The 243,793-nt window shown below is 45.3% G+C and overlaps 2 protein-coding genes across 4 annotated transcripts; one reads left to right on the plus strand and one right to left on the minus strand.

Annotated features, from left to right (window-relative positions):
* Positions 1-1,022: 1,022 nt before the first annotated feature.
* On the minus strand, positions 1,023-160,205 carry SLC38A3 (solute carrier family 38 member 3). 2 transcript variants are annotated; one of them, XM_083488727.1, is made up of 17 exons: positions 160,015-160,205; positions 159,414-159,500; positions 35,710-35,939; positions 33,975-34,050; positions 33,330-33,445; positions 24,003-24,076; positions 22,657-22,749; positions 22,396-22,477; positions 17,969-18,051; positions 17,418-17,476; positions 15,018-15,176; positions 13,894-13,973; positions 13,310-13,410; positions 12,484-12,608; positions 11,288-11,432; positions 9,850-9,953; positions 1,023-8,821 (listed from the first exon to the last, which is right to left on the minus strand). In XM_083488727.1, exons 3-17 carry the CDS (start codon positions 35,814-35,816, stop codon positions 8,717-8,719), a joined length of 1,509 nt encoding a protein of 502 aa, XP_083344853.1. In that variant the 5' UTR covers positions 35,817-35,939; positions 159,414-159,500; positions 160,015-160,205; the 3' UTR covers positions 1,023-8,716. The 2 variants fall into 2 exon arrangements, with proteins under 2 accessions (XP_083344853.1, XP_083344852.1); XM_083488726.1 differs by lacking the exons at positions 159,414-159,500; positions 160,015-160,205 and adding an exon at positions 74,577-74,776.
* A 455-nt stretch (positions 160,206-160,660) lies between these two features.
* SEMA3B (semaphorin 3B) lies at positions 160,661-236,910 on the plus strand. 2 transcript variants are annotated; one of them, XM_083488704.1, is made up of 19 exons: positions 160,661-160,834; positions 163,141-163,261; positions 196,383-196,526; positions 204,603-204,760; positions 207,023-207,085; positions 215,336-215,455; positions 215,585-215,678; positions 216,580-216,699; positions 218,328-218,473; positions 219,091-219,205; positions 225,993-226,062; positions 226,241-226,385; positions 226,953-227,172; positions 228,017-228,108; positions 228,556-228,597; positions 229,224-229,381; positions 229,979-230,034; positions 230,739-230,878; positions 232,201-236,910. In XM_083488704.1, the coding sequence occupies exons 3-19, from the start codon at positions 196,439-196,441 to the stop codon at positions 232,660-232,662; spliced, it is 2,289 nt and encodes a 762-aa protein (XP_083344830.1). In that variant the 5' UTR covers positions 160,661-160,834; positions 163,141-163,261; positions 196,383-196,438; the 3' UTR covers positions 232,663-236,910. The 2 variants fall into 2 exon arrangements, with proteins under 2 accessions (XP_083344830.1, XP_083344829.1); XM_083488703.1 differs by lacking the exons at positions 160,661-160,834; positions 163,141-163,261 and adding an exon at positions 177,516-178,407.
* The last annotated feature ends 6,883 nt before the right edge of the window (positions 236,911-243,793 follow it).

The following is a 243,793-nucleotide window of genomic DNA, read 5'->3' on the forward strand; positions in this document are numbered from 1 at the left end:
GAGATGCCAGGTTTTCAAAAAGAAGCCAGGGTCTCGTTTTCTGAGCTTGCTGGCTTATCTGCACATCTACTCTGGAGGGAAAATCTGGCAACAACCTCTGGCCCTCCAGATGTTCTTAGACTCCAACTTCCATCAGCCCCACATCCTCTGGAGGGCCACAGGTAGTCCCCCCCCACCTATTAAAGACTGTCACTCATTTTTGATCCTTTACACGTAGTGAGCCAAAGATTGTTTGTTTCTGTATCTCTGGCCTTTGCCAAAATGTGTGAAGACTACAGTTCTCAGCATGCTGATTTAGGGCGGCATCAAACTAAATAATAGTGTGACCAGAATGACTTCGGCTTGTGCAATGGGACTTTCCCCATAGCCTGTCCCTAAAACGGCTCTGAAGGTTTGGGAGAACACACAGAACAGATTTAGCAGGGGAGGCACACAGTGGAAGTCCAGTTGTTCTGCTCATGCATGGATTTACTTGGCTCTACTTTGGACACAACCCTAAGATAACAAGGCCTGGGCACAGACACTTCCCCTAGCTAAACATAGTTCACAGTAACAGTGATACCAGTTGTTTAGACACGTGTGATGTTAAGTACTTTTTGATATTTTTGTTTAGTTCCTCGAATCAACCTAACTTTCAGACTTTTTTATTGAGGTGCAATGCAACTTTGTTTGAATATGAATTAACTGAAGTGCATGCTCTATGGCAGAGAGAGAAAAGCTTGCTAGAAATTTTATTACAGGGATCCAGCAATGAAGTTTTGGCAGCAATCTTAAGTAGAGTTACCAAGAAGCAAGCCTTGTTCGACACTGGGAGCCTTACTTCAGAGAAAAGAAGGTTATGATCAGGGTGTGCATTGTGCTCAGTTTAAGCTTTGGAGTTGCCTACTTTCATTTGGCCAATTTCAGCCTGGCTTGCAAATCTTGGATTTTCAGTCTTAAACACACACACACACACACACACACACACACACAGTGAGGGAGAGGGGGAGAGGGAGAGAAAGAGACGTAGGCACAGTCCTGGGTGAAGTTTCACATTTTCTTTATTGTTATTTTAAAAAGATTTCTTTCTTTTCCAAATATAGATCTAATTTCAGCATATAATTTAAAACTGACCCCTAGTACACATTACAGAAATAGGAACTCCTCCAGACAAGACTCCTCCCTTCTTTCCAGAGATTGACTTGGGACACAACAACAAACAGGACGGAATTTCGGACAGAGCAGGATTCACGCACATATACCCCTCCCCACCCCCACCCTGAATCCCTTGGGGAAAGTGGAAGGGTCCTACACGAAGGGGTTGGAAAACCCAAAGTAATAAAACTTCCTTCTCCAGAATTCCTTCCTATGATACATCCAGCTGAGTTCCCTTACAAAAGTTTGGAGGAGACACGGACACCTGACCTGCCTTGAGCTAGGCAGCATAGCCTGCCTGTAGTTTGGAAACAGGAGGGGCAGACAGTTGTCACCCACTAGGGTGCCCTCATGGAAAAGAACAGGAAAGAGGAGACGCTTGCTCAAAGCTGGTCCTGAAATGATGCACAGTTGCTTTCCATCAACACCATGGCCCCTTGGGCATTTATTTGTTCAACTTCTATGTCCCCACCACCCCACTCAGACCTAATTATCATCTATCAGGCCAGGAACCCCAAACAACCAAGACAGCACCTGGGTGCAGCAAGTGGGTGATATAGCTCTCTAGCCTGCAGCCTACGTTACAGAAAATAAATAAATATGAAAAGGGTTGTTAACCTGCTCTAAGCCTAAGGGGTAAAAGAGGACCAGGAATGTAATATTTTAGGTTGCACCTGGCAAGCCGCATGTTTGCTGTGCCGATTTTACCTTCTCTCCTGCCTTCTGTGTTTCATACTTGGAGCCTGGGTTGTGAGCCACAGGGACCTTTCTCTCACATATCCCTGCTTCTTGGGGCCCAACTACACATTGCTTTAGCTACACAGCTGCGTGTTTAAATGCAAATGTATCTGTGTGTTTCTTAATGCAAATTGCCAGCTTTGGAGACAGGTTCCTAGTCAGGATCCTAGTAATGTGGGTAAGGAAGCCTTCTCACCCACTTACCCCCTCTCCTTGTGGTCCTGATCCATGACAAACCTCCGGTGTTTCAATTCGCATTGAGGGGTGGGGAAAGCTCCCATTGGCTTCAGCAGCTTTTAAAATCTGCAAATTACACGTGCAACCCAGATTAGACTCACGGGGGGGGGGGGTTTAAAGCCTCCTCCCCTCCCTCCATGCTGGGTATTTGTTAAAAAACAAACCAACACCCTTGCATTGAAAGGCATGGCCATGTAGCAGTTTAGCCTTAAGAGGCCAGAGGCCAGAGGCTGTGACCCAAAGGCAGTACAACTTGGCGGTGACTGCTGGCACAAAGAGCTCACAGCCTGCACAAGCCCGTGAGATCTCTTGTGATCACTCTCACTCACTGCAAGCACCTCCAGTGGTTGTATGTTGTGGTCTGTGAGCCATGCGGTTTCTGCAGCGAATGTGTGTTTTGGGTTTGGTTGGGCTCGGTCGCCCATGGTAGCGGTTCGATAAGCACCAGTGCAATGCAACTGAGTTTTGGATCAAGTCCTTGGTTGATATTAACTTCCTGAAATAAGCCGAAAGGTCTCAAATGACCTCCCACGTGCTAGGGCCAGTGAGATCGTTTTTAATAACCCAAGCCAAACTTTTATCGGCAAATGTGTTCTCCTCTCTCCATTTCTCTTCCAGCTGAACACCAGGCTGCAGAAACAGCCCAATTACCCTGAATTTCACAGATGGCAGTAAGTTCTCCCCATAGCTCAGGCAGGTCTTCTTGTATCCAGTCCCTCATTGCTGAGGACATAAAATATATACACTATACAGAGTTACTGAGCGCAACAACAAATACATTAAAAAAGATCTACTCTTATATACAGTATTTATAAAAAGCAAATTGACCAGCCACCATCCCAGTACAAAAATACGTGTCTCTTATTTATGTCCATTGTATTTATTAAACCCTAGAAATAATTACTTGTGGACTTTAAAATTATTTTTGTAACACCAGTGCTGCAAAAATATTCATCTTGGTTTTGCTTCCTAGCCCTGTACTCCCCACTCCCCACCCCATCTGAGTGCTGAACTTCATAAGGTGCATTTTATTAGTGAAGGAAAAGAAGAATCTTTCCTTATGGCTTTTGGCAAGAGGGGATATCGAGCAAAGAAGACAGCAGATATAACAATGGGGAAGGATTGTAAGATTATTGGAGGCTAGCTCATCTTATGCAAATGAATAGAGGGAATGATTATTTTCACTCCTTTTCAGCCCAGATTCCCAAAACCATTTACTTGAAAGCAAGTCTCATTCATTTAAAGGAAATTTACTTCAATAACAATGGTTTAGGACGGCAGATTACATCAATTGGCTCCCCCACTCCCCCCCAAATAACACTGCACCAATGCAGAATGTTATGTTGTGTCTGCTATTTTCTAAATGGGGAAGTGGTTCTAGGCAACTGCCATTAAGTTCAATGGAACTTGCCTAGGGATGGGTTCAATGGAGATTGGACAGAATCCAATGGGTATCAGGGTTGTGCAAAAGCAGTTCATTTCTACCACTAGTACTAGCAGTCACTCATTGGCAGAGGTCTGACTTCCTTAGCTACATTCCTCAGACTATTTAAATGTGTTCCCTCCTGCACAATTCATGTAAAAGAATGTGTACTAGGTACTGGGGGGGGATCAAGAGTAAAACTACAGCAGCCTTTTAAGGTGCAAATTACTGGAAGCAGCAACAATTGCAAACAACGGCAGGGGGCAGAGCAGCTTCATGGTGTTGTGCCTGCTACCGCCCAGCACCCTGAACCGAACGTCAGATGGTGGCAGTAGCTTACAGACTGCTTCAACATGTATCTCATAAACTGGCCAAACGCTACATTTAAAAAATATTGTTATAAACAGCTGTACCACCCTGCAATCCAGTTGTACAAACAGCAGGTATGCTGCATTCACAAAATGGCTGTTTTGCACACCAAATTTCACTGCGCGTGGAAAATGAGAGGCCCTGATGCTTCCCCTTTCCTGCACAGAACCTACACGGGATGCTGCCGTGCATGGTCAGGAGTGCCATGTGAATGGGCAGAGCAAAGCCGCCCATCTGTGAATGCAGAAGTGAGTACCATAGGGATGGTAAGAGCAGGGATCCAGTGTTTTTCATCTCAGGAACTCCAGGATTGTAGGCATCTCCTTTCCTGCCTGAGATTTTATTTCCAGGAATATATGCTGGTTCATCATATCAGCTCACCTGATGACTCTGCTTCTTATCAGACGTACGACGGATAGGAGGGAGAGTCACCTGGCCAGGATGCTGAATAGCTGGAAGGCCAGGCTCCACCTGTACCTATTTAATAGTTATAGCACTTGTGTAATCAAAGTTGTTAGTGAGTATTGAATTCATACCTATTAAGAGAGCACATGCATTCTGAAAATGTACTCATGATGGCTCCTAGAATGCCTTTTCTTGCTCCAATATGGATCAAATGCGAGCCATTTTGTGGGTACACAATAGCTTCTGAAATACTGAAGGTACCAGCATTTGGTGCTGGCTGCATATAACATAATGAAAAGTTTACAGGGCTATTACCTCCAAGTCCAGAAATACGCTTTTGTTATTCATAAGGGAAAGTGCACTTTGAAGTATCCAAATGTTTTTGTTTTGGTGTGCCAGTCACAGGGTCCTATGGAAGATGCTTGTTCATTTCACTTACTCAGCACCTGCCCCCTTTTACGAAGAAAATGCTGTTTCGCTTTCCTGCACAACTCAGTGGATCCACTTTCGTCAGATGAATGCTGAAAGGTCTGGGAAAGGTTCCTCAATATTATGGGAGAAAAGCGGGGAAATTTTTTACAAGTGTCATCAGCTTCCCACTGCATAATAACAATTGGAAAAGGTCAATTGGAAATAAATTATGATATAAATGGAAAGAAAATATATTATTCAGTGCTGGTGGGGACACCAAAGTTCCCCAGAAGCTTCTTGGGCTTCCTCTGTGAAAACTACCGCCCTAGTACAACCAAAGGTTCTTGCTATTAAACAACTAGCCTCATAATCCTGTGCTTCTCAAGAAAGAACCAATTGCATATTTCAGATTTCATTCCCTAGTGGGAGGGCTGCACACCAGATATTAATTAAATGGGAAGAAATGCTCCATTGAATTCTCCTACCCTTGGAAGACTTCAAGCTATAGGAGCATGACAGCAGTTCAGAGATGCTGAATTTTACCATACAGTCTCCCGTGGTTTTCTCATTCTGGAATGAGCTCAGCTCCATGAAGTCCTACATGCTACCCTTTGACTTGTGTCACTCATTCTACACACAACCTCCTCTTCAGGTCTCCATTAACTCCTTGCCCCAAATTACACATGAATCTTATATTTCAGGGGTGGGGAACCAATGTTCCTTGTTGGACTCCATCTCCCATCAGCCCTGGCAGTCAGAATGGCCAACAGTCAGGGATTATGGGAGTTGTACTTCAGCCACTTCTGAAGGGCCCAGTATTCATCACCCCGGTCCAAGTACTCCTTTATTTCCTAAGCTATTGACAGCAGTCAATCCTTCACAGCAAAGAAGTCCACTGTTCCCTGTGTTCCAGGGGGGAGACGTGGTTTTCAATTTTTCAACCTGCCACCGTAGTTTACAGCACATTTCTAATCATGTCCTATTGAATTCAATGGGGCTTACTCCCAGGTAAGTGAGGGTTAAGATTACAGCCCAAGCCTTCAACAGGGGCTTGATATTAAACAATGACCTACTCATACCTCCAAGCTTTGAAAAGCTTTCTGCTAATTTTCACACTCTGAGCTGCTGCCAAAGCCATATAAATGCAGAGGTGGGTTGAAAAGTCTCCCACCCTACATGAAATGCAGACCTACAAGTGTTACTCACTAGAAGACTGGACCAGGGGGTCAGATACAGGGATATGCTTTTCCTTAGATGCAATACTCCCAGTTCCGGAGGTTCGCTTTCCAACTTGGACCTGGAGTTGTTATTTCCAACCTGGTCATCAGCAAAGTCAATAGGACACCCATTGGTGGTAAAGAGCAGTGCAGCTGGTGCAGCTTGAAGATCACTGCTTTGACTCCATCAACCCTACATTTCCCCTTACACATGGGTGGCAGCTGAAGGCCCCTGTCTGTGGCTGAATGACTGAGCCTGTGCTTGGCATACAGAAAGAACCAAGTGCAACCCCCCTGGCCAAGTGCAACCCTTCACATCTATAGTTAAAAGGACCAGGTGACAAGAAAGATTTCTGCTGAAGACCCTGGAGGGCAGTCAAGAGTAAAAGAGGGACAGGGAACATGTGACTTTCCTGATGATGTTGGGCTACAGCTCCCACCAAACTTGACCATTGGCCATGCTGGCTGGGGCTGATGGAGTCCAACAACCCCAGGAGAGCCACTGGCTCGCATCTGGGGAGTAGGCTTCGCTAGGCTAGAAGGACCTGGTGTAAGGCAGCTCCCTATGGGACAAATGACTACCACGTTGGCAACTACTGGACTCTTTTGAGTTTCCCTTCTCAAGTGGCCTTCTCAGGTGGCCTTCTGCTGCTTTTGATATGTTCTCAGCGGCTTTCCCCCCTCCTTTTTCTTCTGAGCTTGCGAGGCCCAGGGTGACTACAGTAAGATGAGGTATGAAAGATTTCAGAGCATTTCAAACAAGTGCATATTTGGGAGGCCACCTCTGATTTAGGAAGAAGCCATGATGAATATTTTCTCCTAGATATATATAAAATATGACAACGACAAGATCAGAGAGTAAAGATGAGGAAGATCCATTTGTTCCTCCTGATCTGCTATTACACAAGGCCTCATATCCTAGTTCAGGGGGAACACTGAATGCCTATCTGATCGTACATAAATTACACTGAAGGAAAAGCAGGGACTCAATGGAGGGCAAATCCTTGCCAATTCGGGAAAGCAGCTATATAAATACAATTCCATTGGAATCTCATGCCTGCTACAAATTGGAGGAAAAGCAACATCAGTATGTACAAAACAAAATGAATGCAAATTCTCCTAGCCTACCAAAATTAGCAGCAATCAAGTCCTAGTGACCAGTTAGGCTGGCGGACCAGCTTGGTGGCAGGGCTACACTTCCCAACATGTTCAAGCAACTGCTGGCAGATAGGAAGAGAGGCCACTGTGATGTGTTAGTGGGGAGGGACCAGTCTCTAGGATGGACAGATCCATTTCCATTGCCTCAGGCGGTGGACCCTTTCAGGACACAGGAACCTCAGAGAGGCCTCAATGCCGTACTGTCTTAAAAGACATTGGGTGGGATTCACTTAGGGAGCCCCATCTGCAGAAGTCCTGTGCAAGGACTTCTACTTGCGCAACTGGGATTCGCCCCCCTGAAACTGACTGGAGGGGAGGTTCGGGAGAAACCCCGAAACGGCACGTGTGGGGAGGAGAGAGGGGATCATTTCACCCCGCAAGCCAAAAGTATTTGAGCAGGTGGAACGTTCACCATCGCACAACATTGAATTCCACCCAATGTGATGACTTCTTGCCTTTACCTAATGGAATGAGGAGACAGAAACAGGGGTTTGATATCGCTGACACAGGCTTGCTTCCCATCCCACCTTGTATGAAGGAGGAAGAGCTCTGTTGCACACAGCTAACCGTTTGCCCAAAATGCCAACCATCTCTGCTTCACCTCCCTAAGCGAAGCTCAGGCATGCGCTAAGGAAAGCCAGCGTAAACCTGCACCCCAACCGACAGTTCAGAAAGGCAGACATCTCCAAATCGCTTCCCATCCGCCAGCCAGTCAGTTCCAAGACCTGTGGCCACCTTAGTGATGGCAATGAGGTCATACTTGTTTGCATGTGTTTTGTGTGGTACAGGTAGCTGCGCAAAGATGGGAGAGAGCAAGGCCTCCGTGACCTCTGCCCTGAGCATCCCCTTGCCCTGAGAGAGGAGCGTTGATCATGAGGCTCATCATAAGGCTCACACCCTAGCAGAGGGAACAGGACCAAGTCTGAGGGAAGAACTCCCACTTCCCCCACCAAGGAACAACAAGGGCTCAGGAAGCAACTTCTGACAGGGACAAAAGCTCTGTGGCTCGTGGGGGCTGAGGCTATTAAGACTTTAAAAACCAAACAGAAACATTCTGCCCCTCTCTCCCTGTCTGAAAGCATTTACTTCCAATTTGTGGCCCCAGTACCGTAATTCTGTAGGGAGGCCTGGCTCCAGTTCCCTTGTCAGTGGTGAACCTCAGGCCAAAGCTCTACTCTCAGGCTCTTTAGCCACAGTCCCCTCCCCCAATTTCCTCCTGTTCCTGCCCTTGACTCTCCAGTTGCCTCAGGCTGGGCTAGACATACTGGACATATAAGGACAGACATCCCACAGCAACCCTCCCACCCCTCTGGATTGGCCTATTTCCCTCATTTGCCTGTTCCTCAGGCGCCGTTGGTCTGGCCCATCCCAGACAGTGAGATTAAAACAAATGCTCAAAAAGTTTAGGAACTGGTTTCCGGCTTGGTCTAGCCAGCAGCAGCCCCCCGGCTCAATGGGGTCGCGTGTAGGAACTGAGTAACGGAACAGCGCCCCCTTGGCTCAGAGCGGAGCTGTGGACTAAATTACGGCACAGTACTAGCAGAGGTAGGGGAGCAGGAAATGTATCAAAGCTGGCCGAGTTTCCCAAGGCGTTGATCCACAGTTGTGAGGGTCCAGGCCTTGTCTAGTGACTGCCTCCGCTCTTCCCGCCACCTGATGCCCAGTCGATGATGATAAAGCTGAGGCTCATGATCATGAAGAGCACGCCAAGGCATGCAAAGAGGGCTGCCTGCGGGGGGGAGAAAAGGAGGGTCACTCACAGAAAAGGAAAGGGGCTTTTTGGCCCGGGTCTTCAGCCCTGCTCCTCTAACCTCCCCATCACCTAGATCAAGGATAGCCAGCTCGTAACTCACATGCCAGATTTGGCTCTCAAAGGAATTTTAAGTGGTTCCTGGCAATCCTGCCCATTTTTGGTTCAGCAAAAGCACAGGCAGACTTTCTGGTCATGAAAGAAAGTGTCTTCTGAAGCCGCATGAGAGAATATATATCCAAGAATTCAATGTTTCGCTTCTTACCTGGGTTTTATCTATGAAGCCGCCAAGCATGCCAAGAGCATGCACTTCCACACTATGAAACCCTGGCTGCTACATAGCGCCAGCTTTACTTAAAGAGTGTGTCTTGTGCAGCCAAATTTGTCCCTAGCTTCCAGGCCGCTGTCTGTAGGACAGAGTGATCCTTGCAGTTGGTTGTCCTTCATCTACAACAAGTTATAACCTTCACAACCTTGTACATCGCTCTGATAATGTTTACGATGACAAAAACTTTGCTTTCCAAAGCTAGAGTTATTGATCTCTTCCCAGGTGAGAAAGCCTTATGGTCATATAAAATAGCCATAATTTTTCTCCTGTTAAGAGGTGAGAGGGAACCTGATGGAGGTATATCTACAAGGATGGCCCAACTGATTTTCTGTGCTCCTGACTTTACAACCTATGGACTCGAGGTTACTGCAGTCAGAATTATGATGGTATCTGATTGTCTCTGAACCCCTGACTTGCATTCTTGATTGATGAAAAGATTATTGGCGTCATGAGCAATTAGAAGCTCCCCAGATGAGAAGCATCCCCACAACTGCCTTCACTGAGAGGACAGTTCAAGAACAGCAGTGCCGGCAGGGCGATGTCCTCATGTGGACAGTCTAAGATAGGAGGGCCCATTGGGCAGGAGGCCCACAGCTCGCACAACCAGCAGCACACCCCACTCCTTTATAGACACCCCCAAAGGTCTCTAGGCCAAGCTGGGTTCCTAAACAGTACGTACCAGGATCTTGGGAGGGGATTTCGTGGGCTCCTTGTCCTTGGGCATGATCCGGATGTAGAATATTGCTGGGAAGATAAATATCAGGCAGGGGGCCGACGTGGCACCTGGAAGAGACCAGAAGAGAAGAAATTCTAGTGACAATCACACACACACACACACACCCCTCCAGAAAGGGAGAACACTAAGCTATCCACCCACACTTCGCCACTTGTTTTTCCTAGGAGAAAGCAAAACAAGCTGTGCTGACGGGCCCCTGGCCTTGCCCCACATCCCTGGCAGAGGCCAGACAAGCTATTGATTTCCTGCCTTAGGAATGGTGTTTTCTTTCTCTCCTCAAACAGTGGTTGGGGAGCTGGGAATGAAAAAAATTAAATCCTTTGAAATCACACTGCAAACAATCAGGTTGCTGGCGGTAGCCTTGATCCTTGGAAAAACGGGGCCTTTGGGCAGCAGAATGGGAGACCGGAGATGTGGAGTTGCATCCATGTTCTCAAGGCAGCAGAGAGGAATTATTCTCCCCCAAGTAGTCTCTATCATCATCCTGACTCAAGAGTTTATTTCATCACTGTGAAGACTGGATTGCTTTTCCAACATCAGAGCTGTATCGGAGGGGTGATTTTTGTGTAAAAACTGCCCTTCTGTGGAGTACTACCCGTAAACGAATACCCACAACAAATACACAGCATACATTTAAAGCCCATGGCTTCCCCCAAAGAATGCTGGGAAAGTATGCAGCTCTGCGAGGGTAAATTACAATTGCCAGGATTCTCTGGGGGAAGCCATGTGAGTGTGCTTTAAATGCTGTGTGCACAGTCCAAGTCAGAGTGCAACTCCGTTTTACAGGGAAGTAAAAATTACGATATTGGAATTGGTTAGGAGAAAGTCACTTGACTGCTTTTTCTACATGAAGGATTTTATATTTCCTCATGAGCACTGAAGCTGAGCCACAGTGGAGACAGGAAGAAGAGCTGAAAGAGCTCTCTGCTTTCCTCCAGTGCATGAATTGGTCTCTTTCAACCAAAGAACCAGCTCATCTATCCTCCTTTCCATGGCCCAAAGTGTATCGTGGGAATACCATGACCCAATAGCAAGTAGGATAATTTAAAGACAGACAAAAGTGGACTCCCATTTGGCTGTACAGTATTAGTCTGCAAGGGCAATCCATGCAGTGCTTGTATCCAGCTTTTTAAACTAATCTCTCTTTGTTAAAGGCTACCAGAACGCAGGAACCACAAGGAAAGAAAGTGATCTGCTCAGCACACAAGACACATATCTTCTCTCCAACAGTTTTCCCTAAAGCTTCCAAAATTTTTATTATTGTATTATTGTAAGTCATATTTGCATAATGCACCCAAGGGGAAGGTGCAGGTAGAGTGTGGCAATGGCAAACAAAGGGATTGAGGTCAGGAAAAAGAGAACCCTTGAAAGTGGGACTCACCAATCAGTCCAAAGATGCCCAGGATGGAAGGAGCAAAAATGACAAGCAAGTTGATAGAGGTCAGCAGTATGACAGCAATTATTGTGTGCCGAATCCAGCTGAATTCCTTGTCTTGAAACAGCATCTGCTGAATTGCCCGGCGTACCTGGAGAGGGAGGGAGGTATGGTCAGACTCCATTCACAATTCTTAACTGCACAAGAACTTAGGCCTGCACTGACACCATATTCCCCATTTGTCCCCTCGCTCCACTGGGTATAAACATGATCTCTTCTGATTTTGGACTCCAATGCCTATTTGTGACCTGCATTTTGGTGGGCTCTGGTTGCTTCTGTCCATATCCCAACCAACCACCAACAGCCTTGACTTAAATGGAAGCTAGCAGTAGTGGCCGATTTGATGGGGTTATGCCACCCTTCCACCATTGGTGTTGCTGCAGCTTACCTAGCTTGTGTTAGGGCAGGGCGGCCGTCAGCGCTGTGTGGATGCACCAGCAGAACCACCAGATTGGCTCCATCAGTGCATCCACACAGCCCTGACCTCACTGCTGCAGTGCCACAACCCCTCCAGGAAAGCTGCAGCAACACTGATGTTTGGTGGTGGTGGTGCTCTATAGTAAAAATACTTTTATCCCAGCATTGTGGTTGCTGTTGGGAACTTGTTCTGCAGATCCCTCCCTTTTGAGTTTAGCTTGTTGTGTTAAGCAGCATCCAGGCAGGCGGAGCTGAAACCTCCCATTTTCAGAACTTTACTTTTGTGGTTAAATTTGGACCAAGTCACAGGGCCCTGCTTCACACAAAGGGCTAAATGTGCAGAATGGTGCCCAGGTTCTCTGGATCCCTAGCAACAAACATGTCACTGTGGTAAGATATAAACTGATACTTGGGTTCCACCCACAGCAATCGTGAGACACCACAGCAATCATTAATGCTCTTTTCCCTCTCCCTTAGTTTTCTACAGATGCTTAGATATTGCTTACTGCCCTTTCTAACTCTGCAATGATCCTATGATTCCTGCTTTCAGCCACAGCCGGCATTGTACATTTCTGGAGTAAACTATTTGTTCTCTGGTTCAGTTACCAATTACAGACAAGGATGGGCAGGCAGTCGAAAAAGGGGACAGTAGACAATTAGACTGGTTTCTAGTGTGTGGTGTAGGAAACCACAGGCACACACGGTTTGATGAAAAGGAGACTCACCGGGAAGAGAACAATGGGTACCGTCAGTGTCACAGCAGTCAGCACAGCCACCCGCACACACAGGATCAGCACATCAAACGGATCTACTCTGCTGTAGGTATGTAGCAGCTCTGATTCTACCTGGCCTGCAGGGGACAACCAAGAACAGCACGTCCATTATTGATCAGGCTGTGTACCTAAGAAAGGTGTCTCTTTGCATCCCAGGTTTGGGGCGCGACAGAACTGTTTCTTGGAAGGAAAGGCTATGTAGGTGTTTCTGCCCTAAATCTATGCATGTGAACAATGGAAGTGAATCCCACAGAATACTGTGTATTAAATTGATGCCACTGCCCTTCCTCCCAAAGGACCCCAGGAGTTCCTACTTGCTTCCAAGCAAACATGCATAGGATTGTGTTGCACAACATTAAAATAACAAGACAAAGTGGGGGGTATTATTGCAATTTGGTTTGTTTGTAATGGAAGGACTCAAAGGAAAATAATAATAATAATAATAATAATAATAATAATAATAATAATTGTTACTATTATTATCTAAAAGTCCTTTAGCAAAACTCATGTGATGGGGCTAAACTAGTTATTATGGCTGACTACTGGGAAATGCTTTGTAAAATGTGGAAAGAGCTCTGGCACTTGTGATTCTGATCAATGATTTGGGCACCAGAAGAATATGCAGGGTCTGTCCTAGTGAAGTGTTAGGCCCCCCGCCCAAGGAAATTCTACACTCTGGTCCCAGGGAGGTGTATGTATATACTCAGTGAGGTCATTTGTCACCACCCCACTGCCTACCTCTCCTCCACCACTTGGGTACCCTGTGGAAAGGACTTACCATAGAAAGTGAGGTAGCCAAAAAGGGCAGCCAGGAAGTACATGATGTACATGACAGCGATGGAGATGTTGGAGATGCACTGCATCTTCTTCTTGGTTGGGCTAAACGACAGGCAGAAACACAGCATGAGAAGAACCGAATTCCTAACTGTTTAAAGGCACAGGCCCTCACTAACTGATGCTTCCTTCCTAATCCCAGCTGCTTCTCTACATACCTTCTTGAAGACAAAGAGGCACCCAGCTAGAATGAAAGGCCCAAGATCTGAGATGGCCCCAGTTCATCCCGCCAAAGCAAACTATACAAGGCCACAGCTTATCTGATGGCATGCCTAGCATCTCCCAAACAGGAACTAGTTCCCTTGAGCACTTGGAGCTGATGTTCAGGCAAACCAAAGAAAGGGGAGCCTGATCAACAGAGTTCTATAAAGGACACACTTGCTTCTTTACTGAATGGAATCAAACAGGCCATTTGCTGGCTTGGAGCTGCGGTCTAATGGAGAATCACTGAGAATTTTCCTTGATGCGCAGTGAATGCATGCAATCTGCACAAAATGTATATGCTGCAACTAGGGATCCAACACTCACTCTTTCAGCTCCGTGTAGATAGGCAGGACCTCAGGGTGACACACAAAAGCGAATGCCATGATGGGGATAGTATAGGCTGTCTGCAAGGAAGAGAGGAGAAGAAGAGGGTGTCAGCTGACCACTGAGCATGCACCCATTTCCAAGACCTTTGCTGTCATAGCTCCGTAGCAACTTCCTGTAAGGGGTACAACTACAGATTGCACTTTTCACATGGGAAAAGGACTGTTCAACCCTTCCCTCCTCAGCCAGGCTCCTGATCTTCCCTACGTTGGGGGGGGGATCTCTCATTGGCAAGATGAACTTTTCTCACATCTTGCTCTTCTGATGCAGGTTCATCAGTTCTCAATCTCCTCTGCAATCCTGCCCTCCATGACCCACTTGTAGTTCTTTGGCCATGTTGCTCCTTGCACTTCAAACCACTTCACTGCTTCTGACCGTCAGGCTGCCTCCTTCCCTCTCCCTCCTTCAAACACCCAGCTCAAAACCTGATTGTTTAGCCAAGTCTTTCCTCTGAACCACCCTGTCTTCCCTTTATCTGCCCTGCAGGTAACCCTAACCCAGGGGTCTGCAACCCGCGGCTCCGGAGCCGCATGTGGCTCTTTTACACCTTTGCCGCGGCTCCGGGGTGGATACTAGCAAGGGGAGGAGGCGCACTGTGCGCCCCGACACTCCCCACTGTGGCGGGCACTGTACTGGCTGTGACGTTGCATGGGGGCGGTGCGTGCGTTAGTCACGCACTGTCCTGACGTCACCTTCCCGCCCGCTGTCAGATCGGACATTAAGGTAAGAAATGATATATGCAGTGTTATATTTGTTTTAAATGTCGCAATGGTTTTGCGGCTCCCAGTTTTTTTTTATTCGGAAACGGGTCCAAGTGGCTCTTTTTGTCTTAAAGGTTGCAGACCCCTGCCCTAACCCATTCTCACTATAGCTCTATCTGTCCCCTCTACTTCCATCGCATGGTCTGCCAGTGGTTCAGGATGCAAGACTGTCTCTGCACAGTGCCCAGCCTCAGTGTTGATCCTATAACCAGAGAACCAGATTCAGCCAGACAGGTTTCCCCAGATTTGATATGATATGTTACTTAGGTTAATGAATATTTATGTATTGTTTGCTGGTCTGACCTGAGAGTTGAGGGTGAACAAGCTCGAAGAGCAGATGCCGTCTTCCACTGCTTGTTCGTCCTGATTGTTGTTCATGCTGACTGGTGTGTAATTGAGGCTGACGGTGGTGTTGACCCGGTCAGGAAGAGGACAGGGAATGTTGAACTTCTTGTATATGACCTGAGATGGGATCAAGAAACCCTGTTAGGAATAATTGCCTGGGCTTATTTTGCCTTAGATCAGTCTCAACAATAGACAATAAATGTGTTTGTATGAGTCAGTGTGGTGTAATGGTTAGAGAGTTGGACTATGACCTGGGAGAGAAAGGTTCGAATCCCCACTCAGCCATGAAGGTGGGTGACCTTGGACCAGTCACCATCTCTTAGCCTAACATACCTCACATGGTTGTTGTGAGGGTGAAATGGGGAGGAGAACCATGGACACCACTGTGAACTCCTTGGAGAAAAAGGCAGCATATAAACACGCGCAGTTTTGTGTTTGGCCTGCAGCTTTTCCACTCTTACCTATTGAATTAGAACAAATGGAAATCCATGGTAAAGCTGATTGGTTTGGTCCCATTCAGCGGTAACCTGCAGGCAGGCAAATGGAGGTGTGGACGAGTCCGTAGAAAGAGTGCCAACCAAACCACTTTAGAGAGGGAGTTCCACTACCAAGGGGCCACATCAGAAAAGGCCATGTGCTGGTGCAACCACTGACAGAAAAAAATGATGGTGTGGAGATGGGAATGGAGAAGGCTCCCATTTAAGGCATTCTAAAAATATTTGGGCCACCACCATGCTAGCTAGCTGTGTAGAACAACCGTTTGTGCCTAATGTTTGGTCGCAACCCATTATAACAGCGAGTGCAAGCAGGACAAAGTAGCCCAAGTGAGAATCACGCTGCAGCTATATTCTGCAAGATATCACAGCTACGCATATTTAGAGAACTGGGGTGTTAGAAAAAGCAAGATTCCTTTAGGGTAGTTGTCCTGATGAGAAGCCAGGGTGAAGGATGTGACTTAATTTGCTATGAATACTTCCTGCGACTGTTTTTTCAAGCACCAGTATTTTGTGTGATTAAATGAATTCTTCAAGTTTAAGATTTGGCTTTTCTTGGGGGGCTGATGGCAGCTTAAAAGGGTGTAAAAGACAACAGGGAAACAAAACCCCACTGACTGTGCCTGCATCTCCTTCCCAGTGAACTGTGGGACTGAGTGAGCAGGGACAGCCCCATTCGCTGAGATCTCGGCTTTCTCCCTTCACCCTGCGCATCGGCACGAGGCTTCTTCTTTGTCCAGAAATAGATCAGTGTTGCTGACAAGGAAGCAAGAATGTGGTGACGCTTCTCTCTCGCTGGCTGTTGCTGAAATGGCTGGGGGCACGTTGCTCACTATCCACTCTGACAGTTCAACAGCACTTGCAAAACTGGAGTCATCACCCAAGCTTTGCAGTAGGAACTGATACAGAATTCTGCTCTTTGGTCAGCCTGCTGGTGTGAATGCAGCGGGGGCATTTCAAGAGCAGGTTCAGTTAAGACTGCTGGATACTAGCAAGAGAACGATGGTTTCACAGCAAGTGCCAGGCTCTGAAGCTCTATTCCCATGGAACCTAAGTGTAAAATCCTGCCAGTGGGAATCTTTTTTTTATTTGTTTTCATCTTGGCTTTTCTCCAAGGAGCTCAGGAAAGCAGACACACTTCCCTTTCCCCCTATCCTGCTTTCACCCTCACAACAACCCTGTGAGGTGGGTTGGGTTGAGAGATGGTGACTGGAAGAAGGCCACCCAGTGAGCTTCATGTCTGAGCAGGGATTTGAATCTTGGTCCTAGTATGATACTTCATTACTACACCAAACTCTCTTCTTCTGAAATGAACATCTCACAAAAAGTATGCTTCTTCTTCTTGTTGTTGTTGTTGTTGTTGTTGTTCCACTTCCCTTCGAAGACTCTTAATTGGATCGCCAAGCAACTAATGCCAGTGAGGGAGCTGACAGTAGCGACCACAAAGGGGTCTATAATTGGCTGCAGATCTGACATGGTGTGTAATAGGTGGAGTGCTGCATTACAATTGGAGGGTCTTGAGTTCAAATTTCCACCCAGCCATGAAGCCCAATGGGTGACCTTCACAATCTCTCAGCCAAATCTGCATCGCAGCATTGTTGTGAGGATAAAAGTGGTATGAGGACGGAGGGGTGGGGGTGGGCTAGATATGTTGCGCCAAACTCCTAGGAGGTAGCAGGGCAATATAAACATGCCATCAGTTAATAACAAGACCACCATGTTATACTTATTTGGAAGTAAGCCCTGTTGAACTCAACGAGGCTTATGTCTAATAAGATGTGCCCAGGGTTGTGCTATCAAGAAATAAAATTACTGAGAGGACTTGAGAGTAATACAAGCAGCTGCTCCCTATTCAACAACTCACCGAAATAAGGAAGAACACCATGCAGCTGAGGGAGAAACCACTGGCATAACCAAGATAACCTGGGAAGAGAGAAAACAAAAAGTTGCAGGGGTCTTGAAATACTTCTGGAATGGATCATTCTCCACTTCCTCAGGTGTTATAGACCCCAACTCTGTTCAGCGACAGTAGTACCCTAGGGTGCAGAAACTACCATGAGAAATGGCGGGTTTATGGGTTCATGAATCACCCTCTGTCACTCTCTCAGGTCTGGAAGGGGAACCTGTGGAGTAACGGGTGATTCTGGGTACTTTCTGGCAGGACTGGACAGAACCAAGGCCTCCTTCCCCACCCACCCCGTCGCATGGGAGCCATTTCCCTGTGGTGTGATCTCAGGCTGCTAAGGAATATGTGCATATACATGAAAATTGTGTGGATCTCTCCCATGTAATCAACATACCCTTTTGCACAACAAACCCACTGAAGCAGCTGTTGGTAACCCTCCATAAACGGCAGGTAAGACAAATTCCCGAGATTATGCTCATCATTCCCATCCGCTGCTCAGGGAGACTTACCCAGTTGTTTCATGAGGGCCAGGGGAAGGATGATACTGACAGAGACCATGATGACTAGATAGTTCCCATTCATGTACCAGTCCCTGGAATGACAAAGGTCAACATTATATCCTCTGCAGGCCTTTGGATGAGAAAACGCTAAATAGTACATATATATAATCAGGTGACGCAAGGCCTGGAGCTTCCACCCAGCCCCTGACTAGGCCCAGGCCTGCTTAGCTTCACCAAGGTGACAGCATTCTGTGTCCTCAGACCCCGCTGAGCTTTCCACACAGCAAGTTTTGTTCACACTGTAAACATAAATTTGTGCGGGGCAATGTCAGGAGAAACTCTGCAGTATCAGTGTTAGATGCAGGAGAGTTTCTTCCGACATCACCTCATAAACTTGAACTTTGGTGCAGTTTTGCAGGTTATAAAACTTGACCCGCAATTCTAAAATAGAATTTCAGCTCTACTTAGAAGTGGATAATGGACAACTAAGCACCAAAATCTCAGATGGGATCGGCCTCGGCCTGGTATACCTGAAGGAGCATCGCCACCCCCACTGAGGTCCAGCTCTGAGGGCCTTCTGGTGGTTCCCTCACTGCGAGAAGCAAGGTTACAGGGAACCAGGCAGAGGGCCTTCTCGGTAGTGGCACCAGCCCTGTGGAATGCCCTCCCATCAGATGTCAAGGAAATAAACAACTACAGAGGTACCTCGGGTTACATACACTTCAGGTTACAGATGCTTCAGGTTACAGACTCCACTAACCCAGAAACAGTACCTCAGGTACTTTGCTTCAGGATGAGAACAGAAATTGTGCTCCGGCGGCGTGGCGGCAGCAGGAGGCCCCATTAGCTAAAGTGGTGCTTCAGGTTAAGAACAGTTTCAGGTTAAGTACGGACCTCCGGAATGAATTAAGTACTTAACCCAAGGTACCACAGTATCTTACTTTTAAAAGACATCTAAAGGCAGCCCTGTTTAGGGAAGTTTTTAATGGCTGATGTTTCATTGTGTTTTGAATATTCTGTTGGAAGCCGCCCAGAGTGGCTGGCTATAAATCATCATCATCATCTTACTCCCCAAACCTGAAAATGGACTCAGAACTGAAAATTCCTTGGATGAGGGACTACCTGAGAACCCCTAATATGTTGGTCTGAGCTCCCTGGCGGAAAGGCGATTTAATATTTTATTTTCTCATTTATTCAAATCTGTATACTGCTTATCAAAAAAAGTACCAAAACAGTAGAAAATATAAAACTATGTTGGCATACTAAGTTCACAATCAATGGGACATGGAATTGGGTGCTCTAAGGGGGGCAATACAGTGTAAATGTAAGCAAAATACTGCAATGTTGTCCTAGCCTTCCAGCCACAGCAGTGTTGTTTGGTCAAGCCAAACCTAACAGAGCCTGCAGGGCAGGCAGCAATGACCCTGTACATTGGACATTGAGGTTCATGTGAAAGCCGGCGTCAAGCTTTGATCTGCCTTGTATCTCAGCACAGCCCAGGCAACACAAACCTCCCTGTCTCATGAATGAATAATGCTGCTCTTTGCAGGGGACAGCTGTGGCTGTGCTGTGCGCATGAGGCTAAGCCATGTAGCTTGCCCCACTGACTTCCACTCATCCTGCTGAATCTGTCCCTTTCCCTGTGAAAGGCAGAGCCCTATAGCTGTTTGCCCTGTCAGAGTGTATAAAGTCAGATGAGCTTAAAGTGAAGCAAGATGCTGGCTTTGCTTTTGGTTCCAAGGCAGGAAGGTTTTGGGTCGTTGATCTTTCCTGCCTCTCCCCACCCACTGCTGACCTTCTCCTCCCCACTACCCCACATACCCCATGGCATTTCAAGATCTCACGAATCTTTCTGTGAGGCGGAGAAGGTTTTCGGAAGGCAACTCGGAATTCTGCCCCGTCTCATGTAAAGCATGCAACCGAAACACACTATTCCAAGGTAATCTGTACAACAATATGCTTACCCAATCTGCATTAAGATTTTTGGAAGGGAGGTTTGTGTTGGTTATTTTATTCTATGTGGGGAGGTTAAGGGGAGAAAGGGCTGGAGTACAGAAATTCACAAAGGCAAAAGGAGAGTGTCTTTAAAGGAAAGGGGGGAGTGAGAGAGAAGCAAGCAAAAGAGAAGTGGTAGTGGTGGTAGGGTGAACTACTAAAAATGGCATGGGGTAAATAAATTCTGCTTCCTGTCAGGCACTATGAGTCTCAAAGCACAGGGCCCCCAGGTCACACAATTATTTGCCCCAATGTATGGTCCAAGGGCAGAACTGCAATGCATTCAGTCTTGTCCAATGTATCCAATATGGGGCAGCAGTGACAGCAGCAAGGGGCTTCTCCTGATAGTAAGTCAGCAGATAAAGCAGGGCCTAGTACAGGGGGTGGGGGAAGCTTTTTCTGCTACAGTCTCCCAAGGGCAACCTCCTGGGGCTGAACGGGCGTGACCAGAGGGGAAACTAGGCAGAGCAAGAGATGACCATTAGATCATCAAGGCACCTGTGTTACTATTCTGACCGACTGGGTTACCCATTCCTAGCCTGCTGCTACAGTAGCCATGGCCAGTTGGGCATAAACCTCCCCAAGAACTAAGTGGAATGCGTATCACACCAAGGGAAGGAAGGATGCTGTTGGCTCAGCACTTGACATGTCTCAGGTGAGCACCAAAGACACCTGGGAGTGAGAGACTCCCTGATGGCTGATGGCAAACCAGCACATTTCTTTATTAAATTTATATCCCTGACCCTTTCTTCCATCAAAGAAATCAAGGTAGTATCCATTGGATTCCCAGGTAATCTCCCATCATTCAGGCACTGACCAGACCCAGCCTTCCTGAGTTTCAACAAAATGGCCCCCGTGCATACCACCAGATCACACCCTAGGACTCTCTAGGGTGTACCAACTCACTGCATTAACCCCTCAGCAACCAGAGAAGGTTGGTGCCTTGCACACAGGCTAAATGTGACGCATGGCAAAAGGGTTTCTGGAGCCCACTCAGCCTGTGAGCAGAATCACGATTCGGGCTGCTGCATCCAGGGCAGGGGCGGAGGAGGAAGTGATGCATCGTGCAAGGATTGGAAGTTCACTCTGGTCTAATCCCATGCCGAGGGTTTATTCAGCGCTGGCGTCAATCAAAAATAGTAGTGGCTTAATGCCGTGAAATCCCTGGGACAGGCTGCTCAGCAGGAGGCAAATCCCTCTGCTATGAGAGCGAGAGATGTTAGCTAGAGCTGAGCCACAAGCAGGGAGGGAGGAGAATGAATAAAGGTAGGGGGAAGATGGCTACGAGAGAGGAAAAGATGCATAACAATATGTAGGAAGTAGCCTTGGTAAGGGGCAGCCTGGGCATTCCTATCAGGCTCTGCACTAGCCTACAGTTTCCCTGAGGGTCCAGCACTGGGCTGATAACCCAAAGGAAACCTGTTTGCCTTGCAGGTTTGCCTCTTGGCCAGCCTCTCCAGCAGGCCTGTCTGTGGCCACAACCACAATGTGTCCCCAAACCAACTTGCCACACAGCAAAGCCTAAGGCAGGCCAGTTGAGCAGCCACCACAGCCTCATTCCTCAGCAGCCTCCACACTGCCACTGCCTGGCTCCCCCCCCCCCCCCGCACAATCTCATGGCCATAGTCCAATCCACAGTTTCCCAAACCTGGGCTTCCAGCTGTTTTTTGACTATATCTCCCATCATCCCTGACCACTGGTCCTGCTAGCTAGGGATGATGGGAGTTGTAGCCCCAAAACAGCTGGAAACCCAAGTTTCAGAAACCCAATTCTATTCTGTTAGGTGATGGGTATACTTGACCCCTCATACCAAGTCAAACGATGGGGGCACCCAGCTCAGTGCTGTCTACACAGACTGGCAGCAGCTTTTCAGGGCTTCAGGCAAGGGACAGTCCTAGCCTTACCTGGAGATGCCATGGACTGGTCCTGGGACCTTTGGCATGTAATGAATGTGTCCTTCCCTTTGAGTTATAGCCCTTCTCCTGCAGCAAGGCTGATAGCAGTATATGCACCACAGAACTGGATTTGGCTACTCAGCTCCTTGCCACATACAGATGCGGTGGAAATGTGAGTGTTTGCTACTTAATGTCATGTGAAGCAGCAAGAGCCATAGGGGAAGCCCACAAAAGAACTAGGAGCAGATCAGCCACCTGGATCAGGGTTTAGTAAAAATGGGGGACAGGGTTTGCCAGTTGTTCCCCACTGACAGTCTGCATCAGTCAAGCTCTTCCATCGGACATTGGGAAGAAGGGCAGAGAGTGAACAAGGCAGATAGAGCAACACCTCTCGTCCTCATCTTTTAGGTGCCACTGACGCCCCATAACTGTTCACCTTCTGCTGAGCACAGCCATGTGATGCTATGGCCCGTGGTGGTTGCAGAAATTGTCTGGGTAGGTAAGTAGGAGAGACAAAGGCAGGAGCCAAAGGGGAAGGACACTTACGTTGTTTTCTCCTCCAGGTTGAGGAAGGTCTGGATGACGAGAGGCACTTCAGACTTCACAATGTACAGGTAGCTGGACATGGCTAGAGAAGGAGACAGAAGTTAACAGGGTGCAAAAGAGTCCCATTCAGATGAAGGGGAGTAAAGATGCTTGAGAAAACCGTTGTGGCCCACTTTGCTGTCAGAAAGCCTTCCTGGGATGGGAACTGGTGTGTGTCTCTGTGCCATCTCCATAGCTGCTTCCTTTTCATGGCTTCCTTACCTCCAATATTCTGAAGTGTGATGGCAACGGCAGCTGCCAATTTCCCTGGAGTTCCAAAAGCCCTGTAGCCCAGCTGTTCATAGGCTCGGATTCCTAGACAACACCAAAAATTAATAGACAAGAGAGAAAGAGAGAGACAAAATGACTCACATCTGCACAAGACACACAACTTTTGGACAAACTGAGACTTCAGGCCAATGTAACAGGGATTACACTGATCACCTAAGAGTCATTTTTAAAAGTCAAGTACTCAAACTGTCTGCATGAACATATTATTATTATTATTATTAGCCCCAAGAAGGTGTGGAATCATTACAGCATTCCTGTTGCTGAATAATATAGTGCATAAAGGGGCCGTGGAAACTATTTGCATTTCCTATCAGAGTTCTGTGACTATCAGTGAAGGCTGCCCCAAGACAGTACCTAGATTTGACAATACAGTGCTGCTAACCAGCGACCTTTGAGTGATGATGTCTGTATGGGACCTAAGATAGCCCAAGAAGCCCAAATGATGGTCAGAGTTGATGATTTATCTGAATTCACCTACCCAACCAGGTAGATGGAAAAATGTCTGTCCAAGAAAAGACAAAGACTAGGAGACATAATGAGAGCTGAGTTTGCTGTGTAAGGAACTGAGGGTGCTGACTGCCTCCCTAGAGATCTGATGTGGGAGAAGAGGGATGGCTGACCATCAGAGCATTTAAACAGTTCCTCTACAACCTGTATACGATCAACCTGTATGCCTTTCATAACATTTTGCTTCCCTATTTGCTTGGTGTTCTTTAAAGCTCGATAAACCCTAATACTTTCCTCCTCCCCAACCCTGCCCATCCATAACGAAAGCACTGGAGTGAAAACTTCTCTATTTTTACATATAAATCAAACAAATGCAAATTACATATCTTAAAAAGCACAGGCAGAAGTCTGAAAAGTCCACGTCTCTGCTTGCATCATCCTTCTGCCTTGAGAGATTTTCATTCCAGTGAAGGTTTCTGGCACTGACAACCTTCCCTCTGAATTCAGGCATCACTTGAGCAGAGAGGCAGTGAAGGCATTTATGGAGAGCACTCTTTGGCAGCTCAATACATCCGCTTTGGACAGAAACACAGGAAGCTGCCTTGCACTGAATCAGGACACTGGTTCATCTAGCCCAGCATGGCCTACACTGGCTGGCAGTGGTTCTCCAGGGTTCCAGGCAGGGATCTCTCTTCCGCTCACAAACCCTGGAAATTCACTGAAGGCCAGAGATGGAATGGTCCACAGCACAAAGGAAAAGGTAACAAGCGTGAGACAGGGCTTAACTTAAGCCCACTTTGTGGGCTTTACAGAAGGTTTGTAGTACTTACCGACAATCCCTGAGGATTTGAGCAGCAAGTGGATAGAGTAGCTGGACAGCAGAGCTACAGCAGTCAAAAGGAATCTAGAAGAAAAAGAGGAAAGCAGTGACACCTAAATTGCATCTCCATCCAGAAAGGCAGACTGGAGTGGAAACTTCAAATCCTTCTATTGCCACATGCTAGACAGCTCCAGAAGCACCTGAGGATTTATCTTCTGAGGGTTTTCTGCAGGAATAACTGAAGCACATCCCAACTACGTTTTAGTAATAGTCCCATAATTCCAAAAGCACTATATCCCATCCACATGGATTAGAGGGTACCTGTGTGTTTGGGAGTGGGCAGGGGAAAGACAGTTTCGTGAAAGGGGATATCGGTGTTGCCATGTTTTGCTTTGTCTTGAAATGGCGAGATGGGGTAGAAGAAGAACGACCACCTCTCCAAATATAAAGGGACCCTGTAACATCTGAAACTTTTACAAATTTATGTGAGATGTTTATATATATATATAGAGAGAGAGAGAGAGAGAGATTCGCAACACAGTGCCAGCATATTGTTGTGATGATTTACTGCATCGCCCTTTTATTGTTTCCTTTCTTATATTAAAATGCCACTTGCTGCTTTGGGGGCCTCTGGGCTGGAAAGCAGTACATCAACAGACAATAGTCCTAAGGACAGGGGACTTGTGCCACTTGCTGTTAATCTCATCCCAAGCAATATGCTGTGGGTGTCCATGACACTCGTGCCATCACAGTCCAAAATATCAACTGCAGCTGCAATGAATCGTATTTTCCATAGGAACAAAACATCTCTTTTTTTCAGTGCCTGGAAAGTGCCCTATCTCTGCAACAGAAGCATAGCCTAGGCTGCATACAACAAAGTAAGAAAGAAACACGCACTGGTTTCACAAAAATATCCCATGGAAAAGCCCCACAACAGGTTGCCATCTAGTTTGTGTTGCTTCCTCCCTTAGCGGATGCTAAGCTCACAGAGTGGGGGGTGGAGAGAGGCAACAGACTGAAGGCGCAGCTCCATAAGAGCATTAACCTGCTGGCAACTATCCTCCATTGGCTCCCCTGAAGATGCACAGAGGCTCTTGTCAATCAGCAGCTGCGGCTGTAATGCCATCCCGTTATGTAACGATTCATTTGTAAAAGGTGAGCAATCCTGTCCAGGGGATCAAGTACTGGGCAGGATGCCAGGAGAATTCAGAGCAAGAACTGTTGCATGTATGCACACATGGGCACGTACACACACACACACACACACACACACACACGAAAAGGGACAGGAGGATCATGCTGGCAAACTCAGCCAGATGGGTGGGGTATAAATAACAAAATTATTATTATTATTCATTATGAAGTGACAGATCTTGCTGCTCAGAACAGGAGCCTAACCCTACCATGGAGTATCAAAAACATCAAATTCTTTCTTGTCAAAGGTACTTAAGAGCAAATCTTAAGGCATGGATAGGATGCTAAAGGAAGAGGGGCTCCTTCGGGCATTTGGGTCCCAAGCCGCGTGGGACTTTTAGCTCCTTGGAGGAAGGGTGGGTCATGAGACTGACAAAATCAATCAATAATCACATCCAGGCACTTTGTTTACAGCACAGATGAGGACAAGTTAAACAATCTCTGCCCTGAGCCCAGCTTCGGCTGGGGAGGGCGGGATATAAATAATAATAATAATTATTATTATTATTATTATTATTATTATTATTATTATTATTATTATCCCCAGTAATATAGACATTAATTTTTCAGTGTTTAAAAATTTCAGCATCCTGCTTCTCAGATTATATAGATGCCCAGATTGGCTGGAGCAACCCAGTTAGATGGGTGGGGTACAAAGAATAAAACTGTTGTTGTTGGACACCGCCCCCCCCCACTTCAATCTCACCCACTTCAATCTCATGGCACATAGAAGTGATGGGGCAGAGAAGGAATGGGTGAAATTCAGCTAAATTGTGGCATGAATGGAACAAGGTGTGCTTATGCAACAGGAGTTTCCTGTGCTCCATAAATCTGCTCTGGAGGACCAAGGGAACCCCCAGAACAAGATTAGGGCATACACAGAGAGTGGGGTGGGGAGAGATGGGAAGTCCCATTCCATGAGCAGACCCTTGTTCTCCCCACTTAGCGCTACACTGAATTGCACCCATTCCCTGAAAAGAGTGATAGAGAAGAAAATGATGCCAATGTCAATATATATAGCCCCAAAGCCAGCATTTCCTCATCTGAAGCAACAACCTTTTTTATTCAAATTCTGAAAGAGGCAGGAGGCATTGTCACTTCAGTTATTGTGATCTCTTTGTAGTATTTTGGGGTGGGGTTAGTTTATTGTACTATAATACTTTTTTTTAGGTAACCTGCCCTGGGATTTTACAGAGAAGGGCAGGTAACAGCAGCAAGAGCAGCAGCAGCAACAACAGCAACAGCAACAGCAACAGCAACAGCAACAACAACAGCACTAATTGTAATAATAGATTGGGCTCATGCCTGACAATTTCCCTCTCTGTTGAAGTAGCTCTTCTTGATGAAAATCTGCAGTGATGCCTGTGGTTGGCTGTGTATTTTTGCCCTCTCAAGGTTTCCAAGTTCATAGTCTGAATCACAGCCACACTGAATAGCTGTCTGTTTTATTTTGGTTAGCTGCGTGTTTTTCTCTCTGCCCACTGTACTTTCTGCATATATATCCATCATGGTTTCAGTCTACAGTCTCTCTCTCTATATATATATATCTCCAAGGTTAGAGAGGCTCCTGGGTGCAAAAATATTGCTAGGTGGTGTTATCCCATAGCAGTAGCTTCTTAAGAGTCCTATATCTTTGATTCTTTCCTTCCTCACCTTAAGCATTAATGGTTCGATATGCTTTAAGAACGTTAGGCTCCCAGGTCTTCCATAATGCTACTTGCACTTGCTGCCCGTGTAAGTTTGTGAACCTGCAACCTTGGCATTATCAGCACCACATTCTAACCAACCGAGCTATCCAGGTTGACTTAACATGGGTCCCAGCTTCCATTTCTTGGCTATGCTGGGCTTTCCGGGCAGTGCCCCTCCCAGTTCTCTGGCAGGGCAGGTGTTCACACTGGAACACCAGCGTGACCAAAATGGAGAAGCAATGCATCGTGTCCCTAGAGATAACTTTTCCCCACCTAAAGCAGAATCAAAGAAAATAATTTCATTTCAAATCCTGCCTTGCTGCCCGAAAGCTGGCTAACGAATAAAGTGAGACAGTACAAACTGCAACAAATGGAATAAAACCCGGGAATAGGCCACAGCCCAGCAAAACCAGTCCATAGCATTCTTATAAACAGAACTAAGCAGCAAGAACTAAGCAGTTTATAAAACTGGGTCCTAACCAGCTTCCAAAAACTCAGTAGTGACAACACTTTGGCACTTCCTCAGCAAGTGAATTCTACAATAAAACACCAAGAAGACGCTTTGTCTTGAAGCCACCTCTCTCACCTGAGAAAGTGAGAATAGGACTCTCTAAGCTTAAGGGCTTAAGAGCACAGGGAGTGGGTGGGTAGTAGATCTACTGTGGGATCTACTGTGGTTCAAGGTTCTGTGGTAGATGCACAAGCATCTCCACATCTACAAAGAACAAAAAACTAGAAAGCACCAAAGACTGGCTCCACAAACTCTCCTTCCATTTGTACAGGAGCAGTGCAATGTGGGTTAGACTGCGTTCCTTTTTAGTTATATATGAATCTTGAGAGTCATGGGATTCTGCATCTGCTGCTCCATTCATCACCAGACCACTGGATTTTGCACTGTGCTGATCTTCCATTCCACCCTCTACTAGGTTTTCTTTTAAGCTCCTCAGTCTGATTTGTGTATTCACAAGGGCAGGACCGAATTGTGCTTGGTGTGATTTAGAGGGAGTACTTTCGCTGAAGTGATCGGCCTTGTGCTTCAGAAGCTGCCTAGGGCTGGCAAACTGAGCTCCCTATCCTGTATGAGCTGTTTGGCCGTAAGGGCAAAGCCTGGGCTTGCGCAGCCTTCCCAAGGCCTGGGGAGCTCAGCTACCCTGTGGAGAGTTTCTGTTTCGTTGCCTGACTACGTACGGCAGGGTTCAGCCAGGGACAGTGCTGAGGCATCCAGTCTGCCTCTCCTCAGCCTGTCAAGCCACAGTTTCTTTAGCCAGGGCACAGGATGTCTCCTTCCAAACAAAAATGAAGATGGCACTGTTTCTGAGGCCTCCTGTGGATAATAGCCACATTCATATTCTCTCTACCTGAGGCATTGTTCTTAATATTGGTATATTGGTTCCTTAAACTTGCTGGAAAGCCCTTATTTCAGCACATTCCTTGAAGTAATCTACCTAGAAACAGACTGATGGTTTAGATTGGAACGTGGGGTGGGGTGGGGAGGGAGGCTGTGACCAAAATGTGGATGCATATACTGACACGGCTGGGAATTAACATGAACAAGACCTTTCCTGTAGCCACCAAGCAGGGACGCAGGTTCATTATGGTAAATGGAGCACCAACCTTATTCTGCCCTCAGCCAGCCACCACCCTGCCTCCTTATACTTAGAACAAGGGGTGGTCCTGGCTCTCTGCTTCCTCCTCCTTAGTCTCAGTGCTGCCTTTATAGAATTCAGCAGGGAGGATGGGGACAACACCAGAATTACTTGGCTCCCCCTGCTGTTGGCCTCCCTGCCTTCCAGTTCCAATGGGCACCAGCCAACACTGCCATTAAATGAAACTGGCGGACATTAGAAGGTCTTTGCAATGACAGGGAAAACATGTTCACAAGGTCACTGCCTTTACATAATGTTAAGATCAGAAGGGCATGTAGGGAGACATTTTTTTTCTGTGAATGTTCCACCGTTGTGGAACTCTTCTCTCCTGGAGAGTCACCAAGTCTCATTCCAAGTCTGAGCATCTTTTGTGAGAGTTTTATAGCCTTCCTGCTTGACCTGGCTGCTTGAGGTTAAGCAACTTTGTTTTCTTTTTAAGGGGGGGGGGGGAAGATTTTTTGTTTGTTTGTTTTAAATAGAAACCAAATATTACAATGTGGGCTAAAATGTATATACTAAAGGGGAAATTATTCGGGGTAGGAGGATGGAGACATGGGAAGGAAATGAAGTTGTGAAGCAAAAATTAAAATTAAAAAATGATGCGTTGGGCAGAATAGTGGTAACTGGGTTAGCTAAGGACATAAATAAGAGCCCTTCTGAATCAGAGGAAGGGTTCATCCCATTTAGCTCCCTGTTTCTAAGATTAACCAGCCAGATGTCTGTGGAAGCAGGGCATGAAAGCAGAAGCCTTTCCTTGTTTATTGTCCCCAGCACCTGGCAATCAGATGTATACTTCCACTGAACATGGGGGTTCATATAGCCAGGAAGCTACATGGCTAAGAGCTGTCGATAGAATGTATCCCCCACAAGTTTCTCTAATTCTTTTTAAATACATCTTTAAAGATATGCAAGTTAGTGGCCATCACCAAACCTTGGAGCACTGATATATAAAACTGCACTGTGTGGAGATGTAATGTTTGCAGCATTATTACGAGGCTTTCTGAACCTGGAAGAGCATCATGCTGAGTAAACCTGGCTGTAGCTTTTGAGGGGAGGGTTTTGAGTTGTGATACTATGTTTGGAGCTCAGACTTCACTTTTGCTTTGTGGTCTTGGGCACTTCAACTGTCTCCATATTGCCCACCATGCAAATGCCTCTGGGAATCTGAGAAGAAGGGATCAAGCCATGTTGCTTGTTCCCAGCAGCTGTTACTCAGAAGTATACTTTTTCTAGACAGGGAAGCTCCATTAGATATCATGTTTGACAGGGTGGGTGGGTGTCCATGGGCAGTGCAGGTAAAACACATTCTGGGTGGGCAGAGGTGCGGAAAGGTGTGGCAAGACTAAACTTGGGCATAGTACCACCACCACAATTTGGGCATAGCAGTACCACCACGGTTGCTATTACCTGGCAGCACAGGAAAGAATCAAACTGAAACAATCTGTGTTATTAATTAGTTGCCACTGTGCAGAGTCTGGCCATCTGGGCCTCACCCATCCCAAGGGTGTGTTTCTGGACAGGGAGAGATAAAGCTAGGCACACCGCAGGCAGCGACAAGGAAAGATATTGGCAGCAGCAACAGAGGTGGGTTATCAAGGAAAGAAAAGTAGAGTGAGCTTCAGACATCTCACTCCTTGCCCTTTATAGCTGAGGCAGCTCTCTAAGACCCTTCAACTTTTGGCACTAATTGGCAGGCAATTTGGTACACAGGACAGGGCTGATGAGCTGCTGCTGCTGCTGAGAAGGCCGGCATGCTGCTGTCAGTGGACTGCTCAGGGATGGGCTGACACGGGGGGGGGGGGGGCAGTCACATCAATGATATGACACAAGGGAATTACTCTTTGATGTCTCTCCTTCTGAGGTGCCATGAGGGGACAAAGGACTCTGTGGCAGAAGGACTCTGAGTGAGAGGCAGGGAAATGTAGATCTTCCAGGGTAGGAGAATGGGAAAGAAAACCTCCTAGGTGAGAGCTAGGAGGATGTGCATTTCCTGTAGAGTGGAAATTAAGAGCTAGTTGTGTACAGACAAAATTACTGTATAGAACTAATGTTTTTTGCTTTAAAAAACTAGGCAAAAATTGGGGGTCATCATATACACGGATAGTGAATGCAGAGGGGGTCGGGTGGGTGAACAATTGTGGCAGCAACCTTCTCCCAAAAAGCTAAACAACTCAAGAAATATTGATTTATTAATCTCAGGTTTAAAAAAATAGGGGTTGTCTTATACATGGGGGCATCTTGTACACGGAAAAATATGGTATATGCATTTGTACAGTTACCCCACTTTCAATATCTTGCTGATGATTTACCTTTCCCTTATTTTTCAGGAGGCTATCGTTAGATAACAGACTGCATTTTACAGGAGTTGTGGAATTTATTGCTGAGATGTTATTGTGTATAATTTGGCATTCCTGCTTAGTATGCATTCATGATTTACAATTGTGTATTATTTGTTACTGTGTATTACTTATGATTAACTGTTTTAATTTTTTGTATTGAATGCACATTATGTATTAATATATGTATATTGTTTATTATATTCTATGTTGTAAACTGCACTGTGGTCTATTGTCAAAGGGCTGCATATAAACTTTTAAAAGGGATGAATGAATGAATGAATGAATGAATGAATGAATGAATAAATAAATAAATAAATAAATACTGTGAGAAAATCACCTCAGTTTCCTTGGATTCCAGGATTCTATTATAGAGTGCCAGGGCCAAAGATATGACTCGCTTGTGCTTGCTGACTGCCAAGGGTGGTGATGCCCGGATAATTGGCATATTGAGATTGATCACTCTCTAGTCCTACTGACTATGAATGGTTCCTCCTCCTCACCCTGCCCCAGATATAGCTTAAGGCCTATAAACCAAACTGACAGTGAGTTTCCTCTCAGCCCCTGCTGAAGGCAGCTTCCTCTGCCTGCTGCTTTGTTTGCATAGTTGTGAGTGGTGGTCATATCCCAGAAAGGGGGAGACAGAGAAAGGGACAAAGGGAAATTGGTAACAAATGAGAGGAAAGTCAACACCTGCAGTGCCCTCAAATGTTTAGTTGACCTAGCAAGAGGCCCCATGGGTGGTCAGGAGTTGGAACATTATATTTTCAAGCTCAAGATAGCAACACTGCGTGTACCAACTTCAAGTGAGCACCAGAGGAAAAGTGCTCAGCTAGGCTGTGCTGTCATGTGCTGCCTTCTGGCAGGAGAAGGGCCTTCCCTTTTCTCTAGGGACCCTGAAAAGAAGGGCTGCCCAGTGCCACAGAGGGCTGAGGGAGCCACCTAAAAGGGCCTTTTATGTATTTCTGCCTGCTGTTCCTTCCACTTCATAGGCACTTCCTTTCTCCCGCTGGAGGGCATGTTAATGTGCCTAAAATGACTGCGGCCAACAAAATCTTTGTTTCACACCAACAGCTTTCTAGCTAATGTGCAAAAGAGAAAAGCCCACTGTTCCCACTACCAGTGGAGTATCACTTTGCTTATATTCCTTCCTCCTGCCCTGACAGGACTGCTTCGCTTGGCTCTCCATTCCGAAGAGGTGCATTCTGGGTAGTTTTCCAGGCCTTAGCCCCTCCTGGTTCTAAAAGCCAGAGGTAGGAGGAAGGAAGGGGCATGGGAACCATTTCAGTAGCCCACGTTGTGGAACTCAACTGCCTCAGCACTTCTCAAATCATCAATAGGCTATAGTCATGTTTGCTCCTAGGCTGGAGGCCCCAACCTGCCCCAACCCACCTGCCACTACCCACATAGTATAAGCCTAACAAGCCTCCTTTGTCTCTTCCGTCCCAAAGCCCAGCTGTTTTCTGATTCAGGAACCACTCTTGCCAATGACCTTAGCTCCAAACAGAGGAGGAACACTCAACTTTTCTATTCAGAGGATGTAAGTCCAGACTGTCCCCGCACCACCTCAATGAGGGGAAACATCCAATTGCACCCCAGTCCTCAGCACAGCAGTTTCTAATATGCTGGGAAGCATGCTACCTCATGCTACCGCATCTCCAGGAAAATGTAAATTAATGTTCTCCAGTTTAACTATAGCAAAGCCATTAAGCTGCACTAGAAACACTGGGCTTTTCTTCTTTTCTTTTTTGCAGTTCCCAAAATATCAAGATTTTCACACTTTTGTAGTATGCAAATCCCTGAAACATCAATTTAGAAAGAAAGTTATGTGATATATCTTTTTTTAAAAAAGTCATGTTTATGTGATAGAATTTTAGTCTCAAAAATGGAGCAGAAAGGGAGAAGCAGAGTGTTAATGAGTCATATGTGAGTGCTGCTTGAAGCAATCCATATGTAGTGCTTCTCACTACATTTATTTTATTACATTTGTATCTTGCCTTTTCTTCCATTATGGATCTCAAAGTGGCGTACACAGGTTTCCCTGGAAGTCTCTCATCCAGGCACTGACCAGACTCAAAACTGCTTAGCTTCAGAAAGGTGGTGGCCTCATGTGCCTTTGGACCATCCCCTGAGACATGGTGGGTAAAGCATACAAAGCCATGGCAAGGAAAGACTCCCTGCTGCTACCACACTCTGCAGAGTCAGCTCAAGCAGAAGAATGGGGAAGAGGAGGCAAAACGACAGGAAAGGGATGGCTGGCAAAATCTTTATCTAAAGGAGGCCTTCCTAGCACTGAAGGGACATCACAGCAGTAAAACTAGTATCAGTTTGATGAAGCAATTTAAATGCTAAATTCAAAATGATCCAAAAGGACAGCATTTAGAGCAGGATAAGAGCAGACTGCCCAAGCTACTAGTGAGATATAAGGGGATGGTATGCATATATTTGTAGCTCTTCTGGAAATGGCACTTACAGAAATAGGAGGATACCAGTGTTGGCCATGGCATATGCCAGACCGAGGATCCCGCTGCCCATGATGGCATTGCTGAGGTTGAAGACGGACATCCCGAAAGAGGTCTTTCCTTCAAACTGTAGGGAAAGTAAAAGAGGCAGAGAGAAAGTCAGAAAGAGTTTGCTGGGAAGGAGTTGGGGATGCTGTCTTATCGCCTCTTCCCCAGCCCTCTTTGGCCTATTCCTCCCCATATGTTCCTTACATTAAGTTTGGGAGGGGAATTGTTGAGAAGGGTGCTCTGGAATCCTGCTCCCCCTAGAATGATGTCTTAGTGCAGTTCCCAGAATTCAGGTCTGCAACAAGTTTTCCTCTCCATCTTTCCTGCAGGCAAGTTCTCTTGCCTTCCATTCTAACCCCCCCCCCCACAAAATGATGAAGACTATGGAGCCATATGGCTTTCCGAGGAGGTTGGATTTAGCCCAAAGGCTGGTGATCCCTATACTGGTAGGTAGCAATTGATGGTGGATGGCTTTCTGGAATGGATTTGCATGGCTGCTATCTAACCCATTTGCAGAATATATACCGGTCTCACATGCCCCACTGCTTTGACACCTTAGCTCCCAACCAAATGAATTTAAGAGACCTGAGCCACTGTACTGTACTTACATCTGTGAAATGAGTCTGTTTCTTTTCAGCACCGTGTGGAAGGAACTCCTCCATCTCTGGCTGGTTGTCATCAAATCTGGATGGTGGGAAAGGACAATGCTTGTTAAAGTGATTACCCTCCTCTTGAAAATTTCCCTACTAAGAGCTTGGGCACATGAGATGGGGACTCATGATTGTGTTGGTCTGCAGAGTGTCCTCTTATATGCCCGTTGTCTGCTTGCTTAGCCAAACTGGGCAGATATTAGAATCTTCAAGAGTCTTCCCTTGCAGTTGGACAATGTATAGCCTCTGCTAATTCATATGTTACAAAGAAAAAGAGCTTGGCATCACTAGCATACTGATCACACTGTGCCCCAAATCTTCTTATACATGCAGGTCCTGCTTACCCAACACAATGTGTTCCCAGGAAATAATTCGTTAGGTGAGCCTTCACATAACGAGCTGATGATTTCAATTACTTCCTCTAGGAACATTTCTAATTCGTGATTTGTCCCATGTCTCTCCCCTTCCCTCTATGGTTTCTTCCTAAAATGACTGCAGCCTACCAAGTAAGGAAATAGGAAAACTCTGGTTGTTCATATATCTGAATCCACAGTGTGTACTAAAGGTTTGGGTACTAATTCCTTGTGTTTGGATAAGTGATTTTTCACCTAGTGAGCGTTTGGAAAGCAGGGCCAACGTGTATGTTGAATAACACCGGAGATAAAGCAGCAGAATCCTACATTCCAACCACCAGGGTGGCAAGACACAATTACTCAACGCTACTCCTTGATACCAACTCTATGAGAAGGTGTGGATCTGTTGTAAAACAGTACCCTCAGCTCACAGAGGTGACACAGAAGCCACCAAGAGAGCAAGCAGGAGCGACAGGGTCCTAAGCCCCCTTGTCCCTCTCCAATTGACTGTACTGCAATATCCCATCTACACTGCGAAAACAGCTGCAAATGTGATTGGATAAATAAAACTCTAGTGAAGAATTATGTGCTGCAAAGTTTCTCTTCCCTACCCTACCCTACCCTACCCCTACTTTTAAAAATTTGTTTAGATCTGGACTGCTAACAGTTCAGCAGAAACTCTTAACAAATAACTGGAGCTTTCTTGACAATTTCACATCCAGTTGTAGCCTTGAAGGAAGATATTCAGTCGGCACAGAACAATGTAAGAAAACGCAATGAAAAAGTATGCATTTATAAACTGATCTGTGGGAAGGCCCAAAGCCTCAGCTGTACTAGGGTCCAAAATCACTGTCTGTCCTTCATGCAACACTTGCAACACTATCATCACCTGCACTCCAGATTATCGTCTAGACCAGGGGTCAGCAAACTTTTTCAGCAGGGCGGCGGTCCACTGTCCCTCAGACCTTGTGGGGGACTGGACTATATGGGGCGGGGGGGGGTGTGAACGAATTCCTATGCCCCACAAATAACCCAGAGACGCATTTTAAATAAAAGAATACATTCTACTCATATAAAAAAACGCTGATTCCCGGACCATCCACGGGCCGGATTTAGAAGGCAATTAGGCTGAATCTGGCCCCCAGGCCTTAGTTTGCCTACCCATGGTCCAGACACTGATTACTGAATGGTGGCCAGGAGTCATTGGCAGTGCTTTGTACTCACTGAAAGAGCTCTAATTTCACGGGAAGGAGAGGGGACTTGTATTGAGGAAGATTGCATTATCTTCAGCCCAGCAATCTCACTCTCAAGTCTAATAGACCAAGGTTGCTATGGCTCACCTGTCATTCCCTACGGAGGGGATGGAGGAGGCATTTAAAGACGAGTGTTTCCCATTCGGCACCAGCTCTACCATCTCCGTCTGGATGGGGATAGCCATGGAGTTCATCTTCGCCTTCTGAAGTGAGCCCCTTCTCTTCTTCCCTGGCAGTGAGCTTTCAGACAAGTAGCGGGTTATACAGCGTGGAGATGGAATCTGCACAGGGCGGTGGTCTCCTTAGCAGTGCTGTGTCTGCAAAGAAACACCCACCAAATCAGATATTTGACCAGATGAAAAAATGCTGTCAAAGATTTGGCAAAGAGGAATTGAACATGTCCAGCACAGGAGAGAAAATTAGGCATTGCTGTATACATTGAAGGATGGCAGGCAGATTGCACAAGTTTCAGTCACAAGATTATTAATAAGAATTACTCCCTAAAAACCAGCCATTGTCCAAATGTTGTCCACTTGGGATCACTCCAGAACGATCCTGCTAGAAATGGCTGACAACCACTTAAATTTCTTTTCTAACCAGCGAATGAATGCATTCCCTACTGTTGATGCTGGTTTGGGTATAGCAAGCGGTTGGTGAGAGAGATAACATGTGAGTGGGGAAATCTTCCTTTATGCTTCCATAGGCCACCTTGTAGGATAGCCCAGCTTTGGAGCATCAGAGCCCTGGCTAGTTTCTCACTCTTCCACTTGCTGGTGTATCTCAGTGAGATCCCACTACTCCTATCTTTGCACACAGTGTACCAACAAATTCAAGATACACCCGAGAATAATCTTCAGCTTTGGGAGATGCTAATCGCAACCATGACATCATTCATTTGGGCTCTTCGCACCAATCACAGAGCTAAGAGAAAGGCTTCAAAAACCTGAGCACCAAACAGCCCAAGAATGTGTGTGACGTTGCTCTCACAATTCTTCACTGCAATACAATCTGCACTGCATGTACCCTGACACTGTAAGAGTGTCAGGACATCCTTCCCACAAGAAACGCCATTCCTTCCCTGGGGCTGCCTTTCACTGCATTTTCCTTGTAGGCCATCTGCTTTCCTGGGCCCAAACACCCTTGTTCAGGGTAGGCGTCAGAGGTTGGCATGATAAGGCACTTGCCAAGGCCCATATTCCACCAGGGGGCCTGCTGCTGATCTCCAGAGATCCCTGGTCCTGTTCCTTGTTCTTGTTCTTCCAAGCGAGTGAAGGCTGTGACTAAAGCAAGGAGAAGCAGCACCACTCTCCATCTGCCTGATGAGGCTCAGGCCGGAGGGAGAGAGCAAGCAGGCGGGTAGTAGAAAGACGGGGGTCCCAGTGATGCCATATTGCCGAAGGACCCCATGGAGCTTGTAGTGTGTACTGCCCTTGTTTGTCTTACTTCCATCCCCTCCCTTTAGGCATTGCTCCCACCCACTCCCAATAACATCCTCTTCCTACTTGCACACTCCTAGCTGCAAGCATCTGCAGTGATAATAAATAATAATATTGGTTTGCTTTTATTTTTGTTTTATTACATACTCTGTATTCTCATTTTGTATTTTTCTGTAGTGAACCACTCTGGGATCTTCGGATGAAGGGCGGCATACAAATTTTAATAAATAATAATAATGGTGGTGATGTCTGCAGTCCTTGCAACCTTTCCAGAGCTTGGTTTGTTCCCAGCCTTACTCTCCCTTGCCGCTTTGACTCCTGCTCCTCCCCTCACTGTGCTTGTCCTCACATGAGACTTACCACCGCCTGTCTAAATGGCCCCTTCGAAAGTTTCCCATTGAGTTAAATGTAGCTCTAAATGTCACGCTTAGAAAATCTCCTGGCAACTTCATTTCCGATCGCAGCCATACATCTGACCGAGCTCAGGAGCAGAAAAGATACTTGGCTCACTCCCCTTAGTGTTTAATTTTTAAAACCAGTGTTGCAAAAGTCATGCTTCCTGACCTGGCCAGCCCACTGAAGCCCCACATACTTGAGGACTGTGTAGTTAAACCAGTGATCAAGGAAAAGCAGACTGTACACGCCTGCAACGTTCTCTTAAGATTGATCAAAGGCCTAGTCCTTGGTGATTCTTCATTGAAAATTAATTGCTAGTCTCTTTCTGCAGCACCCCAGGGTCTTCCATTTTTCTTCCCTCTGTTGCCATATGATTCCTGTGAAATGCTAGCCTAATTCTTTGCTTTTCAAGACATTGTAAGAGTCGGACACGACTAAACGACTAAACAACAGCAATGTGTTGTGTTTTGCATTCATTTTCCACTCTTATTCCAAGGACCTCAGGTTCTTTCTCACCTCTGTCCTTTTGTCACAACAACCCTTTGGGGTACATTTAGGATGAGAAACAGTGAATGGGTCAAAGTCACTCAGTGAGCTTCATGGCTAGCAGGGATTTGAACCCAGCTCTTCTTATGCTTATCTGACATAGTTACTTGCAAAGGTTTTTGAAAGAATTGTGCAAACAAAGCTTTTTTTGTTGTTGGGCAAAACTTATTTCTGCTTTATTGGGCATTTAAGAGTGCAGAGAAACCAGTGGCTTGACTCTGGGAATCTTTGTCTGTTCTCCTGGTGACAAAGATAAAATTTTAAAAATCAGTACCATTTGAGAAAACTTTGCAAGAGGCACAGTAAGAGCTCTGCAAAAAAGAAAAAGAAAGAAAGAAAGCAAAACAAAATAAACAACTCTCTCAAGCTGTTAAATAGTTCTATTTCTTGCTCCACAGTCTCTCTCTGTCTTATACACATACTCGTTTAAGGGTGTCAGTACCAGAAAAAAGCAGAAACAAAGCATGAATGGGCAAGGGAGATAAGTGCTCTTGGATCACCTTCTGATGATCAAAAACATCCCAAACCCTGGTCTTGTTTGCCAATGGAACAGAAAGCAAAATAAATAATTAAATCTGAGCTTATTTTGTTATTCAACACCGCCGGTTACTCATTTCAGATGTCCTAATTGCAACCTCCTTGTAACATATCAAATAGATGCTAACAATAGTTTAAGCAGCAAAACACCAACCCCATCCTTTCCAACAAACCAAGTTTGTGATTCAATCCATTGTACTTAAGAATCCAGTAGGGTGACAAGCTTGAGTTCCCACGCACATCCCTTCCTTTGACTTTTTCCAGGGCACAAAATCAACTGATAGAGAGATGAGAGAACCAGTGGTTGAAAGTGAAAGAGAGCAAATGCAGCAAAACATGACGGAACACCAGAATAGAGTATCAGTATAATGTTCAGGGGATTCCTGCCAAAGATCTAGCCTGCAATCCGAAACACACACTTACCCGGGAGCAAGTCCCACTGAACTCAGCAGGGCTTAATTCTGAGTAGACGTGTCTAGGATTGCACTGCTAATCTACTTTCGTCACTGTAGAGATCAGACTTGGGAAATGTTTGGCTGCCCACAGGTAACAAATAAGCCAACCTCAACTGTGATTGTTTGTGACTGACATAGACTCCTAAAATGTCAACATACCCACCCCAACGAGGCAAACGAAAACAACTTTTGTGCTTTTTGTTCCCCCTAGTTTTAGCAGAAGGGAGAACTGAAATAAGCCCTTTCACATTGCTTTTCAAGAAACAGCCCTTCATTCTCTGTAGGGCACCCCATTTTCTGCTCCCAGTTCCTATGCAACAATACTGCCAGGGTTAGAAAAACCCCAAGGCACACCTGCAGTCCCTTTTTACACGACCCCATTACTCAAAGCATTGAGAGTGAGGGTCAGGTGAGGAAGGGGGGGATTCACACGTCTTTGTGCTGCGGTGTGAGAAGGACAGGAAGCTTCTGCCATGCTCGATCTTGTTGCAACAGTGGTGTCGCATCACCACAAACATATATACATCATACACTCCATAGACTGATAGGTGGTTTTTGCGGGCACTGGTTTCAACAACCCTTAGGTATGCCTCTGCTGGCTGGATATACCGACAGACTTTCCTTTTCCAGGTAGTTGGACAAACTCCTAACTCCCAGCTCCGACATGGGTGACAGTGGATTTTGAGCGCAGGTAGGTCTCATGACCCCCACAAAGGACCCCAGCAGACCTTTCATTCCTCACACATCCCTATTTACACATCAACTCTGTGAGGCATTTTCAGGAACTCACACGTTTTCTAGGCTTCTTTCAGCTGCCGCACACTTTCCAAGCAATCATTCTGATACAGATATGAACCTCAGGCATTTGGTGTGCCTTTGGTGAGTTTGAGTGACAGGAAATTGGGACCGGAATTGCCGGGAGGGGTGGGTTGAAAGAACATGACACTACAGTCACAGAAGCTGTCAGATGTTGTGATCGTGCAGCTGCATCTAGGGAGGAGCATAGTAGGATTGCTTAACCTCACTGCATGCCTGGTACAGACAATAAGCCTAGGCGGATCCTGTGTCCAATGGGCATTCAACAGAAACTTGATGCCATCCTCTTGCAATCTGTGTCAATGCTTAATTCACACTCACTGCTAAGAGTTGTGCGCCTCATGAGGGGCCTGTGCAGATTTCATGTTTGGTGCTGCTATTGTAGTTTCCCCATCAATGCCCATTAGCGCTTTCTCCTTCTTCACCATAACCAAGTTACCTCTTAACCTTCCTTTTAGATGCTAAACAGACTTGAGCTCCTGAAATCCCTCCTTGTGAGGAGAGCAAGCCTCAGCTCTTGGGAGTTCACAGTCACAACTGAACCAAAACTGACAAAAGCACTTGGCCTGATGCCCTGGCAGCATCTCCAACTCCTGTGCCTGAAGCACAAAGGAAGGAGAGAGGGATTCAACATCTAGGAAAGGTGATGGCGGAGGAGACAGGAGGACAAGAAATGTGTTGGCAGAAGCCTGTGGGCTCAACTTATTGCAAAAGGATGCAGAATACTGGCAGCAGCAATTGAAGAAGGAAATGGCAGTGATTAGGAAGGAAATCCTATCTCTACAGGCAATCCAAACACAGGGCACACACACACTTGCCCCAATAATTAGAGGCCCTCCTTAATGATGGAGAAATGGCACGATTAGCTTCTTCATACAAAATTTGAGAAAACCGTAACAGAGGGTCCAATGCATTCTCATGAAGTTTTTTCCCTAGTACTGCAGGTTCAAACAAGGTGCTGCATTTAGTTTTGCCTTCCTGGAATAACCCAGTACTCATATAAAGGATGCCAGTCCCTAACCCTATCCTTTAAAAGCTGAATGAGAAGTTCACCCAGCGTGAGTTCTCCCTCAGCATGAAGACACAGTTGCTGGTTCAGTTGCTCTGAGATTATTTAGCCTGGCTTAGGAAGACAATAATAATAATAATAATAATAATAATAATAATAATAATAATAATAATAATAATTTATTATTTATACCCCGCCCATCTGGCTGGGCTTCCCCAGCCACTCTGGGCGGCTTCCAAAAAAATATTAAAATACTGTGATACATCAAACATTAAAAGCTTCCCTAAACAGGGCTGCCTTCAGATGTCTTCTAAAAGTCTGGTAGTTGTTGTTCTCTTTGACATCTGGTGGGAGGGCGTTCCACAGGGAGGGCACCACTACCGAGAAGGCCCTCTGCCTGGTTCCCTGTAACTTGGCTTCTCGCAGTGAGGGAACCGCCAGAAGGCCCTTGGTGCTGGACCTCAGTGTCCGGGTAGAACGATGGAGGTGGAGACGCTCCTTCAGGTATACTGGACCGAGGCCGTTTAGGGCTTTAAAGGTCAGCACCAAAACTTTGAATTGTGCTTGGAAACGTACTGGGAGCCAATGTAGGTCTTTCAAGACCGGTGTTATATGGTCTCGGCGGCCGTTCCCAGTCACCAGTCTGGCTGCTGCATTCTGGATTAGTTGTAGTTTCCGGGTCACCTTCAAAGGTAGCCCCACGTAGAGCGCATTGCAGTAGTCCAAGCGGGAGATAACCAGAGCATGCACCACTCTGGCGAGGCAGTCCGCGGACAGATAGGATCTCAGCCTATGTACCAGATGGAGCTGGTACACAGCTGCCCTGGACACGGATTTAACCTGTGCCTCCATGGACAGCTGTGAGTCCAAAATGACTCCCAGGCTGCGCACCTGGTCCTTCAGGGGCACGGTTACCCCATTCAGGACCAGGGAATCCTCCACACCTGCCCGCCTCCTGTCCCCCAGAAACAGTACTTCTGTCTTGTCAGGATTCAATCTCAATCTGTTTGCCACCATCCATCCTCCAACCGCCTCCAGACACTCACACAGGACCGTCACCGCCTTCACTGGTTCTGATTTGAAAGAAAGGTAGAGCTGGGTATCATCTGCATACTGATGAACACCCAGCCCAAACCCCCTGATGATCTCTCCCAGCGGCTGCATGTAGAAGAGGCTGTTTTATGCCAAGTCAGGCAAATTGGTCCCTCTAGCTCAGTATTGCCTACAATTGACTGGCAGTGGCTCTCCAGGGTTTCTCCCAGCCCTACCTAAGATGCCAGGGATTGAAACTGGGACCTTCTACAAGCAAAGCAGATGCTCTACCACTGAAGTGATGGGTCTTTGCCATAAGCGGTTACATCTCTTTTTGAGTCACATCTTATGTCTCACAGCACAGAATGCAACAAAACATAATCCACAAGCGACAAGGCAGATGTGGGTCCTACCCCCTCATGTCTTCTATACTGGTGCAAGACTTTAGGGAAGAGTCTTCTGTTTACATATATACACATCACCCTCAAGCACACAAGCAGAGAGCTCTTTGGAATTCTGAGACGCAGAGAATTACAGGACTGGAGAGAGGTCTCAAAACAAGGTCAAAAAAATCTTTTGCTATCAGAACTTAACCGCCACCCCCCAAGATTATACAGGTTATACAGCTTGTCCTTAAAACCTCTTAGTAGAATAAATTCTCCAACATTTGTAGGCCAGATGTACTTCAACTCCTCAGTCCAGTTGCAAGAGATTGGGATCCAAGTGCTTGTGTGGGAAGACAACATTTTCACACTCTTTAGGAATGGTGTATCACTGCAAATTGCTAACAAAAACAGTGACAACAATTGCATTGCCCTAAGAACAGATCCTCCAGTCCTATATGGAGCTTGATATATGGTTCTTACGACTCACAGAGGACAATTAGGCAGAGAAAAGGGAGGGAGTGAAATGAGGGTTTAAGTGGGAAAATAATGCACCCCGCTTCATCAGAAGATGCAAATATCAGCAAATACTTCCCCTGGTTGTTCTTTGGCCACACATTCCTGGGGGAACAAAAGTTCTGCCCACCTGGGCCTGGCAGCGACTGCCTTCCGTGCTAGTCAGGACACTGAAGTCTGAGGGGAGCCGAAGAGACTATAAGAGGCCTGCCAGGCTGTGAAAGCAGCGAGCGCCGGATATGTTGGCAGTCAGCACAAAGTGCCTTCTGTTTGGGCTCATAGCCCTTGCCGGTCGATAGCTGGGAAGCGGCTCCAAGAGACAGAGCATCTTTATAGGCAGTTCATGCCCAAAGTAATGAGGAGGCCTGCACCCCCCCACAGCCCCCTCCAGCCTCTTTTCCTTACCAACTCCCCCCACCCCTGACTTTTTTTCTTCCGCTCCGCCACCCACAGCTCTTGGAAGTTTGCTGTGATGCCTTAAAAACAATCTTGCTATTGGAACAACGTATGGGCCACTTCGTGTGCCAGGATGAGGATAATGACACTGAGGTGAATGTCTGGGACTGATGTGCAAAAGAACTTGGAGCTCAGCTCCCAAACTTTGCCACAGGCTCCGTGACCAGGGATAGGTTGCTTGGAGCCCTTCTGCACCGCAGGCAAGAATTCTCCCTGGCTCCCTTTCTGGGCTTTGTACAGCGTGTAGAAACTACAGCTGGCAAAAGGGGACTCAGGGACTCTAAGGCAGGGATGGAGAGTCTTTTCCACTTCCTCGTGGCCAGAGGGCTGCAAGGCCAGATGAAAGAGTGGGGGGAAACGTAAGCAAGAATGGGTGGGGCCATCACCTTTGACTCTCACCTTTGGAGAGGAGGCTATACTGCAGCCATACAAAAGCAAGAAGTTTCTATACACACACATACACCTACCCTCATATCACTCCTTCTTCTACCCAAGCAAGCAAAAGTTGCCATCACAGTTCAAGGGCATGTTCAAGACAGGCAAAAGAACTCAAAGCAGGTTGTGGAGCAGGACTGGTGAATGTCCTGGGGGCCGCACTTGACTTGTGGGTCCTCAAGTTCCCTGCTGCCACTCTATGGTCTTGCTGCCACTTGCAGTATACCTCCATGTGTTGGGGTCTAACTCTACCTCTCAGCCAAAGAAAAAACTCAGATGAGGGCAATCATCTATAGCAATTTATGAATGAGATGCAGATTAATTCTCAACACTAAATGTGCCGAATTTCATGCATATCTGGATACCTGTGTCACATTTCCTCTTCTATGAAAAAAAATTCTATTCCAATAACAAACTATAAGTACTGTTTAAACTCCTGCAGCAACTGTTTATGAGTTCTAAATGCATATACTCTACAATAAAAGGTACACACCAGCAAATAATTCTTTGTTTTCTCCCAAGGGCTCCATAACTGCTTTGTTTGTTTATGGTGGGGTTTTTTGGGGGGGGGGTGTTGTTTGTTTGTTTACCATGAAGCAGGCGTTTTCAGGTGTTTAGATGAAGAAATTGCTTTTCAGTAGCATCAAAATGTTTCAGAACAGCTTTATCTCTGGCAGGAGAGCAGAAGGCAGAGCAACAGATTTCCTGGTATCTGAAACAATAGAAGCTAGTGACTTCCAGTGGCCACCTTAGGAGCACGGAACTACAGTGAAGTATTCTAAAGCAGTATAGCAGAGCCTAATGCTACACTGAGTGATAAGCACAGGGATGTACTTGGCCATTTCCAATGCCTCCTGCAACCACTTCCAGGATATGGGCTGGCCCAAGACATTTTGCTGCCTGAAGAACAAAGTGCCACCTGCATCCTCCTCCAACGTACAACTGAATCTTACCAACGCTAATGATGGAACAGCATCCTCTGCCACACCTGAGAGTGGTAGGGCAGACGAAGAGGTGTGGTCTATGTGACACACAGAACTTTATCCTCTCAAACCTTCCTACCCCAATGTCCACTGTCTTTCTCTGCTAAATGGTAGGGCTGTGTCTGTCAAAGAAAACAATCCTAATCCAACACCAGGCACTGTGGCAAATTCTTGCCTTCATCCCAGCAAGCCACCATTAGCATTTCTTCCATTGCCAATTAAAAAAACATCCAGCAAACATACAGGAACCTATTGGCAACCTCTCACATCCTGCTACAGTCAACTTTAAAAAAACCCAGTCATTTCCAAAGTAAACATAAAGGAAGCTATTAGCAATCTCTCACATCCTATTACTATTCCCCCAGGTTTCCTGATGCACAAGATGGGCCTGGAAGCAGCATCATTCAAAGATGCGCTCTCTCTAGTCAGCCCACCTTCCATCTTCAGCTATGCAAACCTCTAAATAAAGAGAAAAGGTAATGTTGTCCTTTGAAACCTAGAAAGACAGCTAGAAGAATGTAAGTGAAATTCCAACCATTCTAATCTCAATGTTGCTTCAGTGATTTGCAAGGAACTACAAATGACTACCATGTGACTTCTGTGCTCTGTTAAACAAGTCATCTGAGTCATCTTATTTATCTAGCATTAAGCTTGCATCATATAAATTCATAATCCCAACTTCCGGGCTGCCAGCTATCTGCCATGTGACCGTTCCACTGGAATAGTTCTTCTGTGCCACCAACCTTTTCCTCCTTCAGGGATCAGGATGCCTGAACAAGCAGCTGGACCACTTGCATCAGGGACAGAGCTTTGGGGCAAGAAAGACACCCACATGGCGCTACAGTCTTGTGAAGATGTACCTATAGCTCAGGACTACACTTCATGCATCTGAGAAAGTGGACTGTAGCCACATTGTTATGGCATAATAAATTTGCTTTTAAGGTGCCTTTTGTGTTTTTAAGGTGCTAAAGTATCATCTGTAGTTTAAGCTACCCACAAACTGGAAGAAACAAGACAGTACTAGTTTGTCATTGAGGAATTTTAATGTGAGAAACAACCATTGTAATTCTTTCCTGAATTTACAGTATGCTGGATTCTTGATGGCTCAAAGGATTTTTTTTTTTGAATGACAGTGACTTGTAATTTCGAAAACTGCAAGTGATAGCAAGTCTACCACCCACAGTGATAAGAAGTTCTTGTTTGCTGTGCCGCTAGGAAATTGCATGTAATTTTGAGGTAATTGTTTTTTTCACTTATGTCATCCTATGTGGTCTTTAATTATAAAAGCCCATCTATTGTAATTTGGATTTCCATAAATGGTCAGATGTGATGATCCAGGGAAATGTCAGGAGTAAATGTCACCACAAAAGTAATTGTGCAATGATAAGGCAGGCATGAAACACATTAAAGACACCTCAGACTGGCATGGACTTGCAGAAGAGTACAGAGTCCATGTCCTTTCTTTCTATGGCACACAAATACTCTGATGAAAATTCTCAGCAGGTTGCGCTCCTGAGTTCTCATGTGGCAAGATGGAACTTCAAAACCTTGTTTTTGTTTGCTTATCTCCTCTTAAAAGAGGGGTGGGGCAGAGGTGAGAGAAAGAGAGAGAGAGATTAGATTCCTCCTGAGACACAGAACTGGATCTCACTGCAACATACATTCTGAGGCTTTACTACATAAGATCAAGAGTTCATGCCTCACCTTCTGTCCCATCAGCAGATGAATAATGAAGGGTGAACCATGAGGTTTTTGTTCCACCCTACTGGGAATTCAGTACATGATAAACCAATGGTGCCAAAAGACTTCCCATATCTGATAAGTTAAAACATAAAAAGAGTTCTGCTGAATCAAGCCCATATAGTCCAACATCCTGTTCTCACAGCGGCCAATAGGCTACCTATGGGAAGCCTGCAAGCAGAAACTGTACTCTTCCTCACTTGTTATTCAGGAACGCACTGCCTCTGATAATGGAGAAGGAACATAGCAGGTAAGTCACATTAAGGGTTACATAGAATGCTCATTAAAACCAGTGGGGAGGACGGCCGTTTCCATGGGACAGCAGTGACCACACACACACACACACACACACACACACACACACCCCTCTGTAAAAGATGGCATCATCAAGTATTATTCAAACTACATAATATGTTTCCTCCTAGAAACTGAAAATCCTTCCTCTTGGTCTGTGGCTCAGAAGTCTTACCATTGTGTGATGCGATAAGCATTTCCCCCCTTATGCAGCTCAGGTACTTGAGAAAATCTGTTTCTGAATAGCAAGTGCCATGGCTGTGACTGATTTCCATCGCTCTTTATTTAATTTAATGCACAGAAAAGGTTTCTGCCTCCATCCTGACTCTGTGTGAAATCCACAGATCGAGCAGGCCTCCGCTGACAGCTGGCAGCGTCTGACAGGAACAGCATTTTGTTCCATAGCTGGCATGCTTCCCAGAATGCAATTCAGCTGGGCACCTGATTGGCAATATTAATGTGGAAATGAGGCGGTCGCACAAGATGCTAATGATTTTTAAACACTTATTTGAAAAGTATTTTAATGAGTTGACAGCGGGAAATAGGGAGAGTTAAACAAAATCGATAGAATGGGAAGGCAGACCCTCCCTGAAACTGTTTGCTTTGCTTTGAGATAAGGTCTTGCAGAACAGCAAATAGAAGTAACCTTGTGTACAAAGGGGTATGTGTATGCCTCGTTACAGTATCTGAGAGTTTGCATGGCATGTAAGCATTTATTTTACATGGAAATGTACTGTGCATTTCTCTGCTGTGTGGCTGTACTTTGAGTCTATATTTGCTTGTAAAGGGAGACTTCTGGGGGCATCTGGGCAAGTGGATGTATTATTCTTGGGTGTACACGAGCAATAATGTGCATCGTGTCTGCTAGATAAATGCTGGCCTGAACAGACTGCATGTGCTCAGGAGCACATCACTGTGTGCTGGAGCATATCTGATTTCCAACAGCTCACTACTGGCCTGTGATGTTGGTGCTTGTGTACTGAGGGTGATGCTTGCATGCACACCATTATACATTGCCCCCTGGAAGTGGTGGGCTGCTTTCATCTGCCCAGAACTCACCGCATAATACTAACCATAGTGTTGGAAATCCTCCTGGAGATCCTCCCCAACACATTCAGGACCATGTTAAAAATGACAGACAGCAACCACACTAAACATTTACAAGAAACAGTCAAAATCATGGACTAAAACAGAGAAGAAGATTCTCACCAAACGAAAGTTATCCAGGCAGTTACATAGTTTATGGCAATTAATAAGAGCTTTGCTGAGAATAAAAGGTTTAATATTAAATAACTTTTGTGCATGCACTTACTAAAGCAGCAGGCAGTGGGCACATGGTCTGCTAAACACTGGCCACGCATACTCAGGACCCTATTTAATATTCCAAGCAAGGGAAGAACTCCTGGGGGAAATATTGCTCAATTCATAATACTGCTGATCATTACTAGCTGAACAAAGACATATGTCAAGCCAGGTAATTTTTAATTTTGGAGCCAAATTTATTATTATGGTAGAGTGCTCTATTGTTTTTGGGCTTCGGCCCAAAGACACAACAAATCAAATTCCCTTATGCTGATAGCTGTCACAAGAAGTAGCTTCAAGTGTTGCAAGTCAGGGGCAAATCAAGACATGATGGGAGCAGCCATGTTTGTTGTTCACATGCCTGGCCCCCATTTAAAATGGGGAGTGGATGGGTGTTAGGATCTACTTTTTTTGAAATGGGTGAAATGAACCCCTAGCATGTACACTTTCCATCACTGCAGGCACATTTCTCCCCAGCCACATTCTGATACAAAACTAATTCCGCATGGACAGGGCTGAATTCTTAGAATGTGGGGGAGGTAAGATGGGGAAAGGCTCAGATCGCCTCACCCACCCACATTTTTGGTTATAAAAAGCAGCCTACCTCACACCCCATTTGTAGATGTGAATGTGCCCGACAAATGAATAAACAAGCATAGCCACCCCCGTCACATTTAGTTTGGCCTAAAGGGTACACAAGAATGTTTTTTAGTCCCAGCACAACTGATTTGTTCTGGGGGTCATTTGCTCCAGCAGCACAGGATGTTCCTGGGGAGATTCTGGCCACCATCATTCTCACAGGGCCTGCTGCCACTGATGCCTGGCTTTGGTAAACATAACCCCTCCCTGTCCTCTTAATCTCCCAAGGCAAAGTAAGTTTGGATTCTTTGACTAGGGGAGGAGAGACCAAAGAGCAGGGGGCTGGTACGTTCCGGCCCTCCCGCCCTTTTTACAGAGGTAGTAGGGGATTCTGATGGGAAGTGGGTGGCGCTGTGGGTTAAACCACAGAACCTAGGACTTGCTGATCAGAAGGTCGGCAGTTCAAATCCCTGCGATGGGCTGAGCTCCCGTTGCTCAGTCCCTGCTCCTGCCAACCTAGCAGTTCGAAAGCGCGTCAAAGTGCAAGTAGATAAATAGATACTGCTCCGGCGGGAAGGTAAACGGTGTTGCCGTGCACTGCTCTGGTTCACCAGAAGCGGCTTAGTCATGCTGGCCACATGACCCGGAAGCTGTACGCCGGCTCCCTTGGCCAATAAAGTGAGTTGAGCACCGCAACCCCAGAGTCGGCCATGACTGGACCTAATGGTCAGGGGTCCCTTTACCTTTACTAGGGGATTCTGAGTTGGTGACAACAGCTGGAGTTAAATGGCGTCAGTTCTGCCGTGATTCTAATGGGATGTTAGACATAAATGAGGAAACTGCCATCAGAGACAAGTTATATTAGGATCCAAGAATTTGTTATAGTGCAACTGAAAAGTGAAACTTGGGTTTTCAAAATAAGCTTTGGTCAACTGCTATCAAAATTTTGGGAGTGGGGGCCATAGCTGTCAAGTGTCCCTTATTTGAAGGGACAGTCCCTTATTCCAGCACCATGTCCCGCTGCTGTCCCTTATTGATGGATGTCCCTTAAATTTCAAAGGAAGCTGGCCAGGGAGGAGGGAGGCTCCAACTGTGTTGCTTGGCTGTGTTGCTCACCCAATAAGAAGTCTAAGAACGACTGGGGGTGGAGCTTGCATGCCTTGTGTGTGGCTAGTTAATGCAAGCTGAGGGGTTTTTTGAATGCTGGACACCATTTTGTTGCACGTGCCGCTGCAAACCTTGCAGTGCAAAGCCAGGCCGGGGAGTCATCTTAAGTTGAGGCTGCATAGGCCTTGTGGTGCATGTGATTCAGATTCTAGTCAGTTGAACCTCTGGTTACAAAGTTGGTTGGACAGTGTTCTCGAAGCTACCAGCATGAGTTTGACCAGACTGCAGGAGGACAGGAAGACTGCAGTGCCTGGAACAGGTGAGGTTGCAGGTCCCTTATTTTTGCTGCTGGTCCCTTATTTTCAAGGCTGCTGGTCCCTTATTTTCAAGGCTGCTGGTCCCTTATTTTCAAATCTGTAAGTTGACAGCTATGGTGGGGGCACAGTGAGGGAGAGGGTGAGAAAGCCTTATTGTGCAAGCACAGGGCTTCCGCTGAGGGAATTCATTCCATGAATCCCACCCAAAATGTTTATCTCTCCTAAGGATACCTTGGCTCAGGCCTGGGTACCCTGCAATGCCTTTTAGCCTTCGAAGAGACACATTGAAGCATGAAGGGACAGGCAGGGGCTGAAATCAGGGGAACCACAGAAATAGGCTCATGCAGGCCCTTATGAACCATCCCATGGCTGTCTGGCGCTTACCTATAGTATAAATCAATGAGATGCAGATTTCATCAATGGCATTGAACTATGTAGGGATAATTTTGCAAATGAAAGTCAAGTTCATCTCTTGCCCCTCCCCCCCCCAAAAAAGTAAGGAAGACAACAACAACAACCATTTATTTCTACCCCGCCCATCTGGCTGGGTTTCCCCAGCCACTCTGGGTGGCTTCCAACAAAATATAAAAAATACAATAAACCATCAAACATTAAAACAAGTCTCCAACAAAATAGAGAGATTAGGAGCCTCCAAGAGTATGCTCCAGATAACTGGCTCTCGGACTTTGCATATGAAGGAAGAACCCCTTTACTTTTGACACTAGACAGTGCTCAGTAATTTTTTAAACTAATAATTATGAGTCAACAAGATTCTTGATGACAGATTTGTCTGTCTTGGCTGGAGGCAGTCATAATAGATGTGTTTATTGATTTTATTATAATCTTGTAATCTGTATACTGCCTTGAAATACTTTTACGAAAGTGTGAAATACATACATACATACACACACACACACACATGTCCATACATACCCCCCCTTCCTTCCATTTTCCTTTTACTACTTATATTTTAAGAAAGCTGTCTGCAGCTTGAAATGTTTGGGAATTCCTTTTGTTGTCAATAGAGTTACCTTGCTGTGAGCCACAGTTCCACTGTTAGACCACCTCCAATAACAGCAGATGCTGGGGAAAGTCTCTCTCCGCCTCTTAGAACTACAGTAGTGGTTCTCACCTGGCACTCTCAAAGCACCTTTGCAGAATTTTACTCTGCATGGCTTCTCTCTCTCTCTCTCTCTCTCTCTCTCTCTCTCTCTCTCTCTCTCCAATACAGACCCACATTATTATCCTTATTTAGAAATGGAGTATCTGAATCACTCGGATTAGGAGGCAGGTCCCAGGACACACACGGAGCTGGAGCCACAAATAGAACCCAGGCGTCCTGACTGCCTCTCACCACCACCACCCCCGCACCCCACCACCGCTGATCTGTGGAACACACAGTTTGTTGTGGTGTGTAGCAAGGAGATAATCCCCAGTAGCCTGCTGCTTAAACTCTTATTAACCCAAGTGCTTGGGTCTCTTGCTGTTTGTTCTCACTGCACTGCTGTTGCCAGAGGTCCCTTATTTTAAAGGGTCGTTTGTTATTTCCAGTGGAACATTCCTTTATTCCTGTTTTTCCAAATCCACACAACAGACCCGAGCTCCATAGTTCTTTGAGAGCATTTAATCCGGCAGCCCTAGCCAGCAGAGAGGCCTTTGCTCTGCTCCCCCTTTCACTTGTCCTGTCCTTCCTCAGGAGACGAGAGCAGATGTTGGTGGACAGAGAGAATCTGAATTAGCTATACTGCATGTTCCCAATCAGATAAATCCAACAGGATTTTAACTGTAATTGAGCTGAATGAAACCCTCGCTTTATTCTACTGGGTATGGATAGGAGCTCTCTCTTCTCTTCCTACCCCCCGCCCCCCGTTTCTGTTCCTGTAAATATTTCCATTTCCAGCAAGTTTTAAATCAGGCAGCAACCACAGAGGCAAGGAAGACTCTGGGGCTGTTGCATCTGCATGTGAAGTACAATGAGGTATAAGGGGGAGAAGGGCCACAAAACAGTGAATGTGGCATGGTGGTATGGAGCCAGCAACCCTGTAAAATAAGGCACATTTGGCACATTCAAGGGAGCTTAGGTCCCTGAACCTTCCAGGGCCCTTCAGCTTTCTTACTTTTTCTTTGTTAAATAACAAACAACCCCTGAGGTTTTTTTCCCATTTTTTTCCCTAAATGTCCAATGGTTACCAGTACATGCACAATTAGCAGCTTAAATACAATTCCAAAGAGATGGCGACACACAATTCTTGGTTTCCATTTGGGGGGTGTGTGTGTGTGTGAATTTTGTCTTAAGCATTTAACACTAGAGAAAAAGGTGGTGCTGGTAAGACCCCTTTAGAGCACATGAATGCTCCATCTCTCTCCTCAAAGGGTATGAAAAACAGGGACAGACATGATCAGTACAGATAATATGATAACAATTTTACAGTATGTGCTCAAAGCAGAGTTACGAATTCACCTGCTCAAGCAGAGATGATTTTAGCGTTATTTTCGATTCCACTCAATGGGACTTACATTTGAATAGCCATGTGTAAGACTGCACTGTTAAATCTTGTTGTTCAGGCCAAACTAGACTTTTGCCACATAGTTTGCTGATGCACAGCTTTTCTTTAACCAACAGGGGCCTGGGAGTGGGGGTGAGATGGATTGGGTCAGTTGTGTGCCAGAAGAAGGCTTAAAAACTATAAAGGTTATTATGGCAGAAGCTTTTGTGGGCTAGCATCCAAGTCTCATATGCATTAAGTGTTATCCTAAGTTGTCAACTGCACATTTATTATATATACACACAAATATACACAGGGGGGGTGTGGGTGTGGGTGCACACGTGCTTTGGGGAGGCAGGAATTGTAAGCAGTGAAGTCAGAGGGAAATGGAATGGAAAAAGTGACAATTAACAGTGACTATTTACAAAGCAGTGCTGGTGATAACAAACATCCTGTCATTGGTAAGTGATTTAACACGTTTAGTGTCATTAAAAACTTACTATCAATATTCTAGGCTAACCTCCTGATAAATTGCAATGCAGTAGTTTCCTTTGTCCGAGAAAGGCCTCTCTTAAGTTCAGTAGTGGAGCGCCTCTATCTGGAGTCATCTCACTCCATTACACACAGATGGATATCACACTTTGAATGGAGATAAAGGACTTAACATACAAAAGGTTATGGCAGACATTCACTGATCATCTGGATGGAGCTGAGATTATACACCACAAAAGAAAGAGCTAAAGTGACTAGGATGTTCCTAATGCCTCCAATTGCCTAAATCTGGCTTTGAATGCTAGTAATTATAGGGAAAGAGTTCCTGGAGCTCAGTCTTGGTTTGAAAATAGAAAGCAAAGTGAAGCCCACCTTAAATGCAGGAATCACAGCTAAGTAGGCATTACAGAAGGAAAGACTAGACCACCCTTTGGGTCCCTTCTAACTCTACAATCCTATAATAAGGGGAGCTGCTCCCCTTTGCTATGTGGTGTTGTCTGGTGCTAGAGCAACCGAGAAACACACACACATTACACCCCATGATCCTAAGCAGCATAAGAAATGAAGGAGATTCTGTATTCGCTATACAGTGGTACCTCTGGATGCGAACGGGATCCGTTCCGGAGCTCCGTTCGCATCCAGAAGCAAATGCAACCTGCATCCGTGCATCTGCGCGGGTCGCGATTCACCGCTTCTGCGCATGCGTGTGATGTCATTTTGACCGTTACTTCTGGGTCACCACAGCGTGCAACCCAAAAATACTTATCCTGAAGCTACTTCAACCAGAGGTATGACTGTAGTCTGCAAGTGGGCCAATATTTTGTCAATTTCCTTGAAGACCCTGAATCAGCATTGCAATTCAGCCAAAATGGGCTGGATGATAAGCAAATTTGGAAGCATAACCTCCACAATGGTTCAGAGGCTGTTTTGGAAGCACCACTGTTAAGCAAGCATCGCTCACCTATCCAAATTCTTCCTATACACAGCAACCTCAACTGTAGACTGCCCAAATTATGTCATGTTAATTCGGTCCCACAATTTTCTCTAGCAAAATCCTGACAGCATATGAGGAATAGCTCAGCAGTACTGCAAGCAGTAAATATGAAAATAGAACCATCTTGTAGTTCATTTTAATTTTATTAAGAGAATAAGAGTAGAGTAAAAGATGCAATTAATTCTCAACCAATGTCAGTCCTGCAAATGTCAACCTATCTACTAATCCGGCGGCTGCTGTAGCACCATTGATCTTATCTTGCCATGGCTACAGGAACAAATTTGCAAGGCACATTAGGACTGAGCTGTTAGCCTCCTATATTTTCTAAAAATTATTTTGATCCAGAAAAATCTCAGCATCTCTCTCTCTCTCCCTCTCATGCATAAACAGACAGTCATTAAGGAAAACTGCTACAAGGCTGTACTTTACTAACAAACAGCTGCATAATTACTCAGGAATTCGGAAACCCCACAACCCACTACCAAAATTTAGTAGAACAAAAGACTTTGACCATAAAACCACCCTGGGATTTTTGGATGAAGGGTGGTATAAAAATAATAATAATAATTGCAAAACTTTCACTACTGCCAGGGTCTTGGTTTCTGACCTGATGTCAACAGATCTACGCAGACAGTGCAAACCTCTGTTGTGCTTGTTTCTCCATCTGTAAGCCATGACTAACACTACAGGCCAACCATCCCTGCAATTAGAGTAGAGCAGGGTTATTTAAATCTCTCATTTGTACTAAAATACCAGCGGCTGTGTTCCAGTTGTTTGGTGCCATATTATTTACCAAGTGAAGCAGGTTTCCTTGCATGAATTTGCCATGGCTTCACCATTCTGGATACAAAAGTATAAGAAAGAGGTGGGGTACCTGTGGCTCTGCATCACAGTCCCAGCCAGCATGGCCAAATATCAGGGGAGATGGCAGCTGGAGTCCAACAACATATGAACAGCCACAGGTTCCCCACCCCAGAGATATCGAAGCTGGAGATCACATGTTGACATCATTTAGGGAAGCTAATGGCATACTAAGACCCCCACTTCACACCTGATGTTGCTGTGAAACTCTGGTGAACGGAAGTTGCCTAATCTATTTCCATGGGTGGGCCTTTTCACCTGGAAAAAAAGCAAAACCTTATTTTGGTTGCAGGAAAACCATCGTAAAAATCTATACTGAATTGTCCTTGTGATGGTGAACTGAACCCGTGCCATAGGCAGAACATATCCTATCTGGGGAGAGGGTTAGAAAGAACATACATGAGGGAGACAAACACAGGAAAGGAAGAGAAAAAGGTGAGAAGATGGGGAGAATGAGTATGCATCTGGAACAGGTTTTGGTGGGTGGGAGAAGTGGAGAGCCATAGCTGGGGGAGTTGCTACACTTTGGGGGCCCTCATGCCTGGCACTGCTGGCCATAGCTGGCACCTTTGACCCAGCCAGCAAGGCTTTCCACCTCCATCCTTCCAGGGGAAAGGCAAAGGTAGGAGGTGGTGGAAGAGAACCTCACTGGCAGTGCCGCCACTAGAGTAGCTGAAAAAGAAAAAGAAAGCAAGTCAGGGAGGGAAGAGAGGCACAGCAACTCATGTGATGGGAGAAGTGGAAGAGGGACTGCCACTACAACCATCACTATGTAGAGAGGAGGCAGTAGAAGCGGGGGGGGGGGGCAAGACAACGGGGGGGGCGGCACAGTGATTTGTCCTAGGCTCCACAAATCCCTAGGGAAGACATATGAGGGGGGAAGGGGGGGGGAGAAAGACTGCCCTATGGTCAGCTGATTTGGTAGGTAGATGGCAGGACTTATGCATTGCTGTTGACTAGCCAAAAGATTGTAAGGGACGCGGGTAGCGCTGTGGTCTTGCCGATCAGGTCGGCAGTTCGAATCCCCGCGATGGAGTGAGCTCCCTTTGCTCATTCCCTGCTCCTGCCAACTTAGCAGTTCGAAAGCACATCAAAGTGCAAATAGATAAATAGGTATCACTCCAGCAGGAAGGTAAATGGTGTTTCTGTGCGCTGCTCTGGTTCGCCAGAAGTCATGCTGGCCACATGACCCAGAAGCTGTCTGCGGACAAACGCCGGCTCCCTCGGCCACTAAAGTGAAATGAGCGCCGCAACCCCAGAGTCATCTGCGACTGGACTTAACGGTCAGGGGTCCCTTTACCTTTTTACCTTTCGCCAAAAGATTGCATGCAGGCCTTGCACACTTGTTCTGTAATGGATTGTACGTAGGCATTTATAGCACATTGGAATAATGAATGACAATAACACTGTTGTCCCCTTTCATTTGTTCCTTAGAAATTAGAAAAAGGGGGAATCTTCTGACTGACCGTTCATGGAATACCTGTGAATAACTCTGCCAAAGAGACCTAGGATGCAAGCTACTGAGAAGATCTTTTGCATAAGCACCATTGAACCAAAATGAATGGGAGTTATATAGCTCCCATTCCTTGTAACAGTGATTTTGCAGGAAGAGGACTTTGGCTATACAAACAATTGATAAGTCAAAAAATTGCAAAGAAACTCAAAAGGGGGAGGAATTGTCAGTGTGTATTAAAAAAAACCCCAATCCCACCCTTGCAGTATTTCCAATAAGGGTATTTTGCAAAATGAATTTGGTTGCCTAAAAGAATATGCTGTGGCCTACAAAGCTAGGTTTTCATCCAGCAATGCTCATTCCAGGGTTCCCCAGCAGCTCAAGTTACAAGGAAAGGTCCCAGATAAAAGCCTCCTGGCTCACCCTTCACTCTCCTGGAGTTCTGGCAAAGAAACAGGGACTCAAAGCCCAAGCCTGCAGGCAGGCAGGAAGAGCTGGTGTCTTCCCCTTCGGCTACACAAAAGGAAATAGGAACCTGCTCTTCCCTCTCGCCCAGTGTCTCCTGAATGCTCTACTAAGAAGGAGAGAGCCTGCTGACAGGCAACCTAACAAAACAAACAAACCCCAGTGGCTGTGTGCCTGAGTATAATGAAGAAAGCATCACACTCTTTCATGTGGGATGCTGGAGGCAGGGTGAGTGGAGAGGAAGGGAAAGGCAGCTATAACCTATTTTACCTTTCAGTGACTGATTTGCTGGTGATGAAAAGCAAAGGTGGGCTCTGTACAACAGTGCAATTTAAAACATTTCATTGCTTTGGAAAGTCTAAGTGTCTAGAAATAAAAACAGGAGCTCAGGGAAGCGACGAGAGCCTTAAGTCTCTAGTCACCAAGGGCCCTATTCTTCCAGCTGCATTGTTCCCAGTGCAAAGGCACTGTGCTCTGCATTGGAATATCTTTGAATGTTAGTCTAGTATTTTTTTTTTGCAGCTGCTCTACAAGGAAAGGCAGTCCTGTGTTGCAGGTGGCAAGGGAGCTGGGCTAAGGCAGAGAGAAAAGCTTGCTCCAGGCCACCAAATGATTTCACAGCTAAGGCAAAATTTGGCTCACACTATGGGAAGGGTGTAGCTCAGTGTTAGGACATGTGCTTTTCATGCAGAAGAGCCCCAGTTCAATCCCCAGCATATCCAGGTAGGGCTGGGAACACACTCTGCCCCAAACCCTAGAGAGCTTCTGCCAGACTGACTCATTAAAAGGGAGCCACTAGCAAAAGTCTTGTCCATATCAAACTTAAGACAGGGATCATCTGGCCCAGGACATAAGGCTATATGCAACACTCCCTGGTCACTTGCCACTGAAATGAATACTACTTGAAGTGGGTGGAAGGACACAACTGGCCATCCCTTTCTCATGGAGCAGCAAATCTCATGGAACAAAACCCCTGCCAGCTGTACAGCTCGAAAGGAGAATTAACCAGCAGTAGTCCAGCTTCAGCAACATGTGCTGCCTGTGTGCTTATAATCAGGTACGCCAGTTGCCATCTAGGTGGCACAGAGAATGGAGGCAGTGGCTTGCACCTCTGCCTCAGCCCCTCCACATCAACTGGAATAGGATTTGTGTACTTCAATGTGGACCTCTGGTTGCATGACCGCAAGCATTTATTGATAATGCAGAGAGAGCCCACCCTGCCATTATCTAACTGGATAATTAAAACATTGGTTTTTCTCCCACCTCTTATTAACTGCCATCAATTTCTCTGCCTGGTGTACCTCGAGTATGTCACTAAATTTCCCTATAACTGGATATTAACACCTGCCACATTTGATGCACAACAGACTGGGTTGTGGAGCTAAACAACATCATAAACATGTCCACAAAGACCTTTAAGGAGAAAATACATGCTCCCTGTCTCTAAAGTGCTGTTTCTTAACCATATTAGATAAGACGTCCCTGTTGTCACCAATTCATACTTCAGGCCTGGTTGGTGGATTCATCTGGCTGTATTCCTCCCTTCCAGCCCAGTGGGCAAGGAAGAACCTGCCCTATACAACAAATCTGCCTTCTATCTCCCCAAAGAATTTCATGTGTCTGCTCTTCCCAAGAGGCCAGCTATTGAGCTGCTAAAGCCTCTATTACTGTATTTAACAACTGGCTTGTTAGAGAATTAAGCATGCCTGGATTGGCCTGATAGTGATTAACAGGCAGACACGTCTCCTTGCCCAAGTGTGACTGGGTAAGGTAGAAAATGCAGGAAGAAAGCTCTGCAGTGGCTCAGGGTCTTGGGCAAAGGTTAGAGAAGCCATGTTGACTGTGGGTGGGTGTGGGGGCTAATTGGGGGACACCAGGGGAGGGACGCATAGGAGCTGGTTGGCAAATGGGGCACAGGCTGGTATGGAGGCCATGTGTATCTGGGAGGGAAATTTGGGTGGGTGTGAAAATAGGGGCATAAGGAAATTGGTGAGTGTGCTACAGTGGGCCACAGAGGAGAAGACATGTGAGAGACTGTAATGGGCAAGAAAAGGTATTTTACCCTCCTTAGTAGAGCCCCAGTAAACACTAAGAAAGGCATAGAGAGTGGAATTCACATATGCACAGTGATATCATGGCTTCTGATCAAACATCTCCCATTTGATACAAGCCCTACCTGCTATGGGGCTGAACCAAGGGGGGGGGGGCTCCCACAAACTAAGGTTGGGGAAAACCTCAGAGTCAAAAGGGGGAATGCTCTTAAAAACCCCTCCCCATTAACCCTCCCATGGGATGGACTCCAGGAGGGAGAGGCAGGCAGGCAGATGAAGACCACCTAAGTCCTGGTCTAGATGCACTTTCCCCTCCCCTCCAAGGAACAACCCACCACCAGCTGTCCTGTAGGTAGGATCTTGATGTGTTTTTATGTTAATCTTTGCCTACCTTCCAATGCATTTTCAAAATATGGAATTTAATTGAAAGCTGTCTTAGACGGATTTATACGCTGAAAGGAAGGCTAAGATAAATGAAATACCTTTTAACAATATTTCTGCTGGGGAAGTTTATTCTTGAAGCCACGGATACTACCAGGACAACACAAAACTTGGGCCTCGCCTGAAACCTGCAAGGAAAGTTGCCACATTTTTTCTTTCTTTCAAGGCCGCTGTACAATTGCCACTCCAGCCACTCCAATTCACTTTCTCTCCCAGGCAAGGCCTACAGTAACTGCTGAATGTCTGTCTGTCTGTAACGCAGCTGTGAAAAGCACAGGAACCCTGTCATAAAAGCAGTGGACCCCTAACTACCAGCAAGGTGGACAGGCTGAAACTGAGAACTTACATCTATGTAGCCTCTTTAAATTCCCCCAGGGCAGCAGGAGAAAGACGGCTGCAGCCTTCCCCATCCATTTCTTCCCTGGCCCTGTCATCTGCCTGCTGTGCAGTATTCCTGCAGCCCTGTACATTTCAGCAAGCAGAGAGAAGAACTGGCAAGAGAGTTGAGGTGAAGGTGGGAAGGAAGACAGCAGCCTCTCTTCCTGGGACACTGGGAAATGTAAGCTGCATGTGCATTCTCTGGGTTATAGTCTGGCACAGTGCTTTATAGAGTTTGTGGTTCAGCAGGGATTTGAACCCAGAACATCCCACGTCCAGAGCCAGTGTACCGTATTTGTTTTTAGCCTGGACCTTTATCCTGTGTACAAAGCATCTCAGAAATAACTTTTGCTACAAGGAAATAAAAGTTTTTCTTGTGTCAGCCCCAACTCCAGGTATCTGGCATCAATACACAGATCAACAGGGAACTATTTAGATAATCAGCCCTAGAAACCTCATACCTTCTCAAAAGGGTCATATTTGTGGAATTTGGAATCCATTAGAAAATATAGCTAGAATAGCACAAAAGTTCCATCTGGAGGAAGAGGAGATGCTGCTGTTTCAAGATCTTCTCCTGCACTGGAAGCGGAGTTCCCTTAAGGATACATACAAAACCAGGTCACAGACGATTTCCCTGAATTTCTAAACTTCCCACTACAAAACTTTACTCCTCCCATCAACTTTTTGGTACTGGAACCTAATGGCTCCTTGACTTTGGACTGTTCTTGTAGTTTTATCTAGTACCACGCTGGGCAAGTGGAAGTAGCTATATATTTGAGACTGCCTAATTCTTTTCCATTCCTATGTTGGACCCCTCTGTGCACCTCAATGTCAATTAAATTATTTTTCCCCTCCCAAGGCCCAAAACTCTACTGTGTCTGGTCACTGGGCTATGTATCAAATTTCTTTACGAATGAAAGCTCCTCAGGGCATTTAAAACCAACCAAACCTGGCATCTAGAATGGAGGCATCACTCCTCAGCGCTGCATAACTCCCTTCTCACATGGTGTGTGGCCATGTGGCTGCCTTCCTCAAGTCATCAGGGCACATCCTACCGATTAGTTCTCCACTGCCAAGGCCTCTGCAATTACGCTGTCCCTTTGTCCTTCCTTCCAGCTGTATGCTTGCTGTACCCTGCACTTAGTCTATCACTGTCTTAAGGTCGAATCATGGCTGGTGAGGTAGATGGAAAGAGTAGAGAAACATTTCACTGACGGAAATTTCAGGAGTGATGTTTTCTACCTTAGGGAAAACGGGTGAGATACTGGTGGGGCAGAGATATGTGTGTTTGTATGAGAGATCCTTCTGGACCTAATATCTGTCCATACTAGGGATGTCAGAGAATTGCTGTGAAAGGGAAGCAGAATTTGCTGTAGTTTGCATGTTCACCTGTGGCCAGGAACAGAAATCAGGTAAGCAAATACATCGTTTTTAAGTTTGCAAATGTTACATAATTTGCAAGCGCAATTAATGACTTAAGTTATGTAAATAGAATCATAGAATCGTAGAGTTGGAAGGGACCATAAGGGTCATCCTCTAGTCCAACCCCCTGCAAAACTCCTAAATATTTTGTCCAACATGGGACTCAAACCCATGACCCTAAGATTAAGAGTCTCATGTTGTATGCTTGCTGTATAGCTTACATTAAATAGCAGACAAATAATATAGTATTTTGCAGAAACTGAATGGAAGCAGCGCTGATTGAGACTGATACAGGGTGGAACAGAAATGGCTGTCTTCCAACATCCCTAGTCCACAATGACTTGCTCCTATGCCTCTACAGTGCCTGTCCCAGTGCATTCCCACTATCTCTCACTGCCCTTGAAACGCTCTCCCTGATCAGGCATAGCTCAATCCTTTGATTCCATACTCAGTACTGAATACTAGGGGACTTGTTCCCAAGAGTGTGCAGGATTGCAGCCTTCGTCTGACAACATTTAAGCTGCGCTTGGGACTTTGTCATATATGCCTTTTCTCTTTTCTGTTTATGCCAGACATACACTTGACCCTAAAGGCTGGTTCTCACACCATGATTTCATATACACAGGGACTGGGTTCCTGACAGGCTGGGGGGGGGGGGGAAACAAACATGTATGGCCAGTCTCACAAAACTCTTCACACAGAAGCATGAAATTGTAAAAGTGGCCCTCAATGCAAGGACCCCTACTGGTGGTAGATGGAAAACAGGACTTGCATGGTTGTGTATTGCATCACAGCCACACCTTACAGTTAAAGTACACTAATTAGCATTTTAACAGTCATGGCTTCCCCCAAAGAATGAGGGGAACTGTAGTTTATCCCTCTCAGACCTACAATTCCCAGAATCATCAACAAACGACAGTTCCTAGGAATCTTTGGGGGAAGCCATATGCTTTAAAGGAATGGCACAGATGACTTGTGGGTCTAATTTCTAAAAAGCAAGGTGCAGGGTAGGGTTGGCTCTAGCCTGCCTACAGCTACATTCCTATGCCTTCTCACTATGTAGTAAGCTTCAATGAAAACGGCTATAGTTTTCTTCTAAGAAGTTAGGATTTGGCTGAATATACCACACATTCGGGGCCTGGGTGCCCTTCTCCCTAGCCCTGAGCAAGTGAGGGCTGACTGGGCTTACAAGAGAAAATAACTCTTTGTGCACTCAAGGACACTCTCTTCAGTTGTTGTGCTACAGGACTGGGTCCTAGAACTGAAAAACAGATGGGCTAATCCAGTGTTTCCCAACCGGTGTTCCGCGGCACACTACTGTGCCGTGAGACATCGGCTGGTGTGCCGTGGGAGGGAGGCGGGCGAGAGGCGGCGGCGGCGAGGATCCGGCGGGGGTGGGGGGAGCGGGGGCCGTCGCGCGCAACCGAACTCACTTGGCGCGCTGCCGGCTTGTCCTCCTTCAACCCGGGTCGGGCCAGGCCTGCTCACGTCCCCGGATCCCCTAGCAGCAGCCGCACGCTCTCCAAAAGCGCAACGCTGCGCGCAACCGCTCGGCCAGCTGGTGCTCTGCGACTCCGCCCTTTCCCCTCCCAGCGCCGGAGGGTTCGCGCGACCGCAGCTGTTCCCTTTCGCAGCGCACGGGAAACAATTCCAGGCCGATTGCCTTGTGCCGAAAAGCACCGCCTCTCCTTCCAGCTCAGGCCCGGGCCGCCGGCTCCCCGAATGACGTCACGGGGGCGGGGCTTTAATGGTGGTGTGCCGCGAGATTTTTTTCCGGTAAACAGGTGTGCCGTTGCCCAAAAACGTTTGGGAAACACTGGGCTAATCTAGAATAAGTCATGCAATGTCCCCTAGGTAGGTATTGGCAGTAAGGCACAGACAATCAGGAAGACAGAAGGAAGAGTTACTGCCAGCCGCAGCGATGGCAGACTCAAAATTGCTGTCTAGTGACTTGATAAATAAATTACGAGAGGGAGGCGGTCAGTCCGCAGACCATCAAGGACTCATAGTTCTCAGTAGACACTGGCAAGAAAGAAGATGTTGTATAATCCCTATTATACAAAGGGTGGGTTCTATGCAGACTGAATTAGTGACCTTTGGGAGAAAAGGAAATCAAAGGTTGTGAATTCCAGTCCAGTGCCCTAGGGATACGGTACTTGCTGGCCCATCATTATGGCTTGCTAAGCTCCTGTGGCCTGCCAGCATCCTGAATGTGATTTGGATGGCATGTGCCTTGGTGCAGAAATCTTTGCTTGTCAAGCGTAAAGCTGACGTCAGTAGGCGCCAAGAAAGAAAGAAAGAAACACAGAAATCGGGGTTCTTGGCATGTTTTCAAAGAGTTTCAGTAGAAGCGAGGTGGGAATCAGAAATGAGAGGTTGCAGAAAGAGCCTGCTCTCAAATAAGGAAATTATTAAGACAATATTTTCCTTCTTTCTTGACTTATTCAGTGACCTAACACACAGACTTATGGGCAGCCACCTGATCTCAAAGCAGAGGTCACTTGGCCTGCTGTGGCTATAATGATTTGCCTCCGCATGGAGCCATTGAGAGGTATGAAAGAAGAAAGCATGCATCTCTTCAGATCTCCATTTTAAGACAGGGCTACACATCTCATGCATGAGCACATAAAAGCCAAAGGGGGAAAAAGCAGCTCTAAGAGGGTACATTGCGAAGCAAAAAAGGCAGAGGGAGGGTGTGCGCTCAACAATTTCCCCACCTGTTTCTGTTCCACTCTAAAACTACCTTCTAAACTCCTTTATATCCCCAAGTTTAAAATGTTGGTTTTGGAGAGGCTAAAACACATTTGGAAACCTGTTTGCTGGGTAAGGGGTAGGAAGCACCTTAAATGGGGTGATTTGGAACAGACCTGAATGCATCCAGATTCCACTGCCCTGCTTCTGTGTCTGATTGGCCACTGGGAAACAGGGGGCAGGACTAGATGAGCCACTGGTTTGATCCAGCAGGCATCTTTGCATGAGCTTCAAGGGAGATTTCAGGTAGAGGATGCCCCAATAGCACTGCTAGCGCTTGGTCTTACTGATGACCTGTTAATAGCTCACTGGCTGGGGGGGGGGGCATTTGGGCAGGTGTAGTTTCTCCCATCAGTGAAGTGTTGTACTGGAGAAGCCATGAGGACCTGTCATGCACACAACTATGAGAAGGCCCCTGGTGGTCTTTGAAAGAGGTGTGTTGGCACCCTGAGCCACAGTGGCCATAGAACTCCACAGAGAGGGAACAAAAAGGGACAACAGCAATGATTAACAAAAAGGGGCAGGACAAGAGGGTCTCTAAGAGGAATCAAAAACCATTTCTGTGGAGCCTTGATCAGAAACAAGCCCCATTAAATTCTGAGCTGTGCTCATAAAGACTCAGTGAAAACCAAAGGGCCTCTTATGGCTTTATTAAAACAGTTAATATTCATTTTCTTAAGGCTACAAATGATGAATGCAGCTAACCACAAGGAAGGAAGTAAAATAAAGTTGTATGTGGCACAGACACACAGATGCACCCACAGGGTTTAAGAAAATACTGCTGGTGGAAGGGAGTCATAATTTATTGTTTTTGAATGGAACCTGTCACGTAAACTCCCACATAGTGAGTCCAGCCGTTTTTCACTGTCTCCTCCACACCCACCTTCAATGTCCATTATCCTTCCCTGCCTCCTCTGGTTTTATTCTGAAGACTAGCATTCCAAAATGCTTTCTTTCACCACTCAAATTCTCAATGTTCAGTTGACAGTGAAAACAATACGCAATTAGGCCTTGGCCTGCACTGGCGACTCCCAGTTCCACAGTGGCGTCCGTCTGCTGCTAATGACTCTGTTGTGTGTTGCGTGACTTCCACACTGAAATACTAAGTCAACTGAAGGGCCTGTCTTTTGCTCAGGACCGTTGCTCCAATTCAGTTGTTCATCTCCAGTTATGGGAGCTGAGATGGAAACAGGAACTCATTCCTCATGTCCCAATTTGCCCTTTGGAAAAAGCTCAAGCCATCTACCAACTGGGGTGTGCACAGAAATCAAGGCTTTAGAAGAGGAAGAACACAAAACATTGCTCCCCATAACTAGGGATCTACAATGTGGGGCACCCTAATTCCAAATCTCTTCTGAAATTACTGATGTCCTTAGTTCCCCCATAGTTCTGGGAGTTCCACCCAACCTTCCAGAGCACATTCAGGGGGCACAGAGGCCATGGGAGGGAGGTGAGTCCTATTATGTTGAGTGGACCTTGTTCCATGCATGCAACAACTTAGCTGAATCCTACCCCTAGCGTGGAAGCACCCAAGAAAATAGCTTAATGCCTTCCACATTAAGATGGCTCCAGCATTTATTAACCAGGGAGGGATAAAAGATGGCATGCATGCAAACAGAAGTATCTGCTATGCTTTACTTCACCAGTACAAATAGAGGCAACAATTTGCCAGGTAGTTCTATAAAGTCTGGGAAGCTGGCTGTCTCTAGCCTCGTATCTTGAGTAATGAGGAACCAATGGCTATGAGCCACAGTGGCTATGTTCTGCCTCCACTTCAGGAGGCAGTACATCTCTGAATGCTGGGAATCACAAGTGGGGAGAGAACTGTTGCACTCAGGTCTTGCTTGTGGCCTTCCCATAGGAATCTGGGTGGCCACTGTGAGAACATGGTAGTGGACTAGATGGGCCACTGGCCTGATCCAGCAGGCTCTTCTTAAGAGAAGTTTCCCACACCTACCTATTGCCCCCGCACTTTCTAGGCACAGGTCCACACTTTCCCAGTCTGTCTCTGAGCGTTCCCTTCCCCACCACTTCCCCCAGGAAGATCTGACCTTCACCGTTGAATCAGAGCACATGCCACTTTGGGTTTTCAGAAGTAAAGATCAGATTTTTGTGGGGAAAGAGCTCAGACATGGACCTGGAAAGCCCAAACCTGTGCCTCGGAATGCAAATGATACAACAAAATTTTCTACTGCATGGAGGCCCAAGCTCCACCCGAAACATGGAAATAATATTTCACCCCAGTCCTGGATCCACAAAAGTTTTGCTGCAAATCCTGTTCGCTCCTCTGTGTGTCAGCATCCCCTCCCAGTTGGTGATGTTTTTGAAACTGTACCTCCTCCTCCTTTGGAAAATGAGCTCTTCCTGTGCGTGTAGCTCCCCATGCCAATGGGGAGAGCTCAGTGGAGCAGAGCTTGCAGAAAGTATTCAGCCGTGTGCTAAAAACAAAACATGAGCACTGCACTTTGGGGCATTATGATAACCTAAAGAATTTTTTTTTAAGTGCCTTAAAATTATTATTCTCTCCAAAGATGTCCTTTGATTGGATTGCCCACTGAGTTCTGGCAGAGAAAATGAGGTGAAAGAAATGGAGGTGACGGGAAATATATATCTGGGTAAAAAATTGACAGCTAGCAGGGAGGGGGGCACATGCACGCACAGCCACCCAATTCTGTACAATGCATTGCTTCACTATCTTGCCAGGCATAATACAGCTTTGAAAACAATGCCCCGAGAAAACAAACCAATCTTGTGAGCTAAGAGGTTTACTTATTATGCATCCGCCAAAGAAAATAGTCCAAATGGGAACTGGTTTGTTTGCTCCACAGCTTATGTACTTCCAGCTGCAGTATTTTGCATGCTGCGGGCAATGAGATTTTGCCTTTCTGCCATGCAAGGACAGCCCTTGCCCTCAAGGGCTGCTGTGGCTGCTCAGTGTATGCGCACTCCTTCCCGTTAAAGGTGCCGCTCAAGTGTGGTGCAAGTGAAGCATTGTTTACTTCTGCGCCAGCATTATACGAGTGCTTGCAGCGAGGGAAGCAATTTCCAAGGGTCTGCTGTAAGAAAACAAACAAACCTCCCGATAGGATGACAGGGCTTCCCAGGGTACCGAGGCAGAAGATGCAAGGCCATCATGCGCTGAGTTATCGACTGGAGGGCAATAGGGAAGGAAGCAGGGTTGCCATCTGACCTGTTCCTTTTTCACCCAGATAGCATGGGGGATCGGAAGATCTGTTTGAAGTTCAAAGGCAAGTTACGGCTGGGAAAAGAACAAGTGTGTTAGAGGAGGCTTCTCCCATTCTCCAAGCACACCTTACAAGTCAGTCCATGGAACAAGAGCCCAGATGGTCACCTCTGCTAAGTAAAAGAGGCTTCAGGAGGAGATAGGTAAAGGTAAAGGTAAAGGACCCCTGATAGTTAAGTCCAGTCGTGAACAACTCTGGTGTTGCGGCGCTCATCTCGCTCTATAGGCAGAGTGACCCAGCATTTGTCCACAGACAGTTTTTCCGGGTCATGTGGGCAGCATGACTAAGCCGCTTCTGGCAAAACCAAAAACGAAACCTCCTGGTTTCAGAGGTATGCCAGTGAATGACAATTTCTGGAGAGAGACAATGGGCAGAGAGCTATTTGTGCCCTGCTTAGGGTTTACCAGAGGCATTGGCTTGGCCTCTATGGGAAGCTGGACTAGATGAACCTTTGGTCTGACTCATCAGGGCTCTTGTAATATTTGCCTGAGAAGCCTGTGGTCAACTGGTTTCCACGTCTGGGCCTCTTCCTACCCACTTGCTTGGCTGACGCTTGTGACTGGAATGACAACCTCTCCTTTCCTGCCCGGCCCAGGCTTTTTCCTGGCAAAGGTGCTGTTAGCAGGCTGTTGCCGTGCCTCCTTGGTCTGAGGGGAGCACTGCAGTGCTTGTGGCTACAGACAGCAGTTGCTAACGTACCTCTATGGACAGCTGGCAAGGGAAGTGCTGTGGGCTTACCTTGACAGTGGGCTTGGGCCTTGTATGTAGTAGCGGTGTGGGCTGAACAGGGTCATGCCACCAGAACATTTCCTGCCACGTGCTGACGGGTTCCTTCTAGGCAGGCTTAATGTGGAGGAGTTGCGAATGATACCACGGGAGGGTCTGCTAGTATCACTAGGTTGCCTCTAGCTATTGTGATATCTACTTCAATTACATTATACTGGTGTTAGTTCAGGACCTGGTGCATCAGCACAGCATCAGAGGATCCTGGGATCAGCTGCCCCCTTGGAAGGTACTCTGAAGTACTATGTAAAACGCCAACTGGGTCCTGAATTCCTTTGGAGGTGATGAAAGTGAAATTACTTTCAGTGCATTAAGCTGTATATCCAAGTACCTTGGTCTTGGCTAAGCTGCGGAATAGGAGAGGAGTTCATTGAGTAGTATAGCATTTAAAGTGTAAGCTTTATTTATATTTTGTTAGCTTTATTACGTTAGACTTTATTATGTCTGTTGGTTTTACTGGTATGTTCTTATAAATATTTTATGTAAACTGCTTAGAGGTTTTTAAATTAAGCAGTACATAAATTTTGTTATGTAAATAAAGGGGGCCTTTTCACAAAACAGTCAAAGCAAGCCTCAGTCACAATTTTTTAAAAAATTACCACAACAACCCACCCATCTTTCTTTTTAATTTTTATGTATCTAACAGCCTAATATAGAATCCCAGGTTTGGAAGGAGCCTCAAAGGTCATCTAGTCCAACTCCCTGCCAATGCAGGAAACCCACTACTGCAACAGGTAGGTATCTAAACCCCACTTACAAACTTCAAAAGGAAGGATAATCCACCACTCCCTGCAAGGAAGTCTAGTTATAGATAAGTAGCCATGTTGGTCTGCCATAGTTGGAACAAAATTTAAAAATTCCTTCCAGGAGCACCTTAGAGACCAACTGAGTTTGTTATAGGTATAGGAAGTCTGTTTCACTGATTGAACAGCTTGTACCCTCAGAATTTTGTTCCTGATGTTTAAGAAAACACATATAAATATGTTATACATGCAGGGGCGCGGACTTATAAAAAATATTGGGGGGGGCCCGGGAAAGCTCATGAATAATAAATAAGCTCATGAATATGCAGATAAAGTGGCGCCGCCTCCTCGTGAGCGAATAGGGGAGAGCGTGCTGCGCCTATTAATCAGCTCCGAAGGAAATTGGGTGGAGCTTTTGCTCGGGAGGGAGGGCAGGAGGCATGCAGCCCGACCCTGTGCATTTTGGGCTGGGGGAGGGGCGGCGGTGGCGCTCTGCTGGAGGGGCGCTCGAGATTATTGGGGGGGGGAGCCACCCCAAACGAATTTTTGAGGGGGCTCGGGCCCCCTCAGGCCCCATGGAGTCGGTGCCTATGTATACATGTATGAAAAAAATTAATCCCAATGACTTTTTAGTCATCATATGGTGGTCAAAGTTCTTTTTAAATTCTCACTTATACTTAATAGATCAGAGAAAGTTGTGCTTCTACCCCCCCTCCAGCTGCAACACATGTTCAAACAATCTAGCTACACATGCACCCTAGTGCTAGAGAGGGGAAGCACATCACATCTAAAAACACAGAAAGGGTTTATGAAATATTATGTCATACTTTCAACAATGGGAGAGGAGGGAATGGACTTGTTGGTGATGCTTGCTGCTAGAGTTGTAAATACTGGGGAAGTGCTACAGTGCTGTGGTTATACATCAGACACACTGCCTCCAAAACTTAACCTAATACATAGAGAAAGTTCATAGAATGAAGCAGCTTCACAAAATACTTGATGAAGTACAGCGTCAGTTAATGCACTAACTGGAAAGGGATCCACTGCATTTTCTCAGGTACAAAATATTGTGGCATATTCACTCTAAGCCATACGTCACCTTGAGGGGTGTCATGTGGACTGTGTGCAACTAATGAGAAACAAATGTGCCATTTATTATGCCATAAACTAAACTGTGGAGAAAGGCCTTTATTTTTCTCCTCGTGATTACGAGAACACAACATTGAAGGCAACAAGGGTGCCTAGGTCCCTTGCCCTGCCTGTACCATTGCCTAGCTTGTTCCTGTCACACCACACCACAGTACCTGCCAGTGAAATGGGGATATGGAACAATGACAGCCGGACGGGATGACGTGAGAGGGAATGAATGAACGCAAGGCTCTTTGAGATGATCAGATGACAAAAGCCACAGGAAGAGCCGCTTGAAATTACCCATAACCGTCCTATCCTCCAACATGAACCTTTGATTGTTTCCAACAGCAAACAACTGTGCCCTTGTTCAGTGTTAGAAACTGAGATATGAAAGCTAGCAGCTAAATGGCACCTTAAACCTAGGTTATCGGCCCAACAATGGAATGTCTAGGCGTGCTTTTTTTATAACACAAACACAAAGATGAAAATGAATGAACTGCAGCTAAAACATTATGTTCATTTTTCACATGGTCTGGTCCTTCCCCTGCCCACCCCCCTAATACTCTTAAGAGGGTCTTTTCTCTAGTCTTCAGAGACAGCTTCCTTAAACTCGGCCCTCCAGATGTTTTGAGACTACAATTCCCATCATCCCTGACCACTGGTCCTGCTAGCTACGGATCATGGGAGTTGTAGGCCAAAAACATCTGGAGGGCTGAGTTTGAGGAAGCCTGCTTCAGAGAGTAGCTGGAAGTGGGGAGACAGAAAAGGGTCCTCCTTTCCTTCCACTCTGCAGTTTTAATCTGAAATCATAGGCGCAGTACTGTGCCCAGAGCTTAGAAAGTGCTTGTGCTAATGAAATTCCCTATTGCAAAATGTGCCTAGAAGAATGTGAGTTTCAAACACTGCCCTTGTTTGGGTGCAGAGTGGACAAATATCCATGCAAGCCTTGACAAGATAAAGAGCATCTTGGCCCCATGTTAGAAGCAATGCAGGGCTTCCCACTAACAGCAATCATTAGACCATCAGCTTGAGGCATGGAGATGCACTGGGAGCTTGCTTTGCCAATATAAAACTGCTGCTTACTGGTGTTCTTTGAAAGAAGTTGTAAAGAGATCTCTTCAGTCCAGAAAGTGTGTAGGTCAGTGGATGGAGCTTCTTCTTTAAACAAAAAACTTGATTCCTTTTTATTTTGGAGTGCCACCATTTGATTTGGTAGGGCTCCTGTGGCATACCTTTACAGCACATCTAAGGCACATTACTTCCCCACATTAAGGCACCTGACTGTCATTTGTGAAGCATACTGGGAATTGCAGCTCTGCAATTCTCTGTGCTGTAAATATGCTTTAAACATATAGTGTGGACACAGAACAAGTGGATGAAAGGCAGAAATTCAACAGGTTAGTTGAATCCCTATCACTTCACCCCTGTACCAGAAACAGTAGTGCACACTGAATTTCTGCCAACTGTACATTTGTCAAAGGCACAAGGGAACCTGAAAGTAACAAAGTGACAACTCCACACTAACCCTTTTTTGGGGGGGAAATCCCCTTATTCCAGCGCTGTTTCCCCCTGCTTCCCACTGCTATCCCGGATTGTTAGATATCCCGTAGACTGTCCCCAGGACAGGTGAGGCTGCTGATCCCTTATTTTCGAGGCTGCTGATCCTTTATTTTCAAATCTGAAAGTTGACAGCTATGCATATAATTTAGCTGTCCCAGTCTCTGCACCAAGAAATAGCAAAGCAAACGGCACATGTATGCCAGGTTCAGAAGAGAAGGAGAAGCTGCCCCAAGCCTCTTGAAAACCTACACACACACACACACACACACACACACACACACACACACACACGTGTGGTTACGTACTTAATTCATTCAGGAGGTCCATTCTTAACCTGAAACTGTTCTTAACCTGAAGCACCACTTTAGCTAATGGGGCCTCCCGCTGCTGCTGCGCCGCCGCCACACGATTTCTGTTCTCATCCTGAAGCAAAGTTCTTAACCTGAGGTACTATTTCTGGGTTAGCGGAGTCTGTAACCTGAAGCGTATGTAACCCGAGGTACTACTGTATAGTATAAAGCTGCTTGCAGCATAGCTTTGCAACAGCTCACTTGCTAAAAACACAGTTTTGTTACAAATCAAAGCCTCAGCCCACAATTTTGACGTGTACTCAAAGTTGAGAGAATGGCAGATTTGAATTTGAAAAGCAAAGTTTATAGCCATTCAGAATGCAAGAGAAAAGACAGCCTGCTTTCTACCACGTGTGTCACTTTGGGAGGTGACGCTGTTGCAGATGTAAATTTAGTGGTCCTTCTCTGCCATCCCTGACCACACAGAGCGGTTAATTGTTGGCTCTGCATACAGAGATCTAGATACGCCTTTATTCTGGGTGCACGGGTGAAGAAATGAGCTGAGAGTGGGAGTGAGGAGCCCACCAGAGAATGCAATGTGCTTGCTGCATTCACAAAAACGCACTAATAGGCCAAGCTCTATAAATACTCTCCTATAGGCATGTCCCACTGCTTACCAAAGCCAGCCTCTCTACTCAGACTGCTCTCCTGCTTCTCCTTTCCTAGAAACAGACAGCACGGCAAACAGCCTACAGCCATAAGTGAGAGCTTTGGCCTCACAGGCCAGTGGTAAAACTGTGCCACAAACGACAAGGAGTTGAAACCGGAGACTTTTCATACTCCCAAACAAAACACAAGCTCCGTAGGACTGTGGAATGCCAAACTACCCTAGTTCCACATGGCTCGGTCCAGCTCAAGTCTATACCAGAAGGTCCTGATATTTGATCTAGGCTGCAACAGTTTCCAGAGCTAGGAAACATATGTCACTCCCCGGCCCAATTAAAAATTAAAGCCGGAAAAAGTGGAGGGTTTTCTTTATGCACAGGACACAGCAAACATCAGACAAGTTCTTATCCTCCTGGATAATCCAGCCACTCTGAGTACTCAGCATTTCCAAGATGTTGCCATTAGCAGCACAATTTTATGTTCAAATATGAATAAAATAGTCTTAGTAATGAGATCAGCATGTCCTGTTCCATTTGGGACAATTCACACAGCTTTACAGTGGGCTTTATGAGAGGGAAAATGTGTGCGCATATAAAACATACATCATAAACCTTCCATATGCAAAATAGTTGGAATTTAATATTTTCTCTCCAAATACAGTCACAGAATAAGCACAACATTCTTAAAATGTATTCCAAATATCTGAAGGCTCCACATACATTACCTCAGTAATCCCTACAACCAGTGCTATTCTTCTCCCTTGTTCTCTTATAATGGCATTGGCGCCTACCTGAGACGTGCCAGAACTGAGTTCCAGCAAGTTCTGGCTGGAAAAAAGCCCTGCGTACAACAATCCTGTAAGGCAGACTGATACCATTTTATTCTGATACTGAGATGAAGGCAGCCTGGAGAGAGTTGCTGAAAATATCCCAGCACTGCCTCTTAGCTATACACCTGGAAGGAACCTCCAGAGGCAACCTGGTCCAATTCTTGTCACTTCAGTATGAAATGGGAAGAGAGGTAGGGGGGCCCTTAATGAAATTCTCTCTTCTCACTCCTTTCAGTTTTAGCCAAATTATGGCTTCCCCCTTCAACCTTCTAAAAACAGTACTAAAGGGGCTACCAGAAAAGGTAAAATGGCAATCCTCCTCTGACTGCAGAGGCAAAACCCCACCATTGCTCCTACAGAGGCACCAGAGGCAAAACCCATGAAAATATCCTCAAAACCATCACTGGCCATTCTGCTTTCTGAGCCCAGAGAACAAGAGTAAGTGTTTTCTATTTCTTAGAGAAAACACAAATTTGGAAAGTTTGCAGCCTAAGTAGTAAGCTGCACAACAGAGGTGCACTGATGTGCTACCTGCCCACATGATTTGGGCTGCAGATGGATGTGATCATGCCCTGTGTGAGGAATGGTGTGGGTGCAGAATTGTCTCAAGATGATGCAAAGAACAAAGTACTGTTACTCTCTGATCTCGGGATCTCTCCATTGTCATTGTACCAGGTTGTCAAATCTCATATGCTAGAGATGAAACAAGCATGGCTCTTTCCATCTTCATTTTTTACTGTAATCTAACACCTCAAAAATATATTAGACACCGCAGAAATATATTAACAGTATTATTAACTAAGTGTGAGGCTAGTTACAACTGTCTTTTTCTCATAAAAGTTAGGTGTTTCTTAGCTCAGGTCTGTGATGCTGAGAAAAGATGGTGGAAGAGCTGAAAGTAATACTAGAAAAAGTTTTGGGAGAGAGAAAGTGTACTTTTTTCCATTGTGTACTGCCTTGCGATACCATATGAAAGACAGTATTTGAATACCTAAAACATTTTTTTTAAAGTCCCAGATAAATAAAAATAACTGTTTGGCACGGCAAGGAGCAACAGAAGGTCACCAAAGGAGACCAGAGAAGACCCAGCGGGGGCTCTTCCAGACATCCGCTCCCCACAGACTATAACCCCTATTCTGAACCGAGGCGGAGGGAAGGAGCGAGCTGATGGCAAGATTTGCTCCTCGTTGCAACGATATACCATTTGCCAGCAGTCCGGTCCAGAAAGATTCCTTCCGTCGCTGAACTCCTGCGAGTACGTCAAAGACACGGTAAGCCCAACCCACGCAAGTATTAGCCGTTGTAGTAAAATAAAGCGAGGATGAAACCCTATTTAAAGACGTCTGGAAGGTCTGGCGGGGGCCGCCGGGGACTAGCGGCGAGGAAGCTCGCAAAGCGCCGCTGCGTAAAGTTGGAGCGTTCCTTTGGAAACGCACCGCCGAGGCGCTGGCCCACCCGACCCGACCCCCGGGTGCGCCGAATAGCGGCTTTTATAAATAGCAGCGGGAGAAAGGTGAGGCACCCTTGGCTTGTGGATCCACCCCGTCCCTCCCGATCCGCTCCGTGCGACTTACGTGCTGGTCCTGCAGTCCAGGTCCTGTCCAGCGCCGGCCAAACTTGTCGGTTTGCAGCGCTCGCTCGGCAATTCCGCGGCTGTTGCTCCGGCGCGTCCGTCCCTACGGCTGGCAGATTACAGTGCTCGCCAATAATCCCCAATGGAGGGGAAGATTAAAGGCACCAGGACCGCCCCCACGGAGGCCTCCAATCTCCGCGGCTTTCGGAGAAGCGTCACGCTGCCCCCCTCCCGCGTCCACCTCGGACGGGGCACAGGCGAGGGCGGGAGAGAGCGAGGGGGGCCGCCGGAGCCTGGGCGCACGAGGGAGCCGGGCACAGGCGCACGAGGCGGGAGAGGCGGGCAGCGCGCCAGGGCGCTCCTCGCTTCCTTCCCCGCCGGGCCGCGTGCCTCTCTCGGCCGAGCGCGGAGACGCCAGAAGTTCGGCAAAGTCGGCCGCGATCCTGAAGGCTTTCACTCCGGACCATCACTGGGGAGCAGGCGGTGGCGCTTCGCTGCGATTCAGGTTTCTTGGCCGAAAGGTCCGTCTCGACGCAGATCCAGGGAAGAGTGTTTAGCACCAAAGTTTGAAGTTCTCAGCCCAGTCTAGGGCGAGTTGCAAATGTTTCCTTGGAGCACGTAGTTTTATATCGAGCATAATCCACACAGATTCAACTTTTCCAGTCCTCTTTTATTTCTTAAAGGCCGCTATACCCAGTCCAATCTAACCCTTACACGTAATTTTTCAAACGAGCGCGTCGAGGATCGCAGCGCCACGAAGCGTCTTTGAAAAGCGTGGGGTTTAACTCCGAGTGAATCTCTTAAACTCCGGGAATGAGCTCATCCTCGGTATGGCGAAATGCTGCGTTTTTAATCCTGATACTATGTGTGTAAATAAATCGTCCGCTGTGTAGACACCCTACCCCCCCCCCCCAGTCTAAAGGGGCGCAGCTCATTAAGACAGACAAAAATAAAAGTGTAGATTAAATACCACTGGCCTATTTTGGGTCTTCTAATCATCTAAATTTAGTGGGAGAAACCAGAGCCGGATCCCAGGCCATAGAAGCACCAACCTTGGTAGTCAGACTACCTGGACATCAGATCCCTGAACGCAGCGCTTCACGGGGGCTTTATGCGATCTAAAGCACAACTGTTACCCTGTATTTACATGGCTTCCCCCAAAGAGGCCTGGGAACACAGACATATAGGTCCCAGCATGCTTAAAAAACTACAGTTTTCCCAAGATTCTTTGGGGCTGCCATGTGCTAGTGTGTGGTTAGGGCCTTTGTGCATCCAAGGGTCCCAATGCGGATGCAAGTCCATTGAATCTAGGAGAGCCGTTGAGAAAGTGTGCTAAGGCCAGCAAACAGGGATTTGCATAAATTGACTTGTGTAACAGGATAGTCATATTTACTTTGAAATCCCAGGACACTATGTACATAGGATTGCAACCCTCTGATGGCAAGATTGCAAGGGCATTTGCTTCCTCTGGATTCAATACTATTCTCATGGATGGCAATTAAGACATAATCTGAACAATATAAATACACCAAATGAGGTGCATTTAAGATGCCAGAACCAGAGAGTTTTTCTCTCACACTCCATGCAAACCCCATATTGTCTTCATATTTAGCATATACAATGCTGGCACAAGCTAAAAATATAATGTGTGATTCAGCCAAAGTTGGTTTGGGGTTCTTTTAAAACATCATTTATATGCTGCTTACTTGACCAGAAACCTAAGCCGCTTACATAAAACAATATAAAATATTCATTAAAATACTGATAAAATCAAAAGTTAAAAACAAATGGACATAAAATGTCTCCAAATATATATTGTTATTGTTGGCATCTGTCTGTCTTGAGAAACAGTGGCGTGTGCCTTCAGGGGTGAAGTCAAACCACTGGAGAATCACAGCATCTGCTGCAGCTGCAGAGACCAGTCACTTATAACTGCTGCCTCATGTGTTGTTTTTGCTGTGTTAGCAGCACTGAAGTGACCTCTCTAAGATGCAGGCCTGGGCAGTGTGTATGGAGATCCTGGGCTGCCCTCGCTGAGCAATACTTTGGCTCCAGGAGTTCCCAGAAAGAGTCGAAAAAAATGGCATCTAACCGTGTTAGGGATTTGTGTAGGGTTGAGTCCTTAGTTTCTTCTTTTGCTGAAGATGTCCCACAAGGCAGCAGGTACTGATTTTGTCCTTGATGTTTACTCCCGACGTGTCTCCTGGATGAGTATAGACGCAAGGCAGTGGAGGTTTAGGACCAGAGTTTCCTTCTCCTGGATGGGCTGGCTACCTTCTCAGGTTGACGAGCCCCATCTGCCCCTCACTTCTCTCTACAGCATTTGCAGAAACCACCTTCTTGACCGTTGGGTCCACTACTGGAATTGTACGCTCAATCCACTGGTGCCTGTCATTGCATGCAATAGCTCTTTGGCTATCCAGCTGTTCTTGGGGTATGGCTGCTGTCGCATGCTGACAGCTTCTAGGAGCCACAGGTGAGAACTAAGTGCAGGGTGGGGAGCAAAGATGGACAAACTATCTCAGAAGGAGCACAACGTGTCCCCCACCAAAGGTGCTACCCCTCCCCTAACACCCCATACATATGGCTTGCAAGAAATATGCATAATAAAGTTACATGTTAAAAATACAAGCACCTTTAAGTCCAGTTGATTTCAGCAAGACTGCTTTAAATCTCCAGTTGGTCAGTGGGACCTGAAAATGCTTAGGTTTTCTGAATCATATTCACAGTTTACAAACTCTGTGGGTTCTTCCGGATGTTCTTGGATGCCAGGTGTCCTGGTTAAATACATCACTTGCATAAGCCACAGAAGAAAAGTGCAGATCCCTGCCAGTCCAAATAGCTTACCACAGAAGGAGTGTGGTTAGTGTAGGTGGTATAGTCTAGAGAATAACCTGTTTGGAGCCAGGAAAAAGCAGAAAAGCTGGCTGTTTTATAAAGCTACTCTTGAAGAAGAGGCATTTGATTCACAAGACACTGTAAATATTTTAAAGTCCACCTGGAATTATTTTGCTTTTTTATTGTTTCAAATCCTAAATGTCTATGCAGCATTAGAGAAACAAGACATTTTATGTTATTATGTTGAGGCAAAAAAACTCAGCCTTGTGCCTTTGTTTTTCTGGATATTGCTTTCTATATGTCCAATTCTGCTGAGAGTAGCCCATATAGGATGTTATATGCAAATACCACATGCTAATGCATGGTTACATACACTCAACTTCATATTTATGCTCTTATGTGATCCACACTATACATTTAAAGCATATTCAATGAACTGTAGTTTCCCCAGCAAAGGGCTACCATTAATACAGAGCTTATGCATTTATACATCATTTATACCAGAAATGCCATTATACAAATCTATAGTATGACCTGCATTTGGAATACTGTGTATCATTTTAGTCGCCAAACCTCAAAAAGGAAATTGTAGAGATGGGAAAGGTTCAGACAAGGGCAGTAAGGATGATCATGGGAATGGAGCAACTCCCCTATAAATTTTTAGTTTTGGGGAGTTTTCAGCTTAGAGGAAAGATAGGCAGGGGGTGACATGATGGAAGTGTATAAAACTATACTGTGTGGCACGGAGAAAGTGGATAGCCCTCTCCCATAACACTAGAACTCATGGACATCTAATGAAGCTGAAAACAGGAGGATTCAGGACAAGTAAACGAGTGGCAATGATGACCACCATCTTGGATGATTAGACAAATTCAAAGAAGATTTGAGAAATTCAAGTACTAGCCATAGTGTCTCTGAAGTATGCCTCCGAACACCAGTGTCTGGAAACGACAAGAAGGGAGAGTGCTTTGGTGCTCAGGTCTGGCATGTAGGTTTCCAAAAAGCTTCTGGTTGGCCACGAAGAGCCTGTTGATGTGCAGTTGTATGTACACCCCTTTCATAACTTTCTAGGTAGAATGAGATTGGAGCCTGCGGGGTACAGCAGTATTGGGACTTGGTTCAGCAGGCACTGCCCTGCTTCTCCTGAACACATTTACTGTACACATGAGAGGAATGCGTAGAGAGACTAAAAAGCTAGATAAATCTACAGATTCATTGTAAAGAAAAATGCAAATGAGTGGTTGGTATGCAGCAATCTGCAATGTAGCCAAAACAGCAGGAGGCACATTCCCAGCAAACATAGTTTGTGGTTTGATCAAATTTGATCACTGTGATAACTTTCAGCATTGGCAACACAGTGTATTTATAATTCTAACTTTCTTTTTTTGAAATACAGTAGTTAAAACTTGACTTTAATTTTAATTCCATATGAGGACAACCTATGTCATAAAGTGTAGCTGTGCAGGTGAACATGGTGAAATTATATGCAACAATAGTCTTATATAACTAATCTTTTACATTGAGCTACCACGTCACCCATACAAATACCGATGTTTGTATTGTACACAATACATCATGGGGTAAGCCCAGGTTTTCAACTAACCTTAATCAGAAAATCGTTGTCATCTAAAGTCAAGATCCCAGTGTGACCATGAAACCTAAGTAGTTAATGAGTAATGTACTGCCATTTATCAATTGGTGGGTTAGCTAAACATCTGAGGTGTCTCTGAGGCATTCAGATAAACAGAATGCCTTGTGGCTCTTTCACATGGTGCTTTTTCATTGCATTTAGTGCTGAATCTACAACTGGAAATCGCCCTAGTCCTCCAGATATTGCAGGCTGTGTTACATTCAAATGATTTTAAATTCATGTCTCATTATTTGGTGGGATTAAATTTTTTGATGAACGAGAATTGCTACTTTTTTGGGAGGGGAGTAATGATTTTTAAAACAAATGTTTCTACTTCTTTAAAAAAAAACAGCATCCCCCCCAAAAAAAACCTGCATAGAAGCTTTGCTGAAGAAATCTTTTAAATCAGGGTAGGGGAACCTGTAGCCCTCTAGATATTGTTGAACTCAAGCTCCCATCAGCCCCTGCCAGCATGGTTAAATTTTCAGATATGGAAGTTAGCTTTATAGGTATAAACCACCACTGAATAGAGCCCGGAGACTAATCGGCTGCCAGTGTAGTTGAGCCAGAATTGGTGTTTGGGCTGCTGAAACCTGACATTTACAAACTGTCTTCAAAGGCAGCCCCACATATAACACATTGCAGTAATACCAGAGCATAGGCAACAGAATTTAGCTGGGCACCAGCTGAAGCTGATGGAAGGCACTCCATACCACTGAGGCCACTTGAGCCCCAAGCAACACTTATGGGTTCAGAAGTATCCCTAAGCTATTCAAAAGGAGTGCAACCCCATCCAGAGCAGGCCACATCTGGTCTAGGGACCCACCCACTAACAGTGCCGCAGTCATGTTCAGATTAAGCTTCAGTTAATTGGCTCTCATCCAGTCCATTATGAAGACAAGGCACTGATCCAGCACATCCACTGCTGCACCTACAGATGCAAAGGAGAAGCAGAGCTGTGTGTCATCAGCATACTGGTGACAACATACTACAGTTTCACGTAGAGCAGCTTAGAGGATAAAATTGAACTCTATGGAACCTCACACAGAAGGAATAATAATAATAATAATAATAATAATAATAATAATAATAATAACAACAACAACAACAACAACAATAATAACAATAATAATAATAATAATAATTCATTATTATTTATACCCCGCCCATCTGTCTGGGCAGCTTCCAGGAGAATATTAAAATACAATGATTCAGGGCTGCCTACAGAACCTGGATATGGCCTGCATGAACACCAACCACTATACCACACTTTATTAGAGATGCATATTCATGGTTCCTTAGTCATTCCCTAAGATCTGCCAGCCACTTTGCTATATTCACAATAGAGGGAAGAGGCATATTCTCCCCCTCCCCACAAAAATGCATTATCATGGCATAGCATAGAACGAGGTAGTAGCCGTCAGAGGCAGAAATGCTTCTGAATTCTACTTACTGGGAACCACAGGAGGGTAAAGTGCGATTGTGCTCAGATCCTGCTTGCAGGTTTTCCATAAGCACCTGGTTGGCCACAGTGAGAACAGGGTGCTGGACTAGATGGGCCATTGGCCTGGTCCAGCTTATGGATCTGCTTATCTTCTTAGGTTCACAAGACTACCTGGCATAACAGAACATAGTTCACATTGTTTACTTTTACTAGAGGAAATATTCTTAAAATAACAGGAGGCGGCTCAAATCTAACAAAATGGTTTTGTTTTTTAAAAAAATGTAAAACCATATTTTAAATTTGCATTTGGCTAGCTTAACACAAGATATGCAGCTCAGCCCTTCCTGTATATTTGAAACTGTGCCCCACTGAAATCAATGAGACTTGCTTCAAATAAAAGTGTTTTTTGTAAATTCTCCAAAAAGCCATTCTGTGCTCAAAAGAGTGTGCTGCAGTTGGGGTAGGGATGTTCTGCTTTCTTCCTTTGGAGCTGCATCGCTACTGCAAAAGAAATACTTACTTTAAAAAAGAAAAAAAAAGCATAACTATGGAGCAACAGGAGTCTCCTCCTCAATACCACCCAGACTTAAGGTGTTAAATATTCAGTAACTTGCAGTCATAAGATCTGTCCCTGTGCTCCTCTGCCCTGGCTCTGTCTCGTGTTACCCCTGCTCTTGTACTGTGTGTCTTTGGCAAAAGATGTGCACTAACTGTTAATTCCTAATAACAGCACAATGTGGCAGCAATCAAACTGGCACTATCCAGAATACCTAGATTATCAGCATCATCCAAGCTTTTCACAAGTTCAAGGTAGGCTGCAAGCTTAACAGCCGAGTCACAGACCTCGCTTGTGATCGGTTGTGCAAGAACCAGTTTTAAGTAAACCAAAGGTGCTAGAGAGACATTAACTGTTTGGAGACCACAGCTAGAGCCGCCATGAATAGAGGAGTTCCCTAATTATGAACGGTGTCATGTATTACAGGATACTCTAGCATGTCAAATGACAATCGGAGAGGATACTATTGGCTTTGATTCTCTTTAAGGCAGCAGCAGAATTTCAAAAGGCTCTTCATCAGGCATTCAACAAATAAAACACGTCCCTTCTGAAGCCTGACAAACCAGGTACATTTATTATAAACCGCACCAAATGTGACAACATAACATCAATGGCTGTGCCTGAAAGAACTTCAGAATAATGAATGGGTGATGCTTATGTCCCCAGTGACTAAAAGCTGAGCTCAGACAAAGTATGGGGGTGACATTTCACACACAACAGGAGGAGCACGCTAACTTGACACCTCACTTGGGGTGGGGGACACACCATTACTTTACCTCATATTTATTGCCAGTTATGTAAAGAGCCAAACTTGCAGTGCAGCAAAGGAAGTACTGGGGTCCTTCCTGGGAAGTTCATTATTGAGACCAGGTTGCATTTAATTTCTGAATATTTAAAATAGCACTGATCACAACAATATAGATCCTTTGAGGAGACCACTACTGACGTGCTTCCATTGTGAGAACTCTCCATTCAATCCTGGCATCTGCTTCCTATTATTCAACCAGTTACTAATCTACATGTTGTACAGTTGATCATCGGTGACTGCAGAAACAGATGCACAGGGCTTTGCAGCACCAGCTGATCGATGGTGCCTGCAAACCCCATTAACTAAGACCTGCCTTCTTTAACTCCTGCACATGTGACATCATATATATAGAGGACACACCATGTGGTTTGGCAGAAACAGTCCAACCTAACCTAGGCTGGAGATTCCCCACTGCTACTGTAAAAGGACCCATCTTAGGTCATGACTGGGATTCAGCATGCCTCTGAATACCAGTTGCTGTGAATCACAGGTGGGTAGAATGCTGTTGTGCTCAGGTCCTGCTTGCGAGATTCCCACAGGCATCTGGTTGGCTGCTGTAAGAAGAGGATGCTGGACTCGATGGACCATTGGCCTGGCCCAGTAGGGCTTTTTTAATCTTCTTATGACTTATAAGTTTAGGCAGCAGCATCGCTACGGATGAACTACCAGGCATAGGTCTGGGACCCCATAGCTCCTGGAGTTCCCCCAACGATGGTGCTACAACAAATGGCAATCACCTCACCTATTCTTTTTAAAGTAAGTCATTAGAAAGATTTAGTTCTAAACAGTTGTGCCTACCATCTTTAATTCCTCAGAGTGCCACTGGATCCATGTGGGTCCAGAGGCACTCTGAAAGGGAACGGGGCACGCACAGCTGTCTGTTGCTTTGTTCCAGCAGCTGTGCGCTCGCTGCAAAACCGTTATCTTTAAAAACTGGGGACTACCTGGTCAAGAGGGGGAGGGGAGAGGAGGTGGGGAGATAGAGAGGGGAGGGGACAACCAAGCAAGCAGGCGAGATGGGGAAGGACCTCTCTCCCTTTTCCTAACCTTTGCTCCAAATTTGTCATAGAGGTGGTTGGGTGCACTGGAGGCAGCAACCATCTCTGCGAGAATTTTTGAAGAAAGGTTTCGGAAAGGGAGGAGCCCCTTCCCTGGCAGGTGGAGAAGAGAATGGATCCCTCTATCTTTCCGATGAGTAAAAGGAAAAGGGACCCATTCTCCTCCTCCCCATCTGCTACGGGGGTGAGCAGAATTAATTTAATTTTCCTCCTGTTCCATGCCAGGGCATTTTTTTTTAAAGGGGGTGAGAACTGCCTCCCTTCTCTTTCAGATTAAAGACAACATGAGGAGAGGGAAAGTAAGTGGTGGAGTTGTGTGGATGCTTCCCGGACACCCCTTCACCAAACCTGGCAGCGCCACTGAGTTTACTCAGGAGGACTAGTCATGGGACTTTGCCTAAAGCTTTTCTGAAGTCCAGGGGATGTATCTCATCCCTATCTAGATGTTTGTTGACACTTTCAGAGAATTCTAAAAGGCTGGCGACGAGGCAAGTACTGACAACAACCAGTACAGTGCACTTTGTTGCCACAGTTTCTAGGAACTGCAGCAGATTTTTGTCTTGTTTTTCCAGACATTGGCCATTTGGAATGGCACCTGCTATGTATGATCAGGCAGTCACCTTGTCGGTCTGCTGCAAACTCTGTACTTTGGGTCTTCACCTTTGGCAAGCAGCAACTTCTGTCTAGAAGCTGATATAGCCATTTCTGCCTCACAGGGGATCATCCCATGGTCCTGTGCTTTCCCTACTTCACATCATGGTGTTGATGTGGGCCAGGACTTGATTGTGTTGGTTTGTGAGGTAAGACATGAGGGCTCTTTCCAGGAGTCCCTTCTGATGGGAATTGGTAAGAGGATATAGGAATTATATTTAATCCTCTAGAGACCCATGTGTGAGGGCTGACAGCAAAGTTTCAAAAAATGACTGGTGCCTAATTTAAAAATATGGGGCTAGCACACAGAGAGCCCAAATAGGAGAGTATTAAGTACCATAATTAGGCAGATAAATGAAGCATAGGAATAGGCTACAAAACCTAACTAATTCCATTAAGCTGTGTGAAGCAGCTGACGTCCACCACATGGGATGTGTTGTACCTAAACTATTGTAGCCTCTCCAGCACAAAGTTGGGATTGTTTTATTAATATAGCTACACCGTAATGGTGTCAAATGCCATCGGTGTAATAATTTAAATGTATTTTTTTGGATAAGAGTTTTGGTAGTTTTTTAACACACAAATTATTCCAATTACTTCCTCAATCTCTATCCCTAGATCAGATTCCTTTTACTGTTTCATGGAATTACATCCTCCAATTGTTAACTCATTAATTATTTGATAGAGTATAGGGTATTTTCATTTGTATGCAAAATCAGTTTTTCAAATGATGTTAAAGGTCTTGCAGCATGTGCTTTAACTTCAGAATTTGATATAAAATACACTATTTGAAGAACAGAAAGCCAATTTACACTTTGCATTCCAACTTTTCTCATTATTTGTTCAGCTGATATAGGTGAACCACTTTCAAATAAATCATTTAAGTCTATAAAGATCTTTCTCTCCCCATTTTTGAATAACACGATCTTTTCCTGTGCAGCATGACTGACTGACTAACTGAGACTCAGGTGTGCAGTATTAGAGAGACAAGTGTTTTCTGCTGAGCATTATTGGAAATCACTTTAGTTGTCAAATGAGCAGAAAGATAATGATTTCATTCTCTCCTTTCCCAATAGAAAGTGAATGTAATTGATGTGTCACTGTCATGCCGTGTTTCAAACCGTATCTCCAAAGAGTAAACCACTTGAGTAGTTCCATCACTCAGATGCCAACCACAGTCTTTCAGATGTCTGTATTGTCACCTCTCTTCAAAGCAAGGAACAGAAGGTGGGGAGAATCCTGTATCATTCAGAATGTTACCTGTTCTATTTTAGGTAGGTCATGAGAGGACATCAGAAAGGGTACCAATGTTGTGAAGGCTACGTCTACATTTCAGAATTTGCTGTAGATGTTGAAATGTCCTTGATCATTCATCTTAAAACTTGTATGCTCTAAGAACAAGGGTAGAGAAACTGGATCCAGATGTTGTTGAACTCCAACCCCCATCAGTACCAGCCAGCATGGTTAGGGATGATGGGAATTGGAGTTCAGCAATATCTAGTGGGTCACAGTTGTCCATCTGTGTCACTGAACATTAGAAGCTAGCACAAAGTAGGATTGTATCTCCTGTATGCTGGGATTGGTAGAGCTACAGCTGTTGATTCAAAAGTGTATGCTTGAATATGCCCATTATCCAGTCAACCATTTTGGATAACAGCAGAACCAGTGTGTTTAGTTTGATACGGTGTTAGACAGACATAAAATAATTAGGTGACTAAAACTTAGTCCTTGAATGTACTCACAAAACATAGTTAGGTGGCTTGAGATGGGCCTATTACATCAAAATCTGCAAGTCTTGTTATATATGATGCTTCCAACAATACATACAAGTGCATGTTTGAAGCCCATTTCCAGTATTATTCCACAGAAAAGCAATTCTTACCGGCTCCATGACCATATAATATTTGTTTTTTTATTATATTGTTTAGAAAAACAGTTCCATAAGCTGTGTTACAAGTGATATGTTTCCTAGAGCATTTACTAGTGGTTTCTTTGGTCATGCATGATGAAGTATGTCACACATACAAAAAGATGGCAGTGGGGCACGATAAGATGTCATAATCTGAAGAAATAGGGACTAGCAGTAGAGAGGTTTGCCCAGTTGCCTTGCAGAAGAAGGAGCTGTTGTCACTGGTGCACAAGCTAGGCATAGATTGGATTTGCTCTTGAGCACTATTTGCAACATTGAAAATGTGACCAAATGCCATGCAGTGAGGGTGTGTGTATAATAATAACCATATTTTGTACTTCATAACACAGTTTGCAATGGTAATGGTGCATAAAAAAAGGAATGATCCTTGTACAGGGAACACACAGTGTGTTTTCCCCTCATTCATTCCTGGAAGTTCTCAATCAATTAGCTTCACAGAAGCCGGAGGCAAAATGCTACAAACCAGCCTGAAAGGGTTTCACTTTATCTGAGTAGTACATCACCAAGCCTCCCTACAGATACGGTACGTCACATGCATGGCTAACAAGGAGAAAGGTAACCTTACATCCTGGATGAAACCTGTTAAAAATTGTAGAGATTACCTTGGCATCTATTTGCCCCGTACTGGAACAACAGAAACTCATTAGGTTAATGAGTTCAAACAATGAGTTCATAACATTCTGATTCTGTAAACACATCTATAGACATTCTCTCGTTCGCTCTCTCTCTCTCTCTCTCTCTCTCAGGATACACAATTGTGCAATTATTGCACTATAAAGTATCTAGGAAGACCCTTCTAAAACCTTTGACAAAATATCCAAGCTTACAGTTCAGCAGGGAAATGGTTCAAGGATGTACACTGACAGGTCAAAACATAACCGTGTTAGAGCCAGAGGAAAATACGGATCAACAGTAGCACCCAGATACATTCCAGTTTCCTCTCATTTCTCAATTCAAATTCTTCAGGTTTTCCCCCATTCTGGTAAGATAAGTGAAAGGCCATCAGTGGAGTGGAGCAGTTGAAGAAAGGTCATTTTGCTTGACCCCAACTTGGGGCTTATCCATATGTCTTCTTGTCCCATGCCTAGAAAGCATGGGTCTGAATCTTCTGCTTGACCCACACTTTCTAGGGGCTTTGCCCTGCTCCTTTCCAGGGAAAACCCTGCCTTTAGCTCTAAATTGGAAATAACAACAATCCACAGAAAACCCTATCGCCATTTGCTCCACCTGAAAGCTAAAGAGAATATCATGGGAGACTTCGTCAAAAGCCTTACTGAAATCAAGATACACTATGTTCACAGCTTCCCCCTGATCCACCAAGTTTGCAACTCCATCCAAAAAAAATAATTGTCTGGCATGACTTATTTTTGAGAAACCCATGCTGGCCTGATTGGTAACATAGCATACTCTCCAACGTTTCTCCAAAGAAAATAGGGACATCCTATTCCATACTTTTAAACATTTCGCTGATGGTATCATACGAATCACTGTATGATCCCTTACTGACAAGAATTACCTGAGTAGCTAATGAAGGAAGAAGCAACCAGAGAAGAAATGGTGCCAATGTAGGAACAGCCAATGGTGCCAAACAAGATTTTAAATGGTAAAAGTAAACCCCCACACCACAAAATATTTTTGCTCCACCAAAATCACCCTCTTTGATCTGAAGATCGAAACTCAAGAATATCTGGTGCAACTACCATCTATACCCAGATAAAAGCTCTTAATTAATAATTTCCCCGCATTTATCTAGGCCATTCATTTTGGATGTTTTTCACAGCGATGACAACATGACACCAAGCGCCCCTGGGAGGCAGCAGATCGCATTCATGAGCACAAGTCAGAACTGCCTAGGGAAGAGAAAGACTAAAAATATTTTATGAGGGGTTTTTTTGGGGGGGGTGTTAGACTGAATGCCTGGGCTCCATTCTAAATCTCCTGGATCCGGCATGGATTCAATTGATGGAATAGCCAGGCCAGCCTGGGTGATGGGTTGTTAAGAGGACCACTGCCAGTCACCATAGATAATATGGAATTGGGATAGGCCAATGGTCTGCTTCAGTATGGACTGCTATGTGTGAGTTTGAGGGGAGGATTGCATTGGAAGAACCTTAACCTACTAAAATGCTCCTCACCATGTCAGCTTTGCACTCCTGTTCCCTCTAGGGGACCAAGCTCTATCACATGTTGCCTCAGATAATCTATCACATGATGAGAAACAATAATAAAATTGACCAGTTTGCTCTGCCTCCCTAGCACAGTGTCGACTGGATGGGTACTTAAAAGGTAGCCATTCATGATCTCTTACAAAACTGAGTGAGGTAGTTATATAAGCCCAGAGAGGCCTGGATAGGAAATTGCAAAGGGAGGGGGAGGCTCTCCTTAAAAAGAAAAGAAAGGAGACCATGATTTCAAAGATCTACAAAGGCACGCCTGTCTTTCTGGATGTTTAAACAAAGAGATCCCATAACATAAAGCTAGTAGAAAGAGCCAGGATTATCTCTTTCAGAACAACACTGAATTCACTCTAGAACTTTTTATTTTAACAATGTTCCAATGTACAAATAAAAAAATTAACGTCTAAAGCTCATGAGCAAGGTGGCCTATCGTCCAACAATGTAAATACTTGGGTAACTTAATTATACAATTATGGGATAAAAAACATGTGGAACATTGCAATTTCGGGGGGGGGGGATACATTTAGCTTAAAATTAATTGAAGCTGAGACACAACCTTTGGATTTTTGTGCAGCATGGTGGAATTTTATGCAATATGTTAATAATCATTAAGTGACTTGATTCCAGAAGTAAGTCAGAGAAAGAGCAAGGATTGTAATTGGGAGCAAAGCATGGCTGGTGGCTGGCACCTGCATTTTGCAAGAAATTGGAAAGGACAGCTGAGCAGGATTAAGGAGGGGGAAACATCAAATCCGCTTCCATCTGTTATGATTTCTTGACAACGTTTCAGCGGGAAAGAAAAAGGGTATAGCCGAGAACAGCAGCAACAGTGAAGATGAACACATGAAACAGGGCTTTCTAGGAAATGGCTCACTGCTCTCTCCTGATTGGCCCATTCCTCATGGGTCCCCCCACACTTCCTGACTTGATGCTTCCTTGATCTTATTTTGATGTCCGTGGCTTTCTGTGAGGCTGAGGAGACAGAGGTATGGCATGGAACTCAATCTGAGTGAGATAATGGTGGCAGACTTGTGTCCTCTAGCTGGGAGGGCCTTCACCAAGGTACTGGTGATTCACCTCCTAAGAAAGTAGCCTCAACCTCATTAGCCACGCACTGTAAGGTCATGACAACAAGTTTTGAGGGGAGAAATGACAATGAGATCGGCTAACACATCCCTTCCTGTGACTGCAGAAGTGTGGCGATGCAAGCAGTACTAATTGTCCAATGATTGGCTCAACACATGGCTTGAGTCTAAAGAGGAGCAGCTCTCCAGATAGTCAGAGCAGACATATGAGAAAGTTTTATGCAGCAATCATTTCCACATTAAGAAGGATCCATTTTTAATCTATCATCGATCTATCGATCTCTCTATCTATCTATCTATCTATCTATCTATCTATCTATCTATCTAATCTTCCTCTGTAGCCCCTTTTGCTAGACCAGTGGGAGAGAAAAGTGTATCTAGACAATGTGAGTGTCTGTTGGCTTTTGAGTGGTGGGTCAGAATGTGATTCTCTCAACTCATCATTGAGACAACACCCTCCTGCTGAGTCACTGGACCAAAAATGAAGAACCAGCAGCATCTCTAACCTCCTACAGAAGAGCTCTGCACACTGGCATCAATTCAAACAAACCAGGCTTACATCCAGGAACCTTGCTGAGATGTCATTCTCTGACCTCTGGTCCATGTTTCTGCGGACATAGCTGGTTAATATTTAGCTAATAGCCACACTATGACAGAAGCCTAAGTAGATCAATTTGGTGGAGAAGCAGATGATGTATGTGCTGGAACCTGTCCCAAGCAGATTAACTAGGCAGTAATTTTCCATGTAATTTGGGCTAGTTCTGTACGAGTAGGATAGAGTTTAGGGGGGATCACAGTTCTCCCCTGAGAATCCTCAGGGAAGTCCAGAGAGAAGCACAGGGAACCCAGCATCCACTAGGATACATCACAGCCAACTGCTCTAACTTGAATCTGTTACTTACAAAAAGGTGGGAATTGGGTTGAATAATGTACAAAATCCTGGTCTGAAAATTCTATCAGCTATACTGAAATCTGGACCAGGATGTTTTTCCTGTTTTCATGTTTAATTCAACAGGTGCTATGTATGTTTGTGGTATCAGTCACACAAGAAATCACTGAGCTATAAAGTCCTAGACCTACATCCCGAAGAAGCTCCACATGGAAGATATCACCACATGTATTTACCACTGAGGAAAACCATGACTCCAGTTCATTATCATTTGATAATTTAAAGCCAAATTTTAAAATCAGTGCTTAGCCAAAATGTTATTTAATGGATCAATTTAATTTGAAGAGCTTTAAATAACCCGAATTTGAAAATGTGCCATGGTTAGATTTACTTTTTCCTGCTAGAAGAGGTTGAATGATATGTTTCTGTTCACCTGTTGCCTCGTGTGGAAGCTTCTAGGTGATGTACAATAAAAACAGATTAAAACGCAAAGCACAACCAATGCAAACTGCTAATGAATGAAACAAGAAGAGTTTGGATTTGATATCCCGCTTTATCACTACCTGAAGGAGTCTCAAAGCGGCTAACATTCTCCTTTCCCTTCCTCCCCCACAACAAACACTCTGTGAGGTGAGTGGGGCTGAGAGACTTCAGAGAAGTGTGACTAGCCCAAGGTCACCCAGCAGCTGCATGTGGAGGAGCAGAGATGTGAACCCAGTTCACCAGATTACGAGTCTACCGCTCTTATTAAAAACAACCTGGTACAATTATCAAAACTACAGACTGCACCTGTACAAGCAAAAATAAAAATAAATCCAATTTAAATAGGGACCAAGTTAAATGAAATCTTTTAAAATGTTAAAAGATTACCCTCCCCCCAAAAAAGGACTGAGAGAAAAGTCTTTGCCTGGTGCTAAAAAGACAACATCTCAAACTGCAGCCAGGTAAGCTGGTATTAAAGATGCTTACTTCTGACAATATGTTTCATTTCCTAGTTTTGTTCATATCACTGCATACCTAATTTGCTTCATGACCACACATTTTAGCATTATTCCTTCTCATGTGACCAGCTTTTAAGATGCATTACATGGCACCCAAGACTCATTGGGCTGAGGAGCATGAAATATGTAGTGACATCACAACTGCACAGCAAGATCACAACTGTACAGCAATCATGGCGCTAGAACAGGAACCTTCCATAAATGTCTATGGCAAAGCAACATTGCCTTGACCACAATGGGTACTAACAATTATTAAGGAGAGCAGGTTGTTCTCCCAACAGAAGAGTACTATACGTATGTGTATACATATGAATGAGAGAATCATGAACAAATGGGACAGCTCTGCAGCAATGCAAACTGCCCTGTGATCGTCAGATGAAGAGTGGTATATAAATTTAATAAAGAAGGATAAGAATCCCTCCATGTGTATTGTTTCCACACAGGGGCTAGATCTAGACACATCAAAAAAACATTTCAGGGAAAACACGTTGTAAACCTCATAATGGGAAATCACGATGCTGAAAGACAGAACTCCACAGCACCATCTGGTGTCACAGTGTTATAACACATTTTAAATGTTTTTTCTTTACTAATGTAGCTGAGTCCTGTGACGACTCTGCAGTTCGCTCCATCCCAGTGAGTCAGCAACATGTAGCTGCCAAATGGCAGACAAGAGCAACTGCTAGATTACAGGGGTCAGCAAACTTTCTCAGTAGGGAGGCAGTCCACTGTCCCTCAGACCTTGTGGGGGGCCAGACTATATTTTTTCAGGGGGGGGGGATGAACAAATTCCTATGCCCCACAAATAACCCAGAGATGCATTTTAAAGAAAAGGACACATTCTACTCATGTAAAAACACGCTGATTTCTGGACAATCCGTGGGCCGGATTTAGAAGGCAATTGGGCTGGATTCGGCCCCCGGGCCTTAGTTTGCCTATCCATGTGCTAGAAGGATAGCTTTTGGAAGTGCTAGTGCTGGGCCATTGCTAGTAACAAGATATGGAGCAGCCCTTCCTCCTGATTCCTGCCACACTGGGACAAGAGGGATGAAAATAGTACAAGTTTTAGTGGAACTACTGTATACAGGAACAAATGGATTTTGTACACCAGGGAAATCTCAGTCCATACCCATCAGGGATTAATCTTCTTTAAAAGAATCCTAGCAAACTCAGAGCTTCTGTGGTTCTGATCACTGCACTAACATGAAATAGTTTCCCCACCCTAGGAACTCAAAAGTCTGAATACACACAGTGAGATAAGAGAAGGCAAGGCCAAGAGTCGGTCAGTGACTTACCCAAGGTCACACAGAGCGTCAGAGCGAAGAGCGAAACCCATCTCTTTTACTTTCTAAGTCCACTTACCCAGCCAATGCTCACTGTCACCTCTCTGATGAGAAAATGTTTGAGCACTGTGACAAACTACTGACACTGTTGGGTTTTTCTTTGGGGGCCAATTGCAATAGGTCACCATTCCAATCTGGGAAATTGTGTGTGTGTGCATGCGCGCACGCATATATACACACATACAAAAATACATACGGTACATACTAGGGGCTGCTGGTGCAGGCTATACCATTTCTGCTTTGTTAGCATGTGCACCATTTAGGGACTAATAACATTCCTGTAGCAATTTGTTTATTTCCAGCTAGTTTGGATAGGTCATCTTTTTTTCTGCCTCCACTTCACACTGTCAACATGGTCCACAGCAATTACAAGGCAAATTCCATTACCACATATCATAGAGGTTATTTCCTTTGCTTGTGTCTTGGATGCCAAAGCTCGTTACTGTGCTAATTCAGATACAAGATAGCACTGATGGCATCTGTCTCTATCAAACCACAAAACCATGCCTGGATATATACACTTGTTTTGTTGATTACAGCATGGGCATTTTTTTGTTAGAATTAGAATTGCCACCAAAATGTCAAAGTTTAGAAAGCTCGAGTAAAGCTGGAGGGCCCTTCTTAAGTGAATTATTTCAAGGAAAGTTAAGGGAGTTTTGATAAGATTTCCTAGGGGTCTGTCTGTATTCTACAAGGGGGGGGGATATATTGTCTGTGTTTCAAAATATGCATCTAAATGGAATGAGAGCCTTGCAGCAAAAGCAAAACAACAAACTAGGGGCAAGTGACATTACAAAGAAAGCCCACCTACCTCCACAAAAGACAAGTGTATAGGGAAACTGTCGTTGTTTGCTTTAAAGCTATGTTTGCTGTCCCTTCCTTTTGCCTTTGTGTGTCTGATGATCCTGACATCTTTGGCTCTTGTTACAGATATGCTTGTTATTTGGATGGCTTCAAAAACTGCTAAAGCTTTTCTGAGCATTCATTGGAACACTAGAAAAGCCCAAAAGCACTTCCATGGCAAGCCAGAGGGTGACCACCCACCCCTAATTATTTGTGTTTCCACTTGGGAGGGATGTTTGCAAGTAGAGGAAGGATCTTTTTCCATTTGTGTTTTTCTTTTTTAAAGAAAATCATTGTAATAATATAAAACAGTGGGTGAGAGAAAATTCACAGGTGGCTAACAGGTAAGTGAAGCTTCCTTTGAATATTCTCAGAAGGTTTTCAAAGATCTCTAGGTAGAATATTGAATTTGAGGCTGCTTCCAAACTAATGCTATTTTATGGATGGGATTCAATCATGTACAGGCAATATCTGATTGTGCAATTAAAGCAGATTTGGTGCTTCTGTGAAACAGGTAAGTAAAGGTAAAGGTAAAAGACCTCCAGATGGTTAAGTCCAGTCAAATTTGACTATGGGGTGCAGCATTCATCTGCACTTTCAGGCCAAGCGAGCTGGCGTTTGTCCACAGACAGCTTTCCGTGTCATATGGCCAGCATGACTAAACCGTTTCTGGCACAACGGAACACTGTGACGGAAGTCAGAGTGCACGGAAATGCCATTTACCTTCCCGCCACAGCGGTACCTATTTATCTACTCACACAGTCATGCTTTCTAACTGCTAGGTTGGCTGGAGCTGGGACAGAGCAACGGGAGCTCACCCCGTCGTGGGGATTCGAACTGCTAACCTTACAATCAGCAAGCTCAAGAGGCTCAGTGATTTAGACCATAGTACCATCCACTTCCGTGTTTTTGTGAAACAAACCCACTCCCCACCCCAAAAAGAATTTAACTTCTTGCATTAAGGACAGTGACAGAAAAGAACCCTGGAAAATGTGGGATAACAATTGCTTTATTTGACATCATATTACCTTGCAAACAAATCAAAACGAATGCTCAATAAGTAGTGTACATTGTATATCTTCTCCAGACACTTTGTGCAAACAAGATTGAATGCTCAATAAACTTCTTGTCTTTGACTCATATGCCTCTCTTAAACATCAGTTTAAATACCATGCAACCTTCGCCATACAGCAAAATAATGTTGTGTAATCCCTTGGCATGAACTCTCTGCCTCCAACTTACTTATATATATAGGCATCATTTCAGATTTGAGAGGAAGAGTTTGTGGCTCTTTGGCATGCATACCTGCTGAGTTCATAGGTTCATTTACTTGTTGTAACAATAATTGCAAAGTCTGTAGATCCAACAGACTAGAGGAACAATCGCTTCCAAACTGAACAGGTGGATTTTGTGGTGCTTTCTAAGCTTTGTAAACATTACTCCTGCCTCCACTGTTCTATCTTCATGGTCCATGGTGGCAGCCCTCATCTTACATCTCATCCATTGCCCAAAATGTTAGGGAGGAGATGGGCAATCCCAGCATGGTTACTCCTCACTGCTGCTGGTGCCATCCATCTTCTCAGAGCAGGGCTTCCTTTGAAGCCCAAGTCCCAGATCTGGTTGATGACGAAATGCCAGGCTTCCTCAAACTCGGCCCTCCAGATGTTTTTGGCCTACAGCTCCCATGATCCCTAGCTAACAGGACCAGTGATCAGGGATGATGGGAACTGTAGTCTCAAAACATCTGGAGGGCCAAGTTTGAGGAAGCCTGCAAAATGCAGTGAAGCTCTCTCTGAACCACTTTCTTAATGATGCCTTTGGGCTTCTGGGCTGAGATTTTACATATAATCTTACTTCGGGGTGAGGAAAACAGATTTCCCCTTCTGTCAGATAAGGATACATACTTCAACAATGGCATGGCTCACTTCCTCCAGCCATCTGTATTTTTTAGAAAGAAATATTGTATTCTTCTTGCAAGTGCACCCAAGGTATTTTGCTGCCAGAGCTGGACCTCCCCCTCCCCAAGTCAAGTTGCATGGTATTCTAGGGCAGTTATTTTGGCACCGAGGGTCATAAACAAACAAGCAAACAATCCCACAAGTGCTTCTCTCCCCCCCCCTGCACCCTGGATGTAATGATAAAATAACAGTACATTAAGAAACTAGAATTTTTGTGTCCTTTCATAACACCCCAAATTAACTGCCTGAGATGGCTACCTCACTCTGCTTAATTGTTGGGCTGACCCTAATACCACTGGCATGACATACCTTGTTTATTTGTTTTTCTTGTGGCACAAACGCCCACAAGTTAATTTCCATATTTACATGAGCACAAGCAGCCTCATACCCAGCATTTTATTTTGTGAACTGCCCTGATATCTACGGGTATAGGGAAGTATACAAATCAATAATAATAATAATAATAATAATAATAATAATAATAATAATAATAATTGCTCAGGAATTCTAAGAAGCCCAAAAAAATCTGTGCAATTTTTTAAATTCAGTAGTTAAAATCAGTGTGGTTTGAATAGTTCAGTCTGCCTTCTTCAGTCAATATGGTGTCCAATTCTAAATACAGATGAAAACTTGCTCCTTGATGTCAGGAACCATCATGTAAATTTAGTTACAATATCTAAAGACATGTCCAGATGCATAGTAAACAAACAATTTCCCAAAGTACAAGGTAGACATAGTATCTCACCCAGGTGCAAGATTTAGGATTAAAGCCCCAATAAACACTATTATAGTGCAGATATGATTATTGTCCAGGAGGCAGAGAACTAGGCTTGAACTCTAACCTAATCAATTCTTCCAAAAGAAAGAAAGAAAGAAAGAAAGAAAGAAAGAAAGAAAGAAAGAAAGAAAGAAAGAGATTCTAGAGGATTAGGGATGGATGGTGAAATTCAGTTTGTAATGGATTTTAAGGTGAACCCAACTAATTCACACTTTCTCAAACAATATATGAACTGAAACACAGATATCTTTTGAAATTTGCACTTCTCTGCATTTTGTTATGCAGTTCTTCCAAGAAAATAGTTTAGACAAAAATGTATTGCAAGGAGTGTACACAAAAATGAAAACAAGCTATAAAAATGCCCTATAAAAATGCATTCTGTCGGGGGAAACTGCTTGCAAATACATGTATAGTAGACAAAATTGCATACGAAAAAGTGCATGTTATGAGCATTAAAATGCTAGTGGATTTTCATGAGGACTTTAAAAAACAATACAAACTGATGCAGAAATTTGGAGAACTAAAGACTGGGAAAATGAGAAACCGAGAGAAACCAACATTGACATAGGAGGAACTATATATGTCAGAAGCCTCTGGACAGCAGAAATACATGTGTGGGACAGCAAATGATTGCTTCATCACAATTGTATTTTATTTTTTTGCAGGGCAAGGCTAAATTATTACAAAATGTGATGACAGAGGAAGACACTTAATTCACCTGTGCTAGGTGTGACGAGAAGGGGTAGATTATTTTAAAAGAAAAGGGAGAGATCAGCACATAGATAAGCAACCATCTGCAGTGTTCTCCTCTTATCAGTGTGCCCTGTCTGGCTTCCCTGCATCTCTCTGGATTCCAGCCAGGCCTTGCAAAAGTCGCTGCTTTGGGAAATGATCAATGGAAATCTCCAGGATTCTGACCTTGACCCTCCCCCTGGGAACCAGCTACCAATTGGCTGCCAATCTGCAAGTGGGAGATACTGAACTTGCTCCATCTGAGGCCCGTTCCTCTCTCCCCATTATGCAAACAGATGGAAAAGATCCCTTTACACAAAACAGTAAAGTACCGGTAACTTAAATGGGGGGAGCATATTCACAAACCTCCAATATTTCCACTGACTTTCCTGGGGGTATATTTGATTTGCAGCAGTGCAATTAAGGGGAAAAGGTAAAGGTAAAGGGCCCCCTGACCTTTATGTCCAGTCGTGAGCGACTCTGGGGTTGCGGTGCTCATCTAGCTTTATTGGCCGAGGGAGCTGGCGTACAGCTTCCGGGTCATGTGGCCAGCAGGACTAAGCCGCTTCTGGTGAACCAGAGTAGCGCACGGAAACGCCGTTTACCTTCCCGCCGGAGCAGTACCTATTTATCTACTTGCACTTTGACGTGCTTTCAAACTGCTAGGTTGGCAGGAGCAGGGACTAGCAACGGGAGCTCACTCCGTCGTGGGGATTACGAACTGCCAACCTTCTGATCAGCAAGCCCTAGGCTCTGTGGCCCTAGGCACCACCCGCATGGGGAAAGTGTTTTGCAAAAGATTCTCCCCACCTTTTTGGCCACCTTCTTGTTGCCTGCTTATGGTTGTGGTGGTGGGGCAGTGATCATGTTCCCCACTGCTGCCATTTTTAAAGCTTCTGTTTTTGAACCACATTAACACCAGTAAAGGCAAGAGACACATCCTTAGTCGGATTTTGCTTCGGACCTTATAATCAGCTAAATTTCATTGGCAATGTAGTGGCCTCGCAAAGCCAAGTCACAGGCAAGGAAGAAACATCTCCCTCATTTAGCCCCTCACCCTGGCATCATGCGATTAAAATATATAAAATGATGCCTCCAGAAAGAATGATCAGTGCCATATTAAGTGGGGCAAGGCTTTCCCACTGTTCCCACCCCACCCTCTAAATCATAAAGGGGGTGTGCAAAACCTATAAACAGTGTGGTGAATTTGTGGGGACCAGGCAATAGGAAGTAAATTTTGTGTACACCAGGCAATAGGAAGTAAATTATTTTATTTTTGTTCCCCCTGTAGCTCCCTGCTCAAGGAAGGCTCCATAACCCTCTAGAACAGGGGTCTGTGGCTCTTTTACACCTTTGCCGCGGCTCCGGGGCGGATACTAGTGAGGGGAGGAGGCGCATTGTGCGCCCCGACACTCCCCACTGTGGCGGGCGCTGTACTGGCTGTGACGTCGCATGGGGGCGGTGCGTGTGTTAGTCACGCACCGTCCCGACGTCACCTTCCTGCCCGCTGTCAGATTGCGGCTCCGGATATATATTTGTTTTAAATGTCACAATGGTTTTGCGGCTCCCAGTTTTTTTTTCTTTGGAAACGGGTCCAAGTGGCTTTTTTTGTCTTAAAGGTTGCAGACCCCTGCTCTAGAATAAACTTTGAAGGTGCGCAGATAGAAGATCCATTCTGACCATAATGTCCATTGTGATTGTGGATGGATGTTCTTAAAAATGAAGTCTTTATTAACATTATTATAAAATTTAAATTTATGATTGAATTACCTTCATTTAAAAGGATTTTATTTCTTTAATCTTTATCATACGGACCATCTTACAAATTGCACATCTCTTTGTCTCAGTGATTAATCTCTAGTTGCATATTCCCCAGTTATGGATTTGTTCATTATTTCTATTAAATTATTTAAATTGTATTCTGGTCTTTGACTACCCACATTAATAAATTCTAACTTATTTAAATATTATAAAGATATTAAAAGGATATCTGCCACATGGAACTCATAGAAGATTTTCAGATTTGATTCTTTGTTATCCCTGATAGCAATTAGAAGCCTCTCAGTTCTGTTATTTGTGGTGACATCATCATCATCATTATTAAAATAAGATCCTGATATTTTTATTTTTATTTTTTTAAAAATGATATTTATTACTTTTCAAACAGTTTCAACACAACACTACAAACAAAACAAAAAAAGAAAAAAAGAACAATACAAATACAATACAAAAACACTGCATACAAAACAAAACAAAACAAAAGCAAACAAAAACAATTTAAAAACACCTCAAACATTTTCAATATCTTATCTTTCATTAGCTTATTTCCAACGACCTCCTCCCACCTCCCTTTTTGTATTCCATTTCTATTAATTGTTTCAGCAATTCATTTCCATCTTCCTCTGTTTTCTATCCTATAATTATCTTAACACATTCTTGCCTTATTTTCTCCTTTAATTTTCTGTTAATCTATTTATACTTAATTCCTTATAACATTTCTACTAAAGCCATATAACTTCATTCCAACATTCTTCTAACATTCAATAATTTTACAATATTTCTATAAATAGTCTTTAAACTTTTTCCAGTCTTCTTCCCCCAACTCTTCTCCCTGGTCTCGGATCTTGCCAGTCATTTCCGCCAATTCCATATACAGTGGTGCCTCGCAAGACGAAATTAATTCGTTCCGCGAGTTTTGTCGTCTTGTGATTTTTTTCGTCTTGCAAAGCACGGTGTAGGAAAAGTTTAGGAAAAGCTTCAGAAATCACCAAAGTCTTCAAAAACCTCAAAAAAGGCTACCACACCACGTGCTATGAGTTGCTCCTCAAAGTCAAGTCGCAACTGTATTAACGGTGTTAAGAAAAAGGAAACAAACTTGCAAGACGTTTCCGTCTTGCAAAGCAAGCCCATAGGGAAAATCGTCTTGCGAAGCAGCTCAAAAAACAAAAAACCCTTTCGTTTTGCGAGTTTTCCGTCTTGTGAGGCATTCGTCTTGCGAGGTACCACTGTAGTCCATCAACTTCATCTGCCATTATCCAACACTTCAGTGCTTTCAAGAAGCAACCATTCTCTCAGCCAGCAAAAAGCAGGTGGTTCACAACAAAGTTTAGGGGTCTGGCAGGGCAAGTCCACCTCCTTCTTTGGCATCCGTCAATATTTTAAGTTTTACTCAAGGCTTCCTGCCCTGCCAAACAAATCTAGAGACGTCCCTCTGCCACCTCCTGAAACAATCCATCCCATCCAAAGCTTGCAATGTTTGAAACAAAAGCAACATCCCCGACAACACAGCAACCCTCATCCCCACCACAGCAACTCGGCCCAACAATAACAACTTCAGATTTGTCCATATTTCCAAATCCCCCTTCTCTTCAATCCAACGCCCTTCAGTTATCCTTGAATACATTCACATTTCTGGTGGTCATACTAACCCCCACATAACTCTCTTTCTCAACCGATGTTAGTCCTGTCTCCTCCTGAAGCTCTGTCAAGCTTTCCTTTTCCTCAGGTAGGGCTCTGATCCTCAAATTCATCTGTTTCTCTTTAAGTTCAATCATAACCAATGTCAGCTTATGTTCATCAAGTTGTCCTTGTATGGATGGGGCTCTCTCTCTCTCCAGTTGTGTTGCTTTACATTCAGCAGCAAGGGTTTTCTCCTTGACTTCATCCGCAGTTTGCCGTGTCAAAGTAGATTCCTGTATCAATTTCTGGATGGTTTCTGTATTGGTATTCACCTTTTGTCCCAGATTATTTAAACTTTCTGCCATTAAGTCTATTTTAATATTTGCAGCATCCACTTTCACATTTATCACGTCTGTTTTCTTGTGAAGCTGTTCCAGCGAATCGTTTATTTTCACTAATACGACCGCTAAGGCCTCTTCTGTCGACATTCTGTCTGTTTTTTCTTTTCCATTTGCCATAACACTTAAGAGATTCAAGGTCAATCCCAGAGTCTCACAATTCTTTATCTTGCAGCTGGAAATTCCCCTAGCCCAGCTCCTGTAGAGCAACCAATTTCAAAAGCTTCCACTAGGGGAAAACAGTTTCTATTTGTATTAGTCAGTACTGTCCTCTTTTAAACATTGTTCCAATAATCCAAAGTTAGTTTCAGTTTTCAGTTACTTTTAAAAAACAGCTGAAGACAGTAGAAACAATGTATTCTCTTGTTTAGCTACCTGTCAATGAACGTTCTAAATGCTGTCAATGAACATTCCAAAAGACATCGATCCTGCTAGCAGCCCGTTTCCAGGGTTTGAGTGGCGGTATTTTAACTCTCTTGACTCTCTCCTACAGGCATATTCAGTCCACCACTCCCCCCCCCTCTTCTCCTCTCTCCAAAGGGGAGGTTTAGTTCTTTGCCGATGGAGATTTAGTCTTTTTACAAAAGGCTTTCCAAGACTTCAGCTTGCAGGCTCATTGCTTTAGTTTATTTACAAAAGGGGAGGCGGACTTCCTGTATTGAACCTCCCCGTTTCGATGCCAAATTAAACGTTTAAAAATCCAATTCCCCCACTTCAGCTCTACTCACGGGTAATTGCTTTAGAGTCAAATTGTCCACAGGAAAAGGTCAGTGTTCTCCGGCAACAGCTATGCGGCTTCGCTCCGTGAAAGAAGCAGACGATTCGAAGCACCGCGCCGCTCACCCCACGTCGCTCCGGATCCCCGAAACCGGGTTTCCACGTGAGTAGGGGAGGCGCAAAAGGTGCCCGCCGAATCCACGTTCACAGGCTTCTCCCGCCTGTGATTTTTACGGGTCTCCGCCTTTGCCGTGGCGGTACAGACCCAAATTCCCACGGGGCAAATTCCTCCCGATCAGAGGAATTTAGCCATTACCAGAGGCACCTCCCCGGAAGTGATCCTGATATTTTTATATGTGTTGTACAAACACATTCCTTACTCATTTCAAGCAGTTATTCTGCATTTATACCTTCAGCCTTAACTGGTAACAATTTAAGCCCATCCATCTTTATTATGCAATAGTTAGAAGCAATTATTTTGGATGCAATTGCTCTATTTAGGATTAGGGGTTTGACATCCTAATTAACTATAAAAGATTCTTAGCAGTCAATGGGTTGACGCTTTTGTCAACCTCTTTAGGATTTTATTCTATCAGGATTATTTACTCAGGATTATTAAGTCTTTTTCTTCCATTTAAATCCATTCAGTTGCATAGCTAATTACTGTTCCATCTCCTTGACACAAATGCTCATCCTTGATGAAGTGACTGAGAACAATCTTCTTTGCAAATGTGATTCAGGCATTTTCTTGAGGACCCTGACTTATCTCAGCTGGCGAGGAGCCCAGAGATGGGAGAAGTCAGCAAATGCACCTGCATAACCCTCCCTAGCAACTCTACTGACCTTGAAGCCTGTGAGTCTTGGGAAAAGGAGGAGAGAAATACCAGCTGTGGCTTATGGACTGACTTTCAGCCCAGAGACCAGTATTTAAGAAGTGCTGCTGCTGCTGCGTTCCCCTTTGGGAGCTATTTCTATGAGGGTGGTATGTGTATGTGTGTTCAGGTTGGCTCTGTTATTAGGGGAAATTGGGGTGGGACAGTTTGGTGTATGTGTGGTATGGGTGGTTGTGAGCAGTGGTTTGTGATACTCAAGGAGGAAGCCTGGATAGGTTGAATAGTGGGACTGAAAGGTGTTAAGGTAATCAGAAGCCATTGGGTAAGGTTGCACTGATGCAGAGTGGAGCCCTCTCTGTGTGAGAGAAGGGGGGGGGTGAATGCATTACTCCAGGTGAGAGATGGGGTAAAAAGTTCTGCTACAGTCCCTTAATTGTTTCAGTTGCTTGCATGCCTTACTCAGGTATTTGGTTAAACTTGAAGTTATAATTGTTCTCACTGCAGTATAGCACTGCTTACTTTATGGTAGAACTTTTGATTTCTTATTTATTGGACCTGTGTTTATTATTCTGTGCTTTTTTGCATATTATCTTTTTTTCTCTCTGTTTTTATTACCGTATTTCGTTGTTCCCTGCTCTGGAACTGAAACTATTCAATGCATATTTCTATTTCTATTGTAAGCAAGGCTTTAGCTGTCGCTGTTTAGCTGAAGCCCACAAGAGCAATAGAAACCATGTTAGTCTTCATTCTACTGTCCTAAGAAGAAGCTGCTGGCCCATGTGGTCCAGCATCCTGTTCGCACAGTGGCAAACCAGCAAGATGGAGATGCGTACAAGAGCAGTTTCCCCTCCTGAGGTTTCCTTCTCTAACGCTGTGTTCACACTCCCATTTACTGTGCATTCGCTGCATTCCCAGTGCTGAGCGTTTAATCTGTGTTCACACAACGTTATCCCAAAAGCACATGTCTCCTGTACTTCATTATAAAATACTACTGTTGGGTGTGTCATTTTCTCTAACCAGCTTCACACCGTTTGCAGTCTTTAAGCTCTCCCAAAGTTGTCTCTAGCCAGGGTATGAATACTTTTGCATAGGGTAAAGGCATCCCTGCCTCATCAGTGCCCCCTGGTGTGTGGCTAAGATAAAACAAACTGAAGATGTGAACAGTTGGAGGGAGGAGAGTGCTGTGAAATGTGAAGGAAGGGAGGCAGCCTTGCTGGACTTCCTCAGGGAGAAGCAATGGCACTTTCCTTTCCCTTCTACAAATCCAGAACAGTGAAAGGGACAGACTGAATTCTGGCGTGCTGGGAGAAACCTGGGTTCAGATGACATAATTCATGGACTCAGAGTCTTGTCTGAGATTACCCTCCATCCCTTAGCCTTGCTTTAGACATGCCCTTGATAAAAAAAAGTGGTGGAGCAGCAAAGGGATTCTGACCTTCTTACTATTTGTGACAGTTCCTTCATTATGAGCAGTACATATTTTGAGAAGACTACAGGGGCAAGTTTTGACCAATACTGGGATGGTGGAGGGCTGCCCAATCTCTAACCTCCCCCACCCCTTCAAGTACTCAGAGAATATTCTACTTAGTCTCTGAAACCATAGGCGACGACTCCATGGGGCTTGAGGGGGCCCGAGTCCCCTCAAAAATTCGTTTGGGGGGGCTCTGCCCCCCCAATAATCTCCGGCGCCCCTCCAGCAGAGCGCCATCGCCGCCCCTCCCCCAGCCCAAAATGCACAGGGAGGGGCGGGCTGCATGCCTCCTGCCCTCCCTCCCGAGCAAAAGCTCCACCCAATTTCCTTTGGAGCTGATTAATAGGCGCAGCACGCTCTCCCCTATTCGCTCACGAGGAGGAGGCGCCACTTTATTTGCATATTCATGAGCTTATTTATTATTCATGAGCTTTCCCGGCCCCCCCCCCAATATTTTTTATAAGTCCGCGTCCCTGTCTGAAACCAGATGTACATCTTTAAAAAACAACAACAAAACTTCACACAATAATTCAGTAGGCCATAGAACACACAATTCCAATAATATTCACCAGTTGCTCTTTTTTCCAGCACAGTTCATGTTAACAAAAGGGTCTGGACTACCCCCGATTCACACTGTGAGAGGGATGGTAGCTCATTGGTGGAAGCATGGCCTGTCGTCCTAGGATTCTCCAGTCAAAAGGAGCAGGGATCAAGTGATAGGGAAGACCTCTCTCTGTCTGAGGCTTGGGAGAGCTGCTGCCAGTCACAGCAAGCCATACTGGGCCAAATAGGCAAACAGACTGGCCCGGTATAAGGCAGCTTCTGTTCTCAGTAAAGGAATAGGGTAGAAGAACTTACACAACCATTAAAAGTTGTCATCATTAATTTGGCCTCTGCATGAGTTCTCAACACCAGCAAGCCATCTCCAGCAGTAACTAAATGGGATTTAATGAGGAATTACCACAGAAAGCTTTAAACAGGACAGTAGTTCTAAATATAGACCATAAATAAAATGTTACCCTGTGTGTGTCCCCAGTTGGCATCTGGAAGGCATGGAGATGAAATCCCTGGAATGAAAATTGGAGCTAAGATAACATTTACCCTTGAGGTCTGTAGCAAACTCCTATCACCAGCTACCCAATACAGTGACATTGACCTGTGGGCAGGGCACTTCTTTACCCCAGTTGAGAAGATGAGTTATTAGACCAGGGATGAGGACGCCTTCTGAGCCTGAGGGCCACATGTCATGGCCAGAGACAAAAGTGGGTGGAATGGCAGGCTAGTTTCTACACACATTCTGCTCTGTCCTCCATCCACCCATCCATCCATCCAAGCAAGCAAGCAAGAGGCATTATCAAGAGTTCAAGGACTGCATTTGCCCCCTGGGCCTGAGCATCCCCACCCCTGGGTAAGAATAGGGTAAATTCAGATGACTGTTTACCAAGTTGTTCCTTACTGCACTGTGTGCCTGTCCTATCTTCAACTGCCTAGGAAGCGCACCAGGAATGGGACAAGGATTAGGATGGAACACCAGGGTAGATCTCCCAGTCATTCTAGAGTCTAAGAAAGCAACTCATCCTTTTTCTTCCATTCCCTATAATTTGGCCAATGAGTGGTTCACCGTAAGGGGGGCCAGTGAGCAGGAGAATCCAGTGAGACCAGGAGAATCCAGTTGTGGCAGATCCTGACACTTGTTGAACATGGAACAACAACAACAACAACAATAATAGTAATAATAATTTATTTCTACCCTGCCCATCTGGCCACTCTGTGTGGTTTTCAACAGAACATTAAAAACAGAATAAAATTTCAAACATTAAAAACTTCCCTAAACAGGGCTGCTTTCATATGCCTTCTAAAAGTCGGATAGTTGTTGACATCTGATGGGAGGGTGTTCCACAGGGCAGCACCACTACTGAGAAGGCCCTTTGTCTGGTTCCCTGTAACCTCACTTCTCGCAATGAGGGAACTGCCAGAAGGCCCTCGGAGCTGGACCTCAGTGTCCGAGCTGAACGATGGGGGTGGAGACGCTCCTTTAGGTATACTGGGCCATGGCCGTTTAGGGCTTTAAAGGTCAGCACCAACACTTTGAATTGTGTTCGGAAACATACTAGAACAAGTGCTTCTAGTCCCCCTTCCATCATACATGTTGTTGTTGTTTAGTCGTTTAGTCGTGTCCGACTCTTCGTGACCCCATGGACCAGAGCACGCCAGGCACTTCTGTCTTCCACTGCCTCCCGCAGTTTGGTCAGACTCATGCTGGTAGCTTCGAGAACAGTATCCAACCATCTTGTCCTCTGTCGTCCCCTTCTCCTTGTGCCCTCCATCTTTCCCAACATCAGGGTCTTTTCCAGGGAATCTTCTCTTCTCATGAGGTGGCCAAAGTATTGGAGCCTCAGCTTCACAATCTGTACCTCCAGTGAGTACTCAGGGCCGATTTCCTTAAGAATGGAGAGGTTTGATCTTCTTGCAGTCCATGGGACTCTCAAGAGTCTCCTCCAGCACCATAATTCAAAAGCATCAATTCTTCGGCGATCAGCCTTCTTTATAGTCCAGCTTTTGCTTCCATACATCACTACTGGGAAAACCATAGCTTTTACTATACGGACCTTTGTTGGCAAGGTGATGTCTCTTTGATCATACATACACCTCCATAAAACTGGACCAAAGTTTGCTAGCACTGCATTATTCATCCCAGCTGCAGAACCAAATAGTCTGGTAATAAAATATTTTTTAAAGAAAATTGCAACATTTTAATAATATTCCTAGGTTTTTCATGAAACTACCGTCTAGCTTCGGAATGTGTATTTCACTCCTTTTAATTTATTTGTTCCCCTAGCTTTCATCTGCTTAGATTAGAAGCATGTCAAGAAAGGGACAGTGGTAAACTAATGAGATTCAGAGTTAAATGAAAAAGGCAATGGTTCTTAAACTTTTTTCTCTGAGCCACACTTTCAGAACAAAAATTTGCTCACACTACATCAGATTTTTTATTGATAAGAAATGCATTGGGAAACAAAAAGAAACAACTCCTAACAGTGCTTGATTTATAACACAGAATACAACTATCTCTGCGGACACACAAAGCGGGTAACCAAATGGACAGGGGGTAGGGCTTCTGGGTGATAAATAATGTTAAATATGGATCAGATGAGAGTCTGACCTTAAAAACAATTTGCTGGGGCATTGTGCCCCTACTGCTATTTATACACCTATTTACCAAGTAGGTTTACAGGGATTGTATGACAGAGGGCTAAAAACTCAAGAAACAATGCACACGCACACGCGTGCACACAATTTTTGTATGTGCAAGCCAGTCTGCAAGACAGGAAGTTTAACTGAGGCCCTTATGGTCCACCAGCTTTGTGGCTCACAAGTTAAGCAGGCTTGATCTAGTGAAAGACAACTGCACTGTAGTTACATATTCTGCCAAGCCTGCCCTGTGTCTTGGCCTATGTAACAAGGGTAATAAAATGCCAGAAAGAGAACTTTGTTGAAAGCTCATTAATGGCTATGTAAACATTTCCCTAGACATTAGAATTTTACGGAAAAGGTTGAGAGAGTTCTACGAGGTGGGTGGATCTTTGAATTTAGGTTAGCATTTTAACCTTGAACTTCAGCTTGAATTCAGCGACACACATGAAGTATTTGGCAGGGTGGCGAAGAGAGGAACTGTGTCACCTAAAAAAGACATATGACATATAGAATATAATGAAATCAGGGCGGGGGGAAATTCAATAAAGCACCAGTAGCTATTGGTTGGTGGGGGGAAACTCATATTAGGAATGCCTGTCTAAACAAGAGCAGTCCTATTCTCTCTGGACACAAATGTGCAGGTAGGAATGGAGCAACCACAACACACCACCCCCACCCCCCATCCTGCAAAGTCAGCCCAAAAGGTTACCACGGTCAATGGTACTGAGAGGTCAAGAAGGAGCAGGGTTGCACTCCCCTTGTCATTCTCACCATGAAGGTCATCTATCAGAGTAAACAAGGCTGATTTGGTCCCAAATCTAGGCCTGGAACCAGACTGGCACAGATCCAGATAACCAGTCTTACTCATGACCCTCTCAAATATTTCCCCAGAAGGAAGTATTTGTACCCAGGGTATAGTTGTTGCAATCCGTTGAGTCCCTGCTGGCTTTTTCAGCAGTGACTGCACTACTTGCATACATATGTACATATGTTGTCGAAGATTAGGGGAAACCTTGCTTTAATGTCTGTATAAGCATTTATAAAATTCAAAGGCAAACAAGAGCCTTCTTGTATGAGTACTAAGGTGTCAAAATCCCAGGCCTCGGTAACAAGGCTGACCATCTGAGTTATTCTTTCTGAGAAAATTGTCATTTTAGCTGTGATGTTAAAAGTTAAACATACCGGTAATGCTTCTCTTGAGTTTTTCATAGCACTTCCGTAGCACACAGCTTGCTGTTTCTCTCTTATTCATTCCTGAAGGCCTAGAAGGCCACCTGGTGGCTGGCATCTTCTTCCTTGTCCCATACAAGGCAGTTGTACCCAACCAATTGTTTTTAATGGGTGTTTCTGTACACTAAAACTGGCTTAATAGTTGCACCTTTGCCCTAGGGAAGCCTGAGAACTAGAGTTCTGTAGAGGGGATAATGAGAGCTATAATATTATTCTCATCATCTGCATAAAATTATAGTTGACAGGATTCTTTTTTGGGAGCTAAAACTGCCCAGAGAGTTGGAGGTGGAATTGCAGAGCTCTTGTTTTCTGTCCTGTGCAAATTCATTTTTCTGGCTAGCTGTGGTCTTTGGTCAACGTAGTTTGGGAGATTTAGCTCTTCAAACAATACCTGAGAAAAGCCCAAACTCACAACCAGTGAAACAAACATCATAGCTGCTATTGATGTGCATATCCATTTACTTTGACTCACACAAGTTCTTAGGAATGTATCTAACCAAGTCATTGAAATCAATAGACCTGACTAATTTTAGTCCGTTGAATTTCAATGGGCCTGCACTGAGTATAACTTAATTGAATATGATCCTTACTGGATAGTACTAATGATGAGTAATGTACTCATCTTCGCCTGAAGCAGTGTGGGAATTTGTAAAACAACTTTTAAAAACAATGAAAACATCACAAAAGTGATAATAAACAAGATGGATGAATGTTATTGTGAAAGCTTGCATTCCAATGAAATATAAAGAAACATTTTACTTATGTGTTGGTTGGTGTGTTTCCCTTGGTTTATCTATAATAATCAAAAGTGCAATTGTCCAAGACTGTTTATATCAGCCTATTAGTCCATGATGATGAAAGCAATGTACATTCTAGCAGAAGTCAACAAAAAGGTTATCAATTCCAGGTCATCTTCCAAAATGAGATTTCTCAGAGTACATTTTGAGGGGATGACTAGTCATGACCAGTCGTGTTCTTCATCTTCAAAAATATTATTCTCAATTAAAAAATAATAATCAGACAAGTCCAATATATATGAAATATATGAAATATGAAATGTCCACATCCGGTGCTTGAGACCTCCAACAGCAGCTGTTAGGTAGGACATAAACATGTTTCTAGCTGACAGGAATTATATATTAGCAAAACTGGATTTTTAATTTATTTTAAAACTCCCTTTAAATGTTACATTAATAAAACGTACAACATTTTTCCATGGCCCAAACTACTCTTTATCTGAGACTATTTCTCCAACCAACTCTAACTTTTATTCAAAGTGTAATCTTTTTATGTCTACATTTACAATTAGATGGCATAATTCCCTCCCGCACTGAGTTCAAAAGCTCTGAAACATCTTGTCACAAACAAAGCAACCGTGATGGTCCCCCCCCCATCATTATGAGGGATGTAATAGGAAGGGGCATTGAACTCTTTCCTCCCGGGTGAGCTCTTGACAAACATAACTCATGCAAAGCACTGAGAGGAAAATAGCACAATTGCAGCAGGACAGCATCCCTCTCCCTGTTGCAATCCCAATCTATAGCTCTTATTCCCCTGGCTGCTGTTTGCATTTTTTTTAAAAATGTGCATGTTAAATGCTTTTAATGTCACATCTAGTTTGCAACTCTGAAGTGGCCCTTCTTTCAAGATAACATGAAAACAGTAGAGATGGGAGCATACTAATTCTCATGACAAATTAAGAAAGAATTCCCTCATTTCTATGGATTAGCCTTCCTCCACTCCAGCAGAGAATTTCACACATGAACTTTGGCCAAGACCTTCAGTCCACTTCTGTATGAAGATAAACAGTTTCATGCAAATAAAGCGGAAGAAAGTGTAAATGAAGATGCTAACATTTATCCCTTCTCCAAAACATGGTACTCCATAACAAAGCTCTTCAATGAGTTGAACCTCTTAAGGAGTATTCATCATTTCCTTTTTATAGAGCACAATCATTAAAGCAAGTCTACAGTAAATTGAATCTGCACTGAAGGCTTTCAGATGTGTAGTTACAGAACATCTTCCAATGAAAGGAGACCAAATGTAATTCAATGTACTGTACCAAGGAAAAGGTAATTGGTTTATCTTTTCTCTGATACTGGCAAATGGACAGACATGGTCCTGTTGCTTTTGTTCTGGTTCTTACGCTTGGGTAACATTAATTGGCACTTTGAGCTCATCATCATCATCATTTATTACTTATACCACGCCGATCACTACACTGGGCACAATATTAAAATTTTGAAAGGCTTGGCCCCTACAAACAGGTTTATAATCTAATAAAACACAGCACACAAAGGAAGGGGAATAAAGAGGAAAGGGGGTAATTAATACAGAAAGATTGGTTGGAAGTACCTGGCAGAGAATCATGGAGAATTAAGAAAAAAAGAAAATTGAAGAACAAACAATCTAAGCAGCTTGACCACAGTCTCAAAGCAATCATTGGTGGAGACTGGATGGTGGTGGTGATGATGATGATGATGATGATGATGATGATAGTAATTATGAACACCAGAACTGGTAGCAATGTAGACTTCCGCCAAGGTAAGCCAATGCCATCCTACCAAAGTACAAAGCCACCACCATCTAATTATCAATGTTAGAAGGTAACGATTGCATGTTCTGGAGTGTTGTTATGACAGGGTACTGGGGTAGTGGTGGTAAGAAAATATTAAAGTTAACTCTTTTGTTTATTAGATCTGACTTAAGTGAACGCACCCTTGCAAGGCCCCGACACCCAATTTGAGACTGCTTTCCTAAAGAAAAATGGCCATCGGCAGACTTGCAGAAGTCAGTAGGTTTTCTAGATTTGGTAGTATGTCTTGATATGCAATGTTATGCTAATGCTAATGTAATCCAAACTTGATGTTTGGAGAAGCTGGAGGAGATGGAGAGGACAGAGGGTGAAGAAAGAACTTTGAGTGGAGGGGGGCCTTTTCCCCATCCTTTGGATCCCCTGGGAAACTCAACAAACCTGCTCAACCGGGAACTGGGTGTGGAGAGTGCAGCTGAATGGGACACAGCTGTGGGCAGCCTGAGGAAGTGCCATCCACCTTGGGCCTGCCCCCAAAAGCAAGTCTAGAGTGAGAGACTAGGACGATGTCCACTGTTTCCAGGAACTCTTCCAGGAACTGTTGTGATATTTTTGTGGGTGAGCTGAGAGTTTGTTTGGACCCTTGATAAGAACCCAAAGGCTGAGAGGCAGGGTGTGTTAGAAGGAAAATGATACAGATAGATAGATAGAAAGAGATTCCTTCTTCTAACACACCCTTCCTCTCAGCCTCTGGGTTCTTACATATATATGTGACTTTGTATTAATGTAACACACTTACATGTAACTATCTGGTTTTGTAATTACTAACTTTGTATTAATGTAGCATTTTTATATGTAACTGTTATTTGGTAGTATTTTGTTCAAGTTGTCTGTTGTGGATTCATTTTTTTGTATACCGCTTAGTGATATTTTTAATATATTAAGAAGTATAGAAATTTAGTAATCAAATCAAATGTTTATTTTTTTCATGTACCATTGTCACTGCTTTTTCATTCTGTATATTGTGAGCTTCCTTGAACACAAGTAACTTCTGTAAAAGGGGAACACATAAAAGTCAAAATTGTTGCAGATACCACATTCTGCTCAATATCTCAAAAGGGCAGTTGCCATCATCGGGTTAAAAAGTAGATGATTAAGCAACTTTGAAAAGAAAAACCAGTTAACTGCACAGAAGTCAGAGGCCTGATCTACAACAGGATGGCTGGCAATATTACCCTGTTATTAAAGTGTCTCTTGGTGTTTAGTTTCTTTGATTCAAGTGAATGTCTTACATTTGACTGTTAGGAGAAAAAGTAAAGAATCTGCAATGGGTGGCATTGGTGAGCTATGGGATCAAACCAGACCCTTGTCCCATTGGGGCAACAGAGTCAGGGTTGGGAGCTGGGTTTTGCCCCCAACTTAACAAAGTCCCTTCTTATATTATGGAATCATAGAATTGCAGAGTTGGAAGGGACCCCGAGGATCATCTAGTCCAACCTCCTGCAATGCAGAAATATGCAGCTTCAGGATCAAACCTGAAACCTTGGCATTATCAGCACCACACTCTGATAACCCTCTGATTCTAGTTCAGTGTAAGAGATGTTACCTAAGCTCTCTCTTCAGATATTTCAGACCTAATTACGAAAGTGTGTGGGCTTGTGATAGGGCCCCTTGGGAAGTGTGTGCTGGGTATCTGGAAAGCAGAAGGTCTAGCTTCCAGCAGATCTTAGTAATTTCTTTCTTAATCGCTTCAGAACTTCCTTATTTGTCATTGCTTCAATTAAGAGACCTGACTTCCACTGACAGATCTGCCAGGCCACCTGCCTGAACAACAGCAGAACAGTTGCCTCAGTTGTTCCCTGGACAGTGGCTCCGTGGAGATTTGCTCTGAGCAGAGAGATACTATTCAGAAAGTATTGCAAGTTATCTTTTTTTTTTTCATTATCTGGCATGTAGGAGGACACTCCTGATGTGCCTATTAGCTTAAACTACTTAATGCGAGCTCTTACACGTCTCGTCTTCTATTATCTTCATTAAATGCAAAGGTTAAAAAAAAAAGTAGTGACAGCTGAACACTTCAGCCGAATAAAGCACAGCTGAATATCTTGATATCACTATAGCCCAATTTTTCTCAAACACAACAATCCTGTGTGCATTTTAACTCAATCTTAGAAGTTTTTTTTAATTAGTAGAGACCTGCTAAGATCTGACTCTGTCTCTTTATTCTCTCCCTCTCTCTCATGCACACAGACACACAAGCACACATGTACATGCACACACACTAAAATGCACACATCAGATTCATAAAGCAAATTAATCCCTGAGACAGAGTTCATGTTTAAGCTCAAAATACTTCAGGCTCTTGGGGTTTCTCCTGATACTCAATTTTGTTTTTGAGAGGTAGATGCACTGTTGTTGTTGCTTCTTGGTTGCTATGGAGAATCAAGATAACTGCCCTTGTAGAAGCTCTGCTGTGCTGAAAATTAAAGCTGCATTTTCTGAGTACTCAATGTACAGTCGTTGGGAAATTATAATTTCCTCTTGAGTTAGCACATCCATTGTGCTAGTGTGAAATGGTTCCATGGATGTCATGGGCTATATGGTGCCTGCGGCATTACTGAAAATGAAGAATATTCAGTACCTCCAGAATGGGTCACTTCATATATTCAGTGGTGGCAAATCCATATTTGCCATTGTACGCATGTTCCTCAGAGAACAGGGGCAATTCTGGTTTTCTTGTGGGTCACCTAGAAGTGACATAAATCATATGAGGACTTCTCTACACACACACATCCCATCTACTAACCGCACCAGCTTCTCAATTTTCTGCTAGACTCCGTGAAATAACATTGTGTTGAAAACACAGGGCTGTGCAGTCATCACAGATACTGGTTGTGGGTTGTATGAATCTGTTCTGTGGGTTTCCCCAACCCTCTGGGCAGATCTGTGGGCAGAGCATGAGGAGAGGAGAGGGAGGAGAAGTTATTCTGCACAAGCTGGAGTCCTTACATGAACTTAATGACTTTGTTGTATACAAGCCTGTACACTTAATGAGACAGGTACACTGAAACAGTGTATCTGAAGAAGTGTGCATGCACACAAAAGCTCATACCAATAGCAAACTTAGTTGGTCTCCAAGGTGCTACTGGAAGGATTTTTTTTATTTTGCTTCGACTACGGCAGACCAACATGGCTACCTACCTATAACTTAATGAAAAGTTAAACACTGGCTTTTAGCTAAAAAGGTGCAGTAAAAAGAGCCAGTGTGGTGTAGTGGTTAAGAGCGGTAGTCTCGTAATCTAGGGAACCAGGTTCGTGTCTCCGCTCCTCCACATGCAGCTGCTGGGTGACCTTGGGCTAGTCACACTTCTCTGAAGTCTCTCAGCCCCACTCACCTCACAGAGTGTTTGTTGTGGGGGAGGAAGGGAAAGGAGATTGTTAGCCACTTTGAGACTCCTTAAAGGGAGTGAAAGGCGGGATATCAAATCCAAACTCCTCTTCTTCTTCTTCTTCAGTAAGAAATAAACAAGCAGCCAACGGTGAGAACAGTACAGGAATTCAAGAAGCAGAAAACCTGAAGGAAGATCCATGAGCTGCAAATATCTATCCCCCAGCTCACTTCTATATACACCAGTGCATTCCTAACATTAAAGCCATGCAGTGGGTTTTAACTGCTTGGGGGACCCACATTAGCTACAAAGCATATTATAAAATATAGCTAATTGATTCATAAAGTTTACTTGTACATATACCTTCAAAATGCAATGTGCTGCAGGAGTCTTAGGAGTTAACACACTTAACATCTGTAACAGGGCCCTAATACTTGCTTGTCAAAACTGTTTTAGCAGTGTGGAATTTAGAAAGGGGAAACAGTGGCAGCAGAGTGCTTAACCCTTTCCTCACAGTTTAAAACTCATGTTTGAGAGGGCCAACGTGAACTTGAAATTTTACAAGCTGTGGTGGGGGGGAGCCACTTGGGAGATTCTGAGGGGGAAACGGAAGGTGGCAAAGGGTTACGTCTCCTCACCCTCTCTTGCTTCTCTGCTCTAATTACGTCTCTGTTGATTTTTAAGATGGAATCGCTCAGTCGGTAGAGCATGAGACTCTTGCCCTCAGGGTTGTGGGTTCGAGCCTCACATTGGGAAAAGGATTCCTGAATTATAGGGGGTTGGACTAGATGACCCTTGTGGTCCCTCCCAACTCTACAATTCTATGATTCTGTGAAAAGGGCATTAGTAACACCATTCAGTTTAGCCTAACGAGATAAAGAGCACATGCTTTGCATTGCAGGAAGGTCCCAGGTTCAATCCCCAACATTTCCAGGTAGGACAGAGAATGTCCCCTCCCTGAAACCCTGGAGAGCTGCTGTCAAGAAGTGGACAATACTGAGTTGGTTGGATCAAGGGATACGACTTGATATATAATAAGGTAGCTTCTAAGCAAAGTTGCAACAGCACATCTTGACCACAGGGTGGCAGTAGAAGGCTTTGTAGGAGGGTTTGGTTCCACATAAAATTCAATAGTAGCCAGAGAATTGCTATCTCCCTTTCAAAGGCAGTAATCTCTGATGCTTCCTAAACCACTGTCTGGGAAATGATTGAATCTCTTTGTAAAGATCAGCTGTAGCTGTCCTTGTGCCTTGGATAGAACATATGACGTCTGACCAAGGCAGAATAGAGCAGGACTTATGACTCCCCTTGATCAGGACACTATATTTCAAATTGTATAGCCTGGAGTTCTTCCTGTTGCTTCAGCATTTCCATATATGAAGAAAATGAAAGGCTGGCATGAAGATGGTTTATATGTGAGAACTGTACATGCATGTATTTTACTACAAGTGTGATCTACATAGAGTTTTCCACATTCCCCCATCCCTGTGCAGATATATTTATCATGCAGGAGTCTCAAAGTGGGGACACTTTGCAAAAAAAAGAGCAAAACCGAATTAACTGGGAATGCTTGATGAAATAAACACAAAACACAGGTGGGGATTTCTGTCCCATTTCGAAACTATAAACACGCACACAAGGCACTAGGAACCTACCGGGAATAGACTTAAGCAGAATGTTCTTCCAAGGAATCTTTCCATTTTCCTCCCCTTTCAACACGTCCGATGGTATAAGGCCCTCTGCCTGCCAGTGATTCCCCAGTGGGCCGTCTCTTTTGAGTCACATTCCAGTCCTGTGCCTCATGGCCCCTCTCCTGAAAATTTGCAAACCAGATGGGCAAAAGGGAATATTACAGGGACAGACTCATTCCTAATTACAGGGAGAGCCTCATTGCTAATTAAGTGCAAAGATGCATCTCAGAGAAAGCAACTTGCTTTGCTTCTTGATTTGAATTTAAACTTCTCCAGTAAAGTCAGGAAAAATACCTACATGATGCTTGGATGCCAACAACAGCAAGCAATGGCTTTGGGCATTCATGGTCAAGACTACTGCCAGTGAACCCTGGAAGCTGTGCTATCTAACCAGGATGACCTAGATTCTCTGGGGCTAGTCCAGTTGGGGTGGGGAGGCTTCAATGCTGCTTCTGCCCTGGCTCTCCCTTTGGTCCCCTTAGATTATCCTTCCCTTCATTTCAGAAATGGAGGTTAGGGGTTAACATGTGGCCAGTTCTTCTTCCTCCTATTCCTGTAGCTCAGCCTTGTCTCCCAGCTGCAGAATGAGGGCCCGAGCTGTCTCCTTCCCACCCCCACCTGCAGTATAGAGTGCTACAACTAACACAAATCCTGTGCCAGTTCCCAGGCCTCTTGAGAGATTTCCTGTAAGCAGAGTCACAACCCTGCTGCCATGTAGGATTGCCTTGGGCAGCTCACTCTTCCACAGTTCTCCCCTCCCATCCAGTCCTAGTCCCAAACACAAGTCACTGGGCACTCAAAGCCATAGCACCTTCTCAACAGAACCCTGCCCCTACTCTTCCTTGCTATTAATTTATGAAAAAGCAGAACCTGAGGCATTTGTAAGTAACACCTCCTTGCTTGAGCCTGACTTTGTGAGTTTTAGTAAATAAGTAAAAAATTATTACACAGACAGGACTTGTCAGTGTTTGTTTTTTTGCATTGGCATTATCTGCTATGTGGATTGTTTGACAAACTATTAATGCTTGTGGGCATTGTATTTTTGGATGGATTTTGTGATTTTATATTTACCCAGTGTTTGTTTTGTATGTACCAGCCACTTGGGAGCTATGAGAAAAGAGGTCAGATCTTCCTTTCTTTTGTTGAGCAACAGGGTCCCAGAAAAAGCTCTGCTGTCAAGCGTGAGGGCAGAGCAAGAGAGGATAAGGTTAACAAGAGCACCGCTGGGGAGAATGGAATAGGTACTTCTAAGCTGCTTCCTGCAACCATGAAAGCAAGAAGAGGGAAGGTAATCTATGCTGCCCATTTAGACAGGAAGGAAAGGCCATGGGCCCATCAATGCCTGTGTCAAAGGCCTCTCACAAGCCACCTAACAAACCCTCAAGCTAGAAGGCCGGCTGGCATTTGAAAGGGACTTCCTCCTCGCTGTGTTCCAGACTGTGAGAAGTTCCTACAAAGAATCTTATTGTGCAAAGGATGAGGAGATTCCAACAGGACAAGTTCAGTTCTCAGGATGGGATACAGGGGTTCTGATGCTTTTTCTCTTGGACCACAGCCAAGAGAACACAAAAGAGGCTTAGTCCTCTCTGGATAAGTTACTGAACAAATCTGGGTACCAGTAGTGCTGAGGAGAACCAGTATAAGGGCCAGGATCAGGGGATGCTTCCTTCAGGTCAGCTCAAGAGAGAGAATATAGTCTTGGAGAAAGGAAAGCTATGATCAAGGGAGGGAAACCACAGTGTTGAGTAAGCCTTCTCGTTCAGAAAGACATGAACTGTACCCCACCCAGAGAGAGTTTACTGCTGTCCAGCCCTCTCATGTTCATCCTATTGCATAATATCAAAATGCTGCTGTCAATTAACATATAAACAAAGACTAGCCATGGGGAGAGCTGTAGCCATTTCTTGAGGATAGTCATCATTTCATGATGGCATCACAGTACCTATTTTTTCCACTAAAAAGTGATTTACAAGTTAAGGGATAACTTATGATATAGGCTCCCTAGTGCATACCACATTTGAATCTGCCCTGCTCACCCAAACAGCTTCTGGTCCACGGAAAGCTAACAGGTCAAAGATTCTAGATTGAGCCATGGTGAGAATAGCATGCCGAACAAGATGGCAATTGGCCTGATCCTGCAAGTTACTCTTCTTTCTGCTATGCTACTTTTTGAAACAATGAGAGTTTTGTTCGGTTTGGTTTTTTGATGGGGAATTATTCAAACCTATAATTATCAGTTTGCATCCTGAAGTAATATGAACCCAAAATGACTGCGTCTATACCAGGTACTGCAGCATGTGTGAATTGGCTCCAACCACAAGCCTGTGAAGCAGGAGGATGGGAGAAGAAAGGTGACAGAGGGGCTTCTGGCTTGTTTCAAAACACAACTCAAAAGTGCTAACTTTGATCTATGAAGCCTGACATTACTTGGGATCTGCGTCCTGGAAGTACCATTTGCTCCTATGCAAAGCCAGCCAACTATTACAATCCGCATCAGAGGCCTACTCAGTGTGGCCCCGTCTTCAGGAGCAAGGTGGGTGAGAACAGGAGACAGGGACTTCTCAGTCCATTAGTCCACCCTTGGGTGCCAGTTCTGCTTTTATTGTTTCTATGTCATTTTGCTATGCCTTCTCTTACCATCTTTAACCATATATATTCATTTTATTTCACATATTCTTTTTTTTTTTACACATTTTGTTGTATGAAATAAGACTAAAACCAGAATGCAAACACTTTGAGTAAACAAACAAACAAACAAACAAACTGCTATTGCCGCATTCATTGAGTGTGGAACATTGCCTCTCATCCAGCTATGCAACTAGAGTCAGGAGCTGTGTGGCTGTGCCTGTGAATGGAATCTTGAAATGACATAGGGCCGGGTTCTGAGTTCTTGGTATAATGACAGAGAGAGCTTGTGTGAGATTAGACAGCGTCTCCAAATTGTTCAAATAGTGTTCCACCCACGGTGTCTCCAACAGGCATTCTTCTGAACTTGTGTAACTCCACTGCTCAAGCGCATGTTGAACTGCAAGACCCACAAAGATATGGGTGTTCAGCAGCTAGACCTCGCTTCTATAAACTGTAGCTTCCTAAATACTTGGCCTCCTGCCTGTTACGCACAAAAGTGGCAGCATCCTGCCACGTAATGGTGTACCAACAGCCTCCATGATTGTTTCAGCAACTTCAAAACACAAGGTGGTTTTGTTACCCAAAACAAAGATACACACACCCTATGCCAGGCACCCCCAAACTCGGCCCTCCAGAAGTTTTGGGACTACAACTCCCATCATTCCTAGCTAACAGGACCGGTGGATGGGATGATGGGAACTGTAGTCCCAAAACATCTGGAGGGCCGAGTTTAGGGATGCATGCCCTATGCACATCACGAATACAGTAAGAATTCACAAATATTATAGGAATCTTAGAAATACAATTAAGCACAACCAATGTGGTATAATCCCTATATAATGAATAACTAGTCTTGACATGAGGAGAAAATATATCACCCTCAAATTTATCACTAAAAATGCAATAAAAATAGGCTTCTATGTTTTTGACATTATAGCTATGTCCCAGACTAGTGAAATCATTCTGATATACAGGAAAAGCTGTATTCTTCTTCCAGCCTTGATAGCAACTTTAGCAGCAGTTTGCAATTTTACAGTGGTGCCCCGCAAGACGAATGCCTCGCAAGACGGAAAACCCGCTAGACGAAAGGGTTTTCCGTTTTTGAGCTGCTTCGCAAGACAAATTTCCCTATGGGCTTGCTTCGCAAGACGAAAACGTCTTGCGAGTGTTCCGATTTTTTTCCGCTTCCCCCCTTTTTCTAAGCCGCTAATAGCCTTTTAGCCGCTAAGCCGCTAAGCCTTTAATAGCCGCTAATCCGCTAATAGCGCTAATCGGGTTGCTTCGCAAGACGAAAAAACCGCTAGACGAAGAGACTCGCGGAACGGATTATTTTCGTCTTGCGAGGCACCACTGTATAACGATTTCTAAATCCACATCCTCCACCAACCCATCTAGATAAACAGCCATCCACAAGAACTTTATAGTAATTTGTCATTTCTATTGTCTTTTCAGGGACGTGGGTGGCGCTGTGGGTAAAACCTCAGCGCCTAGGACTTTCCGATCGCATGGTCGGCGGTTCGAATCCCCGCAGTGGGGTGCGCTTCCGTCGTTCGGTCCCAGCGCCTGCCAACCTAGCAGTTCGAAAGCACCCCGGGGGGCAAGTAGATAAATAGGGACCGCTTGCCAGCGGGAAGGTAAACGGCGTTCCGTGTGCTGCGCTGGCTTGCCAGATGCAGCTTGTCACGCTAGCCACGTGACCCGGAAGTGTCTGCAGACAGCGCTGGCTCCCGGCCTATAGAGTGAGATGAGTGCACAACCCTAGAGTCTGTCAAGACTGGCCTGTACGGGCAGGGGTACCTTTACCTTTACCTTTATTGTCTTTTCAGTAACTAATCAAGACCACCCTTTTTCTACAAGCCTTTTCAATGGAGATATTTATCCCAGTCTGTTATATATGTTGGATTTTAAATTGCTTTAATTGGTTTTACATATAGGAATGATTTTGTTTTCATTGTTGATGTATTTACCGTGAAATTCCAACACTGTTTAATGTTATTACACTACCAGCAGATTATGACAAAGATCCACATGTGATTCTCCAAATCACCACCAATAATCTTGTGACAATTTGTAAGCTCAAGGTTGCTTCATAAAGACTCATAAAGTCTCTGAACCCACCAGAACCTACTATTTCTTCTTCTGTTGTAGAATTTGTTGCAAAATCATTAAAACTTGTTATTAGTTAAAATGACTCATGTGGTTATGGAAGAACTGGCCTCAAAAGTCTCACAAACAAGCCAAAAACAATGAAATTAGTTTTTCTTTCCTTCTTTTTAATTGTTAACAGTGAAAGAGAAACAAAATAAAGTGGAAGGGTTGATTCAAACAAGATAGAAACCAAATATTTGTTTAAACAGAATGTTAATTAGCTGCACATGTTTGAAAACTATGAAATTAAGTTTGGCTTCCTTTGCTGAACATGGGTGCTGCCACCTATGATTCAAATGTCACCTAAGTCATAAATGCAGTGTGGGTGGTCTTAGGCAATCATCCCTTTCCCAACATCAGCCCACCCATCTGTGGGTAAAGATTTACTGACCAGCACCCCATCTACATGTGGACTTAGTAGTCATGGGAGAAGAATGCAGATCCTCTTTCCAATATGGAGGAGTAAATGGACCAATCTCACAGTAGATGGAAATCAGCAGCGGGGTCTCCTCACCTCAGGATCATCTTTAGAACAAGTGCATTTTATCTTTCATATATTATCTGGTGTGAGGCAGCCACTCACCACTTCTTTTTAAAGAAAATGCTGATTGTTCCCACAGGTCCCCTGCTGTGATTCTATGATGCCAAAAGATTGTTGTGACCCACTCAGATTTTCTTTTTACATTTTTACACTGATGGCACCCATTTTTACATGTGACCCTAAGAGGACTGGCCATGTGTCAGCCTGAAAAAGGTTATCCACCCCTGCAGTAGATGAGTGTCTGCAGCGGAGGAAATTAGTCACAGCAAGGGGGAGGGAATGACAGGGGGCAAGGGGGCAGGTACATCTATCTTAACCCCAGGTCCCCAGTGGCATCAGTGTAAAAAGTTCACAGCAGCAAACATGACCCTTCCATCTGTCAAAATTAGAAAATCGGATCTCTGAGCTTTGCCTTTGTTCCAACCTCTTTTGGCTTCAGTATGGTTTCCTAGCTACAGTCATAACTCAGGTTGAGAACCTAATCCCTGCGGGAGGCACGTTCACAACCCGTAGTGTCGCATCTGCGCACGCACGTGATGCAATTTGGCGCTCTTTGGCGCATGCATGTGATGTCATTTTGTGCTTCTTCGCATGTGTGAGCGCCGAAACCTGGAAGTAACCCGTTCCAGTACTTCCGGGTTTGGCGCAGTCCGCAACCCAAAAACCCGCAGCGTTCGTAACCCGAGGTATGACTGTTCTCAGAATTAAGTTTTTAAAAAGCCATTTGAAAAGCAGCTCCTCTGCAAGTTCATCATGATAAGCTTTGTGAAACCTGAATTCACCATTGAAAGCAGAGCTGGGCAAGTAACTGCAAATCACCTCCTTTTGCCATCCTGGTTCTTTGATAGGAAGATGGTCCCTGGTGTTTATCTGAACAGTGCACTATCATAGCCCATTCCTAGTTGGTCTTTTCTTCCTGAGAACTGCTGCTTCAAAGCAGAGCCCAGAGCCAGGAGCGGTCAAAAGGTCCCAACACGATGTGCATCTTGGGATGGAGACCTGATGAGCGTTCATCAGAGTGCAATGGCTAAGTGTTCAGTATGCATTATTGGGTGGGGGGGCTGAATAGTCTACAATATTTGTTAACCTTTTAATTGGTATTATACTTTAGGTTTCGCTTTATTTCACAAGAATTGCCATCTTCTCTATGGCTTTGGAGGACAGGAGGAGAGGAAATGATTAATAGAATTACTGAGGTTAGAAGCAGGCCTATCCGATTTCAATTAATTGCTGGCATTTACGTCACAGCAACAGCAGGCGGGCTGGGGGGGGGGAGCTGAGTCAGACAGGGCACTTCATCTGCGTACAGTGCCAGGGGACTGGGTGAGGGGAAAAGGGGAGTTTACAGAGGAGGAGGAGGATGGGACATTTCTCAGGATTAGTTTCCGCCTCAAATCTTATCATCTCAGGCAGCAATGACTGTGCTGGGTTGATCAGGGATACTCAGGACAAACTTGCTTGGCAAGCAGCACTCACAAGCACTCAGTTATCTGTGGAAATGTAATGGGGAACAGATATGCATCAGCAAGTGCATCCCAGGACCAAATGGAACCACCTCTCTCACAAATATACCTCAGCATTAAACAACTACCAATATCTGGCTGCCCTATAATAGTATGCAAACGGCAGCTGCCTCACACTATTGCGTGGTCTTGGCCTGCCTTAGGCGCCAGTCTGCTTCAGAAGGTGCTGTGCGGAGATTCTTGCCATGACTCACCAAGAGCTACATCTTCCTCAAACGTAGCCTTTTAACAAGTGAGTGGCATGCAGTGAATGCTGCAGTCCTACCAAGATGTACAGCAGACCCTCTAAGTGTCCCTATTTTCCAGGGACAGTCCTGGAATTACAGAAGTCATCCCAGCTTCTGATTTGACCCCAGAATGTTCTGCTTTTCCTTAGGACATCCTTACTTTCATCAAAGAAATATTGGAGAAATATGGTAAGATGTCCCTATTTTCTTCAGAGAAATGCTGGAGAGCAGGGCGTTATGCGACCCCCGAGCCAAGAGATAAGTAACCAGGCAACCTTTAGAAGACATCTGAAGGCAGCCCTGTAAAGGGAAGTTTTTTAATGTTTAACATTTTGTTATGTCTTATATATGTTGGAAGCCACCCAGAGTAGCTGGGGCAACCCAGTCAGATGGGTGGTGTAGAAATTTTATTTTATTTTATTTATTATTTATTATTGATATCCCTATTTTCATTGGAGAAATGTTGGAGGGTGTGGTATAGTGAGAGCATGGATCATGAGGCATTCTATAAATCCAGCTGCAAAAGGCACACACACTGAGAGCTGTCACCTGTCCCCATTCAAAAAAAAGAAGGTAACTTGGGGGTTCACAGAAACCTAGCTCAGCAGTGAAGCATTGGCTCTGCATGCGCAAGGTCCCAGGCATCTCCAGATAAGACTGGGAATGTCTACTGTCTGAAACCACTGCCAGTCATTGTCAACAGTACTAGGCTAGATGGACTGAAAGCTGTGGGTTCACTTTCTTCTTTTGTATGCTATGATGAGAGAATTCCTTTTGCCCGTGATACACTAACAGGGTGGGGAAGGAGGAAGTCAGCCAGCAATTAATTTCCCTGGAAGAAGTCCATCTTTTGGCTCTGCTGCCTGAGAAACATGACTGGAAAGTCTCCTGGCCCTGGCTGCATCCTCAAAGCCAGCAGGCAAAAGTTAAATAAAGAACTTGGAAGTGACAGTGCCTCTGTGGCCCTGGGTCTCATCTAGGGGAAGTTCTGCGCCCTGACTCAGCCGCTGTTTACAGAGATTGGGACAGAAGGCCTATTGAAGCCTTCAATAGAACTGAAGCATGGTGGGGCAGCCTTGTCTCCTTGGCATGGAGCTGCTTCCTTGCTCATCTGTCGACTGTCTATAGCAAAGTAATATTATTTAAAAATTGGCTACTTTCACACAGTGCTCTCTGTGTAAAAAAGGTCAAGCTTAGGAACACAGGAAGCTGCCTCATACAGCATCAGGCCATTGGCCCATCTAGCTCAGCATTGTCTACACTAAGTGGCAGCCGATCTCCAAGGTTTCATGGTGTCAGGAACTGGGCAGAGGAGGAATGGTGGAGACTGCCTCCCCAACCAGACCCTTCCAGAGAAGAAGACGACAGTTCAGAATTACAACAGGGTTTTGACAGAGGATAATGGGAGAGGAGCTGCAGCTGGCTGACACATTATCACTAGAAAGCATTCCAGACCCACCATCTCCCAGAACCCGATGAGCCTTAAAAGTAGGAGAGCAAAGAGCTTGAAGACAGAGGGTACTTAGCTGCACCCATAGAGGAGGTGATGATGATGACAAATGAGGAAGTGGGAGAGAAGGGGGGGAGGGTGTGGAGATTCACTCGGAACAACGCCATTATTCTAAGAGGCTGCATTCCCAAGCCTCTCTCTGCGAATATTGAATAAAAAGCAGGTAGTAAGGGCTTTTCCTTGTCTTATCCATTCCTGGCAACCTGCCGTGGGGGTTGGTTCCTCTGCAACCTGACACGTGCAGGCGGTCTCTCTCAGCCCCACCAGGAGATGCTGGGGATTGAACCCAGAACATTCTGCAAGCAAAGCAGTAGCTCTATCACTGTGTTCCAGCTCTCCCTCACTCGAAGCAGGGAAAACAAATGTTTTCAACAGGTGACAAAATATCAGATTTGTAGGTGCCTGCCAGATTTCAACAGGAAGAGTATTCCAAGTACTGGTGCCACTATGCCAAAAGCTTGACTTTCTATAGAAAGTAAATGAATATGTGATAAAGGTCGGACAGTCACAGTCATTTGGTTGGTGTATAAAGGAGGTACACTTATGTCTCTTTCCTTCCAACAGCAGAGCACACTATTAAGTAGCATATATTAATTACTATTTAAATAAATGTCATCGTTTTATAAGTGGAAGCTAAATGTGGGAGACCCTTTTCCCCAGCTGCTGTCCCTGGCTTTTGAATTATCACTGTTCAGAAAGGAAGGGGAAATATGTCTGTTCCTCCACTTTGGATCGTCAGGCCGATATAACACCGCACAAGGTCCTATTGTGTCTGCAGAAAGCTGGGCTTCGCAGGACATGTAGATAATAGCTGTATTATTCTTAACATGTGGGCTACTGAAGAAATGCCCAGCTATGTGGATCTGGGTGAAAATGTCATGAGATTCTTATGCCCCCAGAAGCTAGGATGCTCTATTTGATGGTGCCATTACCAGGGAGGGCTGCCAACAGGATCTCCTGGGGTTGGTACATTATGGCTATTCAAGCTGCCTTTTTGTGGCTGCAGTCCCTGGCTAACTGAACTCTGGGTCCCTATAACAGACCCATCAGTTCTGTTGCAGCTCTGGAAGCAGGCGTTAATAAGCAGGGAGCACTCTGGGTTACATAAACATCTACAAAATTCACCCATACAGTAAACCAGTGTCGCATCTCTGTTACAGCATACCTGCCAAATGCCCTAGAAAAAATGGGACATCCCATATTTTCGAGCAAGATTGCAGTGGCCATTTTGGGTGCCACAATCTCATGCACTCTCGTGTTGTGTTCTCACACTGCACTCTCGCACTATGCTCTTGTGCTATGCCCTCACCCTGAAAAAAACAACCCATTTTCGGAGTGAGAGTGAGGCGCGTGCTATGTGCCATGCCTTGGAGTGCATCCCAGAAGAAGCACATCCTGGTTTGGGGTCTGAAAAAGTTGGACGGTATGTTATAGTCTCATTTTACAGATGAGACTATGCCTTGGCCACAGGCGTTAACATAGTTCACATTTGAATAAGAATTTAAATTCAGTCAGTTTAACATTACAGTTTGCATCTGAAACATATTGCATTTTTACCCCGTTTTTCCTCGAGGGAGCCCAGGGTGGCCAATATCATTACCATCCCCCTATATTAATGACAACCCTGTGAACAGGGATGGGAGAGAACATCATGTAGGGTGAATTTTGTGGCACAGTTCTGAATTTTGCAATACAATTCTCAGGTCAAATAATGTGCCAAACTGCATTTATAAAATTAAGACTTTGGAATACAAAATATTTAGAAATATACACATTGAGATGAAATGTGTCTTTGCATTCATATCTAAATATCCAATTTTTGTGCAATTAGAAAAGTCAATTGCAATGCAGAAATAGGATAAATTGGTGTATAGAACGGGATAGAATAGAACGGGAACATTGCAAAATAGACAAACAGACCAGAAATAGACTGATCTGTCCACCCCTGCCAATAGCAGGTTAAGATTCAGAGGTACTGGCCCAAGGTCACCCAACAACCTTGTGACTGAGTGAGGATGGGGTGGGTGGGTTTGAACCTAAGTAGTTGTCTTGGTCCAACATTATAACAACTACACTACACAGCTCCACAGGAAACAAAATGTTGTTCTCAGGACCATTCCCTACAGATACTTCGCTGCTTTTCTCCTGCTATTCTGTCCTCCCTCTTTACCAAGTGAAGTCAGACAAGATCAAAACCCCGTAGGATGTGGTTGCCCTGCTGCCAAGGCCAAGAAGCTCCCTCCCACAGCAATTCTTGTTCAGCCTGAGAGCTGGTACTTCAGACACTATGGGGCCCTCCCTTTCCAGCCCACATCCCAGTGAAGTTCAGCCTTCCTTTATTCCCCCAAGATACTTGTATTTGTTAAGGAACGAAAAGATAAAGGAAGCCACCCCCCTCTCCCGCCACCTTCCCTGCTTGCACAGACACACAAAACCTCCCCTGCCTAGCTTTGTTTCCCTCACACAGGCAAGCAGTAAATTCTCCTTGGCTCCCAGGGACAGATTTGATCACAGCTTGGCTCAGATGAATGCCTTAGCCTGTTCCCTGCTGGGACACGACACAAGAGAACAAGCATTGTTACTTGGGAGCCTTTCGTCAGCACAGGAAGGAATAATGGCCCTGGAGTGGCCTCAGTCCCAAAACTCAGACAACAAGGAGGTGGACAAGGCTCCTGGTTGTGTCGCCCAGTTTCAGAAAGCAAGGTGTACTTAAGTGCATTATGTGTACTTAAGCTGCTAGAAATGAAAATGTTGTTGCAAGGCTTTGATTTCTGGTGCACGCACTTTCACGTTCAGAGAGGTCTTGTTTTCCCTACCGAAAGTAGGCCTGTAAAGACACAAGGACCTATGAATGAGGAGGAAGGACATCAGAAGTAGACTTAAAATGCATGCCAGCTGCAAAGGATAATTATTGTTGTTTTATTTTGTACCGATTTGTGAATTACCTTCCACATATACATCCCAAGGTGAGCCACAAACACATCCTCAAAAACAGCTAAAATGATGTTTAAAGCAGTACAAGAACAACCAAGTACAGGTTTAAAGGCTATACAAAACGAGCAGCTAGGCTGGAAAACCTTCTGGAATCAGCCGCTAGGAAGAATGGGCTTACTGTGCCGTGCTTGAAACAAGTTTACAACTTACTAGGAGATAAATGTTGCCATAGCTTGGGTGCTGACATCATACAATCTTCTGAACCAACCCAAAAGTGAAAATATTCTGGCAGGTCATATTAAGTATCATAAAAGAAATAATGGGGCATGGCCTACCGTTAACTCCTAAATCACCCCTTTTGGGATATTTGAAAGGAATAAGTCATGAAGAGGCTTAAGAATTATGAACAGCTCTTTTAACTGCTGTTAGGATTGTTATAGCGAGTCATTGGAAATCTGCAAAACCTTGAGGCAAATACAAAAAAAGTATAAGAAATGGCACTATTAACAAGACTGACATCCTATAAGAGAAGTAAGGAGAGCTACACTTCAGGTAGATTTTCTGAAAGGTGGAATGTGTTTGGGAACTCCTGGCATCTACAGCTGTGAATTACTGGAATGTACATGTCCAAGATAAGACACAACAATATGTCTTGCTTACATGTATATACTGTATTTTTTGCTCTATAAGACTCACTTTTTCCCTCCTAAAAAGTAAGGGGAAATGTGTGTGCGTCTTATGGAGCGAATGCAGGCTGCGCAGCTATCCCAGAAGCCAGAACAGCAAGAGGGATTGCTGCTTTCACTGTGCAGCGATCCCTCTTGCTGTTCTGGCTTCTGAGATTCAGAATGTTTTTTTTCTTGTTTTCCTCCTCCAAAAACTAGGTGCGTCTTGTGGTCTGGTGCGTCTTATAGAGCGAAAAATACGGTAAATGCTAAGACTTTAGGATAAAATAATCAAGAACACTGTATTATTACTATAACTGTTCTTTGTACATATGTGATAGAGTTTGATGAAGTCTCTCTCTCACACACATCTTTATGACACTATTTATTAGTATGTTCTGCAGTAATTGTTTTCCCCCCTAACAATAGAAAAAGCATGCCCACCAGGAACAGAAAAACCCCATGTGCTTTTTTCTGTTCTGGTAGGCTGCAGGTGGAGTTCATTCTAAGTCAGCAGTCTAGAAATCCAATCTGGGGGCTCTTTGAACTTGGTTCGGCCTCTTAAATAAATCTTTCTTGACAAGGAAGAAGTGTGCCCAAAAAGAGCATCAAATGTTACCATCAAGAGCAAAAGAGTCATATGTTGTGGTTATGAGCAGGCAGCATCTAACCAAAAAAGTGGTACATACTTATTTCTCTTCACCTGATACCAAATTGTTCTGCGTGGTTAAAACAAATGGAATTATGAGTAGCTTCAAAAAGATCTCTCCAAACTGAGTGGATGGACCAGAAAATGGCGAAAGTGATTCAAAGGCAGCAAGCATAACGTGATGCACATTGGGGCAATTCTACCTCCACCCTCCAATTTCACACGTATGCTTTCGGGGGGGGGGGTCTGATCTGGCAGTGATTGATCATAAGCAGAACTTTAGAGCTCACTCTAAAAGTCATCCCAGTGTGCAGGCAGCTAGGGAAAGGGTAAATTCCAGGCTGGAAATCATTAGGTAAGAGACTGAAAAGAACACTGACAATATCATAATGCTGTTATATAAATCTATGGTGAGATCACACCTGGCTTAATGTGTACAGTAACTGCTGCCTCACATCAAAAGGGATATTGCTGGAAAAGGTTCAGAGAAGGTCAAACAATATTATCAAGGGGCTGGAGCAACTCCCATATGAGGAAAGGTTACAACATCTGGGGCTCTCTTACATCTGGCCACTGTGAGAACAGGATTATGGACTAGATGGGTCTTTGGCCTGGTGCTCCTGGCCTGCTTTTATGTCCACCTCTATCCACCATGTTAGTTGGGGAGAGGGGAAGTAGTCAGATGCAGGAATCTCAGTTATGCTTTAGCTGAGATTCCTGCATTGAAGGTGGTTGCACTAGATGAACCTTGGGTCCCTTCCAACTCTATGATTTATTAATTACTTACCCACCCTTACTGTAATCATTCAGGAGTCCTGTATGCTTTTTGATGTGATGTTTCCTAACTGTAAATTGTTTTCAATTAATTTTAATATTGTATTTTTATATCACCCTGGGACCTTATGGTGAAGGGCAGATAAGATTTTTGTAGTAAAAAGTATGTCTCTCTTTCTCATCTCCCATGCAAAGCAGATCACACACAGCTCTCTCTTGTGTTGTTTATTTGTTTGTTTTACTTTATTTGGCAGAAATCACAGCCAAACTAGACAAATGTGTGGGATTCTTTAGCTGTGCTTCCTGCATTGCAGGGAGCTGAACTAGATGACTCTAAGGATCCCTTCCAATTCTACGATTAAACACTTGCCCATTTACCTATAAGCAGGAATGTGGTCTACTTTTTAATATCCAAAAAAGCATGAGGAAAGGGGAATGAAACCATCCCCACCCCACCACCTTAAATCTAGTGAGAATCTGTTTTTTGTTTATGCATTTCACTGCAGAGCTTATATGGGTGAGTAATAGTTCTGAGTGAGGATCTCTGTTCATTTTTATTGCTATGATTAGTGGATGTTCTTGTTGCTGATCCAGCAATTTCCTAATTGTTCGGTATGATTGCTTGCTTGCTTGCATTGCTGGCAAAGGGGATGTTTAGGTCAGAGAATGATAGTGTTGTTTTCATTTGGCTTAAATTATTTGGCTGCTCATGTTCTTGCAGTGGAGGGAGTGCTGGCTGCTTTGGCTGACCTGGCAGCAAAAAAACGAATGTTCTTTTCTACAGGCTTACTAACAAGGAGACCTGGGTGAACTCAGCTCTGAAGCCTTCCCTTTCTCGGCTAGAAACTTTTGCTTTCTTTTTCGAGAGCACCCAATTATGAAGCAGAACTGATAGAGCAAACCTTGGGATAAGTGGAGAGCAAAGGTCGAGGAGGGAGGCCTCTTGCTTTGATCTAGAAAACAGAACCAGTTTAGTTACTACTTGGAGAGTAAGAGCTCTGCCAGACTGATGTGTGTTTGCTGGCGGCAGGTTCACTGAGTCAGTGTGCCTGAGGATGCAACTGGGGGCTCCTCCAGACTGGGGTTTTATTGCTGTTCCTGACACAACAATAGTGCATTAGTGGTGGGTTTGTTCTGCTTTATTAGTTGTTCTGTGGTGCTTCCCCACATTATTGTGGATCAGAGGGGCTATAGTACAACAAAAGTGGGACAAAAACAACAACACCCCCAGAGCATTTGTGGTATGAAAAGTAACAAGATTTCAGCAGGAAGCTACAGGATATGCACTGGCTGTGCTATGGCCACCCCAAATATTTGCAGAAACATATAGTAATGAATGTGGCATTGTGCATGAGCACAAATAGTCGTGAAAGAGCAATAGAAAGGGTGGCTGGAGAGCCATCAAGACAACACCAGAAGGTCCACGATCAGATCTCGTACTATTTTGGAACATTATATAGCAGTATTTTTTATAGTTGAAGACGTTTAATCCGTTCCTCCTGTTGCAAAGTCACCACATCCAGCATCTAGATCCGGCCCTTGTGTTAGGCAGAGGGAGGCAGCTGCCTAAAGCAAATGGTGATGAAGGAAGTAGTACAGGAGTCGGCAAGGTTTACCTCGCCTGGGCCGGTTCACTCCAGTGGAGATCCGTCTGTGGGCCGGATCATGCGTGAGCGCACATGGCTGCAATTTCTGGCATCTGCGCAGACCCAATTTCCAGAGTCTGAGCATGTGCAGACGCGATTTCCGGCACTGCGGAAACGAGTTTCCATGCCGCACTGCACCGGTTTAGTGCAGTGCGCAGGGACACACCGAGTGGGCGGCTTGGTTTGTGGGTGGCTTGTGGGCCAGTTAAATGACCCCTTAGGTTGCCTACCCCTGAAGTAGTATGTCTCATCTCTGAATATTCACCTGACAGTCCAGCTAGCCTCTGTACATGGAGGAAAGGCTAGCCAGTCCAGGATGTTTGGCCACTTGAGGCAAAACAGAAAATGATGCCGCCGCCAAAGGTGACTGGGGGCAGCCCAGGGAAGCCCCAGTGCTCTGAAGGTGGGGGGGGGGGAGAGAAAAAAGGAGGGTGGAGAAGAACATGCAGGGGGAAAGGGAGACAAGTGCAGGAAGAGGCAGGTGTGTGCTCCTTGGAGGCCCATTACTTGTTTCTCACAAAAGCACGGTCATCTCTTGGGCGGATGCAGGAATAGCTTTGGGAGGCCCTGAAACTTGCACCAGCATCCACAGCAAGCAGGTTTGCTGCCTGCCTGGTCCTGCCACCTCCTTCCTTCCTAGAACAAGGGTAGGAGGAAGGAAGCTGAGGTAGAGGCAGAGGATCTTAGTGGCATGGCCGGCCATTGCTAAAGCAGCTACAAAAGAATAGAATTGGAGAGACAAAAAAAGAGAGGGGCATGGGCGTAGCCGGGGGGCAGGGGGGCAACTCCCCCCCCATAAATAAAAATCAATACAAATCTGAGGTTCTCCCCCCCCCCAACAAAAATCCTTGCTACACCCATGGAGAGAGGCCACTGCTGCTAAAGTGGTGGAAAAACCCCCACCCCCAACAAAAATGAAGCAGTGGGAAGGGAAATTGTTGCCATGAGCAGGAAGAGGTGGGAGCTGAACAGCAAGGAGGGAGATGAAGACAATTCGGATGGGGGGGGGGCACAATGTGATTTTCCCCAGGACACACACACACTCCAGGGATAGACAGGGATTGGCAAATCTGCCCATTTTGGTTTCTCTTTTTTTAAGATATAAAGTTCGCCTTTCCACCTTTCCACATCCGTTCATTATTATTTTTTTCAAAAATGAAATCTCATGAAAAATCACCAGGCTATTAGCGTGAACTTTTTCCTAATATACTTGTTTGTGTGCAACTTTGTCTAATGTACACATTTTCGCAAGCAATTTCTCTTAATACAGTGGTGCCTCGCAAGACAAAATTAATCCGTTCCGCGAGTCTCTTCGTCTTGCGGTTTTTTCGTCTTGTGAAGCACGGCTATTAGCGGCTTAGCGGCTTTAAGAAAAAGGAAACAAACTCGCAAGAACTCGCAAGACATTTCGTCTTGCGAAGCAAGCCCATAGGGAAATTCGTCTTGCGGAACGACTCAAAAAACGGAAAACTCTTTCGTCTTGCACGTTTTTCGTCTTGCGAGGCATTCGTCTTGCGAGGTACCACTGTATAATGCCTTTTTCAGCAATATGTCTATGTACATGCAAAATATACCCTACCTTACCTGTTACTTGGCTAGAGAACGGAATTGCAAAATTCAAAGAAAAAAGAGCTTTGAAGGAGGACTGCATGTCAGGAAGTGTGAATTGCAAATAGGTTCACCTTTAAACCACAAACAGAACTGAATTCATCCTCCAGCCCTAGTGATGTTCCACAAAAAATGGTCCTTTCTGTTCAACTTCCTTTGTTGGCTACAGTTAGTTCTGCAGCTTTATTCTCTCTGGGTGAGATGAAATGAGATTATGGAGCCAAGGGCCAAACTAGCTCCATAATCTGCACCTGAGTTTTCTCCAAAGCAACAGTAGATGCAAGCATTGGCCCGCTATGTCCCTGGTTAAGGGCAAACTGCCTGTGGGAAGAAAACAGGGAAAGAATAACGTATCCTAGCTTCTCTCTGTGTGTGACCAGATAAAAGTGCCTCAAAAGATTTCCAGTGATGGGCACACCCAGCTTAAAAATAGCAGCCCAATGGCAGGGTGGGACACAGGCAAAGGAGAGCTATTTTTGAAACTTGGGGGTATGCCAGCTGGAAGGGTTGAAGAGAGCAGAGAGGCTACAAGCTTCAGGGACCAGTTTTGGAGGGGCAGCTGTGCTCATCTGCAGAGCCTTAACAATATATTGTGGGGAAAGGCTGGGCTGCCTTGCAGCAGAAAAAAATCAACCTGCTTCAGGCAACGCCAGGGAGTTGTGGGGTTGTGGGGGAAGAGAAAACTGAAGACAGGAACTGAATGGCATAGCAAGGACTTCTAAAATGTTGACCTGGTGCAAGAACAGGGGGAAGCACCATTGAGGTTCCAGTTCATAGAACAAAACATTTTGGGCCAGCACTGGTGTAGCATAAGCTGTCACGGACCTGAGTCCACTTCATCAGATATATGGAGGATTCCCTTTGGTTGATGATAAATATATATATTAAAACATTGGTTTTAAGGAAAGAGTAAGGTGCTTACAATTTTGTGGCACACTGTACGGAGGTACAGTGCTAGATTCAGGACGTGCTCAGGTCTCCATGTCAAAAGATCCCAAAATGAGTGTCAGCCTTGTATGTCAGAACTGCCAGCTTGCATGCAAACTGCGCACTCAATGACACAGCTGCCTTATGTCCTGCTGCAATTGGGATGTTTAAGAATTCTAAGCGGTGCCCAGAGTAAGAGGCAGCAATCCTAAGGTCAACTGCTGATTTAATTCAGCTCCCTCCCATGGAAAACCTTGCTGCAAGCATGCTCTGGGGCACCTAATGGAGAGGGATTGAATGATAAATGGCATTTGCATCCATTGGCACACCATGAAAGGCTTCCCTGGTATCAATGAAACAATTCAGCCCTTTTGTTGGGATAATAAGAGGTCCTATCAGGGGTAGACTCCTTCTGCTTTGTCTCGTCTTACCTTTCTCATGCCACTGCAGCCTCTTCCCTCCCTTCCCCCCGTTTTTCCACAATATATTGCGCAGCCGGCAAGCTGGAGCTGTTTGCCTGGAGTCTTACTTGGACCTGCTTCCCAGAAACGTAACAGCTCATTACCATCCTGACTCCCTTCCCAGTGTCTTTGCTTGAAAAACTCTTGTGCCCAACCAGAACATCCTCGGAAGATTTATGGCAGCTACTTACATCTATTTCCATTCTTGCTGTGCTTTAGGAGCAGCACTGCTTTGGCTACAAAGATGCACACATATCACTCCAAACAGCAAATTTAATTAATGGTGACTTCATGAGGTTTATTGTAATGAGCACTGTGGTTTGTTTGTTGTTTTCCTGCATGCTTTCCTTGTGGAAAAATGTTGAATGAATAATTTGGTGTTTGATTGACTTGTTCTTTCCCTTTGTGTCACAACAATTTTTTTATTTTATTTTTTTAAAGCCTCCTTCACAGGCCTCACAAACAGAAGTTCTCAGCTTGTAGATACTGGAGACTTGACAGCATCCCATATATACACTGCTTTCTCTTTGGCTCAAGCTCAGCACTTAATGGCCTGCCCACACACATATATGGCCCCAAGAAGCTGGATGAATACAATTACTGGGGCAAATAAAGGTAAAAGGTAAAAGTAAGGTAAAAGGTAAGGTAAAGGACCCCTGGTCCAGTCAAAGGCGACTATGGGGTTGCAGCGCTCATCTTGCTTCAGGCTGAGGGAGCTGGCGTTTGTCCACAGACAGCTTTCCAGGTCATGTGACCAGCATGACTAAACCGCTTCTGGTGCAACAGGACACCGTGATGAGTGCCAGAGCACACAGAAACACCGTTTACAAATAGATTTGTTTGCAAATAGATATATCATGGCCCATCAACTAGTCCAGGCACAGGCAAACTCGGCCCTCCAGATGCTTTGGGACTACAACTCCCATCATCCCTGACCACTGGTCCTGTTAGCTAGGGATGATGGGAGTTGTAGTCCCAAAACATCTGGAAGGCCAAGTCTGCCTATGCCTGAACTAGTCAAATTCATTGGAGATAAAGGCTATCAATGGCTTCCAGCAACAGTGGCTATGTACTTCCTCCATTGTCAGAGGCAGTCTATGCTCTGAATACCAGTTGCTGGAAACTACAGCTGGGGAAAGGGCTTCCCATGGGCATCTGATTGACCACAGTGAGAATTACTTACTGACCATAAGGGTCTTTGGTCTGACCCAGCTGGGCTCTTCTTGTGTTCTTAAATCAGGAGCTTCACACTGCAGGAAGCTGCAGACTTCGTGTGAAAGTTTGAATGGAAAACATAAGGCTTCTGAGGCTTCTGCTGTTCTTCCATGGCCATCTACAGATGCAGAAGATCTAGTTATTTTTCCTCTTTGCATACCTAACGTAGGCTTCTGCATCTAATGGCATTAACTGCTACAAAACTATGGAGACCGCCCATCTCTTCTATTTGCTCAACTATCTCACTTGATTCTTGCAAGCTTAACCTTTTTCTCCGCAAGCCTGCTGTTCCCTATACTTGCTTCTAGACTAGATACGTTTGCCTGAACAGAGCCAAACAAGTGTCTCCTCTTCCTCCCTCTCAGGATACACACTTCCACAGCACATTCAAGGATTTAGAATTCCTCATGCTGGCAACATAAGCAAGAATAGAACAGGCTGTTTCCTTTATTGACCCATTTTCCCAAGCCCCCCCCCAGCAAAAAAAGTTTTTAAAAATCAGATGCATGAAGCTTGTTGGCGTTGCTTCCTTGCCCTAATTCAATCCAGACTATGCCTCTCTCTCTCTCCCCACCGCTACCACCGCCTTTGGGGCAGGGCAGGGGGATCGTGTCATTCCTGGTCACTCTTCCCTCAACATGGCAGCTCTCCAGCATAGGGAGCAGGATCTCGTGACCCAGCCACATTCACAACTTGCAGAGCATTCGCCATGAAAAGGGAGCCTAGCCAAGAGAAACCACAGCCCGTGCTGTGCAAAACCACGGCCTGTTTCATCTTTTCCCTGCCAGCAAGCTACAAGGAGCACTTCTACCCCTCCCCTGGAAAAGAGGGAAGGATATCTGCATTGGACAGAGACAGGGCTTCAAAGCTTAGCTATAATCCAGTTCTTTCATGTATTTTCCCCCACTCTGACTTTTAGAACTGGTGAATTAGGAGAGGCATGAGCCAGCTCTGGTTAATTTTTCTTTTTTTCTCCAGAGACCAGATTGCCACAAGTTAATCTGGAAATAGATATACTATTTGGACATATAATTACTGCACACCAGTGACCCTGCACCTTTAAAATTTGTGTAGCTGATGGACTGCAGGCTTTCCAAGGAAGGCCTCCTTGAGGCTTGGAAAGATTCTTACCCTGTTACAATCGGTTCCTTTCCAGTTTGATTCTCCGGTTTGGATTTTGCTTGGCTGGGACATTGTTATCACTCAGGGGATCTCCTATCAGAAATTTGAACCAATCGTGGTTTTCAGATTTGTTCCTCCAGTATCAATATTGCTTCTAAGTGCAGTTTCCTCCGTGGTTTTGGCAGGACTACCATGCTCTGTGGTGACAAACTGTTTCTCAATGGGCTACATTTTCAGAAATTTACCAGCAACATCAATCTTGCGAAGGGATTAATGAAAGGCCTTTAGCATTGAACAAACTCTGCCATCTGCGAGAAACATTATTTGCAATGTCAGTGGGTGAAGGAGGATGGCAGTTCAGCTAAAGGAAGAGAAACCATAGCTCAGTGCTAGGGCATGTGCTTTACACACAAGAAGACCCCTGTCATCTCTAAGCAAAAGGATCAGGTAGCAGGTGACCCTGGAGAGCTGCTGCCAGTCAGAGCAGACAGCACTGGGCTAGATGGATAAATGGTTTGACCTGGTATAAGACAGCCGCCTATGTTCAGCTTTCAAAATACTTTAAGTTTTCTGGCTTGCAAATGTGGCTTACGCTAGGATCCGTTGTTAATATAAGCCGGTATCCAAGATGTAAGAGAGAGAAGATACCAGAAAAACCAAAAAACTTAAATCTAACTTGATTTCAGATTAAGCCTCCAAATTACCAAAACAACTTATAGTGATTTTAGCTAACTTCTTTTTCCCTTTTAATATTATTATTATTATTATTATTATTATTATTATTATTATTATTATTATTGCTGCCAGTGCATAAAGGGCAACTCTTTGTATTACAAAGCTACTATTGTCACTCAGAGGAAATTGAACCATTTCTACCAGGGTGCATCTGCTTGTGAACGAAGTTTGTTTGTTTGTTTGTTTGTTTGTTTGTTTGTTTATTTGCTGTCCTTCATCAGAAGATCCCAGGGTTCACAAAAGAAAAATACAATGGCTTCAGAGAGACAGTGACTCTCAACAGAAAAAAAAACCCTTGCTCAACAGGAAACTCCATAACCAGATTTGCCATGGATGGCAAATGCTCTCTTTGTTTTTAACAGCTTGTATTTCTTCCAGGGTAACTGGAATTCATGGTTTGGAACCTTAAATCATGGCTAAAAAGAAAAGGGAAAAAATGGCTTCAAGTACAAGATGGTACAAAGCATCTTTGATAGAGCTAGGAGACAGGTAGGGATAGGGAAGAAATTCGATTCAATTTGCATTTAAAGGCCAACCTCCTTAATTTGCACTTTCTGAAAGAATACACAAACCGACACAGAGCCATCCTTCGAAAGTCGCATGTCTCCGAATTTTGCAATGCAATTCTCGAGCAACCCAGTTAATTGGCAGTGAAACATTTGCCTCAACCACATCTGCAGACTTCTGTTAAAAGGCCAACAAGGAATTCTGACCACATAGTGTGGCTTCTGAAGTAAACTCCAGCTGGCCATCCTCATACCAAGTCAAACAGCTTGACATTGAGCTAAAACAGTCCATTTTGATTGGAAGGTTACATGCCCCTGGGCAATTTATTATTATGGTTCATGGCATTCACTGTTAAAAGTATATATCTTGTTTGAAGAAACTGCATTCAAGGAGATTTCCCCCCAAAACTAAATGGAGCCTAAAAAAAAAAAAAAGCACAAATGGGTATGGAGAACAGAGGATTGCTCAAACCAATTCAGCAAAATCCAAGGGCCAAACCACATGGGAGCCACAATTGGAACTTGCAACTTTTTAAACTTTAAAATGGGCAATGAGGGTTCCAGATTTGATGAGCAGCAGCAGCAGCAGCAGCAGCAGCACTGAAGAGGGGACATTTAACCTTTTGCTGAACAGTGTTTCTCCATTTGAAGTCAGTGGTGACCCCAGGAGCTATTAGCTCTACTAAAGAAAACTTGCATCTGTATTCCCCCCCCCAAAGCATCTTCAAGGGGCAGTTTAGATCAGGGAGACAACACAGGGAAAGGATTCGTTACCTCTTCCTGTGCTGCACCAATCAAGAAAACGGAGTCCTTTGCACCTGCTGTAAAGAAACTAACAACCAAAATGGTATAGCAGTAAAACTGTTGGACTAGGACAGGAGAGGTCTATGTTCATACTGCTTCTCAGCCATTATGATCACTCAGGGCCCCTATCGGCTAGCATTTATTGCAGGTGTGTTTTGCAACACATTCTTAACACAATAATAGTGCATCAGTGGTGGATATAATCTCATTTAGTTTGTTCCATGAACCTTTCCCCATTGCTACCACATTATTGCTATGGGGGGGGCTATAGCACAACAAAAGCAGGGCAAAAATAAACCAGCACATTTGTGGTATAATGAGTGACAAGATTTCAGCAGGAAGTTATGGGATATGAACCAATTGGAAGTGAAGCAGTGTGACCACGCCATAACTTTTGCAGGCACAAGTCATGTTGAAAGTGGGATCATGTGTGACTGCCCCAAGAGCAGGGGTCAGCAACCTTTTTCAGCCATGGGCCAGTCTACCATCCCTCAGACCATGTGGTGGGCCAGACTATATTTTTTTGTGGGGGGGGCGAATTCCTATGCCCCACAAATAACCCAGAAATGCATTTTAAATAAAAGCACACATTCTGCTCATGTAAAAAACACCAGGCAGGCCCCACAAATAAACCAGAGATGCATTTTAAATAAAAGGACACATTCTACTCATGTAAAAACACGCTGATTCCCAGACCATCCGCTGGCCGGATTGAGAAGGCGATTGGACCTACCCCTGCCCAAGAGCATCCAGAATACAAATCAGTGCAACAAAAAGGGTATCTGGAGGGGCCCTGGGTCACTTGGGGCCAGTCATTGTCTCTCAGTCTAACGTGCATTACAGGTCTATTGCGCAGATAAAGTAAGAGGCGCAGAGCCATGCATACTGCTCAGGAAAGGCAGGAAAGAAATGCTTTGCAAGTTGGCAAAATCTGCCATGAATCTGTCATCACACGTAGCTTTGTCCAGATTTTCCAGAGCAGAGTTTGTAATATTAGATTGCACTATACTTCCAGCTCCGTGCTTTGTGCTAAAGGGGTGGGGCATTTTGGTGACATGACTGATCCAAGACCAACCTACATCTTCTATAAAATACTGAATCTGGACAACACCCTGCACTATCAGGTTCTCTCTTTGCTGCATACACAACCCTCCCTCCGAAGGGCTGATCAACACAGTCAATATTTGTGCCAAGTCCAAGTGAGGGTTATCCAAGGGAGCCTGTTATCAAACAACGCTGTAGTATTATTACCCATGAGTTACAGTGTTGCCAGCAGCCAGCCCTGCCTTGCTCATTGCATTGTGTCTGATAGCTTACAAACTCTTTATTGTAATGTTCATTTTACATGCACACTCAAGAGTCATGGCACCCCAACCTCCTCTACAAAACACAGAAGGCCCCTGAACAGTGTCAAAGGCCACCACTAAGGCTGAAGAAGAGCTGGCATCTTCTCCAGAATACCCAAGGACTCACCATGAGTACACTACATTCCTCAGGCAATCCAGGTGGGTAGCAAATGTGCTCTAGGTGGGGTTCTGTAGACTTGGTTAAGAACCTCCAGTTCCTGGCAGAGAGTGCTGCAACAACATCATTGTGCCAACCACATTAATTTATTTTTGTGATCTAGCTGGTGATGGGGCTGCCCTGTGTTTTGACCTTGGACAGTGACCAGCCCTTGTCTTTCAGATCGCCTCTGAGAGTGGACTTGGGGCTGCTAGATTTAGTTTCATCTGAAGCAGGACAGTAACCAAATTTTGCAGGATGACTCCTGAGATGGAGGAGAAGGTTTTTCTCTCTGCTGGGGTGCAGTTTGATGGGAGTTTGAATCAAGATGGCAGACTGAACCTTTCAAAGATTTTAATCACTGATATCAAAAGTGCACTGATATCTTGGTTTCTTGAGCAAAACCAACTATGAGGTGGCTAGCATGTGTATCTAACATATGCACACTAGTGAATGACACTTCATGTGTCTTCTGAAATTGATTTCAGTCCACTAATGTGCTAATGTGCCGCAAGATAGTATGATGTTTTTGCTGAAACAGACTAATTTAATACTTCTGTAGAAATTGTTTGCTGCCTATCAATGGATATGATGATATGAATTATTGTTCTGAAGAAGACTCCAAGTCTTGGGCAGCTCTTGTTCCTTAGAATATATCCTAGCCCCATTAGAAGAGGTACATTGTAGTAAATCCTGGATTCCCTGGTACAAATGCTAAGGCTGCAAACCTATTCACACTTACCTGGGATAAGGTTTATTTCTGAGCTGGGTAGATAGATCCTTGCCCAAAGGCACCCAGAAGAGTTGACATTATCTGTGAACCTGTTCTGCTCAGTCTGGCTATGGGCTTGACACATGCATGCTTTACATCAACCCCAAGTAGCATGAACATATGAATGTAATAATGACTTTTTGATCTTGGCTAACATACAGTGGAGGAGTAAATTAGAGGCAGTACAGATTTTTCCAAATTCCACTGGAATTTTGGACAAAAATAAAAATTATGCTGTTCCTGTTTATCAGATGAAAACTACTGATTCACTGTGCAGTGTTGTGGAGTATATTGTGCAACACATATATACACACCCTTTGGCGACTATTATTTTCTCATGTGAAATGTTATTCATTCCCCTTGGCTACAGATACTTTCCTACGTCCCTGCATGGCAGCTTGGATCCTCATTCAGCTCTCTTCCTGCGTCACTTGTAACCTGACCCCCTGAAAACATCCGCATAGTTCAGATCAGTTGTTGGTGCTGTGATGCTGACGTCCAGCAACAAGTCTTATTGCATGCAAACAATGTGATTTTCCTCCTCTCTAATGGGTCTGAGTCAACCCTAACAACAACATTGGCTCCTTTTGCCCTTCGCAAAGGTCTGCACACTGCTCTGTCCCCAACATGTCATAATGAAGTCACACATTCCCATCACAGAAAGCAGGGAAGATGTTTTTTCTGTACTCTCCAGACATCTATAATCTTCATTCATTTGAGTCAGGGCAGGGTACAATTCTTGGTCTTTTTATTATGCTCCTGGAGACGAGGGTAACAGACTTCTCTTACTGGTTGTTGCCTAGTATTTATAGACAGTTCAGGTTGATCACTGAATACTGTACACGTGTAATTAACATGGTTTTCTACTGTCTGCACTGGAAGTCTGGTCAAATATATTCATATGAACATAAGGACTGGGGCTCAGGTGAACTGTAGAGTTTCCAGTTACTGCTGCAACTTCATATTATTTGCAAATACAGTCTCAATCTGTAATACTCAGAGCTCATCACATTCCCCACCCCATCACTTTTTGCTGCCATTCCAACCACTTTCTGAGTCTGGAGGAACTGAGCAGACTTGGTTGTGATCTTCAGTTCTTAGTACAAGGACAGCTTATACCACAATGAATGTGTTAGTCTTTAATAGGACCCTAGGTAGTTTTTGCTGCAAAAGACTAACCAACATGGAAATGTCTATCTTTCCAAAAGCAACCTTCTCCTGATGTCTTTAAATCACTATGTTAGGCTTCAGATTTCCATGTGTCTGTGTGGTTCCATCCCACTGTCTATCAACCTAATTTCTCCCTGAATTAAATGGAAACAATGGCACGGATGAACTGAGCTATATGGCAACTAGCCAGTGGACAGGGGAGGGGGACTGACTTGAGGACCACACATCCCAATTATTTCTCTAGGTTGTGCCTGTCACACAAAAAACCACTGGTCTCCTGCCCCCCATTTTCCCCGAGGAAGGCAAGCACCTATCTCCTACCCAGCTTGCGAATCCACAGGCTAAAGATTAAACTGTATGGAACTGAGTATGGAACTGAATACAAAGAACTGCAGTAACAGTAATGACTCCCTGTGGTGATGGCTGCTTTTTCATGCCCCATCAATGCTTTAAAAGCTTAATTAGAGAAGAGGGCACCTGAAAAGGAGCAAAGCAGATTGATGTCAACCAACACCAGGAGGTGCAACTCACATGCTTGCCCATGGATTTATCATTTTATTGTTGGGAATTATCTCCTTTGTTTTGCTCCTTCCCTCTTAACTTTGTGTTTAGTATTTGTTGTTGTTGTTTAGTCGTTTAATCGTGTCCGACTCTTCGTGACCCCATGGACCAGAGCATGCCAGGCACTCCTGTCTTCCACTGCCTCCCGCAGTTTGGTCAAACTCATGCTGGTAGCTTCGAGAACACTATCCAACCATCTCGTCCTCTGTTGTCCCCTTCTCCTTGTGCCCTCCATCTTTCCCAACATCAGGGTCTTTTCCAGGGAGTCTTCTCTTCTCATGAGGTGGCCAAAGTATTGGAGCCTCAGTTTCATGATCTGTCCTTCCAGTGAGCACTCAGGGAATTTGTTGGGAATTATCTTCTTTGTTTTGCTCCTTCCCTCTTAACCTTGTGTTTAGTATTATTAATGCCAATTACTACAGCACATGCCCATTGCTTACTTTCACCTACCTCTATAGTTTTTAAAATTCTGCATTTATTGAATATCGCTTTATTCCAGACCTAAACCAAGATGCTCACTGAATAAACACTGCAAGAGGAAAACCCACCATCCCTGCTCTCAAGCACCGTTCCAGTAAAGCAAGCACCTCATCCATCTACCTCAGCCTTGTCCACCATCACCTATCTCACTCTTGGTCTTTACTTCCATTTTGCCCCCTTTTTGCTGCCGCTTGGACCCAAATATCCCCTCCTGCAGTATAATGGAAAGCTGAGTGGTGACAGACACCATGCCAAGGAGGTGGAGACCATGTGGGGGCTGAGGAGTGAATCTCAGGAATGTGCCAACTCCATTATTCTCAGCCAGTGACGTTCCCAGCAAGTGAGCGTGCTAATGAGATCTGATAGAAGCCAGCGAAGAGACTTTGCTGCCAAGTAATCCCCCCCCCACCTCTCTCCTGATTAGTATGTTGGTCAACATTCACTCCCCTGACCACCCTCATTTACCAGCACTGGATTAAGACAACAGCCCTGGCCGGTTCAAACATTAACCCTCAAAGCAGACCCCCTAGTTCTGTGTATGTTAAGAAATCGTGGTACATTTTCATATTTCCTCCAAGTACTTTTTCTTTCTCTTAAAGCAGCAACAATGGAGGCAATTAGTGGCATGGGCTAACAACTTACATCCTCATTTCCCACATTGCAGTAGGCCTATCTAGCAGGGCCCTTTTAGCCCTGTAGACAACTCTGGCTTCCTCTGTTGTTTTCGCTAATATACAAATTTTTACGGGCGCCTCATTTTGTATTTTTGTACACATTACCTGGCACTGCAAATTTCAACGGATTCAGTTCTCTCCTTGTTTCAGAAACGGTGCATAAGGTACGTTTGCCTTTTGGTGCAAACATAATTGAAATTCTCCACCATCCCTAGCCTAATGCGCCAATCAATCAAGCATTACCCCAAGCTTTATTTCATTAAAAAAAGAAATATTCCATTTCCAGGGATTTCCAGATAAGGGTTTGCCCATAAGGTGTCATTTGAATTTTAAAGGCAAAGAGATGGGTAGCCACCACTGCAGCTCCGCTAACACAACTTCCATGTGTGCAATGTACCAGTAACTCCCTCTTCCTCTCCTGCTCCCTCCAACTCCCTATGTGCCCTCAAAATTAGCTCCAGGGGGTGGGTGGTGGGTGAGTGTGGAGCTTTCAGAGCAGATAGGAAGATGGGAAGTAGAAGTCCTCCTGCACTAGTAGTACAAGGCTAGTTCAGCATTGGATACAACCCAAAAGGTGCCCCTTTCCTCACTCATCCCATCCTTTCTTTTGTACTAGTCTCTGTAGCGTCTGCCATTGTCTAGCTGCAAATGGGTTTGCTTGGCTTGAATTATCAGAGGCCCTGTTTGGACAATGCCTAAAAGTGCCGATCCAGCTTACTATCCCTACCATTCCAAGCCAACCATCTGGGGAATGATCCATTCCGAATGCAGCCATATGCATAAAATCTTATGCACAGAGAACCGGACTGCATGGTTTGTTCCTAAATTGCACACAACTGTAAAAGCATGGAGTGCATTTGGAGGGGCCATTCTCATATGGCTTTTTTTGCTAACTTTTATATATGAAAACACACGCACACTTTTGGCTCTCAGCAAGTAGTATATAAATAATAATATTTTAAAACAAAACAAAACCCCAAAAAGCAATAAAAACAGACCAGGGAAAAGAGTCATCTTCATATAATGGGCTGGATCATGCAATGGGCCAGATCAGCACTTTGTTGTCATCTGATAACTGTGGCATTTTTCCACTAAAGTGTGTCAAGCACAAGACTCAGCACTTTGGGAATATCAGGCAAGAATACGCTCTGTCTGCCTCCACTGATCTCTGTCCAAAAAAGGGTGTGAAAGATGTTCCATCTATGGAAGAGCCTTCTATTTGCACACTAAAAGTCATCCCAGGACATCCCTGGAACCAGAACAGTCCCAACTTGCTTATTTTTATGCGGATGATTAAAAGGCATTCATAAAGACCATACACAAAACTAATCTCAAGGGTAAAAGATGTCACCATCATGAGCTCTTGCCTGAGTAGTTGCAGGCAGTTCACAGTCTGGCAATGCATCTCTTACTTTATGCTTACTTACATTGAATCTCCTCCGCCATTTTGCTCCCCAGCAACTAGTTTTGTTAGATCATTCTAGGATTTTTCACACTCTGCTTTCAATTTAAATATTCTGCATGTTTCAGTGTCATCTTGAAATTTGGCTGCCTCGATATTCATTCCTGTCTCTGGATTATTTATTAATGTTTTAAGAGTGCCAGTCCCAATAGTGGAATAATAGTAATTCCTTTGATTTATGGAGTTCAGAAATGAGCACCAGCCTTCACGTAATCGAAACAGCACCCTCCCCACACAAGAGACACATATCAAAAGGACTGGAGGAAACTGAACAACATTTACAGAAGTACAAAAAATCCTTAGGGGAAAAGCCCTAAGATGGGGGGACCCAAAAACAACCCAATGAGAACCAAGTGTGCTCAGTGTTCAGAGGATGCTGCCTGGGTATTGGGGTTTATGTGGAAAATAGGAGAATGGAATGGAGTATTCTATCCTGAACTGGAACACACTGCAACATTTTGTTCTAGGTCCTACTTGCCAAATTTATAAATGGAACCCAAGGTTCCATCATGCTGAACAACAAGTACTATGCTTTATTAAACAGCCTGTATGGCTCAAGCCACACAGCTCAAGGAAAAGTAGAAAAGAAGAACACTAGCAATTCTGATCTGAGCAGAACTGCATCTGCCCAAATATCTTAGGCCCAACATATAAAAGCAAGACTTCACCAAGAAAGAGTTTTCTTAGCATTCTCATTCACCCCATAAATATAATGTCTCATTAGAAGGAAAATGTCTGTGGCAGTTTTAGCTATTTTCCTGATGAGCTAGCTTGTTGCTGAACTAAGACAAAAGCCCCTTTCTTCCTTGCATTCTGACATTGCAATAGCTCAATTTTGTTAATGAACAAAGCCCCTCGTCTGAAAAGCAAGGTTACAAATAATTAACAGCCCACTGATATCGCCTGGTAGAGAAAGACCAGAGGCAGGCCATGAACTCAGAGGACAGGGCAGGCATCCATATGAAGATGGTCTGAAAAGGGCATGTCAGCTTAATTTGGCAAAGAATAAGAGGAGGCATAATAAAGGGAGAGAAAATAATGAAGGGATAGAAAGAGCCAAGAAACCTTCTTCTATTAAGAGCAACCTTTTGTTATACACTGAAACATTCCCAGGGCGACACATTTTGAAGCCTGTAGGAGAAAATATGTTTTGTTATTAAAATGTGGAACATATTGCCAAAGGATGTTAACAAACAGTTCTACATGCATTACAGTAAGATTAGATAATATCACTTAGGTCCAATTTCATCTGATGGTTTTCATGTGTAGATATGATTTCTGTGTTATAATAAAACAGGTTGCACAGTATTTCCATTTTCCCCCACATGTGCACAAGTCAGCTCTTGTGTTAAATGACCCTGTCACCACTCATTTCAAAAGACTGTACTCACACCTCACTCTTCAAGTCTCCATCATTTTGTGTTTAAAAGGGGTGTGTGTCTCTAAGGATAGTCATGGAAGCTTGCGCCTCCCATTTTAAGAACTCCTAGAGAGGTAGCTGTTTTAGTCTGGAGAGAGCGGGTGGGGTGGGGTGAGGAATCTTAAAGCAGGCCAACCTATGACATAAGCTTTTGTCAACCAGATCCACTTCACAGATCCACGTGTCAACCAATCCACTCCACAGAAGTTGGCAGGCATGTGTAAAACATATATCTCACACAAAAATTGACTGTTGACAGGAGAGTAGCTCCTGAGGATTAATGAGAGGCTTTTATTTGAGCACTCTATGCTCAAGTTGATATGAAATATGTGCACTTTAATTATTAGCCTCTTTCTGCATTTTACAGTATAGATTTATTCATTGCTGTGCGTTTTATAATATATGATCAAACGGCTAGAAACAGAGTCTACTTTAATATTTAGCCTTGATGGTAAAAATCTTATACACTTTATTTTTTAACTTATACATTTGGCATAGTACTGCCATGCAGCAGCTGCTGGTTTTGTTATTGTTAATGTGAGATTGTACTAGAAATGTTTATTATATTTGACTGATATTCATCAATATGTTTTAATGACTGATAATTTATTTTATAACAATTTAAAATGATATTATTAACTGCTCCGTTTTGCTTCTGTTGTAGAACCATGATCTTATTATTTGTAGCATTTGTTTCTCTCTCTGCAGTAACCATTTCTCCAGCCTGCATTGTTTTCTTTCTTAGGTTGTGGGCCATATGATGTCAAACGGGCAAGCCATTGTTTGTTTCCACATCTCTCAAACATTTGTAGCTATAGTTAATTAAATAAAAATAAAATAAAAACCAATTTAAAAAGTTATAATGCTTGTCTTATCAAAAATGAATTATTCAGATTGCCATATTTTGTCTGAAATGCTCTAGTACAGTGGTACCTCAGTTTACGAACTTAATCTGTTCCAGAAGTCCATTCTTAAACCAAAACCGTTCCTAAACCAAGGCACGCTTTCCCTAATGAGGCCACCCGCCACCCTTCCACCATTCGGATTCTGTTCTTAGAGCGAGGTAAAGTTTGCAAACAAAGACACTATTTCCGGTTTTGCAGAGTTTGTAAACCAAATCGTTCTTAAACCGGACTGTACTTAAACCGAGGTACCACTGTATTTGAGAGTTATTGTAATTATGTATCAATTTGCATTTGGTTGTGCTGTGAAATGCTCTGGGCATATTTGTATGGAAAAGCAGCAGCAAAATGGAACAATAAATAAATATATATATTTACACAAAAACATGGTGGATATAGGCTGCATATGCATCACCATTGACTTTGGCTTCAGTGCTCTCCCATCACGAAGCTGTGTACATGAGGTCAGCCACAATCTACACTGAGCCTGCAGTTTTCTGAGAAATACTGCTGTTTTATATGTTTTCCTTCAAACCAGCTTCCATCTGATTTGAAAATATAAGCTACATTCACTTCGCAGTTAAGCCAGGTGTGTACAAACAGGTAACATTCATTGGGTGAAGACAACCCTGACCCCTCTCAGAAGTTGTATTGGGGGCTTACTCCCAAGTACAATAAATTAGGATTATAGCCTTACAGTGGTACCTCAGTTTACGAACTTAATCCGTTCCAGAAGTCCGTTCTTAAACCGAAACCGTTCTTAAACCAAGGCACACTTTCCCTAATGAGGCCTCCCGCCGCCAGTGCCCTTCCACCATTCAGCTTCCGTTCTTAGACCGAGGTAAAGTTCGCAAACCAGGACACTACTTCCAGTTTTGCGGAGTTCTTATACCAAACAGGTAAACAGGGCTGGTCTTAAACCGAGATACCATTGTAATTGGTAACTTACAATGAAAGATAATGCCACTCTGCAGTTATATAGTTATCGTACTTATTGTGTTTTTACTCCTGCTGATGCGGTATGCTGGAATGAAATTGTGGGATTCATTGTTTTAAGTGTATTTATTGTACTTGTCCCAAACTCTGGGATTGATTTCCGTGAAATGCGGGTCAGAAATATTTCAAATAGTCTGACTCGGCATAAAGCAGTTTCCTATGTGTTAGACAGCGTGACTTTGAGACCAACATGAGCTCCGCATGATTTTAGGAATTAAGCTCTGCTTTTAACTGAAGCAAAAGGCAGAAAATCTCCACTGGCATGAATTACTCCAAAACAGCTATAGGTTTAGGCATCACATCCAGTATCAAGAAGCTGCCAGGGGAACATTTCCCAGTGTCTCTGATATGGGTGGGGGACGCGGGTGGCGCTGTGGTCTAAACCACTGAGCCTACCGCTTGCCGATCAGAAGGTCGGCAGTTCGAATCCACGGGAAAGGGTGAGCTCCCGTTGCTCAGTCCCTGCTCCTTCCCACCTAGCAGTTCGAAAGCACCTCAAAGTGCAAGTAGATAAATAGGTACCGCTCCAGTGGGAAGGTAAACGGCGTTTCCATGCGCTGCTCTGGTTCGCCAGAAGCGGCTTAGTCATGCTGGCCACATGACCCGGAAGCTGTACGCCGGCTCCCTCAGCCAATAAAGCAAGATGAGCACACCGCAACCCCAGAGTTGGTCACGACTGGACCTAATGGTCAGGGGTCCCTTTACCCTTTACCTTTACCTGATATGGGTGCTCAGATGGAGTTCATGGATCTACAGTCAGTCTGACACTGGCACGCGTGTATTTTAGTCTCACAACTATCCCCTGTGCATGTTAGGAGGATGACTGGCGGTGGCTTGTGCAAGGACACCCTAGAGAGATTTGAACCAGGGCTTTGCACCTCCAAATCTGACCCCTGTACCTGCCATGCCGGATCTCTGGTACAGCATTTCATGGTGGGACGTGCAGTTAGTGTGCTCCCACAAATGCCACCATAGCCAAGCACACACACCTCAAAAAACTGGGAACAAAAGGGGAAAAAATAATTTTTTAAAAAAATAGGGAGGGAGGGGGAAAGGAAAAGTGGGTCGATCAGGCCCTACTTCTGAAAGGAACCAGATGTGATTAATGAGCACGTGTGAGGGGTTAAATGCAAGCACTGCAAAGTACCTGGCCTCCAAAACTATTTATCAGGAAAATTCTCCTTAAGCAGAGCTGGAAGTGAGCCAGAAATAATTCCCACGCTCAGTGCGGTACCAGGCAATCACACCAATGCTTCCAGCCGCCCAGCCCAGACCGACAGTCTGCCACACACGCAGGGGCTCAGCTCTTTGGTGTGGGCTTCTTTAATTCCATTTCCTATTTGGGGGGAGCTCTTGTGTGTGGATTGAAAACAGCCATGCTGGCTAGAGAAAGTGAACAAACCCCATTTCAAGGAAATCGATTTGCATTCCTGAGAACAGCCTGAGAGTTACCCTTGTACTACCCAGGGCACCGAACCATTGCACCTTTCCCTTATGGCTTTGGATAAATCCCAAACACAGTTCTGCTGATGCTCATCATCACCATCCTTCTAACTACATAACTACAACGGGTCTACTCCAGCCTAAAGAGAAATGCCACCTCCAAATTCTTCTCAGCGGCTCTCAAACCTAATCCAGGATCTCCTGTTTCAGGCCTGCATTTCCAAACCATGCTCCTCTCTTCAGTTCAGAGTCAGAACCTTCAAGGAAAAACCAGAGGTCTTCATAGTACATTCTGTGTGTGTGTGTGTGTGTGTGTGTGTGTGTGTGTGTGTGTGTTACTTTAATCCTCTCTGGTAGCCAGGAGAACATAAAAGTTTAAGGCAGAAAAGCTATGTTAAATCCTGTCTAATCTCCTGTCTTTTGTTAGCACAGGATTGTTTGTTATGGTACATTTTAAATGCTGCTTCAATCAAGCTTTAAATTGCTCTGATAAAGGAGCCTTCCCCATTTTCTATGAATATTCATTGTTTTAAGGCAGATTCAGAGCAGCTTGCCCCCAAATTGATCCATGGTTCAATTTCATCCCAGCCCTCCTGTTCCGCTGCATTCATAAGTCCTCCTTTCCCACCATTAGGGATGCCCCTATTTGAGTTGCATCAATGGTCTAGTTCCCACTGAAGTCATGAATTTGTGCCTGGGCTGTACTACTTCAGACTGCAGGCAGGAGCTCACTTGGCTGGATGTTCCTCTGTTCAAAACTAGAGGTCAGCAAAAAAAGGATTCTAGCAAAGCCTCCTTGCTGACATGCTAGCTTTCTACCTGCAGGGAATATTTTGTATGGAGCAGCATTTAAACATAATTGCACACAGCAGCAGGCTGAAATGGCACATCCCACACCCAGGTTTATCAGTTCAGTAAAAACAAGGCCAATATTTCTCACAGTATGTACCTGTCCAGAACTGAACTCAGCATTCCAGTCACAGCGGCCAACTCCATAGAAACTGCTCATTACATTGACTCCTCTTGGTTTTGTGACATGAACTAATTGCCTCTTGGACATCATTTGCTAGCTGCCAGCTTCTTTTTACCATGATGCCAAGCATTAATCCTACACTTTAATCCACTTTGCACTCCATCTTCACAATCCACAAAGTAAAAATCCATTCTGTGAATGTCCATGGAGGATACTTGCTGGAATGGGGTAAGGGCATTTTCTTCCTGCCATAGAGTTGCATGCAGCACTATCCCCAGACCTATTTTACCACTTATGCGCCGACTTGGGTGGTAGGTAGATAAACACATGCCCCAAGTACATTACTATACACACATAGTAAGATTCACAACTGAAAAGACATTGTCAGATTGCTATCCAGTATAGTTTAGCCTTGAAAAAATGGACTTTTACCGTAAGGTTAATGGGAGAGAGAGAGACCTTTTCCATTCGGCCCCTGTGTATCTTTCTACATGTATTAAAACAACAGGAGATAGATGGATCATTGCATAACTGACCTATGGCTTTTTGTTCACTTTCTCCGGTATCCACACTAATTTTATCCCAGTTTCTCTAGTGATGAGCAGTGTTAGCAGCCAAAAAGCACTGAAATCCAGGAACCTGTCATTCTTCTGTCAAGAAACACCATGGCAAGTCAGCCAAGGAACCAGCCAAAGATGGAAAAGAGGGCATATGTCAAGGTGTTAGAAGACCTTCCATCCCAGACATAGTTCATGCAATATTTTATAGAGAAATTTTTCTAGGGAGTCTTTAAGGACTGCCTTGTATTTTTCTTACTGTTATGTGACAAGAAAGTTTATTTCCATTGGGTACTCCTGGAAAAATAAGCACTCTCCCCCTTACATGGAGTTAAACAGTAATGTATGTAGCAAGGGGGTGTTGTTAGGGGGCCTGGATCTGGCCATGAAGCTCACTGACTGTCTCTCAGCCTGCCCTACCTCATAGGGTTGTTTAAGGATAATGTCGGTGTGAGGAGAGCATGTACTCCACGTAGCCCTGTAAGTACCTAGCAATGTACTTGGCAGTGGTGGCTAAGGCCTATTGGAAGTAGCAAAATGGAAGGCAGGGCAACTAATTGGAGATAGAACCAGAAGCAATGGTAGCCAGAGCCCCCTAATGTCATCTCTACACCAAGGGTAGAATTCAACATCTCACTAAGGAAATTTCTGCTTGCCTGACACAATGATCTCCCCTCTCCTTCCCTTGCACACTGTTCTGGGGGTTCTCCCAACCCTCCAGCATGGATTTGGGGGAGGCGCAGGTGGAGGACAGTGGGGGAAAGCCCCACTTCACCAGCAGAGGACCTTGCACAGGGCTCCCACTGATGGGACAGATTAGTTGATTCCTGCCCCCATACATCTAAGATACATTTAAAGCACATGCTTCCTCCCAAATAATCCTGGGAACTATAGTTAACGCACCATAAAATTAGAATTCCCAGCAAACCCAAATTAACTACAGTTCTGAGGATTCTTTGGGGAAAGTGATATATTTTATAGTGTGGATGAGATTTTTGTTTTGCCCCTTCCTCCTTCCCGCTGAATTCTACAAAGGCAACCCTGAAACTAAGGAGAAGGAGGAAGTTAGCAGGCAGCTGGTTGTAAGAAAGGAGGAAAGGCCAAGTGGTTGGTGGGGCAGTGCCCCATTCACCCTAATCGCCTAACCCTGGCCCCTGGTGTGAAGTGAAATTCAGAGCGACAGAATGCAAACACATGCAAGCAGCAGCAGCAGAAAAAAGGGTTCTCCAGGCCTATACCGCACAGCTGTCCCTACCTCCATAACATTTAACACATTAGAAACGCATATGGAAAAGTGTAACTATAGCAAATTTGAGGAGGTAAGAAACTTACCGTAGTTTTCGCTCCATAACACGCGTTTTTTTCCTCCTAGAAAGTAAGGGGAAATGTCTGTGCGTGTTACGGAGCGAATGCTTCCCTCCTCCGTGGTTTCCAGCGGGAGAAGAGCCGCTGAGTGGGGAGGAGAGAGGGACAGAGTGCCTGCTTCTTTAAAGGAGCAAAGCGAGAGGGGAGAGGAGCCACTTACACGAGTGTAAGCGGCTCCTGTCCGGTTGGCTCCTTTAAAGCAAGCAGGTTCTACTTCTCTCCCTCCTCCCCACTCAGCGGCTCTTCTCCCCTCTCGCTCCTTCAGCTCGCTAAGGTGGGGGCGGGGAGGGAGAGAAGCAGAGCCTGCTTGCTTTAAAGGAGCAAAGTGGGAGAGGAGCCGCTTACACGAGTGTAAGCGGCTCCTGTCCGGTTGGCTCCTTTAAAGCAAGCTGGCTCTCTGTATCTCTTTCCTCCCGCTTTGCTGGAAATAGCAGGCAAGATTTTCAGTGTCCTCCCGCTTTGCTTTTCAGCTCGCTAAGGGTGGGGGGGAGGGGGAGGAGGGAGAGAAGCAGAATCTGCTTGCTTTAAAGGAGCCTACCGGACAGGAGCCGCTTACACTCGTGTAAGTGGCTCCTGTCCGGTAGGCTCCTTTAAAGCAAGCAGGCTCTCTGTCCCTCCAGCAAAGTTTTTCAGCTCGCTACGGAGGGAGAGAAGCAGAACCTGCTTGCTTTAAAGGAGCCTACCGGACAGGAGCCACTTACACTCGTGTAAGCGGCTCCTGTCCGGCAGGCTCCTTTAAAGCAAGCAGGCTCTCTGTCCCTTCAGCAAAGTTTTTCAGCTTGCTAAGGGGGGGGGGGAAGAGAGAAGCAGAGCCTGCTCCACGCTTGCTCCTTGTCCCTTAAGTGCTTTTCCTTCCCTCCCCACTTAAAACGTGGTTACAAAGCACAGATCCACATGGATCCTCAGGATTTTTGCACTGGGTCACCCCAAATTCACCATCAGGTCACATAGCATGTCCATGGCTACAGTTTGTGCCAAAAAAATTTACGCACCCACTGTTGCCTGGGGCTGCAGTGGTGCAAAAACATTGTTACAAACATGGATACACATGGATCCTCAGGATTTTTGCATTGGGCTACCCCAAACTCACCGTCAGATCACATGTCTGTGGCCACAGTATGAACCACAAAAATCATACATCCACTGTTTCGTTTAGAATATTTTTTTCTTGTTTTCCTCCTCTAAAAACTACATGCGTGTTATGGTCGGGTGCGTGTTATAGAGCGAAAAATACGGTACCTACTACCTAAGGTTGCTGCTGCTATAAACTGCTTACAGAAAGATAGTGGGGGTTTTGATCCCAAGGGATACAAGGTCATAAACAAGTGCTAATTACAAACTCAAACAACAGCAATTATGGCTGCAAGTGAGCAAACACATGCTACCACTCCTGTATAAAGAGGTGTGAAGTATATAACAAGGGCAAGGAGAAAAAACACTTACAGCAGTTATTCCCTACAGAACTACCTGCCAGATTTTGGCAGGGAGGAGTAATGAATTTGTTATTCTGAAATGGAAATGTGGTCCTCCTTGCCAATGATTATTTCTCCAGGCAGAGTGAGATGTTAAAATGTGCATAGAGACTGCTTAGGCACAATGACTGAAATCAGTATCTGCAAGACACCACATTCCTGATTTTCCTGCTGACCATTCTCAAGTTATGGCTTCAGCATCCAAAGTTATCTGTCCTGGGATCCAATATGGAACATGGCGCTATCAGCACACACACACCCTCCACAAACCAAGAGAGGGGAGTACAGACCTCAGGAAACCTCACTGCTGGAGCTCTGAACTATAGGCTGCATAACATCACTGCATGTCAGTGATCTACCAATGAATGTCTAAGTGGAAGGTGAATAACGCTGCAAGACTTCACGTGCTGCAATAACGCTCACTGACTTCAAAGTGACCATCTAAACTGCCCATTTAGAGCAAAACTCTTGACCTTTGCAATGCAGTTATCTATTATTTTCTATTTATATAAGATCTGTCAATGACAATATTTTAGAAAGTGACTTAAGGTCAGATTGGGGCAGTATCTTTACTTTGGATCTGGTTTTAGTCACTCTCTCTTGCTCTCCACAGCAAGCCACCCTACATCTTTTTCAGGCTTTGGAACAAGACAAAAACATTGTCTTCAGAATATCCAAAGGGAAATGGAAAAAATGTTTTATTTATATGCAGTTTGCAATGCTCAGTTATGTAAATTAATTGTTTAAGCTCTTTGGATTAACTAAAAAGACATCCCCAGTTAAAATTCAAACTATTTTAATATAAATACTTATAAAAAATTGCAGACTGTAGACACCATCTTAGAAAAGACAATATCCCTTCTCTCACATGAGTGGCTGGGTGGCTGGGGAGGGAACCATACCTGCCTCAATAGCTCACAATTAAATGAATAATATTTATTTCTTCTGGTTTGCTGTATTCCTACGAAAATTTATTATGATTTGATATTAAAGCTAATACAATTTCAACTAAAATTTCTTTGATCAACTAATAGCCCTATTTACATCCTGACTTTTTGCCCACCAGAGGTGTTCAGAATTCCAATCAAATAATACAATTGCCTATGGTAGAATGATTTTTAAAACCTTTTGAAATACCTCTGTCCTTAGCCTCTTTAAAAACCCTAAGTAAATGGCTTATGGAGGCATGTTCTATTGGTCAAAAGCAAACATATTTATAGATTTAAATGTCTGTATGCCACCCTTCAGTTTCAATATCCTCAGAGAAGCTCAGAGAAAGATAAAACAAAATCCAAACAGCAATAATAAATGCCAAAGCAGAGCATTAAAAACAATTCAGATATTTTTTTAAAAAAAGAAAAACCACCTAAGAGAACAGTAAAAATATTCAAATTACAAAACCAGTTAGATGACATTCTGGAAAATCTGAGCACACAAAATGTCTTTGCTTTGTGCCAGAACATAGCAATTTTGATGCCAGGTGAGAAAAAACCATTCCTTATTCGGGACAGCAGAATGCTGAAAATGTCCTCTCTTTGGTTGCAACTCATCTAACTTGAAAAGGTGCAGTCGCTCGGAGAGAGACCTCTAATGCAGACCCAACATCTGGGCAAGCTCATGTGAGCAAAGGCAGTGCAGGAGCTGCTCCTACCTTACAGCTGATGCCATTAGGGACATTGCACCTGCTGCTAGACAGAGAGCCACTGCCCCAAGTTCTGGAATGGCCAGCTGGTCAGCAGCTCCCCCGGTGTGTCCTTCCTTTTCTAAATCTGCCTCATCCTGGATGCTGAATCAAACTTTTACTTTGCCCTAAATAGGATCTGGCTTCAGCTGGTCAGAGAATGAGACTGTAAGGGATGGAGGGGCAGGGAACCTGATGGGTTTATGGAGTTAAGTTAGCCACTGAAGTTCACTGCTATGATGTCCAGAAGGGCTGTGTGTGAGCCCTGCAGGCGTCCTGCCAAGGGAGATATTTGGGAACTGTATTATGGGAACTCTCTTTGTGTGATGTGCTCATGAAGAGATTTTAACAAATCAGATCCTGAAGCAGCGCATAAGGCATATGTGGATTCCACGAATCCTTAAAAGAAAATGAGTTAAAGCAAAGTGAGCTGCTGCACAAGTATTATAGCACTGGACAACTTATACTGGAAATAAACATTCAGCCCAGTCCTGACCATGATTACCAACAGGCAAGTCCCACTGAGTGGGTGGCCCTTACCTTGAAGTTAAGTGTACAGTACTTATCTGAGCACGATGTCCTATTGGATTCAGTGAGAGTTGTTTCTTAGTACACAGGGTTAAAATTGCACTGTTAAGTTAGGACTCATTGAACTGGGAAACAGAAGGGAGTATTAGGGAAAGGGGTAGGGAGAAGTAAAGAGAAAACAAAGTTCTTGGGTACAGAGAAGTCCACACCTGAGTATTGTACACAAGAAACATTCTGTGAAGTTGGATAAAGAAGGCCCACCCTAAGCTACAAATCTCTATAGGAGTGCTGGCTTTAAAAATATATTGTTTGCCATTCTGACTGTGTAATCTTTTTATAGTTGTGTTATGCTTTATTTGGTATCTGGCTGCTTGGTTTATTTTGATTGTTGCCATTTATCTTCTTGCTAGTCACCCTCAGAACACTCATGCAAAAAATTGCAGGATATATATTTCGCAAACTTTTGGCCGCCCGAGACAGAGCTCTTCTTGTACACCAGCCATGCTGATTTTTTTTGCAGGGGGACTTCCCCCCACCCCATTGCTTCTCAACACCAGTAAAAGCTTTGTTCACAGCTGATAAGTGCAAAGAAGTCATGACGGGAAACAAAACTGACAATCCCATTTACCCAACAGGAACCCTGAGAGCAAACCACAACCTCTTCACTTCATTCTAGATATTCCCTCCATCAAAGAATAAAAACACACAAATTTTAAATCTGCCCATGAGCTCCAGCTACTGTGGGCTGGCCACTGCCTTCCAAATTCCATTGCATTGTTGGCACTGGACAGCCCTTGCCATGAGCAGTGGCAGCTGGGAAATGCTTTGGAGCTGTGTCACCTGGCCTGGAGGCTCAATTCTCACTTGGAAATAATAAACAACTCTGTGTTGTGGCACACAAGCTCTTGTACTCTCTAGAACGAGGCTTAGAAGACAAGCATGTGCCATCACCTGCTTGCCAAAGGACTTGGGGGCTTAGAGCCAAAATGCCCAAAGGCCTCTAGGAGGTGTAGAGGGTTTATCTGCAAAAGGAAAGAGGCAGTAGTAAGAGCTGTAGTTTGTCGTTCTGCTCCTCAGGCAATGAGAGGAAATGTTCTCGGCTGACAGTTTTACAAAGGAAGCTCAGGTAGCTGGAGCCTACACGTTTGCTTAGAAGTACGTTTGCTTAGAATAATGTACAGGAAGTAATATTGAATACACCTGCCTTCCCTCTCAAAAGTTCTATCCCACTCTTCCATTATTATTTATGGTTGATAACACTATTCCCCCAAAGAGCTAAGAGCAATGCACATCACAATAATCCTGTAAAGTAGGTTATGTCGCAAGAGTATGCAGCCCAAGGTTACTGGGTAGACTCTGTGGCTGGGAAGCAATTTAAATCTGTTGTTACCTCAGTTTGAGGTCATGAGTTCAATACTGTATAAACACCATACTGGCTTTCATATATCTCTATGAAAGAGGCTAGCCAGTCCTATTACAGTTCAAGAAGTCGCTGCTTCTCCTCCCCCCCCCCGCCCCCAATCTTTGGCAGAGGGGAAAGGCCTATAATTTCTTGACACAAAAAACAGAGCTCCTGCCAATGGCAAGTCCATTCAATTTGATGTAAATCTACTTATATGCAAAGGATATGCTATTCCAGTGTTGCAAGAGAGTTGGCAATCCTTTTTGGATGAACCCACACATTGTTCTCTGTACTCCACCCTCCCCAAAACTTCCGTCTAAGGCCCTTGCCCCTCTTTTTCTTTGGAAATCTGTTGCATGCAGACACAAAATAACAAACACAGAACAGGCCTGCAAATGATTTCCGATTGGCCAAACTCAGCTGGGACCATTTACTCGCTTAATGGTGCGATAAGGGTCACATCAAATAAAGCAACAGCACACTTTCTACCAGGCCTTGGACAGGAACACTTCCTTCTTTCAACTATTACCTCCTCCCTTTTCTGTGCATTCTGCCAGGGCTGGAAAATTGCAGCTTGTCCTGAAGGCAGTTCTCTAAAATGTAAACAAAGCCAGCCAACCTTAATTCCTCAAATGCAGGTGTTTTTCCAACAAAAATTGTACACATGGGTTGGCAAGTACTCTAGCCAATGCTTACATTTAAGATGATCCAAAGGGGTGGAGGGACTGAAGTGCAGAGAGACAAAGAGAGAAACCTACAGAGAGCTGTGGTTTGCAAAGTTTCTCTTTTCATGAACTTCTTCCACATAGGTTGCTGAGCTAAGTAGCCTCTGTGCACCTGCCACATAATTTTGGTGAATGGCAGGATTTCAGGCTTATGTTGTAGGGTGCTGATTTGGTTCATAGAGGGCACTGGCCTGGTCTGCTAGACCTGGCTGTCATCTTGCACAGAGTGTGTCCCAGAACCCCAACCCTCTGCTGCATCTGGTGGGTCAGCTGCCCTTCAGGACAAGTTGCATCCATTGCCGTCTCTCCCTCTCTCTTTTTTTTTTTTACTTCCCAAGGAATTCAAGTCCCTAAAACAGTTTTAAAACTTAGACACAGACGGCTAGTGGCTTGTTTTCCAGTCAGCGCTCCTGTGCCTTTAACATTTAACATGGAGCAGACTTCCTGGCATTGATAGTAGATTAAGTGTTGGGGGAAGCTTCTCCGTACTGTGTCCCCAGTATGTCAGGAAGCTCCTTGAGGCTGCAATTCTGAGTGCACTTGCTAGGGGTGGCCATGTCCTATTGTGCTGGCTACTCAGTAGTGAGACTTACAACTGAGTAAAAACATGTAAAGGAATGTGCTCTAAAGATCAAGGTCACACCAGAAACAATTGTTTAGCAACCCTGGGAGAGCTAAACTGTGGTCATCCAAGATGTTTTAGGGCTACAGTACATTTCCGAGCACAATTCAAAGTGTTGGTGCTGACCTTTAAAGCTTTAAACAGCCTCGGTCCAGTATACCCGACGGAGTATCTCCACCCCTATCCTTCTCCCCGGACACTGAGGTCCAGCTCCAAGGGCCTTCTGGTGGTTCCCTCACTGTGAGAAGGCAAGTTACAGGGAACCAGGCAGAGGGCCTACTCAGTAGTGGCGCCCGCCCTGTAGAACGCCCTCCCATCAGATGTCAAAGATAAGAACTACCAGACTTTTAGAAGACATCTGAAGGCAGCTCTGTTTAGGAAAGCTTTTAATGTTTAACAGACCACTGTATTTTAATATTTTGTTGGAAGCCACCCAGAGTGGCTGGGTAAACCCAGCCAGATGGGCGGGGTATAAATTATTAATTATTATTATTATTATTATCCTCCTTGACCATTGGTCATGTTGACTGGGATGGTGATCATGGGAGGTCAAGAGTAGGGAATGCTATGTCAGTACATTGTCACAATGTGTAATGTGGTGCTGCCAACCTACTCAGGACATTATGCCAGCACAGTATGGCATTGCCCTTCCGTTTATGAAAAGGCACTACAAAACGTCTCATTCTTGGACAGCTGCAGACTCAACGCTACACCAGCTGTGGGGAACCTTTGGCCCTCCAGACGTTGCCAAACTACATTTCCTATCATCCCAGGCTATTGGCTGTGCTTGCTAGGGCTGATGGGAGCTGTAGTTGGAGGGAGTCGTAGTTCAGCAACATCTTGAGGACCAAAGATTCCCTGCTCCTGCATTCCACTTTTCACACATCTGCTCAGAAATGCACATTTCCAAAAGTAATGGATTAGCCCTACCTGTGGATGAATTCTGGAGAAAGGCGATGTTTATGTTGCATAATATGTCAGCGCCAGGAAGAAGCGTTTGCAGTTTGGATCACCAAGCTGAGGGCAGGAGGGTTCTATTAGTAGTAGTACTAGTATACCTCCCTTTACCTGCAGGTCTCGGGACGGTTACAACATTAAATCACAATATATAAACACAAAATACATAATAAAAATAGAACAAAAACAACTCAATAACCCTGCTCCCCAACACACTGGATGTCTATCAGGCAAAGGCCTGGTTGAAGAAGAACGTTTTTGCCTGGCACCTCAAGGTACATAATGAAGGAAAGTATACAGTGGTACCTTGGGTTAAGAACTTAATTCGTTCTGGAGGTCCGTTCTTAACCTGAAACTGTTCTTAACGTGAGGTACCACTTTAGCTAATGGGGCCTCCTGCTGCTGCTGTGCCGCCGCTGCACGATTTCTGTTCTCATCTTGAAGCAAAGTTCTTAACCTGAGGTAATATTTTGGGGTGAGTGGAGTCTGTAACCTGAACCTGAAGCGTATGTAACCCGAGGTACCACTGTATAAGGAAAGAAGCTAACTTCTGAGGAGGGCCATGTCCACTGACCTGGCAGAGGTACCCTTCCTAATCCACATGCGTGGACCATGGCAGTGGTGAAAAGTGCCCTTCTTTTGAACTTTCATTTCCCCCAGTATTCTGGTATTGCACTCGGGATCCGGGACATGGCTGAGCTCTGGAGGTCTGGCCCCCCAACGACGGCCGCAGACCTCACAGCAACGTCCCCCCACCCTCTGGATTCTATCCATCCAACGCGTAGGGAACCCACCCGCATTCTTTCTTTAATCCGCGCTCTTTTCTCTCTGGCACGAGGCTTTTTTATTTTACTTTTTTCCAGGGGGCTGGAATCTCGCTCAGGCGGGGAATTTCCTTCCTCCCATATAGAGTTTATGGTCTTGTTTTTCTCCCCCAGTCCCTCGGCCTCGGTGTCCTGCAGCGCGGCGGCCTCCTGCCTGCAGCCTGCCTGGCTCTAGCCGGCCAGCTGGCTGGCCCGGCCGCTGCGCGAAATCACGCACAAACTGGCCGGGGAGCGGTTGATGTGGCAAACTCCGTCCGGAGGGAAACTGAGCGGGAAAAGTAGTCGCTGTTACAGCTGCCGACTGCCAGGTGTTTGCAAAAGCTGCCCGGGCGGTCGCACTGCGCATGTGCACTGGGCCGATGCCCTCGCAGAGGCGGGAACGTCTCATTCAGACGACGCAGCGGACGGAGAAAAGGGCGAGGGAGTAACGCGTGAAGACGGTTCTCCCCTTCATTAGGGTCTGGACGTGTCTTCGTGGATTTTGGCTTTCTTACAACGTACAGGTTGCCCGTTCCCTAAAGCCCTGGGACGGTCCTGAATTGGATTTGATATCGTGAGGAAAGAGTGTGGGTATGTTTAATTGTGGAATCACAGAATTGTGGCGCTGGAAGGGACCCCCGAGGGTCATCTAGTCCAACCCCCTGCAATGCAGGAATCTCAACTAAAGCAGCCATGACGGGTGGCCATCCAACCTCTGCTTAAAAACTTCCAAGGAAGGAGAGTCCACCACCACATAGGAATATTTGTAAATATATTTGAGCCACCAAAAATTAATGGGCGTTGCTATTCAAATAGCGTGTGTACAACACGTCTCCTGATCGATTATGTAGGGCAGGGCTTACCTGTCGCCCCCCCCATGTTTTATTGAAGTTGGCACCCCAGGTCCACCACCTTGTGAGGGAGTCCTTTACGCTGTCAAACAGCTCTTACTGTCAGAAAGTGCTTCCTGATGTTTAGTTGGACTCTCCTCTCTTGCAGCTTGAGCCATTGGTGTGAGTCCTTTCCTCTGGAGCAGGGGAAAACAAGCTTGCACCACCTTCCATGTGACAGCCCTTTAGATATTTGAAGATGGCTATCACATCTCCACTCCATCTCCTCCTAGCCAAGCTAAACATCTCTGCACACGTTCCAGCTTGTCAATATCCTTATTAAACTCTGGTGCCGAGAGCTGGACCCAGTATTTCAGATGTGGTCTGACCAAGGCAGAATAGAGCAGGACTTATGACTTCCCTTGATCAGGACACTATATTTCAAATTATATAGCCTGGAGTTCTTTTGATATTTGAAGATGGCTGTTGCTATCCTATCTCCTCTCAAGTCTCCTCTTTTCCAGGCAAAGCATTGCCTGGAACTCCCTCAGTCACTGTTTTCTCATAAGGCTTGAGGACTTGGCTATACAGCTGCAAATAAACATTTTAAGTGTGTCATAAAGTGCAATATATGCATGTGGCACTAGATGGCGACGGAGAGCTATAGCAAATTCAATATTTTTTTTCAAAACTTTTTAAAAAGCATTTGCACAGTGTTTTTTTATATGCGTGTAGATTCCACCTTGGTTTCCAGACCCTTGGTTATTTTGATTATCCTCCTCTGCACACATTACAACTTGTCAATATCCTTCTTAAATTGTGGTTCCCAGAACTGGACACAGTATTCGAGGTGTGGTCTGACCAAGGCAGAACATTAAGATTAATTGAAGATTAAGGAGAGACTTAATTATCTGAAAGTTTGTGAGGCAGAAGATGGAGCAGACTAAATAAGTGGAAATTGCAGGGAAATGGGTTTTGGTTCAATAGCAGGAGGATCTAGATACTACATATAGCAGGGCTGTTCCACAGTGAAGCAGAATACCTTGGGATGGGAGGTGGTAGAGAGCTGGAGGTGTATAAGCATTATGTTCTTTGTGGCTTTATTCTGTATTTTATGCTGTGAACTGTCCTGAGAACTTCAGGTGAAGGTTGCTATATAAATTTAATCAGTCATCATCATCATCTTGGCCCAGTAGCAAAATAGCAACCAGTGCAGGTCTCTGAGCAAAGATGTTGTGTGCTGTCAGGGTAGTCCCAGAACTTTTACTTTATGCCAGGCCTGAGCCTTGGAAGTTATGAAATAATAGAAAGGTGTGGCTCTTAGCACAGCCTGAGATTCTTTGCCTACCCAGTGATTGGTATTCAGAATCAGCACCCACATAAGCTTGGATTGAGAGAAAGACTTTCCAAGTCAGAGGCTAGGACTTGCAAACAGACTTTAGCCCCAGAACGTCTCATTTTATGAATTAAGTACTGGAAATGCCTTGCTTAATAAGGTCAGGCATGTGATCAACAGAGAAGGGCCCAGAAGGAGCTGGTGTTAATGTATAAACCAGGATTTCTCAGGCAGTAACAGAAACAGGCCAGAGCTTGTGGGGGAGCCAGCTTGCATTCCTAGGCAGCAGAAGAAAAATTAGATCAACAGAGATCTGGGCTTGCTGGCCTCGGCCCATCCGCCTTTGCTCTCTTCCCTTTTCATTGCCTCTTGGTTGGCCAGTTTTAATTATTGCACTCTCCATATTTTAGGCTTTGAGTCCTCTCTGATGCTCTGATTGATTAGTTCTACCCTTGAAGCCCAAACATGCTAAACAGCAAGGATTTTATAGGAACTGTGTCAGGTTGGTGGCTTGAAGAAAACCACTTTTTCTCAAGGCTGAAGCCTGTCCCTGCAAAATCAATAATGGACCACAAGGGAGAGAGGAGAGCAACGGAGGGTGGGTGGGTCTAGGGCAAATGAGCCCAAATCTCTGCTGATCTAATTTCTGATTTGCTTTGCTGGGATGTGGCATATGGTGTGTGGAAAGCTTTAGATGCATACATCACCGCTAAACTATTCTCTGTACATAGTTTGCAGGGATCTGCGTATGCCATGAATGTTGAAAATGCTAAAATACACCATCTGACTTGGAATCAACAAACCTGAGCAGGCCAAACAGGAAAGTGCATAAATGAGATTTGGTTTGGAGAGGTAAGAGCGTTTTCACACCTGACACTGGAAATGCCTTCGAGCTCATTTGCTCTTTGTAGATTTGTGTATGGATGGAAAGTGGGAGCAATTTGCTTCTAAGTAGGTTGTGCAATGCATATGAAATTCAAATCGTCCTTTAAAAAGCTTGGACTTTGGGTTCTAGTCCAAGTTGTGAGATGGGAACATATCCTAATCTGGAAGCAAGGGAAATCCTGGATGTACTTCTGGGTAGTGCTTTTCCCTTGAAAAATAGGTGCCAGTACCCACCATGAAGTTGTTACAGTAAGTGCCACACTTTTTAACAACAACAAAAAGAGGTGCTGATACTGCGTACTCTTGAGTGCCCCCTGGAAAAAAGCACGGCTTCAAGGTACAGTAATGAGCAAATTTTAGTGATTTTAAAAAGGATGATGCAGAGCCTACAAAAATTCTTAATAGCAGTTTGAAAGCACATCAAAGTGCAAGTAGATAAATAGGTACCGCTCTGGCGGGAAGGTAAACGGCATTTCCGTGTGCTGCTCTGGTTTGCCAGAAGCAGCCTATTCATGCTGGCCACATGACCTGGAAGCTGTCTGCAGGCAAACGCCAGCTCCCTTGGCCAGTAAAGTGAGATGAGCGCCGCAACCCCAGAGTCGTCCGCGACTGGACTTAACAGTCAGGGGTCCCTTTACCTTACATATGCGATAGAAAGCTGTGATCAGTTCTGGCTCCCTGAAAAGTAGTCCTGTTTGCAAACTTTTGTTTAGCGCTTCCACACAAACAGGATATGACAAATCTGGTCTCACAGATTACGCAGACTAATAAACTGTGTCAGTACCTGCCTGGCAGAGGTGGCAAAAATTAATTTTCCACACATGTTAAAGAAAAAACTTCTGTTCCTGTTCTCTGAATTTTAAAAATATGGACTTTCCCCAGCCAGTATTGTGCAGTAACAGAAAAGTTATTTCTTCTTGTACCTAAAGTGGTAGTTTATAACTACAAATTTCTTCTTGGCGTAGTTTCTCAGCTAAGCTTAACTGTGTACAATATTGTTATTTCATGTCATGGTGGTGTTAGAGATTCTTGAGTGCAGGAATGTACTCAAAATTAATGTCTGCTAGTGGGTTTCAGGGTGCTGGAATGTAATGAAGGATGAACTGCTGTGTTTTGGGGAGACTTGGGCCATAGTAACAACTTCCAGAATGTTTTAACTTCCAGTCTGTTGCTGCAAAACAAGTCTTGTGGGCACCTTAAAGAGTAACAGATTTATTGTATCATAAGCTTGTTTTTTATTATAAATATACAAAACGTCCATAAAAATATCACAAATGCACCATGTATAAACATTACCGATAAGGGTCTTGGGTTGCATAAGCTTTCACGGACTAAATAGCATGGTCACTCGTCCATGAAAGCTTATGCTACAGTAAATCTGGTGCCACAAGAGTCTTTGTGGTTTTGGAATACAGGTTGTAGAATGGAGCTATTTCAGGTTTCAGGAAGAATCTGTTTTTAGCCTTGTTGGGCTGAGCACTTGAATGTGGCATTCTAAAGCATGGATACCAGTTAACTAGAATAGTGCAAAAACACCACCACAATTTCTGCCACTCACTGATCATCCTCAGAGCACATGGCCTAATATCTAACCAACATTTAGCAATGTTGCCCCCATTGGTTTCAATGGGAGAGATACAAATAAGCATGCACTGAATTCTTCTATTTAAATAAATGTGACTTGGAAGTTCTAAACTGTGGCTGTGCTTCAAGCTTACATACTTCAGCCATATCTGACAGTGCTTTGGTTCTGGATGGGGCCGTGCAACCTAAAAGCATGCACCTCTTTCGACTTCTGCTCTAATCCTATGCCCACTTACCAGGGAGTAAGCCCAATTGAACTCAAAGAGACAAACTACTGAGCAGACTTGTCTAGAATTGTACTGTAATTGAGCAGGATCCACATAGGCACAGCATCTCAAGTATTTGCCTTCATCCTAGCTGAAGGACATAGAGCCACATGGGTGAAACCAGCACAAGGGAACACTCTGTGGGAGAACTCTTAGACCTGCCTCTTGAAATTCCTCCGTCAAAGGATTCACATCAGTTGTCTGTGAAACTGTTTCACCTGCGTTATCTCTGCATGAGTTTTATCTGTGCCTAAATGACTCTAAGCATGATGGTTCCCACAACAAAACTTTCCAGGTGGTTTCTTTACATGCTGATGCATGTGGGATGCTTTTTCTTTCTACTCTTCTGCGAGAAGAGAGGCAAGATCTGTCTGTCTCCTATCTCTGTTCCTTCATCACCACACAGAGACACTAATAATCATGGGGCAGGAATGCATTGTGCAGACAGAGGAGGCCAGCATACACAACTGTGGTCTGCATAACAAGATTAAGTGTACTAATATGTTTTTTGAATTGTACATAAACGAAATGACCTGTCCCTGAAGACTCAGAGAAGATCCGCAACAGGATCTGGAATACGTTGAAATCGTACATTGTTTAATTCAGGGGTTGGAGGCTAGTGAGCCTTTCCCCCCTCCCTCCCTCAAGGGGGAACTGGCAAAGCTGGCTGAAGTGGGACATGGTTTAAAGGAAACTGCTGGGCTGGATCAGTCTGATTATCCATCTCGCCCAAATCCTGTCTCTAGGGCCTTGTACTCATGAACTGTAGCAGTTAGTGGTAAGGAAACACAACATCTGTACTATTTGAAGTTGGGGAAGGCTGACCATGTAAATGCTCAAGCCTGCTTATTACAGTGATGTAATAACTTATCTTGTTTCACAGCAGCTAACCACTAGCATGCAATAAAATCAACAGGTCACCTAGATCAGTGTTTCCCAACCTTTTTTGGGCAAAGGCACACTTGTTTCATGAAAAAAATCTCGAGGCACACCACCATTACAGCCCCGTGACGTCAGCGCGCAGCGTCATGCCGGGAGGGACATGAATTGCTAGCAAATTACATAATCACCTCCTTGAGGGCTGGCTCATCTTCTCCGAAGGCAGAACCCCATTAATTAACAGCACAGACTCACACCATAGCCAAGACGAGGGGGGAAAACCTCAGTCATGCACAGTCATGCACATGTGGGGGCTAAATGAGGACGAAGACCGGGCAGAGAGCAGGGTTCAAATCACCCCACCTGGCCAGGACAATCCCTGGGTGCTCCCTTGGGCCACTCGCCTGACCCACCTCGCAGGGCTGTTGTTGCGAGGATAACACGGGGAGAACCACGCGCGCCCCCGGGAGCTCCTTGGAGGAGAAAGCGGGCGATGAATGCAATGCACAAAATATATGAGAGGTGACCAAGTTTTGCAGGTGAGGGGCCCCCGCCAGCCTCCGCTTCCAACACCCGGCGCAACGACGCCGAAGTTTCCCCCCGGGCTTGGCTCGGGGAGCAGCGCTGCTCCCCCCGGCTCCCCTTCGCCCTCCCGGCTCTCTCTGCCGCCCACTGGGGACCCCCCTCACCTGCCAAGTCTGGAGCGCCGGTGGAAGTTGCATGCATGCATGCAGGGCGCCGCGTTGCCATTGCATTGCACTGCACTCCATGCAACGCCTGCACGCATGCATTGCCTTGCACGCCCGCCAAGGGGTCTCCCCGCGGTCCGATGCGTCCCCTCCGGCGCGGATGCAGCATTGCAAAAATAAAAAACCCCCGACGCAGCCCTACCTGGGGGGCAGCCTCCGCCTCCGCCGCTCCGCCTCCGCGGGGATCCCCGGGCTCCATCCTGCTGCCCGATCTCCAGGGGGCGCGGGCAGGCTGCGCGGGGTCTGCGCGGAAGAGCCCCTGCCCGCCCGGTCGCCGCCGCTGCGCTCATTCCATGGCTGGGAGAAGAGCGCTTCAAACAAAACGCCCGGCCCGCCAGGCCACGCTGGGAAACGTAGTTCGCGCACCCCGCGCGGGCGCGGAGCCCAAGGGCGAGGGGACTACGGATCCCGGCAGCCCCCGCGCCGGGGACGGAGGGGGAGAGGCCGGGTGCAGGGATGGAGGGACGGGTGGGCGAGCGCGTGAGTGAGTGAGTGGCAGCCGCCAAGCCTTGGCCGAGAGCCAGGAAGGGCCTCCCCGGAGGAGGAGGGAGGCGCAGAGTGGGAGGGAGGGAACCCCAGGGGTCATCTAGTGACGGCGCCCCAATCGAAAATTTGACTTAAAAAAAAAAATCTTTCGAATTTTTTAATTTTTCCCGCGGCACACCAGGCAACATCTCGCGGCACACTAGTGTGCCGCGGAACAGTGGTTGGGAAACACTGACCTAGATACTTACTTGGGAGTAACCCCCATTGAACTAAAAAATCATTCTGTCTGCAAGTCTGTTTAGAAATGGAAACATACAATGGCCGCTGAACCTTTCACTATACGCTATACACCTTTGTTGCACCATTAGGTCCAGCCGTGACCGACTCTGGGGTTGCGGCACTCATCTCGCTTTATTGGCCGAGGGAGCCGGCGTACAGCTTCTGGGTCATGTGGCCAGCATGACTAAGCTGCTTCTGGCGAACCAGAGCAGTGCACAGAAACACCGTTTAGCTTCCCGCCGGAGCGGTACCTATTTATCTACTTGCACTTTGATGTGCTACCAAACTGCTAGGTTGGCAGGAGCAGGGACCATGCACTCCGTCGCAGGGATTTGAACCACCAACCTTCTGATCTGCAAGTCCTAGGCTCTGTGGTTTGACCCACAGCACCACCCGCGTCCCTTGTTGCCTATAAGATTCTGTTAAATTGTTGCCTATGGGCAGCACCAGATTTAGTGTGGTGCTGGTAGCTCTCCCGCACAGGGGGCCAAGCTGAGAAGGTGCAAAATTGAGAAGATCCATTTGGGGGCACCAAATTTTGGACAGGGCGCCATATTACAGAAGATCAACAAGGTCCACTCTGCTGTGGGGGTACATGAAGTTATCTGTGTGAATGAGGATATAGGTCAAGAGAAGAAAGTGAGGAATAAACAAACATGGAGGAAATGGGAAGTTCCTATATCCTTGCCATCTTCAACATATTGTGCATATTATTATTATTATTTAAATGACCACGACAAACATGCACATCAGCATGGGGAAGTTTGTGATGCTGTCATGTCATTTGGCTATGCTACATAGGTTATGCTACGTTTGGACTAATCACACAGGTCTGTTATATGGGGAGAGATTCTCCAAGCTCCACTTATCTATCTTTGGTTGGTCCTGACCTTGGCTGTGTGTTTTGCTCAGAGAAGAAGACAGGAGACTTTCACACCGGAACAGGCTACCCACAGCCTAAACAACACACAGGAGCCAAGACAGCAAGAGGGTGAAGTGCTGGGAAGTGTTTACATCTCCCTGCTTCAGAGAGTATGACCTCACTAACTATTCTAAATACGGGAGATAAGGCACTGCTGCTGTTGCTCACCCTTCTCTCAGATAAAATAAGCTGGTGCATGAGGCACCAGAGCATTTCTTGAAGGGTACAGGAATACTAGACCAAAATGCTGCTTTAAATAATTGTTCATAATGGAAACGACAAACAGGTTGGCTATCAAGAGTTTCCCCCACCCACTCGTCCGCATTTTCCTCAAGTGCTGTCAGCTTCCATGAGCTTTTCAATGATGCCACAAGTGCCCAATTTTTTTAAAAAAACAACTTCCATATAAGAACACCCCTCTGGGCTGCTTGCCAAAGGCAACCAATGACAGGGCCTGCAAGGAAGGATGACCCAACAAACCACTAACATGACTGACTGCCAGCATGTGGATTTGATGACCAGCACCGCTGTGACGGAAACCCATCCCCCAGGCAGGCTGCCAAGTTGAAGAACAGGCTCAGCTGCTTAGAAAAGGGCTCATTTATTTTGTTCACAAATGTGCTCTTAAACTACGGGTTTTTATGAAGTGAATGTAAGCTGCCTTGAGAATTTCCTGCTGAAAGGTAGGATACACAACTGAAATTAAGTAAAGATAAACATCTTGCCCACTGTGTCTCTGGCGTCACATCTGCACCACATTTAAAACACGTGGCTTCCCCCCAAGAATCCTGGAAACTAGCTTGACCCTTACCAAGCTACAATTCCCAGCACCCTTAACAAACTACAACTCCCATTACTACCAAGATTAATGATAGCAGATAATAGTTATGTATTTTGTTCCTACAACTGTATTGTGTGGAAAGCCGTTATTACTCCTGTTTTGCAAGTAAGAAATAAATACTGAAGTATAACAATGGGATGAAGGCTACTCCAGTGGACTCTTCTTTCCTTCCCAGAGCAGATGTAAATCCTATAAGCTATCTTTATTCATCTCCTAAAAGAGATTGATCAGAAGGGAGTTTCAGTCTCAAGGACCAGTTACCACTTAAGTTTTTTGCAGAGCACTGCCAGTGGAAAATAGAGTTTGTGCTGTTTATGTTTATCATGCCAGAAAGCATAAAATCAGTGTTAAGTACGATTGCTTCCCAATGGACAGGGATGCTTCCAGATGAGAGCCTCACATCACAAATGGTTCATTCAGTTCTGATTTCGCTGTATGTGCAATTGGCATATTAGCTTTCAACACATTTCTGTGTTTCAGTCTTGGATATTCATTGTTATTCCACTGACTGCTGTCCACACCAGCGGGAGGAGCCTGACGGAATGTGTACAGAGGTGCGGAGGGGGGGGGGCTGTTCCTACTCCTCACTCACTCCTCTTTTGTCCTTCACTGCCTTTTTCTGGACCACACATGTATGCATGGATGCAGATATTTCTGTACTAGTGCATACACACATTTATTTATTTATTTATTTATTTATTTATTTATTTATTTATTTATTTATTTATTTATTTATTATAAAGGAAGTGCACAAAAGTGCAAGAGCATATGTTACCAAATGTACTTATGTTTCCCATGCTTTCAGGGAGGCAATATCCATATTAGTTTTTTTCTTTTTTTTAAAAAAATAAAAATACTGCAGTTTTGCACAAAGGTGATATTTTTCCCAAGGCTTGCCCAAAAATAATAAAGAGGCCTTGCACAACATCTTGGTATTTTCAATTTAACGAAAATTAAGTCCCACTGTGCGTACTGCAGTCCTCCTCCCTGAAGTAATCCCCCATGCATACCTTACCAAGGACTTGTGAGAGCAGCTCTTTCTGACCAGGTTGCTAAAGTTCAAACATGCCTCTAGAACACAGCAGTTGGTGAAAATAAGCATATTCATATATTTTGGACTCCTGGAAACAAATGGCTAGATGTACTCCTAGGTGAGCCCTTGGAAGCAGGGGTGTGGCCTTAGAGCCAACCACCAAAATGTCACAATACATGTGACAACCCCCCCCCCCCACGTGCTAATGAGCTTCCACGCTAGCAGTGACTGCAAATGTATAACAAGCTTGTTTTTACTCATCAGATTTTCCATGGTAAGAGGAAATTCCAGATTAAATATATAAAAAGTAGAGGCCAGCATTTGATCATTCATTACAGTGTTGTTTGGGTGATGAAAAAAATCTTACATGCATGAGCAGCACTGATTTCACAATAAACATCCATCTGGAAGCACCTTAGATATGGGAGTCTCTCTTTTGAAATCCCAGAATAACATTACTTTCCTTCTTCCACAGCTTTATCTCAAACAGCTGAGAAAGTCACTTTTGCTGTTTACAGAGAGAAGTCTAAAGTTTGTTATTTAAGAGCTGAGAAGAGCCTTCTCAGTGGTGCCCTCTCCTCAGTTTATGGAATATCTACCAAGAGAGGCTTGCCTGGTGTCTATGCTGTTGTTATTAATCACTTTAAAAACAAAAAAACAAACTCAAGACTACTTTAAAAAAAAAAGCATATAGTGATGGCCTTTTTTGTGCCAGGCAAAGAGGTCAGGAGAAATTCAACATTGCCCTGTTACAAATGTCCCATCAGTGCAAACATTTCTGCTTGCCCAACAGAATGATCTCCCCTTTTCTACCCTCTCACAATGTTCTGGGGTTTCTTCCCAACTCCCCCCAAAAAGGGGAGCAGTAGAGTGGAAGTCCTAGTGCCGGCTTCTGCAGTTAGTTGAATCTGGCCCTTCTGTTATTCCAAGCAGTGCCATAACTACAGGGGAGGTTGCTGGGTTTTTTGCCCTGGGCAAAGCCTCCAGAGGGTCACCACTGAGGCTCCCAGCCTCTCTCTGTGTGTATACAAATGTGTGTGGGGGGGGGTGTGTCCCAAATTGGGTCTTTGACCCGGTTAAAATAAAGCCTAGTTTCACTCCTGCTTCCAGGTCTTTTTAACATTATTTTATCACTCTTTCATTCTTAATTAACATTATGTCAGACTGATATGGATCTTTTGCCTGCTTTTATTGCGATTGTGTTGCTCTCAGCTCTACTTTTTTACGTCTTATTAGCTGTCCATTTGACTAGGTAATTTTGAGCATAGCTGTAGGGTTTTTAAAAATCTATGCTGTTTCTAAATTTAATTATGATATGTTCACTGTGTTTTTGCCTTTTATAATCTGCTTGGAAATTTTATTGCCCAGAGGACCTATGATTAATAGGATGTAAATAATAAATACAAATACAAATGAATAATACAAATACAAATAAACAGTGACATCATCAGCTGAGCTGGCTGTATAATATGCTCTTGCGCCACCACATTATGGATGTTGGCTGAAGTGAGGCCAGTGCAGAGGTTGCCTGGTGTCCTCTTGGCTCTGCTGATAACAGGCAGAAAGGTGGAGAGCACAAAGCACCAGTTGCCTGAAGCTGGACAGCACTTGCTATTCTTGGCAGCACTGGCTGGAAAATTGGAAGCTTCAAAAGAATTTTGTTTTCATTTGTTTGGGAGGCAGCCAAGCATCTGGGAGGCAGCTGAGGAGGAAGAGTGTAAGTGGAGGGAAACCTGTTCAGTTTACTATTTATCTATCAGATATGAATCTCATACTGGCTTTCTCCAGGTGTTGCAATCTATCTCTTCCTATCTCTTGGCCTGGAGCTTCAAGGTGTGCTTGTGCTGTCTCCTGTACCTCAAAACATCTCCCTTTCTCTCTTTTCCTTTTTTGGAGCATCTAGTGACCTGTACACTGCATCAGTTCCCACCTGTACATACCTGTAGATGCAGCAACCCTCCCAACCATTCTAATTATTATTTACAGTATTTACAATATTACATAGAGGATAAGTCTGTCAATGGCTACTAGCCTCCACATTGTGCCTCCACAGCAGGAGGCATCAATGCTTCTGAATACCAGATTCTGGGAACCACGGGAGGGAAATTGCTCTTGTGTTCTGGTACTGCTTGCTGGTTTCCCACAAGCATCTGGTTGGCCACTGTGAGAACAAGCAGTCCATAAAGGGCGGCTGCTGCTGCTGCTGCTGCTGCTGCTGCCCAGGACTGCCTGCTGGGAGCCTGAAGGCCCCTGCCCTGCCTCTCTCCACCTGGCTTGGGCTGGGGCCTGGCAGGCTCCATAAAGGGCGGTGGCGGCTGCTTGACAGAGAGGGCTCCTTTTTAAAATTGCTATTATTTTTTATCTATGTCATTTTAAATTGTAATTGATATTAAAGTTGTATTTTTAGCTTTAGATTTTATGATTTCTGTGGAAATTGTTTTCTGTTTGGTTGTGTACCTTTTGATGTGTTTTAGTTTTTTTTAATGATTTTTGTTATATTAGTAATTATGTAAATCTTGTCATGTTATAAGCCGCCTTGGGCATTGTTTTAACTATGGAAAGGCGGTATACAAATAAAATGGTGATGATGATGATGATGATGATGATGGACTGGATGGGTCACTGGCCTGATCCAGCACGCCATTCTTTTATTCTTAATAATCATTATCCAATGAACTCTGGGCAGTATATAATATATGCCCCCTTTATACCTCAATGCAACCCTATTAACCTTTGTGGTAGGTTAAGTTGAGAAAGTGTCTGGCCAAAAGTCACCCAGTGAGTTTCATGACTGTGCAGAGAACTGAACCTAGGTTTCCAGAGCCCAACAGTCTAGCCACTACAATACTACCCTCGGTCGAACAAGATTATCCCTATCATATATGCAGGTGGTAATTTATAGAACGGAAATAAGAAAGCCAGCTTTTGAAAAGAAAGCGTCATTCTTCTTCCCTCATTTCTACTGCCACTGCTCACTGGTGTTAAAAAAAAAAAAAAGGTGTACTCCCAACCCATTGCAATAATACCTACTTTACTTTATTCATACCTGATAGCTCTTTTTTATGTCAGCTGTTCTTGTGTTGGGAATGTCACATGATTCATGTGCTCTCGCCAAGGCTGCTAGCATAGGATATAGCCATAAATAAAGGAAACCCACTCATGCCACAATAAATCTGCCAGTGTTTATGGTATCACAAAATTCTCTGTTGGTTTTGCTGCTTGCCAGGTTTCTAATACTGAGTTTTTGTAAACTTGGCAATTCTGGCAGAGTCGTTTTGAAATCTCGCTTTAATCAGTGAAGAATTTTGTACATTAACATTTCACCCATAAACTTGGACTGCGTCTGTTTCTTTATCCTGCTCACTGTGTAGCCATTTCTAATTTGTAGCTGAATTTAAACACCATTCTGAAGCACACCTTCAAATTATACTGATTGTGCTCAAGCCTGATTAAGTTCATTGTGGACATAATTAGGATTTGTGAAGAGTTGTGCAACAAAATAAAAATTATATATATATAAGGCTAATATTCTATGCAGAGTTAGCTGGGAGCAAGTCCTACTCAGTTTAGATACTCTTACTTCTGAGTAAGCCTGCACACAATTTGGCTCCATATTGTGCAATTTACAGACTGTGAAAGAATGCATAATTTCTATCCAGTACAGTATTACAGAAATCCCATGAATGTGTTTATTACCAGATTTTATGAGAATAGTTTGCTCTCTGCTGCACCAATTAACTGCTTTCTTAACATAGGCCTGTTTCGCACATATCACTAAGCCGTAGTTTGTTTAGCAAACCATGAATTAACTATGAACTGTCCCACAATCAAATAAACCATAGTTTGTTTCTCTAAGGCTTTAACTCCTCTTGCCTCATGCTTTTGTACCTTGATGAGTGACTGGGGTGGGACAGCCAAACAAATCAGGGTTAATGAAGGTTGCCAGGTGTACACATGTTGGCAAGCCATAGCTAAACAAAGCAAGATTCATAAGCCAACAATACATCATGCCTTCAGTTCAAAGTTCGTTGGCAATTCACATACTATAGCCACTGGGCAGGGTTTTGGACAAACAAACAAATTGTGGTTAAATTAACCACAGCCCAGAGCTATACAGACTAGATTTGAGAGTCTTAACTTTTCTGCTGATGCAACTAGCCCATTTTAAAACATGCTAGTAGCTGGAGCATCTTTTGAGCAGAGGCAGTTTTAATTTCTTGAGGCAACTTTTCACTGCTTGAAAAGTTCCCAGTAAGCAACGTTTGCTTATATAAAGGACAGACAAAAGGAAGCACTTATTCACAAAATGATTGTGGTTTTCACTGCCAGAAGATGTAGTGATGTCCAGTAGCTTAGATGGCTTTAGAAGTGGAGTAGACAGACTCATGCTGTATATCAGTGACCACTAGTCTTGATGATGGTAATATGCTACTTCCTGTTTCATCCATTACTGAGGATAGGGGGTGCAGCAACAACAGCAACAAAACATTTGAGCAATCTGATCATATTTTTCTTTAAATAAAACAGATGTAAATTGAGTATCTGTAATGCTGCTATGTGGATTGGTTTTCTTGTGGATTAAACATTACTCATGTCAGAATGAATTGCAGTTGAGGAAGGCACTTAAGTATGCATAGTTGCCAGGTCTTCCTTTGGCAAAATTCTTGACTTCATCAGGTCTTTAAATTCCTACCATAGGTTTGATTTCAAACGAAGCACAATTTGCAACAACAACTGTTTCTTCCGTCAGTGAGAACTATGGAGGTTATGTCAACTGAAAGCCCCTGGCTTTCTTTGTGGTAGCTCATACCCTTTGGAATGCTCTGCAGTACCCACCCTTGGTTATTTTGAAGGCACCAGCCACAGGGGCACCTGACATTTGTTAAAAACACAACCATTTCCCCCATTGGTTCTAGTTCCAGTCCTCCTATATTTTTGATGACACCTGTGGCATTCCTTTTTAATATAAGATGACTTTAATGTCTTTCTCTATGTTGTACACAGCTTTGGGGGTTTTCTGTGGTAAGCTGTATACAAGTTTTTCTAAATAAATAGATAAAGGCTGCACTCCTATGCACATTTATTCATAAAAATTCATTGGGTCTTGCATTGCAGGAACCATGCGTAAGTTTTGGCTGCATGTGAGATAAAGCTATGTTGCAACCCATCACAAGTCTTTAGGGTAGGTCTTTAGGATAGGCCAACTGTCATTTTTTTGATGATATGTTTACAAGTGAGAATTGCAATAAAATGCTGCAATGTAATCTCATCTCCAAGCATGAACCTGCCAGCCATGCTCTCCTCCAGCAGGCCATTCCATTCTCTCCCTCCCTGCTCCATTTTCTATTTTTATTTTCCAATTGACATCCGTCAATCAACATTTTTTGGTTACTGAGTATGCTTAGTAACCTGGGAATATTTTTTGTTTTTTGTTTAAATGTGCTTCTACAAACCCCCAAGTACAAGCTGATGCCTTCCTCATTTCTCAGTGGCCCTGTTTTCCCTCCATTTCTATCGGTACTCACCACCCAAGTTCACTATTACAAGGAGTTCTCATTATACAGTTTGCAGGCTCAAGTTAGGCATTTAATCTACAAGGCAATATGACCTGCAACTTTGACTATCGATACCAAATGACATGCTTGAATCTGTGGTGTCTGCCATAGTCTTCAGACCCCTTCCGTGTCAAAATCACATGTAGAGTCATCTGGGAATTGCATATGCATCTATTTTATTAAAAACACACAACCCAAAGTCACAACTATCTGCTGCTTCCCAATGCATATGTACTGCATATGTATGCATTACAACAGATGCATGGTTTTTAATGTGTTCCCCCCCCCCCCACGTCTCACTGCTGAGGGGTAGTCAATAGAAACAAAAGGTGACACTAAATAATTGCATGGCTTTGTTACCTCCTTATGCATTGGAGAGTACCTTCTCTCTCTTTCACATACCATCCTTCATGAAAGATAGCTGGAAACACTATATAAAAGTGGGTTATACATACTCACATCTGTATATAAAGAGTATATACACACACTCATTCACTCACTATATATAGAGAGAGAGTATATGTAGAGATCCTACAGAAATATAGACACACACACACCGCCCAATAATTCATTAATAAACAAACCAGCATACACTCTATAGCCCTCGATTCCCAGCAGCTGGGAAAGACTTCAGTTTTTTAAAGTGCAATACATTAAAGTCAAGTTGCATTCTGGTAGCTGAGCAAAGGAAAGCCACAGGCCCTTGGGGGGAATCGCCAGCCAGTAACCTGTTCTACAAGATGCTGGGAGTGGGGGAAGTGAGCAACCCCGCTGTCCGAGAAAGAGTGGGAGGCAGAGAGAATGCCTTACAGTAAGAGCTGGCTGCACTAGCAGCCATGAACTTTCCCAGAACCCCATGCTAAAGACTGTGCCTCTGTTAGCAGACTGCAAGGTCATAAAGGGCCTTGCAGCCTGTTCCACCCGCCTTGCTCTTGCAAAGGAGGCCCAAGAATGGACAATAGATATAGCAAATACTGGGGTCATGGAGCTGTAGCAAAAGGGGGCCGTTCTGGGAGCAATATTGCTTGGGTGTGTGCACCCCCTCCGGCGCCCACTGCCAGCAGTGGAGCATAGGGACAGGTGTGAGACAGCAGCTTAGGATCACAAGTATGGGGGGTGGGGTTGGTATAAAAAAGGCCTGACCAAAAAACAAAACCAAACCCTGAGGGGTAACATCCCAACCAGAGAGGCTGGAAGAGCTGAACACTCCCCAGGTGCCGTGTGTGTCCCATCCCGCCCCCTTCCCCCATGGTGCCTCCATAAGCTTCATTTGGGTGGTCTATGGTGTGCCTGTATTAAATATTCATACTGATTTAACACTGTGTTTTTATTGCTTCTTTTATTTCTTATAATATACGTTTTATTGCAGTACGGTTTGAATTCTAAATACAGTGGTACCTCGGGTTACATACGCTTCTGGTTACAGACTCCGCTAACCCAGAAATAGTACCACGGATTAAGAACTTTGCTTCAGGATGAGGGCAGAAATCGTGCTCTGGCGGCGCAGCAGCAGCAGCAGGAGGCCCCATTATCTAAAGTGGTGCTTCAGGTTAAGAACAGTTTCAGATTAAGAATGGACCTTCAGAACGAATTAAGTACTTAACCCGAGGTACCACCATATCTCTTCTTCTTTTTTAAGCCCTTGAAGAAGGAAGCTTGGGCATATAGCATAGCATGAGGTTTGCACGGGGGTCAAAGCATCCAGGGTCACAGACAACTCAGTTCGACTCAAGAGTAGACCCATTGGCATTAATGAACCGCAGTTAGTCCTGTCCGTTAACATCAATGGGTCCACTCTGGCGTAGGCCTAGCATAGGCTACAACCTCAACTCATGGAAGGGCTGGCTTGGAGGGCAGTGAAGTTACTGCCAGTGTCATGGCCGGCTCTATCCATCCAAAAGAGTGAGTGTCCTTCCGGTTTTCCGGGGCCCGCTCCCGTGGAGAGGGGCGACGGGCAATCCCACGCGGTTGTGGAGAGCAAAGCGGGTGACCGCGGGCACGTGGCCGAGGGCGGCGGCTGACCCTTCCCCGCCCCGGGCGGCCCGCTTCTCCCGATCGCGGCTGCTGCTGCTTCTTGGGCTTCTGCTGGGCGTGGGCCCCGCGCTCCGCTCCTGCCTTTCTCCTCTGCTGGCTCCCGGCATTGATCGACGCCCCACCCAGGGAGTCTTCAACTCTTGACGCCTGCGGGAGCCACTTCGGATCCGCCGCTCGAGCCAGCTCCACCCCTTTGGGTTGACTCGCCGGCGCTGCGGGTTGGAGAGAGTTAGAGCGGGGAGGAGAAGCCGGGCAGCCCCTCGCTCCTCATCCAGCCACGGAAGAGGGAGACACAGGGAACGGACACCCCGTGGGGGACTGCGAGGATCTGACTCCCAGAATTTAGCCGGATCTTACCCTCCATCGGTACTGGCGGCGAGACTCCGGAGAGGCGCTTCCCCCTCCCCGGCACCCGGCTCGGAGCGCCCCCCTTCGGCGGCAGCGGCGGCAAAGAAAGCGAGGGTCGTCCCGAGCTGGAGAAGCAGGTGAGTTTCGCTGCGTTTTCCCTTCCGCGCCGTCTGTGGTTGGAGATGTGTCGCTAGACTAGAGCGCCCTTGCAACTTTGCAGGCGGGTTCGGGCTGATCGAGGCTAAGTTTTAGCGAGGACTTTCCTGTGTTGTGACATTAGATTGCGCTTCGCGGAAGATCTTCGCTGCAGCCCCCTAGTCCTCATGGAGGAGAAGCGGAGGCGAGAAAGGCAGTTGTTCCCACAAGCTGCTTGCCAGGAAATGTTTAGTTTGCAGGAATCTTGCACACACGCACAGTGTGGACTGCACCTCTTTTGACCCTCTTTCTGCCCTTGGCAGGCATCGCCAGGTCATAGCGGAATCACTCCACACTTTGATGAACTCTTTAATGATCATCTCGATGGCACAGGCAAAGGGGTGGTGATAAGGGTTGCCCCTGTTTGGTTTTGGCAAGCTAGTGTATGCAGAAGACTCTGATTCCTTAGAAGACTCTAAGGAATATATGAGACCCGGAAGAGAGTTCAGCTCTTGTAAAATGATTATGAATCTACACAGTTGTGAACTGGAAGAAAGGTTAAAGTCATTCATTGCCCTTGCCTTTACACCCAGACAAAACAATCCCAACATGTAAGGTTTGAAGGACTGGCATTAAAATCAAGGCTCTTGAATTTTGTAGCCCTGAAAGGGGGACAGTAGAAGGCACAACTAGAAAGCCATACTCTCCCTGCGAATTAATGCATTACTCCTGAAAGAGCAGTAGGGATTTTTTGGGGTATCCACTGTGGCCGAGAGAAAGAGGACCAGGTCTCCTCCTGCTGGTGACTCACCACCAGCCATTGGCTATCATCACATGGAAGAAAAGATGGAAAAGGCAAAGTTGAACACTCTCTATTCTCATGCAATCACTCTCTGACTGCAGCTCTAAATGTGCACTAAGTTCTTAGAAGCCTTTTTTTAGGAGAATGACTGTATATTTCTGGAGTCAGCACTTCTCTCTGCAAAGCCACTGGAGCCAGCCTCAGTGGAAGGAGGCCAGACCCCTGCGGGAGAAGACGGGCATATTATTTTGGGAAGGGGGTTTGGAGGGATATAGAATTTGCTTCCTTCCTCTCCTTGTGTTAGCATTATATTTAATTTTCTGTATCATTATAAACTCGGAAGACCTGGCATTAGAAACTGATGTGGCATTGCTGGGTCAAAATCAATTACAGTTGTTATTATAGTAGCTTTCCAGGGTTATAACTTTCATATGTGATTGGTGCATAGAGCTATTGGGAAAAGACAGATATGTTGAGTCTGAGGGGTGTTTGAGTCGGGACCCACCCTATTCCTGCAAGTTGTTTTAACTTTTTAAAATACTGAATTTTAAATTATTGCAACCCACCCTGGGACCTCCTGGTGAAGGGCTAGTAATAAATGTAATAATAAATATGTAAATAAACAAACAAACCATCTAGTGCACCATTCTTCTGAACCAGATCATCTTCAGAGAAACTTAGAATTGTAGAAGTGGAAGGGACACCAAGGATCATCTAGTCCAAAGCCCTGCAATTCAGGAATTTCATCAAATAGGAAATTCAGAACCAGAACATCCTCATAAGATGGCTTGTCCAAGCCTTTGTAATTGGTACCATTGTCACATCTGCTCCCAATGGTGCTCCTCTGGGGGCTGCTAGTGGGGGCGCAACACACACCTTTTTTTACCTGCTATTTGTGCAAGTCTGGTCTATCAGAAAACATGTATCTCATTTTTTTTAATGGCTGCATGCACAGGTAAACAAATACCTGCATTCATGCACACAGTGGACTTCAGGTTTCTAGAAATTAGGGAATGTGAGGAAGTACTAATTGAAGGGATAGCAGCACACAGTGCAAATATATCCCACCAAGCACTGCCCACTAGTGTGGATGGGGAACACTGATTCAATTGAAAATGTGTGGGCAGATGTGCACAAATGCGCACATGAAGAATCAGATCTGTCTGGTCTATATGCACATTAGCACTCTGGTGTATACACAGCCTGAGAGCTCTTAAGTATTTGAAGAGTGCTACCATGACACACACACACTGTCACCCCTCAGTCTTTTCTTCTCGATGCTAAATGTACCTAGTTCCTTCAACTTTTCATTCTAGGACTTATTTTTTCATACCACTGACTCTCTTCACTGCCCTCCTTTGAACCCATTCCAGTTTGCCTATATTCTTCTTAGAAATGGACACAGTACTCCAGGTGAGGTCTTATTCTTGCAGGTGAGGTCCTACTAATGCAGAATGTAGCAGAAATATTACATCTTGTGACTTGGAGGCTATAGCTCTGTTAATGCAGTCATCTTAGTCTCTATTTGCAACTGCATACATGTTCAGCTCATGGAATCAGCTACAATTCTGAGATCTTTTTCATATATGCTATTGCTGAGCCAAGGATCTCCCATCCAGTACCTCTGGAATTGGGTTTAGGGTTGCTGTCGTTTCTGCCCAAATGCAGAACATCTAATTTGTCTCTGTTGGTCTTTGCTTTGTTAGTTTTGGTTTCCTGTGTGTTTGGATTTTTAATTTTATTTTCTGCGCATTTTAAATTTATACCCTTATGAATTAAACAGCTAAAGGATCTACTCATGTTTAATTTCAGCTAGTATAAAAAGGCTAAGCATGGGTTTAGGCTGCCTGCATCAGGATTTCTTCATGCACTAGCAAACTCCAGTTCAGTCTCCTTATGCCTAATATGGGCAAGTTCATGGGGTCCACAGGGTGCTCCTTTATAACGCAGAGCATTGCATAACAGAAGCTGAGTCGGTACTGCATAGTTTGTTCTGCTCCCAAGTTTTGCTGGAGGGCACCTCCTTTTTATCTGCGGAGAGGATGGAGGCGGGAGCATTGCCTTACCAGCTGACTTGTGTTCTCCTTGTCACCCAGTCCATGTACAGTAATAAACTTTTAGAGGCTTCAAGCAGTTTCTCTGGCTTTGCTCCCATCCCTGGCAGTATCATAGCATCAAGTCTTTTAAAACAACAGTGTGTAGATTTCAAACTGAGTTGCAGAGAAAATAAATCTCTCTTCCTATTAGTGATGGTGATTTGAAAAGAAGCATCACGGATAGAAATGTAAGCCCTGGCACTATAGGGCTGCTTTGCATGGCATGTTAAACAAAACCTTGGTTTAGCAGGACTATGCAAGCTTGTGGGATTTGGGGGAGGAACTCATAGGTGCTTTGTTGCTCCCTGTGTTGAGCAGGGCTAAAACTTGACAGCTCAGAGGTGGGAAACTTGCAGCCTGCCTAGGGGATCTAGCTGGCCCATGAGGCCATTTTCCCCAAACCATGTCCATGTGTCCATCAGATTATGTTGCTGGGTGATGTCAGCTGATTGGTGGGGACATGGCTCAATTCTGCCGGATGCTGCAGCCAGCAGAATTGAACCCTTCACTCACCAATTGCTGGAGAGTGCTCCCTGAGAGGACTGCACTGGCGAAGCAGACTCTTGTTCCATCCATGCTGCTCAGCTTTGTCAGGTGGGTGTCATGATGTCATATGATTGACAGTTGGCCAGCAGGGGTGATGGGAATTAGAGATCAGACCCACCAGGCCAAAAACATTGTGGCTTAGCCATGAGGACCAGGAAAATGCAAAACGGCAGCAAGCTGCTCTGCAGGAGCCCATAGGGTCTTGCTAAGCCAAGGTTTGGCTCACAGTGTCATGTGAACCAGGCCAATCCAGTGGTGGACCTGAGGGTTTCAAATTTTGATGCTGCCTTGTGTGGTGCCAAAATTTGGCACCCTCGACCTCTTGCTTTCCATTCTATATCATAGTTGTAGCGACCCCTGCTGACCCCCCCCAGGCTCCGCGCCCAGAGTGGCTGAACCGGTCGTGCTCCCCTAAATTTGCCTTTGACCATAACTTTGGAGGGTTCGTTCTCTTATCAGCATAATATCTTCCAAATAGGACATGTTGAATTTGTCAGAATGTTACTTGGAATTATACCAAAGTTCCGTCTTTCTACAGACCTCAGGAATGTCACACAAAGGTCCAAGGAAGGGCAAAATCACAGTAGTCTGGAAACTGGAGTTGCTTATGCATGCAACTGTGTCTTATTTTTGGTATAGAAGAGACGTGGCTGTAGTAGATATTTTGGCTTCAGGGTTCAGAAAGCAAAAATATGTCAGCCTACCCTATTCCAAGAACATCTTCCAGTCAGAGTCTTGTAAATATGAAGAAAACATAATATTCCTAGAATGTTGCACTGTATCTGTCTGTCTGTCTGAAATAGTTGTACTGCTTAGCAGTCACAATTCCCTTCTCTAGACCAGGGATGGAGAATCTGTGGCCCTAGATCAGCAACATCTGGTTTAGAGAAGGGAATTCCAGCAACACCTGGAGAGTCCGAGGTTCCCCATCCTTCTTTCAGAGGCAGTGATAAACAGGGACATAGACTGTGTCCAAATTTTTGGCCATCATGATAAATATAATGCCTCTAGAAGGCAGTGATGGATGTCAGAAACATGACTAAACAGCTGCCAATACGGGACATGGCTGTTATGGATGTGCACAGCTAAGCCAGCAAAAGAGATGGCCACCCTTGTTCTAGCTGCAGTAAAAGAAGAGGAATAGAGGAACATGTGTAGGAAGGGAAAATTTGTATGACAGGCCTGGACTTCACTGAATTTCACATCAAATGCAACTGTCCCAACATCTTCCACTCTTGTTTAGGGAGTGGTGAACAATGTAAGGAGAGATTTGTACACTGCCAACAATTGGCAACTTAGAGGAGTTTCTGTCAACTGAGTGTATATGAATTTTGATGAATAAAGTAACAAAGATAGCCAAGAAACAAAGAAAGCTACATATGGGTTACTGGAGAAGAAGGGTGGAGCATAATTCCACAGAATCATAGAATTGTAGGGTTGCAAGGTGCACCAAGAGTCATCTAGTCCAACCCCCTGCAAGGCAATGCAAGTTGGATCCATTGTCAGGGACTGGCAGGGCTCTGGTGAGTATGTGGCAGAGGCAAGGAGGCTGGAGGCTGACCCAGCAAAGGGCGCCAGCAATTTATGGGTTTTTGTGCCACCCACAAGGCAGGAGCCAGGGCTAGAAGAACAGGAAGAGTCTGAGTAGTCAAGAGATGGAGGATGAGGCACAGGACATGTTGGAAGCAGAGGCTGTTCAGGTGAGAGGCAAGAAGTAAAGTTACAGGAAACTAGGCAGAGGACCATCTCAGTAGTGGCAATCGCCCTGTGGAACGCCCTCCCATAAGATGTCAAGGAGTTAACAACTATGTGACTTTTAGAAGACCTCTGAAGGCAGCCCTATATAGGGAAGTTTTTAATGTTTGATGTTTTACTATGGTTTTATAGTTCGTTGGAAGCCTAGTCAGATGGGCAGGGTATTACTACTACTAATAATGAGTGGAATGACGCTGACTGTTAAGGCTAACACCAACGTTTCTCAGTGGTCTTTTCCTTCCTGCTTACTTTCTTTCACCACCAGCAAATGAATTCAGTTCAAGTAGGGAAGTAAATATTATTAGTTGCTTTCTCCTTCTGTGAAACTGATTTATTATCGTCAGAGCCATGCTAAAATCATCAATATTCTGTGTCAAGGGAACCCACATTCTCTCCACTAAGAAAAAGAGAATTCTGCAATCTATAAAAATTAGGCAGATTTTTGCCTATTTTATAAAAAGGAGTGAAATGATGTCATGTATGACCTAGTTCATGTTCTTGCATTGGGGGTGGACTTGATGATGCTCAGGATCCCTTCCAACTCTACAATTCTATGATTCCATATGTCCTGACCCTATATTACAAATCATAAAGCACTATACAAGCTTATTCAAAAGCAAACCCCACTTTGTTCATGGGAGCTCTGTTCAGTATGCTCTGGATTGCAGCCTTAGCCACAGATCTGGCTCATGATGTTTCCCCACACACTGTATTACTTTCAAGTTTTTATCTGCAGCTCTGCAGAGCTGCTGCAAAGTGGCCAAGAGAAATGGGCTGTGAAGTTCCTCGTTCATTAGCAACTTACAGCCAGCTTGCTAACTTGCTTATTCTGTTAATGAAAAGATGTGGAATTGGGCACCTAAGAAGAGCTTGCACCAAATGGTGTATGTATATTGAGCTCTGCAATACGTTTGATCTGAGCTGTGATTCATTGTGCCAAATTTCCAAATCAAACAGAGGAGTCTTGCAGTTTGGTGTCTACTGGGTTAATGTTTTTGAGCACGTAAACATGTTTTGCCTGCCCTCATACTGTAAGGCAGAAGTGGGTTGACTTGTATGGTTTACGTTGTTGTTGTTTAATTAGAATTGCCATGGTCCTCCAGTATGTCTAAAGTGTACAAAGCAATATGGTATCATCAGGTGCTCTCAACTGCTGCAAAGGAGTCACTAACTGTAACACCAAACCCCTTCTCCCTTGTTCCCTGCTGCTGCCACTAGCATCCTTTGCATACCTGCTTGTGCATGTAAGTCCACCTAGCTTTTTTGCAAGAATCCCAGTAGCCACTGAAAAATGCCAGCCATTATTTGCCCCAGTTAAAGAAGCATTCTAACTGGTCTTCCAGACTGATAATAGGAGTCTATTGCTTTGGACTCTACCCTGGAATAATTACGCATGCCTTCCCATTTCAAGGGCAGCTGCCTTTTGCAGCCCAATGAATATGGGGATTCTCACTACAAAGCAAAAAGAGGTGCCCCCTTGCCCAGCAGCACAGAGCGGGGTGCCCCCCCTTCTTGCTCTGCTTCTATTTTGCTGCAGTGCAGTGACTTTAATATGTTCTAATTAGGCATCTGCTGGGAGGGAAGACTGGCTCCTCCAGCAATCACTGCAACAAAGCCCTTCCCTGCTGGGGCGGTGAGAATGCTCTGTTTAGAAAAGTTTTGGCTTTGGCTAGGACTGCAAGGAATTCTTGCTCACAGGAAAGACATGGTTCACTTCCAGGCCCCACAAATCCAGTCTGGGCAATCCTACCTGAGTGTGCAAGTCTTTGGAGAGCCCACTGCATATTCTGCAAGACAATCTCCCCGACAAAGTTTCAGCAGGAGCTGCGGCCAGATCCTATTTTAATGCAACCCCCCACCCCAGGTAAACCATAGTAGAACAAACAACTTAGTGAGGGAATAGAGCTTTCTTCTTTACTTTTCTTTTCCACTTTCTCCTATGCAGCTTAACCAACTCCCTGGAAAGGGAGCTCTGTGCTCTCACCTGATGTCTGAGCAGTGTTCACTAGCTGACCCACCAACCACGAACAGTCACCAGAAAATCTGGGCTCAAACGACATCTCCATAATTGCTTTAGGAAGCTGGCATCACTTAATTGCCAGAGATGCAAGGGAATAATTGCAGAAGACAAATGGGCTCAGAGGTGGCCATGTCTTGATGAAAAGAACAGGCTGGGGAAGATTCATTCAGGGAAAATGTTAAAAAAGGATTGAAGTAAATAGAAAGACATGGGAAAAAGCAGGGAAGGGGCAGAATTCACTCTCTTTGCTGGGAGCTTGGCTGGCAGCCTTGCTTTTCACACAGGGAGGAAAGCACTGTAGTTTTGCTTTTGGCTTTTCACAGTGGATTACATTAACCTTGGAGACATCTATGCAATCCCAATGACTGGGCTTGGCCTAAGAAGAGAGCTGAGCTGGACCTTGTCTATAGATTGTGCCCAAATGTTGTGCTGAGGAGTCATATGTGCAAGTCAAAGACCTAACAGCAACAACACATTTGCAACCTTTCAATCAATAAGGGCCTAGAATAGATATAGCCCAAGGATGGGAAATCTGTGACCCTCCTGGTGTTGTTGGACTACAACTCCCATTATGCTTCTGACCAGTGGCCATGCTGGCTGGGTCCAGTGGGAGCTAGAATCCAACAACATCTGGAAGACCACTGGCTTCCCACCCCTGATGTAGCCAATGCTTTCAGAGCAATAATTCAGATACCAGCTACCAAGACTCTAGACAAGCAGCTTCCCTTGGCTTTGATCAACTGGGAAATCCTGATCATCTACTGGGGGGCTCAGAGCTAGGCAGGGGGAAGATAGGACACTCTCTATAGGTGTCCTATTAACACTCATAGGTCAGTAGCAGAGCACATGCCTTGCACATAGTAGGCTCACTGATATGAAATTGTCAACCATCACAAAGCAGGAAAGATCCCTGTCAAGACTCTGAGAGACTGGTTTCCAGACACGTCAGTAATCAAGAGTTTGTGGTATATGTCTAGCTCCTAATTGTACTGTTGACTTGGAACAACAGCAACTCTCCAGGGATTCAGGCAGCCTCTTCTAGCCCTTCCTGGAGACACCAGGGGTTGAACCCGGGATCTTCTGCATGTAAAGAGGATGCACTACCACTGAGCATTGGTCCTTTCCCAAAGCACTTGGGGGCTTGAGCAAACCAATTATCTCCACCCCACCCCCAGTTTCCTTAACTGTTCCCCCCTTCAGCTGACATACCACCATCTTTATGAGATGGAAGCTTACTTGTTCTGGTCACTTTGGTGGTTGGGAGTTTAAATTTCAGTTACCTTTTAATGTAAGGTAAGTCCTCCAAGTATATAGAAAGTACCGTCTTAGCTTGGGGTTGCCTCATTTCTCTCCCAATCTGGTGGGCACTCAATCACCAAAGTTTGCTCTTAGACAGAATTATGGCATTACTGGACTAGACTGACCATTGGTCTGACCAGGGGTGGTATAAGATCTCACCCAAAAATTTTCACGTGCGTTTTTGACGATTTGCACTCATGATCAAACTTTCAACGCTGTTTGCATGTGCAATAGGTTTGGGACAGATGTGCTGCTTCATTTCCAATCAGTGTATGTCTTATAACTTCCTGCTAAAATCCTGTAACTTTCTATACCACAAATGTTATTGGGTTGCTGTTGTTTTGTCCCACTCCTGTTGTGGTGTAGAGCAAGAGTGCCCTTCCAAAAAACCAAAAAATATAGTAACTTGGGGGAAGCATTGCAGAACAACAAATAATGTAAAATGATGTGCAGATGGTTCAGCAGGTGAAGACTGCAGGTGGCTCTCGGGAGTCAAGGGAGAACAGCCTTTTCTTGCTTCTTTAACAGCCAGCCGTTCCACCCAAAGCGCTGCCTCTGACCTTTGTAGGGCTCTGTCAAAGCAATGCATGAAAGAGGCCAGGATATTAATTTCATTTACTGGCTTCCTATTGTTTGCTTTTCTCTTTGTCACTGTACGCTTCCCACCCAACCCTCCTCCTTACATTTGGCATTCTTTTCCTTGCACTCTTGCACTCTTCTCCTCTTTTCTCCTTTTAAAGGCCTCTTAATTTGTTTCTCTGCTTGCCTTCCTGCCTTAAATGTTTCTCCACTTTATTTGTACACATAGACGCACACAGGCGGAAAATTCCATTAACTTGTAACAGTGATTTTCTGCTTTTCAAAGGAGCAGTGCTGCTTTATGCATAATGCATCATCTGTGTACATTATGCCATTCTGGGCCCCAGCCTGACCCCTAGACTCCTCCCATGAAGCCCCAACACCATCCATAGCCCAAGGGAAGCCCAAGAAGTGCCACTGGTTCCAGCACTGATCAGAAAGATCTTATCATTCAGGTGGAAACCTGACCAGGCCTGTCTCCAGAGGCTGCCCTGGAAGAAACCTCGAGGTGGGTCTCCAGCAACCGCAGCAGAAGAGCCCCCTTCTGAGTCAGCAGGAGAGGCTGAAGTGCCTCCCAGAAATCCCGGGCGCCTACCCAGAAAAGGAGAATGTGTGCCTGAGAGCCCCAAATATTGGAGCTACTTGTGAGTAATGGTCTACCGTACTTGACAGTAATCCCGTCTCTTCCTGGAGAGCAGGGTTAAGCACTTGCAGTTGGTCCTGGGTGGGGTCTAGGAGGCCAGACTGTGTAAGCCAGGCATCCCCAAACTTGGCTGTTTTGGGACTACAGTTCCCATGATCCCTGACCACTGGTACTGTAAGCTAGAGATGATGGGAGTTGTAGTCCCAAAACAGCTGGAGGGCCAAGTTTGAGGGTGCCTGGTGTAAGCCCTTAGGTGACTGGCATGTCTTTTGGTTGTCAGGTTCATGAGGAGCACCTTGCTTGTTTCTGCTTGAGGGCCCTTGTGTGAAACAGTCAGGGGGCCGTATGCCAGTGGCCGGTAATGTTCAAAGCAAAAGTGGGCAGTGAAATGGATATGACTCTTACCTACTGTAAGGCTACATTCTAGCTATGCCAAATTCTCTGGTTTCTCCATGCAGGCATAGACTATATGTCTACTTACCTCTATCCAGGTGGGCAAGAGGCGTTATCACAGCCCAGGGGCAACATCCAACCACATGAAAGCTCTTGCGGGGGGCTCAGAGCAGGACCCATAGGAAGGGGCTGACCTAGGGAGGGGCATGGCTTGGGGAGAGAATTCCAAGGCCTGTGTGACCACATTTTGCTCCTGGGCCTGAGGTTCCCCATCACTGATTTTACCTGTTCCACCCTACCATTGAATGACCTCCTGTGCTGCTAACCTCTGGATTTCTTCTTGAAGACTCTGTTTGCTGGATTCCATTTGCCTCCGGACTGCTTCAATGTGCTTTGAGTCCAGCTACACCTGGGCTCTCCTTATTGAATTCCCTTTGATCCTGACCTGTCCGGTTGTGTTTATCACATTAGTCTGCTGTTGACCTGTTTGTGGTTTACACCAGCCGATGCTCCAAAACTGTGTCCTGACCTGGTTAGAGCAGGACACCTTGTCATTTCTGTTGTCTGGCATTTTCTCCCAGTCAAGACGAGGATTGTCAAGCTTCAGGGAAGGCTTTCTAATTACCTGTGTTAGGTGTAGTTTATTTTAAACCACTACGATAATATTCTATTTTGTGGGATTCCTTTCTCCTGGAGGCTCACCAGAATCCTAGACTGACCAATTGTTAATTTTTTGGAAGTAGTGTCAGAACTTGCTGCTTCAGGAAGTATTTTGTGGCTAGCTTTAAGTGGGCGTCGGGTAAATGTATGGGTTTAAAGCAAACCTTTAGTTCTATGTGTTGAGTAGCACAGGAAGCTGGTAGCAGGGGCGGCAACAGCATTTCTTTGTTTACACTATTTAAATGCTAACCAATAACGTAAGTTCTCTAGGCAGCTTCCCATAACAATTACAGCAAGTAAGTATTAAACAAGATTATAAATGCATGAAAAATAAAACACCGGGAAATCAAATCAGTGCAACAAAGCTCAGAGCATACTAAAATGTCACAATTCTTTTAGATGCCAAGAATATCCCAAACATTCTATTTTGTCATGTATGATCTAGTTGAGATTTCTGCACTGCTGGGGGTTGAACTAGATGACCCTGGGGGTCCCTTCCAACTCTACAATTCTATGATCTAAAAACCCCTAAAAGGTTTTAAGATTGGAAAACCTAGGAAATATTGTTAAAGTCTTTGCCTGGTACTAAAAGGACTATAATACACATAGGTGCCAGGCAAGCCTCTCTAGGGAGGGCATTCCACAGTGGGTGTGCCACCACTGAAAAGGTGCTATCCTTTGTACCTGCCAAACCTCATTTGGTGGGTGCTGCTGAAGAAGAGTCGCAGATGATCTCAAAGTCCAGGCAGGTCTAGATTGGAGGAGGTGATACCGTAACACGGCTAGTTGAAGGCCATTTTAGAATCCCGCTTTCTTGCTTTTATATACAGTGGTACCTCGGGTTAAGAACTTAATTCATTCTGGAGGTCCGTTCTTAACCTGAAACTGTTCTTAACCTGAGGTACCACTTTAGCTAATGGGGCCTCCTGCTGCCACTGCGCTGCCGCCATGCAATTTCTGTTCTCATCCTGAAGCAAAGTTCTTAACTCGAGGTACTATTTCTGGGTTAGCGGAGTCTGTAACCTGAAGCGTCTGTAACCCAAGGTACCACTGTAGTAGGGTACCAAGCTTTCTTCACCATGGACCACTTGAAAATTGCTGAAGGTCTTGATAAATTTTTCTGCCTGTGGTAGCAATTGTAATGCCTTGTGCTAGGTGCTGTGTGATTTTTAACTGTATTTTTACAGATAAGTTGCAGACCGCCTGAACAAAGCTTGCAGACCACTTGTGGTCCATGGACCACAGTTCAGAAACCCCTGCACTAGGCAAAACTGTGGCTGTCTATAGCAAAACCCTCCTCTCAGCTTTACATCATGGTTGAATTATCCCTAAACGTGTTAGACGTATATTGAACTGCACATTGTACTTGTATTATTCTGTAACTACCACACATTAGCATGATATTTAATTCCAGCAGTCAGCTCAACCATTCCAAAAGTATTTATAAAAACATTCCTCTTCCCAACCCACGCATTGCATTACAGGACTATCCACTTCTGTGACAGTGACAATGCAGAGCCACTGAATCTGCATAATCTCTTAATATTCACAGATCAGAAACAGTTGCTGCAAAGGGATATACTAGATCAGAAGTAGTACAGAATAAGCCACAGAAACATCTCCCAGCAAGGCTTATTTGTCCCAGTCTATTGATATGCAGAATGCATGGAGCTGCCAAGGTTTAGTCTGGCAAATGGAGATGTTGGAGGTGGATGGGTGAGGGGTCTGTGCTAAGCATTGCCTTTTGGTATCTGCTAGAGAGGGAAAGGAGATCCTTACAGGCTCCTGATCGGACCATCTGTACAGTGAGAAGTAGGTGGCAGGAATGCTGGCCTTGTGGTGCGCCTTTAGATTGCAGCTCTGAAACAATTTGTTCCAGCACTGGACCTACAATAGCCTCAGAGTTTAATAGAGCTTTCCCCAGCTCAGAACACAGACAGCTCTAGTGCACATAAAATCACAGGAAGAAATGACAGACACAAGTGCAATGAAGAGCTGGTACAGGTTCAGAGAGCTTCCCTCTGCAGATGGAACAAATATGGAGGAGCTGAAGAAGGTGTGGCGTCCAAAGTCAGTCACTGATGAAACCCTTCAGCAGTACATACACACACATAGGATATATTGACGTGCCCCCATAGGAAGCCACCTAACATCAGCTCAGGCTACAGTATTTGTTCATCTAGCTCAGTATTGTCAGCTCTGATAAGAAGCAGCTATCTAAAGCCTCAGACTTTAGTCTTCCCCGATCCCTTAAAAAAAAAAAAATGTGGTGCCAGCAGTTGAACCTGTGATCCATGAAGAACATGGGTGCTCCATCACTATAGTCTCTTCCAGGAGGTGGAATAAGGAACAACAGCAGCAGAATGTTTTCTGCAGGCCCAAGGTAGGCTGCCTCTGAGGCTTCTGAACTTCAGAAGGAAACCATTAATGACCCTTATGGCTCTGCTCTGCCTTCAGCGTCAGTGGCAGTGATGCTTCTGAATACCAGAGCCTTGGGTCCTGCTTTCTGGTTTCCCACAGGCATCTGGGTGGCCAATGTGAGAACAGGATGCTGGACTAGATGGGCCATTGATCAGGCTGCTGCAATGTTCTTTGGTATATCTTGGCAGGATGAAGAAGGAATTAGGCATTTGGGAAAACAAGACTGAAGTCATGATAGGATGTAGAAGAGGAGTGTGCATTGGTTTGTGTGTCTGGGGGGAAGGACACTAGGCAGATAGGAGCAAAAGGAGAGGACATCTATTTGAAAACTCTTGTGACTTGTAGCTTATACACTTAGAAGGTTTCCTGCTTCTGTAATGTCTAGCTGTATTTGGGGGCAGAGTGATTCCTCCTAATACATTAAGATAGATGTGGAGCAATTGCAGTTTATTTGTATCTGGTTTTGTTTTCATATTTATTTATTTAGCTGTTTGCGTCCAGGTCTACCCCACCCCTAGCGATGGTAAGGGAAGAGGTATCCTGGGCTACCAGCTGCAAAGAGCATCCCTGCTCATCTCTATTCTTCCTATTTAAGAGCAACCTAATCGAGATTTTTAGCATTATTTTTTCATAGTTTTTTTTCATAGAGTTGGAAGGAACCCTAGGGGCCATCTAGTCCAACCCTCTGCAATGCAATCTGATTAATAGAAGGGAACCACACCAGTTTTTAACATGCGAAATGAAAGCAGCATAATTTTGTTTAAGGCATAAATTGCCCCAAGGGTTCTTCTGCTTCTGAGTTAGGGCGCCCTATTTTGATGGATGATGCAGCTGTAATCATCCAAGTTGCATCTGCTTGAGGTGAGATGAAATGAAGGGAAAAGATGGGGTGATGCACCAAAGTTAGCCTCAAATGTGAATAACAGCCCCTGAGATACTTTGACCTTGGTTGTCATGCCAACAGATAGCTCTTCTTCGCTGAAAAGCCATATTCACCCTTAGGGATGGGTGGAGAGTTGAGTAGGTTTTTTGTCTGGGTTTATGAGCTGCTCATCACAATAGGTTGCCAGAGCCCTTTGTGTGAAGCTCAAATGCTTGGGCATCAAGTGTCTTGGAGGCCTTGATGCCCTTCAGAGCAGCTTGCCCTGAATAGTTGCTCCACCGCCTCTAAACTTTCAACTGGGGCAGAATGTTAATGGCCCAATCCCTCCAGCTGGAAGCAGGTTAACAAAAGCAGCCAGTAACTTTTGCCTCCCCCAAAACTGAGGTACAGATCCTGGTGGAGGGGGTGGGGGAGGCTCCTTGGTCAAAGGATTGGACAGTTCATTGATCCCAAATAAAGACCCAAGCTGGGTCAATTGCCCTCTTTGCAAACACAAAAAAGTTTATTATTTAGTAAGAAACGAATAGGTTTCTGGTTGCTTAGATTATTGATCGATTGACTGAATTTATATACAGTTAGATGCCGTTAAGTGGACATTCAGACTGTCACAGTTTCAGCAGGATTCAGTTACATGTTGGAAAATCCAGGCTGCACAATTGCAATTGATTGGGAGATCTTGCATAACACAACTCATTTCCTCTAAAGACCTGGTTTATTTGTTTTTGTAGCAATTGGGAAATCTTGCACAACACAACATGTTTCCCCTAAAGACCTGGTTTATTTGTTTTTGTAGCAATAAAGAAAGTGACAGGGAAATGCACTGGGAAGTGTGGGATAACGCTTGCTTGATGCAACATCATTTAACCTTGCAGCAAACTAAACAGGATGAATGTTACATAAACACGTCATCTGGAAGTGCCCATAATCTCATTTATACGCCTGGGTGTCATAGTTTGCTGGAATATGAGATGGTGTTTCCTTTTGTTAGCAAAAACAAATCATAGTTGTTCATAGCATCTCCTTATCTGAATCATACTCTTTTTTCTCTCAGGACAATATGCCTCTTTACCACAGTGGAAGCCCAACTGTCCTGTAGTTTTGCCTCACCCTTCTCCCCTCTCTCCGCACCCAGAGAAAAGCTGAATGGAGCATTTCATTCTTCATTCCTGCTTTGTCACCACATCCACTGTTGTTTGGGATGAGGAATGGTTTTTCCTGCTCCCGTCTCCCTTTCATATAGAATCTGTACACAGAACCCTTTTATGCAGTATTGATGGGACTGCATGGGATGCTGAGCTGGCCGATGATCTTCCCACCCTTTCAGAGGCCATCAGGGGACATCTATGAACACAAACTTAAATGTCTGTAGATTCTGAAAGTAAAAGAAAAATCAAAGACAATATGGCTGGTGCTAAGCAAATGCACAACAGATTCCCAAAGCCACAAGTATGAGATCACTTATTTATGTGGTGTGGCTATATTACAGTAGAAGCTGCTCTTCCTAGTCCCCTGTTGCCTACCCTGATGGAGCTATAAGGAAGACTTAAGGCTGCAGCCCTAAACAGGTCTACTCAGGAGTAAGTCCCATTCACTTCAATGGGGCTCTACTTCCAGGTAAGAGGGTTTAGGATTTAGCACTTGTTGTTTAGTGCACTGTAGCCATTTATTAGACCACACTTCCAATCTTATTAGTGTTTGACTGGAGGCTGTGACCCTGTACTCACTTATCTTGGAGTAAACCACATGGAACTCAAGAGAGACTTTCTTCAGAGTGGTGTCATTCATTAACCTCAAAGCAGGTGTAATGCAGTTTAGAATGGAGGACTTAAAGACCCATTCACATTTATTTATTTTTAAAATTTGTATACTGCCCTATACCTGTAGATCTCAGGGCAGTTCACAACATAAAACTGCAATATAAAAAACACAAATGCATAATAAAAATAAGAACAAAAGGCCTGGTTGACTTTCAGTCAGTCCATGAAGGAGGCAAGTACAGTGGGCCAGCACATCCACTGCCTCACCTGCAGATGCAAAGGAGAAGTGGAGATGTGTGTCATCAGCATATTGCTGACAACATACTGCACACCTCTTGATAACCCCACCCAGTGGCTCCATGTAGATGTTAAACATCATAGGGGATAAAACTGAACCCCAAGGAACCCCACACTGAAGGCTCCACGGGGCCAAAGAACACTCTCCAAGCAACACCTTCTGGACCCCTCCATCCATGTAGGACCAGAACCACTGTAAATGCTGCCACCCACCCTTAACTCAGACATTTGATACCATGGTTGATGGTATTGAAAGCCACTGAGAGGTCAAGGAGGACTAACGGGGGCACATTTTCCCTGTCTCTCTCCCAACAAGAGGTCATCGTACAGGGCGACCAAAGCAGAAATGCACCTAGAAAATCAGTTTCCTCCAAGAGCGCCTGGATCTCGTCTGTGATCACCTACTCAAGAACCTTGCCCAGGAAAGGGAGATTAGCAGCTGGCTGGTAATTACTTAGATTTTCAGAATCCATTCAGTTTTCCAAACCATTTGCACATGAATCCTCTCACCAGTTTATTATAGGAGTAGATTATGCATCCCATGTTATCAGCACCTCTGCAATCCTGTGAATGGCAAGGTTATGAAATCCAGGTTTCTCTTGACAGCAAATGACCAATCTCGCTTTCCAGTGGCATATTCACATATGTTATCTTGGTGTCGGAAACATCTTATAACAAGGAAACATATTGTGTTTATAGGCACTGGGTGCCTTCTTAGATTAGTGCAGCACTAAGCACAAATTGCCGGGGGCGGGGGGCAGTTTAACGTTGCTGTTGTTGTTTTTGCTAGGAAACTCTGATGAAGTGAATCATAGTCCAGGAAAGCTTATACTGTAATACATTTGATAGGTTTTAAGGTACCGCAAGATTCTGTTTTGTTTTGAAGTCAAGGACATCTTACTGCTATCCACTAGGAAAAGTAGTTCCCTACATTCTTATCACTGCTTTGACCATTTGATGGAGTGCCCAAACAGGGAAATAGTATTCTGTACCGAGATCTAAGTAGGACGCCATCTCTCTTCTGTTGATGACCCTGACCCTGAGCCGCTGACAGTGTTCACACATTCAGTGCCACCCTGAGTTACTGTCTGTAAAATCCTTATGCTGTTCATGTCATGGCCACATTAATGAATTAACTAATCAATACACCACTCACATACCAAAGTGGCTTTTAAGCGGTTTCTTAGCAGCCATTTTGGCATTCATATCCTTGAATAAGTCATAGATTCGCCACCAAAATATGACATGTAGTTCTGTGCTTAATGGTACCAAGAAGTACAGATCTGAAACCAGAAGGTCAGAAGTGCATCTTGAAAATTATGATTAGAAGGGGCATACCAGGGCTTTGGGCTGAGAGTTGCATAAAGTAGCTAAATAAAATACAGAAAAATAAGTTGTGCCAGCAGTTGTGGAAGTCCTCCCCACCCCACCCCACCCCCTAGTTTTATACCCACAGCAACCCTGTGAGGTAGATTAAGCGAAGAGATAATAACTGGCCCAAGGTTACCCAGTAGCACCATGGCTGAGTGGGGATTAGAACCCAGGCCTCCAGGGCCATAGTCTAGCCTTCCAACCACTGTGCTACAATGGCCTGCACCATGGTGGAGAACTTTGGCTGCATTTCTGGATGTGACCTGACAAGCAGAAAGCCAGCAGGTGGGTCTGGGTGGAGATCAGTGCTGTTTAGATGGGTCTTTCCCTTTCCAAGGCAGGGTGAGGATTTCCCCCGCTCCTCCTTCTCCCACTTGTGCTGCAGGGGCTGGGGGGGGGCTGCTGTTGTAACCCGATCTGGCAGACAATCTCACTCTTGCTTCTCCGCCTTTCAGCTGCCAGAGGTTCAGAGTCCAGCGCCTGCAGAGGAGAAGAGGCAGCTGCTGCTACTATGATCCAGGCACTGGTGTTCCTGTTGCTGGCTGGAAATGGAGCCTTAGCTACCAACACCAATCCGCGTCTGAAGCTCTCCTTTCATAGTAAGGCGGACATCAAACCAACAGAGGGGATGGATGAGTGTGTGTGTGTGTGTGCGTGCGCGCGCGCACACACACACACGTGTAACATTTTCAGAGGAGGTGTGAACGAGTGTTACAGGGAATCTCTAGGGTTTTGAATGGGCAGTCCTCCATAGGTGATGGGGCCATCAATAGGATGTTATGGACAATGTCTTTCCATAGAGCAAAACTCAGAAAGACAGGTTTTGAGGTGGTAAGCAGAGAAGCAGAGTTTGTGGAAGGAAGGGGTCGATGTGACAGCTACGAATATGTTATATTCTGAGTGTTTCCATCTTATGATGCCCACCTTGCCACTCCTTCAGGGCTCTACCTGCCTCCTATAACATAACAAGTGATCTTTACAGAGACACACAAGGTCATGGAGAGCTGTGTATTATTATCCTGATGCTCCAAATTGTAGCTGGTGCACTCAGTGTCCAGCCTGTGCTAGGAGTAAGGAAGTGTGGGGCATTTAGAAAGGCGCACTCTGTTACTATCAAATCAGGAAGAGTTCTGTTCTTTTACTAGTGAGATGAAAATGGATCCTCTTTCTCCTCCTCCTCCTCTTCTTTTTCTTCTTCTTCTTCTTCACACTCATGTGTAGCTAAAGACTCTGTTTCCTTAAGTTTCCAACACTGCCTCAGATTTATGTGCTGGTTTCATTGAGGTCTGGCTCTGATCCCATATGTTGTGGGGATATGTTTCTTTCAAGTTTAGGAAAGAGATGCGTAAGGACTGTCTAATTATGAACATTTGGGGGGAGGGAAGCCAAAACAGAACATTTGTTTGTGTCTATATAACACCACAAATTAAGTGGCTGTGCTAATACTTTACAAGTTTTAAATGACCGGAAAGAATCTGATAAATATTTGATAATGGGCAACAGTACAAGTACATTTTTTTTAAATAAAGGACTAGACCGATTATTGGCTAACAAACATATTAAAAGGCTGTTAACCAAAATACTCAGATTGTATAGCCTAGGAGTGGACTATTTCTCTGTGTGTTTGCATCTAGAACCCCTGTGATGCACCAATGGATTTTAATATATGAAGTAAGACAGCATGATCAGGATTTCTTAACATTAAGGCATATAAATTAAACTTTAAGCAATCATGAGCATGTACTCTTGCTTAAAAACATATAGAGCCCCTACCTGAATGAAACAGGCTTTTTTATTATGTATTTTAATTAGTGAAGGTTTAATGCTCTGATGGAATTGTTATGGCATATTTTAATTTCATGTGTGGATTTTCTATAGTTGCAAACCGCTTAGAAGCCATTTGGACATGTAAATGGTATACAAATTAATAATATTACCGTATTTTTCTGTGTATAACACGACTCCATGTATAAGACAACATTTCCCTTCTACTGCCGCAGCACCTGCCCTTGCTTACTTAGCATATTAACCCATGTATAAGACGACCCTCAATTTATCACAAAAATTTCAGAAAAAAATGTCATCTTATACATGGAAAAATATGGTAATAATAATAGGTCAGCAGTCTTTGCAAGAATCGCAACAAGCAACAAAAACTACTAGATAGTCAACAGCAAAATGGACTTGCAGCCTATTGGTGGAAGACAAAGTCCAACTTCCGCCACACACTCGTGCACACAGCTGTGGCCCTCAGAGTCTTTTCCAACTATACAATTCTATGATTCTGTGAAACACGCCCCATTCATTAGTCTGCTGGAAGTGATGAGCAGGGACTAAAATACCCTGTTAGTGTTTGAGAATGCTTCTTTTCAAGTAACTGGAAGTGTTTTAGCTATTAGATAGTCCGTTAGTATGATAAATAGACTCTGTACTTATGTGAAATAAGATACAAAAGCATCTCTCGCTAAGAGGGGAAGAAATTCTCTCATGCACTCAGAGATGATATCATAGAACGTTGCCCTGGAATGGACCACAGAAAGTTGTCTAATTCATTTGCTTGATTTTTAAGGAAAAGCAGATCCGACAAATTGTGTCACTCATTGTTGAAACATCTAGTAATGAGGCTGTACAATCATCATACCTTTGCTAGTTTCTGGGCCTACGCCGCATGCTTCACAATTTTCAGACATTTCCTTACAAACGCAAGGTTTCCTTCAATAAAGCATTAGATTCCTAGGATGTAGCAGATGTCATGGTGCAGTACCATGGACACTGGGTACATTTTATTCTGGTGATGAATGGATTCTACCAAAGTGTTATCCTTTGGTAGGGTTCTTTTTGGCATCCCCTTTTACAATGACAAAGCAGCGCTAATGCATTAAGAGCCAGACTAGACTAGTATCAGATTTTTCTACCACTGATGGCAGCAGTGTTGATGGGGCACTAGTCGGACTTGCTAGCACAGGTGCAGTCTTTACGGAAATTTCTCCCAAAAGTTATTCTCTCTCCCAAACACGGCCACGCTTTCTTATCTTTTGGCAGCTGGCCAAAGCTAATGACATGTTGGAACATCTCATCTTTTGAATGATTTGTAAAGTTGCTAGGCTGCAGCTTTAATTGCCGAGTTACCCCTTATGAAGTCAGTCCTTGAATGCTCATGGCCAAGTGCTTGCAACAGTGCGTCACATGGATTGTGAAGGAAAGGGAAGGGGTGTTCTGCTTGTGGGAATAGAAGGGCAAAGTGTTTGGCAGAGGTTGGGAACATGTGGCCATCTAGAAGTGGTTGGACTCCCAGCGCCCATCAGCCCCAGCCAGCATGACTAATGAGCAAGGATAATGGGAGCCATAGCACAGCAATATGTAAAGGGCCACACATTTCACACCCCTAGTGTTTGTGGTACAGGGAAAAAATGGAGGGCAGTTGGGTTGCTTTGAGGGAGTGATATGCAGGCACTCCTTCTGGAGAACTGGAAGTGTTTGCTCTTACAGTGGTACCTCAGGTTAAGTACTTAATTTGTTCTGGAGGTCCGTTCTTAACCTGAAACTGTTCTTAACCTGAAGCACCACTTTAGCCGCTGGAGCACGATTTCTGTTCTCATCCTGAAGCAAAGTTCTTAACCCGAGGTACTATTTCTGGGTTAGCGGAGTCTGTAACCTGGAGCGTATGTAACCCAAGGTACCACTGTATTCTTATTACTATTCTTATTAATGCTATCCTCATTTATTTGTTGCTTTCCACACACAGAAATCCTCAAAGCAACTTATAGTTTCGTAACATACACACAAAGCATCAATACATTTACAAGGAAAGCATCAAGAAAGGCAATAAAAGCCAACTTTGATCTAAAAACAAAGTCACTCATGCAACAGTATTATAAAAAAGATCATTCCTACCCACCCAATTAAAGAATGTAAACAACAAACCAAATGGAAATCATACTGCGGTATGACCTCAATGAAAAAAACAAAGGCCTTGGTAAATGGGAGTTTCTGTGTAGGAATGCCTAAAAACTGACAGCAATGACACCAGGCAGGGCAGTTGACAAACAGGAGAGCAAACCATGGTAAAACCCCATTCTCACATTACCACCCTCCTCAGAGGGGACACATTAGTGATTTTGGTGCAACCAAAACCAGGCAAAGCTCACCAGACCTCCTTGATCCCTCAGCCCCCAAGCAGCAGTAACTGCTGTCATTGACCACTCACTGACCAGCACCATTCACCTCTTAAACAGCAGTGGGGAACCTCCAGACGACAGGGTTCATTAGGCCCAGCCAGGGTCTTAATCTTCCCCAAGAGACAGTTCCCTGCAACTGTGTCCACCTGCCGTCGTATGTGATGCCCGGTGTGCGGCAAATAAATATGCAGCTGCAAAGGAGCAATTGGGAGCTTAAAGTGCACTTCTTATTGTTCCTTGGCAAGTGGGGCGGACAGCAGTGACCCCCGCTGATGAATTCTGACAGGGATGGCCTTTGAAATTGTCTCTTTGCAGGTGGTTTCTATCCAAACAGCTCCTGCAACTGAACAATGTCCACCCGCAGACCAGCTTTGTGATGGTCTTTGTTGGAGTGCAGAGGGGAAATGTCTGTTTTCAGGTGCAGTTTGAATCGAAGTCACACCTGCAAATGAACAAAGCGAAGGCTGGCTGTCAGCACCACATAGACAATTGTTGTTGACAGCAAGCCCCTTTGATGTCAGAGGGGTGGCCCTGCCAATTGTCCAAATGGCCCATGTGAGATAAGAAGGTGAGGATCCAGCCCACCAGCCAGATAAATTTCCACACCCTCACCCTAAAATATCTAAAACTGGAGACTTAGCATCAAAACAATATGAAAATAACTCTGTGCTGCAGTTAAAAATATGCCAAACAGTGGGAAAGGCTATGTCTGCTTCCCAAGCAGACAAGACAAAGTTCTTTTTATTCCATCCTCTTTGACATCTTTATTTTCATAAAAACCTCTACTGAATTTCCTATGAGTGACAGAGAAAGCAAGCTGGCCAGCTTATCAGTTCACCAGGGATTAATGTGATTAAAAACCAATTCTCAAGAAGGTGCTAAATAAAGTGTTTCCTTGTCTCTCCCCGCCACACTCCTGCACTCCCTTTCCTCCTCTATGTGCTCATTCCCTTTCTCTGCAGAGTATGAGGAGGAGAGGTGAAATGTAAACATACAGGTAGAACACACAGGTGTGTGGCTGGCTGCCTTGCTGGCTAGCCAGGTGCAGAGTCTTGTGTTTCTATGCAAAGAGAAGCAGATGTGTAGATTTTGAAGGTCACAGTCAATAAGCTCACCACAATTTCGATTTCACTTTAAATGATCAATGCAGGGACATGAGATTGAAGCCTCCTTTCAAAGCAGGACCAACAACAGGAAAAGTCTATGGTAGCTTTATTTTTGCTCCTGTGAAGACTGTGCTCATTAGCTTCTTCCCTTACCAAACCCAACACTTTGGTGTGGGCTCTGAGGCTTCATTGCACACGTGGAACTCCTTGATGGTAGAGACACTCCCATTCATTTCAGTGGAGGGACATGCAACCCATGGTTATTGTTAAAAAAAAAAAATTATCCATCCTTCAGCATAAGCCCCAGGGGAGGCTACAACAATGTAAAAATACAATACAGTGGTACCTCAGGTTACAGACGCTTCAGGTTACAGACTCCGCTAACCCAGAAATAGTACCTCGGGTTAAGAACTTTGCTTCAGGATGAGAACAGAAATCACGCGGCGGCGGCAGGAGGCCACATTGGCTAAAGTGGTACCTCAGGTTAAGAACAGTTTCAGGTTAAGAACAGACCCCCAGAACGAATTAAGTTCTTAACCCGAGGTACCACTGTATTAAAATCAGTTAAAACAAGCTATAATCAAAAGAACGTGTTGTTTTTTGCCGTAAGCCTGTGTGCGAAGTCGGTGGCTGCCAGTGTTCATTCAAATATTTGCAAAGGGGTGCCATATTTTCATATGATAACTTTGTCCACATCTGATGCACTATTCAGGTCATGCACCCTTATTGTCATTTTTTCAGATAAGGCCATACGTTGTGTTGCCATTGTGAGATATGTAGGTGTTCAAGTTTTTCCAGTTCTGTGCTCTGAGTAGTTGTTGTTTACATACCCTCCAACATTTATCTGATGAAAACAGGGGCATCCTATTATTGTTATTGTTATACTATTATACCCCATCTGACTGGGTTACCCCAGCCACTCTGAGCAGCTTCCAAATTATATAGAAACAAAATAAAACATTGAACATTAGTAACTTCCCTATACAGAGCTGCCTTCATATGACTTCCAAAGGCTGTATAGTTACTTATCTCCTTGGCTCGGGGGGTCACATAACTCCATACCCTCCAACACTTCTCTGATGAAATAGGGACACCCTAAGGAAAAGTGGGGCATTCTGGAATCAAATCAGAAATGGGGATGGCTTCTGTAAATCTGGGACTGTCCCTGGAAAATAGGGGCACTTGGAGGTTCTGTGTTTAAAGCAGATAGGCCAGGAAGGGACATGCAGGACTAGAACTAGGTAAGGGCCAGGCCTGAGCCAGGCCAGCTCAGGTTTTTCCATGCCCATCTGTGGCCCAGCCAGAGGTCAATACCAAGCCACAGAGGAGGGAGATGGCATGGAGAGAAGGCCATGTTGGTTGTCTGGTGCTGCTGGACTAGCAGACTCAAGCCAAGGAACATGGAGAGGGGGGGTTGGGGGGGTTGCAGATCAGGCCGTGACCTCCCTCTGGACCCTGCGCACCCTGTGCACCCGACATGGGCAGCAGCTCATTAGCGGGTGGATTGCTCCCCTGCCAGCCACTTTCTTCCCCTTCTCCACAATGGCTTATTTGTTCCTGCTGCCGAAAGCAGATTAGGCTCTCTGCAGAGAGAAAGGGCCCTTTCTCTGCGCAGATGCCTGTTGTGCTGGGAGATTAACGTCACACTGTTGTTGAGGCTGCTAACCTGTTAAAGCTGGTGGAACAGATCAGGGAGCGGGCTTGAAAGGTGGGTGTAAGAGGACACAGGCCACAGACGGGGTGGGGGTAGGGTGGGAAGACGAAATCGGCAGAAGCCCCCCGACCACCACCCAGCCTACTCCCCGCTCACTGCTTGAATGGTACGCAGCCAGAGTAGGTTCGTCAGAAACTTGAGGCTTGGGAATGTCTACAGGACACCACCTGCATTTCCAGACGTCAGCAGCATCTACTGGAGCACTGGGGCTGCAGATCTGCATTTTCAGATCTGTTCACCACCACCTAGTACAGTGGTACCTTGGTTGTCAGACTTAATCTGTTCCGGGAGTCCATTTGACTTCTGGAACCGTTTGAAAACCAAGGCGCTGCTTCCGACTGGTTGCACACCTTTATCTGTGTGATAAAGGTGAAGGTCCATTATCATGTCTCTGTTAATAGTAGCTCCATGTTGTTGCTTGGCCACAAAGTTCAAAGGATAAATGATGGTTATCATTTCCTCCAAAATATGCAGAAGTAAGATGGGGCTAGCTAGTCCAATTGTGATTTACCCTATACAGCTCTCTGGCATCTAAGCAATGGGTGTGGAAATCTCCTACACAGACAAGAGTAATTGGGACACTAGCATAACTGACAGGAGACCAGTGTTCCAAGTCTTGGCTCTACAGATGACCTTTATGTGATCTTGCCCAAGATCTAGGCCTCTGAGCTCTTCACACCTTTCTCTTTGTTCAGACTGAAAGTTTCTTGGAGTAGGAGAAGGACTCCCTTATCCGGCTGCACACATATAGCAGGCTTTTATGGGCTGCACAGTCATAATAACTATGTCATCACATAAGCAGAACGGATATCCCAGTATCCTTGACTGTCAGAGGCCTTCAGATTACAAGGGAGTGTCAGGAAGAGGACTTTTAAGGATGCCATCTCTCAGATAAACTCAGGCCATATCCACACATTGTATTTAAAGAAGCATTTTGCCATTTTTAACAGTCCCCAAATAACTCTGGGAACTGCAGTTTGTTAAGGGTACTGAGAATTTTTTTAAAAATAAATTAATTTAATTTTCAGATTTTTGAGTTTACAAACAATTGTCAAACAACCAAAACAAAAAGAGAATTCCATAAATTCCCATGGACTTCCCTCCTCCCTTTTGTGGGTCCTTATGTTAACTTCTTTCCTCCTGCAACTTCTCTGTTAATCTAATTCTATTAAATCTCCAGTACAAGCATTGTCATATCCCTTGTTATGGTTGCTGATAATTGTTAGGAGACCCCTGTGATTCCCAGAGTGGCTTAAGTCAATCCTTCTTCCCAGGGAACTCTGGGAATTGTAGCTTTGTGAGGGGAACAAGGGTCTCCTAACAACTCTCAGCACTCTCAACAAGCTACAGCTCCCAATATGGAATTGGGGGAAGCCATAACTGTTTTAAGCTGCATAAACATCCTCTGGAATAGGGAAATAGCCACGTTTAACAGAGTGCAGCTTTGTTTGTTTATTTCAGCATTTATGCCTCTCCTTTCAATTCCTGAATGCAGCTGTAACAATAAAAACCAATTTAAAAAGCAGAAATCAAGGGATAATTGTTTGCACTTCGCTTAGGTGCCTTATGTTGTATTCAATTGACTCCAGCTGATTCTCTCTAACTTTGCGAATGCAGATGGAGTTGTGCGTAACACGCAAGCGATCGTGGTTCATCTCCTTTCTTTTTCCTCTCCAGATTTGCGACTGCGCCACGGACTGCGCACTTATGAGCTGGAGCGCTCCTGCTGCTACGACTCCCTGCTGCTGGATGAAGAGAGGGGACGGCTCTTCGTGGGTGGAAAAAACTACCTGGCCTCCCTGAGCCTAGACAACATCAGCAAGCAGGACAAGAAGGTAGCCTGGCTCTGTTTGCCTGGGGCTTCCCACCCAAAATAGGGCGAGGGTATCTGGACATGTCTTTTCCCTCTCAGACTCGGACCTGTTATTGTAAGCCACCCCAGAAATTCTGAACTGAAGGACAATATGGAAACTTTGGTGTGGTGTTCCACCAAGCTTTACTCAGAAGTTAATTAACCTACTAAGTTACATTCATTCATTTCAATGAGTAAAACTTAGCTGAATACCACCCATTTAAAATAAATGATGACATTGGGTTGTACCTTACACTGGTATTAATGGGCAGAAGATAATGATGTCCAGTATTTTCAATGGATCTGCTTTGAGTAGGACACCAATATTGGATGCAATCAATAGAGTTATTATGTTCTCTCTTCAACTCCCTCCTCTGCTCCTCAGCCTTTAGTAGTGCCATTTCCCCGCTCGCTCGTCATGACAACGGATCCCGCATTCCAGACTCCTCCGTGAAATCTTCTATAATAAACTTCCCTGTTAATGGAGTTGGAAAGAGGGTGGGTTGAGGCTGCTGACGCCCTTACCGCTGGGCTGTGGACGAAAGCTGCATTCCTAGCCCAGCAGGGGAAACTCTTTGGGAGCACAATACAGCCACCGCCAACCCCCTGCTCCTGGAGCATTTGCACTTCTTTGGCCGGTATGGCTGGAAGAGGGGGCATAATTCACTGGCAGAGCACATGCTTGGCATGCAGAAGGCCCCGGGTTCATTCCCTAGTATCCACAGGCAACACTGGTTACCTGTCTTAACATCCTAGAGAGCTGCTCCTACCAGTTAGTGTAGATGACTCAATGGTCTGACTCAGAACAAGATAGTTCCTGATATTCCTTAGTGACACAAAATGGCTGCCTGCTTTGCTGTCTGTTTTCTTTGCACACAGTGAACTAACGGGTCTTGTGGGTCAGGTTTGGTTTCCTCAACATGTACAAAGCTTCATGGCAAAAGACTTACAGGCCCTTTACTACAGTGGTACCTTGGGTTATGAAGTTTATTTGTTCTGGAGGTCCATCCTTAACCCAAAATCGTTCTTAACCTGAGGCGCGCTTTCGCTAATAGGGCCTCCTGCTGCCACCATGCCGCTGGCACACAATTTCCGTTCTCATCCTGGGGCAAAGTTCGCAACCCAAGGTACTACTTCCGGGTTAGCGGGGTTTGTAACCGGAAGCATTTGTAACCTGAGGTACCACTGTACAGGGTAGTATATGGTATATGGGTGTGGCATTGTTCCCATTTGCAAGGATCATTGGATCAAAGCTCATGACATGCTCTGGAAGCAAGCACTACTTCCAGCTAAACTCAGTAGAATGAGGGCCAGAATAGTGGAACACACAGATCCAAGGAATTCGGTTGCAGTGACTCCTGGCATGCACAGTATCCCCCAGCTTAGCCCTGGAATATCAACATTGCAGTTCATCACTTACATGAACCTACCCAGGCCTTAAAATCAGCCTCTAAGGCCCTGCCCACTGTGAAGAGCCAGCAGACTGGTAGGTACTAGAGACAGGGCCTTTTCAGTAGCGGTATAATATCTTTGGGACTTTCTCCCAGAAGTACGCAGGACTCCATCTTTTCTGTGTTTTGAGCATATTGTAAACACTTGCTTGTTTCAAACTACATTCTATTAAGAGAGTTTTAAGTGGCATTTTAAATTCCTTTAAACTGCTGGTGTTTTAGGGTATACTTTTGTCACCAGAGGCCCCCCCTGCCCCCGAATGGGACGTAGAAAAATGTACAAAGCCAGCAGTGGGCCTTATGGCTCCTGTTTATTTATTTGTTCTGTTTATATATCCAAAATCCTCATACACCACCTTTCCAGGCAAAGACAATTTTAAAAAGATAATTAAAACCATACAATTATTTTTTTTAAAAAATCAAAACAAAACACTCTGGCGACAAAAGTATACCCTAAAACAGCGGCAGTTTAAAGGAATTTAAAATGCCACTTAAAACTCTCCTAATATAATGTAGTTTGAACCAAGCAAATGTTTACAATATGCTCAAAACACAGAAAAGATGGAGGCCTGTGTCAAGTCTCAAATACCAAGGAGACAGGTGATGGACAGTGAGTAAAGGAAGCCAGGAGCATTACAACTAAGGGTTGGTTAAAAACAAAACAAAAAAACTATCAGCATTTTTAGCAGCATTTGACTAACTTCAAGTGTGATGAATGACTATGCTAGGAGCCCATTTCTTAAAATACAAAAATATTTTGGCAAATGATCTTTGCCTTATCTTTGTTCTCACAGATTTACTGGCCAGCGCCTGTGGAATGGAGGGAAGAATGCAACTGGGCAGGAAAAGACATCAATGTAAGTGACCCATTTGGATGGGGAGGGAAAATCCTTTGCTCAGCTCCTATGTGAGTTGGGGCATAAAACAAAGGAGGATAAGGAGCATCAGGAAACGCGATGTGAGTCGCTTGCTTTCCAGAGCGAACATTTCAATTGACTCCTCATCAAGCAGGGCATGGAGACTTCTCTGAGTTGTCCGACCACGATGAGCTGTGGAAAAACTGATACATGGTAGCAGCCTCCCCCTCCCAGTAATTCACCCATGACCCTTCATTGCATCTTGCTGTTTTCATTGAGTATCTTGCTGTTTTCTCTGTCTCTCCCTGGCCTCGCAGACAGCACCATCATGCCCCAGCCCTGGATAGAGGCCCCAGGAGGCCTTGGGAGTCATGTTGCTGTGAAGGGACCGGTTGGTGCACTTAAGAGATTCCTGCTTAGCTGTGACCCATCCTGACCTCCCAGGAGATAAGAGGAGGGTTCCCACCATTTTGGCAGGAGCAGAGATGAACCAGGACACAGCCAGATTTTGCTCCTTGATAACGTTGGGCCAGCAGCATGAAGGGGTCTCGGTCACCTTGGCTATAATTCTTACAGGTTGTCCATGGAAGGAGCGGTGCTGTGTCAAGCCTAGCAATGTGAGCTTTGTGAGCTGTTGGGTTTATCTCCCCTAGCTTTGGAGAGCAGTCTTGGGTCACCGTTTTCTTTCAGGATTGCCTGGTCAACTTGGAAGTTCCCATTGAGGCTGTTTGGCGCAGCTTCCAGTAAAGGGCACGAGAGGACAAAGGGGCAGCCTGTCTCCCCCTTGGATTTTGCCAGTCTCTGTTCAGAATACTGCTCTAAGCCCTGAAACAGCATATGTAAGCAGAGTTTGCCCTCGCCCAAGAAGGTTGAAAGAGAGGTAGGGTTTGTGGGCTTTAGGACTAAGACCTTGGGCACATCCAGCTGACTGTCATTTTGGAGACTCATCCAGACTTCCTTTTGTGCCATGTTTCTGTGCTTTAAAGTTCCATTACCAAGCAGGGGTGTTTTTTTTTTGGGGGGGGGGTTGTCCTGGCACTTTCCCAGGGAAAACCTGTGTTTTTCTGCAGAATTGGATCAAATTGCAATTAGGTTTCCCCGCAGGTTGTCATTTGGTAAAATGGGGGTTTGCCCAGGGAAAGTGCTGGGACAAAAGAACAAAACAAAAACACTTGAACATGGAGCTTTTTTAAGCGTGGCCCTGTGGCTGGAAAGTGGCACAGAAGAAAGGCTGGGTGAGCCCTGAGTGCGCTGTTTCAGTCCTTCAGATCCTCACAGTTGAGGATCCATGCAAATATTTCAATAGCTGATGGGGTTGATGTGACAGTAATAGGACCTGTGTCATTCATGCAACTGCCTTCTCCATTCATCACATAGATCCACAAGGGGAAGTGAGACGTGCCTTTGCTTCTGGTTATGGGCTGTGGGATAGGAAAGTTGCCATCCTTAAGGGAACTCCGGCACTATGCACTGTTATGAATTGCTGTTGGTACTTTGACCTGGTGCAGAATGCCATGAAAAAGTGTGATGTGGTCATGATGACCTAATTCCTGTGGTTAATTATTTGCATGATGGACAATAGCCTAGTGTGGAATCAGGCAAAAGTGTTCTATGCATGTGCATACAGACACTGAAAGCAACTCTCTGAACAAGGCAAAGGAAGGATTAGCAACTTCCTGAGTCAGACCATTGGTCCCTCTAGCTGAGTTCGGTCTGCAGCAGGGGTAGGGAACCAGTGGTCCATCAAGTATTACTAGACTACAACCCCATAATCTCTGACTATTGGCCATGCTGGCTGAGTTGGAGTCCAGTAACACCTGTCTGACCACAGGTTATCCACCGTTGGATTGCAGGGACTGGCAGTGGCTGTCCAGGCTTTGAGAACAGGGCTATATCCCAGCTGAACCTACATTACAGACCTTGAACTTGTGACCTTATGCATGCTAAACATGTGGTCTCCCACTGAACGATGGCCCTTATTCATCATAGAGGAAAGAGGCCTAGAGAGATGGCTCATTTGCCAAAAGTGAATGGAGCTAGGAGTTTTCAGCAACACGGCCACAGTCAGGAAGATGTTGCAGTGGGGGAACCAGGACCAGTGCCTGTACAAGAGCTGCTCTGTGTCCCATCACTCTTGTTTGAAGCAGAAGCAATTTGTTGCAGAACCACTGTGGCTGAAGAGCGAGTGACAATGCAGTAGCGGCACCACAGACGCATCGGCAAAGCCAAGAGCTGAGCCCCCCAGGCTTAGTGCTATATTCAGCCACTCCTCCCCAGCTTTTGTTTCGGACACAAGCACCACTGACCCTGTTGAAGAGGGGTGGGGAGATCAGCACCTCTGTGCTGAGCGAGAGTGGGCTGTGGGGCTTCCTGAAAAGCAGCTGGTGGGAGGAGGAGAGGCATTAGCAAGACACCTCTCTCTCTCTCTTTCTCTCTCTCCATCCCTCCCTCTCCCCACTCCTCTCTCTGATGGTTCCCTGTCTCCTTTTCTCTCCCTGTCAACAGCTCTCCATATTCAGGCTGCTTTATCCATCAGGGCAAAAGGGCAGGAAAACAAAAAGTCCCAAGGTTGTTTTTCTTCCTGGGCTTGCTGAAGAGTGATGATAGGGGCTGTAAGAGCCCCAGGCTTGTTTACTCAAGACCAGCCCAGCAGTGGGTGGGTAGGATGGTCTGCAAATGGTTTAGACCCCAAGGACTGCTTTGGAGATGACATCTGTGTGCATGTGTTTGTAAGAGAGGGAGAGGGAGACTTTGAGCATTCCCCACTCCCATCACAACTAATAAATCCTCGAAGTACCAAACCCAGCACTTCCAGCTACTCTTATATGCTGGCAGATTTGCAGGCTTTCAATCGTGTGAATATCACACGCACAATTGTGCCCTTTAGCAGAGTATGTGCCTAACCAGTGGCAGTCTCGTATTAAATGAATCAGATGCAAAGTGTGAGAAGAACCAACTCAATTTCCCCCCCCCCTCCATTTTAAAAGGAGCAGCATATTCCAAGCAGAGAGCAAATCTTACAGGGGGAGGCATCTTCAGAGAATGGGAGTAAATAATGGGAGACACCCCCTTTTGTTGTGCAAATCATTTTAGAGGCAGAGCAATTATCACCAGAGTGCACAAAAAAATCCCCATATATATTGAGCTGTGATAATGAGCATGTGTAAGAATAGACTTGGTCCAGTGCGCAGGCTGCAGAGAAGAAGCTTGCTGGCTTTAATGGGACTGGGAAAGGGTCCAGGGCTCATTGGAGCTTAGCTGTCTTTATGGTTGGAAGTTCATTTAAATTCAGTGCTATGGATTGATGTTCGCAGTCTAGGTTAAGCATTAATGGAGCATAAGCTGCGAGATCACACTCTTGCCTTTCCATCTAAGTAGGAATTAAGCGGGGAAAGCAGAGCAGGTGCTAAGAGGTTGGCAACACTATGGACTCACCCACATTTACCTTTTGGCCCACAGTTTCTAGGCTTTAAAGGGCCATGTCTAAGTCCTTCCCCTCCCCCCCCTCGGTACTTTCCCCTATGAAAACCTTCTCTTTAACGCTGAGTCAAAACAAATGGCAATTTCCCATTTGCTCCAACTCAGTGTTAACTCAGTGGGTTTTCATGGAGACAGCACCAGGACACAAAAAAAAGTGCTAGGTCATGGCGCTTTAAAGCATTGACTTCTACCTAGAAACAGAGCACAAAAGGAAGTTTGGAAGAGCCCTAAGAGAGAGCGGGGGGTTTTTTTGAAGGACACAGGGTGTGTTCGCACCACAAAGCACATAGCATTCACCTAAGAATCTCAGGAACAGTAGTTTGTTGATGGTGCTGGGAAATGTAGCCCAGTAAGGAGGAAGCTACAATTCCCAGAGGAAGTAATGTGCTTTCAGTGTGTCCTTTTCTACCACAGTGGTTTCAAAGTCACTCTCTGTCAGTGGCTGGCTTTTGCTCAAGAACCAGTTTTCATCCAAGTTAAATCCCTGGTCCTTCTTTCTAAGCATCGTCTGCAGCGAGTGACAGCAGCGAGTCAGCATTTCAGGATTGTGCCTGGCGCCATGGGATTGCAAAGCATATGCTCTGGTGCTGAGCTACCAGCCGAACTTGCAGCTTGACCCAATTCATGGCGTTGAGAGTCCCTCTTCTTGTATGCCGTTGCATGCCACAAGGGCTGTTTGCCACATTATTGCTCCCTAGGACTCATCATCTCTGTGACAGATGGTTTGAAGAAGATGGGCAGACACTCAGTGGCACATGTCCAGCCTCTGGAAGAGCAGTTGGGAAAGCAGGGAACATCTGGGAACATCTGGCCCGTGACTGATGCATTGATCCATCCGTGTTGCATCTCGCTCATTTCCCTTAACCATTAGCTGCACAGCTGGACAGCCCAAATGGGGTAAGGGAGGCCAAACCCTTTCTATAGATCAAGTATTATTCTGAAGTTTCAGTTTTCCTTGGCTCAAATAAGAAAACAAGCTCTCAGATGTTGTCTTCCCCAGGGGGAAAGGCATGCACCTGGATAGCTTTTCCAGATGGGGAGGTTATGACCATAGAAAAGGCACAAGTGCAAGGTGGCACACTGATGCCACCATTTGTGGCTGCAGACTGCTAGATTTCTATAGAAGGGCCATAGCTCAGGGCTAAAGCATCTGCCTTGCAACCAGAAGACCCCAGGTTCAACCCAGGCATCTCCAGGTAGGGTCGGGAGAGACACCTGCCTGAAATCCTGGAGAGCCACTTCCAGTCAGTGTAGGCAATACTGAGCAAGATGCTCCAATGGTCTGACTCTATATAAGGCAGTGTCCTATGTTCCTGAGCAGGGATAGCGTTGATTGCAGAGGGTTCCCCCAGTTACCCAGCATTTAACTCTGCCACAGTCACCTTGGTGCAAACAAACTGGGTGAGTGAACAGGAGAGTTTTGTGTGCAAGAGGTGAGGAGGGACTGAGCCTGTTGATTTGGGGGTAAGTTTGGGTTTGAGGCTCTTGGTTTTTTCCTGACTTGCCCCAGGGGTTGGATTGGGCCACTCATCAGTGGTTTAGGCAGTCAGTGCCTAGGCTCCCTTGTGCCCTTGGCAAGGAGACATGGGTGTAGCCGGGGGGGGGGCAGCTGCCCCCCATCAATAAAAATTGATAAAATACATAGCAAACTGAAGTTATGCCCCCTCTAACAAAAGACCTGCCTCCCCCCAACAAAAATCCTGGCTACACCCCTGCAAGGAGATGTACTGGTGTGGAGAGGCTCAATCTTTTGCACCTCCCCTGGGCCTTTGTTGGGGACCAACCTAGCCAGCCCCCAGGTACACCCCTGGCAGTCACCTGGGGACTAGTGTTGGGTGGGGCAGAGAGGCAGAGCAGCAGATGTGACCTTGTACAACAGGCTGCATTACAGCAATGTAGGACAGATGTTTCTCAGTGCGCCACTGCCCCACATCCTACTTGTAGGCAAGCAAGAGGCATGGCCACAGTTCCAAGAGCTTCTCCACCCATGGATGAGATAACTGCCAAGGTCCTTTCCAACTCTGAAAGTCTGTGGGAGGAATTCTGAGCCTTCTGTTGGTGCAAGTATTTCTGCTTGCCAGAGAGAATGATTCTCCCTGTGTCCTGTTCTGGGGGTTCTGCTCTGCAAAGCAGATTGAGGGGACTCACGAGAGGAAGAGGGGGAGCCCCATGGCACTGTACTGGCTTCTGCTAGCAGGCCAGGTTGGTTGAATCCTGTGGTTCTAGGTGCATGACTGTTGGAGCTTCATGCCATACATTTGCTTTTATAGTCACCCCCACCCCCAAATTATTATCTCGCAGGCATTTCAGTTACTTCCAGTATTTAATCTTATCAAGCAAATTAGCCTGTGCTTGGCCTTGGCTTTCATTTTTACACCTGATCAGTCACTGATAATAGCATGAAGAGCTGCTGGAAATCTTCCCATGATTTGTCTGGTGTTTGCTATATCCTGCTTTATGGTCATTGCTCCATCTTATCTCCCCTTTCCTTATCCCAGCCTTCTTTCCTTTTGAAACTAACTTTGCACAAATGCCAAAACTTTTCCACTGACGGGGAACTCTTTTCCATCTTGCAGAATTTTGTCTATTCTAATATGCCTACTTCACACATTTGGGGAGATTCTGGATCAAAGTTATTGATGGGTATATGGAGGCAATTCCATGGTGGTGGTGGTGTTGATAAATCCAAACACTTCCAAATTCCAGAGGAGTGTGTGTATGTTGCATGTGTGTGAAAGAGGGGTTGGGAGGGTGGGGAAGGGAGGCAGGAAACTATGAGGAGTAAACTGAAGGGAAAAGGAAAGAAAGTGACAACTCAACCACTCTCTTGTAAAGCACATCTTGCAGGACCCCTCAGTTCATCTTTCCTGGTTTTGAAGTTTGCAAACCACTGAAACTCCAAAGCTGAACACAGAACCAGTGATCAGACTGTAGCTTGAACTCTGGCCCACTCAGTCCCAATGCAGTCCTTGCAGCCAGGGTCAGTTCATGTGGTGCCTGCTACGACTCCCACCATCCTTGACCATCGACCAAGCTGCCTGGGGCTGATGGGAGCTGGAGTCCAAGAACACCTGGCAGCCACCATGTTTGCTCCCCTTGCATGAAGCATTGCTCTGGAATTTAGTTCCTCCATGTAGAGCTGGTACAATCTGCTGCCTGAAACCCTGGAGAGCCACTGCCAGTCAGTGTGGGCAACGCTGAGCTAGATGGGCCAGTGGCCTGACTCAGAGTGAGGGAGCTTCCTGTGCCCCCCGGTTCTGCGCTCCCTTCTCCTCCTCCCCTTTTCCTCTCTTGCCTGTAGGTTTCCTTGCTTGCTGCCATTGCTACTTGTTTGCTGAGCCTTCCCTGATCCCCACCCCCTGCTCTTGGCCACTTGTGGAGTGGCTCTTTTTAGCATTTTATTATTATTATTATTTTGCCTTGCCTCCTTAGGTCGGCTTGTTCTCAGTTAGCCTTCAAGAGAGGTCTCTGCGGTGTTTGTCTGTCTCTTCCTGCAAGGTGCCTGGTGGGGCTGGATGGGATCCTGACTTCCTCCCCCCCCCCCCCCAATATCTTGACACTCCCCTGGGGCTCATATAACAAGAGAGCATCACTTCTGCCTGAGTTATTCCAGACATTTAAATAATCAGCCACTTTCTAAGGGGCAGGAGTGATCCGTCAGTGGCTAATTGTGCTCAGCAGCAAGTCAAACAGATGTTCCCCTCCTGACAGGCCCTGAAAGGGAGGGGCTGCTGGGGAGGCTTGCTTTGCAGGAGGGAGGCAGCGGCTCAAACAGGGGTCTTCTGTGGCATGAGCAGAGGTCTTCGTGTCTGCAGGTGACAGGCACAAAGCCACTCAAGCTTAGTGTGATGGAACGGCTGCTTCCTACGGCGCCCTCTGCCGGGAGGTGAAATGTGCAGAAACTCCCAGTCCACCATGGACACCCCCATTCCTTCCCGCCCAGTGTGGGAAATTCTGTACAGTCCCAGAGGGAAAGAGAGGCTCCCACATGCTCTGGCATCTCAGCAATGTCAGGGGAGGCCGTCCAGAGGCAAGGGAAGGACCCACACTTCAGATGCTTGAACCACAGGCCAGCAAAACCTATGCGCTGCTCTTCCTGCGCACACCTTGCTGTGGCCTCTCCTCCTCCTCCGTTCCCAGCTTGGCCTGCCCCACAAGACATTCTTTCTGGCAGCAGAGGAGGCACATCTGAAATAAGGATCTGGGTGGGAAGTTGCAGATAGGCATGCGAGAATCATTTTTACATTCCTAACAGCTGTCCAAAGCCCTTAGCAGCTCCCTTTCTTTGAGGTCCAGCTCCGAGGGCCTTCTGGCGGTTCCCTCACTGAGAGAAGTGAGGTTACAGGGAACCAGGCAGAGGGCCTTCTCGGTAGTGGCACCTGCCCTGTGGAATGCCCTTCCTTCAGATGTCAAGGAAATAAACAACTATCTGACTTTTAAAAGACATCTGAAGGCAGCCCTGTTTAGGGAAGTTTTTAATGATTGATGTTTTATTGTGGTTTTAATGTCCTGTTGGAAGCCGCCCAGAGTGGTAAAGCTGCCCAGAGTAATAAATTATTATTATTATTATTATTATTATTATTATTATTATTATTATTATTGGAGCTGCTGGTGCCTCTGTGTTGTGCCCATTCCTCTCCTTATGCAGCATCTCAAGCCTTTGAGCCTGCAGGCGTCTGGTTGGTCACTGGAAGCACAGGGTGCTGGGCCAGGTCTTCTGTAGGCACCCCCTGGGCCCACTCCATAACTGGCCTCGCTCTTGTCTTGCAGGCCGAGTGCATGAACTTCGTCAAGATCCTGCACCTCTTCAACCGGACGCACCTGTATGCCTGCGGCACTGGGGCCTTCCACCCCATTTGTGGCTTCGTAGAAGTTGGGCAGCGTGCAGAGGTGAGCCAGGCATGGAGGTTCATTGGGTGGTAGAGAGCTGAGGAAGGCGCAGGCAGGAGAGTCGCTTGAGCCCCAGGCTCTGCTCTCTGGCCTCTCTTACTGGCACATCCCTCCTCCCTCTCTCTCCAGGACTCTGTGTTTAAACTGGACCTGAAGAACTTAGAAGATGGCAAAGGCAAAAGCCCCTACGACCCACGTCATGTGGCCGCTTCAGTGCTGGCAGGTAAGGGACCCGGCCCCTCTGCTCAAAATCTAGTGATAACTCCCTCCCTCCACCTTGGGTGGCTTTAAAAGAGGAGGGTAAGTTCATGGAGGGTGGGGCTGTTGGTGGCTGCCAGCCACAGTAGTTATGCTCTGATTTGATGGCCGGAGAAAGCAATGCTTATGAATGCCACTTTCTGGAAACCACAGGAGAGGAAAGTGCTGTTGTCACAGGCATCTGGTTGGCTCCTGTGAGAGCAGGGTGCTGGACTGGGTGGGCCATTGGCCTGATTCAGCAGGGCTCTTCTTATATTAGAATATTAGAATATAAGAATAACAGAGTGATTGTGTGGGATGTCCAATAAAAACACAGCCAGCACTTTCCAGTCAACACAGCATACGTTTAAAGAGCATCCTCTCCACCAAAAGAATAATTGGAACTGTAGTTGGAACTGTAATCCTCATGGAGCTACAATTCCCAGCACCCTTTACAGTTTTTTAAATGTATGGTGTGCATGCAGCCGTTGTCTCATCCAAGGACTCATGAGTCCCCAAAGCTCTTCTAGCATTTGCCAAGTGGAGACTGCTCTCCATCTGATGTTGGAACAGCTTGCATCAGCCAGCACTATGTGCTGAGGATGCCACTGCTGGTGTGGCTGGCGGCACATTCTCTTTTGGCTCCAAGCACCCTCTGAGCAAGACTCCAGGAATGGCAGCTGCTGCCTCCCAGCCTGCCAGCCTGCCTGCCTGCCTGCCTGCCTGCCTGCCTAGGAGCTTTCCTGCCTTTAAAGAGCAGAGGACATTTCAGGGGAGACGAATCCTGCACGGGGTACCAGAGAAAGAGTACCTGGGACATGTTCCAGTATACACATCCCATGACGAAGCCTTTTAACCTCTGTCTTTTATCATTCTGTGGTGGGCAGGTGAAGAGCTCTATTCTGGGGTGGCTACTGACCTGATGGGCCGCGACTTCACCATCTTCCGCAGCCTTGGCTCAAGACCCTCCATCCGCACGGAGCAGCACGACTCCCGGTGGCTCAACGGTCAGTGGGGGCAGGGAGCAAGGGCATCCCAAGGATGCGGAAAACAGGCTTGGGGCTGCATAAACAGCAATTTCCTTGCACTCATCCTGTTGTCCTTTTTCTATCTCTGATGGATCACTGGTGTTGGGAGTGGGAGAACATGTTCCTTTAAGTGCCAAGGAAAACTACAGTAGTAGATAGGTAGCCGTGTTGGTCTGCCATAGTCAAAATAAAAGAATTCCTTCCAATAGCACCTTAAAGACCAACTAAGTTAGTTCTTGGTATGAGCTTTCGTGTGCATGCACACTTCTTCAGATACACTGAAACACTGTTTCAGTGTATCTGAAGAAGTGTGCATGCACACGAAAGCTCATACCAAGAACTAACTTAGTTGGTCTTTAAGGTGCTATTGGAAGGAATTCTTTAATTAAGGAAAACTACAGTTCCTTAGGACTCTTGTTGGTTCTGCTTCAGAGTCTCAATCCCCAGCTGTTTTGTCACTTATGAATGGAGGCTGCCATCTAGTGGCCAGGGCCTGATTGGCAGCTTCCTGACCACTGCTGACTAACCACCAAGGTAGACAAGATGCGTTTAGGATTTCATCTTTTGTTTTCTTTTACAAATTAGCAGCCCCACATGGCTGCAAAGCAGCACTCTGGGAGAAGACCTCTACCCCTTTCCCCTTGTGGCCTTTGATGACCTGAATACCTCTCCCAAATACATCTGCACCATGTATTTAAAGCACATTTGTACCATCTTGAGAACTGTAGGTCATCCTCACAGAGGTGTAATTCCCAACACCCTTAAACAACCATTTCCCAGGATTCTCCAGGGGAAGTCATGAGCTTTAAATGTGTCATGTGGCAAAGTCTTCTCTGGACAGTGGGGAGAAAGAGTCTGTGTTTCTGTCTCCTTTACCCTGTGGGAGTGAAAAGCAGCTTCAGAGGATGATGGTGGTGATGATTACAATAAAAAAGCAGGGGGAGATTTAACAACCCCCACCCATTGTGCCTCAGTCAGATTCCCCATTACACTCACGGGAAAGGGGCAGAGTATATTCTTTCGCCTGCAGAAGGTTCCAGATTCAATTCCTAGCATCTGCAGCTAAACAGAGATGGAGAACCTCCTGCCCACCAGCGAGTCTGGTGGTTCCAGACTGGTCCAGGAAGCCATTTTTACTTAAACCACGTCCACCTGTCAGCCTGGTGATGTCAGTTCTGCTGGGTTGGCTGCAAGCATTGCCTCCTCCCATGGGGAATGGGTGCTCATAGCCAATCCCTGCAGAAAGCAGGGTCGAAGGTCAGGTGTGCAAGGGAAGTTCCCTTTAGGAACTTGTGTACCTGGAGCCTTCAGAAAGCAGGCTTGCTTCCCTGCCCCATGGGCCAACTTTGACTCATCTATTTAACAGCTGGGTAATCCATCCACCTGTCAATGTTGGACCATGGGATGGAGGGGGGAGTTAAAGATATGGCCAAAAAGATAAGGGAGGAAGTGACAATAGATCAGTGGTCTGACTTTGCATGAAGCAGCACAGTGCTGCTCTTTGCATTTTTTTCTTAAGTGGAAGACCATTATGTTCCCTCACATAATGTACAATTTCCCACCTCTTTGCTTTGGCATTGATGTTCTCCCACTTGTCTGTCCCCAAGAGCCCAAGTTCATTGATGTTTTCTGGATCCCGGAGAGTGAGAATCCCGATGACGACAAGATCTTCTTTTTCTTCCGGGAGACAGCAGTGGAAGGAGCCCAGGGGCTGGGCAAGCAGACCTTCACCCGCATAGGCCAGATTTGCCGGGTGAGAGCTCTGTGCCTTCTCGAGTCCAGTGCTAAGGATTGGGCAAGGCCTGGTCATGTTGCCACCAGTCAGGCAGGTTAGGTCAGGTATCTGGGTGCCAGCCCAACACTTGGGCTGAGTGGCGACCCAGTTTCAGCGTACATCCATGTGCCTGCTTGTATGAGAGAGCTGCTCTCTCAGCTCTGCCTCTGCCTCTGCCCTGTGGTAAAGCATTAGGGTCCACCCCATTCTTAGGGCTTCCTGCACTTCAGCTTATTGAGCCCCTTGCTGAGCCTTAGGTCAGTTCTCCATGTGGATCTTGCTCTGTGGAGGTGGACAGCAGCTACTGGGCAGCTGAACTGGGACACTGGCTGGAAGGAGTCTTTCATGGCAGGAGTGGGGCTCTAGCAGCAGCAAGGGAAAAGGGTTTTTGGGGCAGAGGTTTAGGGCCCCATTCAGCAGAATGAGCAGGGGGGCAAGTGTAGTGAGGCATTTCAAAGTAAGTGAACTAATACACATTATCATCTAAGAGGGTTCTCACCCACAAGACCATGGGGGAAATCCGGAGTCTAAAATGTCCTACGTGCACTGCTGTCCCCGGCTACCTCTCTGATAGGCCTCTCTTCCTCTCTCTGCAGAATGACATGGGTGGGCAGAGGAGCCTGGTGAACAAATGGACAACATTTCTGAAGGCCCGGCTGGTGTGCTCAGTGCCTGGCAGCGATGGGAGTGATACGTACTTTGACCAGCTCCGTGAGTGACTGTGGCTGATTGAGGTCTGGTCTGGCAGGGGGAAGGGGGCGGCGTAGATAAGTGGCAGAACACAGGCATTTTGCACGCAGAAGGTCCCAGGTTCCCAGCATCTCCAGGTGGGACTGGGAGAGACTCCTACCTGAAACTGGAGATCCACCTTGACAGAGAAAACTGTGCAAAAGCTACATGTTCTAGAATGTAGAAAGGGATGCATTCACCCACATACGTGCACATAGGCAGTCAAAACATGGACAGTTTTAAAAACACATGACTTTGAAGAAATAGCTTGTGATTATTATATTTTCTATGAAGACATTGCGTTGTTCAAATCCTAAGCAACCATTCATATTCTAAAGCAAAACAGATTTCCACATTTTTAGTTACATTTTTTGTCCCATGCATTTATATCTTCCAAATCTCAACCAAAGAACATCATTTCGTTTGAAAAGTGCCAGTTTGCAATCCAGCTTTGTAGAATTAGGCGTAGGTTGCTTTTTGACCCATTGCAGCCAAATCCCAAGTTTTAACCCCTGATGGACTTGTGCCCTTATATACATGTTTTTCATATTTTATACATTTGGATAAAAAATGCACATGGATTGTTTTGAATGTTCTTAATGTATCCACATTGGGCTCCTCCAGACTGGTTTGGGTTTCTTTGTAGTTGTATGCTGCAACGTATGTGTTAGGGATTGATTAGCTGCTTGTGCGTAAAAACGTGCTCCCTCAGAGTTTGTGCGACCCCACAAACCTCCGTGTGTGACGGAGCTCCTCAGACATGTCTGCTCTAGTCACTAGTAGAGTCCGACAGTGGCTGTCTGCGGAAGCGTTTCCAGCAAAGGAGCTCCTTAACGGAAACGCGTCTCCTGGACTCACGGCGTGACAGTTTCCGGCGAGGTGTGGGTCTCCCTATGGGAGACTCAGATACCTCCCCACTGTTCTCGCTGGAAGCGTCCCTGAGCCCTCCCTCCTGCTCGCATTCCCTCAGAGACCCACTCCTCCCCCTGCTGGTCCCTGCTTCTGCTGTTGAGTCTCTTTCTTCCTCCCTGAGTCCCTCCACCACCTGATGCTCCAATGGCAGTTCCCTGACATCCACCTCCCCTCCAGGGCCCCCCTCACCCCCTCCCATTTCCTCTCCCCTGGGAGGTGAAGGGCTAAAACCCCGAAAAGAATCTTCCTCATCTTCCGACGTCTCGAACCATTCCCTCCATCGATCGTCGTCCTGGCTCGCTGAATCCTCTTCCTCTTCAGAATCTGGGAACCCCTCCAACTCCTCTTCCTCGTCGGTGGTGGCAAAGTATTCCCTTCGGAACCTCGCTACAGGCTGAGGTTTACGTGGGAACCTCTGATGAAAAGTCTCTATTAAAACTTCGTCATTGACATCCTCTGCCCTAACCCAGGTGTTTTCCGACTCCGGTTCCCCTTCCCACATTACCAAATACTCTACTTGATCTCCCTTCCACCTGGAATCGAGGATCTCCGCTACATGGTAGCTGTGTTCCTTCTCCTCCATTGCTGGTCCCCTTGTGACCCTCCCTTCACTGTCTCCTCTATACGGTGACAGCAATGACCTGTGAAAAACTGGGTGCAGCTTCATGTGGTTCGGTAACCGGAGCCTGAAAGCCACTGGATTGACCTGCTGCATGACTTCAAACGGACCCAGCCTTTTGGGTCTTAATTTCTTACAACCTCCTTTGAACGGCAACCCTTGGGTTGACAGCCACACCTGGTCCCCCACCCTGATGCTTTCACCTTCCCTTCGGTTTTTGTCTGCCTGCCTCTTATATTCCTCCTTAGCCCTGTTTAAGTTGAGTTGGAGCTGGCGATGGATCGCTTCCATTTCTTCAACGAACTGTTCTGCAGCTGGAACGCTCCAGTTCTCCCCCTCCCCCCCTGGGAAGGCTCTGGGATGGCACCCGTGATTAGCCAAAAAGGGGCTCATCCCCGTGGACACGTTCTCTGCATTGTTGTAGGCAAATTCTGCCAACGCCAGCTTCTCCACCCAATCATTCTCTCTGTCATTAACATAACACCTCAAATATTGTTGGAGAACCCCATTTGCTCTTTCCGCCTGCCCGTTGGTTTCTGGATGACGGGCCGTTGAAAAATTAACCTCTACATGCAGTAAGCTCATGAGCTTCCTCCAGAACCTGGAAGTAAATTGTTTCCCTCGGTCTGAAACCACCCTCAAGGGGGCGCCATGCAACCGAAACACATTCTCTACAAACAATTTGGCTGTTTCTTCTGCTGTGACCGCATGTGAGCAGGCTATAAAGTGGGCCATTTTAGTTAACAGGTCTACTACAACCATGATGGCTGTTTTCCCTCTAGACCTTGGCAGATCAGTCATGAAATCTATTGCCACTGCTTCCCACGGTCTTTCAGGTGTGGGCAGTGGTTCTAATAAACCAGCCGGCGCCCGCCTCTCCCCCTTGGCTCTTTGGCATTGTTCACACCCTCTCACATACTCCCGCACATCTTCCCTGACCTTGGGCCACCAAAATTCCCTGGTAACCAGCCACATGGTCTTGTGTTGCCCAAAATGCCCTGCTGTGGGGCTATCGTGCAGCTGCTTGAGTACCTTCTCCCTCAATTCCCCTTCAGGTATATATAACGCTCCCTTATAATACAATGCCCCGTTTCTCTCCTCAAAACCACCGGATTTGTCTTCCTCCCTCCTGAGATCCCTGAGTTTGTCCTGGGCGTATGCATCCTGCACCGTACCCTCTACCAATTCCCTTTGCCCCACCAAAGTCGCCCCACACACCCAGCGGTCCTCTGGAATGATATGGGTTTCTTCGGGTGCTCCCTCCCCCTCCAAATATTCAGGTTTGCGTGAGAGAGCGTCCGCCCTAACATTCTCTGGGCCTGGCACGTAACAAATCTCAAAGTTAAATTTGGAGAACTCCTGGGCCCATCTCAACTGCCTTTGGTTGAGCACTCGCGCAGTTCTCCAATACTCTAGATTTTTATGGTCCGTGCACACTTGCACCTTATGTTGTGCACCAACTAGCAGATGCCTCCATCTCCGGAACGCCTCATGAATAGCCAGAAGTTCTCGGTCGTACACCGTGTAGTTCCTCTCGGATTTGTTCAGCTTTCGTGAAAAGAAGGCACACGGTCGCCACTCTGACTCCTCCTTCCCCGGCTGCAGAAGAAGCACCGCCCCTATGGCTCTGTCAGATGCGTCTGTTTCAACCCTTAGCTTCTTTCGTAAATCCACATGCAGAAGTTGTTCTTCAGAGGCGAAGGCCCTTTTCAGCTCCTCAAACGCTCGCTCCGCCTCCGCCGTCCATACAAACTTCTTTTTACTGCTGAGACAGTCAGTGATGGGCGCCGTCAGATGGGCGAAGTTGCGGATGAACTTACGATAAAAGTTTCCAAACCCTAGGAACCTCTGCACATCCTTCTTGGTTTTGGGTGTTTTCCATTCCAGCACTGCCTGTACCTTGCCGGGATCCATGGCCAATCCCTTGTCTGACAGGCGGTACCCCAGGAATTCCACCTCCTTGGTATGGAACCGACACTTCTCCAGTTTGACCCACAGCCTGTTGGCTTGCAGTCTGCTCAACACTTCTCTGACGTCTCTCACATGTTGCTCCTCATTCTCCGAATACACCAACACATCATCTAGGAAAGCAACGCAATTCTTGTAGAGCAAAGGGCCCAGTACGTGGTTCATAAAAGATTGAAAACACGCTGAGCCTGCTTGTAATCCAAATGGCATAACGAGGTATTCAAATGCCCCCAAAGGGGTAAACATGGTGGTTTTCCATTCATCCCCTTTCCTTATGCGTATCAGGTTGTACGCCCCCCTTAGATCCAGCTTTGTAAAAATCTTTCCCTTCCTCACCCTGGTCAAAATATCATCAATCCTGGGCATAGGGAAAGCCACCGGTTCAGTCACTGCATTTAACCTCCTAAAATCACATACAAGTCTCGGCTTGTCCGCGTTCCTTTTGTCCACAAAAAACACTGGGCTACCCCCTGCTGCTTTGGACTCTCTGATGAAGCCTCTCTTCAAGTTCTTGTCAATAAACCCTCGCAACTCCTGCATTTCTCTGTCTGACATGGCATACAACTTGCCCACGGGAAGCTGTGCTCCAGGGAGTAAATTGATCTGGCAATCAAAGGGTCTATGAGGTGGTAGTTGGTCAGCTTCCTTCTCGCTGAACACGTCGCTGAGATCTGCATACTGTGGTGGTACCTTCACCTTCTCCATTACTTCAGTCCCTGCTAGGGTGGCTTGGGCCCCTGCTGAACCCTTTTCCCCTTTGCAGTGTTCTAAGCAATGTGCTGAACCAAAGGACACCACTCTTTGATGCCAGCCAACCAGCGGATCATGTAGAGCTAGCCAGCTCATTCCCAAAATAATGGGAGCGCCTCCCAGGGTGGCCACATTAAACGCTATCAGTTCTGTGTGCCTTGCCACCCTCATTATCATTGGGACAGTCTGCAAGCTGACTCCTCCTCCCAACAACTCCCTGCCATCAATCATGGTCACCTGCAGGGGGTTGCTTAAAGGGATAGTCTGTATCTGGTGTTCAGCAGCAAACTCCTTGCTCATAAAATTGCAGGAGCTGCCTGAGTCCAATAGCGCCTTTATTTTTAGGGGGTGCCCATTTTGCAGCTCTAGCGACACTTCAATCACTAGAGCAGGTCGAGGAGCTTCTGGCACGGGCACTTTCACTGCTCTTTGGCCTGGCTGCAGTGCCCCGATTGTGGCAACCAGGCGTTGGCTTTTACCTGCTCCGTTCCCCCCTGTTCTCCCCCCTCAACAGCTCCCACCATCCCTTGCCATTCCTTCCTCTGGGGGCAGACTCTGGCAAAGTGGCCTGGCTGTTGGCAGAGATAGCATTTCCGGGGGCCCTTTCCCTCCTTCTTAGCCCCCTCGCTGGTTTTTGAAAATGCGCGCGCGCGCGCTGTTCCGATTTCCATCGGCTCTGCCGGCGGGAAAGCTGGCTCAGGAATGTCTGGAATGCGGAACTCCTTCCAACGTTCCCCTCTCCCTTCCCGCCTCTCCAAGGCTCTTGCCTCCTGCCGCGCTCCTATGGTCAGCGCAGATTTGGTCAGCTGATCCATAGACTCCGCCCTGGGGCTCCGTGACAGCTCGTCTTTCACCGCCGAAGAAAGACCTTCTTCAAATAGCATTTGAATGGGTGCCGCCGATAAATCCCAACTCAGTCTGTGAATCAGCATGGTAAACTCAGTCCAGTACTCACGGACAGATCGACTTCCCTGCTTACAAGCCATTAGCTGTCTGCGCACCGCCCCTTCCTCAATATCGCTGGAAAACATGATATCCATTGCACGAAAGAACTTCCTCGTGTCCTTTAGTATGTCATTGTGCGTTGCCATTAGGGGTCGAACCCAGTCTCTCGCCCCTTTCTCAAGATGCCCAATTACGAAAGCAACTCGCGATTCCTCATCAGGGAACTCATCGAACTGCACATTAATGGCATATTGCATCTCTGTCCTAAAGGCATGGTAATCCTTGGGGTCCCCCCCAAATTTTTGCACCAATCCTGGTACCTTTCTGGGGAATTGAGTGGCTCGCCCCTTCTTGTCTGCATCCTGAGCCCTTCTCTCCTCCAGCCTCGCCGTCTGCAGCGCCAGTTGGACCTCCAACGCTCGGTATCTATCTTCCAAGCTTGGACCAGCTCCAGCCCCCGCTCCTCCGGTTCCGGTTGGTTCACTCATGATGCTTTCTCTTGCACAGGCAGCGTACAGAGACTGTCGGACTGCTGTTAGGGATTGATTAGCTGCTTGTGCGTAAAAACGTGCTCCCTCAGAGTTTGTGCGACCCCACAAACCTCCGTGTGTGACGGAGCTCCTCAGACATGTCTGCTCTAGTCACTAGTAGAGTCCGACAGTGGCTGTCTGTGGAAGCGTTTCCAGCAAAGGAGCTCCTTAACGGAAACGCGTCTCCTGGACTCACGGTGTGACAGTTTCCGGCGAGGTGTGGGTCTCCCTATGGGAGACTCAGATACCTCCCCACTGTTCTCGCTGGAAGCGTCCCTGAGCCCTCCCTCCTGCTCGCATTCCCTCAGAGACCCACTCCTCCCCCTGCTGGTCCCTGCTTCTGCTGTTGAGTCTCTTTCTTCCTCCCTGAGTCCCTCCACCACCTGATGCTCCAATGGCAGTTCCCTGACAGTATGTAATACACTAGTCCCAGGTCAGGTTACAATAATACGATTATGGCACAACAAAAGCCAAACAACTCCCCACCCACCCATGTTCAGCAGGAAGCTCCGGGACCTGTACCCATTGGAAATGTCCATCTTGAAATGTTTGCAGGTGCAAACGGTATTGAAAGCGGAATCATGTAGAACTGCCCTGATGCCAATGTGAGCAAAGCGCATCATAAATGCAAACTAGAAAGGGCTTTTGGGGGAGCTCCATTGTGTGATGGCTAAATAGATAAACAGAACAAATCTGAACTGCTGTCCTTAGAGGACAACAATTTTATTTATTTATTTATTTATTTATTTATTTATTTATGCATGCATGCATGCATGCATGCATGCATGCAACTTGCGGTGTTCTGTTCTGTTTTGTTTAATTGGTGTTAGTGCCTGATCACTGCCAGTGTGTCAGCAGAGAGCAGTGGTGGAGGCTTAATATATCTCTCCCTATTGGGGGTGTGGGGAGGTTAGAGAAAGGTTCACTTTCTAGCTAGAATATTCTCCTGTGGCTGGGAAAGGGATTGCCATGCTCCAGGTGGAAGACTGCAGGCCAGTGACTCCTTTTCTCCTTCTCTCTCTTCCTCTGCTTGGTCTCTCTTCAGATGATGTATTTTTGCTGCCAACCAGAGACAAGCGCAACCCTTTGCTGTATGCTGTTTTCACCACCTCCAGGTAAGGATAATGGTGGTTTCCTCCACTTTCAGCCGGGTTTCCTTTTCCCAAGAGGCTGTAAAGGCAATGTCTGACCTTCTGGGAAATGTCCCCCCAGACATATTGGAGGGTGTGGGGTGGAGACACCATTCACCTGGTTATTCCTACCCTAATGCTTCTCTGTGGTCTGCTCCCACAGCACCGTCTTCAAGGGCTCTGCTGTCTGTGTCTACCATATGAGTGACATCCGCAGAGCCTTCTTGGGACCTTTTGCTCACAAGGAAGGGCCAAACTATCAGTGGGTGTCCTACCAAGGCCGGGTCCCTTACCCCCGCCCAGGAATGGTACGTGCCTTGGACTTGGGGTGATGAAATGAAGCAAGGTTCAAACTACTTAGAAACAATTTGGCAGGCAAGCGGTATATAGAATTCAATAGCAATGATAATAATAAAAAAATAACAAGGGTGCTTGTTGATGTAGAGATGTGGGAACACCCAGAACAATATGTTTGGAGAGCTCTTGGCTAGATGGAGAGAAGAGCGGGCTGAAATGAGGAAATGGGGAAATGGGCTGGGGGAGGATGGGGATTTCTGGGCCAGGATTGTGGGGTACTGACAGTATTCTATGAAACTTCAGGGCTTCAGAAAACTAAGGAAATTAGGGCATCACCAGAGCTGCCTGGAAAGGTAGCGGGGGATTAAAGGTAGGGTGTGATTGGACTGGAAAGGGAGTTATGTGGGGTGCATGGAGGTCTGTGATGTGGTGTTTCTAGGAGTAGGTGGTTTTTTCATGCCTGGGCCTTCAACTCTCTCTCTCTCTCTCTCTCTCTCTCTCTCTCTCTCTCTCTTTTTCCCCTCCCTCTCTGTCTCCCTCTCTCCTTCTGTCCCTCTCCCTCTCCCTCTCCCCTTCAGTGTCCCAGCAAAACCTTTGGCACATTTAGTTCCACCAAGGATTTCCCCGATGATGTGATTCAGTTTGCTCGCAACCACCCGTTAATGTACAACTCAGTGTTGCCACATGGCCAGCGACCCATCTTCCTTCAGACCAACGTGGGCTACACCTTCACCCGCATCGCAGTAGACCGAGTGGCTGCTGCTGACGGCCACTATGACGTCCTCTTCATTGGCACAGGTGTGTCTGCACGCCTCCCCTTCTGATATGCCTTCCAAGTTCCCTTCTGCTTCTTAAAACAGCATGCTAGGATGCTCACAGTTCAAGGGTCAAAATGTGCATTCTGGCGACCAACTCTAGGTAACCCTTAGCTCACTCCTTGTAGAGCACTCCCTCCAGGTGTGTATGCAGGGCAGCAGTAGGGCACCTCAGGCCCTCTAGGTATCTCTACACAGCCCTCAGGACTTTTCCCTGGCCTACTTCTTGCCCTGCTAGAGTTCTTTTCCCTGACTGGAATATATCCTTGAGCGGTGATAATTTACAATAGAAGATGATGTGGCTACACAGGCATGGTTCAATTTAGGGCCTCCTTTGGCTGCTATTAACTTTAAAATGTGTGCGCATACACACAGAGGAGATGCTGTTCATTGATCTCCCGCCTTGTTTCTAATTGCACAGTCACTGTGTGTAGTGAAACGTTATATGCTTTCAGCTAGAACCCTTGTCCTGTTGCCTTTGCCTCCCCCAATCCTGTTGGCCACATTCCCGCTTTCAGCTGGTGCACTGAAAGCTCTGATTTAGCATAAGATCAAAGGAGACTGGAAACAAGATCCCTAAAGGGACCAGCTTAAGTGCCCCAAATCCTTGGAAACTTGGCACATTTTGTTGACCTCATCTCTTTTGTATGAACCAAATTGCCTGGCTTTCAGCTCTTCTTGCATGGCGTCTCTGTGGCTTTGAGAAATCTTTCCAGGGGGAGGCGAATAATAGTTCTACAGAGCTACCTTTGGAACTTGGGAAGCATCTGCCTGCCTGCCTGCGAATCCCCCTTTTGTTGTGCTAAATTGTCCCACTTGCCTGGCAGACATTGGCACTGTCCTGAAGGTCGTCTCTGTGCCCAAGGAGAGCTGGCAAAACATGGAGGAGCTGCTGCTGGAGGAGCTGCAGGTGTTTAAGGTGAGCGTGAGCGAAAGGGGAAGGCTGTCTTAGCTGAAGCCAAGCACAACTGTGCAATGAAAGGACTGTGATGTCCACTCAGGGGCTCCATCTGGCCTAAATATTTCAGAGTTTTCCCTGAATGCTACAGAAGCTTAGCATGTGATGTGGCGCTCATGTCCTGCTTGCAGGTTTCCTGTAGTTTGGCCACTGTGAGAACAGGATGCTGGACTAGATGGCCCACTGGCCTGATCCAGTAGGGTTCTTCTTATGCCTGTCTTGTATAAAACTCTGGTGGTGGCGACAGTCTTCAGGGCTTCACTTGAGAACCAGAGACAGTAACCTGGGTGCCCTGGGAAAGTGCTTGGATTCCTGATTGCATAGGAGCAATCCTGAAGAAGAAGAACTGGGATACTGATTGCCTGTCACTAACTCAGTCACACTGCAATTCCTTTTTCTCATTGGCAGGACTCCTCTCCAGTTACAAGCATGCAGATCTCCTCCAAGCGGGTACGTCGTGCAGCAGAAGAGCTTTGGGGAGCCATGGCGTGGGAATGTGAACAGGGAGGCAATGCAGTGATGACTTCTGCATGCAATTGGGGAGAGAGCTCAGCAGTGGGAGATTATCTGAACAGGGCCTGGTATTCATACAGATATATGTTTCCAAGTAAGAGAGTCTATCAGAGGTCCTCTGATGATGAGGCTGTCCCACCTCCTTCAAGACACCCTGTCCCATCCATCTGCCCTGTGGTTGGTTTAAGTAGGGTTGCCACATGTCCAGATTTTCCCAGACATATCCAGAATACTGCAGTCGGCAGCAGTGTCTGGATGAAAATCGATAAAATGTCTGGGAAATTCTGGATATATGGCAGCCAATGTTGGCAGTGCTGCCGTTTTTCTATTTCAGTTCTCTTCCTTCCATCAACAAGTGTCAGGCCACTCTAGATTTCTCCATGGTGAAGCTAGCAGTTCCCATGCTTTTCCAATGAGAGCTCTGGGCTTCTTTATCTCTGGGAAAGCCTCGTACCCACCTCTTTTGGACTGTGGTGTCAAAGAGGCCAGAATCAGGTGTAATACAAGCAGCAGAAGACATTGACTTGGCCTTAATAGGACTCTGTGGCTTTGTCTCCTAACAGCAACAGCTCTACATTGGCTCCAGGACTTCTGTTTCCCAGCTGCCCTTGCACCGCTGTGGGATCTACGGCAAAGCTTGTGCTGAATGCTGCCTGGCTAGAGATCCATACTGTGCCTGGGATGGGACTACCTGCACTCGCTACATGCACAACACCAAAAGGTATGGTATGACTGCGGGGCTTTCTTGAGGGCAGGGTGGGGCAGAGAGTGATAATGGAGCCTGCCTGTTGTCTCTTGGGCCACCTACCCTCTTGCTGCCAGCCAGCTGTGATCTGGTTTGGTGGGAGATTTCCCCCCCATCTCCTGTTGGCTTGCCTTGAGCAGTGCCCAAAGGGACACAGACCTACATCCTGACAACATCCCCGTATGCAGTCTTGGCATGGCCACTGTCTGCTCTTGCCTGCTTAAGAGCCTGCTTCTCCTCTGAAGCCATAGGACAGATGCTGCTGATACCAAGATGTGGGAAGGAAATAGCTCCTGGCCACTACATTCAGCTGGATCTGTCTATCCAGGAGCAGTATTCTCTAGGTTGCCCAGGATGTGCACTGTAGGATCTCAGTTCTAAGATGTTGTGACTGGAACCCAAGCAGGACAAGAGCAATCTTGCTGCACGGCCCCTCTGAGGAGAAGATTTGTCTTCAGGAGAAGCCACACATTCCAGCCCACCTCAGAAGTACAACATACCCTGCTTTTGATGCTCTCTCTGTCTCTCTCTCTCTCTCTCTCTCTCTCTCTCCCCCCCCCCCCCTTCTTGCAGGCGGTTCCGGCGTCAGGATGTGCGAAATGGGGATCCCAATGTGCTCTGCTTTGGAGGTGAGTACATTTGGACCCTACACTCTGCGTCATTCATGCCCAATTTGGTGTGTCCACCATCACCAACAATGTAAGATGTAGCATGGCCTCAGGCTACTGCACTGAATTAGTTCTAGATGCAGTGGAACGTGTGCCTTCCCACCCTCAGCACATATGCACGCATGCACTCTCTTCTCTCACACCTGGCGTACAATACTGAATGCCAGAACCAGAAGAGCACTGAGAAAACATGAATTCTGCCCAGTGCCCTACTATCCTCTCCCCACGATTAAAAAAGAAAAAGAAACGGCACACTCAGCAGCAAGTGTTCCTCAACTTTCAAATTACTGCATGGAAAAGGAATTGGACCCTAGAAGAAACTAAATTCACGCTCATTCATTTATCCAAAATACACTGAGCACAGCTGCACATACAATCTTTCTTTCATTACAACTGACTTCAGAGCTTAGTTGCTCACTTAAGAATAGATTCTTTTAAATATAGCCAGGACAGCATCCTGGATCCATAGATTGTTCCCTCAAAACGCACCCCATTTTGTAGCCAGCTTGGACTTCTGTTTAGATTTCTTCATGCCTTGCTTCAGCTCTGGCCTCAGCACATCCCTGTGTGTTCGTTGTCCTGCTCCCATACTCCTGTGCTGAGATTAACAGATGACCTCCTTGAGCTCTCACGACTTTGTGCTGTCCCTTCCTGCTTCTGTGCAGATCCCCAGCGAAGCAGCGTCCCAGAAAAGAAGTTATATGGAGTGGAAGGCAGCAGCGCTTTCCTGGAGTGCCTCCCTAAGTCACTGCAGGCCCAGGTTGTGTGGACGTACCAGAAAAGCAGCAGCGCCCCCCGGAAGGAGGTAGGAGCTTGACTGCTATGTGCACGTAGACCAGGGTCACCAAACGTTTTAGGCCAGTAGGCACATTTTGAATTTGGTTGTGGGTTCCAGTCACAAAACAGCTGCTGCCATTGATGGCAAAAGACATGAACATCAGCCACTGCCACACACAATCACAGAGAGAAGCTCTTTGTACTTCTCCTCTGTTCAGAGCGGAAGGAAGGGTGTCCTATCCTGGCATCCAACGAAAGGTGCCTGCCCATGTTTAAGAGGCGTATTCCACGTAGGAGTGGCTGAGCCAGTGCAAACAGGAACTAAGCAGGAAAAAAACAAACAGCCTCTCATGCATTGTGGAATTTTGAGCGGATCTTTGCTGAGAGCTTTTGCGGGTATCATAGGAGGGTACCATCAGGAACACCCTGTCACCTGGGGGTGCTATGTTGGTGACCCCTGATATAGAAATATAAGAGAGAATTGGAAACAAAGCTGGCAGAATCTAGAGTGGCTGGGGAAACCCAGCCAGATGGGCGGGGTAGAAATATTAAAATTAAGATTATTATTATTAGTAGTAGTAGTAGTAGTGGTAGTAGTAGTTTTACTTTCTCAAGCTACCTCAGCCTCCCTTTGGATCCAAAACCTCCTGATATCATAAGTATCTTTTTGCCTCTGTGATTCTATGAATTCTATAATCAATCAATCAATCAATCAATCAATCAATCAGTTAATTACTAAAGCAGGCATGCTGGCCTCCACTTCCTGCACATTCCCTTCATCAGATTCTTCCTCCTTCAGTGCAGGCCCCACTGCTTATAGCAGGGACCTGTCTCCAAGCAGGTACCTAGGATTTGTTTAATTTATTTATTTAACCATTTATATGTCTGTGGATCGCAGTAAAACATCAGCCCTGACCACTGGTCCTGTTAGCTAGGGATGATGGGAGTTGTAGTCCCAAAACACCTGGAGGGCCAAGTTTGGCCATGCCTGCAAGCGGTTTGCAAGAAATATTTTAATTATCAGAGAGTTTTGAAACAATTACAAACATTTAAAAACAGTTAGAATTAACATTAAAGGCAATTAAAATATGCAAGCATCTATGTGTTTGCACAGGCCTTACTGTTGATGGGGCCATCCTCCCTCCTGGTTCTGGAATCGTTATTCCTGCCTGTCCCATCTCAGTTCCTCACCCCTATTGATGACCTCTCACCAATGCTATCCTTTTAACTATATTTGTAATGTATTTTTGACGGTGTTTGTCCTTTGATGCTATGGCCTGTCGGCTACGCAAATAAAGTCTGTATTGTATTGTGATGCTATCCTTTTTTTCTGGCCTTACTAACCTGCAGGTGCTGTTGGATGACCGAGTCATCAAGATGGAGCGGGGGATCCTGTTGCGCAATGTGCAGCGCAAAGATGCTGGCCTCTACCACTGCCACGCCACGGAGCACGGCTTTACCCAGAGTTTGCTGCACCTCCAGCTTGAAGTGATTCACGCCCAGCAGGCAGACTCGCTCTCCGTCTCCCGGGAAGAGGAGCCCGCGCAGCCCTTCCACCGCAAGCTCTGGTACCAAGATTTCTTGCAGCTGGTGGACCACCCCAACCTCAGTACCATGGACCAGGTATGTGAGCAGCTGTGGAGCCGCAAGAGCCACCAGCCGAAGAAGAAGCCGCCGCTACCCCCTCCGCTCAGCGTCAAGGCCAAGAGCCACAAGTGGAAGCACCTGGAGGACAAGCGGAAAGGCCGCAGCCGGAGAACACACGAAGTGCCCCGTGCGGAGAGGGGGCCCCGGAGCACTGACGTCTGGTGACCTGCATGGAGTGCAGCTGGACAACCAACCTCTATGCTGGGGAGCAGGGTGGGCGTGTAGGGAAAGGGGTGGGAGAGAGGATGCAGGACCATGGTTTGGTGGAGAGGGCTTCCTTTCCATCCTCCTGGTGGCCGCTTCATACGTAGTTTGTAGGGGGGGTGTTGTCATCATAGCAACTTAGCTGCCATTCTTCAGAACTCGGTGTGAAGCAACAGAACCCGACAGGAGAGGGTGGCTTCTGTAGCCCTCGCCTCTTCCGCAACATACAACCAAAGATGGTGGCAGCAGTCTCGGGGGACCAAAGGAACCAAGTTATGATGATATCCTGTGCAGTGGGAAGTAAACCAGACAGCATACGCCAGGAGTTGTGGTCGCTTTTTTCTTACCCTCAAGGATCTGCTGACTGTCAAGATGTAATTCTGGGGCTGAGGAGCCTTCTAGCTCTGGAGCGTCTGTTCATGCTCAGAATCTTCCTCTGAAGAGGACAGTCCCCCGATGCATCCCTCTGTCTTGATAGGCAGGGTGCCTACCCCGTTTCCTCTCGCTTCCATAACCAAACCGACCTGCCTTGTGCGCATAAGTGTAGCAATGTGCTCTCCCCCTCCAGAGACACTACAGAACCACTGATGTATTTATTAACAGATTGTTAACTGATGAATGTAAATCCACCACCAGGTGGCCCACCAGCATTTAGCCTCTGACTGAAGGGACAGGGCTCCTGTTGCCCAAAGGATTGTGGGTACACTTCTGAAATGTTTTGGATGTGCATGTGGCAATGATGATGGTAACAGAGATGAGGAACCGTGGCATATCTCCTACGCTCTCAGATCTATATTTTATATGGCCCTCTGGAGAGTCTTCATCATACTGGGAAGTGGCAGGGCAGTAACAGAAAGGCAGTTAACACACTGGTAAAATATTGAAGTTGAGGCCCTGTCATTACACAAGGATGTTTGTAAGGTCATGTTGAGCAGTGGAGGTGTCTATCTGTCCTTCCTTTGAAGGTTATTGCCAGAAGAATGATGGCCAACCAAGGTTTGTTCCCTTCTTCGGTCTGCTCTGGGGCCCACGTCACCAGCCAAAACCCATCGGGAGCAATATGTAAAAGAGTAGCCCAGACCTCCCCTTCTCCATCTGTTTTGGGCCATATATCCCACCTTCTCTTGGCCATGTTGACTGGGGGTGATGGGAGTTGTAGTCTAAACCATTTGTAGGGCACCATCTTGGGAAAGCCTTGGCTAGACCAAATGAGGACACTCATTTTGAATTCTTCACTTTGGGAGTGCCTTGTGAGGCACCTCTGTGGAGTGCCCAGAAAGGTGTGGTCATGCAGATGAAGCTCATCTGTCCCTTAGATATGCTGGGGGGGTGTTGATCTCTGTGTTGCTTCCTGTTAGGTTTCAGTCTGAAGGGAGGTGGAGGTGTTGGCCTGATAGAGGCAATGCAGTCTTGTCTTGGATTAGGATTTGGGCAGCGAGGGTCTGAGATAGATAGATCTGCTCTGATTTAAGATATATAAGCTGCTTCTGTGGTATCTGAAACATTAGAAAAGGGTGATATCAGCACTACCTAGTCAAGCTGAAAGTCGCTGTCTAGTGAAACAGAAAGTGAGTCTGGAGCCCACCATCTTAAAGAACAGAGCAGAACCAATGGTTAGTTATTAAATTCACAGTTCACAGCCAGTAAAAGGAAAACTGGCTTACAGAGTTCTCAACAGCCTGTACTGTACCATTTTTTTAGTGCAAACTGCCCCTAAATTGTCCTGCCAGTGAGGAATTTCACAGCTTCTTTAAAAAAAATTGTTGTTTTGCCTTTTATTTCCCTTTGCTTTTAGAGTAGCCTACTGCCATGGCATCAGGCTGTCCCTTTTGCCTATGTAGGGTAAAAACTTTCTCTATAATACATGGATGTTAGAACTAATCTGAGATATTTTACAAATAGATTCGGCTACATTGTCATTCTACTTAGGGTTGCCATATGTCCTCCTTTTCCAGGACACACCCTCTTTTTCATGGGTGTGTAAAATGAGTGTCGTCACAGCAATCCATAGTTAAAAGTAAAAGTTGGCAAATGTGTCCTCTTTTTTGCTCTCCAAAATATGGCAGCCCTATCTACCCCTCCTCCCCACTTTACCAGGCAAAGTTGCTGATTTAAAATGGAACCAATATCCCACATGTACAGGTCTTTTAAGGTTTTTTTAAGAACACTTTTTGCAGTATTGTAAGCTACACCACAGACTGTGTGGAGCTGTGTGGTGAGGGATAAATGGCAAAGGAGAAGCAAATCAAGCTTATTACATGATTCCAGAGTCTTTGGTCTACCCAAAAATGGACTTGGAAATGTAGTTTTCAGAGAGCGCAGAGAAAATGACAATTCCTAGCATGCCTGGCACCAGGCTCAGAGTGATAGCAGCACCAATGCCTATGAAGGAAGGAGGAGACACTTACCCCCCTTGTCACTACCAGAGCTGCAGGAGCAGCAGCGAGGTTGACTTTTGGGTGAATGAGAGAATTTGAAGGCTCTCATTGGGTGAATGAGAGAATTTGAAGGCAGGAGGATAGGTTAGAGGAGGGATTTGACCCTGTTGGGCCTTCAGCTAGGAGCATACCTGAGTTTCCAGAGCGACTCTCTTGAAAAATAGCTGATCACATAGTCAGACTTTTCCTAGACTGTATCATTTCAGACTGCAGATATGGAACTGTTTGGTTGAATGCTGTCCCATATTTCTTTTTTTAAAAAATAAAAAATTCCTGCACATAAAAGAGGTTTAGGGAACCCCCTTCTATCCCGACATCTTGTTTTCCCAGGCAGCTGACTGAACCCTGTTGGAGACCAGGGTTTCTGAAGCCTTTAAACGGCATTAATAAAATGGCATTAAGAAAAACATAATGTCATCACTGTAATCTTCCTTGCTTGGTTATGGGGAATGGCTGTGATTTAGTATGCTGCTCAAGTCTTAGCCTGTTTCCTAAGGGGTGTAAGGGGTGTAAGGGAGAGTGTGTCATGAGATTCAATTATGCCTAACACTTCATCTTTGAGTTCTGCCTCCTACTCTCTTTTGTGCATGATTGACAGCTGTGAAGGATTCAGGCATGCATAGCTTGCCATTTCCCCTTGTATAATTTGGGGAAAGGGGTTAGACCCATTATTGTGCAGTGAGCCACACATGAGACACCCTTCTCAGCTTACATGGCACACATACTTGTGGTTTGAGCCTCTAGGGCTTGCCACTTGAAAGGTTTGTGGTTCGAATCCGCTCGACAGTGGTGAGCTCCCGTTGCTCTGTCCCAGCTCCTGCCAACCTAGCAGTTTGAAAGCACACCAGTGCAAGTAGATAAATAGGTACTGCTGTTGTGGGAAGGTAAACGGCATTTCTGTGAGCTCTGTCTTCTGTAACGGTGTTCTGTTGCGCCAAAAGCGGTTTAGTCATGCTGGCCACATGACCCGGAAAGCTGTCTGTGGACAAACAGTGGCTCCCTCGGCCTGAAAAGTGAGATGAACGCCACACCCCATAATCGCCTTTGACTAGACTTAACCATCCAGGAGTCCTTTACCTTTTACCTCCCCCCTCCCCCAACTTAGGGTGTCATAATAAGCTAGTAGCATAAGAACAGAAGAACAATCCTGCTGGATCAGGCCAGTAGCCCACCTAGTCCAGCATCCTTTTCTCACAGTGGCCCACCAAATGCCTGTGGGAAGTCTGCAAGATGGACCTGAAATCAACAGCACTTTCCCCATTTGTGATGAAGTGGGGGCAGCTACTTTTAAACCTAGATTATTTCCCTAGTTAAAAGCATCAATCACCCTCCTGAAACTTTGTGGATGAAACTCAGCTATTTGGCAGGTATAACTTTTTGTTCCCCACTCCTTCCATTTGTTTCCTCTCTTCCCGTGTCCGGGAGGGAAAGATATACTGATCATGAAAACCCCCATTTGGAACCTCAGCGTTTTGGCCATTAAGGTTTCCATACCGAAGAAAGAGGCATTGGACTAATGTCCTTGGCAACTAATTATTGTTTTACCCTATATATCTTATCTGTTGAACCTATGATAAATTCTAAAGGAAATAGTAGCAGCGAAAATAAGTGTGCAGAGTTGCTGGACGTGAGGCATAGATGTCAGCCAAGGTGGCCTGTGGTGAGTTAACCCAGCCTCAACAGCGACTGGGTCTACTTTAAGACATGCAGCAAGTGTGCTGGATCCAGTGTGGTTGGAATATATTAACACAATAAAGCAGTTTTAACTTTGTGTGTCTGGTTTCCATAACATGGAAGTGATCACTGCATACATTTTTAAGTGCTTGCAGAACACCACCTGTTGTCCTCACTGTAGAAACAGAGCAATGATTATGGAGGCAGACCAAAACCCCTTCTTCATTTATGGTTCCAAAACAGCAATGTACCATAGGCATGGTTTCATCAAGTTATCACCTAGGGGTCATGGAAATTAGGCCAGCTGTCATGTATTACTTAAGTGAAGCCTAGGCCATGATAGCTTGTGCCATAATACATGTAGAGGTATTTAAGGTCTCCTGCTTCACTTGCTAAATTTCTGCCTATCAGGTCATTGCCAGGAACAGGGCCTCACTCCTGTACCTTTGCCAGCAGTCTGGAAAGCAGAAATTTAGCAGGTAAATTGGAGAGAAAGTCATTGTAGAAAATATTATCTGCTTTATTTCTGCTTGGCAAGGCTGGAGGGGCAAGGCCAGCTGGGTCACATGACTGACAAAGGAGCAGTGCACTCTGGGTAATATGCACAACTTTTCTTTTTGGGTAATGCACCCAAGGAGCGTTTAGGGTGGGGTCTGTGGGAGCTCCTTACCTTTCCCCATGGTGTCTTCAGCTGAATGGCAGCTTTAAGTGTCTGGACAGGTTTGTAGTTTCCCTCAGCGGGGGGGGGGGGGGAGAAGGGAAGTGGGGAGATGACTTGAGAGACAGTGGAATATTGCTACCCCATTAATTAGCAGGTTAGGCCCCTAAAACAATGATGGCAATATGTGACATTTTCAAGAATGCAGTCAGTGGGGTCCTGAGGGCCAGGTAGAGAGGGCTGGGGGGGGGGCAGGAGGCAAAGGTTCTGCCCCCTCTGGCTTTAAATTAAGTCATAAAAGCAATTTATCTTGAGTTTAAGAGATTGGGGTTTTCATTCTTTCAGACCATCTCAGCTTGAGAACTTGTTGCCATTTATTTATTTAATTTGATTTTGAGATTGCCAAGCTCTAATTGGATGATCATGTTATATATACATTTTGAACAAAGTCCCCCCCCCCCCCCACTTCCCATGGTCACAAATTTTAGATCATCCTCTCAGTATATATTAGTTTCATGTAGTTCAACAGCACGGCTCTCCAAAGTCTTGCTATAACAATACTTTTGACTGCTTACACAGCTCTTCAGTCTTGACCATGACCATTGCCAAGTAAGCTTTGTGCCATTCCAGGATCATATGAAGCTGTTTTCCTTTCTTGGATCAACTGTTAAAATCTTTCTGGAGGACTAAGAGTCTGTCACAGGTCTTGCCAACCTTTGGGGGTCAGTGGGCACATTTGTAAGTTGAGTGCCCATCACAAAATGGCTGCCGTGAGGCTGTGGGAAAACACAAAAGGAGGCCTCGTGAGGGTGCAGGAGAGGATGAGACAGTGCAAAGAGGAACAGAATAGTAATAGCGAACAGTCTCATACATTGTGAATTTTTGAGGAAATATTTACTGAAACCTTTCATGGACGCCATAGGAGGCATTGGAGCGTGCACGGGCACCAGCAGGCCCTTTTTTGGGTACCTCTGGCCTGTTGTTTGGAATGTACTTGTTCATAGCCTCAGGTGATCACATTCGCCAAAATCCTGCTCTCTCTCCCTATAGTCCAGCCTCAGGCTGTCAGGAATGAACCCTGGTCTACACAAACAGCTCACCATATGGGGAAACTTATCTTGGGCTTCACAGTTAATTATTCCCAACAAATTAATGCCATTGTCACAGACAGTTCCTTTCTTTCTGGCTTCAGTGTTTATTTCCTCCCCTTCCTACACCCACCTGCCAGCGGAGGATAACAGTTTCTCAGATGAAGTCCATGAAAGTCTTATGCCATGGTAATTTTGCTAGTCTTTAGCACCAGCTAGCTTGTACCAGCCAGGAGAGGAGGGTGTGGAGATTGCCTTTTTTTTTCTTGGTAGATCTTTCTTTCTCTAAATCCCCCCCAGCAGTTCTTGTGGGGGAAAGGGAGAGGGATTAGTTACGTCAACTCCAGGCTGGCATGATGGTGGGAGATCCTGATCCTGGGGCCATTCTGAGAAACGAAGAAGACAAAGATCTGGGCAATCCAGGACCACATCTGTGCCACCCTCAGAAAACTTCATTTTGTGGCCTAAAGAACCACCCATGACAGAGCTGTTTCCATTGAGCTGTCCTTAAGGAGGCACCTTGTGCTCCTCCATGAAGCTCCCCTCAGCCAGTGGATCTGGGGGATAGGATTGTGCTGTCTCATCCCTCAACCTTAGCTCACCCATTTTTAAATACACAAATAAATTGGGTGGCCTACAGTACAGGGTAATGATTCCTGAGCACATCATGTGAAGTGCTTTAAGCAAGGAACATTACTCTATAAAATATTATGGCAGGAAATTGGTATGGAATACATTTGGCTTCTTCCAGTTCCCTGAAATCAAAAGGGAAAATTATGCTGCTGGTAACTCCTGCTTCTTCTTCTGTGAAACAGAGGCTTTTATTAGCTTTGTAAGTGTCAAAATGATGAGCAGTATAAGTGATAGTTTGCCTGTGAAAGTGTCTATGAAAGTACAAGTCATTCATGCTTACAAAATAAACAGCTGAGTTGACTGGAAGCAGCCACTAGGAGGCATAAAAGCACTATGGTCATGTTATAAATCCCTATTTTATTTTATTCTATTCTATCTTTATTTTCATTTTTATTTAAACTGCTTAATACTTTGAGAATGTAGCTGCCATAGTACAACTGCTATGTGAAGAATGCATGTGAAGAAAGCAATTTTAGGATAGCAAAATATTGTGGCACAAATCTTTCAATGACTAGGATAGAAGGGGTTTAGTCATGCTGGCCATATGACCTGGAAAGCTGTCTGTGGACAAACACTGGCTCCCTCAGCCTGAATGCCTGAAGTAAGACTGGACTTAACCGTCCAGGGTGCCCTTTACCTTTTTATTTTATTTTATTTTATTATTTACACACACACTCCTACCCAGTCTCACATACAAAAGATATGTGGTTTTTATTTATCATTTAGTCTAAGCCCACAAGAGAAAAATATTTTCTAATAGGTAGCAACTACTTTTTGATTCTTTTTTTTTTGGCCTTTTCTCAAGATAATTAACTGCCACAAAGTTAATATTCATATTACTGCTTGTATGAAGAAAAATGAAAGTTTACTTTATCCTTACTATACAAAATGTATATATTTTTAATCATTTCAAGATAAGGCAGGATTGCCAAGACAAGAAGGTGGGCTGAGGGGCTGGTATTACTGTAAATCAAGTGCTGTCTGCCTGTGTGTGCATACCTTCATAACCTGTAAATATAGGTAAATTTATGTTATGTAAATGCCCAGGCTACATGGTCCTTTATCAGGGATGCTGTAGTTTCCTGCAGGAGATTGGACTATTTGAGGCTCCTTTCAACGCCATGAAATACATACATACACAGGTTCCATAAGTCTCCAGTGCTTTCTTCTACAACAGGAAACTCACCTTTGAAAAACCCATGCCAAAACTGGCCAGTGCTCAGTGCTCAGGAAGGTGGGGAGCTGTAGTCCAGCAACATCTGGAGGGCCACAGGTCTCCTCAGCCCACAACTAAGGGCTCCTTGGTTATGTGTGTATTGGAAAGCTGTGGCTGTTACAACCTGTAGTCAGTTGCTTTAGAAATAATGCAGTTGAAAGGTATTCAAAAACAAACAAATCCAAAGCGCAGGAAAAGGAACCATTGGTTCTCACCTGAAAGGTGTTTCTTGAGGTGTTGAACATACAGCATGGGTTTTTTGGATGGTGCTGCTCTCTTGCGGCTGAAGATAGGAAACACAGACTGGTCTTTGTCCTTTACACATGCCTACCACCTCTGTTGAATGACAAGCTACAGGAATGGGCTAAATAACTTTGAACTCACTCATGGAGAATGGTGCTAATGCGAACAACATTGAACTGAAGGAATAACACAACGGATCCCTGAAGAGCAGGAAAACATGTATATAATAGAACAGTCTTCCTCAACCAAGTGCCTTGTCCATATTTTGGACTACATCCTCCATCACCCTCTGCTAGCTAGAGCTGGTAGGAGTCGGAAGACCAAAACACCAGGAGGGCACCATGTTGGGGGATGCAGAAATAGTGTGATGGAGGAAAGCACACACTGATTATGCACTCATGTGTATCATGCACTTCCAGCATTCATTGTCTGTGCCATTTCCTGGCAGCTATTAAGAGATCTAGAAATTGTAAACCTAAAGAATTGGAGGTAAGCAAGTTCCCTCCCCCCAAAAAGCAGTGCAGATGGCTAATTAAAAGTGCTTACATTTAAATTACAACACTTAACAGAATATGCTTGGATGATCGTTGAACTGAAAAAGTGCTTTCATACGGAATTGTTACACATACTACTCAATAATAAGCTGGAGGTTTTATTTCAGACAGTTAAATACAGCTATGGTGTTTTATGCTCTGTATAAAATGAGCCGAGTGCTGGGCTGCTCTTGGAAGGTAATTTCAATGTTTAATAAAAGGAGACTGGTGGTGTAGATTTTTTAAAGGGTATGAGATCTTATCAGATTAGCAATTAATTTTATGGCACTTGGATTAATGCAAGAAATCATCTCAGCTGAGATCTATAGACCTACGAAGTAAAATAAAATATGTGCAATAGGCATGATCCAGCCAGGTTTAAACATCTTTACGACTGTAATATTAATTGAAAGAAATCAATGGGATTTCTAAGCAAATATGCTTAGGCCCAGATTGTGACATGCCACTAGTTTCTGCAGGGAAGTTAAATATGTGTATAGTCTTGACTCTTTCCCATTTAGACTTAGGGGGCCATGGATCAACTATTTTAAGGAGTCATCTAAGGCTGCCTGGTCCATGCCCAAAGATGCAGAATCCTAAGAGTCCATCAGCAGTCTGCATGGGTACAGCAGACTGAGAAAACACATAGGTCACCTAATCACAATCTTCTACCGGCAGGAGCGCTGGAATGGCTCTGCTTCTGTGCTTGTGCTGCACTGACATCCCCATTGCCTCACCCCGCCCAGTAAGCAACACTGACCCGTCTGCCAGGAAGCTAACTCTACCAGGTACGCTGCTTCTGCATCTATACACATTATTATATGCAAATCTGTGTTCTCCTTTTGTGTGTGTGTTCCATTTCCTTTTTAAAAAAAATATGGATGTAAAGGCATTTCACTATCGCTGTATTATACCTTTTCTTTGCTGGTCTGTGATTTTTAAAGTCCTACTATTCTCGTACAAGGCCAATGGTGGCAGGCCTGACAGGACAGCTTCCTTTTCCCTGGTGAATGCTGTTTTCTGTTTTTCATCCAGCCCACAGCAAAAGTATGTCTCTCAGTTCTGGATAGCAGTCTCTGAAGACAGCAGTACCCCTAAGCTGGGCAGAGCCCTTCAGCCCTTACAGGCATAGCCAAACTTGGCCCTCCAGCTGTTTTGGGACTACAACTCCCATCATCCCTAGCTAACAGAACCAGTGGTCAGGGATGATGGGAATTGTAGTCCCCAAACAGCTGGAGGGCCAAGTTTGGCCATGCCTGCTTAGAAGGAAGGTGGCCAGATGCAAACGAATTCCCGAATCATGCCTAATGCAGTAGTTGTGTGCATGAGGGGATGGCAAGCTATTCTCTCTTCTGCACAACAAGTAAAGGTGCAAGAGCCCTGTCCACTTTCTGCTGGCCAGCCAACTAATAACACCTAAACCTCTTAATATTCGTACTGCTAAATGTACCTACACAAACAAACAAAAACCCCTGCTTCCTAATCTCGTATCTTGTCCAGGTTTTATTGGCAGATTTACCTGGAAAGTAGAACGTGTGGTTTCTCCAAAATTGTGTAAGATAGAAACTAGATACATATCGTTCATTTTTGGTGCTGGTTTTGCACTTCGCTGTTTACTTCCTCTGATCACGGTCACACATTTCAAATTATTTTTTGGTGACTGACGTGTAATGGCAGATTCGCTCACCCAAGTCATCAGTTGATACAGCAGTGAATGGATGATGGGCAGGCCTGTGCACAGAAGTCCTTTGTGTTTCAGGTTTGAGGTGATAAATCCCTGGTTGAGTTTTCATGCAATCACATTCAATGATTTCGTAATCAAGCTTTTGAGAGGCCCAAATTCTAACAAAGCACCCTTAAACTCATTCTCTTTGAAGGAGAAGCTTTTTATAAGGGGTTATGCAATGGAGACATTTCTGACAGTCTGTAAATTGTGTTTAATACAGGATTTTTACATAATGGATGGCAAAATTTGCATGCAGCATCTGGATAAAATTATACAAACAGGCTCTCAGCATTCTGTTACAAGGTTCCTCATCATGTGAGCCATTTGGCATCTCATTACACTGTTAGGCAATGCTTAGCTCTTCTGTTAGATAATTTGCCAGACACACTGTACCAATCATGTCTATCACTCCTGGGTTGCCACACTTGTTTCTGACATGGCTCCTGTGTCTTTAGTAGCACTATGGCAGTCAGGCAGACATCACTATATACAGTCCTTCCTGTCAAGGGCAGCCCAGGACCTCCATAAACACTGCCCCAGCCCCAGAGAAGTCACTTTGGTGCTGCTACCACAGCAAAAACAATGTAGGAAACAGCAGTTATGAGTTACCAATTCCTGCAGCCACCTGGAGGTGCACTCCATTGTTTCTTGAGACAGATGGAAGCCAACCACAAATATATTTATTTAGGTAAAACAACAATTGGATCAAATATCCTTTTAGTAAAGAATGACAAATATTGCATCTATTTATAATATAATGTAACATAACATTATTGCATGCGCGCGCGCGCACACACACACACACACTACCGCATTTTTCTGTGTATAAGACGCCCCCATGTATAAGATGCCACCTATTTTTGGGGACTAAACTTAAAGAAAA

The sequence above is a fragment of the Podarcis liolepis genome, assembly GCF_965112155.1.
Source record: "Podarcis liolepis genome assembly, chromosome: 2".
Classification (NCBI taxonomy): Eukaryota; Metazoa; Chordata; class Lepidosauria; order Squamata; family Lacertidae; genus Podarcis; species Podarcis liolepis.

What these genes read in the sequence shown, in the direction of transcription:
- SEMA3B (XM_083488704.1), top strand. Translation starts at nt 196,439, where the DNA reads ATGATCCAGGCACTGGTGTTCCTGTTGCTGGCTGGAAATGGAGCCTTA. An exon ending in AAGTTGGGCAGCGTGCAGAG is followed by an intron (nt 215,456 to 215,584) that starts GTGAGCCAGGCA and finishes CTCTCTCTCCAG; the next exon opens with GACTCTGTGTTTAAACTGGA. An exon ending in CGTCCTCTTCATTGGCACAG is followed by an intron (nt 227,173 to 228,016) that starts GTGTGTCTGCAC and finishes CTTGCCTGGCAG; the next exon opens with ACATTGGCACTGTCCTGAAG.
- SLC38A3 (XM_083488727.1), bottom strand. Translation starts at nt 35,816, where the DNA reads ATGAACTCCATGGCTATCCCCATCCAGACGGAGATGGTAGAGCTGGTG. An exon ending in CACACTTCAGAATATTGGAG is followed by an intron (nt 22,478 to 22,656) that starts GTAAGGAAGCCA and finishes CTCCTTCTCTAG; the next exon opens with CCATGTCCAGCTACCTGTAC. An exon ending in TGGCTACCTCACTTTCTATG is followed by an intron (nt 12,609 to 13,309) that starts GTAAGTCCTTTC and finishes TGTCCCCTGCAG; the next exon opens with GCCAGGTAGAATCAGAGCTG.